The following is a 261,031-nucleotide window of genomic DNA, read 5'->3' on the forward strand; positions in this document are numbered from 1 at the left end:
TCAATCCAGTTGAGAAATCAAAAAGAACGGAAGATTTTTCCATGCTGATGTAATCTATTTGTCTCCTTTTTTGGATAAATTGCTGATGCTAAATGTTTGTAGAAAAATCATTTAGAATCCCAAGGTACTTTATAAATGAAGCAGTGAGAGTGCTGGGTTAATCCCACGCGACGGAGCGGCTAGCCAGCCCTCCTTCAGGTGGAGGTCGTTGTAATAGAGTAAAGGCTCTTTAGGTTTCAGCCTGGGCCTTTTTTTTTTTCTTCCAATTTTGTGAACTGAACTTTTGGATAATCCATCGAATGGATCCTAATATTGGTCGTATTTTATTTTTCAGTAAGACTGGTTGGGGTTACAAAAATGGAGCTTAAGTTCTTGTATAGAAAGTAAGTCTGGGGCGCCTGGGTGGCGCAGTCGTTAGCGTCTGCCTTCGGCTCAGGGCGTGATACCAGCGATCTGGGATCGAGCCCCGCATCGGGCTTCTCCGCTGGGAGCCTGCTTCTTCCTCTCCCACTCCCCCTGCTTGTGTTCCCTCTCTCGCTGGCTGTCTCTCTCCGTCAAATAAATAAATAAAATCTTTAAAAAAATAAAAGAAAGAAAGAAAGTCAGTAGGTGAGAAATTTTCCCATTCTTTAAAAAGACTCATTTGAAAGTTTCAGTGTCTCTGCCTGGGTCCCACCAATCAGTAGGAAAACACGACTTACACACAAAATGTTAGCAACACGATGCCCCACTCCCTGGGCATATTTATACTCTTCTAGCATCAGCAATCCTTAACTCAGAGGAATGACTTCTGACGATGAACCATTCAGAAGTTTCTGCTTCCTCTTAAAGATTATCTCGCTCTCTGAGGTCTTCCTCCTCTTAACTTTCTTGCTACAATTGCAAATTATGAGCAAAATTCTATATTTAAGTTTAGAAATGTTCAGAAGAGAACATTTTATTTTATTCAAATTTGCTTTCGAACTTTTTGCAAAAGAGAGTCAGGGAATAGCAGCCATCACTTCAAAAGTCAAATGCTATTCTGATTTTTTTTTATTGTTTTGGAGAATAAAAGATGGTTTTTTTGTTGGAAATTTTGGAGTTGATTTCACATTCAGATACTTTGGGGAGATAAGGACAGGCTCCTTGCATAAAGCACCACTACTTCCAACACCTGCCTTCGTTCGGATGTTCCGTAATGTTCCAGCCACCGTTCAGAGTTATTGACAAACACAAAGTTCTGCCGTTTAGACGGATATCAAAACGATTTGGCAGTAAGGGGTCCTCACAACTAAAACTGAGTATCATAAAAACACAGCTGAGGGAATCTGCTCCTTATGATGGAGCAAAATCTCTACCTGAGAGCTCGTCTCAACCAGGTTACTTAAGCACGTCACTGGTGTAGCAGCCTGTGTCATCAATACTCATCGTTTGGTTCTATCCACATAGAAAGCCAACGAAAAGGTCATTTGACAGTAATTTGCTTTATCGACTCTTTTTAACTAGAGGCGATTCCCTTCTAGAAGGAAGTTAGACTTTCGCAACTTCAGGTTTGCCCTTCCTAGAAAGAAAGCAGACAGGCCCTCCTTCCGTATCTGTGAAGCCAGGCTGCATGCCTCCTCTCCTGAGCATTGACCCCACCAGGCCTGCTTGCCAGGTTGCTGGACGGCGAAAGAGCTTGGCGGGGTGCCAGGACGCTGGAGGCATCTCTGCCGTGCTCATGGCCGAGTGCTTGGCAGGAAACAGGGCTGAGCTCTCCAGGCCGCAGTGCTGGAGGCCAGCAGCCTGGTCCCTTCTAGGATTCCTGGCTCCTCAGCAGGCAAAGGCAGAGCCGTGCCAAAGGTAGAGGAGACTCTTCCCCCTCCCACGCCCCTGCTGGGTTGGCTAGGAGAGCTATGTCTAGTGACCTCCTAGGTGACTATCATTTTTAAAACATTGTTTATTTCAGCTTTTTCTTATCATCCAGATTTCTATTTGGAGGTGTTTTGTTATATATATAATATATTAAATCCTAGGATACGTGTATAATTTATAAATAAGCATATAGAGGGGATTCATGCTTGAAAATATTTTCTAATGGGAGTTCACAATCAAAAAAGTTTGCACGTCACTGATCTAGGAGTGAAAATTCTGATATGGGTCTCTATACCCTTTTCCCAAAAGCAGTTAAAAAGCTTACGTCCAAGACTCAAGAACCAATTTGAAACAGCTCCACATAGCCAATGATGGGACAATTTGAGTACTAATGCCAACAATGGATTAAAACATATTAAATAAATTAAAAAGTCATGAGTTCATAAAGAAATTTTTATTTTTTTAATTATTTTTTAAAGATTTTATTTGTCAGAGAGAGAGAGAGACCACGTGCACAAGCAGGGGGAGCAGCAGGCAGAGGGAGAAGGCTCCCTGCTGAGCAGGGAGCCTGACCGGGAACTTGATCCCAGGGCCCTGGGATCACGACCTGAGCCGAAGGCAGACTCTTCACCGACTGAGCCACCCAGGTGCCCCCAGTAATGAAATTTTTAAAGTAAACTCACTGGTCACCTTCGAAGGATACTTGTAAACCAATTATTCTAAAATGAATCAAGCATTTAACCTGTCTGTCCTGTATGAGCTGTACCCTCACACTCAAGGAATAATAGAATATACCGTCATCTGGCAAATCTCAAATGAAATAAGATCTAGGTTTTGGCTGTCAGTAGCCACTAACATCCCAGGGGAGAACTGAGCAGGGCGTGCCTCCTGATGGAAGATTCAACACCATCTTTGTATAAAGTGACCTTGCCAAAATACCAAACCTGAATCAGATCAAGCATCTAAATCTAATATTTAAGAAATAGGAAGGCCTGGGGCAGCTGGATGGCTCAGTTGTTAAGCGTCTGCCTTTGGCTCAGGTCATAATCCCAGGGTCCTAGAATCGAGCCCCGCATTGGGCTCCCTGCTCAGCAGGAAGCCTGCTTCTCCCTCTCCCTCTGCCCCTGCTTGTGTTCCCTCTCTCGCTATGTCTCTCTTTGTCAAATAAATAAAATCTTAAGAAAGAAAGAAAGAAAGAAAGAAAGAAAGAAAGAAAGAAAGAGAAAGAAAGAAAGAAAAAGAAAGAAAGAAAGAAAGAAAGAAAGAAAGAAAGAAAGAAAGAAAGCCAGCCTGGGAAACATGGTCACAACACCAGGGGAATGCAATAAGCAAAACCAGACACTCGACAGAAAAGATAAACTGTTTTCTTAAATCCATTGCAAGGAAAAAGAAGAGAGAGGATGAACCTATGGCTTCAAAGAAACTCAGTGCACATCAACCAGTGCACGTAAACCACATGGACATTCTTTGGATTCTCAAACAAACCAACTTTTTAAAGAACTATGAGACAATCAAGGACATCTGAACCTTAACTATAAAATAAATGGTGTTTAGAATTGTGGATGTTCTAGGTGTGGTCATGGGTTCATGGTAATTGTCTTAAGGGTCTTCCTCTCTTAGAGATATATACTGAAATATCTGTGGATGAAATGATATCATAGCTGGCATTTGTTCGACATAATCCAGTGAGGGGAAGGAGAAGCAGAAGGCATGAAACAAGAGTAGGCAAGAGTTTGTCATTGTTGCAACTACATTATTGGTACATTCAGGTTTATTGTTCTAGTCTATCTCCTGTAGAGTGTGTGTGAAATTATTCAGAATAAGAAGTTGGGTTTTTTTTTTTTTTAAGGCTATGTCCAACCATCATCCTCCTCCGTATTCCTAGACCACACACCAGAGAAGAGAAAATGTTCCTCAGAAACAAAAATTTCAAATGCTCTAGTGGAGTCCAACAAAACTAGATTAAATGGACCAATGAATCTCTGCTCCAATCTCCCCTCTAAGGAAAAGCCAAGCAAAGGGGCCATGATTATTCTGATGATTGTTCCATGCAGGGTTTCCACTCTAGAAAGGGAAATCCTGCAGCATTTAGTGCCTTCCAGAAAACATTCCATACAGAAACCATAAAGTGTCATTGAAACAAAGGACCTGTTGCGTGCCCTGATTGCTGTCAGTTCTCCTCTCCTGCCCCCTTCCCTCTGGAGAGCTGGCCAGGGCAGCAATGTTGGAGATGGATTTCAATAAGTCTGTTTGTTAAAATATTTTTAAAAGGAGATGACTGAGTATTTAACCTCATTTCATTTGTCATGTTTGAAAATCTACAAGGTCGTTGGGTATATAGTGGTTGCCTGTAGGTGGTCTTTGAATGAATATTTGTGCGTAGAGCGTTTCATAGGATTTACACTTATGCCACAGGAGAGAGGTCATTCTAGTGATTCATCAGGACATGGCCTGGATGGAGAACACAATTTAAGGGGCATAACTTTCTTGTGATAGTGAGATCTGCCATCCTTTTGGTTCCCTGATACTAGAACTAGAATGTTCCGATACTGGTGCTCTGAGGGCTTTCCTGGGTATGTGGGTTGCCTGGGGCCGCTCTAACAAAGCCTCACAACTGGTGGCTTAAACAACACAAATTTTTAGTCTCACAGTTTGGAGGCTAGAAGTCCAAGATTGAGGTGGTAGCAGGCCTGGTGCCTTCTGAGGACCGTAAGAAAAATTTCCATCCCTTCTACCTAGCTTGAGATGATTTGTTCAAACTCTTTATAATACCTTGGCTTGTAGAAGCATCATTCTGGTTTCTGTCTTCATGTTCACATGTCATTCTCCCTGCATGTCTGTGTCCAAAGTTCCCCTCTTATAAGGACACCGGTCATTAGAATAGAGCCCATTCAAATGACCTCACTTTAACTCAGGTGATGACTTCTGTAAAACCCTATCTCCATATCAGGTCACATTCTGAGGTACTGGGGGTGGGGGGGGGGGTCAGAACTTCAACACATAAATTTTGGAGGGCCACAATTTAACCCGTAATACTGGATAACCCCTATCTTCCCAGGCCTCCCTGCCCTTGGGGACAACTGCACTACCTTACACTGAGTTTTCCAAGGAAGTCACTGGGTGACAAGGCCTTGAGCTCCCTTCCTTTCCCTATTGGCTCCACAGTAGTCTTCCTGGTCTTGCTTCTGAAGCTTTCTCAACATGGCTGTGCTTAACATTGCCTGTTCTGTCTCTTGATGGCCTGGGTTTGTGGCTGTTACTTACCTATCACAATATGCTTCTCTGTTGCCTCTTCTTTCACTGCAGTGATCCTTAATGCTGAAGAAGAGTTTCTTCCCTAGTAGCAAACTGTTTTTTTGGCCTAACTTCCTGTGGCCTGGCCTCATACTGGCTATTTTATTCTTTGAGCTTTCTTTGAAATGTAGCCTGCTCCTTTTGGAGGAACTTGGGAAAGATTTCCCAGATCTAGACAAACGTGTGCAGGTAACAGAGTATTTCTCCCCTATTGATCCTGCGCTCTTCTTTAGGGACTAATTTTCCTTCCCTCATTCAAGACATGGTACATGCTCTGCTTTTCAGGGTACCCATGTCCCCCTAAATTGAAGGAAGCCTTCATCACATCTTTGAGATTCCTCATCTTGGTGGTCTAGGAGTTTATAACTTCTCAAAATTCACTTTCCTATTTTTCCAAGACCCCCAAGGGGTTCTCATGCAACAGAAGTCCCAGTAACCTACTATGATATTCCAGATTTCTCATGGCCAGGGTGCAAACCAGTGGCCATGGAATTCTCACTATAGGATTACATCGTCATATAACTATCATTCCTGCTGTTTGTAGTCTTTGCCCAGAGCAAGCGAACTAAGGAAAGCCTTATCCTTTTGGATATATAGACTCCCAACCTGATAGGCTACATTCTTAATCTGAGTACTTCCAAAATTAGAGCTAGAAAGATGACAGCTGTGGACTCACGTCCCCTTAGCTAAAGAGTGTCAGGCGTCATTAGCATAGAACCATAAGAAACTTATACTCCCCTTGTGTTTTCTGACGGTGGACGATTATACTCCAGGTCACCAGACAATGATAATAATTGCATCCTGAGACCTCAACTGCAAGAAGAAAAAAGGAATAGCCTGAGGAGACAGGACTAGGAGCAGGAAAACCAAGAAAAGGCCCAGAGCCTCCAATGCCACAGACCTGGGGGGCAGGGTTGGGGGTGGGGAGTGGGAGGGAAGGTGTTCTGCTCCAATCCACTAAACTCCAACCCACTCAACTCCAACCTAAGGCAGTGGGTGAGGGTGAGAAGCCTGTGAAGCCAGATGAACATGGGTTCAAATCCCAGCTGTCTTTAACGAGCAATGCGAACCCACCTGTATCCTTGCCTCAGCATTCTCGTCTATAAAATGAAAGTCATGATAGTACCGCCTCACAGGTTTGTCGTGATGAACGCATGAGACGCTGTGTGAGAAGTACATGGCACAGGGCTTACTACAGAGTAAGGACTCAATAAAGGTTAGCTCTCAGCGTTATTGTATGAAGTCCCAGGCTCTGTTCTGCTAGTGGAACAGAGCTGACTCGTTCAGCCTGGGCCGCCCGCATTTATGCACAAAGAATTCCCTCTCTCTGAACTCAAATCAGCACCTTGAGGTCAGTGTTACCCTATGAACAACATGCTGGCACGTTTCCCCCAAAGGCCAGGCAGAACTGCCAAATTCCTTCGGCATTTTGTGAGGTGCAGGTGCACCTTCCAATGTCACACTGCAGAACCGCCCTGTCTACACCTTCGACAACTCAGTAGAATGTGGCTGGCTCATCAACCCCACCAAAGGAAGTGAAACGTCCGCAAAACTGGAACTGTGTCCCAACAGGCACGCCTGGAAGGACTTGAACGCAAAGGAGATCTCTCTAATGGAGGGCAGGGACACAGGCAGCCTTCTCTGCAAGAGGGAGAAGGGGGAAACTCCAGCTGCTGGCACCCAGGTGGAAAGGCTGTTGCTGTGGTTTCTGCCAGGGGTAGAGACACTATAATAGATGGAAAAGATAAGATCGCACCCTTGTTTCTCTCAGTGTGTCTTTAGAAGGGCAACAGTAGATGAGCAGAAGGTCGAAAACCTAGCGACATGAAAAAGTGATGCATTAACCTTATGGACAAAGGAGAAAAATTACTTATTTTTTTGTTGTACCTGAACAACTCATAATTCATCCAGGAAATTACTTGACATACCGGCAGTTGCTTTTATTTGCAGTTGACTTCTCTTCCTGACTGACCGGTTTGGGCTCCACGGCTGGTCCCGGATTGCCCCGGCGGCCCTTCTGGGCGCTTCCTGAGTGGGCGAACTGGGGGAAGCCACGTGCGTCGTCAGCACGGTGGCCAGCAGCAGCTTGTTTCCGCTCTGAAGCCTGTTTCTCCTTCAATCCAGAGAACCTGCGTTTGGGGCTCCGGGGGGGGGGGGGGCACGAAGCACAAACGTTTGGTCCGGGTTTGTCCCTGTTACGTCAGGGGTGACTTTGTAGAGTTAAAAGTTGGGGACGTTTGATTATCAATTTTGTGTGTGTGTGTGTGTGTGTGTGTGTGTGTGTCGGCGGGGGAGTGGGGGTGCAACGGAGGAGTCTGCGGCCGTGCCTTTGTTGGATAATAGGCACCACGGCCGGTTTTCCTTGACACTTCCCACAGTTTCAAGCGTTTCATCTTTCACTTGTTTTCTAAACCTTGACTCAAAACCACAAGGTCATTTAGAGCTTTCCTTTAGGTGATGGGTTTTAACACCTCCAGTCTGTTGTAGGAAACAGGACTGACCAGGCGGAAAGGACAGGGGGCATGAACTTTCAGCTTGATTCCCCTGGCGTCAGAACTGCAGTTTCTACAGCAGCACCCAACACCAGACGCGTTGTCTCCTTTTGTCGGGTTTAGCTTTTCCAGATACCATCCTTATGAGCATCTTTAAGATTACACTGTAAGTGACACGGGGCAAGCTCTCCCTTTAGTTGCCAAATATTTTGCATCATACTTGATGATGCCCCATCATTCCAGAAGACATATGAAAAATCATCTGCTTATATATGCTTACATTGAAAATGTTTATTTCATTTTTATGTGTTTACATTACTTTATTTAATATTTTAATTGATTACACATCAATATGTTTAAATTGTATTTAATATAGTAATATGTTTGGAATATTTTTGACTTTTAAAGGTATCTAACATTTTGAAACCAGGACTAAATTAATACACTGTCCATATTAAGATATGAGATTTTCTATAGATAGATGTATAATGACTAAGATTGCAACATGATAGGAAATGTTGATTTGGTGACTTGAATAGCATGAATGGCATTGCTGTACATGATGTGATTTTTATTTATTTATTTATTTTGTAATGATGATCAACTCTCAATAAAATTTGGAACAAAAGACAGCAATTTTCTTCAACTTATATCATAGCTGAATACCTGTAAAGTCAGTGTATTTCAAAAACCACACAAGAGAAAGCTTTGTGTTTCATGTAGAGTTCTAGTTCTGAGCTTTGCTAATTATAATTTATCTTCGTGAATTCCCAGTGAAACACTTAAAAATTAGGTGTGAGGTAATACGGTTCTTTGTTGAATGGGACTATCCACACATTTAAGGATGTCTCCTATCCCTGGAAATACCCATAAATCCCATAATGTTCTCTAAACAACTGAACAACCAAAAACCTTCGACAGGGCTCCAGAAAGTCCCTGGGGAAGCATCACTGTCCCCAGTGAGAATGCCTGGTCTAAGATCCCTGCTAGTTCTAAAATTTGGTGGTTCTGTTTATATACTTTACCCCCAAACTTAATTTAATTAGTTTTAATGCCTAGTGTGTACTTTTTCATTGAGGTTGGCAGAGACAAACTTATGCCTTGTTCCTTTACAAAGACTTTTACAAATGTATCCCTAATGTCTAGCACAGCCCCTGATACATAGTGGATGCTCAACAAATAGTTCTGAATGTGTGAAGACACACAGTGGGGTCCTCAAGCAGTATGAATCACCTGTCTTTCCTTGACCTTCTAATTGGAGATGTTGGCCATTTCTAATACATCATCATTGGAAAATGAGGAACAACATGCGACAACAAAATAACGTCAGTGCAAAATAATAGTTCATTCAGGGTGCATCTCCAGGTAGAAACCGTAAGGGCAATAAAGTGATAAGAGAGATTACTGATGCACCCAGGGAGGGTTTTGTACAGTCTATGGGATTGGAGCTGGACGCTGAAGGAAGGGTTGAACTTGGGTGAGAAAAGAGGAAGGCTTTCCAGAGAAATGGAGAGGCAGCAGAGCCCAGAGTCAAGAAGGGTGCAGGGGCTGGATTTAGAAGAACTTTGAATAGCAATTAGTGGAAACTTATTTAAAAGCTATCAAGGAGAGGTCAGAATTATATGCTATTTTAGGAACCCAAGCAGAATTTTGAGGGGTGGAAGGAGTTTGAGGGCAGAAGTGGTCTAAGCAGCTTTGTGCTGGGCCAGCTTGCAACAACTCACAAGAGCTGATTGTACAATTTTTAGGGATTTTGCATGTTGGTTGTTAAACATAGCCATTATTAAAAATTGAATTATACAGACTCACAATTGGATCTATTATCTTAAAAACAAACATAATACATACTCAAAACTTACCACTTCCTAATTATTTTACCACGTTTTACTGTTTTCTATGTTTTTGAGATGGTTTATGTTTACTTATCAGAATGACGGAAACAACATGTAACAAGGTGCTGCTGTGCCTCTCTTCAGGGACGGTGGTGGCTTGAGATCCACCATGCTGGGAGTATGGATGCCACAGGAATCAGAGAATGCTATGAATTAGAGCTGGATATATCGCTTTGTTGACCGTAGACTTAAGAGAGTGATGGGGCAAATGTTAACAATCCAGATGGAAATGTTAAGTGTCATGTCTCTGAGAAGCCATTACTTAGAGAATAGCACAAAAAATTGAGGAACTATACTTTCAATATTTATAACTTTTTTGGCTTTATTGAAGTATAATTGACAAAATTACAAGATATTTAAATGTACAATGTGATGATTTGGTATACATACATGTTGTGCAAGTATTCTCCCTATCAAGTTAATTAACCTACCCACCATCTCGCATATTTACCTTTTTTGGGGGTGGTGGTGAGAACATTTAAGTTCTATGCTCTTACCGAATCCAGACTACACATTACATTGTTATTAATTATAGTTTCCATGTTTTACTTTAGATACTCAGATCTTATTCATCCTAGCTGAGAGCTTGTACCCTTTTACCAAACTTTCCCTATTTCTTTCACCTCCCAGACCTTGGCAATCACTTTTCTACTTTCTGTTTCTATGAGTTTGGTCTTTTTTTCTTTTTCAATTCTACATCTAAGTGATACCATGCGGTAATGGGATAAAGTCATATATCTGGTATGGGGCTAAGACCCAGAATATATAAAGAACGCCAACACCTAGACAACAACAACAAACACACACAAGCGACGTGATTAAAAAATGGGCAGGGGACTTTAACAGACATTTCTCCAAAGAAGACAAACAAATGGCCAACAAGCAACAATACTAATCACAAGGGAAATGCAAATCAAAACTACAATCAGATACCACTTCACACCCAGTAAGGATCACTATCGTAACACACACACACCTCTCCACACGCAAGACAGAAATAGCAAGTGTTGGCAAAGACGTGGAGAAACTGGAATCCTTGTGCCTTGCTGGCAGGAACCTAAAATAGTGTAGCTCCTGTGGAAAACTACAGAGTAGTTCCTCAAAAAGTTAAAAATAGAATTACCATATGATCCAGAAATTTCACTTCTGGGTATATACTCAAAAGAATTGGAAACAGGGTCTTACAGAGATATTTGCACACCCATTTTCATAGTAGCATTGTTCGTAGTAGCCAAGGGGTAGAAGCAATCCAAAAGTCCATCAGTGGATGAATGAGTTTTTAAAAGGTGGTGTACGAATACAATGGAATTTTATTCAGCCTTAAAAAGGGAGGAAATTAAACTTGAGGACATTACGCTAAGTGACAGAAGCCAGTCACAAAAGAACAAATACTGTATTGATTCCACTTACATGTGGTACCCAGAATAGTCAAAATCCTAGGAACAGAAAGGAGAACAGAAAGGTGGTTGTCAAGAGTGGAGGGGGAGGAGGAGGGGAGGGGAAGGGGAGTTTGTTAATAGGCACAGTTTCAGTTTTGCAAGATGAAAAGAGTTCGGGGGATTGGACGTAAGGCAATGTGAATGAACTTGCTCCCAAACAGTATGCTTAAAAATGGCTAAGATGATAAACTTGATGTTAAGTTGTATTTTACCACAATTAAAAAAAAAAGATATTTCATGCCATGTGGCACTCAGAAGAGTGATTCATTATTTCGGTATAAAATACAGACATCCAAGATTGCTTTGCAACAGGACGTTGTTCATTCCAGGAGTCCGAGCACTACCCCGGAGGAGTGCAGGGACCTGAGCCGCTCCTGGTGTCCTCACTGCTGCGCTGCCTGTGAAATGCGGTTATTGCATTATCGTATGTTTTGAGGATTTGATCAAATGCTCTTACTGCTTTCAAAAAAATCCTAAGTGTTTTAGGTACGAATGCGGTAATATTTATAAAAACGACGGTGGTGCCTTACCAAAAAGAAGACTGTAAGTGAAGAAAAAAATAGGGGTGCCTGGGGGGCTCAGTCGGTTCAGCATTCGATTCTTGACTCCGAGGGAGCTCGAGTCAGGCTCCTGTGCTCAGCTTCAGTCTGTCTGCGAGTCTCTCTCTCCCTTTGCCCCTCCTCCCACTTGCGGGGCGAGCTCTTCCTCTCTCTAAAATAAATAAATAAAATCTTTAAAAAAGAAAAAATATATCATTGGTATTATTATGCTACTTCTGTAAACATTTTTACATTGTTAAAAAGAAATCTGTCCGTTTAACTAGTCAGGGCTAAATATCTGTTAATGATAAGCCGTTTGTCACAGCAAGTAATATTTAGTTTCCAGAAACCAATCTTTAAAAGCCTGCTTTGTACAACTGTTGAAGTCTATCATTACAGGGATTTATTCTTGGCACTGAATCCTGGAGCTTTGGCTAATAGCAGTCAACTGAGGTAATTCTAGCTTAATTTTGCAAGTGTTCTAACGGCAGTAAAAAGATGTTACTCATGAATCATAATGACACGCAGCAGAAGAGCTCAATATTTTTAGAGCAATAAAAGCGTGGCAACCGTAGTTCCCATTTTCCACGATCATCCTTTGTGGGGAATGTTTTTATTATTTAGAGAAATGCAAATAATTTTTTGGAATCAAATTCCGTTATAACTAATACCCACATAACAAAAATGTGCTCAATTCCCGAGGTTTTGCAACATGGCCAAGTAGTCAGGATCCAAATTTCCTGGAAGGCTTGTTAATCCTGTAATCCTGGTACCAAAGAAAAAATCACCACCAGAAACCAGTTTACAAGTGCAATTGTTTTAATGATCCTTTCAAATTAATTTTATTTGAAGATAAAATGCCATTTCTTTCTGTTTGCTAGTCTGCTCTCTTTTCTACACCTTGCCGATTATTTTTTGTACTTAGTTCTTATGTTATATCTGTAGCGAAGAGGGAGGGGCAGAGGAATCATGTAGCAGAAACAAGGGTCCTTTGTAAACATGAGGGGAAGGGCATATATAACCTAGAAGCAAGAACCATGTCTTTGGCAAAGTTCTCATGGTGCTTGGCATTTTATGACCATTAAAAAGCATTATTTAAGGGGTGCCTGGGTGGCTCAGTCCGTTAAGCGTTGGACTCTTGATTTTGGCCGAGGTCATGATCTCAGGGTTGTGAGACGGAGCCTCTCATCCTCTCTACTCTGGGTGTAGAGCCTACTTAAGATCCTCTCTCTCCTTTTCCCTCTGTCCCCCCTTAAAAAAAAAAAATTATTCAAGATCAAATGATGTCTTAAAAGCACACTGCCATGCAGAAAATAATTTTTAATTATTATTTTTATTTTCAGGGTTCATGGCTTTCTAATTTTAGTAATTATCTTTGAATGGGGTTATTAAAGAAAGTGAGGCTTTTAAAAATTGATTAAATGAAGGAAAATGGCAAGTAAAACTAGCATCTAGCAAAATGAAAACCTCTGTTGATTATCTTTCTTGTCTTAACATTTCCAAATTGTCCACTTATAAAATATACATCAGCAAGAAATAAACCAGAGTTCACTGATTCTCTGGAATTACCATTATAACAGTAATTTATTTTTCATAGTCTTGAATATATGCAAATTGATGTAAAGTATGTTTGCTATTTCCAGCTCAGTTATTTACATAAGCAAATATTTTCATCCATACAAGGCTTATACCAAACACAGTCTTCTGTTAATTGTTAAGCAATTAAATTGTGAAGCATTAAAATTTAGCATATAACAATTTCAGAAGAAATTATTTAATGCTACCATATTTTTAATAAATGAATCACAATCTCATTAAGCTAGAGATCTCAATTTTTCACAATTTCCTTAGATCATGAAATAATCACAATCTCTGTTCCGGGCAAGGAAAGGGAAATACCGATGAGAGTTTGTAGAGAGAAGACTGATAGCCTCACTCCAGATCATCCCCTTTGGTGAGCATATCAAGAGTGAGGACTGGGGTCCCTGCTCACGGATGTACGTCAGGGAAGTCCCAGGAAGTGAGGAAGAAGGTGGCCTCTGCTTTGATACCAGGGGCCTCAGTTAGCTTTCCTGAGTGACCTGAGTGGTGTGGGAGGAGGGACCTAGACGTGCCTGCATCCCCTCGGATGATACGAAAGTAGCAGAGACTCTGTCTGGGAAGCCTGCTGGCGTGGGTCACCAGTCCCAGGGCAAAGATGACTCTGTGGTCACGGGCTACAGGGAGGATCACCTCAGCCAGAGGACGAACAGCCAAACCTCGGAGGCTCTGTTGTGTCCGACGCTGAGTCAGCGGGTAGGGCCTCCTGGTGAGCAGACCAGGCCATGGTGTCCCCATGGGAAGCCAGCAGAGCCTCCAGCCTGAAGCAGCACCAGGAGAGCCAGAGGCAGGATAAGGTCCTTCAAGTGTCCCCTTCCCCGACTAGAACACTGTATGCGGCCCATGCCCAACTCACGCATCATCCTAAGGAAGAGAGGAAGATGGAGAAAAGATCGAAGGCAGACAATTTACTCTCAGAAGAGACTAAATTCCCCGAGAAACATGGTCTCTTTTTCATTGTTGGGTAGGTTTGAATTTACCAGATTGAACTACACGTAGTTTCTCACCTCTTATTGAGAGCGTAGGACTTTTGAAGGATACTAGACCAACTGCAAGAAACGAAAGAGGCTTTTCTTCCTACTGAGTGTGGGGTGCCAGTTTCCAACACTGCCGAACGGTTCACGAGTAACCCGCACGCGCATGGCTGGTCCCAGCCTCACCCGTTCCTTCTTCTACCTACTCCCCAGATAGCCGGGGCCCCTCCAGCCCTCCCTTCCCCTCTCTTTGGCAGCCGTGGCTCTCCTTCTCCTACTCCTACTCCTTCTCGGCGCTGTGACCTTTCTCTCTCGTTCAGAGGCAGTCACCTCCAGTGCGGACTGTCGGACTGGCTTTTGGCGGGGGTGCTGGAGCAGGGACCTGCAGCCCTCTGCCTTTACGAGCCCTCTCTTTAGATGCTGTATGGTGGGGTGGGGGTGTCTCGGGGGAAATCCTGGAGCAACGGGGTGGAGGAATACTTGGGGGCTCAGCGCACTCACTGTTTTCTAACCAGAGCAGGAGATTTCAGTCTTTTAATAATAGGCACAATCAGACCCGTGTGTGCTGACTGGATACCAGAAGCTTCTACCTCTTCTCTCCCACTTCCAATCAGAGCCCCCAGGCTCTCCGGAAGCCACTGTTTCTCCTCGCCCCCCCATTCCACCCGTCAGAGCTCCTCACCTTCCCTGCTTCCAGCACATGGCAGGAGCTGGTGTGGAAGAGTAAAAGGAGTAACAGCTGCTGGGGGTGGCAGGCACACACCCAGGGCCAGGCCAGGACAAACTGTGTCATTCAGGAACCGACCAGAACTCTGATCACATTTCCAGAGAACGGGACTATAAATGGTAGCTCTATCTTGGAATGAGGACTGCTGTTACACTGTTGGGTGGGTGATTATGGGCTGGCCAGGAACCGAATTCCCCTTTAGGATATTGCTTATAGAAAGCAGTGCATTTGTAAGTTCTTGTTTAGCAATGTATAGACAAGCCTTTCAGATGCAGGCTCTTCTAATTTGAGGCCTATCAGGGTGATGAAAATCCAAATGCATTTATTATTTATTAGCAGAGACTTTAATATACACATACAATACAAAGAGAGAGACAGTTGAGTAAAGAAATCAGGGCAAAAGAAAAATCACATCTGGAAAAATAAGATGAAGCCATGGGCAATCTCTGGTTTTAAAATGCATGCCTAAAGGCAGGCCACAGATTTGGCCCTGAGCTTCCTGGTAGCCAATGCAAAGAAAGACATTCACAAGATACATGATTCTTGAGATTCTGCTTTGGCTGGATTTCTCAGGGAAAAGCCCAATTATTCTTAGCACTGCAGGCCTAGAAAAATTTCTCCCAGGGCTCAACAGAGGACTCCGTATAATGTCGTTATCTAACATAATAATTAGCACCTCGTGGGAACTATCCAAATACTTGGTCTACATTGTTGCCTTCATGTCTCAGAGAAACTCTACAAGACTCTGCTAAGATGAGGAAACTGAGGTTCAGAGAAGTTCGATGACTTGGGCAGGTCATCAAGCTCACAAATGGAGGGCCTGAGAGGCGACGGAATCTGTTAGTCATGTAAATCCCCGCTATTGACTGCCGCTTTAGGAGAAAGAACCCCAGAGTGAAATCAGTACCTCCCATATGGTATTTCTTTTAGTGACCTCAATAGCCAATGATAAAAATGTGTGTCAACAGGGGCTCCTGAGGGGTTCAATCGGTTAAGCATCTGACTTTGGCTTAGGTCATGATCTCAGGATCCTGGGATCGAGCCCTGAGTCTGGCTCCCGGCTCGGTGGGGAGTCTGTCCTTCTCCCTCTGTTCCTCCCCCCACTTGTGTGTGCTCACTCTCTCTCTCTCTCAAATAAATAAGTAAAATCTTAAAGAAAAAAATGTGTGTCAACAAAGAAGCAAGTTATCTTCGAACGGGAAGCCTAAAGCACTACTTAAAACATAATTCTAATTTTTGTCTTGGATTCTTATTTTTTACTTTCCACTGGCAAATTATTAGGAATAAAAATTATTGATGTTCTTTTTCAAAGCTACAAATGTTTCACTGGTAAATAAAACGGATCACATTTTCAAAATCCCATATTTCCTCATTTATACGGATCGCAGCTGTCATGCAGACTGTGAAGGGCTTTCTCCCTATCAGAAAGTACAGTTGTACTTTCTAGATGCTTCTTCCTTAAATAGACTGACTGCCTTTTTTGTTTAATTTTGCAGCTCTGTGAAAAAATAACTTACTTTTTTCCCTACTTGCGAAGGAATTTTCCCACTCAAAACCTGTTGGAAATATGAAATAGGTCATATTTCCAACAAAGAAAATGTATTACTTATTCTCCTAGTGTTTTCCTTTTGTGTCAAACTGAAGAGCAGCATTAAGTGAATGCCCACAAAGCATCTTAGGGGCTAAGGAAGGATTAAACTAAAGGCTAAACTCTGAGACAGGTTTATGTTCACTGCAGTGCACTTTCCTGGGGCTTAGGGTCTTTTCCGCTATCTGTAGAGTATTTCGGAGGGCAACGTTTCTGTCACAAAATAGGACTAATCAACTTAGTTGAGTTCATATTTAAGGCAAGGTGAATTAATTAAGACAGTTTCTGAAACAGTTGTCAGACGTGCTTTTAAATCTGCAGCCAGAGTAGCCTCTGCAATTGAAAGAGTCTGGATGGTTCTTCCACAAGTAATGTCAAAGCCAGGAAGACGTCACAGAGAATGTAAGTATACACAGCTACGCTTTAATTAGTCCAAACTCAGGCTAGTTGCTTTTAGTAAAATGTTGGCACATATAAACTAAAAGGAATGCACATATATGGACCCAATGCTTAATGGAGAAGTAAGGAAATAATCTTGTGTGAATACCATCCACAGCGTTCCTGTCAAAATCGCTGGGTACGTTACAATAACAAAACACATTAGACTTCAGAAAAATAAATTTTTATAAAGAAATGCTTGGGTTTATCTATAAATTTTGTTGGCTCCATTATTGCTAACAACATGTTAGCTAATAAATTCTTATTTGGCTGAAGTTACTAAAGACTTACTAATGATACACTGCTCATGCCAAATAAATAAATACTGTCATGCCTTAGTTTTTTTTTAAGTAAAAGTAAAAGGAAGTTTATTTAAAATAAAGTCAGCACAAAGTGCTATATAGATTTATGAAGTGTGTTCTCATCTTCAAATAGATTAAGGACCTGCCTCTGTGTGTTGCTGTCATACATTTACTATGCGTTATTATTTTAATGGCCTTTCATTACTGCAGAAAACTATATTCCAAAAATTGTCATGATGTATGGACTATGAAATGTCAGAGTAGAAAATTGTAGAAAAAAAAAACACTGAGGAACAATCAATGATAATCATGAAAAATACTATGTTAATATTTCTTCATTCATTTTTTATAACAATCTACCTAAAATATCTAAAGTTGAGTTCGGTTACATGGGTACTGCTAGATTTCACTTTGGTTCTCATACAAATTTATGTATAATGGGTTTTGCCTCACAATCTCTTGGAGAAAGTGAACATGATCTATTCAAACTATAGTGGCCAGTCAGCTATATCGAAGTAGTGAAGTTATTACATCATTTCTACTTGTTTAACGATGACAAAGCTTTAGTCTTTTTCATCACAACACTTGCAAATGTGCCTAACCCTGTACATTTCAAGGAGGCATGGAGGGCTGTAAGGACAACGAGCTTCCAGGGTGAAAAGAAAGGAGAGGTGAGGGAAGGACACACATCATCAGCCTTCACGGGACACTTTCCAGGGTGTGCTTGTGATGCGGTGCATTTAGCCAAGTGCTAAAGCTATGCCTTTCGTAAAAATGAAGTATATTTTAGGGCTGCTGCCAAGTGCCTGGGTATTAACTGCTTTTGTTGGCAGCACCACTCACCGCTACAGTGATAACTCATTTCATTTGTACTGTGCTGGTATAACAGAGCAAGGCTTGTTATTTAAAACAAAATTACATCTAGCTACCTTATAAAGTGAGATGTTCTTGGCATAAATCAAACCAGTAGAAAAGAAGTCTCTAAGTTTCTTCCTTACCCTTGGCAAGGATGGGGAGGGGTGGGAATATGCAGAGACCCAGAGTCAAAAGCCCATTGAGGACACACTCAGAACGGAGTCAGGAAGAAGGTCCAGAGGTCCCCTGCAAAATGAAATGGGACGAATTTTGGCTTTGTTGGGGAACCAGCTGAGAGAAGGCCAAGAAAAAGAACGAGGAGCCTGAGCCTGAAATGTCAAAATCCCTCAAAGGAAGGTTTCATAATGGAGAAATTTAATGTTTAATTTTAAATTGTTTTCGACAACACTCTCTGCTCCCCCCCGCCCCAACCTCTAATTGGCAAACATCTTGGTAAAGTTGGCTATACACACATTGCCTTGTGTGGGTGATTTTATGTGGATACTGAGGGAAAATGGTGGCATTAGGAGTCAGTGTGGAGCAGTGAGGACGCAACAGCTATAGGAGGTGGGCTGTGGGGTAGACTGGGAACCCCTCAAGAGCATAGACTCAGAGCCAGAATGCCCATGAGGATGAAATCCTCAGGAATGGGCTGAGACCTTGCAGAAGAGGTGGGATGGGGCCAAAGGTGACATCAGCCACTCAGATTCTACGGAGCAATGTCATTTGTGCTGTTTTAAATGGCCATGATGCACATTTGAGGTAAAGATACTTTAAATATAAGTATCTCTTCCACTTGAAATAAGAGCTTGGATAATTTTCGATTTCCCTTGTAATCTCAGGAAATTATGTGTATCTACAATTAGAATATTTTATGCCAATTTATCCATCTAGTCTTAGATTAAGCTTTATTTCAATTAGCAAATGTATTTTGAATATTGGTACAATTATTTACATTTTACACAATATTTTATGTAATTATTTTTTAAAACTTTTTCCTTGTTGGATATAAAAATAGACTGTTCACACTTCTAACTGTAACTGTGAGAAATTAGCATGATTGCTCTTTTCACAGTGAATTTTTCTGCTATGAGTACTGATAATGAAATTCTTTTGGGTAGCCCTTTGGCTTTCCTATTTTTTAAACAAACATTTCCCATTTATTATTTTTAAAAACTGAAAATATATGTAAAGAAGTGTGAATTATGCTATAGCATTAAAATGCTTTTCAGAGCCCACATTAATACAGGACAGCTAGAATAGTGAATGTGTGCAGCTACTAAGGATTGTTTAATACCTTAAACAAAAGAACTCTGCAAATATCTCCTGCTAGTTTTCAGAATTTATATTTATTTTTTTCAGAATTGTAGAAACATTTAATTCTACTAATCTACCCTTTGAATGTAAAAGCTTACCAGGCACAGAAGTTATTTTAAAATTGTTTTATTTCAATAAATAAAATCCCAGAATTTATGCATCCTACATGCAAAAAATATTCTATATGTAATTGCTCAAATTCGGGCTTGGCCAAGCTCAAACTGCACCGACTTTAATAAATGGTCATAGTGCAGCCAACGAGAGACGGAAATAGAATCCACTTGACACCTGGCTACTGTGCACAGGGCAAGCATTCAGTAGGTATCTGCTGATTTGGCAAGAGCTTTAGTTCATGAAGTTCATGTCTTACTACTACTGCCCTAATCAGTTGAGACAGAATTAGCACTAGCTAAATCGTCTGCGTGCTGCCTGGAGGGGTTTGTTGAGGGTAAGAGTCTGAAGACAGAGATTAAGGAGTCCTCATCCTCCTAAAGTGCTGGGCATCCAGGATTAGAGCTCTGGGTCAGAAAAATCCTTCCTGAATGCAGACCTAAGCATGCCCGCCCGCACTTGGGATCAGCGGGCACGCCGCATTGACGGTGCATCTCCTCGGCTGCAGGGCGTGCAGAGCAGTTTATCTGTCCTGCCGAAGTGACCTTGGTTCACAAGTTGTCTGCATGTTTCTAAAATAGAAGAGGATACCCTGAAAATGGGAAAGGTGACACCTAAAGACTTATGGGTTCTTAAAATGTCATCTTGGGGAAAAAAAGACTTATGGGTTGATCCCATGAGTCCCCAAATGGTAAGTTGATAGAAACCTAGATTTGGAGCGCAAGCATCTACCTTGCTGATGAAGGGAAAGATCTGGTCAACCCCAGAATATTTCCTTGGAAGTGTCCTGACAGTATTTGCTTTGAAATGTAATTTGATTTAGGGCAGCGAAACTGCTCTGTATGACACTATAGTGGCAGGTGTATGTCACTTTACATTTGTCAAAACCCATCGAATGTACAACACTAAGAGGGAGCACTAAGGTCCACTGTGCGCTTTGGGGAATAAAGATGTGTCAGTGTGGGTTCACTGATTATACCCCATTCCCAAATGTACCGCTCTGGATCAGGCTGTGGCTAGTGAGAAAGGCTATGCATGTGGGGCGGGGAGAGGTGTATGGGAACTCCCTGTACTGTCCACTCAATTTTGCTGTGAACCTAAAACTGCTCGAAAAAAAAGTCTATTAAAAATATCCTCTCTCTCTCTCTCTCTACACACACACACACACACACACACACACACACACACATTTACACACATATATGTATATATATAAAATTTGGGGCATTCAAAATACAACAACATAACCTAAAAAAGATACCTTGGTCCACTCAGGTTGCTATAACAGAAGACCAATACCATAGTCTGGGTGGCTTCTAAATGCAGAAATTTATTTCTTACAGTTCTGGAGGCAGGGGAATCCAAGGCGAGGCACCAGCAGCTTCAGTGTCCAGGGAGGACCCGCTTCTTGATTCACAAATGCCCACTTTCTTGCTGTAACCTCACATGGCAAAAGGGGCTAGGGAGCTCTCTGGTGTCTCTTTTCTGAGGGCACTAATCCTATTCATGAGGGTTCTACCCTCAAGATCTAATCACCTTCCATAGAGCCACCTCCTAATACCATCACATTGGAGATTAGGTTTCAATATAGGAATGGGGGGGCATATAAATTCAGTCTATAGCACCAGGCAATGATACTTTTAAAAGAAAATTTGGGCTCCAATAAATATGACGGTAACAAGTTAAAAAGCACTTGCTCACAAGTGTGAGGATGAAAAGAAACTAGGGAAGCCAAGTGGAGCTGAGAACATTCAGGTGTGGTAGATGTCAGGGACTTGTCCTTCCCGGGGACTTTCATGGCATAGGGATACCTCTCTAGACCTTGGAAATAGCTTACATTTTAGGCAAAAACTTGGAGGATTGATTTAAAAATAGTAAACCACTCTATCAGATGTGTAACAAAATTTTATTTATTTGTTTATTTATTTTTAAAGATTTTATCTATTTATTCGACAGAGATAGAGACAGCCAGCGAGAGAGGGAACACAAGCAGGGGGAGTGGGAGAGGAAGCAGCAGTCTCCCAGTGGAGGAGCCTGACGTGGGGCTCGATCCCACAACGCCGGGATCACGCGCTGAGCCGAAGGCAGACGCCTAACCGCTGTGCCACCCAGGCGCCCCAGATGTGTAATGACATTTTATGGATCACATTCAATCTCCTTGGTTGGCATTGCAGAAAGAAAGCAAGCCAGACCCCAGAACCAGAGGATCCAGAACAGTTATGCTACCAAGGAGGGCTTTAAATTAGATTTAAATTAGATGAGGCTTGTCTCTGATGCCTCATTTCTTCATCTCCGATAACCTGATAGCCTTGAGTTCCCTGCTTACTTCACTAAATGTGTGCCTAACAGTGAAAAAAATCCTGCTGTGTTGTTGCAGAGAATGGACCCTACAGAACCTCGTAGAAATATGCCTATGCCTGGTGAGCCTGGTACTCCGGAAGAAAGGCATCTGTGCCAGTTCTCTAATGGAATGACATTAGAAGGTAACCACATCACCTCGACAGCACTAGACACTGTTGCGGCCCTATTCCATATCTCCTCGGCCCCCTTCCGAGTTCTCCTACAACCATGGGGGTCCTTTCCCATCTCAAGCACCCGCACCTCTCAGCTTGTCAGTCTGAAGGCTTCCCTCCGCACTGCAGGAGTCCACTGCATCTAGCTCAGGCATAGCCCAGATAGCTGTTTACCCAACTCTTAGTGTTTCATCGGGACAATTCTGAGGTGTGTTCCACAAGGTTTCTTAGAGGGACCCCAGCAGGGCTGAGCCCCAGTTGCCCACAGTAGTAACCCACACATTAACTCACCCTTTATTGGCTTTCCCCCTCCTGATTTCACTTCCCCACCCCCTCATGTGGGCTTCTTGGGATCACTACCTCTGCTCAAGCCCTTGTCTGGAGGCCTGCTCAGGGGGGGGCAAAATAAGACAGTCTCTTCCGCTTTTGGTAACTCATCTCCATGGCATTTCCCTCAGGTGACATGTGTGAGGAAGAGGGGTGGTCAGCATCTACGCAGTTCTTGCTCTGGAGGAATTCTGTACCTCTCCCTTTCTTTCTCTCCTTCCTCCTAATTTGTAATCAGCATCACATAAAATGATAAGCACTATATTTTATAATCTTAAAAATTCTCAAAAATTCATTCAAGAGTAAATTCAAACTTCTGCCAGGGACAATTTATGACACCAATCAAAGTTCAGGAGCACCAAGTTGTGTCCCACATTGTTCTGTTGTGTAATGAACTAGGGGGAAGAAGGTGGCTGTGCACCTGACCTCACATGGGGGACCTGAGATTTCAAGGCACGAACAGAATTGCAAGCCTGTGCCCGACATGCAGCCAGCCTGGATTCTTGGCTGGCATTCTCACCATGGCTGGCAGGCACCTGGTGACTATCTTTATTCTAATCCTGACTGGTCACTAGACTCTCTGAAGCCACTATCAGAGAGGAAACTATACTGATCTCATAGAAATACAGTGAAAATAAGTCAACATAAAGAAGTTTTTCAAATATATGAATGGCGAACGCCAATGTTAGGTAAACTGTGGACTTGATCAGTAGGTTTCAGTCTGGAAAAGAAGCTAAAGAAGTGATTACTCATTTAAGTACCATTGTAGTTTGGTTTTTGAACCACATGAATGTATTAACTGCTTAACAATCACATCAAATATGCATACGAGAAAGGAAAAAAGAAAGATCACTATTTTGAAAAGCAGAACATATTCTTCCTAATTTCCTTTTTTAAAAACATAGTTGGGGGGGCGGTTGCCTGGGTGGCTCAGTCAGTTGAGCGCCTGACTCTTGGTTTCTGCTCAAATTATGATCTCAGAGTCATGAGATCGAGCCCAGCACATGGAGTCCCAGGTGGGACTCCGAGCTCAGTGTAGACTCTGCTTGAGATGATCTCCCTCTGCCCCTCCCCCCAGCTCTCTCTCTCTCTCTCTCTCTCTCTCTGAAATAAATAAGAAAAACCTTAAAAAATAAAAAATAAGGAGCGCCTGGGTGGCTCAGTTGGTTAAGCATCTGACTTCAGTTCAGGTTGTGATCTTAGGGTTCTGGGATTGAGCCCCCTGTCAGGCTCCAGGCTCAGTGGGGAGTCTGCTTCTCCCTCTCCCTCTCCCTCTATTCCTCCCTCTGCTCATGCTCTCTCTCTCTCAAATAAATACAATCTTTAAAAAAATTAAAATTAAAAAAATTTAAAAAAACATAATTGTAGATATCTTGAATTTTTTTAAGTGACAGTTGAGGATGAAGGAGAAGCTAAAATGACTTGCTTGACTAGTACTTTTTTAGAATTTAAAATTATTCAAAGGACATCAATAATTAACAGGAAGAAGTAAAACGAAACGTTATCCTTTTAACAATGGTCCCTTTTCCTGATCACTAGGTTCTGTGTTTATGTACACTTGGATATAACTTGCTCGCTTGCTCTAATTAAATACAGTCTTATCCTGTATCCACTCTAACTAGATATATTTTTAACCATTAAGAAGATTTTCCCCCTCTTTTCTGTTTTAATCTTACCAATTTAATAGGAATATTTTTCTGAAGATTGCACATATGGAAGAATATATGCATTTGCACCTCTGGAAATGTAAAAACCAAAATAAGGGGTGTGCCTGGGTGGCACAGTTGGTTAAGCAGCCAACTCTTGGTTTCCACTCAGGTCTGATCTCAGGGTCATGAGACGGAGCCCTGCATCAGGCTCCGTGCTCGGCACAGAGTCTGCTTGAGTTCTTCTCTCTCTCCCTCTGCCCTCCACCTCTAAAATAAATAAATACATCTTTTAAAAAATCAAAATAAGTTGTAAGAAATGAGGTTGGTATTTCTGGAATCTTGCAAGGCTAGTTTAGTTTTATTATTGCTTGTAGTGTGATATGGTATTTCCTGAGGGCTCATCAACAAATTCCAAGGACCAATTGATAAATCACTAAGTTCTACGGTTGTATCTGGGTGCTTAAAATGGAGGGGTTTTTGTGTAACTGAAAGCTTATTATAGCAGTCTCCCCAAATGTTGGGAAAATACAAACAGTGTTTAAGAAAAATTCAAATAGTTCCCAAAACATAGAGTTACTTGTTAACACATCTAGCTGATTCCTTCTAGAGCTCCATCAGTGGCGAGAGATATTGATGATCAATCCCATGATGGCCATGAACCCTTTATTGACAGCATCAGCGCAGCAGAGAATGCCACTGGTTCCTTCACCATTTGAACCTCCAACGGTGGATAGGTATTTCTTTCCAATATACTAATCTGGTCCAAGGAGAACATGGATGTTCATTAACTTTTCAAATGATAGTAACTCCAGTGTTGTTTTCTCGTCTAACGTTACTTCCATGAACGGTGGTGCACTAATTCATGTCAAGATGCTCGGGGGGCCACACCTTCAACACACTTCCTGTCACTTCCCATTTGAGGTCTGCTTGATATATTCACTCAACACACAGCTAACAAGCACTTGCCCTGTGACAGGCATCCCGTGGGTACAAATATTGCCCTAACAGAATACCACAGAGTGCATGGCTCCAACAACAAAAGTTGACTTCTCATACTTCTGGTGCCTGAAAAGCCCTAGATCATGGTGTTGGCAGGGTTGATTGGGGGTGAGGCCTCTTTCCTTGACTTGCAGATAGCTGCCTTCTTGCTGTGCCTTCCCTTGGCCTTTTCCTCTGTGTATGCGCTCCTGCTACCTCTTCCTCGTATAGGGACACCACTACTGGATCAGGATTCCACTGTTATGGCCACATTTAACCTTAAGGCTCCCCTAAAAGGTCCTATCTCCATATGTGATCACATTGGGGGTTCAGAACACATGCATTTAGGGGAAACGCAACTCACTCCATAACAATTGAGTACCCGGGATTTCCTGTGATAGAACAATTCTCTCTTTTCAACAAAAGTGACATTATCAATGCTTAGGATGTACACTCTGGCAGTGTCTTATTTTCCCTTCTTTCGAGTATTTTGACATTCTGGGGAAAAAGTCATATCCATTATTCATTGTTGTTCGTGGAGCCTGAGCAATAAATTTGGACTCTTGAGATCCCTGAAGTTTGGCTAAATAAATAAACTGTCACCTGGATAGTCAAACACTAATCCCAGATGGCAAAACCCAAGCCAAGTACGTCCATTGCATGAGAAAATGATGTTGTGGTCAGAACGGTATGTTGGTCATGGGAAATCGGAGAACAGTATTGATTTGATTAGATCTCTTTCCCAGACATTCCTAGAACTTTCTTTTCCTGCTTTATCTGTTGTGTTGTCATCTGAGTCAATCCTTCCTTAGTAGATCTTTCTTAGCACATTTCTGCTTAAACCAATAGAGGCTGCAGGATTTTTGCACTTCATTTTGGGAAGATATGATAGAATCCTATCTGGCAATTAAAAAATCTCGCTGCCTGTGTGATGGGAAATTTGTACTAGTCCATCCTCATTTTGTGTACTTTATATCTTTTTTCCTCTAGAGACTTATTTCCTTCCACTGTAGCTCCTACTGACCCAAGACGGTTTTGTGTTCCTTCCCAATTTGGATCTTCTGTTCTACCAAATGCAAATACGACAAACACGCTGTCCAATCGTGTCTACTCAGGTATGAGCAATAGACGGCTTTGGTCTGGGGAGCGCTGTGACCTGGATGGCTGCTTGAAGCTTGCCATCACGCTATCAAATCTACTGCTGAGTTTGGGCAGCAGAACCGTGTGGCGGTTATGCCTGTAGGTTCTGTACTTGCTGCCTAGATTTAAGTCATGGTTCCACCACTGTGTAACTGAGTGTAAGTTGCCTAACTCCTCCAACCACCAATTTACTGGTGAATGACATGAAAAGTTGCAATATTATTATCTGTCTTATCTCACATGTGAGGAACTGATGAGGTCATGAGCAGATGAGATCTGAAATTGAAAGGGGCTTGGGGCTATTCGTCTATGGCCTGATAGGTCATAGTGGGAGTTCGCCTTTTATTCTGAGTAAGAGGTGAAGCTTTTGAGGAGTTTAAGCAAAGGAGCCACGTGGTCTGACTTACATTTTATCAGGATCACTCTGGCTGCTGTATCTGGGACAAACTTGATAGGATCAGAGTTCTGAGGATAAACTGATGGGAGTTCATGGGCTATTAGAATAGCCGAAAGATTATGATGGGTTGGCCCTGAGTGGCGACAGTTCCATAGTAACACATGGTTGGATTCTGTAATTATTTTGAAGGTAGAAATAACAGGCTTTCTCACAGTTTAGTTATAAGGTGTGTGAGAGAGAGGTGTTAAGGAGGACAGCAAAAATTTTGGTGTGAGCAATAGGAAAGGTAAAGTTCACTATTGAGGAAGAGCATGAGAGGAACAGAGTTCTTGGGGTGGAGAGATGTTGTAGGCACAATTTTGCTCCTATTACGTTTGAGATGCCCAACAGACCCTCAGTGGGAGATGTCAGGAAGGCAGCTAAATCCCAGAGAGGACTTCTGGAGACAACCTGGAGAAATAATTTTAGAATTCATCAGCATAGATGAGACTAGATGAGATTGCCCCTAGAATGTGTATAGATAGAGTTTAAAAGGATGATGCTTAGGGCACGCCAACAAGATCCAAAAGATGAGAAGGAACAAGCAAGGGAGAAATAGGAGGAGAAACCAGTGAGGTGAGAGGAAACCCAGGAGAGCCTGGTGACCTCAAAGGCAAGGGAAGAAGTTGTAAGGACAGAGAGAGAGCCTCTGTGTCAAGTGTGCCAAGTAGATGAAAACTAGAATATATGATTAGATTTAGCTAAGTGGAGCTCATTGGTGATCTTGATAAAAGCAGTCAGTAGAGCGGTATCAGTGAAGACACGACAAGATGGAGGCCAAGAGAGATTAGGAAGTGAGAATTTCCTCACGATATTGAAGATCAAACTGACGTATCTTATCTCCCTGAAACTATATTCGTGAGTTTCTGTTTGTCCCTGCTCTCCAATCCCAACAACTCTCAATAGATAAGAATGATGGGAGTGAAGAGTTTGACACAAGAAGAAATATGATTGGTGCCAGGGCCAGTGAAGACACCAGCCTGGCTGGATTTGAGCATGCTGTGTATGGATCCACCGCAGTGGGATTGGGCGCACAAGCCAGGGCCAGATATGAAACTAGACACACCTACTGCAGTGATCCAAGGCCCAAAAAGACTGTCCCAAAGCTGATCCCAGATAAAAGCCCCATCTGGCAGCAAGAACCCAGTAAATCTATAGCCCACGGTTACAGGCAAAACATAAGTAGACCAGGGAAATCATTTCATTGCTGACTCAGAGAGCCTGGCTTAGTGATAAAAAAAAAAAAAAAAACCAGAAGCTGCCAATATTTGGATATAAGCCAGCAAGTTGGCCACCATCTCAGGGACATAGGTCAGGTCTCCTGTCTCAAGTCTGATGTGTAGGAGAATAAGCAAGGGAAAAGTAGGGCCTCGGTCCTACAGAAACTGAGCTGCTAAGTAAGTTAGCAAAATAGAAACTAAAACAGAAATCTATTTCAAAAATTGGATGTTAGTTAGAGAGTGGATTTTTACAGCTGGACCAGCACTAAAGCTGATGTCATCTATTTGGGAAAGAGAAAGAAACTTGGAATAGGTTTGATGATTCCAGATTTCAGAGGGTCCTAAAGCCCAGGTAGTTAGACCTGTGCCCTCTATACCGGACTTCTCATGAGAACTTTCTCTGCATGCTTTGGCAGGACCTCCTGGGTTCAAAGTTTCATGCATACCAGCTCTCTAAAGAAGAATATTTTGAAGCCACTGAATTATAAAAATATAGAGCTTTAGAGTTAGGAGAATTTTAGAGGTCACCTCATCTAATCTCCGAATTTTACAAATGACAAATAATCTTTAAAAAGATATAGTATGATTATTTCGAGATAGGTTATTCGTATGAGTTAAATGAGCTATTCTAGCTTAGTACATGTACAAGAAACAGTTCTAGCTCGCATGGTACTGACCCCTTTGTTAGGAGAACAGATTTTCACATGTAAAACTACCAGTGAACAAAACTACATGTACGAAGTACAGTTTGTGTGTCTGTTATGTTAAAGTGTGTTCCGTAGACCTGTGCTGGTCTGTGAAGAGGTTGTGCAAATGAGTGCATAAATAGAGAAAGTTTTGCAGCCATTTGACAGGGTAATTCTCTGCCTGTTGATCTAATAATTTTTTTCACCTGATACTTGTATTTGTCCTTGTTTTCATTTCAATTTTATAAAAGTTCACTTTATTGTATTTTTTAAAAGTATTGGTCCATGATGGGTGGAAATTTTAAAAGAAAAAAAATGCTCCTTTACCATAGATGGTTTGAAAAGCATCAGTATAGACTCTACATGCATTGGGAGTACAGAGAAAGAAAAAAGTCAATAGAGCATAAAGTTACCAGGCAAGAATAGAGCCTTGAAATCGTGATGCTACTGTTATTTCAAGATCTTTTAAAGACTATACAAAGAATATAATTTCTAACCAACTTCATTGAAAGCATTTTGGAAAAAGTATCTTCCTCAGATACACCAAAAAGTCCACATAGAGAGCTTTATATTTGACCCATCAAATCATTTCATTTATTTCCAGGGATTTTGGTGCATAAGAAGCACTTAGTTCCTTTTTTTTTTAAAGGTCAACTAATTTCTCTTATAGCAAAAAAAAAAAAGTTATCCATTTTTTTACTGCAAAAGCTAGAAATGAAGAGATCCACAGCTCATTTCATCTTTTTTCTTTTTGAAGTGTGGTAGGAAAATGTCACCAAGCACAAGACCGATACTTAAAGAAAGATAAAATTATCTAGTATTTATCATTCCATCACCAACGTGACTCTAAGATGCTGACCAGCAATTATCTGACACTGTTTCCAACTTTGTGCTCTACTGGTGGGTTTTTGTAGATGCTGTTTTAAATCGTTATATTTCATTGTGTAATGTTTAAATGGACACTGTTAATTTGTTTGTGGGATGAGATGATGGTTTTCTTTTTTTAAGGTTGGGGTATTTTACCCCCCGAATCCGTAAAGGCAATGGCCAGAAGGAATGAAATGATTCAAAGGCAGCAGACTGCCAGGTAACATAACAGTGTTGTTTTATTTGTTTTCTATTCAGTCACTTGTTCGTTTATTCATTTGCTTTAGGCAGATAGATAGATAAATAGGTAGATAGAAAGATAAATAGAAAGATAGATGATATAGATACTTTTTATGTACACACATTTCATTCATTTGTTCTATTTGTATATATGTACACACTTTATATACATATTTTATTATATATATTTGATAGATATCTGATTACATACAAAAAGTATTTCAGGAATATTACAAAAAGAAATATACACAAACATATATTCAGGTTGGTTAAAGATAAAAGCAAGATTAGAAATTACGTAGCGGGGGCGCCTGGGTGGCACAGCGGTTAAGCGTCTGCCTTCGGCTCAGGGCGTGATCCCGGCGTTATGGGATCGAGCCCCACATCAGGCTCCTCCGCTAGGAGCCTGCTTCTTCCTCTCCCACTCCCCCTGCTTGTGTTCCCTCTCTCGCTGGCTGTCTCTATCTCTGTCAAATAAATAAATAAAATCTTTAAAAAAAAAAAAAGAAAAGAAAAAAAAGAAGTTACGTAGCGAAGCTAAGGCCGTAGACCATAATAGTTGAACAATGTCTCACAGTTAAAATGCCTAGTTGTGATGGCTCCGAAATTCATATTGACACTTCTGTTTTAAATGACTTCGATTCTGCCCAAATATAGGAGCCACGCTTGCCATCCCCACTTGAGATTCTGCGAGCAGAGCCCAGACAGCCCCATGTCAGTGGCCCCAAAAGTAGCCTTCAGCTGTAGCAACTGGAAAGGAAAGACAGCAATAATGGTAGCGCATGGCCCTGGGGAGCAAGAAGGCATTATCCTCAGTGTTCTCACCACTGAACACTAATGGGTCCAGGTGATAACCCATAAACAAAGTAAAGGAAGCAAAACCCCCACCACGTCCTCCCGCAGAACCGCTGCCAGTTCTTGGATCTGTAACAGTTGAGACTTGCATTGGCTCGCTGTCTTCCTTAAGTCCCACTATGGTTATACCACAGGGTTCAAAAACCTCTTCCCAGAACTTTAGTTTCTTTGAGGATTAATCTCTGGCAAGAAACTATCCTCTGCCATGTTACCCCCATTCCTGCTAAAGTCGCCAGACCTATTAGAGGTAATGCTTTAAAAACTGGCCTTGCACTTCCATTGGGCGATTCAGCCAAAACTTTCACCATCAGACCTTTATTCCAAACTGTCCTTCCCAGTGAATTTGGGGGGGAATTCATGTTTCCACCCAACACACTTCAGATAAGTAGTGTGAAGACTCAGGAAAAGCAGACGTTCCATCTCAGGGAAGGCAGAGGTCCATTAAGGTTATATTTCTAATGGCTTTCTTGGGGTGTATAAAATATATTGTTCCGTTTTTAGGATGGAGATGGAAATGCATGCCATTTACCAACAAAGGAGAATAGAAAAAGTGAATCCCAAGGGACTAGCAGGCCTAGGGATACCGTTCCTCTATGGCTCCAGTATGGCACCTGGCCCAGCCACCTACCACGGCAGGGGCATGCTCCCTGCCGGGCACCTGCCTTTTCACAGAAGTACCCTGAGAAATCTTCAGGGAAACCCCACGCTAGTGGCAACTGGTCCACATTTTCTAGAGAGCTGGGGTCAGAAATGTCACCGTCTCAAGAGAAGTACAGGGAATCAGAAAGTTTTAGATAACGATATTGAGAGCTCCAAACGTCAGGTAGAAGAAAAACTCTTAGGCCAGACTCATGTGATTCCCTATGAAGAGGATGAATATGCAAAGGAACCAGAGACTGAGGCTCTCAACAATCAGAAGTCAAGTGAAACCAATGAAAAGCCAGCTACAGCTCTTGCCAACACCTGTGGGGAGCTCGAGCCCACCCACAGACGACCGTGGGGAGCTCATGGTCCTCCTCTAGAAGCAAAGGCCTCCTGGGATGGTGCTAAAGAGAAGCCTTCAGAGCAGGGCTTTGCAACCTGTGGGGAAAAGAACGATGTTGGCCCTCCAAATCCTCGACCGGCTCTGCCAGGTGGGTGCCAGGGGCCAATGGCCCAACCTGATGAGCCACAGGTCACCAAGTCCTCAGTTTATTCCATAATGCATTATACCCATCATTTTTCCTTTTATTCTTCTTTTTCTGAGTCTTATTTAGAACTACGTCTTTTTGAAGTCACTTTATTATGTTAGTTCCAATAAAGCCATGCTAGTGACACTCCTCTCCGTTCGTATGTTGCTATATAAAGAATTTTCAGCAAAAGCTAGGAAGACAAGAATGAGGAAGAATGGGGGAAACCTACCAGAATTTTAACTTAAAATTTTAATTTAATTAGCTGTTAATTTCTTCAACACAAAATAGAGTGGTTTCTTGCTTAAAAGGATAAATTCTATCTCCCCTGTATTTAAGTGTAGAAAGCTATAGACAATTAAACAGAAGCGTTGACTTGCAATGCCCTTTATTATGGCGATACCTTCTTACCTAAAAGCATTAGCACACCAGCCACCCAACCCAAACACACACTGAAGAGTCTTCTAGACCTTCTTTAGATAAAAATATTTTAAAACACGGGATTTGGGGGGAGGGGGGTGTTACCAAACCAACTGCTTCCCTTACAAAGTGTTAATTTGCCCTTTTTGATGAATATGTAGCTAAATTCTTGCATCACCTAGAGAGCATGATAAATCATATAACATCGTGGAACACGATAGTGCTCATCTGGAGAATAAAATCCGCAGGGCATTTCTCTTGGACTCGCAGAGAAACAGAGCAGTCGGGAACTTCTTTGTTTATTTACGATAAGGCTGTCGTTAAAGATCTTTAGAGGAAGAAAAGAAAGGAGATTGCTCAACTCTTAAGAAAATGTCTCTCAGTATCTTTTAAGGAGTTTACACATAGATCTATAGGGATCTAAAGGGACCCTCAGTGGTAATAGAATATGAGGACATTAATATAACTATACATCAAACTGTGTTCTTAGCTTCCCCCCTTTCCCTGGAAATTTTATATAACCAAGTAATTTCCTTTCCATTTTTAAAGGAGCACACCCACTGGCTACAATTGGGGAAAATCTGTCCTTAGATGAAGATATTCAGAAATGGACTGTGGACGACGTGCACAACTTCATCAGTGGCCTTCCAGGTTGCTCTGACTATGCCCAGGTGAGTTAACATTGAAGTATTTTCATGAAAATAAAACACTTCGAAATATATTTCCTTCCGAAAGAGTTCTGTCCAACTTGCATTTTTCTCTCAGAGAGGATTCCTAATAATTTACCCCTCCATATGTCATGGGCTGACCTGGGACAGGAGCCTGGGATCGGTGGAGCTTGGGTCATGTCCCCACACCCCATCTGCAGGGAAGGCTGGGAGAGCCATGTCTGTCTGGCTTTTGTTTCTATTTTATCAAGACTCCCAGGAGGTAGGAATTCACCCAAAATTAGGAGATTTGGTGGCCAAAGATCCAAAAACAGTGGAAATGTTTACTACATTTCCTACTCTTCCATATAACATTGTGGGGGTACGTACTTTTGTACCAGAAGTCTTAGGCTACTCGTAATAGGTAATAGAAATATATTCTTCATTCTAAAAGGATAACAAGGCAATAGATCTGAAAAATAAGAAATGAACTATTTTAAAATTCTATATTTATGCTGGGGCAATAATACAAAAGTACATATACACAGATAATTCAATCTGGTAGATAAAATACTACTTTTTGAGTTATAATGAACTGTCAGGACAGTTGGAAAGAAGACTGGTTTCGCTCATATGGGAAAATGGGTTGGCCAGTTTTTAAAGTTTATGTCAGTGCTATATTTTCATACACAAAGTTTATTTTTTCAAGTGATTTAGTTTTTTAAAGATTTTATTTATTTATTTGAGAAAGAGAGAGGGAGAGAGCATGAGCCAGGGTGAGCAGCAGAGGGAGAAGGAGAAACAAGACTCCCAGCTGAGCAGCTGGGTCCCGGGACCCTGAGATCATGACCTGAGCCAAAGGCGGCCACTTAACCGACTGAGCCACTCAGGCGCCCCGCAAGTGATTTAATAACACAATTTTAAGTAACAATTTGCCTAGTAAATCTGATGTCATTACCTTTGCCATATATACTAAAGGAAAAGAAAATAAGGAAAGGACATTATAATTTAACATAATTAACCGATGTTAGAAATAACTTTTTTCAGATCTTAGTTTTGTGATCACTTTTTACTTCAGTGTAAAGCTGTTAGTTCTTCTACATTTTCTTTCTTTTTTTTCCCTGTTTATTGGACTTACGGAAACATTAGATAGAGTAGTCGTTAACAGTATGGCTTATGAAACCAGAAAGCGCAAGTTCAAATCCTGGCTTTTGTGTTTTCTGGACATGTGACCTGGGACAGTTGCCTGTCTTCCTGGTGCACAGTTTTTCATCCATAAAATGGGGATAATTGTATAATATATTCCCAAAGGATTGTTGTAAGCCTTGAAGAGGGCCTGGCACTTGTAAGTACTTGATAAACATTAATTTCATCATTGTATCAGAGGCTCCTCAAGGGAACGAAACCTCAGGTTACTTATGAGACAAGTTGCATTCTTCAAGTCACCCCCTTTGTCTTTTTTGCATACTTGATAAAAATTCTGCCCTGTTCTCTCCTATTCAGCAAGTATAACATTATAGTTTTCTTATTAGTCATTCACCATGGGGCAATCACTTTTTAAATTTATCTATTCCACTTATCAAGTGCCACATCAACCACCAGAACAGTGAAGTTACCAAATTTTGATAACAGCCAGAAATAAGCAACCCTGTGTGTAATGAGCATGTGATTACTGGCTTCTAGCAGACTGAATCTCTTTGAACCCTCATCATTCTTAATCAGCCAGTGATCCACAGGCATAGAAGTGCTCTTTATAATAACCACTCTTGTAATAAATGACGCCATGTGTACATTTCACACTTTATCATCCTCAACATACTCTTGCGGGTTCATAGAAGTCACATGAACATGAATACCCCAAACTTGGCTGACTCATTATCTCACACCAACAGGATGTCAGTGCTCCTTTCCCCACCCCAAGAAGTGGTACCAGTGTTTCTAGGTGTTTCTCAAATGTGGTTAGGATCAAGTTCTGCTCTTGCTTCCTCATTAGTTGATTCCCTACCTGGGACTGCTGGCAAAAACAGCCGCAAGCAGGCCACGGCCCTATTGGGCACGACCCTGCCGTGCTCAGTGACAGTACGGTGTGTATAAACGGAGAGAATCTCTCTGGACACAACAGAGTGTAACAAGCTTCGAAGCAGTACAGCTCAGGCACAGCTGTCACTAAAACCCTTGTCTAGTATGGTATAGCCTGGGACTACACCGGGTCACACCCCCTCTCCTCCTCCCACTCCCACCACCCTGTCCCCTTCTTTCTCATCTCTGCCTTGGGTGGCTACTCAGCAACGTCCCCTCACCTGCCTCCATAGGTATAAAAAGAAATCCAGAAAAAAAGAACCACAACTAAACCTCGGAGCTCCTAAGCAAATGAAATTCTTTTAAACAGATGTAGAGAGGGGGTTGATAGCCCAATTGTTCAGGGACATCCAGGAGACCCTGCAACACATCTTGTTTGTTCTAAGTGACTCAACAGAATAACTGAAATATAACTGAAATAACTGAAATCACTAAAATTATACATATGTTTATATGGTCTTGGCCTCAAGTATTGTCTTGAGAATGAAGTGGGAGGGACATCTGAGTGACGCTGGATTGTTCTGCAACTTTGCCTTGGGGCCAGTTTCCTCCACCACGGCTGAGGGTCAGACCCTGGCTGCCAACCTGCCTTTGTTTGAAAATATGTCCCTCCCCTGAAGGGAGAGGCGTCTGACAGTGAGTTTACCGGCTGAGGGGACGGTGAGATGGAAGAGAGGCAAAGGAGGAACTCCCAGGAGAAGACCAGGAACCAGAAAGAATTTAGCACAACTGGGATTTCAGGAGTAGCTCCTGGTGGCACAGAGAGGGCCAGAACCAAGGTGGGAGAGGTGAGAATGGCAAGACAGGAGGCTGGAATAGGGGAAGAGGCCAGGTCACAAAGATCCAGGGAGACACCGTGAGGGATTGTGACTTTATCCCGAAGGCAGTTGAGGTTTTAAGCATGAATGACATGCTTAGCTTTATATTTCAGAAAGGTCACTTAGGTTGCTCTTATGAAAATAAGTTGAAGGTGGGAAGACTAGTGGGGAAGCCCTAGATGGCCCCAGGGGGACGGGGAGATAAGAACACTATCTAGGGTGCCTGGCTGGCTCAGCTGGCGAAGCATCTGCCTTCAGCTCAGTCATGATCGCAGGGTCCAGGGATCGGCTGCGGGGAGTCAGCTGGTCACTCCCATCTACCCCCACCCCACCCTGCTGGTGTGCTCACACTCTCTCTAATAAATAAATAAAATATTTTTTTTTTAAAAGACGACTATCTAAAAGACAGAATTAGCATGACTCAGTTTCTAAGTTTAAGATATACGTTAGGGAGCCTTCAGCATAGACATTCCCTGAAGCCAAAAGACTGGGATGAATCAGGAAAACCAAAGAAGACCTGAGGTAGAAGCCTCAGGAACTCAAGCACGTAAGGACGGATAAAGAAGTGGTAGCCGCAGAAATGACCGGGAAGGAAAGGCACAGGGTCCCCAGGAGGGAGCTGCCTCGCAAAGCAAGGGAAGAGCGTTTTTCATGAAAAAGTGGTCAACAGTGTCAAAGGCAGGCAGGAGCACAAGGAATATCCGTACGTTTGGTGACAGCAGAGTCACCAGGGACCCAGACGCAAGCAGGTTTAACCGACTAGTGAGGGCTGGAGTCAGACTCCTCGGGACTGAGGAACGACTGCGAGGGAAGAACATGGAGGCAGGGAGGAGCCAAACTCTGGAGAAATTGGGCTGCGAAGGGGCTGAGAGATGTGGTGCGGGATCTAGAGTCAGAGCGAGGGAGCTGTAATATCGTTTGCTCAGTGATGCAGACTTGCCTAAATGTCCATGGGAAGGAGCCGGCCAGAGAGTGGAGACGACTCTGAGAGAGGGGGTCGCCACTGAGGGACGCCTGAGGTGGGGGACGCGCAGCGTCCGTGAGGAGACTGTCTCCACACACGGAGAGACCGTCTTCCGCCACATCAGCATAGAGGAGAAAATGGCCGTCGTTAGGTTGCTGGGGAGAATTAGAGGAAGTTATTTTTGTTTGTTTGTTTGTTTAAAGATTTTATTTATTTGAGAGAGAGAGAGAGATAGTAAGAGAGAGCAGAGCAGGAGGGAAGGGCAGAGAGAGAAGCAGGCTCCCCACTGAGCAAGGAGTCCCAGGACCCTGGGACCATGACCAGAGCCAAAGGCAGACGCTTCACCCACTGAGCCACCCAGGCGCCCCAAGGAAGTTCTTATCTACTGGTCTCTTCTCTTCTCTTCTCTTCTCTTCTCTTCTCTTCTCTTCTCTTCTCTTCTCTTTCTCTCTTTCTTTCTTTTTCAAATAGGAAGTTATATGGTCTGCTGAAAATGAGGGAGGATTCTGCAAGGTCGTAAGTGTGAAGAGTGTGAAGAAAGCTTGAAAATAGAAAAAAGACAGAGATCATCAGTAAATAAAGGATTGCCAGGCAGTGTGAAGCTGGAAGTCATGAAATTACAGTACTACCAGTCTGCCCAGATTTTTGATTCATCTCTTTATCTGCCTGGAATCTTTGTCCACCCGCAACCTTCCTAGTTTCTAGAAGAGAGGAAGGCTTGGTGGCATCCACTCCACAGTCAGAACAGAGGGGTGCCTGGGTGGCTCAGCCGTTAAGCGTCTGCCTTCAGCTCAGGTCATGATCCCAGGGTCCTGGGATCGAGCCCCACTTTGGGCCCCCTGCTTGGTGGGAAGCCTGCTTCTCACTCTCACACTCCCCTTGCTTGTGTTCCCTCTCTCGCTGTCTCTCTCTGTCAAATAAATAAGTAAAATAATAATAATAATAAAAAAAAGAACAGAGAGGGCCCCTGGAAAGGCTCTGAATGCTGGTCCTCACCTGCATTGCCATTCGTCCAAGGCAGTGGGCAGAGGCTGCACCTGTTCATGCGAGAGGAGAAATTTGTCTGCCATGGTTTTTACCCACAACCCTTTACTCAGTCTGTTTGTGCATTTGTTGATTTGTCCAGCAACATTTATTGCATATCTACTCTGCAATAGTGGTACCAGCCACGGCATTACAGGGCCACTGGTAAATAAGACGTGGGCCTGCCCTCAAGCAATAACTACTCCAGGTTGTGGTTGAGTCCCATAAACAGAATTACACTGTACTCTAAGAGTAATTAAAGAACACAGACAACTTGCTGCTGGAGCACAGAAGAGACAATAACTGAAAATGAGAAATTGATAACGATTTGTGTCGGCCTCTTGCAGTCTTAATGTTTCCTCCAAAACTAAAATACCTATATATAAAACAGGAATTTTTTAAAAAGTCATATAGGCAAAGTTAACAGCTTTTGTGTTTAATAAGGTATTTAAAGATCATGCAATTGATGGAGAAACCTTGCCGTTACTCACAGAGGAGCATCTTCGAAGCACTCTGGGATTAAAGCTAGGGCCGGCACTAAAGATTCAATCGCAGGTATGGTGAGTTCTTGTAACTAAATATGCATTAGTGGTATGAGACTTAAGAGAAATATGTTATTTTTTCTCCTGCGGTACACAATACCTGTTATGCACAATACCTGTTTAATCTCTTTATGAAGCATTGCCCCTCTTTGGTTGGGGACATGATAGGAGGGAGGGAACCTGAAAGCTTTGGATGGGGTAGTGGTTCACGTTCCTAGCTATAGTTGGGAAGGCACAAAGCAGTGGTGTGCTGGGAAATGCTTAACAACTAGTTCTCTGTAAAAACAAAATGAACCCTGATCTGTAGCATTTAATTTCTGCAGTGTAAATACCCCCAGTATGTCTGACAAACTCCTAATGTAATGTCACTAAATACAGAATTGGGAAGAGATGCACAGCGGTATCCCCTTTGAGAGTATTTTTGCTATATGGATGGGCATAAATATCCTCAGGAGCAAAGATAATAACAAATAACAGTATGGGACCCCTGTGTGGCTCAGTCGGTTAAGGATCTGACTCTTGATTTCGGCTCAGGTCATGATCTCAGAGTCATGAGATCGAACCTCACGTTGGGCTCCGCACTAGGCATGGAATGTGCTTAAGATTCTTTCTCCCTCTCTGCCCCTCCCCCTGCCATGTGCACAGGCACTCTCTGTCTCTCTCTAAATAATAATAATAATAATAAATAATAAGTAATAGTAAAATAATTAGATAAAACAATTCAGTAGTGATGAATTTTTGAGTATTTATTTTTTGAGTTTTCAATATAATGTATTTAATTGTAAGCTTCTATAATTTAATTTTTAATACTGCCATGCTCAACAACTGGCTTGCAAACTTCCAGAAAGTTTCTCAACTGGCTCTTGAGACTGAAACAAGCCAACTCTAGTTCATTGCTTCTTGCCATCTCCACTGCTTCATTTGGGACTAAAGCACTGCTTTAGCCTTCTAACTGTTCCCTCAGCTCTGCCCTTGCCCTCCCAGCACCTATTCACAAAACAGTTAAGGATGATCCTCTAATACGTAAGACAGATCATGTCTGTCACCCTTCTCCTCAAAAGTCTGCCGTAGCTCCCCATTTCCTCAGAGGAAAAGCCACAGGTCTATGTTATTTGTGCTCCTCTCTGCCTACCACTGTCCTTAACTTCCTGACCTCATCTTCTACTTATCTACCTTCCCTTCCCCCCAGTTACTGCTTTTGACCATTGCCTCTGGACGCTGCTTGAACATGGAGGCATGCTCCACCTTAGGACTGTCCCCTCTGCCTGGGATGCTCTTCCCCTGATATCTCCATGCTTTGCTCCCTAATTTCTTTCATCTTTGCTCCACTATACCTGCTTAATGAACTTGCTCTGATCAGCCTGTTTAAAAGTGTACACAGCCCAGCCCCCATGCATACTACTGCATCCCTTTTCTGCTCTTCTTTTTTCCCCCAGAGCACCTATCAATCATACAATATAACCCATTTATTATATTCATATTTATCGTTGATTTCCCCCATCCCACCAGAACGTAAGCTCCATGAGAGCATAGATCTTTATCTGTTTTGTTGACTGATGTACCCTTAGAATATACAAGACCCACAATAGGTCAAAAATTATTTATTGAAAGAGCGAGTTTCCTAAAAGTGAAATCAAGAAGCATCAACTAATTCTTCCCAGAATTGATACAGGACTGCACCTTCCTACCATGCATGTTTATGCAAAGAACAATGAGATTTCAAAATATCCTTCAATTCAGAATTGATGGAGAAATAAAGACATTTCAGAATCGACAGTCACTAGCCAATTTCGTAACCACGAAACCAGCCCTACAGGAGGTATTACGGGGGGTTCTATAAAAGTAAAAAGGCCCCAAGAGTGATACAAAACAGAAAGTCACAGCCAATACAAACAAAGACTTTACTGACAACATGGCAGAATTAAAAGCATATCTCTCAGTACTCAGCCTGAACATTAATGGTTTAAATTCTGGTTTCAAACGCCACAGGGTTGCAGATTGGATAAAAAGAAATGACCCATCCATTTGCTGTCTACAAGAGACTCATTTCGAACCCAAAGATGCATTCAGACTGAGAGTAAGGGGATGGAGTACCATCTTTCACGCAAATGGACCTCAAAAGAAAGCTGGGGTAGCAATTCTCATATCAGATAAATTGGATTTTAAACTACAGACTATAGTTAGAGATGCAGAAGGGCACTATATTATTCTTAAAGGAAGTATTCAACAAGTGGATATGACAATTATAAATATATATGCCCCCAACAGGGGAGCAGCAAGATACACAAGGCAACTCTTAACCAGAATAAAGAGACATATAGATAAAAATACATTAATAGTAGGGGACCTCAACACTCCACTCTCAGAAATAGACAGAACACCCTGGCAAAAACTAAGCAAAGAATCAAAGGCTTTGAATGCCATACTCGACGAGTTGGACCTCTTAGATATATATAGAACACTACACCCCAGAACCAAAGAATACTCATTCTATTCTAATGCCCATGGAACATTTTCAAGAATAGACCATGTTCTGGGACACAAAACAGGTCTCAGCCGATACCAAAAGATTGAAATTATCCCCTGCATATTCTCAGACCACAACGCTCTGAAATTGGAACTCAACCACAAGGAAAAATTTGGAAGAAACTCAAACACTTGGAGACTAAGAACCATCCTGCTCAGGAATGACTCGATAAACCAGGAAATCAAAAATCAAATTAAACAATTTATGGAGACCAATGAGAATGAAAATACAACAGTCCAAAACCTATGGGATACTGCAAAGGCAGTCCTAAGGGGGAAATACATAGCCATCCAAGCCTCACTCAAAAGAATAGAAAAATCTAAAATGCAGTTTTTATATTCTCACCTCAAGAAGCTGGAACAGCAACAGAGGGACAGGCCTAATCCACGCACAAGGAAGCAGTTGACCAAAATTAAAGCTGAAATCAATCAAGCAGAAACCAGAAGTACAGTAGAGCAGATCAACAGGACTAGAAGCTGGTTCTTGGAGAGAATCAATAAAATTGACAGACCACTGGCAAGACTTATCCAAAAGAAAAGAGAAAGGACCCAGATTATTAAAATTATGAATGAAAAAGGAGAGGTCACGACGAACACCATTGAAATTGGAAGGATTATTAGAAATTTTTATCAACAGCTATATGCCAATAAACTAAGCAATCTGGAAGAGATGGAATCCTTCCTGGAAACCTATAAACTACCAAGATTGAAACCGGAAGAAATTGATTTCTTAATCAAAATATCCTTCAAAAACCATTTTTATCTGCCTAAAAATTTTAGGGTAAAGAAGTTCTTTATTTCATGTAAATACTTTCAAGTTTCCATTGGCATTCTTTTTTTCAACTTCTTATTTTGGAATAATTTTAGATACAGAAAAGTTGCAAAGATAGTACAGAGAGTTCACCCAGCTTTTCTTAATGTTAACATCTTACCTAATGTGCTACATTTGTCAAAACTAAGAAAATGACATTGGTACGATATGGTATTCACTATTTTTTTAAAGATGTTATTTATTTATTTAAGAGAGAGCCAGAGAGTACAGGAGCAGGGGTAGAGGCAGAGGGAGAGGGAGAGGGACAAGCGGACTCCCCACTGAGTAGAGAGTCTAACACGGGTTGATCCCAGGACCTTCGGATCATGACCTAAGCCAAAGTCTCATGCTTAATGGACAGAGCCACCCAGGTATCCCGGTATTCACTTTTAAATAATTTATTTTTCCTTAATGAGGATACTGTATCTCTTGGCATACTCTGTAATGACACTGCATGGTTTTTTGTCAAATCCGATTTTCTTTGGCTTTAATTTATCACTTTGTCTTTTTTTTTTTTTGTCCTTACAATGCTGCCAACTCCAAGTCATTCCTTTTTTTTTCCCTGTGAGTATAGTTGGAATACAATGGTACATTTTCCAAGTCCTTCTTAATCTTCTTCTCACTTGCTGTTAGTATGAACCCCCAAATCATTTTCACTAGGCTGTAGTTATTTCTTGGGCTCCCATCTGACGTGTCTAAGTACCTCCCTGGAGCCCAGCTGAGTTCTACTGTCCAGGCTCCGTCTGCCTGCCCAACATGACAGGGCTCCCACAGAAGCTGTGGGGGAAAGTCTGACTGATGCCAGACATTCCATCAAACGGGACAGTTGTAGAGTCCTTGGGATTGAGAACTTCCACAGGTCCAATTGAGGCAGCAGAATTGGGAGGTTCTGGGTGACATCTGGGAGACCCAGGAGGTGAGCAGGCATGAGTTCACACTGGATAAGAGAACAAAGTCTCTCCGAATGGGAAGCAGGGGCAAAATTCCATTATAGTGAGCCCTGCCAACAGGAAGGAAATCCACCCAGAAGACCAGAGACTTAGAAGGTGGACCTGGACAGCGAGCGATACAAGGAAAGGGATAAGAGAGGAAAAAGTTACTGGAATTTGAGAACCCAGATATTATTGGAATGGTTGAAGCTGGGTTTGAGCTATGACAACATGAACAACATAGAAATCTCCTGGGTCCCCTTGAGGGTCAAGTTTGTGTAGGAGCCCAATGGCTAATACTGGGGCACTGAGGTTCAAAGTGACAGGGTTTATGTCTCAACACTAAGCCAACTTAAAGCCAGCTGCATGCTGAAGTTGCCTAAAGATTTACAGCCTGGGCTTGGAGAAGTTGCCAGTTGGCCATTGGTAAAGATGGAGTGGTGTGTCTATTGGCTCTCTTGTGGGACCGTTAGAAAAGGGTGATATGGACTGAACTCAGAGTGAAATAATGGTACACAGATGACCCACAGCAGACCCAGGAATGGGAATTTGGAAGTTACTACCATGGTGATATCCAGTATTATAGTAATAAACACTGTATGCTTCTGAGAGAAAGAAAAAGCCCACCACGCCCTAGAACTGTGTCCCTCACAACTATGTAGATGGCCCATGCCTGAAGTTACCTCAACCTCCCTGCCCTCTGGCTAAGCAGAGTATGCTGGGTTGTTGAAAGAATCTCTAGCCTTAACTACTCTCACCATTTTGTCTTCAAAGGTGTCTCAGCATGTGGAAAGTGTGTTGTACAAGAAAAGTCTTTCACTTCCTATGCATACAAAACAAGCATTTGATCAACCAGCAGACACATCCCCTCTTTTGGATTTTAATTCCTGGGGTGATAATACATTGGACATTCCTTGTTCCCAGGATATAACAATTCCTAAAGGAATCGAATGAGATAGTGTGAGAAATTAAAACCCTCAAGGAGCAAGAAGGGTCTTAATCAGTTTTCCAAAGAGTCTAGGACACATTCTGAACGGTGTGTAAGTGTTTTCTGGGATGAGATGGAGGCTGGGAGGGAGAGAAGCCAGCCCTCCTGGAGCCCTTGGAGGCCTTGCCTCTAAGCAAATGCTAAATGAAGGAGAGAATTTGCAAACACCAAAAAAGCTACAGTTGGATATTTCCCTGTGGAAATCTCGGAAGAAGCCGGAAGAACCCATATTGAAAAAAGAGCTCCTTATCTCTCTTCACTCATTTCCCATCCCCCAACCCAGAAAGAGAAAAAGGCAGCCCCGAGGAGTTGAAAGGAGGTAGAAGAAAAAGCGGTGAAGTACAAAAAAGAGAAAGAGAAGCTGACCGCAAGGCCTCCACTTTTTCTCATTTCAGGCTTCCAGGCTGAAGGAGGACCAGGCTAGGGAAGAACAGAAGCTTGGACATTTAAGTTCAGAGTGACTGTTCTTCAGCATTTTCTTTCTGACATGGAACTATGTTATGACTAAAAATAACTCCCGATTATCTGAGGGGGAGATGAAAAGTCATAGTGCCCACCTCAGATTTCACCAGAAGGGTGGGGTAGAGTTATCTCTGCAAGGCAGGTTTGAGTTGGCAGGAGGGAGGGAAGAAGATGAAAGGGGCTTTCTGCTTGTCCCTGTGGAGTGCCTTTCAACTTCACATTTGACAGAAAGCTTCTGAAAAGATACACAAGAAACTGCTAGGAGTTTGCTCAAGGCAGGGGCGGTAACAGGAATGCGAGGGAAACTGACTGCATACCCTCTTGTACATTTTAAATGTCCAATGATGAGAATGCATTTTCTATTTTTACAATTTACATTCCAAATAAAGAAACTGTAGCAGGCAGTCTCTAAGATAGCCCCCAGCGATCCTGCTTGCCGGCACTCGTGCCCTTGTGTAATGCCTCCCCTCTGACGTGGGCTGGGCTTACTGACTCTTCTAACGAACACAGTGTGAAAAACACGATGTCGCTCTGTCTGGGGTGCCCTTTCGCTCTCTTTGGAATCCCGGCTCTTGAAGAAGCCAGCTTCTGTCTCCACGCAGCCCTGCAGAGAGGCCTGAGCGATTGAACATGGAAATGAATCTTCTGAGTCCTGTCAACAGCCACACGAGGGAACCGGAAGGCGGCTCCTCCCCAGCCAGATCTTGAAATGGCGCCGCGTACGGCTCCTGGCCACCGCTGAAGGAGGCCCCGAACCAGGGCCCCAGCTAAGCCGCTCCTGGATTCCTGACCCACAGAAACGGCAAAATAATAAATGTGTTGTTTTCAGCCACTACGTTTTGGAGTAATTTATTTCACAGCAACAGATAACTGAAACAAACAAAGAAATTACATTGATAAACATGTATAGCATGGTATCCGCATTCACTTTTTTATTTGGAAAGTGGGCTTTTGACGTTATTTCCCTTCAAGCCATGCTAACATAACTCAGCTTGGCTTTGTTTCACTTTTAATCTGAACACAGCAGTGTTTTTTGCCAACATAAAATTGTATTATACTCTGAAATATGCTTGTGACTTCCTAGTTTACCCTCTATGGAGAGAGAGAGAGAGAGAGAGAGAGAGACTGAGGAGAGAGAGAGAGAGAAAGAGAGAAATAATCCCTCCAAATTTCAAAGTTTTAAGAACGTTTGTCATATGACCTTCCAACTGTTACGATTCTCAGTGTACAGAAGTTTCACAGGATGCCAAATGTGAGTTGACAGATGTTATGGCGGGGGATAAGAAGGAAAGCTTAATTAATATTTTTAGTGGCAAAGGGATCACGTGGTTCAATCCATATGATGGTTTTGAATTTCTTATCCCTGCTTATTGAGTCCGTTGAGTTGGTAACTGATTCACTTGAACAGATGTGTCTCAATGTTGCTCCAAGGAAAGTGTTCTGATACGCCTTCCTGGCATGTACTATCACCAAAAAAAGCACTGTGCTTAATCTTACATCCCTACATAAAAAAAGAAGCAGAGGACACAGGTGAAGGAGGTGGTCCCCAGCTCCCCGCACTCTTCTGTGGAAGAAAAGAGGCTGGAGTTACTTGTCCGTACTCAGGTTACTTGCTTTCCAGATGAATGACTCCAGGGTGTGTTTTAACAACAGATCCATTTTAGAGACAGAAATAATATCGGGGGATGACGATTTCACTCAGGTTTTCATATAGAAATAGTGTTTAACTTTTCTGCAAATACTACTTTAGTCTTGAGCATACTCTGTACCCTTTGTGGGAATATAACAAAGGACAGCAACCTATGTGTGAAAACCAATCACAATGAAACTGTGTTTGCTAAACAAGATCTTTGACTTCTGAAATATTCTATTGAGACAGATTGAATAAACACCCACACAATGGAGTACTACACAGCTATTTCCCCTACAGAAGTATTACAGCTATTAAAAAGCAAAACTAGAATTTGAATATCACCGTTTTGCATCCCTGAAAAATAAAGGATCTAGGTGATGATCATGAATGGCTGCTAACATCACAAATAAGAACCAACCAGGCATTACACGCCTCCTTACGGAAGTCCCATGAGACAGTTATGAAAATAGCAAAACCCAAGCTATGGGAAACTGCACAGTAGAAACTGCTTAGTAACTGTGCAGTAGAAATGACCTGATTTTCTTCAACAGACAAATTGTGAAGAAAAACAGAGAGAGGAAAAGTGAAAATCAATAGATTAAAAGATGCTAAAGATTCAAATCTCCCAGATGTAAACATTTTGGGAACAGGTAGTGATGATGGTTGCACAACATTGTGGATATAATTAATGTCACATAACGGTACACTTAAAAATGGTTTAAATTGCGAATTTTGTTATATATAGCCACAAAAATAATTGTTTTAAGATTCAAATCACCCATTACAATTATTTGGGTACCTATCGAATGCACTGTAAAAAAAAAAAATTTAAACAATTGGGAAAATGTGAATACAATCGGAGATACCCAGTACTATTAAAGAATAATTACCTTTTTTAGATGTAATAATACTATGAAGGTTTTTTTAATTGTAGTAGGAACATTGAAAGTGAAATCTTTCCTCTTAACAAAATTTTCAGTGCACAATATAATATTGTTAACAATGGGCATAATGTTATAGTAGATCTCTAGAACTTATCTCTTTTTAAAGAGTTCTCATCTTTTAGAAATGTATACTGGAATACATACAGATAAAATGATATATGTTGGATCTGGGGTTTGATTTTACCTTAGCTACAACCTAATAAATTACCCACTTAGCATTTTATGGAGGCTGGCAGAATACTCAAGACTCTTGAGTCAGAGACAAGGGACTTTATTACTCATGACACAACAAGCAGCCCAAACATTAACATATTTGTGTTGGTTTCCCTTGCTCTCAAGTGCCACAGGGGTAACAAAGATGGGTCTAGAGGAGGTCTGCACATGCAGTGTCTTGCTTCACAGTTGAGGAGCACTGAATTTGGGAAACCCACTAATTTGGATTCACTCTTTCTAGTCACACCAACAAGGAAGATGAATGCCACTGGGACAGCACCTGGTCGATGGTCATCCATCTTTGGCTCATGGCCTCTCCCCTTTTCCCACAGCTTCCTCCTACTGAAATCATTCCGAGGTCTCCTGAATTAGCGCTCTGAGTTTTGGCTGTGCCTTTCCCAGATAAGCAAACTCACCCCAAAGAGTTTTGCCCACCGTGAGAATCTCAATTCTCAGAAGTCTCACTGGTCCCACTCTGTGGAGGGATATCCCTCCCTGTCAGACAGCATCCTTTGTTCTGCCTCTTGACTCTAAATTCCTTAGGCCACCAGCCCACCCATTCTAAATTCAGCCTGCCTCACTCCTGAGCATTTCCTGTTAACAGTAGGATATCCATTCTTGCTTCTAAATTGTTCCATCTTCCTATAGTGGTCACCTCAAGCAATCTCCCACTCACTGTCCGGTTGTCCTGAGGAAATAACTCCAGGGAGACAGGATCAGAATCTCCTCTTTCCTGTAGGAAACAGGCCTCTTCACACACACACACACACACACACACACACACACACACACACGGATGCAGAATGTATGAGCTATATTTATCATGTGGCACTGAAACAGCCTTCCTTCTGTGTCTGCAATCCATTCTGCTTCTTCTCTCTACTTATCTGGGTCCTCCAATTCTGTTTTAGGCATTTCTAAGTCTTTATTCCATACTGTTGTAGAGCTAGTTGATAAATTTAACAGGACACATTGTGCAGAATCTATAAGGCAAAGTTTCTGTGTATGGTACATCAGAAGGCTGTTTCTTTCCTACGGTAGGCTATGCCACCAGCTGCCTTGAATCAAACTAGCAATGCCACTCAACTGTTCTCTGAACACTGCAAAGTGTTCTGTAGAAACTTGGCATTTCAGTGCAGGCAGATAATATGCTTAACTGTCAACCTGTTTTTTGACGTTGTATGACTAATCCAACCAGTTCTATGAAGAAAGCGCAATGTTTGCTGGAGTTCTGTCAAATACAATGCTGTACTTTGCCTTGATAACAGAACCCTGCTGCAGTGTTTTTTCACCTACACGACAGAAATTACAAGTGTTTACAAAAAGCATTGGTACATTTGATAAATAATAGTTGAAAACAGTTCCGCCGATATTTTTAAAACTCCAATTGCAGATTTCTTTTGAAAAAAAGCCACATTTTCTTTTCAGATACACATTTAGGTCCCTGGACATTGAATAAATAGAAATAACTTCATTCAAACGTCAGAAAGCAATTTGGTCCCTGTTAGTTTTGTTTTGTTTTTATAAATTAGATGATGATCAGGTGGTTGGTTGGTTCTTGGTCTTATGAGACTGAAATTACTATGGTAGTCTAACAGGTGTAGAACCTTCTAACATTCGGCTTTTCCTAAGTCTGTTGGTTCTTAGTACTTTATATTAACAGCAATGGTTTGCCACTAAAACCACTCATTTAAGTGAGTAAGCAAATAAAGATTCACAGCACAAGAATCAGAATGAATCAGCCAGCATCTGATTGTATGGGTTGTACCTAAGAGAGACGTCAGCCACTCCAAAGGACAGATCCATAAAAGGCTATTGCCTTTTTAGTCCTGGGAGCATATTTAAAAAGTCCTTATTTTTGGCCTGATGACGATTCCCATGCCAGAGGCATAAAAAAATCATTATTCACCAACCTTTGTCTACGCCGACCTGGACTTTAGGCAAATGGCATCCGCAGAATAGATTCTAAGCAGTGTTTCCCTTGTGGAGAATTTTCCAAAGCGAATGGTTTGATTGGGTTGCTTCTTATGATTATTATCTCTGATTCAAAATCAAGGCTTTGTTTTAAAATTTAGGATAAAGAGGAGTGCCTAGGTGGCTCAGTCGGTTAAGGGTCCAACTCTTGATTTTTGACTCAGGTCATGATCTCAGGGTTGTGAGATAGAGACCCGCACTGGGATCTGTGCTGGGTGTGGAGACTGCTTGAAATTCTCCCTCTCCCTCTACCCCTGCCGCCTGCTTGTGTGTTCTCTCTCTCTCTCTCTCTCTCAAATAAATAAATAAATATTTAAGATAAAGAATAACAACAAAGTGCAAAAATTCTTGTGAAGATTCACTTTTCATGAACATGAAAATCTTTTATTTAAAAATAGTAGTTTGTTTCAATTATCTTGTTTGGGGATGGTATGTCGTTAGGATGCTTTATGATGCAAATGCTGTACCTCTCTGTTCCCAAATGCTTCCCAAATGCTGACTCCTCTTGCTGAATTCGGATAACAGAGAGACTGAGGAAGGCCAGGAGCACTACCAGTAAATGATTTTAACCAAGGACGGCAAAACATACCCCAGGTTTCATTTTTTGAAATTAAAAGACTTTCACTATACACACAATGTTTCTAATAATACTGTAATGTCAAAGTTCAAAAACAAGATAACATAAAGTATGCTTAAACGCTTCCCGTTGTTTCAAGAACTTTGTTTTTCCCTGTGTACAATGGTTGGAGTTGCCCTCATTAAACTGAAATGCCTCTATGAGATTTAACACAGCTGACCTCTCAAAAAAAAAAAAAAAAAAAAAAAAGAGAAGAAAAATCATCGTTTGAGTGTGTCCTGTTGTTCCAAGCTGTTCCAATGACAGCAGTTTGGCCCTTATTTAGCATGGACAGGTATAACAAGTAATGTCACCGTGAGACTTAGTGCAAAGCGCTTGATGTCCAAGAGGTGGCCGATGGGGCAAGATAGGGCCACGTGAATACAGGAACAATGCCCTGCCTGTTCCTGCTCTCATCCAGCCAGGGCTTCCCAGAAGACACAGCTTCAGGGGAGACTCGAGACCGCTAAGGACACTTCAGCCTGGGGCTCCAGAACACCTGTGCACAGCCCACCTCGCTCTCTGAAGAACTCACACAGCATATCTTAGTCAATTGTTAAAACTGAAAATAACTTTCTTTCCTTATTCCTAAAGCAATGCATGTTAGTTATGCAGAATGCAGACATTTAAAATTAAGCCCCTCCTCCAAACAGGAGGTGGGAGGGAGTAGCCCTTAATTCCCCCCACTCCCCAGAACCCAACCCCCCTTCTTGGTTAACATTTTGGTGTATAGTCAAAGTTTGCTCACTCCTCTCCCAATCTCTCTAGGATCTTATTGTAAATATTCTTTTGAGTTTCTTTTCACGTTATTAATTTTATTCATCTTTCATTTCTCACAGAACGTAATACAATCCTGCCTGAGTAAGTATTCAGTAAAAGGATAAATAAGTGAATGTCCGAACCAGCTGCTTTTTTTCCCCATTCCCCATTCCCTACTGGCAATGATATAGGAACCGCAGTAGCACATCTGTTCCCATGCACCTGCCAAGGGCACACCAGGTATTGGCATTTATTTGAAACCATCGAGAAACCACAGTATTTACTAACTCCCCCAGAAGATCCCTCCTTAAAAAGAGTACTTCACGCGTGGAAAAGCCCGTAATTTGGAGGTAGAAGGTCTAAGTTTGAATTTCAACTGGGTCATTGTATTTCTCGTTTTACTTCTTTTAAACCTCCACCTTCCAGTCTGTGAAATGAAGGCATTGACCTATACGAACCTTAGCAGGTAATATCCTACGATCTATCTATCACCTATTTGTGTTTCTTTTTTTTAAAGATTTTATTTTTATTTATTTGACAGAGATAGAAACAGCCAGCGAGAGAGGGAACAGAAGCAGGGGGAGTGGGAGAGGAAGAAGCAGGCTCCTAGCGGAGGAGCCCGATGTGGGGCTCGATCCCATAACGCCGGGATCACGCCCTGAGCCGAAGGCAGACGCTTAACCGCTGTGCCACCCAGGCGCCCCTATTTGTGTTTCTATGCAAGTATACACACACACACCACACACACACACACACACACACACACACATACATATATATATATATATAATTTTTTAGTGAAGAAAGGGGCCAGAAACTAGTCTTTGAGGTACTAGTACGACAGATTCTGGTTTTGTTTGCATATTTTCTAAAAACTGAAAATCTTTTTTTTTTATATTTTATTTATTTATTTGAGAAAGAAAGAGTGAGTGAGAGAGAAGGAACGGGGGTGGGGGGGCAGAGGGGTAGAGGGAGAGGCAGACTCCCTGCTGAGCAGGGAGCCCAACCCCGGAGTTCTGGGATCATGACCTGAGCCCAGGGCAGACACTTAACTGACTGAGCCACCCAGGCACCCCTAAAACCTGAAAATCTTATAGGAAATCGGCCTATAAACACTTTCCATGGCTGGGGTGCCTGGCTGGCTCAGTTGGTAGAGCATGCAACTCTTGATCTTGGGGGTCGTAAGTTCAAGTCCCACGTTGGGGGTAGAGTTTACTTAAAACAAAATAACAACAACAACAAAAACCCAAAAAACCCACTTTCCATGGCTAAGTTGGGAAAACTGAAAGCGTGAAAACCAACAAAGAAAAACAGAACAGCAAAAACAACTATGTGTGCGGCTTTCATTAATTTTTAGTCAGATTCTCAGATGAACGTTGTAGTTTTGTCTGAGGCTCCCTCTCTTGTTTCATGGCCTTACATTTTGTTGTGTCATTTTCGAAACACCTGCCTCCCTCCACCCCACTCCCAAGGTTACAAGCAGAGAACAGCTCTTCACCGATCTGTGAGTGATGAGCTCTGTTTAGTAAAGGAACTTTAACAACTGAAGCAAAGAAATCCTAATATCAAAAGACGTTGAGACAGGAAAATGATTAGTAACTCAAGTGTCTGGGTGAAGAGAGTAGGAACTATCACTGTTTACTCTTTCTGGCCCATCAAGCTTGGAGTCATTTTTAAACCCACACTCATTCCTGGAGAGCATTTAAAAAATGAGATGTTTCCAACATGATCTGGGCTATTCTGGGGTCTCCTGCATGGCCATGCCTCTTCCCCTGCCTAAATGGAGGGTAGGTGAAGCATGGTGGGGAGCACTGGGGAGAACCATGCTGGGAAAACCCTGCTCTTTGAAAGTTTGTCCACTCAAATGCACTAAGGCTTTGAAACTCACCACCTCCAGTGTCTGCTTTTTCCAAATGACCAATCAGAGCAGATTTGCCCATTCCCAATCTGACTGAAATACACCCAATTCTCACTCATTTCCTCTAGCTTGGGACATTTTGACCCTCTGCTTGTAGCACTGCGTGCCAGGCCTGGTCCGAAGTGTTGTCTTTGATTCCTGGGGTCTAGGCCAGGTCTTGCTGATCCAGTTATCACTAATGTGGCCACCAAACGGGATGTGGGCTTAACACCTGGGCCCTTCTGTTCCTGTGGTGGTGGGGAGCCAGTGCTGCTTCCAACAGGGCGAGGAAAGCAGTCCTTTGTCTTCAGCTACGGTTGCTGCTGCTGCTGCTGTTCCTCCTACTTCTTTTGTTTTTTAAATTTGAAATTTTAAAAAATACTGTATTTATTTATTTATTTAGAGAGAGAGGGCGTGCATGCAGGGGAAGAGGGGACAGAGGGAGAAGGCGAGAGAGAATCTCAAGCAGACTCCCTATTGAGCACAGAGCCCAATGCAGTGCTCGATCTCATGACCCTGAGATCATGACCAGAGCCAAAATGAAGAGTTGGACACTCAACTGACAGAGCCACCCAGGTGCCCTGAAGTTTGACTTTTATGATTAAAAAAAATCAGTGCATACGGTCACATGGCTCAAGAAGGTATACAGTGAAAAACCTCTGCTCCAGTCCTGCCTTCCGGCTACTAATCACCCTCCCATAACAAGCAAAAATGTTACATATATTTTTATCCCCTTTTTATGAAAGCATTAAAATGCTGCACTTGACTTTTTTTTTTTTTTTTAATGGAACAGAATATAACACTGTTGCCAGCAATGGGTGAATGCCTATTGCCCCGCACTCTTGCCAACAGTTTTATCAAAACTTTGGATCTTTGTTAGTGTGATAGGTGAAAAATATCAATATAGTTTTCTTTGTAATACCCTATAGGAAGTAGCAAAAATGTCTGCTGGAGGAACCTGTTCATTCTCTACCTCCTGAAAAGGAGGACAGACGGACCCCAGTGTTCCTTCATCAAGCCAGCCCACCCACCAGCATCCAGCATTATCCCACCCTTGATACTCTTCTTCCTAGAGAGCTCTTTGCCTCTGTCCTCAGTCTAGTAGCAGCTGGAGCCTACCTTATGCCTAAGCCTGAAGGGCCAAGGGGAGAGAACTGTTTCCAGAACCCCAACTGAGAGGTTTGAATGGAGAGGGCCACCTAACAAGACCTGTGATCTTCAGCCAAGGACACAACCAGACCACTGCCTCCCAGCAGGGAAGAGAACTGGCAGACTAAGCAACCTGACCCTCTCTCCCCTCCCTCCGATCTCCTGCCGGCACTCTCCATTGGCTGAATGTGCCCAGAAGCCAGAGTGGGAAGAAGACCCTGATTAGCCCCCTGATCACAAAGTAATGGAGAAGGGTGGGAACGGGGTCTAGAAAAGTGAAAGACACCGAGCATGCTCCCAAAATGGCAAACCTCATGTTCCTTTGGAACTTGTTTCTCAGATTCTTTAGTTTGTCTCCTGAATTTTCCAAGCTACTGAAAGATAAAGGTTTTCAGTCATGACTGTCCATGCCTTACCCCATGTTAGATTTTTCTGGTAGGTGGGCATCATAATCGTAATTGCCTCTGGGTTACTTATGCATTTTATAAAGTTCAACAACCAGATCATGGATTAGCACAATTAAAGTCATATAGAAGAAAAAGTTCTGAATAAGGACGATACAATTATTATTATTCATTTGCAACAAGAAGATCATGTTTCATGAAAGTCTGCTTGTTTCTCCATGGGTTGGAAATAGCTAATACGTGTGCTCTGAAGACCAAGCAGACTAGGGTAAATCATTGTTTTAACCCTAGATCCTGGTACCTCGTTATCTTAAGACAACAGGTACAAATGAAGCCCTATAGATATTAATATCGAAATCTCAATTATACCTCATTCCTACTTGCTCAACTCTCTGTAAGACGTCCCATTTTTAATAGTGTCCTTCTTTCTAGAAATTTGCTAGAATCCTCGGGGATCTTCCATGTGTCCATGAGTCGGTAATGTCCACGTATTGCCATTCCTCTGATTTCGGCTAGTATTTCAACCTCAGGGGCGGGCGATTCTGTAGAAGTGACACCCAGAACTGACACTGCTCCTGCACCCCTGGCTGTCCCCTGGCTACCGGTGGAGCAGAACCTCAACGATGCCTTGCGCTGCCTCTAGGGCCCCTGAGCTAGAGCGTGTCGCTGGTCTGGTGGAGCTGGAACTGAAATGCTGTGCTTGAGCTTAGAGGTCCAAATGCCAATCTTACAAAGTGAGAAGGAGAATATTCCCTCTGGGTGATACTCAGGAGCAGCGATGTAGGAACCCACAGTTAGGGTGTGTGGATCCATAGTGCATTTAGTTCCACAGTTATTTTAATGAATATGCTAAACAACTTTTGCCAAGGGTCACGCCTACTGCCAGAGGTCTACGTTGAGGTAAGTTCTACCACAATGATGTAAAATCTCCACCCTCTCTGAAGCTCTGTTACTGGGTCTGACTTCCCTAACCAGAGTTCTTCTTCTCTTATAAGGTGCTCCTATTGCTCTCATGCTCCACACTATTCCTTCTAAAATTCTGGCTCCTGGGAGGACCCTGCCAGTCTATCACACATATTGTATATGCTTTCACAGAGTTCAAAGCCTTCTTCTTGCGAAGATGTTCAGCTTTAATGTAGATGAGTGGATGCAAACAGATTCATAATGAGAGATGTTCTCTAGGTCCTCCCCACAAAAACACAGGAGCTCTTTTCCAGACCCTCCCCCCACAATACAACTGCACAAATAGCACGAAGGGAGTAGTTCTTATGGGGTGGACTAGAGAGCATAGTACCCAAAGGTCACTGTGTTGTCTCTCCTTCACAAACCATTCCTAAGTGATGGTCTCCAGAGAGTCAAGCCAAATCGATAACTAACTAACTAACTAAACTATTCCCTATAGCAGTATCCCAATTAACAAATATGGAGGGAATGATGGAAATAGAAAATCACTGTTGGCAAACATAATAGTAATAATTACTTCAGGCAGAGAAAATTAATGGACCCTAAGATAAGTTGGCCAAAAGTATGATGAAAAGCAAAATATTCACATAGTTTCAAAGTATCACCTCGTTTGGTCCACCTGGGTGGCTCAGTGGGTTAAGTGTCTGCCCTCAGCTCAGGTCACGATCCCAGGGTCCTTTGATGGAGTCCCACATCGGGCTCCTTGCTCAATGGGGAGCCTGCTTCTCCCTCTGCCTGCCGTTCTCCCTGCTTGTCCTTGCACCCGCGCTCTCTCTCTGGCAAATAGATAAATAAAATCTTTACAAAAAAAGGTATCACCTCATTAGGTGCTTATTAATTTAAAAGGGAAGACAGTAACTTTCCAGTGGTGAAATGGCAGCTGGCAGATGCCACCTTAACTAAGTGATCAAAATTAGCATCGCCAGTGATAGGACACATCAACTATGTTCCTCCTGATAGGATGAATTGAGAGGCACGATGTCACTTCTATGACGTTCTTGCTTAAAATGTGTAACCTGAATGTAATCATGAGGAAATATCAGACAAACCCAAATTGAGCAACACTCTAACTGGCCAGTCCTCTTCAAAGAGTCAAAGTCATGAAAGACAAAGAAAAACAGTATTTTTTTTTTTAAGATTAAAGACTAATGAACCATGAAAGCTAAATGCAGTGCAAGATCTTGGATTGGATCCTGAGCAGAAAAAAAGATGCATTAGTAGGACATGAGAAAATTGGAATAAGTAAATTTGAATCTGCAGATTACTAGGTAGTATTCTGTCAAATTAATTTCCTGAATTGAAAATAGTACTGTGTTGACATTTGTAAGCTGGATGAAGAGTATATGGTAATTCTTCATATTATTTTTTTGCAACTTTTTCATAAGTCTGATAGTATTTCAAAATGGGGAGTTGAAAAAAATTAAAATAAACTTTAAAAGCCATGGCTGAGCAAAATAGACTCATTACAATATCGGTTTTTGAACAAAATAAAAATGTACATGTTAATTAAAAGAAATAACTTCAGGGGCGCCTGGGTGGCACAGCGGTTAAGCCTCTGCCTTCGGCTCAGGGCGTGATCCCGGCGTTATGGGATCGAGCCCCACATCAGGCTCCTCCGCTATGAGCCTGCTTCTTCCTCTCCCACTCCCCCTGCTTGTGTTCCCTCTCTCGCTGGCTGTCTCTATCTCTGTCGAATAAATAAACAAAATCTTTAAAAAAAAAAAAAAAAGAAAGAACTTCACTCTTGAATTTAAGACTAGACAAGCAAACTTCCCTTCTGATTAGTCATGTGTAGAGTTATTCAGGCATTTCTTAAAAGCACGCTTTAAGCTTTAGCACTTATTTTATTATCAAAACTTGAATATCAGAATAGCAATCGTATGTGAAAGTTCTTAGGTAATTCAGGTCTGTCCTTCTAACAATATGAATAGACATCAGCTGGTAATTGTTTTATTATGACAGTAGAATTCGAAATACACTGACCTTCAGATCAGCAATTCCTGGGTGGAAGGGGGATGGAAGAGGAAAGTTTTCCAGTTGGCAGATTAAAAAATGAAGCCCCCCCGCCCAATCCCTTTTCTTACAAAGTATAGCTTAGGAAAGGAACCTCGTACTTTTTTTGCTGTCTTCCTTGAAATATACCACTTCAAATGCAGTGAGTTCTTTTGAGGGGCAGGGGAGAGGCTGCATAACTTAGAAACAACCTGTAGGAAAAAAGATAACAATAATTGGAGCCATGGGAAGCAAAATATCTTATATGTCACACAGGAATAGAAAATGTTATATCTTAATCGTTGCCTACATAGATATACAAGGAAAAACAATTGAACAGCTGTAGCTTTAATTTGGGGGTAGACCCCATAATTACCACAGCCTCCACCAAGTTATTTAGATAACTACCTAAAAGCTAAAATATCCAATCTATAAGATTTACTGGCCTATTGTTCTTTTTATTTCAGAGAAATCAGCATTATTGAACTAGTTCTCAAGCACAAGAGCTGTCAGAGGCCAACGTAAGGAAGGAAAAGGTTAGGATTTTTCTCCCAATGTCCAGGCTCTCCGGGTCTAGAAGCTCTGGTTTTCTTGGCCCTCCTCACTTCTATTCCATGAAGTCTGTGCCAGTTGGACCTCTGTTCTTTATTGCCAATCCTCTCCTCTCTTCCCATCTTCATAGATGTTGGGTTTGCACAAAAAACAAGTTCTAGGTATACTAATAACCTCTGAGGTTTAGCTGCCTTTCAGTGTCCAAAAGGCTGTAATCTGAGGCATTTAGCTTTGCCAAACCCTGTATTTCCTCTCAGATTGCTGGGCTGGAGGTAGGTTGAGAGGGTAGATCTTCACATGTCTCTCTTCTCAGCTAAGACTACACTTAAGAAACCGGGCAAAATGACTGATAGATTGATTCTCTCTTCCATTATGGGACAGTGCCTCCTCAACCTAGTCTAGGGGAGCTTCTTATTAAGTCGATTTCCTTTTACATTTCAAGAGGACTATCGAGATAACAGAAGCCTTGGGATATAATGAAGACTTCCCAACATAATTTTGTCTGCCTTATAAGAATATTTCTCTCATTTACTAAACCTCCAGGGGATAAGGACCTGTCATTCTCATCATTTATCATCTACTCCATCGACATCTATTCACTCTGAACCAGGCACTGGACTAGACATTGACAACAGTCTGAGTGTTTCACAATCTGGTAGAAAGAAAAACAACAAATTACAATGTAAATTTATATACTATAGCTGTGAGTGCACAAAATGTTATGAGAGCCGTAGAAAGACACAATGAGTCAGCTGAAGAAAGAATTCAGGGAAGGTTTCACCATGGAGGTGATATGTTGACCGATCCTTGAAGGATATGGTAAGTGGGAAGGGGAAAAAAATGGGAAACATGTGAGTGTGAATGTGCACATGGCAGGATGGGGGAGTGGGAGGAGAAATGTAGTCTTGATGAGGGATAGAAGCGGGAAAATGTTTACCTTTCACCCAGAAGGCTGACCTATAGCCTGCATAGTTTTGATAAGGATCAAATACACAGTGGTTGCTCCATTGTTAAAGGGTCTCATGATTGCCTGTATATCTCACTGATAGTCAAAATCAAACCCAATGATAAGCAGCAGAGAAATGTAACCATCAGCTTCATACAGCAAAAGTGCAGCCCTTTCCGCCCATGGATCCTGTCTTCATGCTGCTTAAATAAATATTACTAAGTTGCACCCTGAAATGTCTCAAGACTTCTTTCCTGGCCCTTGCACTCCACGACCCCGTGGCAGTCTCACAGCATCAAAGACAAGGAGGAAAGGTAGACACGAACCAGGTGATTCTAAGGAAGAAGAAAATGGTTGGATGTGGTCAACTAGCAGAAGATGGAAAGCTAAAGTGTTCATTTCCCGACTCCCTGACAATTAGAGTTCTGGTTCTAATTCGATGCACTGGCAGGATATCAGGACAAAAGTAGTGGGGAGGGGGCGCCTGGGTGGCACAGCGGTTAGGCATCTGCCTTTGGCTCGGGGCATGGTCCCGGAGTTATGGTATTGAGCCCCACATCAGGCTCTTCCGCTATGAGCCTGCTTCTTCTCCCACTCCCCCTGCTTGTGTTCCCTCTCTCGCTGGCTGTCTCTATCTCTGTCGAATAAATAAATAAAATCTTAAAAAAAAAAAAAAAGTAGTGGGGAGGCTATGGCCTTTACTCTGCTGGCAAGCAAGGCCATGGAGACACAGGGCTTTTCTACAGCTTTGCTCCAGTGTCCAGTCTTGAGTGTGGGAGTTAAGAGGCAGTCGTAGCAGTGCTGGCAACAGTTTCTGATTCTGGCTTCTTAACAGCTGGGTCACAGTTATCCTAGTAGTTTCTTGAATTCAGTGTGGCTAATTCTGGATTCCTGTCTCCCCAAATATAGAGCTGCAGGGTTCTGGCAGTCACTCAGGCAGCCCCAGACTTGAATCTGCTCCTCCAATCTTTCAAGGATTTTGGAAACATCTAATTCCCCTAATTAAGCTCCTTTCTTATTAAAATATCTAGATTAGTTTCTCTTTTACGCACTGAACCCTGACTAATAGGGTAAAGGAAATTGTAAGTATCCGGTATCTGAATGAGATTGGTGCTGCCAGCATTTGTTTTTGAAATGACAAAATCATTACCATTTCAGTTAAAAAGACAAAGTGATTTTTATTTTTTATATTTTTTAATATATATTTTTAAGATTTTTATTCATTTATTTGAAAGAGAGACCATGGGTGTTGGGAGGAGCAGAGGGGGAGGGAAAGGGACAAGCTGACTCTGTTGAGGGTGGAGCCCAATGCAGGGCTCAAAGTTTGGGCTCCCTGCTCAGTGGGGAGCCTGCTTTTCCCTCGGCCTCTGCCACTCCCCCTGCTTGTGTTCTCTCTCTTGTTCACTCTGTCTCAAATAAATAAATACAATCTTTTAAAAAAATTAAATCAATTTTCAAATAAAATAGGGCTTACTGTATTTTATTTAGTATTAAATATATTTATGTTAAATTTATTTTTCTTTGTAATAACAGCTTTAAGTCCTTGACATTATTAAGTACACATTTTTAAATGCTCTTATAAAAACCATGCCCCCAAAAGGCCTGGCCATTTATTTGCTATACTTCCCTACAATTTCTTTCTTTTTTATTTAGTCACACATATATAACATATAAAAAGGACCCAGAGAAAGTGTTATTAAAACAAAAATCTGAATGTACCAGTTTCCCGTTTACTTAAGTCTGACCAATGGGAATACTTCTATGTACTATTCCCTTCCAATTACTGGGATGGTAGAACCCAAGAAACTGAATTTTTCAAACCCCCACCTGTTCATCAGTCCTCCAGAGATGAGATCCAAAGTGGAGAACCCTTTGTTTAGTAGAGCATGGTAATGAGTCTTTTAATCTATATGCCCAAAGGAATCCAGTAGAGAGTGAAGACCTCAATTTCTCTATTCTGTGAAGCAAGAGAAATCTAACTTTCAGAGGGAGCCCTAGGGAGAAGAAGTGACAGAGCCCACAGGCAAAGAAAAGTTTTGCTTTGGCGGAAGACAGGAAAAGAGGCAATGCTTCTCCTTTGGGAAAGAAAGAACAGTCAAATGCCAAGAGCGAGACTGTAAATTCAAAGGGAAATCAGAGCAAGAAGTGGCTAGGAGAAACTCCCTGCTACCGCCATCAAATATATAAATGGAGTGCTGGGAAGAGTCTTTGAGCTGTTTTTATATAAATACTAAAGAGAAGAAATGTGAAATTTGGCTTATACATATGAACATTAGCTATCCTGAATGCTGTACACAATTAGGGAGCCATGGGGTGGGAGAGTGGAAGACCCTCGGAGTGTAGTGGAGAGGGTAGATGGGGCAAATGATCAGGAGTCTTTTGCAACAATAGTCCAGGTAAGTAATGCTAAAGACCTGACAAAGAAATGGCAGTAGGAATGATGAAGAAGGAAAGAATTCCGAACATCTCAGTTGTAGACTCAGTTGGATCGGTGACTGATTAGCAAAGCATGGTTGGGATACCTCCAAGGTTTCTAATAGGAGTAAATGAGTGAACAATGATAAAGTTATCACAGATTCAAAATACAGCCCAAGGGGCAGGTTTTGTTGGGGAAATGGTAACTTTTAATTGAACGTTCAGTGGAAATATCCAGAAGACAGCTAGAAATAAACCATGCAGTATATTTTGAAATTAAGCTGTAAGCATGATTGAGAATCTCCAAATTAACAATAGTAGTAAGAGTAATTCACCAGACTTTAAGTAGCCTGCAGTCTTCTTCACTCCCAACTTCTTAAGACTCTTTCTCTCACCTATCTTACTAGTTGCTTGTACTTCCCTAAGTTCTGACTCGGATTCTAAAGGTGAGTTTTGAGAAAAAAGGTAGAAAATGGAATGGAGAATCCAAACTTTAAGATGAGCTGCACTACCCCGTACTTCGCATGGAAAAAGAAAATTGGTTTAGGTCTCAGCTTCGAAGGTCTACCAACTGTGGAGACTTCGATTTATAGTCCATATCTCTGCCCCTCGGTTGTTTCCCCATCTCTTAAATGGGTTTAAAAGAATTTACGCTTCGGTCAAGTCTTGTTGGTGGGTCAGAACTCATTGAAAAGATAGGAATTGCCACAGAGAGGTCCGGAATTCCGTAGATCTTAGTAAATCTCTCTGTGAAAGGCCCCACCCCAAACGTACTGACCCTGAGCGGGGTGGGGCCCGGGAATCTGTATTTTAGTAACTTCCCAGGTGATTCAGATGCTCAGTGGGGTTGGAGAACCAAGAACTCTTTGCAGCCCTCCTGTTCTCTGAACCACTTCTCAATTTCCCTCTGGTCCCACAGATTTCCAGTTCCCGCAACAAAAGGAGACGCGTGAAGATAACGAAGGCGCCAACAAAACAAGCCCGGCCGCCAGGGTCCCAGCCTCCCGCCGGCCTTTCCCGTCCCCAGGCGCCCGGAGCCAGCCGCCAGATTACATAACGGGCCCACGCGCACTCTCGCGAGGTTTCCACCGCCCCCCTCCTCGCTCCACGTCAGAGGGAACCGGGCGGAGCGGCCAACATGGCGGAACGCAGGCGACACAAGAAGCGGATCCAGGTAGTAGAGGCGAGCCCTGGGATAGGGGGCTTCAGGGCGCTCGGCAGTAGAAAAAGCGAGGGAAGCCCCCGGAAGGGCGAGCGAAACCGAGGGCGAGACGAGCTGGGGTTCCGCTGCGAGGTCTACGGGTGTGGGCTGCGTCGTTGTGAGGGGCCTGGTGGGGGGGGGGCGGTGTTGGCGACGGTGGAGAGCGAGGAGGACGTGGTGGGGCAGCGGCGGAAGGCGAGAGGCGCCGCGCTCCGAATCGGCCGTGGAGGCGCGGCTGCCAGCGTAGGGTTCCTGTGACTGCTCCGGCCCAGGCCTGCGCTGGGAGGTCAGCCTCCTCCCGAGCTCAGACACCGACCTCCCCGAGCTCCTCCCCTCCTTTTTCTGCCTCATCCTGTCGCCTTAGTTATCCCGAAATTAAGGCCATGGTAATTAGAGTAGAAGGAGGTGGGGGACCTACTGACCTAAAGCAGCCGGTTCTTTGTGCGTAAATAGGCAGAATGTAGGAGACGGAGTAATCTGGGTTTGGTCAGCTGCCTCGGGGTCCCAGGCGACGGTCCGCCTATCCAGATGTTCAGTTGCGTATACCCTCCTTTCTCCTCAACGTTACTAACTTAATAGTCCAATTGAAGCTTTCCGGCTCGCTTTCAGGCGACACAGTGTTAATAAACACAGCCTCGTTGGTACTGCAGCGACCTGGTCGCGCCCAGAAACCTTTCACATGCCAGTGTGTTAGCCTCATAACCTACATAACATCCCTCCCTCTTTCCACATGCATGTCATCTGTGCATTTCTTCCCTGCAGTTTTCCCCCTGTTGTTCTAGCTTTTTGCCAAGAGGATTAAATACGTGGAACATCTTAGACTCAGGATGTTTTTTATTAGTCAGTTATCTTATCAGCTTATCTGCCTAGAAACCTTCATATGTCATCATATTGATAAAATGTAATTTGTTAATATACTAATCACAAATTGTTACACTTCCTGTCTTTCTGTTTCTTTGTATTTCATTGCTTAAAATGACTTTCGATTTAATGTTTTATTCCTGCATTTAAAAAAAAAACTTTGCCACTTAATTGGCCTACACCACAGGTGATTTGAGCCATGCAAGTTAAAATTCTCTGGAAAACTGAAGTACTAGGAAAAAAAGATGCCAGTGATCAGTAAATTTGGAATTTTGGAGTTGGGCAGAAGTAAGAAAGTAGTTCCAAACAGAGTACAGAAGAGAATCAAGAAGAGACAAATTCTCCCAAGTTCTAACAGGTCATCAAACCAGAGTTTAAGGTTATTATGGAAGAAGTTTCTAATTATGCTATTCCTAGTTTCAGAATTTAAGGTTATTCGTTGGGTATGGATATATAATACTTTCATTATAATTTGTATTGAAGTTGGTCAGAATTGCAGTTACTTAAATTTATACATATAGTACATGTTATGCCCTTTAATACACATTATTTGTACATTTCAGCTTCTCTTTAACATTGTTGTAAAGGTGATCCTTACTCACTTTTGAATAGCTGCTCTTTTTTTCAGTTTTGATCTTATATTAAACAGTAAGGTAGATTAAGAAGCTGCGTAGTAGTGGCAGTGAGCTAAAACTTGAGCCAGACTGTGCCTGTTTGTACCCTCGTTTCACTAATTGTTAGTTGTGTAACTTTGGGCAAGTTACTTAACTTTTTACCTCAATTTACAAATTGTAAGAAAGGATATGTACCTCAAAAAGGGTTGTAGAGTTGTGAAAAATAGATGAGTCAGTGATTTGTTATTAAAGGTTGTAGAAGTTAGTAAGGGTGTTTGGCATATAACTCCTTCCCTTTCCTTTCTCCAAAAGGAGGAAGGATTTAGGCTAGTTTGTTTTGGTTTTTGTTAACCACTCTGATATGCTGAAGAAAGATTAATAGCTATCTAGTCAGTAAATAAGCCATTAGGTTGCGAGTTATTGTTTATTTGAGGATCAGATAAATATGTGAGGATCTAATTGCTAAAAATCAGCTGGACATATTGCTAAATGAAAATATATAACAGTGATTTTTCCCATCCTGGAAGTTTATACATAGCTGCGCTAGAAGGCTGTGGAGATCTTGGGAGTGCTACTTGGAGTACTACTATGCAGTGTTAACAAATTAATAAAAATGTAAAATATCTTATAACATCCTTGGGTTTCTCTCCACCCACCCCGCCCCAAATCAGAAACTATAATTTTGGCATCACTTTAGACAAAAAGATCAAATGGAATGACAAAGTTCAGAGCTTAAGTTACAGAAAAGATTCTATTGTAAGACTTTAGGGCAAAAAGGTCTGTAAGATCAACTGAATTTCCTGTTGTTTGTTACTTGATGTTTCATGTTTAGAAAAGATTTTTATGTTTAATAGATTCAAGTAACCTTGAATTGTAATTTGTACATTTGGGGAAATGATTGATACAGTTTCAGGGTTTGGAAAAGTAGCTAATTCATTTACTTTTTCTAGTGTTGCATAATTTCAGATTCTGATATCCCATCAAATTTGGAAGGAAGGGGACTATTTTGTCACATTTTCTTCTTGGATTCACTTTACTGATCACTGAAAACTGGAAGTGAGCCTATATGTTTATTAATGTTATAATAGGAAATTTTAATGATTGAGATTCTCAAATGAGAATGATATCAATCCAAAGTAATGGACCATTTGAAAGTAAATAATTTTAAGATTTAAGTAATGAATTATGTAAGTTTTTAAGAATATACAGTATGTGCTTGTTGGTTAACAAAGTGCTTACTGGTTTGGAATCCTGGTGTCATGAAATTTTAGAGTTAAGAAGGATTTTCAGATAATAGAATTTGTTTGGAATCCTTTTGCACAAATGCAGTTTTTATGTAAAAGCAGGATGATGGGCCCAAAGCCCTATCACCTCAGTACCCTACTACCATCATCCCATACCTCATGGTCCTTTAAGCTATTTTTAGGACTGACATCTACAAGTTTATTAGGTATAAAACTTACTGATCTAATATATCACCATCATTTTATAAGATAAACTAAGGTTCAGTGAGGTTATGTGATTTGACCCAGGGTCACTCATCAAGGTAGTAAAACCAGATTTAGACCAAGTCTTCTAATTCCCAGTTGAGTGTTCTTTCCACCTCCCCAGTGATCAAATAAAAATAAATTGTTCAAAATACTTTAATCCGGAAATGCTTATATTAAATTGTATAACACAAAGATTTAACATAATTTGTCCCTGCTAAAGAGAGAAACATCCCATTTAGTATTCTGCTTATCTGTATTCAGTTGAGTTTTGGGACATTTAAATGGGTTACTAATTCTTAGAACTTTTATAATCTTCATCTCAGTTGATTTTATTGCACCCACCTGTCTCCCTGATAATAAAACCCTGGCATATCATGGGCCTATATGCTTAATTTCAGAAAAGGGAAGGAAAGAGAAAGTTTGTGACTCTACAGTCTGACTCTCTGAGACCTTCTGAAGAAAATAGAAGGATCCAAGGAAGCCAGTCCTAAATCTGAAAACTCCCCCAGAGGCTTATTGGAGGACTTGCAATAGGAGTGAAACAGTGGGGTATTTACAGAAGGGCACTGTCGTAGTCAAGATGCAGAGACTCCTGAAAAGCTTTATTAGTAATGTGCTGTGTGACTTTTAAGCAAATGATTTATCTAAGGTCCGCTCCAACTTTCAGATTTTACTCTGTTAATCTATTTGCATTTCACAAGTGTTTTATACTGCTTGTATGAAGATACAAATTTATGATTTGTGAACTAATCTTTTTCTGTTTTGCTTATTTCACTTAACAAATCAGCCGAGCTTATTTCTACTGAATATAGCAATTTAGAAAATTCTGTAAGATTGAAGACTGGCTTATTGACTCTTGATCTAATATTTTTTCCTAAAAAGGTTATCGTAGGTACTGGCTAAAATAATATATCGTTAAAAATGGTAACTCCTATTTCATTATAGTATTTGCATCTTGATCTATATTCTAAAGTAAAAATAGTATTTGTTAACTAATTTAAAAAGAATGTTCTAACCAGACTTTCAACTTACATAATTTTGGACTGTGAGTTGAGACAGCCAGCATTTTGGTATTTGGGTGCAAAGATGGCAGGCCAGTCTCAAAACCTGTTGGCTCTTTGCTTTCTCTTTCTAAGACATTTGCGCTCACTCATTGAGCTATGAAGCTCTTGTCATTTGAGGGTTGATGAGCTGGCTTCTCTTTATTAGTGGTTGATGCTATTCCCAAAAGGCCTTCACTTTTTGTTAGAAGGTTTCTAGAAAAGTTATGAAAATATTCTGAAGATTTGTTCGCATCAAAAGGGAACAAAGAAGGGAAGCACTATATTCTAATGTATAAACAGGAAGAGGATAAGACTGTTTTATACTCTTCAGGCTGCAGCAGGGGAGCAGTGAGAGTGAAGACAACATGAAAGATCTTCTAACCAGCTTCCCATGGTCATGTTCTCTTGGTAGTCTTTTATAGCGAACTTTCTTTCAGTCTTCAAAGCCCCAGCAGATGGCACAAATTCTATCCTTTTTGCCTACAGGCATTCTACAATATGTATAAGTTATATGTGGTATAATGAACATTTCATAATTCACAAAAGAAAATAGAAACTTATTAAGGATTTGAACTTGAAGAAGGAGCAAGGAAGGTTATCAGTTCTGTTATACCAATATTTTGATAGACTTCACTACTTTTCTGGTCATTTTCAAAGGAAGTTAGTGATACTTTTAAAAAGTTATCAGTGGATAAAGTAACTGTGTCTACTTGGGAAAGATTATCCAAGTCCATGTTTTCTGGGTCTCCTCTGTTTATTGTTACTTGGTAGTACCTTTACCAAGGAGGGGAAAGGAATAAAAATAGATTACTTGAGTGTATCTTGAGGTTGTTCGAAGAGTTTGGTGAACTTCAAGTTAATTGTTAAAATGAGGTTTAAGTGTTGTGGATTCGTGTGGTATCAGATTCCCTAGTATATAATAGTAGAATGGACTTTTGCATTTCTTGTGTATCCTTATATCAGATTTTACATGTGATGCCTCTGTCAGAAATCATTAGACTAGTACACTTGTACCTCTGTTTAGTAAATAGTCTAATTGAGCGGTAGTATGAGTATAAACTTGTCACATCTAAAGTTGATGTGCTTGGAAAATATGTATGATATGTTTCTGGAAAATAACAAATGCTATTTTGGATAGTTGTAACAGAGTATAGGTATCATGCCTTACAAATTTTGGTATTAACTGAAACACCCAAAGGTATTTTAAGGTATACACTCAGTAAGTATGTATTTGAACAATTTATGTTTATTTAGACTTATCTCCCACGGTCATTTTCAATCAAGCATATACCAGTAACAACTTATCAGTTAATTACATAAAACTTTAAATTGACAACAGATGTATCAAATGAGAAAAAAATTGAGCCTATGTGGTGTGATTATAAAATAGAATTGGTTTCCATAAACCAATTAATAGTATCGCATTATTTTCAACTATTTATAGTATCACTTTTTTGGCTGTACCATGAATATATAGTTTATTATTTACTAGTAGATGAGCCTCCTAGAACTGCATTGTATTATACAAACATAATAAAATACTATCATTTAACATATGATACTGACATATATTAATATATTTTACTGTGATTTCAAAAATTGAAATATAGACTTTTCACTTTTTACTTTGTTAAAAAGTATATTTTGTGGCTAAGCCCCAAATCATTATGAACCTTGTAGCTGTTAGTGAACTTGGAGTGTTAAATTCTGTTAATTAATTTTGTGAATAGTGTTAATTTTGAATTTGCAGTTTTTTAAGATTTTATTTTTCTAGGATACATATTTTTTATATAAAATTAAAGCCTTTTTATTCACACAAATATTTGTTTTTTACTGTAGTTTTCATTTGGATTGAATGGTTTGAGCTTTTAATTTTTATTGCCACATATAACCCACAGGTGGGAGTACTAGCAGAGTGTAAGAATCATGCACTGTTAATTGGGCAATTGGAAGTAGAGGGGTTGGAAAACACAGAGGAAGAAATAGGAGAAGTAGCTGCCAGGTGATTTAACAGTCAAAGCACAGGTTTTCACTTCATCCAACAAATTACTCCCTTTCAGGATAAAATTAAAGCTGGAAGCTTGGTTTGTTAATTGTTTCCTCATTTTCATCAAACATAGCTGAATTCAGACTTATCTAAAATTAGCAGGAAAACTGACATAAAGGCAGGTGATTTGGGTAGATTATTTTTTCCATTTTGTGTTATTAGGAGGTCTTGTCTAAAACATAACTGTCTTTAGTAGCATTAATTGTTTTCAGCATCCTAGATTCTCGGCAGATAATTCTTTACTAATATTTGGCATTTCATTTAGTTAAGAAATAGACCTTCCTGAAATCATTCACATTTAGGTTATACATTGCTGGAAATATTGCTGGAGTGCTCTGTGTATCATGCTTAAACATGAAATTAAAGACAGTACTTTTGTTCCAGTAACTTATAACAATAAGACAACTTATAAAAGTTTATATATAAGATCTGTAAAATGTAGACTGCCTTCATTCTCTTCAGTATATGAGTTGTGAGAATAAGTACACAGGAGGAATTGTCAAATTAAAGGAGTAGTTCAGAATGTAAGGAAATAAAAAGAAGATAGGGAATGACAAACAATGAAGAAAGTAATAGAAACTTTGGAGAAAGGAGTGGAAGAAAGAGAATAGGGAAGGATTAAAGCAGGCTTTCCAAACTCCTTTGTGTACTTCCATTAATGAGTTAAATTAGATTATAATTTATCTCTTTATCGCATTTTTATTTTTGCTTCACCCCTACTAGGGAAGAAAAGAAAGACAAGGTGAGAAAAAGAGTCTCAAATAGTTGTATGGCTCCCACACTGAGACAGCTCTCTTTGTTTAATCTAAGAAGTCCTCCTATGGTCCTTTGTCCATTGTTCAAGGTTCATAGCTTTGACTATTATTTAACATTTATTTATGGCACCTGTTTCTACTTACTTTAACATTTGGGCACTAACTATTGGCAACCTCTTAATCTTTTAAATTATTGCTTTGTGGCTTATAAAAAGAGATCAGGCAAGAGTGAAGGTGAGCTAGTACAAAGTAGTTACCATACTGGAAAAACAACTCGAAATAAATAAATGCCTTGTAGCTGAGACAAAAGAGGCAGGTTTTGGCCCTATCAACAAGTATTTGAAAAACATGTAATTTAAAAAAATCTCTAGTCTGTCTTTTGTATACATTACCAGGTCTGCTCCATAGAAAGCTTGAAAGAAAGGCTTATACTTCACTTTAAAATATTTGCAGAAAACATCTGTAAATTCAGTGCATGAATTTGTGAAGTAAAATGATTATATAAAATTAATATTCTTATTTTGCAGGAAGTTGGTGAACCATCTAAAGAAGAGAAGGCTGTAGCCAAGTATCTTCGATTTAACTGTCCAACAAAGTCCACCAATATGATGGGGCACCGAGTTGATTATTTTATTGGTAGGATTATATCAGTAAAATTATAGTAGTGTACATATTTTATGACGATAACTAAATTTCAGTTTTGTAGATGTTTTAAAAGTGCTTTCCAAGTATGCTTGATGATGCTGGGCATATGGCAATTGATAATTCTGTTCTTTCCTTTTATGATTGGAAATGTCAATAGCAAAAGATAAAAGGGGCACCACCTGGGTAGCTCAGTCCACTAGCCGTCCAACTCTTGATTGGGCTCAGGTCATGATCTCAAGATTGTGAGATTGAGCCCTGCATAGGCTCCTCACTGGGCATGGAGCCTGCTTAAGATTCTCTCCCTCTCCCTCTGCCCCTCCCCTGCTCTTTCCCTCTTTAAAAAAAAAAAAAAAGACAAAAGATTAAAGAAAGTGCTTTATAATAACATTTGTTGCAGCTTTTAAAAAAAAGATTTCAGTATAATTACTACCTTTTGTTTAGGTAGTGTATGTACTTGGACAATAATCTTTTTTAAAAACTCTGGAGTAGAATTCAGTGTGAAATAAGTCTGTTAGAACTAATGTAGGAGCTTTGGTTCTTCACATAATCCAGAGAACCTCATTATAAGCTAATGTCATCTATAATATAGCCCTATAATTCAACCACTGACCACTAAGTGGTTGAGTTTGCCTGTCTCATTGATTAAGATTGAATTGCCATTATAAAGAAGAAATGTCTTTATCTTCCGTTTCCTTGGTGTTATGATTAATGATTTAATGTTCATTAAAAATAAAAATAAATGCTATTCTCTTCAGATCTAACATATTTAGCTTCTAGTGGTAGCAGTAGATTGTTCACAGAGCTTATTTCTCAATGGGTAACAGTAAAGCTTGATAACAATTTCTATTACCGTGGGAGAGGAAGATTTTTGGTTTGTTTAGCCTACATTTAATTGTGATTATTTGATTAAGAGTGATACTTAACATTTAAAATGTTTTTGTTTAGAACATTTTCCCATAATATATCTTGTTTTACTTAATATTTTTGAATGTCAGTTATTTCCCACCATTACTTTAAAAAGACCCTTATTGCTATGTTTCATAAATTGAGGTTTTGAGAAGAGCTGCTTATTTATCATGATCATGTCCAACTCTGGATTTGTTTTTATTTTCTGATACCAGAATGTTGATATTTGTCTTATAAATTATTATTTAGATAGACATAAATTCCCATGTACACTAAATTTAAAATGACAAATTTCTTCTTTAGCTTCAAAAGCAGTGGATTGCCTTTTGGATTCAAAGTGGGCAAAGGCCAAGAAAGGAGAGGAAGCTTTATTTACAACAAGGGAGTCTGTGGTTGACTACTGCAACAGGTAGTGTTTATTTCTTAGTGACGGATAACATAAGTAGTAATTTCAAAATACTCGCCATAGTCCAGAAGCTCCTTACCCATTTTTATTATTAAATATAGTGATATTATGACATAGCTCAAACAGAGCTTTTACATGCAACCTGGATTTTTTCATTACCTCTAAAATGGCATTTATTTGGTGTTAGATATGATATTTTCATTTTAATTTGTGTTCTGTTATATTTGTACATTTGCCAGGCTGACTGAATTGAAGAATCGGCAATAAAAATCATATACCAGCGCCAAAAGTAACTAGAAAATGCTTTCTTTTCTAGGGCAAATGGCTAGGGAGTCTTTTCCAGAACTTTGGCAGGGATTCCTAATAGACCTGTTATCACTCGGTTGGTTGGTTGGTTATTTTTGTGCCTACACGGGGTTATTAGTCAGGTACCCTTCCTTATTTTGTTAGGTGATTGCTCATGTATTCCTGGTAAAATCAAGGCAACTATAACATCTGCCTTTTCTTGATTCCATGGTGAAGTATAGATAGTTCAGTAACATATCCATGTTTTTCATAGTAGGTGCTTTGGGAAACATCAAAACTGAAGTTTATAATCAGTAGGAATTTAACATTTCAGATTATTTTATATCCTTGGTAGGGAGATACAGTATTTACTGATGTATTGTTTAATGGCATTTAAAGTATCAGCCAGATGAGACCCATCTAAGAACCACTGTTTGAAACCACTTTTTAAAACTGTGAAGTTAAAGAAGTATCAAATATTTCTTAAAATTTTTAGTTGCCAAAAACTGGAGTCACTATTGGACCTTTCAAAAACAGTGAAAGTTTCACTGTAGGGGCAGGAATGAGCTAGCAGTGATGTAGCTGGCATTTTTCTTTCCAGCCATTTATGTAGAACTCCAAAGTGCAAATTTCCCTGCCTGCCTCAAAGTAGATTTATTTTGTACATATGGTGTGAAAATTAAGAGATGCTACACATGCAAAAACAGAATTGACCCAAGGTCACACAGCTAGTAAGTGGTAGAGCCAGAATTCTAAATCCAGCACTTAAATTCCATAGTCATGCTCTTAACCACTGTGGTATATTACCTCCTCCAACAAAAACAGGATGCGTTTAATGAAGCAAAAATTAAAATGAAGGTTTCGTCTCTCACTACTATTTGAATATTAAATCTGTGAACCCAGACAGAGCAGCTAGTATTAATCCACCTCTGTTGTCCTTTTAGGAGCCTTCATACTGTGTTCTATGAAAAGCCCTAAAGACATAGAAATACACTCACTTTTCATTGTATATGTTATTCCCATTCATACCAGGTTGTGTGTGTCCTTTCTACACTAAAATAGAGAAGCATAACTACCTAAATTCTTCAGAGCCACTTCTGATAACAACCATAGCCAGCCCTCACGGGTTCCAGCCTGACTACAAACAAAACCAGGAAGGGACATTTGTCTAGTCTCATTTTATGAAGCTGATAAGTGGACTTAAGGGAATCTGAAAAAAAACAAAAAACAAAAAAAACAAGAAAACAGGAAAGTGTAGGATGATACACAAAGCAACATTTTCTAATATGCTGTGTGCCTGTTACTGGCCTGATTTGAGTATGAACCTTTGATTTAGCACCATTCTAACTCCATGTGACTTTGCATCTCCAACCCACTAGTCCAGTAATGTCCTTCTCACTCTCATTCATATACCACTTAATAAAACTTCACCATTGCCACATAGGCGAAAGTCTTGAACACATGTCTGGCTTTACTAAGTGTTTGTAAAACCTGGGGGAAAAAAAAGAGGTGAGGAAAAATATAAGCAATTTATTAACTTTGTACAAAATGCTTTTAACAATCCGTTTGTGTATTTAACAAACATTACCAAATATCTATTGTATTCCAGGCCCCAAGAATACAAAGATGACTGCGACTTGGAGCCCATCTCCAAAATACATATTCTAGCCTATTAGAGAAGATTCATGACTAATTACAGTGCATTGCATTCTGTAAGGAGGGCAGGGATGAGAAAACTTTAAGAATGGCTTCACAGGGAAAATGTTTCATCAAAATTTGAAACATAAATAGAGGTGATTACCCAGGAAACAATGGGAGAAAGGACAGTCAGTCTTGGCAAAGGGGACAGAACATCCTGGGAGAAGGAAGTAGTTCTGTGAAAATCTAAGGGAGCTTTGTGTGAGTGATTTGTATTATATGATGTGTTAAATAAATGGAGACACTGATTTTATAACAATAGTAAATGTCATCTCACTTTTCCAGCCATAGAGTGAGTTGAAGTAGGCATTCTCTAAAGACCTATTAAGGAATAAGTCAATAATTTTACTTATTACTGATTAGATTGATGCTGTAATTTAATAATATGAAACCAAAGTGTGTGTGTGTGTGTGTATTCCATAACTGTTAAACAAAACTCAAGATTTGCTATAGCAATAATAATGCCTGACTTTGAGTACATATATTCCAGGCACCATGCTGTAAGCAATGTATGTGCTTCTCATTTAGTCCTAGAAGCCCCTGTGAGGTAGTTACCCCATTTTAGAAATTTTACTAAAATTAACTAATTTACCAAAACCCACACAGTTAAATGGTAGACATGGTATTTGAACTCATGTACTTGAATGTGAACTTTTCAAAACCAGTTTGATTGGTAATAGTCTGCAGTTGACCCTTGAACAACATGAGGTCTAAGGGGTGTCAACCCCCACACAGACAAAAATCCGTATTTTCAACTCCTCCAAAACTTAACTACTAATAGCCTACCGTTGACCAGAAGCCTTACTGATAACACAAACAGTTGATGAACACATATTTTGTATGTTATATGTGTTATATGCTATATTCTTCCAATAAAGTAAGCTAGAGAAAAGAAAATGTTATTAAGGAAGTCATGGGGGGCACCTCATGTCAACACTCAGTCAGTTAAGCATCTGCCTTCGGCTCAGGTCATGATCTCAGGGTCCTGGGACTGAGTCCTGGATCGGGCTTCCTCCTCAGCAGGGAGCCTGCTTCTGCCTCTCCCCCTGCTTGTTTGTTCTCTCTGTCAAAGAAATAAATAAAAATCTAAAAAAAAAAAAAAAAAGGAAATCATGGGAAAGAGAAATGCATTTACTGTGCATACCGTATCTATCAAAAAACAAATGTGTAAATGGATATTTGTAGTTCAAACCTGTTTTGTTCAAGCGTCAATTGCACCTGGGTAGTAGATATTGGCGGTAGGCTCTTTGGGGCATTTCAGACAGTTGCACAATTATACGCTATATAGATCTTCTGAACAAGTGGAAGGCCAAATGAGAAAACCTAAAAGTTAGTTTTGTGGAGATGTTCATGGGGCAGACCTAATTGGGCTGCAGAATGAAGCCCAGCCAGGCAGCTGAAAACATAGATGCTTCAGAGGGCACAGCATAATGACCAGAAATAAGTGGTCGTTGGGCAGGAGGGAAGCATCTGGTTAACAAGTGGTATGATGTGCTGGAGGTAGAAAGGTGGGTAGTCAGCAGGCACAGATAGTGGCAATAAGATCTAGCTTGTAGGTTGTGTTTTGGTAGTTGTACATTATCAAGGAAAGAATGAGGGAACAAATCAAGAAGTCTGAAATTGAAACATAGGATTTGAAAGGATGGCTTTTAGGTAACAAAGGTAAAGGCAGCCCAGTTTCTCGAGTAGGATTGTGAGGTTAGAAAGGAACTACCACCTACATTGACTTAATTTTGGGTCTTCTAAGCTCATCAGATAAAGAAATGAATAAAGACAGCAAATATCCCTTAAGTAGTTTATAGTCTAGTGAAGGGGGCAGACAGACATAAATTGCATATTAAGATATTAAGCATATCTATAAATGCTATAGATACGATAAGATAACAGGAGGGAGGGTAGCAGTGGGCTTATAATTTTAAACAGGGTAGGGCTTGTTGTGAAGGTCTTCCATTTGAGGGAAGACTTGCAGGAAGTGAGGGAACATCAAGAAAGACAGCGGAAGACATGGTTTAGATCAGTCAAATCATGGGTACATTTTTAATCTATTTTCTTATCTCCTGTTTTATGTCTGCTCTTGAATTTGACAATTAACATTAAATAAAACAATTTTGATTTATGAATTCAGAGGAAAATTTCATAAGGCCTGTAATCTGTTATATAATTTATGTAGTTGAAAAATGAAAATTAGGTTGACAAACTATTATATAATCAAATTGGAAATACAGTTGTTTTTTTATTAGAGGTGGGGTTGACTATTTTTCTGTCCATTTACTAGTTGTAATTTTTTTTGCGAGTTGCCGATGTAGTCTTGCTCATTTTATTTGGGTTTAGTGTTTTTCCTTTTCAGTTGGTATCTGTGTAGTTGATAAGGGGTATAATGTCATACATGTTTTCCATAGGCTTTTAAAGAAGCAGTTTTTTCACCGGGCACTGAAAGTAATGAAAATGAAGTACGATAAAGACATAAAAAAAGAAAAAGAGAAAGGAAAGGCCGAAAGCGGAAAAGAAGAAGATAAAAAGAGCAGGAAAGAAAATCTAAAGGATGAAAAGACGAAAAAGGAAAAAGAAAAAAAAAAAGATGGTGAAAAGGAAGAATCCAAAAAGGTGATTTCAGCTACATTTAAGTAGAAATAAATTATGTGCCCATGATCACTGGCATATGAGCACTTTTGAAATGCTGTGCAACAAGCACTTAAGATAACTATATTATTAGGGTTCTTATAAATACCATGGTTGAGAATTTTTATTTGTCTCTCAAATAGTGAAACTTTTTTTGACTATGTGAATGTCTTACCGTTTTTTGCTTTTTGTCAGTGTTTTTTTCTTCTGTTTGGCTTGTATTTTAATAGGAGGAAACTCCAGGAACTCCCAAAAAGAAGGAAACTAAGAAAAAATTCAAACTTGAGCCACATGATGATCAAGTTTTTCTGGATGGAAATGAGGTGAGAGTATCAAGCTTATAAATAGAAATTCAGTTTTCCTTAGGAGTTTTTAGAATATTCTTTGATAACTTTACTAAGAAAAGAAGTACTTTTGGTAACTCTAACCATGTAGATACTACTGTTTTTAAAAAAATCAGTAATTTCTCTGAATTTAGAGTTACAAAAAATATGTAAGAAAGTTAGTCAGAATTAACTTTAGCTGTCTGTGAGTGATAGGAAACCTGAAATAACCATGACTTAAAATAGGTGCTTGTTTCTCCCTCATCAAAGAAATCTGCAGGTAGGTAGTTACAGATCTGGTAGCTCTACGGTGGAGCTGTTTGAGGCAATTAGTAAAGGTTACCTTATGGTCCAAATGACTGCCAGCATTATATCCGCAGCCAGAGGAGCAAAGGAGAATGAGGAACATGCCTCCTCCTTAAGGACACCTTCCAGGAAGCTAGCAGTTGCATTTCTGTATGGATTCCAGTGGCCAAAACCTAGTCACATGGTCATGGCCTATGTGCAGTCAGATCTTAGAAATGTGCTTTTTATACTGGTGGTCATTTGCCCAGCTAAAGTGCAGTATTTCCTTTACTCTCAAAGAAAAAAGAGTAAATGGTTAATGGAGGATACCTACAGTTTTGTGCCTCTTATAGTCAGACACACTACTTTAGGGGCCTAAAATTTTCAGTGTTACTTGATGCTTTACTCAAGGAAGTTGTTTTTATTTCTTTTGTGATGGGAGATTTATGTGATGGTAACCTTCCATGAAGATTGCGTAGTCATTTAACAAAAACATTATAAATGTTTTTAATGTTTTTTAGTCAAAAACATTAGTTACATACTGGCCATTGAATTCTTGTGAATTTCAAGACATATTTCTTCTGCTATACCTAATACAAAAGTAGTGTATATAAAGTAGTGGTTCCTAGAGCTATGAGTTTGAAATTCTGTGAAGGCTTTTCAGGAAATATGTGCTCTTGGCTCATTCCAGACATACTTGCATGAGAATCTGTAGTATGGAATCTAAGGGTGTGTGTGTGTGTGTGTGTGTTTTGTATGACGTGTCCCAGGGTGATTCTGATGTGAACCACTGGTTAAGAACCACCATAATAGAAGATAACAGGTCTTCCCTAATGTGAAAGCTCAAATACCTTCAGTTAAACATCAAGCATTAGCTATATGCAAAGACATTTTTATAGGTGCTGGGAATAGCATGATAAATAAGATAAATTCTTTTCTTGGAAGTGTTTTATACTCTAGCAAAGATACAAGCTTTTAAACATTACTGTATCACAGTGTGGTGAGTGTTATGATATGAGAACATCAATTAAGAATAGTAAATTTAATCAAAACAGGATAAGGAGGGTCTGGAGACCTTGAACACTTGAGCTGAGCTTTGAAGGACGACTGGCAGATTACCAGGTGCACTGGGCAGGAGTTACAGATCTGTTAGGTGAAGGAAACAGCCTGAACGAAAGCAGGGCTGCTTGCATTCTTAAAAAGACTGTATTTTATTCTATGGAAAGCAACATGCTTTCAAACTTTTAAAGTTGGGAAGTGTCTTTAAAAACGTTGTTTTTAGAATGCTAACTGGCAGAAGTGAGGTCTGTGGATCTGATTTCCAGGGGAAATATGCAGTTAAAAAAGAGGAATGTAACCCTCTGTGTTAGAAATAGAACCACATCAAAAAGACAGTAACAACTCTGGTCAAAATAAAATCAGGAAAAGGAAGAGTACTGATATTTACAGAAACTAAGATAAAACTAGGTTTAGATGGTGATTGAGCAGAGTTCTGATTGTTCTGAATGAAGTAAACTTCTCTTGTGCAAAAGTAAATTAAGCTTTAAAGCAGTGGTTCCCAACTTATAGGCTACAGACCCTCCACAAGGGAGTAGGCAGTGTAATTATTGCAGATAGTTGTAGAATCTTTATATTCGCTAAGCATGATCTTCATTAATGATTCTTTGCATTTCATTGATGGAAGGGAACAAGGTAGAGTTGATTGCTGCTGGATCTCTAATAGGGCCTGGCTGGATCTATCTTAACTGTGCTCTTAGCCCAGACTGCTTCTGCTTATACCAGTGTGCACCATTACATTAGGGACAAAAAGTGTATAATTGCTAGTCTTTGGGTTGAAAATAGGTAATGGTTTGCACACATGAACAAATTGTTAAATTCATGTAAGTATGTGGAAATTTACTTAAGTGTATTACAGAATTTATAGTTTTGAAAGTAATTTTCTAACTAAATGGATACCCAAAGAAACCCTACTTACTGAAGGAAGGGTCTTTGGAATTTGTTTACCTTAGGAAATAGTTCTTATATGTTAAGAAGTTGAAAGCGACTGTTGTAGAGGATATAGAATTAAGCTTAACTTACTAATGTAACCTTAAGCACTGAGGTTTCTTGATTTTTCTAGGTATTTGTGTGGATCTATGACCCAGTTCACTTTAAAACATTTGTCATGGGATTAATTCTTGGTAAGTACAGTCTCTAAAATTTAGAAAGGAAAATAAAAATACAAAAGCCATAAAGAAAAATATTCAACATAAAATAGTTATTTTAAAAGAGGTAGGCTTTAAATATATTCAGAAGATAAATGATAAACAAGGAAAATATTTACAAGACATGAAAGCAAAAATTAAGAGATTAACAGCCTGGTAGAAAAATGGTAAAGGTAGCCCACAGATAAAGAAATACAGCGATAAATAATCATGAACAAAACTTAATCACACGTAATAAATGTACATTAAAGCAACCATGATGTAAAGGATTATAAAGTTTGATAGTACCGAGTTTTGGTGAAGGTCCAACACTTAGGAAAAACCAACACTCTCCAACAACTGATGATATGTCCATTGCTTTAGTTTTTGTGGAGAACAGTTTGGTGATGTCTTTCAAATTTTAAATGCATACACACTAATGCAGCTGTTCTACTTCTAGGAATTTATCCCATGACCTTTCTTAATACAGTTACACAAAGTATCTATTCAAAAATGTTCATTAACACATTATTCTTTTTTTTTTTTTTTTAACATTTTATTAGAGAGCTTGTGCACATGACTGGGGCGGGGAGAGGGGGAGGGGGAGGGAGAGCAGATTCCGCAGGTCCCCAGGGAGCAGGGAGCCTCTGTGCAGGGCTCCATGCAGCTCCCAGGACCCTGGGATGGTGACCCAAGCTGAAGGCAGCCACCTAACTGACTGAGCCACCCAGGCGCCCCCCATTGACACATTATTCTAATCCAAGTCCCTCAGACTATATTTAGGGTAATTAGCAAGTATCTTTTAAATTTTAAATGTCTATACTTTTTAACCTAACAATTACACGTCAAGGAATTTATCCTATGAACTTATCCTGCCTATACTACCCTAATCACAGTTGCACAAATATACCATACTTTGGTATTTCTTGCACTCTTGTCTATAATAGAATAAAACTGGAAACAATCCAAGTTCCTGCATAGGAGAATGGTGGAATAAATTATAGCACAACTGCACACTAGAATATCATGCAGCTTTTAAGAATTAGGTAGGATATACTGATGGAAAAATATCTAAATAGGTTAAATGAAAAAAACTACAAACGTAAGAAGAATCCAAGCTAATTTTTGCAGAAAAATATTCCATGTAACTAGTTTTAATTATGCATAGGCAGTCTCTGGCAGTATAAATTAGAAACATAATAGTAGCAACCTGAGGGGGGTGGGTAGACCAATAATTGAATGAAAATCTCACTTTATACCTTTTGGGTGGTTTTTCTTACCATGGGTATGTGTTATTCTTGTAAGTTCAGGGAGCTTGGGGAGGAGGGTATTTAACAAGTAGAAAAAATAGATAGCGGTCAAATAAGTAAGTGTGATCAATGTGATAGCATAGGATCCCATTCAAAATAACTCAGTTAAACCCTACCCCAAATTGCTAATAACTTTTGATCACTTACTATGTATTAGTCACTTCACTAAATATTTTACATGCATTATTTCATTTCATCCTCATGACAACCTTTAAAAAAGAGGAAGAGGCACATATTAAATATAAGGTTCTTAGCCTTGAAGGGGTTAAATAACTTCCCGGAGTTACTTAGCTTAAAAATGATAGAGCTAGAATTTGAATTCTGGTCTCTCTCACTCTAAAGACCTAAAACCAGACTTCTGATTTCTGCTGATTATTCCATGTGATACCATGGTACTTTAGAAAAACACTGGAGATGTTTGTATCCAGTTTCCCTAACTACCAAAAAACCATCAGAATCACCTGCTGAGCTTTTCAGTCTATAGATGCCAACACTGCACCCCAGACTCACCCCTCCCCTGAGGGAGGGATCTTTGGAATCATTTTTTGGTTGGTGGTGTTATTCAGTGATTGTTCTTTAAGCTTCCCTATTTATTAGGCACATATATTCAAAAATAAGATTGACATTGCTCGAAAACAGTAGCAGTTGATCATTTAAGGAGCTAACAATTACACATTTTTAGACACTTTTTTCTAATCATATGTACTTTGTACTAGAAAAATCCTAACCTAAAAGCAATAGTTAAAATGTTAGGCTGAACTATGTGAAATGGCTGATAATTTACCATTTTTACCTATAAAAATGGCAATTTTATATGTTTCAGTGTGTTTATATTTCGGTTTTGCCCCCTAGGAAAATATTCACTGTTATTACAACCAAGCCATTTAGAATTTTAGTCTCAAGTGATCTATGTAACTTTGTCATTTCTTGTTGCAGTGATTGCAGTGATAGCAGCCACCCTCTTCCCTCTCTGGCCAGCAGAAATGAGAGTAGGAGTTTACTACCTCAGTGTGGGCGCAGGCTGTTTCGTAGCCAGCATTCTTCTTCTTGCTGTTGGTAAGTATTGTTATTAGTAAATTTGACCTTAGTAAGGTAGATACCAAGCGGTTTGGACTGTAATCTGGTGCTTTAAGTAAAGCTTAACAGCAAAACTAATGTTGGCAAATCAAGAAGTACATGGACCTACTTTTTGGGTCATAGAAAACTGACTCGGGCTTGAAGTAGAGTATGTACCTGGTTCAGTGTGGTCTGTTGTGAAGAAAAAGTAGTGTCTCTTAATCTGCATCTAGATATGTTTTAAAGTCTAGCTACCACAAAGACTTTAATATTTTACAGTGGTTGGTCATTTATGAGATGTAATACTTTTAGTAAAGCATTTTTATATATTGACTTAAGGCAAATGAAACTTATATTAAATATGTAAGTTCTATGTGTTTATTCAATAAATGATTCTAAACAATTGATTTGCCATTTTGGGGAAAATTTTGCGCCCATGTACTGAAAGAAATTCTAGATGCATTAAGGAGTTTTAAAATGGTTTTTAAAAATCAAACAAAACATAAGTAATGTTTTTTTACACTTCTGAATGAATAGGGTCTTTATAGCCAAAAACAAACCAATATAAAAATAACTCACTTCAAATGAGGAAATTAAAAACAAATTATTAATAAATACATGAAAAATTCTCATCACCAGTAATCAATAAAATTAAGATAATGAAGTATTTTTTTGTTTGTTTAATTAGGAAGATTTTTTTTTTTTAATGGAAATACTCAATGCCAGGGAGGGTTTGGCTGGAAGGAGATACACCTAAATATAAATAGTGGTGACAGTTGTGAATAATTTTAATGTTGTTCTTTATACTTCTCTGTATTTTTTACAATGAGTATGTTACTTACCGTGAAAAAACTAACAAATATTATTTTACTTAAAATCCTGATCTTTGAAGATTTTCCCATATAGGGTGGACAGGTCTAATTTAATTTTTACTTTGAGAAAGAAATGGAAATTTTTCTCAGATTATCTAAAGCCGTGTATTGATTTTTAAACTTCTATATATAATTCTTTGGTCCATGTAGAGTTTATTTTGGCATATGATACTAAGTTGTGATTATTTTCCCCAAATGACAAATCCACCTTCCACCAAGACGTAAGAGAGTATTTCCTGTACAAAAAGAAAACACATTATTGACCTAACATCTGTTGTTAGAGGACGTAGTTTGACTAAGATTATCCGAGCCAAGTACACGTTATTCTGAGGTTCTGTGATATATAATAGACTCCTTTATTATAAAGCATTACTCATCTATCCCTAGGCAGTTTTCCTATGCATGTCCATTCACCCTGGATATCAGGGTGTCCTGAATTAGTGCCACCATCCCTGGACCCAGTGGCTCATGTAGGATTTTCATTCAGTTAGCATGTTTATGGGCTTCCCTTTTTTCTCTGTGATCTCTGACTGTGTGAAGCTTTCTTCACCCACCTTTCATATTTTCCGTCCTCTAGCTTAGTCACCTTGACAAAATCCCCTGATGCTTCTGCACCGTAACACAGCACATTTGTAGACCAAGAAATTAGATCTAAGATTGTGAAGCAGCTAACTAATAGTAGTATACTACCTGCATCAAGAATGAGAAGCCAGGGACGCCTGGCTGGCGCAGTCGTTAAGCGTCTGCCCTCGGCTCAGGGCGTGATCCCAGCATTCTGGGATCGAGCCCCACATCAGGCTCCTCTGCTAGGAGCCTGCTTCTTCCTCTCCCACTCCCCCTGCTTGTGTTCCCTCTCTCACTGGCTGTCTCTCTCTCTCTCGGTCAAATAAATAAATAAAATCTTTAAAAAAAAAAAAAAAAGAATGAGAAGCTATAAACTTTGATCTGACATTAGATAGAATCAAATTGGTATCTCCAGGCTCTCAAATCCTTGAAAATTTAGAAGCTCTTTGAAAAATTTTAGTGAAGATTTAACTCTACTGAATAGAATTAACCCACTTACTTATCTTTTATTTAAACTAGTATTCACAATAATTTATGGTTATTATATCATTTTGCTCTTTAAAATACCATTTTTTTCAGTAGTGTTTTCTATCATTTTTCACTTTAAATATGCTGTGAATTTAAGTATGCATTGTGGATTAATAATCTTGTGAATTAAACCAGAAAACAAACCCAACATTTTGTTTCTGTTAGAAAATGCAATTCCAAATATACTTTCAAATAGTTTTCATCTGTAGCCCACTTATAAACTGGATATTTATTTTATATTATCCTGTGAAGTATTACATATTGGTCAAAATTTATTTGGTGACCTTTGGCAGTTTCTAAATGTGTCCTTTTTAGTTGAAGAGCAGTATGACAGTAAATACACAGTGGTTTTCCCTGATTCTTCCATGTTTGCCCCGGTAATTTAATGCCACATAAAACCGGTTAGAATTCTGCTGTGCCCAGTTTATATATGTGGAAAATTTAAGTTTATTTGTGCCGTTTCTGTATTGTTTTTTTGTTGGATTTGAATCAAGATTTCCAATATGGACAATCTGTCTTACAACCCTACAATGTCTATCATAGTATCATCATTTTATTTGGAGAAAAAAATATGCAGCCTCCTTAAAAGACATTCATTATTTATTTTTATCAGTGGAATTTATTCTTAAATCATAATTTCAAACATATTTGCCTTTTCTGTTTGTACCTCAAAAGATACTAATGTGTACAGACTTTCAGAATACTTATCTTCTTTGTGAAAATAGCAGTTACTACTTCATAAAAGTCAAGGCAGTTATAACCATTTCCTTTTATTTATCCAGAGCAGACTAATGGAGGAGGCACAGATAGCTGAGCTTTTTTCAGACTTAATATGAAAATGCTGATATAATTGTAAAGAAAATGGAAAGCAAAACAAACCAAAATCTGTCATCATTGTTTGTCCATAATATTCACATAATCATTATGACCTTCAGAAAAAAAAAATACAAAAGCGGGAAAATCACACAGCTCTGTATAACTGGTAAATTAAGAGAAAACTATATGAAATACTGGGGTTTGTGTTTTGAAAACTCATTACTATAACATTCTCAAATTCTTCCATTATCTTTTTTTTTTTTTTTTTTAAGATTTTATTTATTTATTTGACAAAGAGAGAGACAGCCAGCGAGAGAGGGAGCACAAGCAGGGGGAGTGGGAGAGGAAGAAGCAGGCTCCCAGTGGAGGAACCTGATGCGGGGCTCGATCCCAGAACGCCGGGATCACGCCCTGAGCCGAAGGCAGACGCTTAACGACTGAGCGACCCAGGCGCCCCAAATTCTTCCATTATCTAAGCACAGTTTTGAGTTTGAGTTTTGAGAGTAACCTTGGGCCCTATCCGTTTAAGCAATCTGGCTTAGCCAGATTAGCATAGTATTATTTCCTAATATTAGGAGAGGAATGGTCCCTAAATAAGCAGAAATTATTTAACTAATAAGCAAAATTGTAGTTAGGAAAATGTTCTCTTACTGTTGAGAAGTATGTAATTTTATTTAGAGGACTTACCTTTCAGGAAGAGTAGGCACATGCCTCGGATCCATGACATATTTAGGGCCCTGTAGAAATGTATTTCCATTTCTTTTAAAATCAGAAGTAGTAATATATACATGTGTATAATAATGAACCTATGCATATTTGCGTTTATACCATATTTGTATTTGTATCATAAAGAGTATAATTTTTAATATTTCTTTACGGAGGGATTGCTTCACAAAGGCAAAAGTGCCTAGAGTCCAGGAAAGTCATGATGCAGCCTTGTTTTTTCCCTTTTAAGGGCTTCGTAAGATATCCTTCATCCCTGACGACATTTATTTCCTTTTTCTCACACCATGGTCTCATGCGTCCTTAACGTCCGACCCAGGCTGTGCTTATTGAGCCACAGCACAGCACAGTGTGCCGCAGGGTCAGAGCAGAATGCTCTGCCCCGGGAATACTGTGGTTGCTGCTGTAAACTAGCCAGGATGTAATTGTTTATATTCAAGGTACATGTAATGTGCAAATAATAAACTGTATTTTCAGTTTTTTATTAAAATATTCCCCTCTATCCGAGTCAATGCTTGAATTATTCAATTAGAGACTTTTTTCCTACAGCTCGTTGCATTCTGTTTCTCATCATTTGGCTCATAACTGGAGGAAGGCACCACTTTTGGTTCTTGCCAAACCTGACTGCTGACGTGGGCTTCATCGACTCCTTCAGGCCGCTGTACACACATGAATATAAAGGACCAAAAGCAGACTTCAAGAAGGATGAGAAATCTGAAACCAAAAAGCAACAGAAGTCCGACAGTGAGGAAAAGTCAGACAGTGAGAAAAAGGAAGATGAGGAGGGCAAAGTAGGACCAGGGAATCATGGAACAGAAGGCTCAGGTGGAGAACGGCATTCAGACACAGACAGTGACAGGAGGGAAGATGACCGATCCCAACACAGTAGTGGAAATGGGAATGATTTTGAAATGATCACAAAAGAGGAACTGGAACAGCAAACAGATGGGGATTGTGAAGAGGAGGAGGAAGAAGACAATGATGGAGAAACAACTAAATCTTCACATGAAAAATCATAATCTGACTACTTTGGGACTAAAGTGCAAGAGGTTGGATTTTCTGTGTTGGCTGATCACCCTAATGCGCAAATGACGTTGTAGCATTCTTTAAATCCGTTCGCTGAAATGTATTTGACATCCAAGCAATTATATTCAGTCCTTCATTTCATAGAATACTATTACTGGTACAGTCTAAAGCCATTTATAAGTTGTATCTATTTAATAATTTTACAATAAATAGGTCTTATTCATTTTGATAGTTATCAAAGATGCATTTTCCACAATGATATTTAGATTAATGGCATTTTTGATAGTTGTACGGCTTTTTACTATTAGATTAATCAAAATAACTAAAAGGGATAAAAGAGAAACATCAGCATTTCAGATTATGCATAGTTATGTAGCCATTTCACAGTTTCTTTAAAAATGAAATGCTTAAAGTCCTTGTTCTTGATAGTTCAGCTTTGGTTGATTATAGAAGTATACCAGGAAATTTCTAAGATTCTGAGTTAGCAGGGTTCAAAAGCATTTTGTGGAAACAAGCCAACTAGTAATACAACAACACTTTTAGTTTAGCTACAAATTCTCCTTTTCCAACTTAGGAAATCCAAACTGATTTGTACATCTGACTCAGAGAAAGACAGTCATCTCCAACAGAGAAAGCAAAACAGCATTGGTTGGAAGGCGATGGCTCTTCTTCCCATTTCCTTGTCGTAAAGTGAAATGTATTCTGTACATAATTTACAAATAAACATTTTATTTTAATTGTTACTTATTATTTAGACATTTTCTCAACACTTAAATTTGTAAAATTAAGACCATGTAAGGGTATGTTTTTAGAGAATTGGAAGTTTCAATAACCCACAGAACATCTGTGATCTTTCTACAGCAGCTTCAGTTTTGTGCCAACATTCCATGTATTTGAATATGAGTTAAAAAGATCCTTATTAAATAAGAGCAGACTTAAAGTAGCTGTTTGTATGCCTTAATGTTCATTTTGATTTATCTTAAATCTCTACATTTAGAAAGGAGGTACTATATTATCAGACCAGGAGGCACTGCTATGAAAGATAATTTACTGTTCTAAAATATCAATTTAAAATAAAGAACATAAAAGAAAACATAAGAGAACCATTGGGCTCTAATTGCTTTGAACTAGTTTTGCAGTTTGCTTTTATGTTTTGCATACCTTAATTACAAGTCTTTCGGAAAAATCTTGTGTTTACCTATGAGCATAATATCATTCCTTGGACTTCTACTCTTATGATAATGAATATTAAATTATTTTCCTTCAGTCACAGAGCATTTTGCTTTGTAGTTGAAATAGGTGTTGTGGATAGGTCTTTTTTTTCTTTAGGCTGTTTCCCATCTAGTGTTTGACTAAAGATGTTAAATTTTTCTAATTGTGAAAAAAGACATTTTCTGTATAATGACACCTTTTATTAAATATGGCTTGACTGCTTCTTTATAGTACTCCTTGTAAGTGGACAGAAATATGGCTATTTGGTGTTAATGCAACTCTGTCAAGGCTGCAAACAGTCATTTAAAAAGTTTCCTCCTAGCAAATGTTCATTGATTTAAGTGCCTGGGTGTTTTCCCCTCACATTTTCAGAGCTCTACTGCTTATTTCCATAGTAAGAGTATGCATAATTATAGCTTCTGAGCTTCTTAATCACCAGTAGCACTAATACCTATTTTGGGGTATGGTAATGGTACCAAAAGTGTTTTTTCAAAAATAAAAAATGACTTAACTTTTACTACTATGATAATACCCAGGCACTCAATATTTATCCTAAAGCTCTTTATAATATATGTAGTATGTCTAGTCTTAAAGACATTTGGAGCATGGCAAGAAAGTCAGCTTCTCATTGATGTTTGTGGATTCTTACAGAATGTTAATACAAAGTTTTATAAATATTTGGTGGTCCCTGGGGGAAAATATCATTCTTACTATGGTTAGAAAGTGAGTTAGAAATTTCAGCTCAGTGTCTTCTACTATTCAAGGTTGTATACTTTAAACAACTATAAAAATCAAAAGGTTGCCACTATTAAATGCCTCAGAAGAATAGCTGGCTGTCTTTGTTGACTAACATTAAATATTCTTAGGCCAGAGCATGGAGGAACTGTTTACATTAGTCAAGGAAATGGTGATTTTTTTTTTTAAAAGGAACTTCAGGTTTGCTATGCTACTGTAAGTAGAAGCATGAAACTTTTGGATGATGTAGGATTTATTGTGGAGTAGATATAAATTGGCCTAAGGATTGACTTAACCAGCTGAGTCCAGATAATAAGAATAAAGCATATGTAATTGTTCTTAAAGTCAATGTCAATTAAATAGATTGTTTTCACTTTTCCCTCCCACTAATATCTTTAATTTTCCAATTATATGGCCTTCTAGACAACTTTAATTGAAATAATTTGGGTTTAGTCAAATACTATTCAGAAACTAATAAATTTTAATGTAACACATTAAAATTATGCAGTGGTGATGGGTTTTAATGTTTCTCCCCTTTTTAGTTTTATAAGTACCAATTAGCTGCTGACATAGAAAAATCATGTCTTTTGTAAATTGAATTTTCTTTTTTGACTCTTTAGTGGGAACTGGAAAACAGCAAGTACGGTTGATTTGTTGTTCTTTGTGGCAGTTAGATTCTATAGTCACCACAAACACGGAATTAATACTGAACCATTGCTCCAAGGGGAAAAACAGGGCTATTGTTCTGTAAGCCTCTGGTCACATTTTTATCAACTAATCAATACATAAGCTTATTTCAGGCGTCTTTGTGTTTTGTTGATTTACTAACGTTGAACTATGGTCAATAGCCCTGTAACTTCGTGCTTGACTAAAGCTCACCTAACACATGTTATTTTCTCCACGAGGCATGTCACAGTCTTTTGTACCTGTTAGGAACATTAGACAGCCCTTCAGCACTACATCTGAGGGCCATTTTAACCAGGGAAATCACCAAAGAAAGGACAAAAATGCAAAAAACACGGCACTAACTAGAGCAAAGGATGCTCATTTACAATATGAGAGCTGAAGCACCTTGTGCAACCTCAGGTGGGAACATACGCATTGAGCAAGTCAAAATTCTTACTCCACGGTGACCATGAAAGCACCAGGAAAGTTTTAAAGAATAGGTGAACATCCAAATACAGAATCCATGAATAATGGGCTCAATTGTACTTAACTAGATTACAAAGCTATGATATCTATCTGCCTGATCTACGGAATATATTGCTAAATCATGTTCCTGTGTTTCCAGAGTATTTTTAAATTTTTTTTTAAGATTTTATTTAAGTAATCTCTCCACCCAACACGGGGTTCAAACCCACAACTGCAAGATCAAGAGTCACACACTCCACTGACTGAGCCAGCCAGGTGCCCCTCCATGACTTTTTTAATTATTACTATTAAAGGTTTTATTGGTTAGGGGCGCCTGGGTGGCTCAGTCGTTAAGCATCTGCCTTCGGCTCAGGTTGTGATCCCAGCGTCCTGGGATCAAGCCCTGCATCGGGCTCCCTGCTCAGCAGAAAGCCTGCTTCTCCCTCTCCCACTCCCCCTGCTTGTGTTCCCTCTCTCTGCCTCATTCTCTGTCAAATAAATAAAAATCTTTTTTTTTAAAAGGTTTTTTTGGTTAGGAATTATTTATTTTAAAGAGAGCGTGTGAAAGGGTTCCGGGGTGGGTGGTGGCAGAGGAACAGAGAGAATCTCAAGCAGACTCCCACTGAGCATGGAGCCCAATGTGGGGCTTGATCTCACGACCCTGAGATCATGAACTGTGCCAATATCAAGAGTTGGAAGCCTAACCAAGTGAGCCACCCGGGTGCCTTCCCCTCCATAACATTTTAAATTGTCCACTGTCTAAATACTTAGTTCCTAATTGTAGTAGATAGTTTGCTTTTACTCTTTGTTTCAGCAACATTTCAGTTCTCGGCTTAATCATTCAGTAATACTGAGCACTTACTGTGTGCCAGATTTTTATTAGGCACAGCCATGAATTTAAAAATTACAGTTCTGCCCCCTCAGGCCATCAAACGGTGTGATACGTGTTCTGGTAGGGACTAGTCAAATGTGCTGGATATCTGTCCCCCTCCATCTTTTCTCTGCCCTCTTTCCCATGAAGCTGACGAATGGACGGCAGCAGTGAGCTCCTTTGCTTCCTGGCTTCCAAGGGGGCTTAGCCAAGGCGTGTCCCGGTCAGAGAGAGAGAGATGGTCAGCGTGTCTATTTTGGCTCTGTCATCACTTCTTCCTAACTCGCCTTCGCTAATTTCGTTTGATTTGCCACTCCCTATGCTTTTTCCTTCTGGCCAAGGGGTAATGTCATCTCTGCCGCCACTAACCTGGGGCTGCTAATGCTAGTGTGTTCCTGTTGTAGCTCCCCGCACCCATGCCTTTGTACAGTCTCCTCGGAGTATCTTAATTTAAGGACCATCTGCTTCCTGTTGGAACCAAGACCAAGAAACCAAAGAGGAATTCCTAGAGAACAAATACTCCAATGACTTTACCTCCGACAGGTCCTTGTCACCAATTAATTACCAGGACCTCATAAATGACAGAGTATGTCCTAACAGTTTTGAGAACCCAAATCCTAGTCTAGTAGATATCTATGCAGATACAGCATAAAGAAATGAATTTGTTTTCTTGGACATCTCTTAAGCCAATGTCTGCAGCACTGAGTTGTGAGTTTATGAGTAGGTCTAAATGCCTTTACTCCACTCTTCCAGCCTACCCTGGGGACCCTTAGAAACTTAAATAAGTCACACAGCTTTTCTATCCAAATAGATTTTCCATCTGAGAAAGGACATCTTTTCTTAGATCTATAGTTTTAGAATTGTCCAAAAGGCCTGTGATCTCTATTCTTAGCCTGGCAGTAGAGAGGGCAGGAGGGTTAAGTTTCTCTAGAGTCAGATCACCACACTTTGGTCTCATTTCATTTTAAGTGAATGCCAAGGTCCATTCAATTTTCTGTACCATGGATCCTTTTTCAGAATAATGTTTTCAAGTGCAGAAAATGAAATGCAGGGGATTACAATGAAAACCAATTATATTGACGCATAAGTTATCAAAATATGCAAATGTGTGACACAGTAATAAATGTGTTCATTTAATACCCCCATCTAGCAGGTGGTTTAATAACTGCTCTGACATCGAAGTAGCATAAACACTGTATTGAGATCTCTGCAACAACTAGTGAGATGTGAAAATACCTGCTTTCTGTGATTGACAAAGTCACAGTAACTGTCTGATAGGGCTCTGCATTGTTGCATTTGTAACCAAAAGAAATGCTTACACTTACAGTTTAGAGAAAATGATTTTTGTTCCCATCCAATTTTACATATCCTCTGAATTCTACCCTTAAATCTGTTAGAGGTCTGTGGACTCCAGGGTAAGAATCCCCGACCTAGGGTGCATGGGTGGCTCAGGCGGTTAAGTGGCTGCCTTCTGCTCAGGTCATGATCCCAGGGTCCTGGGATCGAGTCCCACATTAGGCTCCCTGCTCAGCAGGGAGTTTGCTTCTCCCTCTGCCTGCTGCGACCCCTGTTTGTTCTCTCTCTGTGTGTCAAAGAAATAAATAAAATCTTAAAAAAAAAAAAAAGAAACCCTGACCTAGCTAACCAGATATTGGTGGGCAATATTTCAAGTGGGACTATAACATCATATTCAAAGGCCAAAGATACTTAATTCAGCATAATTTGGTATTATTCACATCTCATGTCTACTTGATTAACATGTATGTAGCAAATTACATGTGTGAGGTTTTGCTTAAAATAGGTTATACCTTGGGGTGCTTGGCTGGCTCAGTCGGTAGAGTATACAACTCTTGATCTAGGACCTGTGGGTTTGACCCCCACATTGGGTGTAGAGATTAATTTTTAAAAAAATAAGGGGCGCCTGGGTGGCTCAGTCGTTAAGCGTCTGCCTTTGGCTCAGGGTGTGATCCCGGAGTCCTGGGATCGAGCCCCACATCAGGCTCCTCCACTGGGAGACTGCTGCTTCCTCTCCCACTCCCCCTGCTTGTGTTCCCTCTCTCACTGGCTGTCCCTGTCTCTGTCGAATAAATAAATAAAATCTTTAAAAAATAAATAAAATAAAAAAATAAAATAAAAACTTCAACAAAAAGTAAAATATTCAAGAAATTCAAGATTATTTGTAGGAACCTTATAAATGGGGAAAGCAGGGTATGATCTTATCCATACTGACGTTATCTTCCAATCACTCAGTAAACATTTGTGGACCATTCATTATGCAATCACTGAACTCGAGCTAGTTCAGTGAGGGAGAGACAAGTACTTAACGTAAACAAGTCCTTGCAACAGAATGTAGTGTGATGTCGAGAGTATCAATGACGTGCTTGTGGGAGCACATAAATGTACACCCAGCCCCGAGAGGATCAGGAAGAGCTTGCAGGATGAGTCGGCAGTAGGTAAAGAATAGAGGAAGGCCATTTGTGGCCAAGCAGAATAAAAGACAATGAAGTGAGTCTGCCACGTTCCTGGAACTGAAAACAGTTCAGGCGCAGCTAGGAAAGAGATGAGTCTGGAGAAGGCAGAGTGTGGCTGATGGTCGGACAGCCCAGGGAACCAGCGGGCTGCCATGCAGCCGCCATGACCATCCCTACATGCTGTTTCACCTGTGGCAAGATCGCCGGCAACAAGCGGGAGGCCTACCCGGGGTGCTGCAGGCCCTACACCGAGGGGGCTGCCCTGGATGCACTGGGCCGGAAGTACTACTGCAGGGGTGGCATGCTGCTGGCCCACGCTGACCTGATCGAGTGTGCGTGCCTGGAGAGTGACGGTGCTGGAGCCTCCCACTGCCCTGCTGACCACAGGCAGGTCGGGTCAGGCCCAGAGTGCGTTCCACTGAGGCAGAAGAACTGCAAGCAATGCCTGACCACAGCCACGTGGGCCTGTGGACTCCCACTCTGGAAGGAACCATCCAATAAAGGTCCTTGCAGAGAGAGAGAGAGAGAGAGAGAGAGAGAGAGAGATGAGCCTGGAGAGGGAAGAGATACAGGCCACAGGTCATGGTTTGCCTAGAATCCTTTCCTTTCAGACATACCCATTCTCCTCTGCTGTTCTCATCGTTTCATTCTAGAGTGACTGGCCAAGGAAGAGCACATGACCCAACCCAGGCCATCCCCGGGCCTCTCCCTTCCTCAGGATCTGAGTTTGAAGGACGATGGGTTGCCAATGGCTATGTTGCCTCCACATGGACAGAGCCTGTCTAGAAACAAAACTAACATGAGAAAAAGCAGGACCAGAAAAGATAGGCATTAATGCCATCTTTGAACTCCTTGATCTAGCCCTCCCTGAAGCCAACCCCGGACTCTTCAGTTACATGAATAAACAAGTTCCTCATTTTTGCTTAAGCTACTTTGAGTGGGGTTTCTGTCACTTGGAACTGAAAGATGACCGACTTTCATAGGACAGTAATTATGAATAGTGACACTGACATCCTTTTGGAAGGGATTGACTCAAAGCAAGGAAGTGACACCATCAAATTTGCATCATGGGCGACACTGACCATCGGAAATGGGCTGACGAGGGGCACGTCCAGGGGGAAGAAGAATGATGTGGCTATTGGAGGGACCGTCACCTTCTCTGAATATTTCTAAGACTCCTTAGATTTGCATGTTCTAACCACAACTCCCCTCTTGTTTCAAAATAACTTGAGATTTTTTCTTATTATAGAAAACTCAGAAAATACTCAAGAGCAAAAATAAGGGAACAGAAAACTCCCAAAGCTACCCTCCAGGGACAATCACTGTTAAAACTCACATACATCTTTCTAAACCCTTATGTGTGTGACAGGAAAAGGTATAAGCGAATGAGATCATACCATATGTACCTTGCACTTCAAATATGCAAAAATCAACGATCTGTTAAAAGAACAGCTGCAAAACCACAGACGTAACATTTTTCCAGAAGAACAAATCACTAATCAGCTTATGATTTTGCATTGTGTTCCTGTTCATCAACTTCAAACTTCGAAATGCAAACTTATGTCAGCCTTAGACTAGGTGCCTGCCAAACGCAAGCCACAGATGAGGATTTCCACATTGCGGTGTGTCCGAGGATCAGTGGAAGAAGGGATCAGAAGATTTCATTATTAACTTTCCCATATCTTCAAATATACACCCTCACCTCTTACAGTTATGAGACTTAGCCCTGGAAAGAAAAAGTAAAATCACTAACGAGCAAATTAGTCTAAAACCGAGGGAAAGTGTGTAAAGTGGTCTGCATTTTTAGAGTCTATTCATTATCCGTCAGACTTCACAACTGTGAAGAGCTATTGGCGCTAACGAAGTAAGACAGGTGGCATCTCTGTCCCCGCTCTTCAGCTGCCTGTAGTCTGCAAGGGTTACAGAATTGAAACTCTCGTTCTTAATAACCTTTTCTCTCCCCGAACTTTAATATAAGAACACCCAGAGTTTTCCATTTCTCAAATTCCTATGCTCTTTTTTCTACCTCACCTTCCATCCTACCCACAACTTGGTCTCTTCTCAAAGGTCTGGTTGCAAATTTTACTTCTTTAAAACAGCATATGCAAGGACTCTGAAGATGTCTAGTACTTCCCTCAGCTTCCAGCCAAAGGGACTTGTTAAATAACACTATTAGAAGGGAGTATGGAATGTTTGTTTTAAAGGTTCCATCAATGCCAAGCCACAATTATAAATAGATGAGTTCTCTATAGCAGGGGAACTAACCCCTGGGAAATAAGCTCCAATTTTCAGACCCATTGCCACCTCACTTTCTTTCTTCTGCCCTACCCAGATTGAGAGGAGTGTAGCGATCAGTAGGGACAGGAGGAATGCCCCGTAGACTCTTTTTTCAGGAGGCCATTGCAGTTTCCTGCGGCACTCGGGAGGCAGGTCATCTGAAGGATCTTGAAACTGGAAGACCTGATCCACTATCCCTCTTGTCTTCATTCAGCCAGCCAGCACTTCCCGAAGCCCTGCTAGGTACCAGACAATGGAAATACAACATAAGGAACCTGCAGCCTCTGCCCCCAGGCAGCTCAGAGTCCAGGGAAGGCGCCAGCAACCAGCCTCCGGCAGGCAAGAACAGATAAGGTGCAGGAGCCCCATTTCTACTCAAAGCCCTACAGTCTCTGCCACTGGAAAGCTTCCAGCCTGGAGGGGCATAGGGCAACTACAAAGCCAAACCCTATGTGCCACAGTGACAAAACACCGATGCTGTGCGACTTTGAGAGAATTGGAAGGCGAGATTGGGGAGGCAAAAAGAGGAGACCAATGAGATCGTGTTCATCCAGTGAGGATTTTATAGCTGCCATCACTCATTCCCTGTTTCTTTTTACCACCATCAGATGCTTTCCAAAACTGAGACTGTTGCCCACCACGAGTTTACAAATCCAAGTGGAAAATAACCACTACCTGTTGGAGTAGAAAGGAAGGGGAGAAAAGGATAACTCTTTGGGCCTCTGCGATAGAGGCTTCCAGCACCAAGCCGTAACATCAGGCACAATATCAACTAAGCATTCCTTTTCCCTCTGAAGTATTTTGCACTTATTACAGCTAAAGTTAAACCTGCCTAAAATAAAATCCACCAGGATGCTCATTTTGTTTACCCTACCCCCACCCACCACATTACAAAGAGGAAGCAACCCAAGACATTGTTCTAGGCTGCTGAGAACAATTCCATTTCCTTCCTATTGGGTGTTAGTTGTGTTTTTTTTTTTTTTTTTTCTTAATATGACGTGCAATTACGGGGATTTTTTTCCAAATACATTTGTGCTCTAAAACTTAATCCCTCCTGGAGCAACATAAGACCCCCTGCAGATGAAGGCAACCAAGAACAGTGCCTTCAGAGAAGGTGGTTTGCTTTCCTGCTGTGTGTGACCAACTTCCTGTTGCTTTTTAATGTTCTGCTGCTAGAACAGTTTAAGTGGATAATTAATTTAGAAATGTATACATGCACAGCAAATATTTTAAAACACACTTTTAACATACCTAGAGAAAAATGTTCAAATCATTAATGCATGGCTCGGTGAATCATCACAAAGAGAACCTACCCACGTGACCTGGGTCAGACCAAGGAGTAGAACACCAGCACCTAGAAGCCCCCCCTGCACGTCCCAAGCACCTGGCTCCTCCTCTCCCTGCTGTGCTCACTTTGACACCGCGCTTTAGTGCTGCCTCTCTTTAGCTTCATGTAAACAGAACCATTGCACGTAGTCTTCTGTGTTGGACTCTTCGGCATCGGAGATCTATATTGTATGTAGCAGCAAAACCTTCATTTGCTCCACACCGGCCAGTAACCACAGTCTGGGCGGGAGAGAGAATGACCCAGATGAGTGCGAGGTCTGCCTCAGACCAGGACTCCAAGTGCAACTTCATTTCCTCATCTCCCAGTCTAACCTTGGATAAGCGTAGCGGCCCTTATCCATTGAGGGTGGACTCCTGGCTAGAATAATAATTTCCTGAGAACTTGCTAACCATTGTAGCTCAACCCCTATTAAGAATTTTTCTGGAGGCGCCTGGGTGGCTCAGTCGGTTAAGCATCCGACTCTTTTTTTCAGCTCAGGTCATGATCTCAGGGTTGTGAGATGGAGCCTGCTCAGGGCTCCGAGCTCAGCAGGGAGTCTGCCTCTTTCCCTCTCTCTTCCCCTCCGCCTGAGAGAGCACGCTCTCTCTCTCAGAATAAATACATAAGTATTTTTTTTAAAGTCCTAAATATGTATGCACCTAAGAACAAAGCTTCAAAATACATGAAGCAAAAACTGTTAGACTTGCTAGGAGAAATAAACTGTCCTACAGATTATAAAGACTTCAGCACTATTGTCTCAGGACAAGTAGAAAAATCTGAAAAGATGTAGAAGAGAATTACACTATCAGCCTATGTGATCTAATTTCCATCTATCAGCAGAGTACTATTCAAGTGCACACGGAACATTTGCCAGGATAAACCATATTCTAAGCCATAAACATTTTAAATGGATTAAAATCATACTAAAATTTCTGTCTATGACAGAATTGAAATGGAAATCTAAAATGGAAGGTAGCTGGTAAATCCCCAAATGTTTGGAAATTAAACAACATGCTTCTAAATAACCCATGGGTCTAAAAGGAGTTCAAATGAATGATCAGAAAATATTTGGGGGGGTACCTGGGTGGCTCAGTTGGTTAAGCAACCAACTCTTAATCTTGACTCAGGTCTTGATCTCAAGGTCATGAGTTCTAGCCCTGCTTTCATCTCCATGCAGGGCATGGAACCTATTTAAGATTATATATATAACCAAATGAAAATAAAGATAAAACATATCAGAATTTGGGCATATAGCTAAAACAATGCTTAGAGAGAAATGTATAGCACTAGGTGTTTATGTTAGAAAAAGAGTTAAGTTTCGCTCTTTCCCGTTTTGCAAGACGGTGAGTGAAAAAGCTGAGAAGTGGATACTAAGGAGAAGAAATCTGAAGCCGAGACGGCTGATGCTAGTGGCAAGGTTAAGGACTATAACCTCAAGGATAAAACGCCAAGGAAGGGGAAGCCTCACTGCAGCTGAAACCCTGTCCTAGTCAGAGGAATTGACAGTGGTTCCCAATCAGCTGTGTATTCTGGAAGGGCCATACACAAGAGGGAGTGTTGAACAGCTAAATCCAGGGTCGAAAAGAAAAAGAAGGAGAAGGTTCTTCCTACTGTTACAAAACCAGGTGGTGGTAATGAGAATGGTGGTACCCGAGTGGTTAAACTTTGCGAAATGCCTGGATATTATCTTTCGGAAGATGTGCCTGGAAAGCTGCTGAGCCGCGGCAGAAAACCCTTTCAGTCAGCACGTGAGAGATCTGTGAACTGGCGTCACTCCTGGCACCATTTTGATCATCTTCACTGGGTACCACAGTGGTAAGAGGGTGGTTTTCCTAAAGCAACCGAGCAGTGGCTTGCTACCTGTGCCCAGACTTCTGGCCCTCAATCAAGTTCCTCTGCATAGAACACACCAGAAATTTATCATTGCCACCTCCACTAAAAGTGATATCAGCAGTGTGAAAATTCCAAAACATCTCACTGATGCTTGCTTCAAGAAGAAGCCACATAACCTCTGATACCAGGAGGGTGAGATCGTCCACACAGAGAAAGAGGAATACTAGTGCAGGGTTGGTCAGAAAGCTGTGGACTTGCAAATTCTGCCAAAAATCAAAGCTGTTCCTCAGCTTCAGGGTTATACCTCCACTCTGTGTTTTCTCTCACAAACAGAGTATATTCTCCCAAATTGATGTTCTAAATTCCTTACAAAGAACCTAATTAAATAAATGATCCACAAAAAAAAAAGAAGGAAAAAGAAAAAGGTTTCGCATCAAGGATTGAAGCTTCTACCTTAAAAAACCAGAAAAAAAAATTAAGCCCAAAGCAAGTAGAAGGAAACCATAAAACCAAAAAGGGATATCAATGAAAACAGTATAGTAAAATCAATGAAACCAAACTAGTTATTTAAAAGTATTTAAAATGGATACAATTCTAGTAAAACTCAAGAAAAAAAGAGAGAAGGCACAAATGACAAATACGAGACACCTATGAACATTAAAGAGATAGGAAAGGAATATTTTATGACAATAAATTTGATAAATTGGGTGAAATAAAATTCCTTGAAAAATACAAATGATCAAACCCACTCAAAAGGAAATAACCTGAATATTCTTATACCCTTTTTTAAAAACTAAATTTGTATTTAAGAAACTTCCCATAAAGAAAATTCCAGGTTCAGAGAGTTTCACTCATAAATTTAAAAATGTTATATACTTTATGATTCCCTTTATATAATGTTCTCACAATGCAAAACTGTAGAAATGGAGACCGGACTAATGGTTACCAGGAGACAGGGATACTGGTTGAATAAAAACGGGTAGCACGGGGGAGTTTTTTTGTGGTGATAAAACGGTCTTATATCTTAATTGTGGTGGTAGTTACATGAATCTACGTGTAAAATAAAATTGCACAGAACTATACACACAGGGGCGCCTGGGTGGCTCAGTGGTTAGGCGTCTGTCTTCAGCTCAGGTCCTGATCTCAGGGTCCTCGGACTGAGCCCCACATCGGGCTCCCTGCCTGCTTCTCCCTCTCCAGCTGCCTGCCACTCAGCCTGCTTGTGCACTCTCTCTCTGTTGGTCAAATAAATAAATAAAATCTTTTTAAAAAAAAGAACAATACACACAAACACAAATGTATGTTAAAAATGATGAAAACCAAATAAGATCTGCAGCCTAGTTAACAGACTTGTACCAATGTTATCTTCCTTGATTTGATGTACCTTTGGGAGAAACTGGGAGAAGAGTACAAGGGACTCTACGTATGCTTTTGCAACTTCCTGCAAGACTATAATTATAAACTTATTTTAAAATAAGTTATACAAGATGAACTGCATCTTAGTGAGCTGTGGAACAACTTTAAGTAGTCGAATATGTGTGTAATTCGAATCTGTGAACTATGAGAGAGGGCAACGGAAAGAACATAGGAAGAAATAATGACCAAAGTTTTCCAAATTTGATGAAAACTTTAAATCTACAGATCACAAAGTCCCAACACCACCCAAGCACAAGAAACATGAGAAAAAAAAGAAAAAATAACTATGCCAAGGTACAGCATAACCAAAGTGCTCAAAACCAGGGATAATCTTAAATGCAGAAATAGGAAAAAACATGTTACCTACAGAGAAACAAAAATAAAGGTGACAGTGAATTTCTCATCAGAAGCAATGCAAGTGAGAGCAACAAAAGCAAAACAACGAAGTGGGACTACGGCAGGGGAAGAAGCCTCTGCACCGCAAAGGAAATCATCGATGAGATGAAGAGGCAACTTCCTGGGTGGGAGAAAATATTTGCAAATTATTTATCTGATAAAGGGTTAATATCTAAAATATGTAAAAAGCTCATACAACTCCATAACAAAAATCAATCTGATTAAAAGAAAGGGCAGAGGATCTGAATAGGTGTTTTTCCAAAGAGGACAAATAGGTGGCCAAAAGGTATATGGAGGTATGTTAACTAAGTCTAGAATTTAAATTAAAATTTGAAAAAACAAAAAACAAAAGCAAAACAAAACAAACAAAACGTCCATGAAAAGGTGCTCCGCATCCCCTATCATCAGGGAAATGCAAAGCAAAGCTGCAAGAAGACATCACCTCACACCTGTCAGAAAGTCAAAAAGACGAAAAATAGCAAGTGCTGGTGAGGACGTGGAGAAAAGGGAACCCTGGTGCACTGTTGGTGGGAATATAAATTGGTACTACCACTGTGGAAAACAGTGTGAAAGTTACTCAAAAAATTAAAAATACAACTACCGGATGATCCAGCAATTCCATTTCTGGGTATTTTCCCAAAGGAAGTGAACATACTCACTTGAAAAGATATCTGTGCCCCGACTTCCCTTGAAGCACTATTTACAATAGACAAGGAAGCCACCTAGGTGCCCATCGATGGACGAATGGATAAAGAAGATGTGGTGTATATAAATACAATAGAATCTTATTCAGCCATAAAAAAAATAAGGAAAACCTGCCATTTGCAACAACATGGATGAACTTTGAGAGCGTTATGCTAAATGACGTTATGCTTTCTCTGTGAAATACTGTATGATCTCACATGTGGAATCTAAAAAAAATAAAATCAAAACCTGAACTCAGACACAGAGAATAGATGTGGTCATTGCCAGAGGCAGATGGTGGAGTGTGGTTGAAATGGATGAACGTGGTCAAAAGGCACAAATTTCCAGCTGTCAAACAAATTAGTCCTAGGAATGTAATGTATGATAACTGTAGTAAATAATACTATATTGTACATTTGCAAGTTTCTAAGCGAGTAGATCTTAAAAGTTATCACAAGGAAAAAGAGTGTTACTACGTGTGGTGATGGATGTTAACGAGACTTATTGCGGAGATTCTTTCGCAATCCCATACAAATATGGAATCATTACGCTATACACCTCAAACTGTTTTCACGTGATAGGTTAATTGTAATCGTATCCCAATAACAGAAAAGAAATAGTTTAAGTGAAAAGACAGTGGGGCAACACCATTAATATACTGAAGTAAAACACGGTCACCTGAGAATTCTACCACCCCAGTGATAATATCTTTCAAGGGCCAAACCAAATACTTTTTTCAAACATAAACGAGCTGAAAGAATTCATTACCAACAGACCCACATTGCAAGAAATGTAAAAGGAAGTTATTCACACTGGAGGAAGATGGCGCCAGATGGAAGCAGAGATCCGCACAAAGAATGAAGAGCACCAAAAATGGCAGCAGTTCTCAACAGCCGGTCTGGGGACTGCTGGTGGTCCCCTTCCAGAAGCTCTGCAGGTTCTAGTTATTTTCATAATAACGCTAATATGTTCCTGCCTCTTCATGCCCATTTTCTCGAAGTGTACAGTGGAGTTTTCCAGTGCGATACCACAGAGCATAGATGCACAGGCAGATGTGAGAATCTAACCTTCTATTAAGCCAGACATTCAAGAGATTTGTTAAGAAATAGTACCAGTTTTTCTTTGAAAACATATTTATGTGACTCAGGTTAACCTGTAATCTCTTCCACTGTTGTTTTAAAATTAATAAATTTTTTTAAATTTCTACTTTTCAATTTTCAATGCAGTGAATGATCCACAGAAACAGAAGATTTTCTAGCATCTTCAGTCACTTTTAAGATTATTTAAGGAATCCTGAGACCAAAAAAATGTGAGGGCTGCTGTTCCAGAGCAGTCTAGCATTTAAAGGCCCTTGACAAAGATGATGAAAATGAGCGTTTGGTGACACATCGAGCCATGTGGTGAGAAAAGGGATGAAGGAAAGGCTTTAGAAACGAGGCAGACAGCAGAAGACCAGAAAACCCAAGCTGGATGTTTGCACAGAATAAAGGAAGGACAAAAGCTTTGGGGAGATTGTCTCTGGGGTGTAAATCATTTACCCGCTCGCTGTGGACCGGCTGTGCCTGCAAACAGAACTGCCCGGCCACTTCGGTCACGGTTGTTAGAGACATAGATATGACTGCGGATTGTGGCTGCATTTAATAATACTACCATTTAAATTGCATCGAGGGCTCCAGGCTGGCTCAGTCGGTAGAGCACGTGACTCTTGATCTCAGGGTTCTGAGTTCAAGCCCCATGCTGGGCATGGAGCCTACTTAAAAAAAAAAAAAAAAACTTAAAAAAAAAAAGTAAGTAAATAAATAAACTGCATCCGGCACATCAGGACGCTGTCCACGTGCCTGGCGGCATCGGCATTCCCAGTTACCTCTCCACCCCCCGGCAGCCGCTTTACTTTAAAGAAACTGCGCACTTGCAGGAGGCAGAGTATGGCGCTTCGGACTCAGGCAGCCCCCGCCTCAAAATCCCGCCGCATCCCGCCTTCCCCTAGACCTCCCGAGGAGAGATCTGAAGCGGTTCAGCTCGCGCTGCCGGCGGTGCTGGCCTGGGAAGCCAGGCTGCGCGGGCTGCGGGCTCCGCCCCGCCGGGGGGCCTTCTGCTCCGGCCGGCTGCGCGAGCTCCGGCGTCTCCGAGGGGTCTGAGCCCCACGGCCGCTGCCGCTCAGCTCATTCTCTTCTCAGCCGTAATGCGGGCTCCCCTCGCCCCTCCTCCCTCACACTCGTCACGGGCCGTCTGTTCTATTACAGCCATCCCCGCCGGGCTCGATTTCCATTGTCGGCGGCTAAAATGACCGTGGCTGATCTCAAAACAAACCAAGTCCTAAGCACTTCGTGGAGAACCCTCCCTCGGTGATGCTTCGTCTTCCAAGTGGAGGGACTGCTCTGACTGGTATGAGCCCAGAGCAGTGAGAAGGCAATGCCGCATAACCCCAGAAGGCAAGTGGCATTTCCCCGTGGGGCCGTGGGGAATTTTCCACTCTTCTGAAATGGAGAGTTCCTGAAAATATCGATCCCTAACTTCCAAGTCCCAACATTTGCAAAGTCTTTCTGTGAATCCTGGACTCCACCTACAAATCTGATCACAAGTTCCAGAGAATTAATACATCTCAGGAGCAGCTTTCAACCAATGACTGTTGGGGTTCCCTCATCCTGCAGCCAGGATAGTTTTGTTAAAGATCCCCTCTCTCTCTAATCGAGCAAAAATTCACATGCCATAAAATTCACACTTTATAAAGATTTATTTATTGATTGATTGATTGATTGATTGATTTGAAAGAGAGAGAGACAGGGCAGGAGCTGAGGGAAGGAGATGGAGAAGCAGACTCCCCACTGAGCAGGAAGGGACCTCCCCCACAAGGGGCTCATTGTCAGGACCCTGGGATCATGACCTGAGCTGAAGGCAGCAACTTAACCTACTGAGTCACCCAGGCGTTGCTAAAACTCACACTTTGTGCAATTTAGTGGTTTTTATATATTCACGCAGCTGTGCAACCATCACTACCGTCTAATCCCAGAACATTCTCATCACACGGAAAAGAAACCCTATACCCATTAGTAGCCACTCCCCATTCCACCCTTCCTGCAGCCCCTAACAATCACTAATCCACTTTCTGTCTCTATGGATTTGTCTTTCTAGAAATTTCAAATAAATGGAATCATGTAATAGGTGGCCTTTTATGACTGGCTTCTTTCACTTAACATGTGTTCGAGATCCATTCATGTTATAGCATGTATCAGTACTTCATTCTTCTTTAATGCTGAATAATATTCCATTTTATGGATAGACCACATTTTGTTTATGCATTCATCAACTGATGGACATTTGTGTTGTTTCTGTTTCATTTGGCTGCTATGACAATTCATGTACAAGTTCTTGGATGGGCATGTGTGTTCCATTCTCTCGGGTATATACCTCGGAGTGGAATTGCTAGGTTATATGATAACTCTATGTTTAAGTATTTGAGGAACCGGAAAACCATTTTCCAAAGTGGCTGCATGACTATCTCACCAGCAATGAATGAAGGTTCCTATTTCTCTATGTCCTCATTAACCCTTCTTACTGTCCATCTTTTTTATTATTACCCATTATTCCCTAATTATTTATGATGTTGTTATAGACTGAATGTTTGTGTTCCCCAAAATTCATATGTCAAAGCCCTAACATGATGGTGTTGGAAGGAAGGGATGTTGGGAAGTAATTAGGTCATTAGCTCATGATGGAATTATTGTCCTCACTAGAAGAAGAAGAGAGCTAGTCTTCTCTCTCTCCTCCACATGAGGATACAATGAGAAGACAGATAACTACAAGCCAGGAAGAGGGCCTTCTCCAAAATCCTGACCATGCTGGCACCCTGATCTTGGACTTCCAGCCTCCAGAACTGTGAAAAATAAATGTTTGTTGCTTAAGCTGCCCGGGCTATGGTATTCTGTTTTAGCAGCTCAAACAAACTACGACGGATGTTAAACATCTTTTCTTGTACTTATTGGCCATTTACATATATTCTTTGGATAAATATCTATCCTTGCCCATTTTTAAATTGAATTTCCTTTTCATTGCTGAGTCTGGCAGGAGAGTTCTGAGATGCACATTGTCTATTGTCTGCAGAGCTGTCCATTTGAGATTAAGACCCCGGTAGGGCACATTGGTAACTTGCTTGATAGCCCATCCTTTATCGACACCTTGTCTTCTGTATTAGTTTGCTGGGACTTCCAGAACAAAGTTGTACAGACTCAGGAGCTTTGACAACAGAAATGTATTGTCTCACAGTTCTGGAGGCTGGAAGCCCAGATCGAGGTGCTGGCCATCTTGATTTCATCCAAACAGAGAAAAACTCTGTACCATTCCTTTAAGCTAGCTTCTGATGGTTTGCTTACGATCTTTGATGTTCCTTGGCTTACAGAGGTACCAGTCTGATTTCTACCTTCATGTTCCTGTGGTTTTCTACTTCTGTGTGCGTTTGTGTTCAAATTTCCCCTTTTAATGAAAACACCAATCATGTTGGATTAAGGCCCATCCCACTTCAGATGACCTCGTTCTAACGTAATCAATCATATGTGTAATATCCTATTCCCAAATAAGGTCACATTTTGAGGTACTGGGAGTTAGGAATTCAACATAAGTTTTTGGGGGAAACCATTCAACCCCTAACACCTTCTTTGTTTTACTTTCCTACTCCTCAGTTGATGTGTGCTATCACTGCCCAATAAACTATATGCTCTCAAATCCTTGTCTCAGGGACTGCTTCCAGGAGAGCCAAAGTCAAGACAAACAATCAGGCCCTTGCCGGGTTTAAAGGCAAACATTACTCTCAGGTCCTATGATCACCTTCTTCCAACAGGATCAAAACTTCCAGTGACACTCATACTTTCTGAAAGAACTAAGGGTTTGGTCTGGAAAATATGAACTCATTGGCTACTTTTCTTAAGAACTTAATATAACTTGGTAACTCTGGGAAGTGAGAGTCTTTGTCAATCAAGCTTTTGTGGTTTATTTGGTGACATTTTCAACCTATAAAAAGAATTCCAATGAGGTAGGTAGATTAGAAGGAAAGATTTTTGTCAAAACTATGAAGATCAAGTAAAGCGGCTATCTAAAACTCTAGATAAAAAATTGGGCACACCACTATTCACTTCCTGCAGTGACCACCACACATGCTTCTGATGAACTGGAGTGTCAGATTTCCCTAACACACCAGGCTCTCATAGATCTTTCTGCCTTTTCCTGGGCTATTTTCTCCATCCCACCAACAATTCACAAGTTCTGACACTTTAAGTTCCAGCTCAAATGTCACTCCTTATTTTAAGTCATTCCCAACTTAGGCTAATCAGAGTGAGTTCCAGGACCTGTGTGGCAGCTATCAGTCCAGATAGGCAGGTGGCCTAGAGCTCCTGGCATTCGTCTTGCCACCATATGGAGTTGAGAATGAAGCCAACACGAAGACAGCAGACAAGAGAAATGGAGAGAAGCCAAGCACCAGGACATCATTGAATTCCTGGATCAGACTATGCCAAACCCTGCCAATCCCTTGACATTTCCATGTCATATGCCAAAGTATTTCACCTTCTTGCTTAACTCAATTTAAGTTGGTTATTGCCTTTTAAAACTGAATCACAGATCCAAGACTGACTCATCCATGAGATACAACTTCCAAGACATGGGCAGGATGGCTGTGGAGACCTGCAGGCCTAGCCTTCACCATAGCAGTGCCTAGCTCCTGTGTCAAGTCTCTTCTGGGTAGAGCATTTTGTTAATGAAGTCACGTAATTTGGAAGTTCCTTTTATGTTATAACCTCAAAAACAATATTCTCTAATGTTTTAATGAAAGAATTGAAGCAATCTTAATATTTTCACTGTATCTTCACTTAGTAGATATCCAATTAAAATATCTAGTTATGATTTTTCTATTCCTTAGAATCTAGATTTTAGAACGAGAGGAGATTTTAAGGTATGAAGTCTGCCCCCTCTCATTTTACAGATGAGGAAACAAGTGCACAGACATTTAGCATTTGGTTAAATAGCTGTGCAAACGTCCTGCGGCTAGCTAATGGGGGGGGTTGGGGGAGCCAGAGGGAAAGAACCCGGGTCTCCCAACTCCTTTGCCAATACTTTTGCATTATACGTCTACCGCAAAGCATCTAGCACAGTACTGAGCACATAGCAAGTGCCCGATTAGTGAAGAACTGAGTGATGATCCGCAGGGCATGCTGCTCAACTCAGGTGGAGGCCGGAGAGCTTCAGCTCTGAGACTTCTCCAAAAGGACGGGACAAATGCTCGAAGAGCCGCCTAGCTGCAGGGTTCCTAGCTTAGTTGGCCTGCATTAGCCCCCTTAGTGCTGTTTTGGAGAGCAGCTCAGATCTCAAGTAAGCCGGTTTCTTGCAAGCCAGAGATGAGTCCTCCAGGGCTGCTGCCTGCAAATGCAGACATCCGAGAGGCGGCTGGGACTGGAATCATGCTGCCTAAAGCCACACTCGTTACTGCTGCTTTGCAGAGCCCGGTGATTCAAAGAGCCCGTCTCTTGCTCTTAAAGAGTCACTTTCCCATCTTTTAGGGAAAACACACATCATCACCTCAAAGGTGATTTTCAGGGGGAAAAGAAGCTGACCTATGACGTGCCCCATGGTGGAGGATTTAGTGTTTTGAAGTCACCTTCTCCCCCAAGTGATGGGAGATCACAGGCCTCTGATACAAAAAACCCTAGCTCTCAAAACTACACCGGCCAGCTCAGTAACCAAAAGCTCAGAGCCACGCTAGACTTCTGACGTGACAGGTTAGCCCCACTACCAAAGGCTTCATGCCTGGCTTTTGAAACCCCCACACCCTCTTCCTCGTTCTGGGGCTAAAATCCTAACAACAGCGCAGATAGGAACAAAATGGTCTGTGGCAGACCCAGTCACCAAAATCACCTGGAGCCCAACCCCCAAATCCCTCCTTCTTGTTCAAGTGTCCCTAGGTAGCTCACGAAGGCTCCCCATTGGTCACAACGGTCCTTTTGTGACCCTGGCGTGCTCCCTGCCCCAAGCTCAGGGACCGCTTGTGCTCTATGTCCATTCCTTCCTTCCCGTTCTGTCAAAACCCTTCTGTCACAGCGGCTGCCCCTGTCAGCACCCTCCCGACGTGCTGTTGCCTCGTCCTAGCCACCCTTCGGCTGGGCTCCAGCAGGCATGGCTCTGGCCCTGGAGCCTCCCGCTCTCTGGTTCTATCAACTGTCACTGACAGACTCTGTGTCATGAGACATTTCCCTCTCTTTCCAGGAATGTGATGCCAGGCACCTGGTTGGCTGGACCGGAAGGTGAGGTGAGCACACTGCCAGGGCCTGCTTTCTGGGAAGCATGCGAGCCCTTGGCAAATGTCCACACAAAGCAGTTTCAGGAAATGCTTGACAAAATATTCAGCTCCCAAAGCGTCCTCAGCTCTTCGAAATACATACTGAAATATTTACGGATGAAACGATACAAAGTCTGGGATTCGCTTCTGAACAAAACGTGGGCAGAAGTGGGTAGGTAGAGATGAAACAAGCCTGAGCTAAGAATTGCTGAAGTCGGGTGGTGGGAACATGGGGGTTCGTTATACTATCCTATTTTTTGCATGTTTAAAAGAGTCCAAAAAAAGAAAAGTAACAGGGAAAAAAGGCCTCACACTTCACTTTATATCACTGAAAGGAACTTAACATTTGGGTATATTTTACTGTCTAAATAATTGCCTAGGGGCGCCTGGGTGGCTCATTCGGTTAAGGGTCTGTCTTCGGTTCAGGTCATGGTCCCAGGATCGAGCGCAGCATCGGGCTCCCTCTTCAGCAGGAGTCTGCTTCTCCCTCTGACCTTCCCCACTCTTGTGTTCTCTCTCTCTCACACTCTCTCTCTCTCAAATAAATAAAATCTTTTTTAAAAACATAATTGCCTAGATTTAAAAGCTAAAAAAATGCAAGCATACAGATATTTGATAAAATAGTCATTTTCTATGGCTGCTGGAGTCACAGCAGAGAAGAGAAAGTGCCAGATATTTTGACTGATGCTCATCTTGGAACAATAATTGTCCTGTCCTCCAGAGAAGAAACAATAAAACTCTAGAACATTATTCCAATAATTTGATTCAAAGAGCTAAAGATATCATTTGGGAAAAGGCAGTTTAACTTGGTTAAGGGGTGATTGTGGTTCTTTATGATGAAAGTGACGCACTGGCTTGACCGGTCTCAGAATTTTCATGCATTAATTTCCAGGCAGCATCTTAGTATTAGAATCCCTTCGGAACATGAAACTGTGGTTTTTAGCCTCAGTACAAAGCTGAGAAAAACAACTTGAGAAATGGATAGAATTTTCTTTGGAACATCTTCACCTATTTTTTCAGCACTCCTGTGAGGCAGTGTTATGTAGTGAAAAGACCAGACTTGGGAGCCAAAAAAGTTGACTTGACTTCCATTTCAGCACCTGCTGTGTGACTTTGGGCAAGTTACATAACCTCTCTGAACCTCAATTTCCTCATCTCTGAAATGGGCTTAATAGTAGACACTCTACAGGGAAGCTATGAGAATTTTGGGTAAATACATGTAAAATCCCTCTCCCTCACAGACAATTACTGGCATCCTACTGCATTTATAACTGTATCTTTCTCTTTAGCCCACTCCATATCTCCCAGTCTAGTACCTAGCACAAGGTAAGAATGCAACAAACGTTTGCCGAATTACATTAAACCTGGAGGTGGTAGACAGAGTTAGTGGGAGGAAGTAGTAGGACTATCCCCAAATCCCCCCTTTGCAGGTCCTTCATCTTCATGAGAGTTTCTCCACCTAACTGTTCAAGCCAGACAGCAAGAACACTGGTGATGTCTCCCTCTCCCTCTTCCTCTTCCTCAGATATAATCAATCACCAAATTCTATTTATGCAAGTTCTCAATTACCCCTAGAACCTCAAATCCTACCACTGTCACCTCAGTTCAAGATCTTATCTTCTCTTTCACCTGGTCTGTAGCAAAGTCAGTTTTCCTCACATCTGTTCTGACCCCACTATAATCCTTCCTGTTCATTGTAGCTGGAGGGATTTTTTCTTCTTCTTCTTTTTTTTAATTGTGGAAAAATTTAAATATTCACAAAAATAGAGCGTATCATGTACCCGGCATGCAGCTTCAACAATGATCAATGAATGGCCAAGTTTGTTTCATATATCCTCCACCCACTTTGTTCAATGTCCTCGGATGTCTAGTACCTAGCACAAGGTAAGAATGCAACAAACGTTTAAGAACGTTAAGAAGCACTTAATATGTATTTGTTGAATGAGGTGCCCCAGAACGGTAAACACAAAACCCAATGCATTTCGTGTTATAAATTGCTTAGAGATCAAGGTCCTAAACCTTTTATAACCACAAGAGCAATGAGTAGACTTTTAGTTTTCAGTGTTTTTTATTCCGTTCAGCGTGTTACATGCTATATTCAATATGACTTTAAAAAAAGATGATGAGCTGTATTATGCTAAACACTAAGGCTTCAAAGATGAATAATACATGGACCCTACCCTCAAAGAGCTGAGTCTAGTAGAAAAGACAGTCATTTAATTATTTGAAAATTTAAACATTAAAACATGTTTTATGTATATGAATCAGAATATTTAATTAGCCAGAGAATCTGTAAAGTGTCAAACAACTAAGAATAAACATAAATTGCTATAAAAATAATAGGTGACATTTACTGGGTCCTTCATTTGGTCCAGGTAGGATCAAAAGCATAGTTCACACATGATGTCATTGAATCCTTACAACACCCTTTGAGATACACTTTATTCCCATTTTGCTGATTTTTTTAAACTACAAAGACATTAAAAGCTTAGATAACTCTAAGTCACCCAGGATTTGAAACTGGGGAGTCCAACTCCAGAGGGTGGCCCCTGACACTCTTTGCTGGGGCTGACAAGTAATCTTTGAGTACTGCTACAAGAAAAAATAAAATAAAGGACACTTTCCAATTCATCAGGGCTTTCTACTTGGTGTCCTGGTTTCTGAGCTATGTGTACACATTTTCATAGGAAAACAGCAGCTGTCGAAAAACCTGTTACTGATAAGGTCAGGTTCCTGTGGGCCCAAGGCTCTAACCATTGAATTTGGACTTTGTACCAAATCTTTACCATACGGATTGTTCTTCTCCTCTGGCATGTTCACCATCAATGTAATTAAGTTATTTGTTTGTGGATCCATATCACCTCCCCATCTTGCCTAAACCATTGCCTCATGAAAGGGACCCCTAGAGCAGCACTATCCAATCAAATATAATGTGAGCCACAGGCATAATTTTACATATTCTAATAGCCACATTGTAAAGAGTAAGGAGAAGAAACATGTGAAATTAATTTTACTTCTCTATTTCATTTAGCCCAAGATATATAAAGTATTATCATTCCAATATGGTATCAATATACAAAATTATTATGAAAATATTTTGCATTCTTTCCTTCATGCAGTGTGTGTTTTGAAGTTACAGCATATCTCAGTTTGAACCACTGATGTTTTAAGGGCGTGACAGCCATATGTACTAGTGGCTTCCGTATTGGACGGAGTAACCCTAGAGATCTCAGGGCAGCGGAGGCAACAGCTACTTTGTGATTTACTTGAAAATAATGCCACTAAAGATTTCTGGTAAAAGTTGAAGTATATTATGTATGTGCTGGGCTTCTCCAGGAAATCTACTGAGATGAACAAGAGAAAATACAACAATAAAAACTTGGGGGCACCTGGGTGGCTCAGCCTGTTAAGCATTTGTCTCCAGCTCAGGTCATGATCCCAGGGTCCTGGGATCGAGTCCCACATTGGGCTCCTTGCTCAGTGAGGAAACTGCTTCCCCGTCTCCCTCTGCCTGCCGCTCCCCCTGCTTGTGTGCTCTCTCTGTCAAATAAATAAATAAAATCTAAAAAAAAAAAAAAAACAAAACTTAGACAAGTCCATCTAAAACCAAGGAAATAACTATAACCTCCAAAACCCAGGTGATGAAGAAATGAGGCTCTTCGGATCTTGAGCAAGGTTATAGCAAGTGTAGAAACAGCTTCGTGGTTCCCAAGTTCTTCATTTACAAGGATGGCGAAGTGCAGCAGCCCTGGCTACTCAAACCCTATTCTGTTCTGTACATCATGTGGCTTAAGCAAGTTCTTTCATCTCTCTGTGGCGCTGGTTCCTCATTCATAACATGGGGATCATAAAATCGAGGGTGGCTGGAAGGATTCAGTCACGGAATATCTGTAAAACACTTAGAACCGTTCCTGGTCCATGTTTACTTTGCCGTGAAAGTTAACCATTAAAAGTAAAAACAAACCCAACAACAACGGAATTGTAGACAGACCAAGAGGAAAGTGGAGCTGATGATAAAACTGAAATCCCCAGTCATTTTTATTTTCTCCGAAATCTGGGTTCTAACCTAATGAAGTTGCTTGGAGGTCAGAAGATGGAAGAGGAAACCAAAGCTGGCTTGGCAGGTGCTGACTGGAGCCCGTGAAGCACCATTAAACCCCAATTCACCAGCTACTGTCCAGGAATCATTACAACTACCGCCCACTGCTCCCACCCAGAACAAGGGCAACACAGATAACTTGGCACAAGCATTCTGAGGCAGCATTTTCCCTTCGAAGCTGCCCACTATGCCGGCTACTGCACTGACCCTCTCCAAATAGTTTTTGAACAACAGGCAGACCCAGACATAACTGTTCACATCTGGAGGTGAGTCGAACACAGAAAGTGCCACTTAAGTCATATCAGTGCAACTAAAAGAAAGAGACACGTATGGAAGGATATTGAAGAAATATACTTCTCTCAAAGAATTTAAAAAGAACCTATGATTCATTGAGCCTATGATTCAAGAGCTTCAGGAAGAAATATGAGAAACCAGAGAGGAAGATGAAGTAAAATGGCATCAACCAGGAAAGAACTGAAATGAAACACTGAAAGCATTTTGGAAATGAAAACCACAACAGAAGTGCTAAGAAGTACAGATACGTCTGAAAAAAAGAATGACCTGGAAGATGGACTTGGGAGATAGAGAAGGCTGGGGTAAAGGAAAGACAATAAGTTGAGATGACAGATATAAGGAGGGGTGATTCAAAATACAGCACCCATCAACCCTTCTCGGAAAAGTTACTTGCAAAATGGTGACAATCAAAAGACAGTCTAAGATAAGAATTTAAGAATGGGAAAGACACTGCCTTAATGGGTTGTTGGTGAGCAATGAATCCTTTAAATACCAAACTAAGGTAATCACTAGCAAGAATTACAATGAATTGCAGGGTTGACATCGTCAATGTAAACGACAATCTGGTGGTCTAGGAGGGCAAGCTGGGCATCTGGACCCAGAGGCACCAGCAGTGGGGCGTTCATGGGTGCAGTCATCAAGGTATTGTTCCTGTCTGCAGAGCTGCATTTGGCTCTCTGGTCTACCCTGAGATTCTGTGAGCTTCCCTTTAAAAAATTTACTTTTCTGCTTAAATTAGCTAGAGTGGATTCTGTTGTTTGTCATTGAGACTCTGTCCGATAAGCCCTTCAAATAACGCTTAAGAAAGACAGGTATGTGATCAAAGTGGCGAGTGTGTGGGGAAACCAGTGCTCCGTTGGTACGAACGTTGTTCCAACTTCCATTTGAAAGGGTAATTTGGAAGTGTTGATGAATTTTTTTTTTTAATTTAATTGACAGAGGAAGACAGCCAGCGAGAGAGCGAACACAAGCAGGGGGAGTTGGAGAGGGAGAAGCAGGCTTCCCAGCGGAGCAGGGGGCCCAATGCGGGGCTCGATCCCTGGACCCTGGGATCACGCCCTGGGCTGAAGACAGACACTTAACGACTGAGCCACCCAGGCACCCCGTTGATGAAAATTTTAAGCATAAATCTCTATGACCCAGAAATTGTACTTCTATTCTAGGAACTTTTCTTACACATCTAAACACAATTTCATTCACTCAACAGGTCTATACTGAAAACGGCTAGGTGCTGGAGATACTGCAGTAAATGAAACAAATCCCTATTCTCAAAAAAAAAAAAAAATCCTTACTCTCTTGGAGCTCACATCCTGAGGCGGGAGGATGGAGGGAAAACAGTAAAGAAGGTAAACACTTCAAAGATACAGCATGTTAGAAGGTGAAAAGCGCTAAGGGAAAAGAAGAATGCAAGAAAGGAACCAGGATGTATCGGGCACTTAGTAATTCGTGGCCAGGGAAGACGTTCATATGAGTAAAGACTTGAAGGAGGTAAAAGATGAATTCTTACGGTATTTGGAGGAAGAGAGTTATGAAAAGAGGAGATGGCAAGTGCAATGGCCCTGAGGCAGAAGCATACCTGGCACATAAAAAACCAGACAAACCACAAGGAAGCTAGTGTGGCTGGAACAGAGTGGGATACGGTTCAGAGAGGTAATGGCATTGGGGGTAAACAGTACAGCTTTATAGGCCATTGCAGAGACTGGTTTTCTCTCTGAAGTTGAGAAGGAAGCCACTGGGCAGTTTTGAGCAGAGAGGGATAATATCCGACCTGACATTTTAACATGACTATTCTAGCTGCTGGATTGAAAGAAGGCAAGGGAGCCATTCAGGAGGCTATTCAAATAGTCCAATCAACAGATGGGTGGTGGCTTGGAGTTGGCGGAATGGGGAGGTCGCAGTGGAGTGGGGAGATGTCAGCTTACAGGAAGGGGCCAAAGTGTAGGGACAAAGATGTTCAAGGCAATGTCGTTTGTAGTTAAGAGAAACTAAAAATAACCTAAATGTCCAGTAATAGAAGCAGGTTAAATAATGAAGCAGGTTAAATTATGGCAATTTTTTAACTTAAAAACTGCAAGGCACCTGGGTGGCTCGGTCAGTTAAACATCTGATTTCGGCTCAGGTCACGATCTCAGGGTTGTGAGATGGAGCCCTGCATTGGGTTCCATGCTGGGTGTGGAGCCTGCTTAAGATTCTCTGTCTCCCTCTCCCTTTGCCCCTCCCCTCCAAATAAAAATAAAAGTAAAAACTGAAAAATAATTAAGGAGGGCAGTTGTCATGAGGAGCACTGGGTATGTAAGTGATGAATCACTGAATTCTACTCCAGAAACCAATATTGCTCTGCATGTTAACTGCCTAGAATTTAAATTTAAAAAACCTTCAGTAGTTGAAAGCATGTATATTTTTTTAATTAAAAATCTAAGCGAATAGTTTTTAATGCTATTCAATTTCAGCAAAGAGGGATACAATGCAGTTTCAACAAAAGCATGTTTTTGGACCATTTAAACGTTTTGTTTGGTAATTAAAAATGCAAACCTAGAAGCATTGAAATGAGAGTTTCTTATTTTAAAAAGAGTCAAACAAATATGCACCTGTATTTGTCAAACTAGGGTACCAGTAATTCATGACTAGTCTCTACAAAGCACATGCTTCTATTCTTTTATTTATTTTTTAAAGTAAACTGTTGGCCCAAGGTGAGGCTCGAACTCATGATCAGGAGATCAAAAGTGGCAGGCTCCACGGACTGAGTCAGCCATGTGCCTCTCCATTCTTTTTTTAAAAACAATTTTGGTACAGCAGATCGTCTAGAAATTGAGGAAATAAGATACTAGACAAGTGATGGCTTTTACTTAAAGACTGGCTTTGCTGTTACAAAGCATCTAAGATCTGAATAGACAAAAAGTTTTGTCTAAGAGATGAAACTGGAAAGTAGATATGTGATTCTGAATCTACCAAGGCCAGGTATCCATCTAGTGGAGGCTAAAAACCGCTAGATAAGAATTATCTCAATATCTCAATGATCATTTATTAATCACTCACTGTATGCCAGGCACTGTGCCTTGCGTTAAGACAACTTCTGGTTTTACAATATATAATCTAATTTCACAAATTTGCCCAAAGTAGCTAAAAAAAAACAAAAAAAAGGAAGAGCTGAAACTCGTACTTGGATTATCTCATGCCAAAACCCATCCTCCTTCTGCTATTACTACTCTGTATCAGGTAGCGTATTAATCAGGATTGCTTTTTGAGGCATATTCTTGGGAAAAAATAGCGTATCCATTAGGCTTGTACCAATTGCTTGTGACAAACCCCCTGGTGGGTTGCCATATGGTCATAATGCTCCTCCTCCAACTTTTCAAGCACCTCACAGCAGGAAGGAAACAGGAGAAACGGGTGGCAACTGCATTAGGAAAGTAAAATCTCAGGATGTTTTAGGCAACTTCCTCCTACATCTCAGTGGCCAGAACCAAGTCATGTGACTTCCCCCAAAGACCTCTGGGAAGATGAGCATTCTCCCCCCCACCCCCAACACCTATTGCCTTCCTGAGCAACCTCTGCGTTCTCTTGGAAAGGTAGGGCAAGTGGATATCAGCAAGGCAGTGAGCAATGTCTGCCCCATGAAGAATATCCCACAGATCAAAGATGTTGGGGGAGGAATAGTCACCTCAGAAGTGCTACTGGATCAAACAGATTCTAGGGGCTCTGGGCACCACTGTGGATGAATTTTGTTGCAAGAGAGGCAAGGAAATGTAGTCTTTGTTCTAAGCGGCCCTAGGCTCAGCTTCAGTTCTGTTATTATGGAAGGAGAGGCTAGATGTTGGGGAACAACCAAGGGCTCTGCCTCAGTCCCTCCACAGGCCCCTGAGACTGGGTTCCCCTTGGGAAAGAGTCTGATGTGCACAGCCAGGAGCTCCGGAATCTTTCCTAGACAGGAAGGGTCTGAGGGCCGTTGTTGATACAGGCTTTGGAGATGGAGGGAAAGCAGTAGGCACTCCGGGGACATCTGGGGATGCTGGGAGCCTCTGAAGACAAATCCAGCCTGCTGGTCCGGCCTGGAAAATGTAAGGGTGAGGCCAGCCCCCCCGAGTCACCTCTTCCCAACTCTGTCCCTAGCGAGCCTTCATTTCGTTCTTGGAGGAGTAACAACCCTACCTTGTAGGGCTGGTGTGAGCTTAGTTTCAAGTGATGCATGTCCAGCTCCTGCTTTATATACGCTCCAGAGATGGCAGGAGCACCATCTGGCCCCCACGGCCCTGGCTCTAACTCAGCTCACATGCTCTCCTTCGCAGCTACACTGACTCACGTGCCACTCCTCTATCAGAACACGCACACCCGCCGAGCTCCCTGCTTCTGGCGTTGCTCACGGTGGACTCCCGGCTGGAACACGTCACAGCCCGGTGAGTCCTGTAGCCCTTCCGGACAGCTCACCTCTCCCCTTCTTCAGGGAGCTCCCGGGTTCCCGTGCCAGCGTACCCTTACTCCTACCACGGCTCGGTGCTTATTGCGCCCTCTGGCGGGCGTTTACTAGATTCCTAACGCCAGGCCAGGCTAAGAACGGCTCCGCCACTCCCCTCGTTCAAGGCACTGCCTGAAAAGGAGGAGGAAATTGTGCCACATTTTGAATGTTTAAACGACGGGCAAGTTGTAAGTGTTCAACAAATACTTACTGAATAAAAGCAACACTTTAACACCGTTGTTGACAAAAAAAAAGATAATGCAATATAATTGTGCTATTTGCAAATGTGCTATTTGCAGATTTTTATATAAAAAGGTGAATTCATAGCGCGCTACAGGCGTTTGCTTACTGGCACGCATGTTTCAAGCTCTGTCACCCTGTGTGTGCCTTCATCTGGAGACAACTGCCAATGGCCCCTGCCCATCCTGCAGATATAGGAGCTCCTTGGGGTTGGGGCTGGGGCCTCAAGGCCTGGTACGCGGAAGGGGGTCTCACCGAGCGGCGGGCGGCTCCAGCTCTCCCCGTCCTCCAGCGCCTTTCGCCCCCCCGCCGGCAGGCGGCGCCCCTCCGGCCAGCCTCCCGCCGGGGTCGCGACGGGACGTGCGCGCTCAAAGGCTGCCCGGCTCGGACGCCCGCACTTCCTGGTGGGAGCGGGCTTAACGGCGGCGGCGGCGGCGGGGTCCCACTCGGGTCCCAGGGGCCGCGCTCGCTGCCCCCGCCCCTCCTCCTGGGAGCGCTCGGGGCGGAGCCGGCCGGGCGCGCTGGGCTCCCGCCCCTCTCCCGGCGGTCACCTGGGGCCGGGCGCAGCAGGTGTCTGGTCTGGCGCCCCGAGCCGGCGACGCAGAGCGCGAGCCCGGAGCCTCGACGCGTCGGGTGAGTGCGAGGGCCGGCGGTTCGCCGCTGCTTGCCTGGCCCGGGCTTCGGGAGGTCTGCGGCACCCGCGCCGCTCGCGGCTTCTCCGGCGGGCGCTTTGCGCGTCGAGGAGGGAGACGAATTTCTCTTGCAGGGATTCAGAGGCTGGGGTTTCTCTACCACTTACGAGATCGTGGAGTAGGGCGCGGGGGCCCTTGGCGGAAAGCTGCAGACGCCCGAGCCTGGCCGCTCGGGCTTATCGTGTAGCCTCCGCGGTCTGTCGTGGGTTTGGGGTCCAGGGATGGAATCAGCTGGCCTGGGTTGGCCGGACACTCGTACCCTGTCTTCGCAGTGGAGATAGCTTTTAAACATTATAAAATAGGTGATGTTTTAGAAATGGTGTATGTAATTTTCATTCTTCTGGCACCCCGAGGTGGGTGTAAGCAGTCACGTACACAGACGCACGTGTGTTCGTTGGGTCGGACTCGGCGTCCCCTCTCCTCGCCCCTGCGCGCCGGGCACTGGCATTAAGCCTCAAGGTTTTTGCGGGGCTGTTTGTTCGCGGAGACTGTGGCGTCCTGGCTGGCTCCAAATTCTCCCTCGGTAACTTAGGACTGCCCTCCGGAACTCGGCTGAAGCTCCCTTTTCTCACCTGAGCAGGTGGCCCCGGGAGGTGTCGGCAGGGCCCAACCGCGGAATTCCAGAGGCGACCGCTAGGACCCAGCCGGCGGAGGAACGTCCAGCTGGGAGGAAAAGTGCTTGCTTCGCCCCACCTTGTGCAAATGACTCGGGTAAGGCGGGGGTATGCTCAAACCCCAGAAATAAACCCACACGGATCAGAATTGCAATGGACACGTGATTGAGTGTTTGGCTCTGAGAATTGCTAATTGCTCAGGTCAAATCGTTTCGCTTGTGCTTTTCAGATTATTTTTAAAAACTTGTTTAATTATAAAAACCACTGCTTAATATACGTATCTGATTTTTTTGACAAGACTCTAAGACTGGAATCTTTCTGTGGTATCCGCGGTATCGAATTATTGGGAATTGCCAGTAGAGATCAGCCTGGCCGCTCTGAGAATCACGGGGAAGGGGAGCCTACGGTTTAAACACTGTTGAAGAGACATGACACAGCATCGTAGTGGGCGAACATTGGTTGGATCCTGATTTGAAGGAAAAAAGTTCATGAAAAATTGAGCTGATAAAGGAATTTTTACTGGTTAGTTGGTAGGATTAAGATTGGTTTTGCTATTTTTAGTAATGGTGTTATGATTATGTTGTTTTTTTTTTTAAACTGATCTTTAGAACTACATACCGAAGTTGAAATACAGGTTGAAATTTAGTTTAGGGGAGCGCTGCTGGTGGAAAAGTGAGGGGGGGAGCTCCAAAGGAGATTGGCTGTGAGTTGTCACTAGCTGGGATGAAGGATGAGGTATGGAATTCCTTACACTATTGTCTCTACTGTGGTATGTTTGGCATTTTCCTTTAAAACTAACACCACCACCATCATCACCAGTGGACGTTTTTTTGCAGTGTTTCTAGATTCCAGGCCTTTCGCAGACCCTCAGTCTTTGTGTAAATCAGGTGTAAAGCTTGCTTCTCCAGACTCATTAAAAAGTCTTTTTCTCCCTCCTGTGTGCTTTATTATTATTATTTTTTTTTTTTTGTGGCTCCGAAGGCATCAGGTGTTGCTGAGCGTGACAGAGCTGAGGAGATCAAGTGGATGCAGGTGGATGCTGGGTCAGCTGTTTTGATACAAAGGGCATTAGCAAGCTGGGGATTGAGTTGTGTGCCAACAGACAGGTTGTGTAAAATGTGTTAGCAATTTTTCTGAACTGCCGAAATCCTTTCCAAGTTATGCTCATCAAAAAAACAGAGCTCAGAGTAGTAAACACATCACTTACCCACTTAAGACTGGTATATACTGGGCGCCTAGGTGGCTCAGTCAGTTAAGCATCTGCCTTCGGCTCAGGTCATGATCCCAGGCCCAGCTGGGTTTGCTCAGCGGGGAGTCTGCTTCTCCCTCTACCTCTCCCCCCTGCTTGTGCTCTCTCTCAAACTCGCTCGCTCTCGCTCGCTAATAAATAAATAAAATCTTAAAAAAATATATCTGTATAATTCTGGAAGCATGGTATACATCGATAAAAAGTGTATGTTATAAAAACAAATCACAGGGTGAGTGGAGATGTGCTTATTGCCTGAAAGACATTCGTACCTGTTTGTATTGCCCTTTTCACCTTGTTTGCCTCAGGCTTCATAATGTGTAAATATTTAGCAAAGAATTGACTCCTAAAACATTCTGCACTGTTCTTTTTGCTTTCCAAGAACCTGTTTTGAAGGGGAGGGACATGGGCAGTAATATCTGTATATTCATCCAATTTGCTCACTTTTTTTCCTCTAGATTTATCATACAATTGCTACTCATTCTGTCATGCTTGATTAGTAATTCGGAAATGTGGCGATTGCATGAGGGGGGCTGTTAAAATTTGGGGTGGGGGAGGCATACTCCTGAAAGATAAACCTACATCTCTTAGTACCGTCAGTGGAGCTGACTTTAATGCCTCTTTGCTTTTAAGAGAAAAACGACGTTATACTGTGACCGTTGAAAGTTGGCATGCTAGATCACCCCGGCCCTTGCTGGTGTGGCTCCACTAGTGGAGAGAAGTTGTAAAGATGCTGTAAGTCGGTCTGTGGAGGAAATGCCAAGCATGTCCCAGTTTTGTCACAGGGTGTGGGAAAATGAGAACTGACAAAAATCCCCTTACAGTTGGAAAATGTCATAGTGAATTCTTGAGGATACTTGAGTGTAGTCATTTGGCCTGTGGCTCATTTTTTTCTGTGTGGGTAAAAGAAAGATGCAGCTGGTCAGTGACTCTCTTTTCTACCTCAGTTCTCTAAAACAAGAGCGTGGAGGGAGAAAACAAACTCGCTGGGCCCTTAAGTGACCAGGCAGTGACCTAATGTTTCCTGGCCTCTGTGTGAGGGTGGGGGGATTTGGCGCAGAGGAGTTGATTGCTAATAGCTGTTTTAAGGAATGACCACAACTGTGATTCCATCTTCTCCCCGCCTTGCGTTATGGAAGGGTAGAAACGCATTAGGGAAGCAAATTAGTGCGTTGTTGGCCTTGAAATGAGAGGGAAAGGTGTTGGCAATTATACTTCTCTAATTTGTAAGCACCCTGCTTTCATCTGCGCCACTTCATGCCATCCTGTGGGGTTAGAATAGCAGTGCTGGGGAATGATTTTACTTTCTAACGGATGAGGACAGTGAAATCTAAGGACGTTAAGACTTGGCCGGGTCATTTGTTTAGAGATATGGGGGAAGAAAATTTGGTATTTATGAAGAGTTCATGGTAGTCTTCCCACACACACGCACACATTTTTAAATCTCACAAATCTCTCAAAGTTGAGTATTAGCCCATTTTGCAAATGGAATTGTAGCCAAGAGAGGTTGGTTAATAGGTCACTTGAGGCCTTGCAACTAGGAAGAGTAGAGGCAGGATTCAAACTCCGATCTCTTGGGTCGTAGCGTTTCCATGATTCTCCAGCCTCTGTGCTGTCCACACTGCCTGTTGCAGACAGCTGAGCTCCACCCCGGAGTTGGTTAGTCAGTCTAGGCAAGCCGTCTTTTGACCGCCCTCAACTGCCTTGGTTACAAACTGGGGGTGTGGGCCATATTCAACAACAGGTGTTTTATCAGGCCGGCAGAGAGTTGAAACGGAACCAGTGTTGAAAATTGGGAGATTCAAGTATTCTGTGCCCAGGGATTCCCAAAGGTAGTATTGCAGCGGCCTCCTCCCTGCAGCTGAGTAGTGCGTGCGGGTTCCCCTGGTCACTGCTGCTCCCTGAAGTGTCCGCCATCTTGAGGCGGGGGGCCCCAGCACCACCCACGCTCTTGTTTTCTCCTACAGTGAGCAGTCTTTCTGTGGGTACGTCTGCCCAAAAGGAGATAACAAACATAGGTCGAGAGGCTCTTGTCCCAAGAAAAATGGGGAAGCGCATATTCACTTGAGGGAATGAAGAGTCTTGTTTTGTCTGCAGTGTTTGCATTTCAGAGGAATACAAGGTATGTCATTTCCCCGCACCCTGCCTGCTGGGCTTATCCCATAGAACTTTAGTTTCCCACCCCTGCTCTACAACACGGATGGAGGGCTGCCTGTGTGGGCAAGCCACAGTGGAGAAAAGGAATGCCCCCAATACCCAAACCACTAACTCTTTGTGACTGGGAATATGGGTCTTGTGCACCTTGGGGGTCCCCAGGGTGTCCCGTGGGGATGGGACACCAAGAAGTCCTCCCTCTTTAAGCAGCCTGACACTGGGATCCCCATGGATCCTCGAGCTTGTGTGTTGGCTCTCTGGAGCTGCTCTGAGGGTTCCGGGGACTTGCCAGGGTACTCCGCACCCTCCGTTCGGAGCGCGCCCATCTGCAGCTCGGGACAGGTCTGCTTCCACACACTGCTTAGGCACAGCCCCTTCCGAGTGGCCTGCAGGAATGAGGAACCGAGATGCCCGCAGCCCAGGCTTTGAGAGAGTTCTGTGATACAAGTTGAAGGATGGCCTAATTTCCTCGTCTTGAAACTTCCAGTTAAGGGTCATGGAACAGATGTTCTCACCTCTCTCCATATCTGGAGTTTTCGTATAGTTGACGCTTCTGTTTTGATCTGTTTCCTTCCTCCTGAAGTCTGAGTGTTCATAGATCTCCGGGGGGGAGAGGGGCCGAAAAGGAAGAGAAAGTACCACAAATGGAACCTCATGGAGTGGTTTTGAGGACATGTCAGGTGATGTTTTGCGCTCTTTGTCACTAGAACTGTCAGTGCATATACATACCTTAGGGGATAGAAAAGAACACATGAGGAACAAAAAGAAGAAATGGTAGAGAAGAACACCACCAAAAAAGTAGCATGCCTTGTTTGCTTGAAAGACAAGCTTAGAGACTGGGTGTTTGGGATATGCTGGACGAGCGCCTTGACTGGACCCTTTGAGAGCTCGGATTCAGGCTCGTGGGTGCGCGCCCCCTCAGCTAGGAGTTAGAAGTGCTGGCCGAGCGACAGCCGGCCAGGGAAGGCGGCTGCGGGTTATTGGCCAGACCTGAGGCGCTGAGGCGGGGCGGTCCTGCGTGCGGACTGTCGCCAGATCGCTGGGATTCTTTCTGGCTCTTCGGCTACCTCGCTGTGTGTCCTTGACCGATTTTTTAGGTCATTCTGAGCCTCGGTTTTCCCCGGTGTGGAAGGGAGGTAGTAACACTGCGGATCTGGTAGGGCCGTGTGGGTTCCATGGCACGTCACGCGTCGCGGAATGAGGGTCACCGGGGTTTAGCGCTTACTGTGGTTGAAGAGCCCCGCCCCCCTCACTTTTGCCTTTGTTTGCAGGACACCCCCCCCATGGCTTTAGAAGGCAGGCTGCAGGGAAGAGAGGGGTCCCAGCCCTGGCCCCTCTGTTTTCAGAGTGAGCCGAGGGCTGCCCATCGGAGCTGCCTCGTGGCCTTAGAGAAATGTTCTCCACGACAAATGCTAACAGGGTGTTTGGTGCAGCGGCAGCTTTGGACCTGATGAAGAGAGCGAAGCCCGAGCCCATGCCGGTGAACCCTGAGCTTCGGCTCTGTTGTCGGGGGATTAAATCTGCCCTGACTCTGGAAAAGAGATGGACTCTCCTGGGTTCCATGTGCGTGCGGACTCCGTCCTGTGGTGGAAGGACAGGCTGATGTCAGCGTGGAATAGGGGGATGCAGGAGCCCTCGTCCCATCTCTGCCACCTTCTTTGGTGGCTTGTGGCAGATGGAGGACGCTGTGTGACCAGTGCCCCTCCGTCAGCTGGGGATAAGTGTGTCTCATAAGGGTGTTAAGAGAGCCTTACAAAAAATTTGTGAAATCCTGGCACAGGTACAGTGAAGTCCAACTTTTTTTTTTTTTTTAAGATTTTATTTACTTATTTGACAGGCAGCGAGAGAGGGAGCACAAGCAGGGGGAGTGGGAGAGGAAGAAGCAGGCTCCCAGCGGAGGAGCCCTATGTGGGGCTCGATCCCAGGACTCCGGGATCACGCCCTGAACCGAAGGCAGACGCTTAACGGCTAAGCCACCCAGGCGCCCCGGTGAAGTCCAGCTTGCCCCTTGTTAGAAGTGAAATCATAGGGCTGGTACACTGGCGGGATAACCCTTTAACTTGGAGACATAACGGAGATGCCATTAACTAATACTTACATAGCGTTTTGCAGTTTTAAAAGGAGTGATCTAATTCGATCATCAACCAGTGGTGCAGATTTATTTGTATTTGTTTCTGTTGCCTTTCATTTCCTATCAGGAGAGGTATAAAAGGGAGGTGAAGATCAGGCCAGAAATGAGCCCAGAAATGGGAACACAGCACTGGGCTTCATTAGAGGAGGTCAAGGTCAGTGTGTATTCCTTATGCCCTTAAGGAATTCTAAGGAGCCATGACATCCTGGGGAGGGAAAGGGGGAGATCGATAGTTGGGTGTTCCTAGGAAGCAGAAATCATCCATTGTGTCCAGGGAGGCTGAGTGGAGGCGCAGCTAGCCCCCTTCCCTGTTGATAGCTTCTGCCCAGCCCCATTCGTGGACGTGCCAGCTGGGGGTCAGGGAGAAAGGGAGTGGGCTGTTGGACAACTTCGTCCTCCCGGCCCGTCTCCAGACTTAGAGCTTCAGCAGTCCAGCCTGCCTGCATTAAACCCATTGTCCTCCTCCTTCTCTGATTTCTCTCCCTCCGCTCCCAGCAAGGTGTTCCACTGAGCTCTCTTGCAGCCTCACGCTCGCACCCCACCCCCCAGCTAATAAGCCCCCAGGCCTGCTCTCTGTCGCCGGCTCTTGGATGGACTTCTCTCCACTGCCTCCTCCACTTTCCATGGGTACCCTTCCAGCCAGTTATCCTAATCTCGCTCAGCCTCCTTCCTTTCCATTTTATTTTATTCTGGAAAGGTGAAAGGAAAAAAATCGTCTATTACCCCAACTATTCAAGGACCCAAAGACATGAACATTTTGGCATATTTCTTGCCAGTTTTGTTGTGTTTTGCTTTAAAAAAAAAATGGTTTTAACATCTTACAAACATTTACTTCATTTTATGTTAGCATTTAGCAAAGTTCTCATACTGTGATTAAAATTTACCATTGCGTTTTTTCATGTCATTATAAATGCAATATGTAATAATTACATGCTATTTCAACCTTTCTTAAGCCATTCTCTTAATATTAGAGAACTAGGTGGTTGCTTATTTTTTGATATTATAGATCATGCTAAGTTGCATGTACAGAAACTTGATTCTGTGATATAATAAATACACTTGGTCTTGGTCCCCGGTTCTGGCACAGAGCTCCTGGTGAGAGGAGTGTCTTTTGTTATTCAGAATAAGCCCCTCTCCATTACGAGGGCGTTTATGCTGCTGAGGTGATTCTGACCTTACGGGGGCTGGGTGCCAGAGGAGCCAGCCCTGTGGTTAGAGGGGTGGAGCTTGCGACCCCTTCTCCCCCGCAAGGGGCTGGAGATTGGCTTGATCACTAATGGCCAATTACTCCATCATGCCTGTGTCACGGGGTTTGGAGAGCTTCAGGTTGGTGAGCACATCGGGGTGCAGGGAGGGTGACGTGCCCAGAGCAGCTGTGGAAGCTCTGCACCCTCCCCTCGTACTTTGCCCTGTGCGGCTCTTCCGTCTGGCTGTTCCTGAATTGTAGCCGTTATAATAAACCAGTAACAGCAAAGTGTCACCCTGAGTGCGGTGAGCTGTTCAGTTGTTAAACCTGAGCAGGGTGTTGTGGGAACCCCCAGTTTTTACCTTGGTAGAAGTGTGACAGCCTGGACTCGTGGCTGGCGTCTGGAGTGGGAAGCAGCCTTCTTGGGGGCGGGGGCTGAACCCCCACCCTGCGGGGTCTGTGCGAACTCTAGGCAGTGTCAGAACTGAGTGGTGTGGAAAACCTCACGTTTGGTGTTAGAAATGTTGTGAGTAGAGATGGTGTTTTTAGCCTTTTGATTCTATTTCACATTATTTGGGGATGGACTTAATTACCGAATAATTACCGAGCGCCAGGTTTTGAATAGTAAAAAGTTTTCTTTCTGATTACAAAAGCAACGTATTTTCATTGCAGAGGATCCGTTAAGCGTGGTGGGGGGTGTAAAAAGTAAACGCGCCCATCCCGTGAGCAATCAGAAAGTCACTGTCAGTGTAGCTTGGCTGCCCTTCGGGATGTGTGCACCCGCAGCCATGCTCTCCAGCCACGTGTGGCCGGTGGACCAGAGTCTGGGCGTCACCTGGGAGCTCGTTAGAAATGCAGAATCTCAGGCTCATGCCAGACCCTGAATCAAATCTGTTTTTTAAAAGATTTTTTTTATCTGAGAGAGAGAGTGAGAGAGAACGGGTGGGGGAGTTGGGAAGGGCAGAGGGAGAGGGAGAAGCAGACTCCCCGCTGAGCAGGGAGCCAGCTGGACTCGGGGTTCCATCCCAGGACCCCAAGATCGCAACCCAAGCCAAAGGCAGACTGTCAGCCAACTGAGCCACCCAGGCACCCCCAGCATCCATTTTTTAACAAGTCCCACACAGCTTGGCGAAGTGTTGGTTTACAGAGCCATAATCTTACTAATCACAGGGGCCTGGCGCTGATTGCCCCTGATCTGTATATATACATACATTTTTCCTAGTCAGCCGGTATTGGGATAGCGCTCTCCGTACCACTGTGTTTCAGTCTCCCATCTGCCCTACCGTAAGACTGTCTGAGGGCGAGCTCACTCCCCTCGGGAACACCGATTCCGGGATCAGCGGAATCTCTGGGAAGCAGGGGAATTCCACTCTGCCCCTCTGTGAGAAGCCCTGACAGATACAGCTTTTAGCTTGCTTCTGTCATTGAACATTTGTCAGCATCTTCCGATACTCTTTCCCGCCAAGCCTGCCTTTCATGGCTGTAGGTAGTGTGACTATCATGATTCATGTGACTACGTCCCTGTTGTCAGGCACCTAAGTTGTTTTGATTCTTTGGGGGCGCGAGAGTGTTCTGTAGGCAGTTATAAATATGCCAAAATGAGCTGCTCATGGGGTACTTCCTTCCTTCAACTTTGATTATTTCCTTATGATAAATTCCTGAAGTGGAGATACTGGACCAGAAAGCATCAACATTGTAAACGCTCTTGAGGACGTACCAGGAGTGTAGGAAGTACCCTGACACCGTACCCTCCCGGGCACTGGCCGCTGTGGTCTGTAGACAGCCTCCCTGCGGAGCAGAGCTCATGCCTCCTTCGTCATCACATCTCCAGGCCTGGCTCAGAGCAGACTCTAAGTTGTGCCTCTAAGGGGGGTTGGGGGAGTGGAAGGGAAGTTACTGGAAGGGTGGTGGCTTCCTGTGGTGGCAGCGTTCCCTTCCTCCTAGCCTGAGTCCTGAGCTGTAAAAGATGCCACTGTGCAGACAGCCGCTTCAGGGCAGCTTACAGCGGTGGAGGGGCGCAGCCGTGTGTGTTGTGTGGGTGGACCCGTAGTTGGCGGGAGCCCCAAGTGCCACCTCATTTACTAGTCCTGAGTCTGCTGGCCGTGACTGGCGCCAAGCGTGGTTTTGCCTCAGAAGTCTGAGACGGTTAGGTGGTCTGACACTTTTTCTTCCCATGACCAGACCAGGAACTCATGTGAAGCAAACATCGTTCTGAAAGGTACACTCTGATTCTGACATAAAGAAAAAGCGAACGATCCATATTGCATTTGTGATTGAGTTGCAGTTTGAACCTGGATGCCTGGAAAATATTTTTAGCCCTCCATAAATGTTTTCGGAGTAAATGAGTGAATGAATATACAAAGGATAAATGGGTTTGATTCTGTTCCATAACACACATAAGTTAAATATATGTGTGTGTATCATATGATACAATTAAAACATTTAAAAATGAGTATTAAATCACTAGCCAGTCATTTTTATTAACTATTTGACATGATACGGTTTCCAAATAGACACATACCATACTTCCAGGAAATAAATGTGATAGGTTTGTCCAGTAGTAAGGTTTTTGTGCAGTTTGGAGGGCATTTTTAATCACTTAAAAATTCGTCGAGGTGCGTACAATAAAATGCACAGCTCTTAAGTGTTGTGTTTTGATCAGTATATGCACCCAGATAAACAACATCCCTGTCAAGGTACAGAACATTTTCGGCGCCTAGGTGGCTCATTCTGTTAAATGTCCAACTCTTGACTTCAGCTCAGGTCATGATCTCGGGGTCCTGGGATCCAGGCCCTCGTTGGGGCTCTGCACTCAGAGGGGAGTCTGCTTGAGGATTCTCTCTTTCTCTTCCTCTACTCCTCCCCCCACTCACTCTCACTCTCTCCCTCTCTCAAATAAATAAATAAATCTTTAAAAAAAAAAAAAAAAGTACAGGACATTTTCATGCTCCAGAAAGTTCTCTCATGCCCCTTTGCAGTCAGTCTCCCTACCCTAGAGGCAATTGCTGTCCTGATTTCTAGCACCGTAAGTGAGCTTTGCCTGTTCTCAAAGTTCATATAAATGAAATGTAATATACATTTTATAAATGGAATACAGTATATAATAGAACAAAACTGGCTTCTTTTTGTCAACAAGTTTTGGAGATTCATGCATGTTGTATGTTTCAGTAATTTGGTTTTTATTAATAACTACTCTTTTTTTTAATATACCACAATTTATTTATCTGTTCTCCTTGGAGGATCATTTGGGTTGTTTCCAGTTTGGGGCTATTATGATGAATAAAGCTGTTATAAACGTTCTTGTACAAGTTTAAAAAACGTTTTATTGAGGTGTAATTTACATGCTCTAAAATCCACCCATCATAAGGTTACAGTTCTTTATTTTTATAGACGTTTACACCCATCACCACATTCTAATTTCAGAACATTTCTATCACCCCAAAGTTTGCACATGCCAGCTTACAGCCAAGATGGCCATTAATCTACTTTCTGTCTTTTGCCTTTTCTGGATATTTCCTATCAATGGAATCCTAGAGTACGCAGTTTTTTGTGTCTGGTTTCTTTCACTTAGTATAATAGTTCTGAGGTTCATCCGCGTTGCCACATTTGTCAGTAGCTTGTCCCTTTGTATTGTTGAATACTATGTAATTTTACGGGTGTGTACCGGAGTTTGTTTATCCGTTTACCAGTTGATGGATATTGTAATTGTTTCCAGTTTGGGACCCTTGTAAATCATGCACGCGTGTTCATGTGGACCTATGTTTTTGTTTTTCTTGGGTGGATTCTTAGGAGTGTGATTACTGCATCATATAGTAAGTTTATGTCTAACCTTTTAAGAAACTGCCACACTTTTCCCAGAAGTGGCTGTACAGTGTTCGTCTCACCAACAGTATAGGAGGGTCTTGATTTCCCCACATTCTTGCCAACACTCAGTGTTGTTAGTGGTTTTGATTCTAGCCGTTCAGGTGGATGCGTAACGCTCTCTCATTGCAGTTTTAATATACATTCCCCAGTGACTAATGATGCTGAGCACCCTCCGTGTGCTCCGTAGTCATTCATATATCTTTGGCGAGATCTTCTGCTCATTTTTAAAATTGGGTTGTCACTGTTATCTTAGTTTCAAAATTTTAACAATATTCTTCAAAGTGTTTAATAAAAATATTCATATTTTTAAAAATTCTCTTAAAAAGTCTTATCAGATATATGTTTTGCAGATATTTTCTCTGAGTCTATGACTTAGCTTTTTAATTTCTTGATGGTGCCTTTTATAGAAAAAGTTTTAAATTTTGATGAAGTCTAGTTACCCATTTTTTCCTTTAATGGTTTGTGTTTTTAAGTACACATCTAAGAGATAGTTCCTAACCTACAGGCCTTTTTTTTTTTTTTTTGGTGAACTTTTTCTTTTAGAGCAATTTTAGATTCACAGCAAACTTGGGCAGAAGGTACGATTTCCCGAAGAGATTCCCCGTTTACACCCCCCCCTCCACACGCGCGCAGCTCCCCTGCTGTATCAGAGTGGTGTGTTCGCTGCAGTTGTTGAACCTACATTGACACATTCATAATTACCCAAAATCCAGTTTACACTGCAGTTCACTCTTGGTGGTATGTATTCTACGGGTTTGGACAAATCCGTAAAGACATGTATTCACAATTATAGTATCCTACAGAGTGATACTAAAAATCCTCTGTGCTCTGCCTGTTCTTTCCTCTCTCCCCTCTATCTCCTGGCAACCACTGATCTTTTTACTGTCTCCCTAGTTTTGCCTTTTCCGGAAAGTCATACACTTGGAATCATATAGTGTGTAGCCTTTTTAAATTGGCTTCTTTCACTTAGTAATATGCATTTAAGTTTCCTCTGTGTCTTTTCGTGGCTTGATAGTATTTTTCTTTTTAAAGCACTGAATAATGACCGTTTATCCAAGGACATCTTGGTTTCTTGCAAATTTGGGCCATTGTATGTAAAGCTGTTTAAACACTGGTGAGTAGTCTTTTGTGTGGACATAAGTTTCCAACCCCTATGGGTAAATACCAAGGAGGACGATTGTATGATAAGACATTTAGGGGCGCCTGGCTGGCTCCGTTGGTGGAGCATGTGACTCTTGCTTTCCAGGCTGAGTTTGAGCCCCATAGTGGGTGTAAAGATTGCTTAAAAACAGTCTTTTTAAAAAAAATATGTTTAGTTTTGTAAAAAACAAAACAAAACAAAAAGAACTGCCAGCCTGGCTTCCGAAGTAGCTGTACCATTCTGCACCCCCACCAGCAAGGAGAGCTCCTGCTGCCCCAGTCCTTGCCAGCACGTGGTGATGTCACACAGGTTTTTGGTGAACGTGTATTTTGGTCTCTCCTGAATACATACCTGAGAGTGGAAGTACTGAATCGTAGGATGGGTATGTGTTTAAGTGCCAGACTTTTTCCAAGGGGTTATACCATTTGACACTCACTCGTCTTTTCCAGTATGCGGTGTTGGCCATTTTAATTTTAGCCGTTCTGATGGACGTGAAATTGTATGTCACTGTGGTTCTGATTAGCTTTCTCCTGGTGACTGAGGATGTTGAGCACCTTTTCAGTTGCTGTTGATCATTTGTATATTTTCCTTTTGAGGTGTCTTTGCAGGTACTTTGTCCATGTTTGTTTTGAGTGTTTGTCTTTCTATTCTTGGTTTGTAGGCTGTATACGTGTGTGTGTGTGTGTGTGTATGATCTGACCCTGGGCACAAATCCTTTGTCAGATGTGCATATTGTGAATATTTTCTCCAGCGTGTTTCTTGCCTTTTCATTTTCTTATGAGTAGAAGATCTTAATTTTATTAAGTCCTCTTTATCAATTTTTTTTCTTTTATGGTTGGTCCTTTTGTGTTTTGCTTAAGAACTTTTTCCTACCCCAAGATTGCAAGGATATTCTCCTTTGTTTTCCTTCTACAGGGTTTAGCCTTAGCGTTTATGTTTAAACTTTTGATCCATCCTGAATTAATACTTGTGTGTATGGTATGAGGTGGGATTGAGGTCCTTCCCCCCCCACACACATATATTGAGTTGGTCCAGCACCATCTGTTGAAAAGACTTTCCTTTTCTCCATTGAATTGCATTGATATTTTCTTGTAAATCAAATGGGCCTTTGGAGCCTTCTCATCTGTTCTCTTTGTTCTTAAGTCAGTACCTTTGGTTCTGCGACTAATAGGTCTGGAAATCAGGTAATGTAAATCTTCCAACTTTGTTCTTTTTCAAAATTTTTGGCTATTCCAGTTCTTTGTATTTCCTTATACATTTTAGAATCAGCTTGGTTGGTTTTCTATAAAAAAAAAGCATCGTTGACCAGGACTATATTAAAATCTGTCAGTCTGGGGAGCATTGCCATCTTAATAGTAATCTTCTCATCCACGGACACGGCATATTTGTCACTTATTTAGGTCTCCTTCAGTTTCTCTCAGCAGTATTTATAGTTTCTGGCCTTGATGTTTTGTACATATTTTAAAAGTTTTGTTTCTATGTATTTGATGTTTTTGAGTCTATTGTAAATGGTATTTTTTGCATTTTAAAATTTTATTTGTATATATATAATTTTTTAAAATTGGTCTGCAACCTTAATAAAATTAATTTATTAATCCCAGTAAGTTTTTGGTTGTTGCCTTAGCATTTTCTCTATACAGTCGACCCTTGAACAGTGCAGGGATTAGAAGTGCTGACCTCCCCCCACAATCGAAAATCCACATACAACTTTTGAATCCCGAAAACTTAACTACTAGTAGCCTACTGTTGACCAGAAGCCTTACCAATAATATAAACAGTTGATTAACACATATATTGTGTGTGTATTATATACTGTATTCTTACAATAGAGTAAGCTACAGAGAAGAAAATGTTAAAACCATGAGAGAAAATACATTTACGGTACTGTACTGTATTTATTGATACCACAAGTTGATGTTGTTTGCTTACAAGATGAATCATTGTCTCAGTATTATTTATATGGCAAAAACACTGTAGCTGTTGCATATATTGCTAACACTAGGCGTCAGAAATGACAGACAGTGTGAAAAAGAAATTCATGGTTATTTACAGGTATAATGATTCATGCATTGATAACAAAGAAGCAACAATATGATTGCTTTTGGTAGCTTAGCCTATATGCTAATGAACGAATCATAATGTTTTTATGGCAGGGAGCTTAGGTAGCTCAATCAGTTAAGTGTCCAGCTCTTGGTTTTGGCTCAGGTCATGATCTCAGGGTCATGAGGTCAAGCCTTGTGTCCAGCTCTGTGCTGAGCATGCAGTCTGCCTGAGATCCTTTCCGCCTCTCACCCCCCCACCTCATACTCTCTCTCTCAAATATATACATCTTTAAAATTTTTATGGCATACGGTATTACAGTCATGTTTGTAATGCAATATTGGAAATACTACATTTTTTTAAAACTGCTTGCCTGTGGTGGTAGGCTGATACGGTTTCTCCAATTGGAGAGAGGGGCATACACTATGGTGGTGTTATTCTTTGAAAACAAAGTTATAGAACAATATGAAAAATAACACCTTAATTTTACATTAACTATCACTCAGCTTATGCCCGTGTAGGAGAGGCTGTCCACGTACATACAAGCTTGTGCACGATGTTTTCTACGATGAATACTTAGGTGATGATGATGAGCTAAAAGTGTGTCCTACGGTTCTTGCCGTACAGTTATCAGATTTCACACGAGATGCTCACCCCCCCACACACACCAGACAGGCTTGTTAACCGTACAGCATGATGATTATTTACTGCTCAGTAAGTGAAAGGGGGCCGTTGTAGGTCTTCGTCCTCGGCCTCGTCACACTGGGCGAGCTGAGGAGCCTGGCGGAGGGAGCGGGGGTGGACGGGCAGGCAGGCGAGGTGGGCACGCTTGTGTGACTTTATGGAAATCCGTCGTCATTTCTATCTGAAATGTTTGCTTTTTCACTTCTCTAAAAGGTTTCTGTATGGTGCCAGCCCTCCTTCCACCGCTTGCTTTAGCTTCATGCCCGTGTTGAAGAAGAGTCCATGCGGCGAGAGCAAAGAGCAGTCGTGACTAAGCGGAGCCTTACTGTCGGCCCGACTGTCCGGTCTGTTTTCTGGAACGGCTTGGGGCTCTGCGTCTTCTTCCTCATCATCTTGGTGCAGGTTCGGAAGCTCTCAAGGCATTTTCTGTTCATTCCCCTGGTGTGGTGTGGTGTGGTGTCTATTAGCTCTTGAATTTCTTCAAAATCCATATCCTGTAACCCTTTCCCCCACCTTTCCCCCCCCATATCCACAGTTTCTGTCATGACCTCTTGGATCGGCTCGGTTGTAAACCCTGTGAAGTCATGCACAACATCTGGACAGTTTTCCCCAGCAGGAATTTGTTTCAGGTTTGATGGCGTTTTCAATGGTGTAATCCTTCCAGACTTTCATGATGTTCTGCCCATCACAGTTCTCTACCGTAGCACTGACATTCCTTTCCCTCGAGTACCGTGCGTGATGAGCCCTAAACGGTCTCTGTGACCCCCTGATCTAGAGGCCGGGCTGGAGACACTGTGTTCGGAGGCAAGTGGGCCACTTCAGTGCCTTGGTGCTCACTCAGTGGGGTTCTGGGGTTCATATGGGTTCTGTCATGTTATTCAGGGTTGGTGGTATTGAGCTAAACATGATAAAAAATACTCAAGAACTGTGAGAATTCACTTTTTACTCCGAAAAGCCTTTTACTGGAGAGGCAAGCTGCTCATGAGGAGATGAGTAGGTTGGCATCATAGGGCATCTTACGTGGATGCTCACTGCACCTGAGCCCACCGCAGATGCGCGGTGGCTGGGAGACTCTTACAGTAGCGCTGTGCATACCACAGTTAATTTTATGGCGTCGTGATTCCACACTGCGTCTTCACGCCTGTTCACATTCTCTTGACTGCAGATGGTGCCATGTATGACCTGTGTGTGTGTGTGTGTGTGTAAGTTGTGAGTTTAACTTTTTATAATAAATTTGTGTATATTTTACATTAGTAAATGATAAAACAGACTAGTATATTATATCTGTATATATTTTCTGCTTTCATGGCATACCTTTTACTTAATTTTTTCAATATTTCTAGGATACACAGTGTGTGTCTGAGTTTTTTCAAATTGTCACAGATCTCCAAAGAATTTCCCCATATGTTTATCGAAAAAAATCCACACGTAAATGGGCCTCCACAGCTTAAACCTTATCGTTCAAGGGTCAACTGTCAACTGTACGCATCACTTACAAGTAGTTTTACTTTCCCTTTCTAATCTCTGTGCTCTACTCCCCCGCCCCCCACCTAACTGAACTGGCCAGGACATCCTAAAATGTTGGATAGAAATGATCAGAGCAGGTATCCTTGCCTTGTTCCTAGTTTTAAGGGGAAGTGGTCAGTCTTTCACAACTAAGTGTGATGGATGATAGATGTCTTTGCTCAAGCTGAGGAAATTTCTCACAATTCTTACTTTGCCAAGAGGATTTTTTTTTTATCATGAATGAGTGTTGAATTTTGTCAAAAGCTTTTTCTGCATGTCTCAAGATTATCATATGATTTATTTTCCTTTATTCTGTTAATATGAATATCTCTTTTTTTCATAGGGCAGTTTCTCCTCAAATTAAGGAAAAATTATTAGGGGGAAAAAAACTATTACTCAATTTTAACGCTTGAACATCTTGGTATCATTCATGGAATGTAGGTTCAGAAGCATGATTTAGACACTTTGAATCACGCAATCTCTGTGAAGTATAAACTAAAAAGCACGATATATATTTGGGTAGAATTATTTGACTTGAGGGATCTGCCTGCCCCAAAAAACTTGTCTCGGTCTCTGAAACTTCCACCGTTAGTGTTATGCTTTTAAAGAAAAAAAAATCAGTCCGAGGAGATGTGTACGTTATCTTTTCTGAACGCTGAGGGAATGGAAACGGACCAGGCAGGTGCTCGTGGTAGTAGAGGAAGCTGGTGCAGGACTTCAGTGCCGTTGTGGCCGATTGACTAGGCTATCCCAGATTGTGTGAGGCTGAGAAAGGCTCTCCCTCAGGTGACTGGCTTGGTTCACTTTCTCAGCAATGACACACAGAGCCATTTAGAAGCCATAAATAACTGAACTGGCGCAGTGTCGTCATCTCTCTGGCTATTGAGTTATCCCAGGAGCTGTGTTCAGTAGCTTGGGACTTCTGAGTAAGGTCTCAGGACTACTGAGCATATGTTCCTGACTGATACTTCCTAGGTCACTGTACGGTCACTCTTCCTTTGCTTAAGAGCGAGACTAAAGTTGATGATAATCACCGAGGACTAAGAAACAGTCTCTAGTTCAAATGCGCTCTGATGACAGAGCGGCTTTTATGAGCGTGTTTGCTAAGCAGTCATCCCATCTGTATTTGGACATTTCTGGTGGTGGCGCAAACCTAGCTCCCAAACAGATATATCCTTTCAATAACTCCCGTTCTTATGATCCTTTAACTGTTGCTGTTATGAATAGCTTTGTTAATTTCTTCAGGTATATTCCTATTTATTGATATCTCAAAATGTGATATCTTCAAATTTGGTAGCAAAAAGTGAACAACCAATACAACTTATAAAACTCCTTTTTCCCTAATTCTGAGCATTGTACTTATATTAATTATCTGTCCCCACCAAAATGATGAAGAGATGAATATATGTGTGGAATTCTCAGTAAATAAGAAGTCACAGTCACATTGTGAGGGGAGGGATATGTTAAAATATACATCACCAGAATATTAATTTACTCTATTTAATCAAACATAGAGCATTGGGTAAAAATTAATGGTAGCTGTATGGAAAACTGAATCATATCAGTATAACCTGATTTTTTCAAGAACCATTGGAAGGATTTGGAGGAAGCAGGGCACATATATCTTGACTTTCTCATACTGCTTATTTAATTATGAGAAATGTAAACATCAACAAGCCAGGGAAACATAGTTTAGCTCAGATGATACCACAATTAGATGGTGGGAAGATCATACAGAGACATTATAAAGGATATGGTGCTGTATGGATAGCTTTTATCAGTTAACCTTTCAGAGGTCAGGCTGGGACCCAGTTTTATTTAATCAGTTTTAGTCCATGACTAGTGATATACTGTGTATATGTTATTCATATGCCAGAAATACTGGAAACAAGTCAAAATAACCTAGATAAATTGGGTACTTACAAATTGGACAAAGTCAAATGAAGACTAATTAATTTTATAAGTAAGTTCAAATTGCTAAATGATTGGCTTTGTGCCTGTTCCTGGTGGGAAAAGCCCCTGGGCCATGGTGAGTCACAAGGTAGTTGAGCCATCAGTAACCGTAATCAAGTACTTGCAGAACACCACATTCCATAAATGTCAGCTCTGGTTCAGCTGACAGCAGGCCAAGGATAGAGTGAAGGCTTACAGTGAATAAAGATTTTTGATGGAAGTAGGGACATAGGCAGCAAGAGGGGAAAGATATGAAAAGAACCGATTAGAAGTATATTGTATTAAGTAGAATGGGCTAAAATGCTGTACAAATAGACCAGAAATGGCTCAAATTTAGTACAAGTTTATTTCTTTCATGTCACAGTCCTGGGTGGGTATTTCAGGTCGTTGGGTGGCTCTCCGTACTCAGGGACCCAGCTGATGGTAGGTCTGCTGCCTTCATCGTGTGTTCTTTAGAGTAGTTCTGGTTGCCCACAGGAAGGGGGATGAGCTCAGCCCAGAAGTGGGCAAAGTCACATCTGCTTACATCCCTTTGGCTAGAAATCAGTTATGTGTCCATACATAACTGCAAAGGAGTTTTCCTAGCTGGGAAATACAGGTCAGCTCTGGATGTCAGAAAAAGAAGGGGACCTAAATTTTGAGAGCTGCTGACGGTTTCTGCCATACCTCTAAGAAACAACAGTTAAACTGACAGCAGGTTTCTCATCAACAATAGAATTTAGAACACAGGAGACTAATATTTCATCTTGGAATTCAGTATTAAACCATCATTTAAGAATGAAGGTCAGCGAGGGGAAGGATGGCAAAGTAGGAGGATCCTGAGCTCACCTTGTCCCACAGACTCCGTGAGGCAACAGTTACATCTGTGCAGCTAACTCTGAAAGCCTGAAGACTGGCAGAACAGATCTGCTGGTTGCAGAGAGAAGGCCACACCGAAAAGGGTTGGACGGGGGGAAGTGCAGTCTGGGACCAAACTCCCTGCTGTGACTCACTCCGGACAGGAGGGCATCACAAGCATAGAAGAGCGAGGGGTCACATGACCCCCACTAGGCACCCTGGGCCTGGGGACCCGCCCTGGGGAAACAAGACCCTTTAACATCTGGCTTTGAAAATTAGCCCAGGCTTAACTCTGGATGACAGGAAACCAAGTCCTTGCCCTTATAGAGCCAGCACACTAAGCCAGGAGGGATGGCTGGGTGGGTCAGTTGGTTCAGCGTCTGCCTTTGGCTCAGGTCACAATCCCAGGGTTCGGGGATCAAGTCCCACATCGGGTTCCTTGCTCAGCAGGGAGTGTGCTTCTCCCTCTGCCTGCTGCTCCCCCTGCTTGTGCTCGCACGCTCTCTCTCTCTCTGACAAATAAATAAATAAAATCTTTAAAAATAAATAATTAAATAACTTGCCCAGAGACAGCACAGACGCTGCAATTTGAAAAGCACCTGGGGTATACATGAAGGAGATTTATTGACTAATCTTGTAACATGTACTGCAGGGACAGGAATCTGCAGGAGATTTCTCCTGGAACAACAGTACTGGTGGGTGCCATTTTTCTTGCCCTCCCTTAGCCTAGATTGCCAGACACTTGCAGGAGCCAATTCTAACATTCTCCATCTACCTTGCTAGCACTGTGTGCTCTGGTCCAGAGTTCCCCTGCAGACCCAGCCCACCTGCCTCTGCAGGCACTACTCCAAAGTGATTAGTGTCCTAGGGAGGCAGAGAAAATAACCCCACCCACTTGCATACCCTTAGTTCCTGCAGCCAAACCTCTTAGGTAGCTGCTTGGGGAGCAAGCTCTGCCCTTCGGTGTGCCTGTAGCTATGGCAGAGGTTAATTGCGGATACTTAGGCTGAGTGCTAGCCCCACCCACCAGTGAGTCCACCACAGCTGCAGCTGGACCTCTCAACAGCATGGGCAGTAAACTCTTAGTGCACCCACATTAGATGAAGCAGGTCACTGCATCCAGCTGGGCTAAAGGCCAGCCCCATCCACCAGCATACCCACAGCAATTGTGGCTAAGCCAGTAGGGGAGGTTTGATGCAACCCGCACAGGGGATACCCCTGGAGAACTGGTATGGTTGACCAGTGGGGACTGTGCTGTAGGGAACCATAGGACCTTTTCTACGCAAGACCACTACTTTCAAGATTAGGAGACAGCTGACCTACCTAATACATAGAAGCAAATAGAGTTAGACAAAATGAAGAAACAGAGGAATGCATCCCAAATGAAAGAACAAATCAAAAATCACAGAAAAAGCTAAATGAAATGGAGATAAGCAATATACCTGATACAGAGTTCAAAGTCATGGTCTAAAGATACTCACTGGACTTGGGAAACAAATGGATGAATGAACTCGTGAGAACTTCAACAAAGAGATAGAAAACATAAAAACCAGTCAGAGCTGAAGAATACAATAACTGAAATGAAGAATACTCTAGAAGGAATCAGCAGCAGATTAGAGGGTATAGAAGAATAGACCAGCAATCTGGAAGAAGGGTAATGGAAAACAACCAAGCTGAACAGCCAAAAGAAGAGAGGAAAATAAAATACGAGAATAGGTTAAGGGAACTCCGTGACATCATCATGAATGATAACATTCACATTATAGGGATCCCAGAAAGAGAAGAGAGAGAAGGGACCAAAAAACATACTTGAAGAAATATTAGCTGAAAATCTCTCTAATCTGGGGAAGAAAAAAGACATCCAGGTTCAGAAAGCACAGAAATCCGCTAATAAGATGAATCCAAGAAGGGCCACACTGAAACACATAATAATAAAAATGACAAAAATTAATGATAAAGATCATCTTCAAAACAGAAGAGAATATAGGTATACATCGGGAAACCCCATAAGACTGTCAGCTCAGTTTTCAGCAGAAACTATGTGGGCTGGGAGAGAGTGGCATGATATACTCAGAGTGCCGAAAGGACAAAACTACAACCAAGAATACTCTCCACCAAGATTGTCATTCAGAATTGAAGGAAAGAGAGAGTTTCCCAAACAAAAGTGAAAGGAGTTCATCACCAGTAAACCAGACTTACAAGAAATGTTAAACCGAGTTCTTTTAAGTAGGAAGAAAGGGCCATATGTAAAAGAAAATTATGAAAGGAAAAAATTTCACAGGTAAAAACCATATAGTAATGGTAGTAGATTGACCACTAATAAAGCCAGGGGAGGTTAAAACACAGCAGTAGTAAAATCAATTGTATCTAAAAAAAATTAGTCAAGGGATACACAAAATAAAAAGATGTAAAATATGACATACGTAAAATGGAGGAGGGAGGAGAAGTTTAGGGCTTTTAGAATGTGTTTGAATTTAAGTGACCATTAATTTAATATAGACTGCCGTACACATAGAACGTTGTATATGAGCCCAATGGGAACCACAGATCAAAAACCTGTAATAGATACACAAAAAATAAAGAGACAGGATCCACACACACCACTGAAGAAAGCCGTCAAACCACAAGAGAGGAGAGCAAGAGAAGGGAGCAGAGAACAAAACTACAAAAACAACCAGAAAACAGCAAATAAGATGGCAGTAAGCACATACCTATCAACAATTACTTTAAATGTAAATACACTAATGCTCCCATCAAAAGACATAAGGTAACTGAATGGATAAAACGACAACATCCATCTATATGCTGCCTATAAGAGACTCACTTCAGACCTAAATACACATTCAGACTGAAAATGAAGAGGTGGAAAAAGATATTTTCCGTGGAAGCAAAACAAAAGAACAAACTGAGGCAGCAACTTAGAGAATATAGACTTTAAAACCAAGATTGTAGCAAGAGACGAGGGCATTAAATGATAAAGGTATCAATCCAAGAGGAGGATATAATGATTGTAAATATCTATGCACCAACATAGGAACACCTAAATACATAAAGCAAGTATTAGCAGATATGAAGGGAGAAATTGAGAGTAATTAAATAATAGGAGGGGACTTTAACACCCCACTTACATCAGTGAATAGATCATCCAGACAGAAAATCAACAAGGAAACAATGGCTTTGAGTGCCATATACAGACCAATTGGACTTAACAGATTTATAAAGAACATTCTGTCAAAAAAACAGAAACACATTCTTTTCAAGTGCGCATGGAACATTCTGCAACATAGGTTACATGTTAGGTCACAAAACAAGTCTCTGTAAATTTAAGAAGATCAAAATCACTTTAAGCATCTTTTCTGACCACAACGGTATGAAACTAGAAATCACAAGAAAAATCTAGAAAACACACACACACATAAAGGCTAAAACATGATACTAAACAACCAACGGATCAATGAAGAAATCAAAGGAGAAATAAAAAATACATGAAGACTAAAATGAAAACAGTGATCTAAAATCTTTTTTTTTAAAGGATTTTATTTATTTATCTGAGAGACAGAGCGCAAGGAGGCAGAGGCAGGGGGAGGAGAAGCAGACTCCCTGCTGAGCTGGGAGCCCGATGTGGGGCTTGATGTGGGGCTTGATCCCACAACCCTGAGATCATGACCTGAGCCAAAGGCAGATGCTTAACCAACTGAGCCATCCAGGCGCCCTGGATCTAAAATCTTTAGGATACAATGAAAGCAGTTCTACGAGGGAAGTTTATAGCAATACAGGCCTGTCTTAAGAAACAAGAAAAATCTCAAATAAATAATCTAACTTTATACCTAAAGGAACTAGAAGAAGAACAAACAACACCCAAAGTTAGGAGAAGGAAGGAAATAATAAAGATTAGAGTGGAAAACAATGAAGTAGAGACTCAAAAATAACAGAAAAGATCAATGAAACCAAGGGGTGGTTCTTCAGAAGGATAAACAAAATTGATAAACCTTTAACCAGACTCGCAAAGAAAAAAAGGGAGGACTCTAAAATGAGAAATGAAGAAGGAGAAATAAAACCAACACCACAGAAATGCAAAGGGTTATAAGAGAATACTATACAAAATTATATGCCAACAATTGGACAACCTAGAAGAAATGGATAAATTCCTGGAAACATACACTTTCCCAAAACTGAATCAGGAAGAATAGAAAATTTGAACAGACTGATTACTAGTAACGAATTAAATCAGTTATCAAAAAACGAAAGTCTAGAATTAGGTGGTTTCACAGGGGGATTCCACCAAAGAAAGAAGAGTTAATACCTATTCTTCTCAAACTATTCGAAAAAGTAAAAGAGGAAGGAAAACGTCCAAATTCACTTTACAAGTCCAACATTAGCCTGATACCAAAACTAGACAAAGACACTACAAACGAAACAGAAGTATAAGCCAATATTCCTGATAAATACAGATGTAAAAATTCTCAATGAAATATTAACAAAACTAATTATAATACATTAAAAAAGATCATTGACCACAATCAAGTGGGATTTATTCCAGGGATGTGAGGGGTTGTTCAATATTTGCAACTCGATCAGTGTAATACATCATATTAACAAGAGGAAGGATAAAGACCATATGATCATTTCAACAGGTGCAGAAAAAAGCATTTGACAAAGTACTACATCCATTGATGATAAAAAAAAAAACTTCAACAAAGTAGGTTTAGAGGGAACATACCTCAACATAATAAAGGCCATCTATGAAAAACCTACAGCCGTCACATTATATTCAATGGTGAAAGACTGAGAGCTTTTCCTTATAAGATCAGGAACAAGACAAGGATGTCTGCTCTTACCACTTTTATTTAACATAGTACTGGAAGTCCTAGCTACAGCAGTCAGACAAGAAAAAGAAATAAAAAGGCATCCAAATCGGTAAGGAAGAAGTAAAACTCACTGTTTGCCGACGACATGGTACTATATATAGAAAACCCTATTAGAATAAATGAATTCAGTAAGGTTGGAGGATACAAAATTAATATACAGAAATCTTCTGTATTTCTATACACTAAAAATGAAACAGCAGAAAGAAATTAAGAAAACAATCCCATTTGCAATTGCACCAAAAATAATAAAATACCTAGGAGTAAATTTAACCAAGAAGGTGAAAGACTTGTACTCTGAAAATGATAAAACACTGACGAAAGAAATTGAACACCACACAAATGGAAAGATATTCCATGCTCATGGAATGGAAGAATTATACTACCCAAAGCAAGCTACAGATTCAGTGCATTCAATTTCTATCGAAATACGAGTAGCATTTTTCACAGAACTAGAACAAACCATCCTGAAATTTGTATGGAACCACAAAAGACCCCTAATAGCCAGAGCAGTCTTGAGAAAGAACAAAGATGGAGGTATCACAATCCCAGATTCCAAGATACACTACAAACCTATAGTAATCAAAACGGTGTAGTACTGACACAGAAATAAACACATAGATCAATGGAGCAGGATTAAAGCCAAGAAATAAACCCATGCTTCTATAGTCAATTAATCTGTGACAAAGGGGGCAAGACATGGGAAGACATTCTTCAGTAAGTGGTGTTCGGAAGACTGGACAGCTACATGCAAAAGAATGAATCTAGACCGCTTTCTAACACCATACACAAAAATAAATTCAAAATGGATTAGAGACCTAAATGTGAGGTCTGAAACCACTAAACTCCTAAAAGAAAAATAGACAGTCATCTCTTGGTCATCGCCCTTAGCACCATTTTCCTAGATATGTCTCTTCAGGCAAGGGAAACAAAACAATAAGCTGTTGAGACTACATCAAAATAAAAGGCTTTTACACAGCAAAACAAAACAAAAGGGCAAGCTACTGAATGGGAAAAATATTTGCAAATGATATATTTGATAAGGGGTTTATATCTAAAGTATATAAAGAACTTTAACAACTCAACACAAAAAACAAAACCCCAAAACAAACAAACCGATTAAAACACGGTCAGAGGACCTGAACAGACATCTTTCAAAGGAGATACATGGATGGCCAACAGACACATGAAGATGCTCAACATCACTCATCATCAGGGAAATGCAAAATCCAAACCAAATGAGATCTCACCTCACATCAGTGAGGATAGCTTAAATCAAAACCACAGGAAACAACTATTGGCGAGGATACGGAGGAAAGGGAACCCTCGTGCACTGTTGGTAGAAATGCACACTGGTGCGGCCAGTGGAAGATAGTATGGAGGTTTCTCAAAAGACTAAAAATGGAAATACCCTATGATGCAGTACTTCTACTGGGTATGTGCTCAAAGAAAATGAAAACACTAAAAACTAATGATGTACTGTATGGTGACTAACATAACACAATTAAAAAAAAAAAAAACACTAACTCAAAAAGATACATGCACCCCTATGTTTATTGTAGTGTTATTTACAATAACCAGGATATGGAAGCAGCCCACGTGTCCACAGATGGATGGATGGATAAGGACGCTGCATGTACACACACACATACACAATGGAACATAACTCAGCCGTAAGAGAGAAGGAAATCTTGTCGTTTGGGACAACATGGATGGCGCTAGAGGGTATAATGCTAAGTGAAATTAGACAAGAAAAATACCACATGATTTCACTTACATGAGGGATCTAAAAAACACAACTATCAAACCAAAAAACAGACTTAAATACAGAGAACAAACTGGCCATTGCCAGATGGGAGATGGTGCGACGGGCAAAATTGGTAAAGCAAATTCAGAGGACAAACTTCTAGTTACGAAGTCAGTCGTCATGGAAATGAAAAGGTCAGCATAGGGAATGTATTTAATAATATTGTAACAACGTGGTACGGTAACAAGTGATGACCACTTACCGGGGTAAGAAACATGAAGTCAGCAGTCACCACGGAGGAGAATTTGGTGAGACCTAACAAAGCTTGTAAGCATCGACCCTTTGACCTAGCAGTTTCACTTCTAGTAATTTTTCCAGAGGAAACCCCCCCACAAATCATTTTTGCAGAAGATGCTTAGGAACTGTAAACCAGGAACAAATGGTAAGTGGGTGGTGGGTGTGGTTGGAGGGGCGTAAGGATGGAAATGGGGCTTTCCTGAGTATTCTTTTACATATAGCCTTGACTTTCAACCATGTAAATATTTTACATATTCAATTACATAAAATGAAATAAAATGAAAACAAAGCAAATCCTATAACTGAATATATAAAGAGCAACTAATATAAACAAATTGATTACATAAACACAAAGTAAAAAAAAAAAAGTTCGGTGACTTTTAACGCAGTGCTCTGACTGTACACCATAGTGGAATATGTTCTGGGGACAAAAAGAGTGGGAAAGAAATGTTGCCCTTTATTTCATTGTTAGTTATTGGCAATAGTGTCAGTGTAGTAAGTCAGGAACTATTAAGTATGTGTTATAATCAGAACAAATCCACATACTAATGTAATTGGGAACCAGGCTCTCATTATGGGAGAAGGGAGATAAAAATAGGGAATGAGGTAAGGTGAAAGGAAGAATCTTGTGATGTTGGCTTTGAATCGGAGCTTATCATTATGAACTCTTGATTTAAAAAAATTAATTTCTAGCCCCACCTACTGAAAGGGCCTAGACGCAGTGACACCCCAGTGTAATGTGCATACCTGGAGCTCAGATGTTGCTTTCTAAATACCATTTTTTTCAATTAAAGGAACTAGGGTTCCTTGAAAACCATGCCTGGGTCGGCAGAAGTTCAAGATGCCAGAAAGCAACCAAGCGCTTAGAGACTGAGACCCATCAGGAGGACACAGGAGCTGGCTTGAAGGGACTCTGACAGGAGGAATTTGGGGAAACTCAGGCATTCAGAAGAATAATGATGGTGCTGGATTATAACACATTGAATAAAAACAAACCCAAAATATGTTTCCAGGGGGAAAACTTGCCAGTTAATGAAAGCAGAATGACTCCTAGAATTAGAAAATCAGTTTTCCCAATCTGGTAATTGATTCAGGCAAGGATGATAAATGGATGATAAGCTCTGAGGTGAAACTTTGTTGCAGAACAGTGTAGCTGTCTGGAGGTCTTAGCCTGGAGATTCCTTAGCGATTACAAAAGGAGGACGGTACCCCTAAGGTGGAGAAGTATGGCACACACCTCCCTCAAATGACCCAGCTCCACGGGAGCGGTAACAAGACGAACGGACATAAGGGGACGCGTAAGCTAGGTAGTGTTTTTGTGAAAAATGTTTAATGCTGAAGACTGACTGTAAGAGGCCATCAGCATCCTGACTCAAGAGATAAAAAATGTTGGGGAGCAGTGTGCCCTAAAAAAATCGGTGAAATACAGAATTTTGTTGTAAAGTAAAATTTCCTTATTGTCATTTTCAAATATAACTTTAATTTTCACCCAAGTAACAAAGGTACATTGTTCAAAGGACTACCTCATTGGGGGTCACAGGCTTATTCCAGGACTTAAAAAAAAAAAAAAAAGGAGTCCCCTCTCTGCCTGCTCCTCACAGGCAACTTCGGTCCTTTCGCTGACGGTATTCACCCTCATACCTGGTACCACGCTGGTTACACCTTCTGCTCTTCTCACTCGGAGCATTAGCTGTTCACTTCCTGAAGGGAAGGTGCTTATCCAGGCCTCTTGTGTCTTGCTGGGAAGCCCCACTACCGCCATTCTGTACCCGTGCACCCTTCCCAGGCCCCGTGCTACCACCGTCACTCTGGTCTAATCACGTTTGGAGCGCTGTCCAGTGTTACCATCAGTAGGACTCTGCAAAAACCATCCACAGCCAGCCAGTGTTGTGTGTCTATTACACTTGCATTTCCTTTCCCCAACGACATGTTTGTTTCCCTTTTGTCTTTTTTCTTCTTTCTTTCTTTACATTTATCACTAATTCAACTGTAAGCTCTTCCTTATTCTGTCCGTCTCATCAAGTACACTCAAAGGTGTTTGGAATGTCCATCTTCTCCTAGAAATTTCTCCCCTAGCTATATGCCCTGCTCTAATTTACATGGGGTGCTGTGCACAAAGATGTTTAGCTTAATGGATTATAAGGTGGACACCCTTGTAACTGCCGCTCAGATAAAGAGCTAGGCCTCTGCCCATACAGCCCTTCCGCGTGGCCTCTCCCATTCCCAGCCCCTTCCCCCCAAAGTAACACAGCTCTTAGAGCAGTCATGCTCTTGTATTTCTGAAAGATCGTTTTATCACCCGAATGTGTATCCCTGGAGACTTTAGTCTTACTCTTTAAAAAAAAATATTTGAGATGTCTTTTTTTTTTTTTTTTTAATAGGCTCCACACCCAGTGTGGAGCCCAGTATGGGGTGAACTCACAGTCCTGAGATCAAGACCTGAAATGAGATCAAGATTCAGACACTCAACCGACTGAGCCACCCGAGGTGCCCCTGAGATGTCTGTGTCTCTTTTTTGCCCTGTAGATTACTTGTCCATTCCCCTTTCCCCTATTCTATTGAAGAACTGAACCATTTGACCTTCAGAATTTTCCACAGTGTGACTTTTGCTGATTACACGCTCATGGTAGCACCAGCTTTACTGAAGTATAGCTAACATACAATAAATGGCACATACTTACTCTGCACAGCATGATATCTTCTGCCATATATCTGCACCCCTGAAAAGATCACCAGCATCAGGATATTAAATACAACTGTCAGCCCCCAAAAGTTCCTTGTGCCCTTTTGTAATTTCTCCCTGTTGCCTCGCCCTATCTCCTTTGCAACTGAGGGTCTGCTTTCCTTATGAGAGGCAAGTTTGTATTTTCTAAGATTTTATATAAATGGAATCATAAATGGAATCGTGCATTCTTTTTTTTTCTTTTGTCCTGGCCTCTTTCATTCAGCATAATTATTTTGAGATTCATCCCCGTTGTTGCAAGTTTTGATATTTTCTTCCTTTTTTATTGCTGGGTAATATTCCATCGTGTGGCTACACCACTGTTCGTCCAGTCAGTTGTGGAGAGACATTTGGGTTGCTTCCAGTCTGTGTCCTCTGTATTTCTTTCCGGAGATTTTTATCAGACTCAGGGTCAGTCTGTAGGAGACACAGAATGTCTGGTTTCTCTCCCGTTGTGATGATGGTGGTAATAGTTGCTTCAGGCGTACACCGTTAATTCATGGGTGGGAGGTTGGGGAAGAAGAGCTGGTTGCAAAATGATGGAATTCTAAGTCTACAGCTTATTTTTTATTTTGCAAGTCAGAACACTCTTTAAAGAGCTACTCCCCGCCATCTGCTGCTTGGTTGTCCAGTGGTACATCTCATATGGAGTGGGGTAAATGCTTTATTCTTTCCCTTAATTTACCTGTTTTCAAGACATCCACCCCAGCTCTCATTTCTTCGAATGAAACCTGTTGTTTTTGGTTTTGTTTTTCTGTTGGAAAAACTGGTAATCTCTTTGTTACCACTGTTTTGAAATTTCCAGTGATGTATCTCTGTTTTCTTCCATCAAGGTGGGCACTGATGGACTCTTTTACTTTTGAAAAACCAGTTCTAGAAAATGTTAGAGCCTTTTCTTTGATTTCTTCTCCTCTAGTTCATTCTCTTTCTGTGACACCCATTATTGAAATTTTGCACCTGTGGGTTTGGTTCTCTAATTCTGTCCTTTATTTTTTTCTGTTTTGCCGGGGGGGGGGGGAGGGGGAATTTCCTGAATTCTCTAACTCTTATGTTCAGCTTATCATTTCTGCCATGATCATACTTTTATTTTCCAAGAGTGCTTTCTTGTTTTCTGTTGTTGTCATTGTAAATAGCCTCTCTCCTTGTTTCATGGAGGTAGTATTTTCCTCCTTGAAAACAACGTTTCTGAATACAGTTTTCTTCTAACATTGATTGCATCTCTTTCCTCCAAGTTGTCTTTTTCTCCTTGTGGTTTTGACTTTTCATAGTAGAGATTTTACTTGAATGTCTGATGATCTTTGGATGTGTGGTCACATTGACCAACAGGGCATTATCTAGGTTGTTTCCTTAGGGAAGACTCAAGGTCAGTATCATTAGGTATTTTTGTGATGATGGAATCTCTAAAATCCAAGTGAGGAAAAGAAGGCTGGAGAGGTCTCCGCTTTTACCATGTGTATTTTGCCTTGGTCTCCCTCTTTTTCGGCATGGTATCCCTGCATTCTCGACTCTTTCTAGAGTCCAGAGACCATCCGTTTTACTCTTGCCAGAGGAGAAAACCTCCCTTCTTATTCCATGGAGAGGCAGTCATCTGTTGCACCAAGTCAGGGGATCAGGGATCGAATTGTTTTTCATTTGCCACAGTCCTGGTTTTAGCCCCACCTTTGCATCCCTTTCCAGAGTTACCTGAGCCAGCAATTCCTGAGCCTTTTGGGGGCCCGGAGGTAGAAATTAGGCTGCGACTGTGCCTGCTTGCCTGCTAGCTTTCTTCAGGCTATTATCAGTGTCTGTGGTTCATTGGAGCATTTTATTAAAAATTTGCACATTGAGAAGCACCCGGGTGGCTCAGATGGCAAAGCGTCTGCCTTCGGCTTAGGTCATGATCCCAGGGTCCTGGGATCGAGCCCCACATCAGGCTCCCCGCTCACCAGGGAGTGTGCTTCTCCCTCTGCCTCCACCTCTCCCCCTGCTTGTGCTCTCTCTCTCAAATGAATATATAAAATCTTTTTAAAAATAAATAAATAAAATGCAGAGTGATTCAGTAGGTCCAAGTCGGAGCCTGAGATTTTGGATTTATGAGCAGCTCCTAGGTGATGCTTATGTCTCCGCTCCTCAGACCGCACTTTACGTAGCAAGATGCTAAGTCACTGGCCATTCATCCATTCGTTCTCCAGCCTCTGGACTTTTTTTTTTTTTTTTTCCTGGTGTCTGCTCTAAATTCTTTTGTCATTGGAAGTTCTTCCCTTTAAAAATTTTATTAAAAATTTTAGACATGCATGCAAATAAATAGAATAACCATTAACCTGTGGTCGATCCTGCCCCATCCATACTCCCATCAACACCCACCCCAGCCAGACACATACACTGTGTTATTTTGAAGCAAATTCCAGAGCATGTATCTCATCTGTAAATATCTCAGTACGTATTTTTACATTTTTTGAATTACCGAAGAAGTTGTTTAGGGCTGCACGCCTTGGCTTGCAGTAGCCGCCTGCTTGGCATGTCCTTGCGTGGCCTTTCCTCTGTGTGCACCCAGCCCAGGGGTCTCTTGTGTGTGTCCAAATCTCTCCTTCCTAGAAGGATACCAGTCAGATTGGATTAGGTCCCAGGTGGCCTCATTTCAATTGTCTCTTTACAGGCCTCATATTCGAATACAGTCACATTCTGAGGTACTGGAGATTAGGGCTTCAACATATGAATTTTGGGGACCGCAGTTCAGCCATCACAAAATACCATTATAATGCCAAAAATTAATAACTCATTAATATCATCAAATTTCTAGGCAGTGTTCCAATTTCCAGTTGTCTTATAAGTGTAATTCTCTTTAAAGATTTTATTTATTTATTAGCACACAAGCAGGGGCAGCGGCAGGCAGAGGGAGACGGAGCAGCAGACTCCCCACTGAGCAGAGAGCTGGATGTGGGGCTCAATCCCCCAACCCTGGGATCATGACTTGAGCTGAAGGCAGACGCTCAACCAAGCCCCCCAGGCGCCCCGTAAGTGGAATTGTTTCGCTGAATTCAGATGAGTTCTACACAGTGCACTTAGCTGATGTATCTGAAGTCTTGCTTGGTTTTTTGTTATCGATGCAGTTTATTGAACATACGAGCTGTTTGTCCTGGAGAGGTGGCCTCCACCTGGATTTTGCTTACTGCGTCTCCGGGGGCAGTGCGACGTGTTCTTTTGTAAGTAAGTAGGTGAGTCTCCAGGCTTGGTCAGGCTCTGTTTTGGGCAAGTCGGCTTCACAGATGGTGGTGCAGCCTTCCTTCTGTCCCTTCGGATGTTTGTAGCTACGGATCATCACTGGCTGCTTCCCTTAACACGTCAGGAGTTACCGGATGGTGGTTTTCAGATTTTATTATTCCTTATTCACTTATCAGAGTGCTTCTCTAAAAGTAAACATCCCCTCACTTACTATTCTGTCACCTAGTGGCACAGTTAAAAGGAAAAAAAAAAAAAAAGGAAAAAAAAGAAAAGGCAGAAAAAAATGCTTGTTTCCTATTTTTACCGGTTTAAAAACATAGTGCCTTGGTTCCCTAGTGTCCTCACATGGGACAAATTAGGTTTGCTTGTTCATTTTCGGATCAGGTACAAATTCAATTTACTAGTAGTTTCGTGGCATTATGAGAGCGAGTAGAGGTAATTGCATTTATTCAAAATGCCATCTTTCACTGGAAGCTGTATCATAATTTACACAGCCAATTTCTTATTGTTGGATATCTAAATTAATTCTGGGCTGTCACTTGTATGTCCACTACTGTGAGATGAACGTCCTTAAAAATAAATACCCTCACTTGCAGGGCACAGCTTGAGTTGTGAGAGCTACTCCCTCGTTGAACCACCACCTCACTCCAAATACAGAGCATCTGCCTCTCTCCCGGAAGTTCCCTGGTGTGCCTTTGCCCCAACCTGGCCCCAGATGTCCACTGACAGTCCGCCTGGCTTGTGGGTTTGTTTTGCTGTTCTGGAATTCCGTGGAATCTTGCCGTCTGTACTCTTTTGTGTCCGGTTCTTTTCATTCAGCACATTTCGGAGGTTTACCCCAGTGTAGCACATATCCTTTTTATTCATTCCTTTGTATTGCTGGGAAGTACATTCTGCGGGTGCAACACAATGTGGCTATTCCTCGTCCTGTTGGTGGACCTGTGAGACATTTCCAGTGTGGACCCGTGGTGAATAAAGCTGCTACACAGTTGTGTACCAGTTCGGGGACATCTGTTTTCACCTCTCTTGGGTAAATGGTAGGAGTGGGGTTACTGGATGGAATGGTAATTGGACGTTGGGCACGGTCAGAAAGCTCCGACGTGCCCGCGCGCGCGGTGCCGAGAGCTCTCGCCCTACTCCCTGCCAGCACGTGCGCGCTCAGTCTTCCGAACTTTACTGTTCGCGCGCGCACAGCAGCGTCTCCTTGTGGTTTTCATTTGCATTTGTGTCTGTTCAGTGTGTCTGTTCAAATCTCGTGCCCATTTTTCTAACAGGCTAATTGCCTCACTGAGTTGTAAGAGTCCTTTTACATTCTGGATTCAAGTCATTGGTCACACAGTTATCATATTTTCTCCCAATCTGTAACTTTCCCTTTCTTTTTCTTAACTATGCTTTTAAAGAGAAGTATTTCTTTTTTAACAAGCCCAATTTTTCAATTTGTGTATATGTACCTGGATGGCCTAAGAAAAGCTGTGCTTACTCTAGTGGATTGACTAGGATCCCCCCAAAATTCCTGTCCACCTGGAATGCAGCCTTATTTGGAAATGGGTTTTTGCAGATGTAATTAAGGTGAGGTCATATAGGATTGAGGGGGACCCTAAATCCAATAGTGCTCTTACAAAAGAGGAGAAGGCCACATAAAGACAGAGGCAGAGATCGGTGGTGTGCTGCCACAAGCCACAGACTGCCAGCGGCCATCAGAAGCTGGGAGAAATGAGGAAGGGTTCTCCTCCAGGGCCTTCGGTGGAGTGTGTCTTGGCTGACACTTTGGTCTTCTGGGTTCTAGAACCGTGAGAATAAACTGTTGTTTTGAGCCCCCCGGTGGTTAGTTTGTTACGGCAGGCCGAGGAATCAAATACACCTGCCTCGGATCACAAAAATTTTCTTCTTTCTTCCAGAAATTTCAGTTTCATGTCTACATTTTTAAGTTTTTTAAATGTTTAAGTCTTAAGTTTTTATTTAAATTCCAGCTAGTTAACATACGGTATAGTAATAGTTTCGGGTATATAATATAGTGATTTCAGCACTTCCATACAACAGCCACTGCTCATCGCAAGTGCACTCCTTAATCCCCACCACATATTTCACCCATTTCCACATACACACACATACACACAAACATTTAATCTTACACATTTTGAGTTTATTTTTGTGTATGATGTGCTGTAATTTTTCCCAGATGGATATCCACTTTCCAGCATCATTTTTAGAAGAGACTGTCCTTTTCCCCCATTGACTTACCTTGCTTTTGAAAATCAAGTGACCATAAATATATGGGTCTATTTCTGGATCCTCGTCTGTTTCACTGATTTATAGACTATGCTTATGCTGATACCACCCCTCTTCCCTCTTTCTGTACCTTTATAACAAGTCTTAAAATCAGGTAGTATAAGTCCTCCAACTTTGTTGTTCTTTTTTTTTTTTTTTTTTAAAGATTTTATTTATTTATTTGACAGAGAGAGACAGCCAGCGAGAGAGGGAACACAGCAGGGGGAGTGGGAGAGGAAGAAGCAGGCTCCCAGCAGAGGAGCCTGATGCGGGACTCGATCCCGGATCGCCAGGATCACGCCCTGAGCCGAAGGCAGACGCCTTAACGACTGCGCTACCCAGGCGCCCCAAGTTCTTAAAAGTTATTTTGGGGGCGCCTGGGTAGCGCAGTCGTTAAGCGTCTGCCTTCGGCTCAGGGCGTGATCCCGGCGTTCCGGGATCGAGCCCCACATCAGGCTCCTCCGCTAGGAGCCTGCTGCTTCCTCTCCCACTCCCCCTGCTTGTGTTCCCTCTCTCGCTGGCTGTCTCTCTGTCACATAAATAAATGAAATCTTTAAAAAAAAAAAATTATTTTGGCTCTGCTCAGTCCTTTACATTTCCATAAAAATTGTAGAATCAGCTTGCCAGTTTCAACAACAAAAAAATATACTGAGTCTTCCAACCCATGATATATATCTTCATTGATTTAGATCTTTAATTTTTTCCCATATTGTTTAAAATTTTCAGAACACTGTGCTTGCCTGTGCTTTTGTCAAATTTATCCCTAAATGTTTCATATTTTTAATGCTAATAAAATGTTATTTCATTTTTCAATTGTTTATCACTACTGTCTAGAAATATGATTTTTTAAAAACCTGCAATCTTGCTAAATTGTTACTTTTAGATTTATTATAGATTCTTTAGATTTTCTAAGTACATGACCCATGACTACGGTTTTACTTCTTTCTTTCTAGTCTTCATGCCTTTTATTTCCCCTTAAGGCCTGTTGCACTGGATAGGGTGTCCAAACTATGTTGAGGAGTGAAGGTGGATCTTAGGGGGGAATGGCCACTCTTTCACCACTAAGCATGAGGTTAGATGTAGGTTTTAGGTTTTTCATAGCCGCTTTTTATCTGGTTGGCAAGTTCCCTCTCGTTGTTTGTGGAAGCTTTAATCATGTTGGATTTTGTTAAATGCTTTCAGATGATCATACGGTTTTTCTCCTTTAGTTTCCTGGAAATGCTTTTGCTTTTGGTATCAGGGTGATTCTGGTCTTGTAAAAGAAGTTAGGAGGTGTTTCTGTCTTCTGTTTTCTTTCAGGGTTGGTGTTTCCTCCTTAAATGTTTAGTGGAATTCATCTACATTGAGCCGAGGTTTTCTTTGTGGGAAGGTGTTTAAGTGCAAAAGGAGTTTCACAGACATTGTTCGGGATCTTTTTGACTGAGATTTGGTGGTGTCCCTCCAGAAATTTATGTTCCGTGACAGTTGTCTCATTTATTAAAATTATTCATAACTGTCCCTTATCATCCTTTTAATGTTTGTAGGATCTGTAGTGAGGTCCTCTCTTTCCTAATTTTGGTAGGTTCTTGCTTAGTTTGGCTGAAGTTCTATCAATTCGTTGTTGTTGTTGTTGTTGTTGTTGTTGTTTTTCCAAAGAACCAGCTTTTGGTTCACTGGCTGTTCTGTTTCTTTTATAAACTTCATTGTTTTCTGCTCTTAGAGCCTTCCTTTAGCTTACTTTGGGTTTAATTCGCCCTTTTTTAAGGTGGAAACTTAGGTCATTGAATTGAGACCTTCTTTTCCAAAACAGACAAATGTAAAGAAAACCAGAACAAAACAATGCAAAAGCAGTTAATGTATTGGGAATTAAAAGTGGGCTTTTATTTTACCCATTTTCTGACATTTGCACTGTTGCTTTTCAAAGTTGTTTTCTACTATAGCTTTTTAAAATTCTGATAATATAAATAATACATGCTGTTGAAAATTTTCAAATTCTATGGAAATGTGTTAGTTAGGATAGGCCATAAGAAATAATCACAAATCCTTACAGCGTAATACGACAGACTTTTATTTCTTGCTTACACCATACATCCACTGTGAGTCATCAGGGGCCTTGTCCTACAGTCACTCAAGGACCCAGGCTGACAGAGGCTCCACCATCTTGAGCTGTACCATCGGGAACACATGGCCTCTTTATTTCCTGTGGCAGGAGAAGAGAACACTGAAGGGGCTCTCCTCTGCAATTAAATGCTTTGGCCTCATAACCTTTTGGCTAGAAATAGCCACATCATGGGCCCACCTAATTTTAAGGGTCAAGGAACTGAAATGTCCACGTGGGCATAGAAGCAGCGAAGTAGGTAGGAGTGAGCACTGTAATTCTACACTCCAGGAAAAAGAGCTCACCTCTCCCCCTACTCCAGGATCATCCTTACTTCCTGTCTTCCTGCCTGGCCTCGCTGACCTTCCTCATGGCCAGCCTCATGTTTGGGGTTGGTGGGAATTACTCCTGATCTGACTGATCATTGACTCCTATTTTGGGGTGCTCTACTTTTGCAGCTCTTATGTGATTTTATCAGTACACGAATGAGACTTGGGAAAGGGCAGATCAAGAATCCTTTGCTAACTGCCTTAACAACATGGAAATTTCAAGTTTGTTTGTTTTTTAAACCTTGCTTTAGAGTATCTCTGAAAGATAGACAAGTAACTGGTAATCATGGTTTTATCTAGGGAGGGAACTGGACTGGATAGCGAGTAGTTGGGGGTAAGGAGTGTTGAGAGAGTGGGCAGGATGAATACTTTTCACAGCATACACTTCTATAACTTGACTTTTATACCATGTAAATTATGTTACCTATTTTTAAAAACAAGTTAAATAAAAACCTGTTTCCTATATTTTAACTTTCTATATTGGATTTAATTATACTATGTAAATGAATGAAAACATGTTTCTTTAAAAGTTGTCAGTTGAATGACTTTTTGCTTTTTTTAACTGAACTTTGACATATCATCAAGCAAGGACCATATTTTGAAAAGTTTATTTACAGTTACCTTTTAAAGGAATAAAATTACATTATCCACGTAGATTAGTTCCAGTCCTTTGGGTATCAGTAATCAACATAGTCACTTTTATTGGATGTTACCTTTTCAGAACTTTTTCACGTACATAATTTGGGTCCCTTTCTACATCTCCAGTTGTGAGTTGAGCCATAATGTAACTTAGTGAAGAATATGGGCTTTGAACTCAGACCTGAGCTTGAACTTCGGCTCCAGCGTTATCAGTCATCTACCCTTGGGAGATGCGCTTCTTTACCCCGCTCCTGTTTCCGCGTGGGGAGAAATCGCTACCTTTTGGGATTGGTGTAAGGGTTACTAGGTAAAAGGTATGCAAACCCCTGACGAACAAGGCTCAGTCCGTTATTTCTACGATAGGTTTTCTCCATTCACTGGGATCAGCGAGTCTAGCTACAGTGCTCGTTCCGTTTTCCATACGAGAGGAGACCGGGATGTTACCCCGCTCCTGACATACTGCTGCTGAATGCACTTGGTTCTGGAAAACCTGAGATGGCATAACACAGCTCCGAGTACAATATTATGTATTTGAATTCTCGAACTCTCATCATGGAACACAGGACTTTGCAAAAGCTACCTTGTGGACGATGGCACAACTGACCGCAGAGGAGAAGCTCACTGCCTGCCGTCAAGCTGAGCACCAGAGCGGTTCGTGAGATGTGAAAAAATGCCACTCTGCTCGCTAAATGTTTCTTTTTGGGAAAATACAGTAATTTTCCATTAAAAAAAATGTTACTTATGTTACATGCAGCACGTGTCAAAAGGTCCTGAAACCAAATAGTTTGGGAACTACTGGTTTAGACTCTGAAGCCCCAGGGCAAAAACTGCAATGCAAGCAGGACTTCTTTAAATAGATGCCGTGTGATATGTACACGTATCTTAGGGTCTTCGGGGGCTTCAACCTAAATGTATCCTCTGTCTTCCCTTCCCTGGAAGAAAAGAACATAGGCAGTTAATTAGTGGCTCTAATCCCCCAGAAAGTTACAGTTTTTCTAAGCAGAGTTGGAGCCAGTTAGTTACGGTGAACTCCCACTATGACTGCTGTTAATGGTGGTTATTTATGTTTTCTGTCTCCCACAGAGCTTAGTCACATGGCATTCTGGAATGCCGGGTACCAAAAGTAAGATCACTGAAGGCAGTACGACTGAGATGATCAGTCAAGACAGACCTGCAGAAAGCCGAGTAAGTATGTTAAGTGTCATGTGTTGCTAAGAATTAATTGGGTTTGTTGTTGTTTATTTGAGAGAGAACTCGAGGCAGGGGGAGGGCAGAGGGAGAGGGACAAGCAGAGTCCCTGCTGAGCTCAGAGCCTGACACAGGGCCACAGGGCTCTCACTCAATCCAGGAACCTGAGATCATGACCTGAGCTGAAATCAAGAGTCAGATGCTTAACCAGCTTAGCCACCCAGGTGCCCCTGATTTAAACAGGAACCCAGAGACTGGATCAGTGAAAAGAAATCATGGTTTGTTTCCTGCTAATTCTTCTAAACTGGCCAGATCAAAAAGCCCAAATATGCCTTAAAAGGACTTCCACATTAACTACTCACTTTGTATATGAAACATATGAGTCGATTCATACATAGTTTTAAAAAATCATTCAGGGAAAGAGCCATTATCTTATAAATCTCTGGACCCCTGCAGTTATTGTGAACGTTTTTCAAAGGAAAATTCAGGACAGGTAGCCTGTCAACGGATTTCTTGTCTTGGGAGGTTGTTTAAAGAACAAAATACTGGAATTTTGAGTACTTTCAGTGGTTTATGGGGGAAGCGTGGTGTAAAATTGGTATCACGAGAAAGTTCTGAATGGTTTCCAGGATCACGATATTCAGGAACTGGTGTAAAACGACTAGAACCTCTTGTTCCAATATACTTCGTTTTGGTTGCTTAAATTGCCTCGAGTTGCATATCTTCCCAGGGCCTTTTCCCCCTCATCTCTAGTTTCTTACAGCTTTCTGATTCTCTTACGTGTTCCATTTCAAACTTGTCTTCATTCTTCTACTCCTCTCCTAAAGAGGTTCCTGGCTGGTGCCTTGGTGGCCATGGCAGATCGTCCTTCTCGCGACTTTCTTCTTCCAGGGACTAGCGTGCTTTTCTGTCCTTCCAGTCGGCCCCTCTCTGAGAGCCAGTGAGGTAGTGGGAACTCGGGAAAGATCCCTTGGATGCTTACCACTTAAAATGGGTTCCTTAGCTTTATTTAGTTTCGGATGAGTTATAAAGGATGCAGATAATTCTGTTTCTTGTATCCTAAAGATACATTTCTTAGAATGGGGGTCTTTATAAATATGAACCTACTCTATTTACCCTCTTCACAGCCCTTCCAAACCAACATCGGCTATTTAAAACAGCCTGGGTTTTTTTTTGGCACAAGGAAGACTTCATATATTATCATTCTATCTGGGCTTCCTTATCCAAACACCGCCACTTATAAAGCCAGTGGCATTTGTCGAGGTGGTAGCCATGAGTCAATCCTTTGTACATCAAATCTGAATGGAACTTTTTGGGAAAGGGTCAAGTTAAACTATGTAATTTAAACTATATATAATTTGGGGGGAAAATTGAGCATACAAAAGAACTTGTTTCATTGGTTCTTTTATAGTTATGAAAGTAGGTATTAACTGATTTTTTGGTAACTGTCTTTACATATATACACGTCTGTCTGTGTGTGTGTGTGTAAATACATAATTTGTGTACCTTAGTAAGTCAGCTTATGACATGGTAGATTTATAGCCACGACAGTATGTTAAAGAAAAAATTATTCATGCCCCTTGCTCAAGAACAGTAAGGCAGACTTACCCAGGCCCCTTGCACCAGCTGTAGGGACCACCACAGTGGGATTCTGCAGTTGGGTAGAAAGATTGGGCTCAACTCTGAATACAACAAAGAATAGTGGGAATTTATAGCCAAGGAGCAAGGTGGAGGTTAGCGGGTAGAATATTATTGAGGAAACATCAGGGATAATAAGGGATTCTTGCTAAAGGCAGGAGAGGGTGATAGGTCATCAGTGGAAGATGGTGTGGTTAGATAAGGAACCCAATCCGATATTGAAGGAGGTCAGATTCCGAGGATGACAGAGTCTGGCTAACCTCACTTAGCAGGAGTCTTGCTAAAGTTGGACAATGGAAAGATGAACAAGGAAGCTCAACTTTCTTCTCAACATGGAAAGACTCAAGTTAGGTTCAGTCTGTCGAGAGAACGGATAGCCTTCCCTCACCCTGATCTTTTTTCTTTACCGTCAGACAATGTCGTCAATGACCCCCTTGAAATTATTTAATCCTCATTTATCTGGTTTCAGGCAAATTCAGTTTTTTTACTTTTCAGACTTGATATTCCCTTACTTTTTTCCTTGAAGTTTGAGAAATTCAGAGAACGCTGTAACACTATATTCATAACTCGATGTGTACCCTTTTAGTCTTTTTCTGTATGTGTATAATGTCTTAATAATTAGATGTTGCGGCAGAATTCTGTAACCTGCAATTCACTTAACATACTGTAGAAATTTGTATTTTTTAACATGTAACAAATTCATTAGGCTTAACATTTAATGAGTACAGAAGAGAAAGAGTGAAAACAGTCTTCCTCCTATCTGGAGAAGCATTTTTAGTAGTTGCCTTAACAGTGTATCATAAGGATATACCCTGTATTATTTTTAACCCATCTCCCAGTTGTTGACATTTGTGTATTTCATTATTTATAAACACTGTGGTGGAACAGTCCTACAGAAACAACTTTTGGTCAACCGTGTGTTTTTTTTAATGATAAATTTCTTGAACTTCCTTCCATCCTTTTTTTTTTTTTAAAGTAATTTCTACCTCCAGTGTGGGGCCCAAACTCACTACCCTGAAATCAAGAGTCGCAAGCTCTACCAACTGAGCTAGCCAGGTGCCTCTCCTTCCATCGTCCTTTTTCTCATTTCTTCCCCTTTGACCTTTTTCATCATCATCTACTACTCCCTCCAAATGCCTTAGTCCCTCAAGCCTTAACTCTTATTCCTTTGCCTTTACCTAGCAGTTCTTAATGTTCTCTGATATCCATACTCAACCACTGTTCCTTCCCTGGACTCCCTCATCTGTCCGGGTGCCATATCTGAAAGATCAGGTCCCAAAGCGAAATCTTGTTCTTTCCTTTGGCTATGTCCCCGGTATTTTCAGCTTTACCGTCTGCTTTATATCTTCAAGTTTCAGAATGATGATCCTGCAGCAAAATGCTATCATAAACTTCACTGACAAAAAGAAAGCTGGTCGGTAATAATGCTCATTGTCTGGAGTCAGGGTGAAACTGGGTTAACAGCCATCAGTGATCGTTAAGGAGTATTTGTCAGGCTGCTATTTTTGTGTTTTGGTTCTGGTAGCTGAAAGTACTTTTCTATCTCTACAAGTTATTAAAACCTGTACTTTGACAGAAGTTGTAGTAATATATGTAACATTTTGCTTATAGATCTGAGAGTTCTGGACCATCTGGGTCTCAGAAAATGACCAAAGTGTACACATTAATTCTTTCTGATCATATTCTGTATTATGAGAAATATAAATTCCTATTTATATATAGTGGGCCCCTGAACAACACAGGTTTGAAGTGCAAAGGTCCACTTATATGCAGATTTGTCCAATAAATATGGTACAGTGCTATATACGTATTTGCCTTATGGTTTCCTAATATTTTCTTTTCTCTAGCTTACTTTACTGTAAGAATACAATATGTAACACATATACAAAATACGTGTTAACTGACTTACCAGTAGGGCTTCCGGTCAACAGTAGGCTATATTAGCAGTGAAGTTCTGGGGGAGTCAAAGTTATATAACAGATTTTTGACTGTACAGGGGTCAGCACCCCTGACTCCTTCCTTGTTCAAGGATCAACTGTAATTATCTGGGAAGTGACTGAATTAAATTAGTTCTTTGAAAATAAAGTTTGTTTGTTTTAAAGATTTTTATTTATTTGACATGCGGGGTGGGCACAAGCAAGGGGAGTGGCAGAGGGAGAAGCAGGCTTCCCACTGAGCAGGGAGCCCGATGCGGGACTCGATCCCAGGACCCTGGGACCATGACCTGAGCCGAAGGCAGACACTTAACTGACTAAACCACCCAGATGCCCCGAGAATAAAGCTTTAAAACATACATAGCATCAGGTTTTCTTTTCATCTTTCCTTACAGGGATGGAAGCTACAGTAAAGCAGTGTTTTATCCTATGTACTTCAGCAGACCTTCTGCAATTCAGCTAAAACCATGACTGCTCTTTCTTCAGAGAACTGCTCTTTTCAGTACCAGTTACATCAAGCAAATCAGCCTCTAGATGGTAACTGTCTGCTATTCTTGATTATACTTGGGAAAATATTATTGAATATCCTCACACTAGGAATGAGAAGAAAAATCATCTACCAGAATTTTATGGAATATTTTTGCATTTCACTAGCATTCATTGATCTTTTACTTTTAGTAAACATTTCCATTATATTCTATTTCAGGGATTTTGTGCTTTTAGGCATTAGGTTTACTAAATACCACATCTGCCTATTTACTCAAATTATTTCTTTCACTTACGGCTTTCTGCATTATCCAGTTTTCCTGACAGCTTGTATAGATTATTACCTGAATTTCTCTAAAACCACAAAGCTTGCATTTAAGTGTCAAAAATTATTTTATTTCTTTATAGTAATTTTAATTTGGATTTCAGTCCTTGCTTACGTTTTGGGAGATCCAGCTGTCTACCACAGCCTGAAGGCACAGAGTATTTATTCTTACCAGTGTCCTTTCTACAGTAGCACTCAGAGTTACTGGCTGTCATTTGCCATGGTGGGGATTTTATTTATGGCTTTTCTAACCTCTTGGTCAGAAGTTACTGCTTTGGTACAGGCTGTTAGGATGACTTCCTATATGAATGAGACTATCCTATATTTTCCCTTTTCATCCCACTGTAGTTACACTTTGAGCTCTAAAAAAACGCTCTTGCCCAAGTTCATTATCTGTTTTCTCGGTACCTGGTTACCATTTGTACTACTTCAAGTAATTATCCTTTTACTTAAAGTACAGATTCCAGCATATATTGAGATGAACATTCCGTGGTTGTACTTCGTCAATAGCTTTCTCATTGCTACAGTTTATTGGTTTAATTGTCACAAGCTTAATTCAAGAGACATTGCATTACCTGTGGATCCATTCGTCAGCTGGAAATGCTGCTTCATTCCACTTACAATTCATAATCTTGAGCAAAGTGAAAAGCCTATATCAATAATAATTTGTTAATGTTGCCATGTTAAAACTCATTAAAACTGACAACTACAGTAAGAATCATAATTTTACAAATGGGAGAGGAATTACAAAGATTGAACTGAACTGAAGCTCCCTTCCCCGGCCCCAACTTACATACCTTTGCAGAATGTGTCTTTTGGGGCTATGGTATTAAAAACAAAATAAAATAATTCCAAGACAATTTTTTACACCTGTTCAGAGCACTGCGTGTTACCAATATTAACACAAAGTGAAACCAGTTAATATTTGGCCATACTGATTTCATGTTACCCAAAAAACTAATGGATGCAAGCTGTTATGTAAATGTGAGATTCTCCTGCCAATAATATACAAATGTAAATAAACATTTTTATTAAATTCAGAGCAAGAAAATCAAGAATCATTTTCTTAAAATTATTTGGTGTAAATATTCTTTTAACATAAAGGGAAGATTAGCTCAATTTAAATGTCGGTAATTTTCAAAAATATATCTCTCTTTTTAATACAGATATTCCTGGAAAAAAAGTTTTAGTTGCTCACCTTACAGAACTGGGAGTAGTGACTAGGTCTCTTTCCATGACATACCAGGTTCATTTTCATTTATAACTTATAGGTCACATACTTGCATGTCAAATCATAATCACATGGGCAGTGTATCACACTGTAAAAGTAACTGTTCACAGTCTGGGGAGGGTAATTCTTGGTTGTGGGAGACTGCCCTGTGCACTGCAGGGTCTTCAGCAGCGTGCCTTCCCTCTGCCCGAGACATGCCAACCAGAATGTCTCCAGACATGGCCAGACCTCCGCTGATGGGCAGAACTGCCAGAGTAAAGCAGTCTAAGTGGCAGAGTCACCGGAAGTCACTTTGTTGAACTACACGGTCTATAACCTGTCACCATTTCCAAACTTGGCCCCCTCCTTCTCGGTGTTACCCCCCCCTGACTGTACCACTTTCTAACTGGCCGTTACCTAGGACTGAGATGCTTTAAAATATATTGTACTTAATTAGTAAAGATATTTACACTCTGCAGATTTTTGTAACTATTTCAAAGCCCTCATAAGCTTAAAGAAAAAAATTATTCAATAGACCAGCCAAATGGAAGAGGCTTTTATTTGTAAAGAAATGAAGTTACAACTGGTCTACAATATATTATTGTAATATAAACAATATAAATAAATGATCCTGTAGGCCCACTAACCTTCCATCCAGACCCACACGAGGCAATGTCAACAATATTCTACGTGAAAATGTGCAGATAACAAAAGGTGCAAATTACAAGCAAGTTTAAGCAGCAGAGTATAAGGTGCTTTAGTTGAACAGTTAATGTTGCATCAACAAACATCTGAATGCTCAATTCTACTTCACTGAATACAGACACAGCAAATATGAACATCTAAAATTCATACACATGCTACTTGTTAATATGAAAGTGCTTTCTTTTTTAAAAAAATACACCAAATGGACAGTCTTTTTACATAGATCATGGTGTGCTCTCATAATGCAAAATTAACTTCATTTTCAGGTTATACATTTTAAAACTGTAGCTATAGACACCAGCCTAGGAACGCGAAGAGTGCTAAAACTATTTCATCTCTTGTAAGGAGACTCTAATACAATATCCAATGGAAAGAATACATCTATACATAATCTTAACACATCTGTTTTCTGTAAAAGTAAAAAAGGTTTCCTTTCCCCTTGGTGATGCTTTGTTCAACCTGGGTAGATGAGCTTTTGAGGTTTTAGTAATATGAAAGTCCTCTTTTAGAACAGTGGGGGGAACCAAAAGGAATTTAAAAATCAGTTAACATGTGCTTGAAACATCAAAAAAAAATACAATTTGCCTTTGTTAAATCAACAAAGTAACTTTTTTTTAAAGAAGAAGACAAAAGCAGTAATTTAACAGAGGCTTGAAGTGCCCACCCTTGCCTCTCCTGTCAGTACCCCTCTGCACACTGTGTCTACAACTCCAGCCTTCACCACAGCTCACGCCTCACTCTGAAGATAGTTTTTAGAACTCATTTTTTTTTTTTTCCAATGGAAAAAACAAGACCAGACTTCTGAATGAGTTGACTGGGAATCTAATTAAGTGTACTGGCAATCAGACATCTAAAATTATACCATCTTTGCACACTCCGTTAGCTTTTTAAAATTTAAAAATACATATACAAAAAGTATGCAATAGATATAACATATTTGAAAAGTTAGGTAAATTAAAACATTTTAAAAGTAAATTTTAACTAAGACCATGGCAAATTTTTTTTAAGCCGAGACTATCTGGTTACTCAGATGTCAGTGTTCTACTTTCAATCCGTTGTAGATTCTAATCTAACATGTATTGGGACATCTTGCTTTAAAAGCTGCGACTATGATGCATAAAAGGTCTTTTTTAATATTAGATATTTTTATATTGAGGGGGTGAGGAAAAAAGATATTTTCACTTTGCATCTTCACGGGGAGCGCTGGCATCAGGTGATGTTAATGTGTACTGCTGCTCAACGGGAGTGAGAACGTGATTTCACAGAACCCCAAGTGGTAAGGAAACTTCACCCGATTAACCAGTGCCATTCGATATTTATTCCCCAAGTAGCTGTCAGTTCAAGCATGGAATGCTTTTACGTTGACCAGTTCTGCATTTTAAAGGAAACCCTTTTACTATGTAATACATGTGTGCTTTCTAAAAAGTAGATTTTGTAGTAACAAATTTTGTGTAATTTCTTGCTTTATAAACAAAAGACAATAAAAAAACCTGTTTAGCGATCTCCTTTGAGACTTTTCAGTTTTAGAAAGTTACTCCACTGTCAATACTGGGTGTAAAGCTTTTGTAGTTAAAAAAGCAGAGTAAATCAGCACCAGCTTCTTTCTGTATTGTTCTGCCACACACCCTGTATAGCAACACCTCTGGAATAGTCAAGTGTCAATAATTCTGAGAAACATGGGCTGTCACAACAGTCTCAACATGTAAATCCTTATCAGGGACCCTTGATTTTGTATCCTAATCAGGTATATGACTGACTATGGTTAGTACGTGAAATGTGTTTGAGGAATATTGTGCTGTGATTCACTCAGACCCCTTAGATGTCATCTAATGTAATAATACTTTATTTGCCCAGTGCATAAAAATTTCCCTCTCAGTTCCAACTTCACATTCAGTACAGTAAGGAAAAATAACAATGTCCATGTTCGTTTAAAGCCACAATTAGAATTTTGTTTGTACTTATTACCAGATCCTTAAGTCATGTCTACCACACATTGCACATAGTAAGTGTTCAAATGGTTTGCTAAATGAATGGATCGATGCACGAATGACAGTGTTCATATGTGTTCATATGTTCAGTGGTTAACTAGTAGGAAGCATTTAGAAAAATGCCCTCATTTGCTCATCTGTACAATTTTCCTTCTCTACTTTAATCCGTAAGAGAACAAAGACTGCAGGCGACCCAGGAAATGGACGCTTAACAATTACCTTTCAGCAAAAACTCTTAGTATGAAATGAACCATCAAAAAGTGAAAGAGAATTAAGTAGAAGCAACTTTAAAAATACGCCATTATGTGGCCTAGAATCACAGATTTCGAGCTGGGAGGTGCTTTAAAGATGATTTAAACCAAAATCAGCCTTTTGAGTAGTAGAGGCTCCATACTGTGTATTCAGAAGACGGAACACATTAAAGGCTAAGGAGGGGCTGAAGGTGTCACTCGCCCCTAAGTCCACAACTGCAAGTAAAACTCCCAGCCCCCCAACCAGCGTTTTATCTTCATTCATCATGTTAACTCAATGATTATGTTCATCTATTATTTACTACTGAAGTAGACTATTTAGTACTACCTAAAACAAAAGACGACTTTAACAACACAGTCTAAACAAAGATTTTAAGCAATGGACCCTTCTGGTTTGCTTGAGGCAAGACTAAAAAAAAGTTCCTCCTTTCTAAAACAGATTGATGTTTATTTCACTACCAGCCCCACCACTATCATAAACACCAACTTCTTCACCTCCATTAATTAAAGCTCCACAAAACATGGATTTAACACTGATAATATTCCCTAAAGCATAACTTTTAAGCCAATAAATGATGGCTACTATCAATCCTTAAGAAGATTACTGGAGTCAGTTTAAATAGGTGGTCTAAAAGGACTTACTAAATTACTCTTATATTTAAAACTATGCATGTTAGCATAACAGTATTTTAAATTTATATTAAGTTCTTTTTTCTGAATTAAAATTCATCATTAGATTTCTCTTCAACAATACATTTTAAAACCTTTGTACAGGTTTTCTTTCTGTGGATTCATACTGACGCCATCAATATCACTGAGAGCAATTATACTTTTCAAAAGTAGTGGGAACAAATACTTCTCTAATGTACCCTCTTCTCCAACATCTGAGATTAAAATTGTCATCTTTAAATAAAATTAAATGTTCACAAGCTATAAAAAAAGAAAAAAATGAAACATTCATGGAAAACCTTTCCTAAAGGGTCCCATGAACATGGCACTTAAGAGGTGTGTGTTCATGGGTTTGAGTAGAACGGGTTTTCATTAGAGAAGCTGGGCCTCAGAACTGAGGAGGAGGGAGACCACTCCCTTTCAATGTCTGTGAGCTCAAGTGAAAGTTCAGAAAAAGCCAAACACTGTGCTTTGGAGAATGATGCTGTTTGTATTAGTGCTTTACAACTTTCAAAAAAAGCTTTCTCATAGTATTATTTTAGAATAGATTAAATAAGCTCTAAAAAATATGTAAAACTTTAAATTCTTAAAAATTTAGGAAACTTTTTCCAAAGAAGGTAATATAATTTTCAACATTTTTTATTATTGAAGAAATGGCTTGTATTGCTGCTATGAAGGAAACTATATAGTGGTACATATTATGAACTAACAAAAAAGGAATGTCTTCCCAAAGAATTTTTTTTAAGATGTACAGCTTATAATAGGTTGAAATTAAACTTTAGCAAGATTGCATATTTATTTTTCTAATACTGTATTTGTGCTTATCTAAATTGAATCACAATCTTCAAGATGAAATCAAATGCTCTAAATAGACTGATAAAATACCAATATTGATGAATGTGAATTAAACCATTCATTTCATGATCCACACTACTGTGCATCAAAGAAATAAGAGGTAGGCTTCTGTTGAAATCCATAGAGAGAAAGCTATAGCTCTAGTCATCCAATTCTTAGATACAACCTAACAAAATACTATCTTAAAATGCCTTTATAACAATCTACAAGGTTGATTCAACTGTGGTATCTGAAAATGGATACTGTCCTCTATAATTCCAATAACTCAATTGTAACAATTAACCTTTGAGTTTTTGACAGATATTCTCCAAATACAAGTTGTCACCTTTTTCTGAAGTCAAAAATCACTAACTTATGTATCATTGGAACTATTTATTAATAGTCCTGTTAGGGGCAGGAAGTCCTCCTAAGGGCAGAATCACTTGACAGACTGAAAGAACCAGTATGATTACAGGTGAATCTTATTGCTGTAACTGGGATCCAGCCATTACACTGTATTATTTTGAACTGAAGGTCATATCTATACTATACAACCTCACTCCTTTAACTGTACTATCCCCTGGTCTGGAATGCTTTTCCTCCTGTTTGTCTCTTCCTCCACTTCCCTATCCTTCTCCCTGGAAAGCCTTCCTCAAGGCCCAGCTACATATATGGTATACAGGAAACAGACTAAACATTGTGCATAGATGGGCCAGTTTCCACTGCCCAGAGGTTTCACTGAAACATGACCGTTAGGTATTAGAAAGTCTTGCCCCAATTGCCTTCCTAAAATTAACCTTACTACAAAATCTAAGGATTTTCAGACAAAGGTGTCTAAGAAGTTTTCCCACAGTTCTCTTCCGGCTAGAACAGGCTTTAGGGGAGGAAAGCAGTAAGCAAGGCCCTCTGAGGCTGTCGGGTCAGGCTCAGTGCCGGTTGCACACAGGCAGCCTGTGTTCCTGCCAGTCATTAAGGGTGAGGATCTTCAAACCACAAACTATAATCACATGGTTCTAGTTTAAAATGTCTTTAAAACTTTTTAACAGTGTGTCCAATCAGGATTTCAGCTACTCAATATGGCTGTGAGGATAGCATCATTCCCATCCATCTATAATAGTTTATTCTTTCCGAAACAGTTTACACACGTGTAAACACAACCTAAGAGTATACAATCTATATATTGCCTTCCTACCATACTTATGCTGTGATGGTACCAGAAGCTTGCAAATGCAAATAACAGGACTTTATAACATTTAACTGAACAAGTCTGTGATACAGAACACTGTAACAGATTTCAGTCTCACACTGGTATTTGAATAAATGTCTGACCATAATTTCACACTAGATATATGAAGATTATTAGCTAAGTCAAAAATTATTCAAAGGCATGGGCACAACAATACTTACTTCATACAGTTCTAAGTGTTTAAACACACTAGGAAACAAAAACAAACAATGGGCTACCTAAAAAAATCATTTCTATTTAAAACTAGGTAAATCATGAATATTAACTTTAAAAGTGCAGAAATTTGTTCAGTGTTGAAGTGGGATAAGCAAAGTGGCAGGTCTCTTGTCTGCCCCTCTCCCATTCTCAAGCTTCTTCACTACCATGTCTTTCCCCCCCATTCCACCTTCTCTATTCCTATGTGACAGCCCTTAAGCTGAGACTAAGAAAAACATCTGTTTAGCGATGCCACAGCAAATTGAAAGTATCATCCTGGAAATAATTATATGCCACGTAAAAAGTGACAGGTTTGGGGATAGCACTCTGCCTTATACGGTAGTGATTATATGAAAGCTGCATAGCTTGTCAGACACGTGCCTACACAAGGCTTGATGAAAATCCAGGTCATGTAAAAACGTTTACAAACCAGCTCTCTCAGTGTTATTTTCTTAGGAACACATGGCTTAAAGCAAATAAAATTTGAAACGTGTAGGTTTTATTTCCCACAATGGGAAAAGAGTGCATCAGTTTAAAGAAGTCAAAAAATGCAAACTTAGGTAGCAAAAGTAGGAGGAACTTCCCATGTCCCCTTTTTGTCATTCCTTCTCAGTGAAAATCCTAGAACAATTAGTAGCATGAAGGAAAAAGAAAATAACACTGTCCCCACCTACATCATACTAGAACTGTGCTTAGAACTTAGGAGAGAGGTGGACACCCAGTGTTATCGTCCATATCCATCATACATAACTGAAGCTGACTTTAAGATGGTTAAATCCTCTAGAAAGAAACAGAGGCATCAACAGGGAAAACTACCAATTGAGCAGATAAGCCATTTCTAAATAAAATAGCTCATTTGAAAAACCAAGTATATTTTCTAGGTATGTTTTAAGTGAGAACAAGAGAAGATGTGGACTACTTTCGAGAGTATTACAAGATTTAAGATTATAAGGTGCTCTCATCAAATGGAAAACCCCCCTTCTTATAAGAGCTTTCTTGGATATTTAACACAGTGCTAGGCACCGGGGCTTTCCGTTAGTATATAATGACTGATATTAGGAAAAGGGAGTAAAATAAAAGGAGAACCTATACATAGTTCAAAGTTAATACCTTAAAGGCTATAGATGACGTAGTTATGGGAAGTAATCATTATTGCTAGGGGATTCTATCCCCAAATAATCAATTGCTTGTGGATTACCTATGAAAAAGTTTTAATTCCAGGGGAGATTTTCCTCTGTGCCCTCCACACCCGCCCCCCTACAGCAGACCATCTGCTACTAATGCTTAGCCTATACTTGAGTTCTGAAACTGCAAGATGAGGGGGGAAGTCAAGCATATGACAACTCTGTCATAACGAATAACTGCTAACAAATGAAAACCGACTGTAGAGTACCTACCTGTCCTTGAAACTTTAATCTAATAATTAAAAACGTGATATAAAGAAATATGTAACGTAGACTACAAGCTATTGTAGGTCTGGAACATGAGCCTTACACTATATTACACATTCTAATCCTACACGTAACTATCAGTAAACAGCTTTTCTCAAAGATTACTACACAACAGAATCCCACAAAGCATACATTCAAACAAGAGGCATCTAAAGATTAAAAAAATTACCCGCTGTATTTTTGTATAAAAATAATCAACATTCTCTAATGTACACAAAGCCAAAAGATAAATATCTGTGATGTCTTTCATGACATCTTTAGTCCTCTACTAGCTCAACACAGTCTTTTGAAAAGAGCAGTGACAACGACTGAAACCCATGGACTCTTCCCCACTTACTGAACTTCTGCCAAGTATCTGTGTATATTCCTTCAATTTTAAAACATTTCCATCCTGTGGCAAAGATTAAAAAAAAAAAAAGATTAAAACAAATTTTTTTATGTCCAGGACTATAAGGCTCTCATGGCTCCCACAACGAATCTGTTTTAATGTCGTAATTCTGATAGGACACTATTCAGTGAAAATTTTTGCTTTAAAATTTTTTTCCCTAAAACATGTACATACAAAATTAGGTCTGATGATCCAAGAGATATTACTTGGTGGGTACTTTGTAGGAAGCATGCAAGGGTTTAATCAAGGAAAAAGGAATGTGCATTCTAGCTAGACCCAGCATGTTCAAGGTTAGAGAAAAATCCAAAGACCAACCACATATCCACTACAAACTTCTGTCGTGCCAAGTAAGCCTGGACTACTTGCAAAGGTTATGCACTGGTTCATAAGGTATAATCACATTATGCCTTCATCAGTGCAGAGAGCAGACACTGAAGATAATTAATATGAATCTGTACTTTCTGAGAGATTATTTGTACGCTAGTCCTTATTTTACAAGTCAATGTAGTGGACTGTTCCCCTTTTTTCTAGTATGCATAAAACTGGGGAGCATACTTCAGCAGGACATTAATGCTATCCGAAATACTTCACGTATCATGTATTCCTTATTGTGCCTGATCTTTTCAAAATATCCCTCTGGGGAAAAAAGAGCAACATTTATCACTCCTACAGGAGGTTTTCCGAACTTTGACACTACTTGACATTTTGGACCAGATAAATCTTCGTTTTGGAGGACTGTCCCACGCATGGGGGGATATTTAGCAACACCCCTGTCCTCCATGGTCTAGATGCCAATAACAACCCTACCCAGCCCCTCTAAGCTGTGACAACCAAAATGTCCCTAGACATTGTCAGATGTCCCCTGGGAAGCAAAACAGACCTCTGTTGAGAACCACTGTTCTAAATATACAAAAACAAAGAGCAAAACTAACTTTCTTAGCCGCACCAAATTCTTAGCCAAGTTTGGAATAGAAACCAACTCTTCTGGCTTCCAGATGAGTATTATTCATGCTAGAATGCAATCCTTTTTTATAGACAAAGCAATTGTCTGATAGACATATTTTTTAAAATGCACACTGATATCTCATTGCATACAATTTCAGTCACTGGACTCCGAAACTATTCCTAAATTACTCCTAAATTATATCCCTCATGACAACCTATAGAAAACTTACAGGGTAGAAAAATGTATAAGAAAACCGAATCAAAAGAGGAGAAATGTAAATCATTAAATTACTTTTAAAAGGTTTCTTTATATTAACGATAAACATCACCTTTAAAAAATTATCTAGTATAACACGTTTCTTTGAAAAATATCATGGCCCTCTATATCAGTCTTTCGTTGTTGCATGTAACCTGTAAAATTAATTTTACCAATGTTGGCTAATTATGAAAATGTATGATGAATTATATCTGTAGAAGAAATGCCAGCTGCTGATGCGGAGACCCCACCGTGCTTGGCCATCCAGCACAATATATGATAACATTCTCGGTCACCTGGAGCCTTTACCTCACAGGTCTGTTTAAGAAGAGTAAAAAGTGCTGTTTTCTCACAGCCTCATGATCCTGTTACGATTCCTTCAGAGAGTTGATGCGTGCACAGATCTTTAGGGCTGGGCCTAGTTTGATATTCATTGCACTCATAAGATGGTCTTCTTTTAGCAAAAGAAGGGCCTGTCCATCGATCTCCTGTGCTCTGAACTCATCCGCAATATCTTGGCAGCCTAGAATTTGATCAGAGGAAGGAAGTTAGCATTAATACATAAAATCAGATGTTACTTCTAATAGTCACAGTTATGTTCTCAGTGGGTCTGAGTATCTGAAATCCAGGCTGAGAAACAAATGAAATTTATTTATGGTAGTCTTGGGTTCACTCCTGAAGAAGAGAGTATTTCTTGGCATTCTGAAAATAAGAATTCAAAATCCAGGTAAAGCACTTTACTTGGAATTCTTGTTCTAAAAATATTATTATAGAAATAATTAGTAAGAGTCAGGAAAAATGTAGATTCATCAGTTCAGATATAACATACCTTGACAAAAAAGACAATGTTACCTCAAAGCATGCCACACATATCACAAGTTTGCATTAACTAGTTAATACACCTCATGAACTTGTCTTTGTATAATACACCCTTCTCGTACAGGTACAGAGAAATAAAATACAATGTTCTGTCATTTGAGTAACAATTTAGAAATATTTTCTCAAGTACCAGAGTACCACTTTCATTATCATCTGTACCTTATTCTAATTTACAATCTTCAATTGCCAAGCACATGCAAAACACTTTTATTTTTCACTCAGGAAAGAACTGAAACAAGATTGTAGTGTCAATCTACTGCAGTGCTGCTGAAATGTATTACACTGCTTGACTTGTAATTTCAACTTCAAATCTTGGTATCACTGGATTTGTCTCCACTTTTAATAAGAAAACATAAATTCCCATTGAAATGATGAGCTTGCTCTCTAATCTCTTGACAAATAATAGTTTATCTCTCAGTATAAACCAGGTGCTTTAGCAGGTACCAACGCTAACACCTACTTGAGCCTCAAACGTTCTTACTATCTACCAAATTCTGCACAGCAGGCTACTCAGTAAACTCTCCCACTGAGGGTAAAGAACCAACCAGGGACCAGGGAAGGGAATGAGTTAAGGAACCAAGAAAGGAGAGAATGCAATAATGTGGAAACTTCCTTAGAAGAGACAGTGAAATTATACAAATGAATTTAAGAGTAAAAACTAATAGTTTCAAGTCTATTTTATGCAAATCAGCATTCTAAGAGAAAACACAAAGATAACAAATAATGGAAATGGTTACATTACACTGCTTAAGAGCACAACTTTGCTGGAATGATTATCCTTTTTACTGCAAATGTGTCATCCACTTGTTTACATAAAATGGTGTCACCCCTATAACCCCGGTACCAAGCACAAAGCATTGTTAGGTGCTAAATACATACATTTCTGTATAAGTGAAGGACTGGATGAGTGAATAAACAAACAATAAACAAAATAGAATCTGCTAGGGAGGAACTATTTATAAGAAAGAGTAATACACTTTCTTCGGTATTCAGCTGTATGGCCATCTTTTCTCTTGGTTATTTCTTTTCCCATCTTCTCTGTTAGTTGTTTCTTTCCTGTTTCACATATAGCAGCCAGCTTTTCAATTTCTCTCTTTTAATTTCTCAGACTTAAAAACTGACATTTCAAAAGTACCCTAAGCAGAATGTTATGGTTTTGCCCATTTACCATATAAAAGAAATTATACAGTTAAAATGGGATTACTCACCATAGAAAAGCTCCCTTTCTTTTCCCAGAGGTAGCTCTCAAAACTGGGCAGACAAAACTGACTAATCTTGCATCTAGTTGTGACTTCATCCTTCTTTTTATGAAAGAACTAATGTTCTTCTCTCTTCAGTCTTACTTACAAGAACACAGGAAAGAAAAGAAGAGAGAGAAAGACAGGGCGGGACTTACTTAGATTCAGAAAACAGGAGCAATGAGAAGTAATGAGGACTGTAAGAGCTACATTTGGGAATAGAAACAAGGAGTTCTCCATGAGGAAATATACAGCATGTGTTGTTCCTCTGTCCTGGGAGATCCCTCTTCAAATGTCTTCTTGTAGTAGGTAAATGTATTAGCAAAATAATAAAGTACAAAAAAATGTTTTGGGAAACGCATGATTGTGTAGGAATGCATTATCTTCAGAATTTTAGATCACAACTTCATAAGCCAACCACAACAAAGAGCAGTTATGCTATACATTAGTATAGAAATGAAAAAATAAAATTACTTAAAAAAGAAAAAGGGGGGGAAGGCAGAAGCAAATATTTTTCCAGAAACTCATTTAAGAAAAATGAATTTTCAAAAACTGTTTAGATGCTCAAGGTATTCTGAGCTCTAAAGTTCGATGAGTTTCTGACATTAGAATCTACTTCTCTAAAAGGACTTATTGCCCCCAGGGACTCGTGTAAAACATACCCCAATTGCAGCAACCAGTCAGCATTGCTGGCTTTGTGTCACCAGAAGCAGCTATCAGGATGGGCACGGACCTCTGCAACTGGACAAGTCCCAACCAAGGTCTGCAATGTCCAGCCACTTTTCCAGCTAAACCCAAAACAAAACACTCTGCACAAAAATGATCTCAGTAAGGCTGGTGAAAATATATCACCTGCCACTTAATATTACATAAACAAGTCCTAATATTAGTATTATGAAAACCAATAGTCATATGTTTTTAGGTTAATTCCTACTTTATCATATGCCTACAGAGAAACCAAATCTGCAGATTCACAAATCAATAAATACAGAATAAATTGACCTCTGCACTGTATCAAGAGTTAAGAAGATAACTACAGTTAATTGAAAATAAGAATCATTCCCGTAGAGACCTTTTTAATGCACAAAAATTAGAAGAAAATATATATTTTTTAATTTAGAGAGCACGCACACGAGTGTGTATGGGAGGGGGGCAGAGACGGGGAGAGAATCTTAAGCAGGTTCCAATCTCAAGGCCCTGAGATCGTGACCTGAGCCAAAACCAAGAGTCAGACACTCAACTGACTGAGCCACCCAGGCAGCCCAGAAGAAAATAATTTTCCAGTTTGGTAGCAGCTCTGAGATTGGATATACAGCATACAGCTCTAATGTGGTCCCACCAGGATGGTTCACAAGATGACATTACACACAAAAAAGAGAAAACTCCAGGAGTAAATATAGGTGCCCTGATGAGAGAGGGAAGCCTATCTCAACTGGAAAGAAAGAAAATACAAGAGATTACAAAATGTGTAAGTTTGTACATTCTATGAGGAAAGGTTGGAGGTAGACCACTTGGGGGAAGAAAAACAATGCAGCCCTGAATGAGCTTGAAAGAGGCTCAAAAGATGATTACAAGGGCCAGAGGAACATAGAGAAATGAAGACAAAAGCGTTTTCTGATATGAGATTTACTTTAGGCCACAGGGATTATTCAGAAAGAAACACTGAGAAAGAAGATATAACTGATCACATAAATAAGCCTAGCCCGTCAAAGCAGTTTGGAAGTACTCCCATTTAATCACTAAAAGCAAAGCAGACTCTTCAACAGTACCAAGCAATTCTAAATTATAAAGCAGTTTCCCTTTAATGATAAGTAATGTTCTCTAAACAACTGGCAACAAAATTAGGTCTTGATGAACTAAGGTAAGCATCTCAAACATAAGCAATCATGTTTTTTTTTTTAAGTGAAATGAAGCAAGAATGAGACAAAGGAGTTTAGCCCTTGTTCTAATACAGCAGCCAAAGTAACCTCATAGCAAATGGATATTGGGGAAAGTTAGAAAATTAGCCCTAAAAAAAAAGCATATGAGATGCTGGAAGAATCAGAGACCTATTATTTGTTAATTATTTGACCAATTACTTTCCTCAGGATATGAACCAACGCTCCTCCCCAAAGAAAAGGAAATAGTTTCCCCAAATGAGAAATCAGGCTAACAGTTCCAACGCCCCACGTGGAAGACTGAGACCACTGAAGATGACAGAATCAAAGTCCAACCCCAGGGGATCAGCAGAGATTCTGGTGTTAATTCAAGATATCTAGACTGGTCTAAAAACTAAAATTTATGTCATTAAATATTAAAACCACAACCAGTGAAGACTCACCATCTTCTAACATGTCAGTTTTAAAGCGGATTCAAAACCTATATGGTTAGCACTTAACTCACACCTACGTTTCCTTAGGTACGTGTTTAAAAATCTTCCATGAAAAATGTATCTTCTCTTTAAACAACTGCAATCTTTCTTTAAAAGTGACCATATCTTGTTTAAAAAAATAATAAAAAACTTATTTAGCATTTCTGAAACAAGCTACTGAAAAAATAATAAAACATCATAGAATTCTGTTGATATAAGGTAAAATGGCAGGCAGTTGTTTTTTTAAAGCAGTTAACAGTTCTGAATATACTTTCTTCACTCAGCACATTAACTCTAGTTTGCTTCTGAGATAGTGGTTACCTTCACAGAAAGACTAATCAGCAAAAACAGCCGGATTAATTTTATTAAGTCTGTAGGGGTCAAAGGGGATATATTTTTCTGGAAAGCTTGTATCAAGAGAAATAGTGTGACTCACAATAAAATCAAAATGGAGCAAACATTTAAAAAATCTCCTTGTTTTCTACATTCATAAGGTCAAAATGAGTAAGATTTGCTGATTTTAAAAAAATAGTCTTTACATATATAATCAGTGTGGCTCTGATCATGAGCAATGGTGCAGTTATCTTTAGTAACCAGCCCCTTGAAGAAAGTAGATATAAAAGACTGCTGCATTAAAGAAAAAAAAGATAAAGAACACAAAGAATTAAGCTGATGGAAAGAGTACCAAAATGAGAGAGCAGAAAAACATAAATAAGAAAGTTACCCTCAATATTGGAATGGAATATCATAACTGAATTTTAGTTGTCTACTTAAAAAATCAAATTTTAGAAGTGTTCTTGATGTCTACTTATTGAGAAGAATCAAGGAATGCAGCTTCCTTTAAGAGAACCAGCTTGATTTTTTAAAAAGAAACCAAAATGTTATCATATTCTAAAAGGTCTTGTTTAGCTTTCTAAAATGCAAAAAAATAATAATAATAATAAATATATATATATATAGTCTCTCTTATTTTATTTAAAAAAGGTTAAATAAGGAAATAAAGAGGAAATAGAATAGAAAAATAGAAGAGCAGAAGGGAAGAAGTGTCTGACTCAATCTCTCTACTGACCTCTCGAGAGAAATCAGACTGAAGAGAAGAGAGCACCTTTAATATCTTCACCGGCTGAGGTGTCACAGCAGAAGCAGGACTAGTCAGTTTTTATCGACTTGGGGGGTATGAGAAAATACCCAGTTGTGCTGAGGGAATAAGCAAGAGGAAACAGATCACATTTCAATAGCAAATGCCATTTAATTAATACATATACACAGTACTTCTCTAGCCCTTTCGTGCAATAGGTGTGGATGGATCTAATACTCCTGTGGTGAACGCACGAGGAAAATGTAAGGCCTAAGTGGTGCATTACATACCAGGCAAAGAATGGATGAAGGCCCAGACATCATCAACTGTCCAGATAGATGGCTCTGTTTGTGCAACTGGTAGTAAGTCACTGTTCTCGGGCATTTTCCTAATTCTCACATCCCGAAGCTCACGCTCTCTTTCCCGCTCACTCTGCCTGCGCAGGCGCGTTGTCATAGCAGATGGAACAGAATCTTCATGAGAAGCCAAGTCTTCTTCTGCAGATGGATAAGTAATTGGAAGCTGGAAAATGTAGTACAAGTAAAATACAGCATTGCACTTTCCTTGCGTTTCGGAAAAGGGTATAGTACATTGAAGCAAGGTTTCTACAGACCTGCCTAAGGATATGTTCTCTTGCTGCCCCATCAGGGCCACTTGGACGACGGCCACGATGCCCAAGACTTTGATTATCAGGCTTACGATTCCAACGACTAAGTGCAAATTTTTTAGAACAGCTAACATTGTACCTAAGAAATTCAAGTAAGAAAAAATATTAAACGATATATGGAACACTCCATTTGTATTTAATTATGACTTTAAAGTGCACTTGTGAATCAGTAAGTGCCAGATACTTCATTAAGGCCTGCAATACCTCAGAAAGTAAACCACAGTGTTCAATGGATTTACTTATGCTGACAGTCAAAAATGGCCTCTGTATATTTCATAATATAGCTCTCAATACATTACTGGACACCTACAACAAGGTACTGATATTTTCTCCTAATAACAGCATGATAGTGGGAAACTTCATGCAAAATACAGATGATAACCGATTTTTTGCAAAATAATTCAAGGGTCAGGAGAAAACAACGTTATGAATGAATTGTGTAGATGTTCAAACTGGTGTTTTCCCAAGTAATCATTTCTGAAGAGAGATTAATATAAAGAAGTTAAGGGAGAAGAGAGGGGGAAATCTCAAATGGCTAGTGAAAAGTTTTTCAAATATTACTGAAATCAAAAAGTGAAAATGTAAAGTTGAGATTTCAGAGTTACACAAGGAATTCATAGTTCTCACTATTCAGGAAATTCAAATACACATAATTCTTTAAAGTTAGCTGAAAGATTATTTTCATTTTATCAAAATAGACTAGTATTTTTTAATATAGACCTTTATAAGGCATGGTGACAGTTTAAAAGAGTCCTATGCTATTTACTGGGTTTCAAGGCCTAGAACAGGACCGGCAGACTTTTTCTACAAAGGGCCAGACAGTAAATATTTTAAGCTTTGTGGGCAATACAAGTCTCTGTCACAACTATTCACCTCTGGAACTGTAACATGAAAGCGACCATAGACAATAACAATGAGCACGGCCATGTTCCAATAAAATTTTACTTAGACCAAAATTTGAATTTCACATAATTTTCATATGTCATGAAATATTATTCTTCTTTTCATGTTTTTCTCAACCATCTAAAAATTTAAGAACCATCCTTAGCTCAGGCACCATCCAAAAACAGGCTACACGAAGGACTTGGCCTGGGTAGTTTGCCAACCCCTTCTCTAGAAAGAAGAGTGAAAAATAATCTAAGAAACAAATTTCTGAGAAGCTAAAGAAAGGCAAAGAAAAATATGTAGTTCCTTTTTAACACATATAAAACTGTCACTGTGATTTCTTATTTTCAAAACTCCTTTGCTCTAGAATATTTCTCAGAAAAAGGACAAGAATAAATCCCAATGAACTTTGCTATTGATAACTATTCTAGGACCAATATAGAAATAACAAAATAAATTTTCCTCATCTACGTTTTATGAAAATATCGGGAGGTGGAAGTAAAGAATGCTATGAAAATAAATAGGCTATTTTTTCCCCAAAAAAATAGATTTTTAAAAAAGTGCCCTGATGGCCACTTCCTTTTACCCTAAAACGATTCAACAAGCCCCCGCTGTGTTCAATATGCTGACCTGTGCGCTCAGCTCTACAGGTTTCTGATTTCCACTCACAGTAATCTACAAAATTTCCTTCCCCACTGACTAGAGAACAGACAGACTAACCTTGCACTTGCTATTTAGTCCCTCAATATTTAGGTCCCCAAGGCAGACATGTAGATAGCAGTCCTTCCCTGACCTAATTTATCCTGTCCTCCTTGCTCTCTCTTCTGCATTCCCCTTATATTAGGATCCCTTACCCCCTAAAGAGGTTCACCTAAAGGTATAACAACTTTGAACTCAGCAATCATCTCTGGGAGGAGTGATGATAGTGTTAAATGTTCTGAAATATTTAATAGTCAAGACATTTAAAATAGTCTGAAAAGCCATCCTTTTCCCTCACAGTTGTTAATGACTTAGAGAGCCACCCATCTTTCTTGTGATGTATGCAAACTGGAAAACTCCCGAGTTAAAACAGGAGTTACATAACTTGGTTAAGGCTATCAGTAACACGAGATAACATGTGAATAAAAGACTGACAACTTGAGAAACCAAATGAAGCCATTTTTGGAGGAAAATACTCCCATTATTTATTTATCTTAAGTTTTACTAAATATATTGTAGTGGCATCATACAAAATAATATGTTCATGCAAGAAAATCCCTAGATAAAAACAATTAAGATCTTATATTCTTGGGGCGCCTGGGTGGCTCAGTCGTTAAGCGTCTGCCTTCGGCTCAGGTCATGATCCCAGAGTCCTGGGATCGAGCCCCGCATCGGGCTCCCTGCTCGGCAGGAAGCCTGCTTCTCCCACTCCCACTCCCCCTGCTTGTGTTCCCTCTCTCGCTGTGTCTGTGAAATAAATAAATAAAACTCTTTTAAAAAATAAATTAAAAAAAAAAATCTTATATTCTTTGAGAGAATAATCACTTCTTGGAACAGAGAACAAACTTCAAAATAACCTGTGCATACACTTTACCTCTAGTGGTAAATACCTATATTAGGATTTATCATCAGTATCAGAGGGTTTTTTTTTTTTAATGGAAACTAAACCTGTGATGAAAACAATGAAGATACTGAACATTTCTTTAGTTATGAATACAGTTTACCTATCATATTACTATTGAAAACAGATTTAGAAAAGACCTATTTGCTCTCTGATGATTTAATAATGCAGGGAACTAGTGCTGCAGCTATCCCACTTAAAAACCCAGGATAAACAGGGTATAAATAAAAACAGTTTAAAACAAAACAAAGTAAATCCTGGTATTTTCATACTGATCAAACAATGAGGTGATAAAACAAATACTATTTTGATACCTTAAGGACTAGTAGGTCTGTTCACAAGAGACATTCTCCTAAGCGTATTCTTACCAAGAGATTGCTACTTCAATGTGAGAATATGCTGTAAAACTCACTGTAAATGTTATGACTATTGTAATTCACAGAGCAAAATTTAGTAACTAAATATCAAAGTAGCTCCAGATAATGCCTATTTGATATTCTTCCTTTTGGCAACGTAAATTCTACACGTTTTTTGGCTTTCTTACAATAGTTTTTGGTTTCCGCTTTAGGAAAGTCAAGGGAATAGGAATACCTTTTGGCACAGGACATAGTGCAGAATCGTTTTGACCGAAGAAACTCATTAGCATATCCCATCTTCCCACAGAATTCACACTTGAGCAACTCACTGTCCATTTCTTCTAATGTCTCTAAAAAAGAAAGAAACAAAGGGGAAAACTTCCAAAAATTTAATTGTGGCAGATTTTCTTATCGCATCTACTTTGGTTGGATACAGTTAGTTCAGTCTCTCCAGGAAACTAAAAGGAATGGTCTTTTAACTTTTCAATCCATAGCCACTGTGGCAGGAAAAATACTCCAAAAACAACTGCCTCCACCAACTCCCTCTTACTCCTCCATAAGCATTTTAATGGAGTTTTCTCTGTATAAATAAGCAATGCATTTTTAAAGGTTCATTTTGTTAAGAATCCAATACCTAAAATGGGCAAATAACTTTATTGAGCAGTGTAAAAGAAACGAAGATGAATAAGGCAAAGTAACAACCTTCACAACAAACACTCTCAAAAAGCACTGTGTAGAAAGTGAACTTCGGTGCATGGTGCTCTGAAGACACATAGCAGAGAACACTTATTTGTAACTGGAGAGAATGAGGGTGACTTCAAAAAGAAGCTAAACTTTTGATTAGCTTGATTTTAGAGGAGCATGTAAGATAACATTTTCAAAGGTACAACAGAAAATACAGAGACACATATCTAACTGTAAAACAGTCCCTTTGAGGTATATCATATTAAAACAAAAAAAATTTTAATCTTAAAAATCACAATTAACTTTATAATTTCGAACTTCTCCTTTTTGTCAGAGCGCTCTCTATTAAGTTAGAATGTCCTTCCCTCCACCTCTATATCCATAATTTTCTTCAAGCCATATTATTAGACCCAAGGAAACTTCCTACCTAAATCCTCAAGTATAAGCAGTGATCACCTATAAGCAATAAATTGTATTTTCATGACCCACAGTATCTTCATCTGTAAAATGAGGTTTATAATACCTTTCCCAAAGAACTGCAATGGAGACTACATGAGTACCCAGTAGATAGGAGACATAAAAAGTGACAGTTCCGTTTCCTATTTTCCACATAAGAATTAAGAGTACCAAGACCTGTAATAAGTATTTTACAAGTAAAAATGGTTACATTCTTTTTTGTAACTGTTACAATCTTAAATCCACCATATTCTGCCATGTTCTTGCATCACCATAATTCCTATGCCAAGTCACGTAGAACAAGTAAAAAAGCATACTTCACTAAATAAAGCCTTTAGCTCTGAGCCCCCTGTGTGCTTCTCTGTGTTACTCATTTAACCAAATAAGATGAAGAAAGGGACTCTGAAACGTAGACATGGATGACACGTACTCAGAAAATTTAAGCAGTCACATTATCTTAGTGTTACTGAAGCAGCAAACAGCAAAGTGCTAAATCAAGATAAGACTGCAAGAACTACTAAAAAACATACTGTGAAATATCTAAAGTTCCAAGGGACATCCAAATATATAAACATGACTGATCAAATCATGAACCAGCAAGAGTTCATTGTAAAAAAATTTTCAGGACGACCTTCATAAGCAAGTCATCCGGTGAGTAGCAATGAGAAAGAGTCTCAAAACAAGTAAAATTAAAATTGCTTCTTCCAATGACCTAGAAATGGCTTTTACACAACTGTGGCTCAACAACACATTCCTGGGAACTGATGTCATAACTTCCAGTATTGTTTTCACTTTGTCATGCTTGTAACCTGGTCTGACAGGAGACAGAACCTCTCATTCCACCACCACTGCCACCAATCTGGCCCCAAAGAATCTAGTCAAGTTGTTCCATTTCCAGACTACACTGAAAGCTTTAAAAAGCTTGTATTCATTAATGTAGCAATATATAACACCTGATAATGGGTTAGAATCCGTTATAAAGGAGAAGACATGTTTTTGCTGGTGAGAGAGGGGAGATCCAAACAGGTATGGTCTAAGGCAAGACAACCTAACAAAAAATGAACATCGGTTTTATTTCTCATAACGAAGAGAGGAACATTAACCTTCAAAAATCCCTGTTCTCATGTTTGTCAGAATTTTAACAGATTTGGTATTACCAAGGCTACTTTTTCACATTTGTGAATAAAAAATTACAGAGCCAAATGAGTTCAAAAATTGTTGCTTTAGTTAATAAAGATGGAAGTCTATGGCATAAACAGCTGGTAATTCTCCAACATCCATTCTTCACTTTTTTCCCACAGTAACAAAATCCTAATTTTCAGCAAGGTTATATGGGCTCTGAAAATAAACTACGGTTTCTGCCCTAGGTGTGGCCATCCATGACATGTGAATGGAAATGCTTGCAAATACCAGGTGGTGTCCTTTTCCCCCATCTCACTTCACTGATTAGAATGTGAAAATGAAAATTAGCCATCTTGGAAACGAAAGCAGCATTCTAGGGACGAGAGAGCCATAACACACTGGCAGCTGGCAGCTTGGGTGCCCAGCACCTGCTTGCATTGGGGCAAAAATTAAACTTCTACCTTATTTAATCAAAAATTATTCTGGGTTTCTAATGGAGTGGCCAAATATATATCCTAACTAAGAGATGTCCCCTTTTTTGTGAGGAGTACTTTTTCGTTTTCCAGAAAACTTGAGATCCCTTAACGATAAGAAGCGAAAGAGAGAGGCAGTGAGCCAGAAATCATGATATGATGATTTACCAGGGAAGCCACAAGATATTTTGGTAAATCACAGTCTACTGGTTGGAGATATTACAGAACCAGAAACAGAGTTTATCCTCTAAAAAGACAATAATCCTCACACTAAGTTTTTAAGTACTGAATTACACTGTATATAGTACTAAAGCCAGTAAATAAATGACTTCATTTCACTCTATAGTACTGAAGTACACAGTTATAGAAACACTTTATAAAATTACCTTGGGAAATTAAATTATGAAGTATTTAAAAATTTGGCATATTTTATGTAAATAAAGCTCCACTATGAAACAGATTAATCTTTTTTAACTATATTTACCTTATAACACTGTGCACATTTAAGTGTACAATGTGTTAATTTGATACATTTATATATTATGGTTGTTGTTGTAGCAATATTTAGCACCTCCATCACCCTCTATCACTTTACATAGTTATCCTTTTTAGTGACTGGAATACTTAAGTTTTAGTCTCTAAGGAATACTGTTGTCTATATTTGTTATACTATGCATTAGATCTCTATGGCTTATTTACTACTCAATGCATAGATCAATCATTTTTAAATCTTCCTTTTCTTTACTCTGGTAACTTCTCCTGTTAAACTACCCTTTGCCTTGTCTTCCATAAATCCTTTCCTTCCTCTTCCCACTATAACTACAAGTATCAATTACAGACCAAACCTACACTCATCCTACAGATGACCAGCAGCTCTAAAAACACCCCTTTCACATAACCTACCTAAAAATCTTCAGTAAGCATCCTCTTGACAAGAAGACAACTCCTAACGACTTGGTCAACTATCCAAAATACTCTAGAATCTGATTCTGCCAGTCTTCTCACTATTTCTTTTTTTTTTTTTTTTAAGATTTTATTTATTTGACAGAGACAGCCAGCGAGAGAGGGAACACAGGCAGGGGGAGTGTGAGAGAAAGAAGCAGGCTTCCCATTGAGCAAGGAGCACGATATGGGGCTCAATCCCAGGACCCTGGGATCACACCCCGGGCTGAAGGCAGACGCTTAACGACTGAGCCACCCAGGCGCCCCTTACTTCTCACTATTTCTCTAAGCCCACAGTCCACTCCTCACTGCCCCCTCCTGAAGTTATGTGAACATCCTTTGTACATTTATTCATGGTTCCAATCTGAAAGGCTCTTCCTGTTTGTTATCTATGTTTTATCGTCCAAGACCCAGGTCAAATCCCATCTCTACAGAAAACTTACCAAACTGGCAATAATCTCAGCCACGTTTGTTGTTGTTGTTTTCCATCATGATAAGCATATTCTTCAATCACCATCACCTACTTCACCTACCTCCCCTCTGGAAGCCAGTTTGTTCTCTACAGTTAAGAGTCTGTTCCTTGGTCTCTTTTTTTTCCTTTGATCATTTGTTTCTTAAATTCTACATGAGTGAGATCATATGGTTAGCTGTCTTTCTCTGACTTATTTTACTTAGCATTATATTCCCTAGCTCTATCCATGTTGTTGTAATGGCAAAATTTCATTCTTCTTTTTGGCTGAGTAATATTCCTTTGTATGTATATACCACATCTTCTTTATCCATTCATCCATCGATGGATACTTGGGCTGCTTTCATAGTTTGGCTGTTGTAAATAATGATGCAATAAACACAGGGGTGCATATATCCCTCTTAATTAGTGTTTTTGTTTTTGGGGGGTATATAGTGCTATCACTGGATTATAGAGTAGAGTAGAACTATAGAGTAGTTCTATTTTTAATATTTTGAGGAACCTCCATACAGTTTTCCATGGTGGCTGTACCAGTTTGCATTCTTTTCAAGTGTTGTACAGAAATAACCATAAAACAAGTAACAAAACGGCAATAAGTACATATCTAATAATTACTTTGAACATAACTGGACTAAACGCTCCAATCAAAAGATAGGGTGACAGCATGGATAAAAAAACAAGATCCATTTATATGCTGCCTACAACAGACTCATTTCTGACAGAAAGACACCTGTAGATTTAAAGCGAGGGGATGGAGAAACATTTATCATGCAAATGAATGGCGAAAGAAAACTGGGACAGCAATCAGACAAAACAGACTTCAAAACAAAGACTGTAAGAGGAGACAAAGGACACTAATAAAGGGGACAATTCAACAAGAAGACATAACAATTGTAATTATTTATGCACCCAACACAGGAGGACCCAAATACATAAAACAGTTACTAACAAACATAAAGGACATAATCGACAGTAATACAATAATAGTGGAGGACTTTAACACCCCATTTCCACTATGGACAGATCATTCAAACAGAAAATCAACAAGGAAACAGTGGTTTTGAATGAAACACTGGACCAGATGGATTTAATAGACATATTCAGAACATTCCATCACCCAGGTTTTTTTTAATTGCAAATATAATTTACATGTAATATTAAATTAGTTTCAGGTGCACAACAGTCATTCAGCAATTATACTCATGAAATACTTGCTACAAGTGTATTACAATATTAGTCACTATATTCCCTATTCTGTACACTTTTCAGCCCTGTGACTTATTTATTTTATAACTGGAAGTTTGTACCTTCTAATCGCCTTCATCAATTTCACCCATCCTCCCACCCTATCTCCTTTGGCAACCACCAGTTTGTTCTCCATATTTATGTCTGTTTCTTTCTATTGTTATTTGTTTGCTTGTTTTATTTTTTAGATTCCACATATGAGTGAAATCATAGGGTATTTGTCTTTCTCAATCTGGCTTATCTCATTTAGCATTAAACCCTATAGATTCATCCATGTTGTCACAGATGGCAAGATTTCATTCTTTTTTATGGCTGAGAAATACTCCATTGTGTATACATACCACATCTTCTTTATTCATTCATCTATTGATGATGGACACCTAGGCTGCTTCCTTATCTTGGCTATTGTAAATAATGCTGCAATAAACATAGGGGTGCATGTATCTTTTTAAATTAGTGTTTTCATTTCCTTTGGGTAAATACCCAGAAGTGGAATTACTGGATCATATGGTACATCTTTTTTTGTTTTCTGAGGCACCACCATACTATTCTCCAGAGTGGCTGCACCAATTTACATTCCCACCAACTGTGCATGAGGGTTCTCTTTCCTCCACATCCTCTCCAACACTTGCTATTTCTTGTCTCTTATCTTTTGGATACTAGCCATTCTGACCAGTGCGAGGTGATACCTCATTTCAGTTCCAAAACCACAGTGTGGTTTATCTCAACTGGTTTTAAAATCAGTTTTAAAGTCCCAAATTCTTACCATCTATACAATTCATTTAAAATTTACGTTACTCCTTAGTTATCTTAAATTCACTAGTTCCTACTAGATCAAAAGTTCCTCTCAGATTCTACCACAGTCTAACATATGCTGTATGTCTATTATAAACCACGAGTATCATGACATATGCTGTGAAGCTTCCTAAGCAGTTTTCCATTTTTCTCCAATGTGTACACACAACAGGGCACAATATATATTTTTTGTAGCCCAGAACTTTCATTTATACACTTCTTGTAGTTCAAGGCAAGAAAAAGAATCCCTGCAGGGTACCTGGGTGGCTCAGTCGGTTAAGTATCCGACTCCTGATTTTGGCTCAGGTCATGCTCCTGGGGCTGTGAGATCAAGCCTCACATAGCAGCCCTCCCCCACCCCGCGCTGGGCATGGAGCCTGCTTGAGATTCTCTCTCCCTTTGCCCCTCCCCCCTCAAAAAAAAGAAAAAAAGAAGAAAAAAAACCCTGTATATTCATCTTTACTACTCTTCATCTCAAATGAAACATTTTCTCAGATAAAAGTATTCAGGAATTAAATGAAATTAAGTTCATAACAAAAGGCAAAATGTAGACCTGTCTGGATTCTGATTTGAAAAATAACTATAAAAGGATATTTATAACAATTTATACAATTATACAATTGAGGAAATCTTAATATGAACTAGGTACTAGATGACCCCAAAGAATTACTATTAATATTGTTTTGTATGATATAGCACTATAGTTACATAAGAAAATGCATGTTTTTTAGAAATGCACAATGAGTTATATACCAGTGAAATGAAATGAGGACTATGATTTTTTTTTTTTAAACAGAAAGGAGGGAAGAAAAGAAGAGAAAGAGAAAGGCAACAGAGAAAGAGGGGGAATGGAGGGAGGAAAACAAAAGGGATAGATGAAGCTGGTGTGGCAAAAATAATGTTTGAAATTGGGTAACAATGCTGAGTCTGGGTGAGTGAGGATTCATTATACAATTCTAATCTATGTATGTTTGAAATTTTTCATTGTTAACATTCTTTTAAAGGGAAAAAAAAATCAAACCGATCTCAATATAAGTTAGCAGTAAAAACCAAATTTTATACCACTAGCATACTCTTTGCTGTTCAAATAATACATTTCAACAGTTTATAACCTACTAACAATGACACAGGTGCCTCCCTCCGAACAAACAGGAAAACCGTGGGCGAAGACTATTTTGTTTACCAGCATGCTATTTTGCTTAATTTACCAAAGTATAGGCACACATAATACGTGCTCAATAAACATGTGAATGTTAATTAATTTTAGATGAAATATACTAAGATATTAAGGACAATTACTTAGACACAGATGTTAATTAAATCACTACTGTAGAGCCCTGACTACACTAAATGCTATTTGATTAAACTGTATCACAATTACAGGGCCATGATCAGAATCAATAAAAAATAAAATATATAACTTCTGCATTTATTTGTGTTTGTTTTCCTATAGTAAATTTGTATATGACTGACTTTTCTGTAATATTTCACTATTAGACTAAAATCTATAAAGAAGGAATCTCTGACATTAAGAAGATTTAGTGATATTTTCTTCTTTGAACAAATTTAATCACCTCTTGATTGACAAGTACATCCTTACTACAATTGTTAACACCTACCCGACATCAAACATCAGGATATGGAAAGTCTAAAACCAAACAACCCAGGAGCTTTAAATTTTTAAGCAAACTCAGCAAAACAGTCACTTAGTTAAGTCTGCTTAGAAAAAAAAGACAGAGAACCGGTTGCTTTGATGCTAAAATTCTAAATTACTTTCATATACAATGGAACTTTCCCTCCCACACGCCTTCAAACATCAAATTGACATTATGCAAATTAAACATCAATCTTTTTATTTGAATTATTTATCCATTAAAGGTCTGATTAGCTTTCCATTTACCTCAGTTAAATAATGCATTATATAAGAATAAAACTGAATAGCTTCCTAGTGTGTGAAAATATGTGTAGAATAAAAATCCATATCCTGTTTCAAATGGTAAAGGTCAAAGTTAAACAGTATCTTAAGTAAAATCCACAAACCTTCAGCAATCATGTCTTCCATCTCTGTGTCAGATGAATTATCTGCATGCTTCGTATTATTCTGTAGCTCTGGCTGAACACATACAGAATTTATCACCTGATTATCCAAAAGAGGCCTTTTTTTCACAGGCTGTTCTATTAGCAAAGATGAACGACTCACCTTTAGAAGAGAGAATAAAATAATCTTTTAAAAGGCTTTTCAGAAATAACTTGGTTAAAAAACCTCTTGAAATGAACAGCATCTGTGCTAATTTACTTGTTCAACTGATCAGTTGAACTGATTCGCTAAGTGCTTTATTCCTTAAGAACATTTTAGGCAATCTGGACATCAACAGTTTGTATTTCAAATCATCAGCAGTATGGATGCTTCAAAGTCTCTGTCAAACAGAACCTAGTGTCCTGGTTTAGGCAAGTAGTTAAAAAATGTCCTTAAAAGGCAGTAATAGGGGCACCTGGGTGGTGCAGTCAGTTAGGCATGACTCTTAGTTTTGGCTCAGGTAGTGATGTCAGGGTCGTGAGATCAGATTAAACCCTGCACTGGGCTCCACACCCAGTACGGAGTCTGCCTATGACTCTCTCTCCCTCTCCCCTGACCCCTTCCTCCCATTCCCCATGCTTGCTCATGCTTTCTCTCTGAAATAAGTGAATAAATCTTTTTAAAAATAAATAAATAATAAAAATCGGTTATAAATTTTGATTAACCAGTATCCTTAATTTTGTTTCTGCAACAACTTTTAAGATTTATTTTTCATGTATAAGCCTTTTTACTCATAGGGTTGGTCTCCTCAGGATAGATCATTATTGTATGTATTTTAAAGATGAATGAACTAATGTTCTAAGTGTTTAGGTGATTTCTTTACAAAAGCAGAATCAGGACTAGAACTCAGTCTCCTGACTCCTACCTAGTTCAGCAACCTAATCCACTATGATCACAAAAAGAAATGGAAAAATCCTCAAACGTTAGCATGAAAATCAATAACAAAATATTCGCTTATGTTCAATATACTTGGTTAAGACATAAATACTACTTATTTTAGAAATGTTCTCAGCAAAAACAATCCAGACCAAAAATATTTACCGATTTACGAGTGAACCTTTAGCTAATCTGATATAGAACCTCCTTTAAGAATGCTGGTTAAGTCTCCAATATCTGCCAGATGGTGAATGATAGCTTATTGTAAATTTCTACATTTAACTTTAGAGAATAAAGCACCCATGAACTTTCAAATTTTGTTCATTTCAGTTAGTATATTTAATATACCTCAAGTAAAATTTACAAAGGATATTGCTGAAGAAACTAATACTCAGTGCTGCTAAGAGTTCACACTTCTAGTGTGTGAATATATTTAAATAATCTTTCCAGGAGCGCCTGGTTAACTCAGTCAGAAAAGCATGTGACTCTTGATCTTGGGGTTGTGAGTTTGAATCCCACACTGGGTGTAGAGATAACTTAAAAATAAAATCTTTAAAAATAAAACTAAAGCAAATAAATAATCAATCTTTCCAGAAAATAATTTGGCAATATATATCATGAGCCTTATGAATATATATGTGATTCAGTATCTGTACTTTTAGAAATTTGTGCTAAAGAAATTACTAAATATGGAAACCTAAAATGTCCAATAATAATGCAAGGATTACATAAATTATGGTTTTCCATAAAGTGGAGTATTATGTAACCTTTCAAAATGTTTCCAAAGTACTATTAAGCATATGAGAAAACAAAAACTAAATATACTGACAGAAGGACTACATATATATATTCTTGATCATATGAAATATATACCTAAAAAAATACACATTGTGGTATTGCTTGGGGATTATTTGCTCTGTACATTTCCCATATTTTCCATTTACGATAATACATTATTAATTTTGTAATCAGAAAAAAAAGTTGTCATTGTCACTAGTGATTATTAATAGCAGCAACTATGGGTACTAAGTGCCAGGAACTGCACAGAACAACATGTGCACATTTAATCCTCACAACAACCCTCAGAGCCAAGTATCATCTCCATTTGTCAGATGAGCAAAAATTAAAATCAAAAAGTTTGAGTGACTTTATGCAGCACTGAAAGATCCAAACCCTGAGGAGCAGGGAAAAAATACTGCTCCACTATCAGAATTCTTACAGGAGATCCAAATTTGAAACACACAGTTAACTGAAGCCAAGGCAAATGATGAGGCAACCCACTATCACAATGCAAGATCTTCACCACCATGAATCTAAAACACCGGGTATAATTCAAAGGCTTTTGAAATGAATGCTTTTGTTGTCTTAGATTTTGGCTTTGACTTTGGCCACTTGTCTTTATTTTCTAAGGAAAAATGGACGTTCATCTCTAGATATTAGCATATAAATTATGTATAGCTAGTCTCAACTTATAAGACTTTCAGTGACAGAAATAGCACCTCCAATGTGAATATTTTAAGGCATTTTTAAAATATGGCTAAAGGCTGAGATTTAAGAATGAGAAAATCTATTTGCTAATTATAAACCATCAACTGGGTAACTTCAGAAGTATCAGGTCATTGGGCAGTTATTATTTTATGCACTCAAGTTAAAGATCACAAAGTATCACATTATATAAGAAACACCATTTTAAAAAAATAATGCACTTTAGGTGTCATTTCACTCCCCTTAAACAGAAAAAAGAAAGATTTATTTCACTGGAGTAAACTTCCCATTATCTTTCTCTAAAAATTATAAAACTGGTATCCTTAATATCCTGAAATTTTTTCCCTTAGTTTATACAATAGCTAGCATAAAAATTCTAGAAATATATCTGGAAATAAATAAAGAATATATAGAGAAATTCTAGACAAGGGATCGACAACTTTTTGAAATAAAATTGTAAGTATTTTATTAAAGAACAACACACTACATTTAAAGATAATGCTACATGAATAATTAACAAAATACAAATTTGCTTACTACTTACAGGAAATGGCTCCAATCCCTCCTGAATTACAAAGCCTTCGATAACATGGGTTAAGATCTGTGGTTTAACAATAGCCTGTGGAGGTTTGTTTTCTATACTGGGAATGCTACTGGGCACGGATGTACTATTACTCCTCGTGGTAGCAGCTGGAAGTAAAAGTGGAGGTGGAGGAACAGAAATATGTGAAGGATCTGATGGAGATTTAATTACTGAAGCACTGACTGATGCCACAGCAGGTAATTCCACTTGCTCTGGAAAAAAAGTCATTTTTTTATCTTTAGCATTCTGTGCAGGCAAATAAGAAACAAAATTCAAGAATAAACATTTATTAACAGTCCACACCTGGTGCTTTAAAACACCATTCTAAGAACTTTATATTTAATCTCATTTAATCTTATGAGATAGAAGCTACTATTATCCCCACTTTACAGAAGGGGATAACTAGCTAAAAGTGATCATTCCAACCCTGGTTAAAAAGAACTGTCCCATAAGATATGAAAAGTGTTTTAGAGTGTCAATTTAAGAATAATTATGAATACTGTTGCTTTTTTAAAAAATTTCAAGCTACACAGATATTAAATTCCCTATGTTCCTATTTATGTACTCCAGATGGCATGGCGGAAAAAATACTTTGAAAGTACACTTAAATAGGGGCGCCTGGGTGGCTCAGTCGTTAAGTGTCTGCCTCCGGCTCAGGGCGTGATCCTGACGTTCTGGGATCGAGCCCCACATCAGGCTCCTCCGCTGGGAGCCTGCTTCTCCCTCTCCCACTCCCCCTGCTTGTGTTCCCTCTCTTGCTGGCTGTCTCTCTCTCTGTCAAATAAATAAATAAAATCTTAAAAAAAAAAAAAGAAAGAAAGAAAGTACACTTAAATAAAAAAGGATCATAAAATCCACAGAATAAGTAGAGATTTTTAAAGGATTACACAGCATCACCTTTATTTCAAGTAGTAAGGTTAATCCAAATCCATGCACAATTTTTTTTTTTAACAATTCTTCAGTGACACTGTGTATGTCAATTTGGGGGAACACTTTAGTGCCCGGCAATTGCAAAATATTGGGTTGGATCACTGTGATCCCTCCCCTTCGAACTCTGAAGACCACAATAAGATAGACCCCACAGCCTATGACAGACTTTACCTACCCATACGATAGCACCAAACCTTTACTCACTGTACTAAAGTGGGAAGATGGAACCAGCTGGCAGCTAAAAACATCAGTGAGTACAGATGTCTTAGAAAAATAGCAAAAAAAGAGCACAAGTGTAAAGATAATGCTACAACTTACCGAGTACTAACATGCCAGGTACTGTGCAAATGCCTCACATGCTGTAACCATTTAACCCTCAAAACTAGCCCAAGAGTAGGTACTGGTGTTATCTCCATCTCATAGTGCGGAAACAGAAAGATAAAGTAACTTGCCCGAGGGCACACAACTATTAAGTAATGGAGCTGGGATCAGTTCCTGAGACAATGTTCTTAACTGCTGTGGTTAACTCCTCTCCACTAGTATGAAAAGGGTTGACACCACTATCAAAGATGCTCGAAACAAAGCCCAGTTAGGTGAAAAAGAAAGAACAGGAATCCCTACAGAATAAAAATTTCAGCTAAGAAAATAGTGTAGTGATCATCTGTATAATCTCAGATATGGAAAAGCTCTAATAATTCACACTCAGAAATTGTGATTAATATAATATAGCTTATCACTGCGCTATGATAAGGCATCAAATAATCCACCAAGATAAACTGCACAGGAAAAACACCTTAAAATTACACAATCCCTTATTAAAAACTAAACAAGAAAGTCAACAGAAAATGCTAGTTTGCTGATTTCAGGAACACACACAGTATTGTACACATGCATTACCAAACTGAGAAACTCCAGGAAAATCCTATCCTACATACCAAATCTTCACATTTACTCCTAGAGGAAAAGGGATAAAAATTATAAAATTCTAAAGTGGGACTGAAAGGTATTTTTCCCTGTCTGAAGGAAAGTATAAATCTATGGGGTACTGAAAAATAAGATAAAATTTTAATGTCCCTTACAGATTTAAAGATACTTTGTTACTTTAGAAATATAAAGCTGCCTTGGGGCACCTGGGTGGCTCAATCGGTTAAGCATTTGACTCTTGGTTTTGGCTCAGATCATGATCTCAGGGTTATGAGATCGAGCCCCATGTCAGGCTCCCAGCTCATGCAGAGTCTGCTTGACATTCTCTCTCCCTCACCGCCGCCCCACCCCCCACTGCTACTGCTCTCCCTCCCTCTCTCTAAAACAAATAAATAAAAGCTTTAAAGCTTTAAAATATATATATATATATAAAGCTGCATTAAGTATAATATGGTTTGTTAAGAAAATATTGCTTGGTGTATGTTCTAATTAATTTTTAGATCATATGTACCCATCTTTTAACATCCTAAGTGTTGTTAAAACTAGAGCTGTTACTACTGACTTTTTGAAGAAGCTAATTGCTATTACTTGTCAGTGTACAATCAGCTGTTAAAATAAAACATATGAGAAACACTGATGTATTACAGTAGAACAAAACCACAATTATCACACTCTTTAGATTTAAGATAACTGTGAGAGAAAACACAACTGACAGAACTTTGCCACAGGGTACTCTCTGCCTATTCACAGTCTCATTTTCTGCGCAAGATCTATGAGCTTCTTCCACCCTTTTTTATGGATGTTTTTCACTTTTAAAGAATTTTTAGAGATTTATGAAAACTGAATATTGGATGGAAACAAATCCCTCTATTTCTGCAGGTCAGTTTATTTCATGATTTGATGAGAGTTATTCTAAAAATCAACTTGTGGGGCGCCTGGGTGGCACAGCGGTTAAGCGTCTGCCTTCGGCTCAGGGCGTGATCCCGGCGATCTGGGATCAAGCCCCACATCAGGCTCTTCTGCTATGAGCCTGCTTCTTCCTCTCCCACTCCCCCTGCTTGTGTTCCCTCTCTCGCTGGCTGTCTCTATCTCTGTCAAATAAATAAAATAAATCCTTAAAAAATAAAAAATAAAAAATAAATAAAAAAAATAAAAATCAACTTGTGCTTGCTTTTCCCCCTCACACGCAAAGTAGTAAGAATGAATTATAGGAAGATTCAGAAGTCTACATTGTACTCAGACAACTTAGCCAGAGGGATTTGCTTGACAGGATCTTGCCCTGCATTCTTGAGGGAAAAAATGTGAAGATGTTATTGTGTTCCAATATTTCAGAAGTGTTTAAATTTTCTTTGCGTTACCATTAGTAATGCTTTTTAGGTAATTAAATCACAGTCACAATGCAAGCTTAGTATCCAATTAAACTTTTATTTCTGCCTTTAAATCAAACTCCAGGAAATCTGCAGCAACGTTAAATCCATTTTCAGTTCAGAGAAACTACAAAGATTTAATACTATAGATTTTCCTGAATCTATCTTTTGAGGTATTATTATGAATAAACACAGGCAATACCATTAAACTTGTCTTAAATATTTTATATCATTTCATTGACTAAACATTTTCTATTTCTTGGGAGGGAGAAAATATTGAAGAACACTGATTTTCCCCCCTTCTGTGCTTTCCGAAGATTCACACTGATAGTATAGTAAGGGAGAATATCAGAGAGAAGGAAAGGGTTAGAGTGCTGGCACAGTTGAAAAAAAGAGAGGGAGGGCAAGGCTTTGGTAGCAGTTGAAAAAAAGAGAGGGAGGGCAAGGCTTTGGTAGCAGTTGAAAAAAAGAGAGGGAGGGCAAGGCTTTGGTAGCAGTTGAAAAAAAGAGAGGGAGGGCAAGCTTTGGTAGCAAAGTCAGTGTCCTGTTACAATTTGTTTGCCTGTAAGTGATCGTGGTTCTTGTTTACTGTAAATAATCACGAGGGCCAAGAGATGTTCAAGAGAACTGAATCCTTACAAGAAAGACTGACTCAAGATTAGCTGGGTCAAGGGTCAGCAAGCTTTCCATAAAGAGCCAGCCATATGGGCTCTGCAACTACTCTTCTTTGCCACAGTAATACAAAAGTAAACAAAGATAATATTTGAATAAGTGAAGGCAGCTGTGTTATACAGAATTTTATTTATGGACAATGAAATTTGAATTTGGCATAATTGTCACGTGGCATGAAATATTACTCTTTTATTTTTTTTTTCAACCATTTAAAATTTTTAAAACCATCCTCAGCTCATGGGTCATGCAAAAAAACAGGCAGCAAGAAAGATTTAAAGCATGAGCTATAGTCCGCCAACCCCAATCTAAATAAATTATTCATAAATTTTTAAAAAATCTAACAGTCAGTACAGCATGCAGCTCTTGATCTCAGGGTTATGAGTTCGAGCCCCACATTTAAAGGGGAAAAAAAGAAAAGCTTTTATTAAATAAATAAAAATAAAAATCTAACATGGACTATGTCTTTTTTAGTACTTAGACACTGGGCTCTAGGTCATACTAATGTTTTAGTAAAACACTCAGGATTCAGTCACTTTAATATTGTGAGGAGGAGAAGGAGCATACAAAAGATTTACTTGATCTCATGAGTAGCACTAAAGTAGTGAATAAAAATTTAAATGCTTAAGGCCAACGATTTTTTGATTTTTTAATCCATGTCGTTAGTAAGAATTAGTGAGGTTTAATTTAAGAACTGTCTGGGAAAGAACACTTTTAAAAACATACTCACAGCCTGGATCAAAAGCAATTATGAGGAATGTCAGATATGACTCAGAATGCTTTGTGATTTCTGGAAAGCATAACTGAAATCTTTTAATAGAACTCGATTTATTCTAATTTTTCAAGCTTAGAAATAGCTTGACACATGAATCTGAATGGGCATATAAAATATATCTGTGCAAACCACTGAAAATTTGAAAGCTAAAGAATGTTTTTTATTTGGGTGGTTCCTCATCAACTGTTTTAATTGTTCCCCATTTAAAAAAAATCTTGAATTCTATTTATATTTGGCTGCAATTATATAATAGCTTAATACCATCTCCAGTTATTAAACTTCACTAACTTTACTAAACTTTGTTGCTATCATTTACCTAATAGAAAATTCCCCAACATTTCAGTATTTCCTTACCTAACAAAGGATGTTCCGAAGTCAAATCTTCTCTCCCGACAGTTACAGCTGCTGGAGACAGTGTGGGTGGTGGTGGGGTTCTGTCCGTCCGGACACACTCATCGGACTCTTCTGGCATTTCTTCTTCACACACGTCTTCTACTTGATAAACCTGCAACGACAACCACACTGCCTTAAAATGTTTCTCAAAATACATTTACTAAGGTGTTCCTAACTTAACTGAAAAAAAATAAATTCTAAGTGTTTTAAATTTTTAAAAGGCAGAATAATTATTTGACAGGCTGAAAGGAACCTTTAAAACAGCTCAAATGAGGTTTTTCATAATGCTTGACAATATTTCACTAAAAGCAAGTTGTGCATCAATATCTAAGCTACAAATTACAAAAGTTTCAAAAAGGTGAAAGTCAAGTCAGAACATATTTTTAATTTTGAGAATAAAAAAAATTTTGATTTTATACACTCATATAACTACTTGGGGAATTCACTACCGTTTCTATTAACTTCAACTGTCATGAATTAAAATAAATACTAGTATTTTTCACAAGCACACTAAGTAATTCTCCAAAATGACATACATCAGGAACTGCTTAAAGGATGACACCCCAGGCTCTTCTTTTATTTATGTGAACTGAAGATTAAATCATAAAAAGTAATGCTTAAAAACATACAAAAAAGGTACGCAATTATATCTTTAATTCTTTAATCTTCTGATCTACGCAATCTAATGAATTTTTATAAGCTAGTACCAGGTAAACAGAAAATATATGTCCTTGAAATAATACACACACACATACCCCTCCTAAGCCATTTGACAAATTTTTAGTTCTTTAATATCGTTCCATACTTATAAAGTTTTTAAGTTTTTAACTTAACAACAACTTAACAACCTTGTTATCTAATGCTAAAGAGCATACTGTAAGAAGAAAACATGGACTCAATCTGAGAAGGTAATATGTAACTAAAAATAACTCATTAATTTTTTCATTAAACTTACGGCTGTTTTCAAAGGCCACTTTTAGACTATTTTGTCGTCATTATTTAAACATTATTTTTGAAAAATGATAGGTTACTAAAAACAAAGCCACAAAGCAGTTCCCTTCCTTCCTTTTATATACAAACTTCCTACTAAAATTTACAAAGGCCATGAGTTTCACCTAAACTGATTAATATTTCTAATAAACGTTAAAACAAAAATCTCTCAACAATATTCACAAAAAACTCTATGATATATAATATTGTATTTTTAATCAAATTATTAAAGTTTGATGATTTGAAGTATATAAAATTAAATATAAAAATGGTCAAGATTATTAAAACCAGCATAAACCATGTGTTATAAAAAGGATATCAAGTTTCACCTACAAAGACATAAATCTAGCAACAGTGATACAGTTTTTTAAAAACCAAACTTTCCAAGCCTCTATTAAAAATAAAATATCTTTAAAAAAAAAACAGTCTTTTCCTTTGTCTTTTTAAAAATTTAGAAATCCTAAAAAAAAAAAAAAAATTTTAAGAATCTTCCAGTTACTGATAATTTTATACCAAATATAATATCCAGAACTGTGATCTGATAACTGAGTAGACTACATTTTTAAAAGTTATTTGCTCCGAACCCTGCATCTGGAAATCTGTTTCACCAAGAGATTCCCTGCCTCATGTTTGGATCCCCTGAAGTAAAAACAGTTGCTTATTATTGTACATATCGTACAGCACAACCATGATAGCTGCTAGTATCTGTTCACATGATAACTTTTTTAAATGGCAATAATGTCCAATACAGGGAAAGTCATCCAAAAGAAATGTCCTGGGGGTTAAAGGAAAAAAAAAAATTTTTTTTCTAGTGAGGGACATCTGCTGTCGTGGTGATTACCTTAATTTGGCAGTGGTAGGGATGTTGATTCAGAGGTAATTAGACAAGTATGGTTTTATCAACCAGTTCAACTGTATCTGTGTAACATTCCCTTATTAGATATTATCTTTTCTCAAAATGTTGAAATTCTCTCTGTAACATTAATGCTGTTCACAAGTTTTTCAAGCACCTACTATAGTAGCTTTTAAGGAATCAAAGTTTGATCGTGCACAGAATTCTGGTTTTTAAAAAATAACGAAAGAGTTTTAAAGGATAAGAGTTATAATAACATTAGCAGCATATTCTGAAATAATCCATCAAAGAATATTATAAAATACTTGTCATTCTTTATAGGTAAGCCTAACTACACACACTTTCTTTCAAATCTGCTATGTAAAGGCAAAATAAGTTAATAAAAGAAGTAGGCAAAAACAGACCTGTCACAGACATCTGGCACCATCAGCATAAAAAAATCTAAGTGCAACAACTAAAATATTGAATAAAGCAAAGAAATGGAGGTTTTACTCACAAGATCATTAGGAGACTGTACAACACAATTTCTGTTTAGCTCATAACTACAACTATTCTAACACTGGCAATGACTGCCAAACTTACCTCAATAAAACACATTAGTCCCATCTGTCCCCCTTTCCTAAACAAACTGTAGAACATTTATTAGCTCTAAATTATCTACTCTCACGATTCTTATCATACCCAAATGTCAATGAAAAATTTTAGTTTTATAAATGTATCTTTTATAAATATATTTTTTTAAAAATACACTTTGATTATTCACAATCTTTTAAAATTTCACAATTCTTAAGAAGTTAAACAGATACTGCTATCTTTAAATATTTGAAACAAACAAGTAATTGTGAAGAAATGTGCAATTCATGAAGAAACATGATTTGATAAAAAAATAAGATGTGATCAAAGGTAATAAAAGAAAAACACAGTAACTTAATAAATAGGCTATGGTACTCAAAGAAAAAGGTAAGAAAGATAACACAGGAACATCTATAGCAAGTATGACCACACCTGTGACAACAGAAAAAGTTACTGTTTTCATGGGGGAAAACAAAAACTTCCAAGAATGAGATAATATAAATTTTTTTTAAATCTTTTTTTTTAAGAGAGGACAGCAAGAACAAACAAGACCTTAAATTTTTTAGCTTTTATGTTGATATTTCTATCCCAAATACGTTCCTCCAAAGTTTCCCCTGACAAAAACAATTAGAAAATTAGAAGACATATAAAGAAATTTTATTTTTTACTTATTAAAACCCAATTCACTGAACTAGAACGAATATAAATTTAAATTTGATTCTTTGAAATTACTGTACACTTTGAAGCCTGTGTTTTTATGTTACAATTTCCACTGTGAGTTCTTCAAAAATCTAAAAGAAGATATAGAGACATAAGAATTGAATGACAAACTTATTTCTAGAAGCCCATTGTTTTTTCTATCAGGCTGTTTTAATAAAAGTAAATTAGAAGTGGAACTCAATCTCTTTATGTCTATTAACATCAATGAGGACAAGAATAAAGAATCTACAAATTTGCATCCTAAAAACCAAAATGTTTCCCATTAAAGAACAGACTTTGAAACTCCTTTCCTTCCTGAGTTAATGGTTATTAATCTTTAAGTGATAAAATCCCTTCAGTGAAATCTGATATGAAACCTGCTTTGGGAAGACTGCTTTCCCCAGTTATAAATTAATTATTAACTTGATCATTCTGCCTAAACATTTAGAGACTTACTTCAATTTTTATTGTAAATTATTTTACAAATTTAAAAAGTCTTTTAGAGAACGTTTTAAAAAACATTCCTTAAGCTAATTTTCTTTTCTAGGCAACATGTACCATTGCTAGAGGTTTATTCTGATAAATTTCTCCATAATCTCAATTATTCAAAACTTTTATTCCTGCCAATGGATTTTTTCATCCTCAGTATTCAATTCATGCACTCAGTTTTTTTAGCTTTTTAAATGAGAAATATTTAAAGTATATATTTTCTCTTCAAAGAAATTTAAAAATCATAAGTTTTAATAATTCTAAAAGATGGGCTACAGTTAATGTTTTTTGCAAAGTTGGATTCTTTCCTAGAGTAAATGTCTTTTTTTATAAAATTTAATTACAAAATATAATCTTACCCCAAAATTACATCATACAAGCATACCTCCACCTTAAAACCAAAGCCCCTAAAGGCCCAGGACTTCAGAATGCACACAACCAAAAGGGTTAGGTAGATAAACCATACGTTTAAGAACATACAAGCCAACAGAAGGGATCTATGAAGGATAATCACCTTAAGAGAAAAAACTTTGTGCAGATGACACTGGTTCAAATGCATTCCCTTGGGGAAAAAAAATCAACTCTGTAAAGATAGCAGATGGATTTGTTTAAATAGTAATAAAATTAACGAGGGACTTTAATAACCATCACAAATTATCAAGCATGCAATCATACTACAACAAATGGCATTATTTTTTTTTGCCCATACAGCATGTTTGTCAGACACTGACAGATGGAAATTTCAAGCTTTTTAAATTCATAGGCATTTAGATCTAGCGATATAACATAATGTGGGAGAAAATCGTTTTTACTCTCAGTTCAGCAAGAAAGTCAAAGAGCTTCCAAGGGCTTACCACTGGTGGATCAACAGGTGCTGGTGGTTGTACTTGTAGGTTTACCGCAACAGTCTGTGGAGGAGGAAGAGTCTGAAATGGCAACTGGACCAAAGCTTCTGCAGCAGGAAGCTCCTCTTCTGACACCAAAGCATTCTGCACCAAAACCTGGCCCTGGGATAGAATTTCAGGCTGCACTTGTAAAGACTGCATAGACTGCAAGGGCAGTGGTGGAATCTGAGCTGGAGGAGATGCCGACATCTGCGGAGGGGTTGCAATTGGGATTGGAGAGGACTGCAGGGTTGAATATTGCTGGTGTGATGTTGGAGACACAATCTGCTGACCTGGGGACACCAAAGCGGACTGCTGAACTGGGCCAATGTGTACAACAGGGGAAGCTGGAAGTGGAAGATGGGATGGAAGATTCAGCTGTGCTGTAGGCTGCACCTGGTTAGCAGTGGATTGCTGCAGGTTTGGCCCTGGCTGGAGAGCAGATGACACAAGAGGGTGTGGCTGAATAAGTGCTTGTGGATGGATAATTATAGTAGGAGACTGACTTGGTGAATGAGGCGGTGGCGGAGACACCACTACAGACTGCTGTGCTGACTGTGACTGGCTAGGAGACATTGTTAAAGGAGGGGGATGGCTCTGAATTGGTGAACAATGCTGTGACTGGGCATTACTAGGAGCTGGAGGAAGGCCATGGTTTTGGAGTGGCATACAGTGCTGGGATGGGGGTGGGTCTTGAGTCGGATTTTGAAGTGTGATTGGCTGAATTTGCTGTTGCTGCTGCTGTAATATCAGCTGATGATGGGAAACCTTGGGAGGTGGTGAATGAAGAGGAATCTGCTGATGTTTTATTAGAGGATGAGGCTGAATTGGAGGATATGAAGCTGTGAGAGAAAAAAATGACAATTAGTATTTTTTCCAAAAATAGCATAGAAATTTATAAACAAATCTAAAAGAGGAAAGTCTTCACATCAGAAAGTTATAATCACCAGAAATCTTTTACAAGTCTTCCAGATAAGAGTGATCTGAAAATGTAATGACAAACGACTTTTCCTTGGAAAACTATAAAGACTTCCTGAAATAAACTGTACTATGATAAGCTCCAAAAGGAAAAACGGCCTAAAACGATTGATTCATAAACCTGAAATATACACGATTTATTCTTATTAAATTTTAGAGGTCACCAGAATATCTGCATTAACTTTTAACAAAGTATATCCATCTGAATTCCTCCTTTGGGGAGAAGAGGAGTATCCCTGAACAAATATAAGATCTATAAAAACAACTTCAAAATCATAAAAATGCAATATCAAAATTCATAAAATAAAGGTCTCATAACTTTCTAATCTATGTCTAAATAGTCTTCCAACTAACAGTCAATGTAATTATTTTCCCAAATTTGAGCCAAGATGAAAAGTTGGTATTATTTGACCCAGGAAGAGAAAATGTCTTATATAACAAGTTAATTCAGCTAAGCAAAACACATGTGTGAATTCTATAGCACTGTTTAATAATTATTGTAACTAAGAAATACAATTTCAGGGGCCATTCCAAATTCAGGAGAGCACTACACTAGTTTTGCTTGCAGAGAGAATGAGGCAATCGGATCTTGTTTTACTTTTCCCCCTGACCCACCCCCCCAAAAAAAAAACAACAACAAAAACAATAAAAAAACTCTACAGTAATCTACAAATGACAGTATCCGTTTTTTCCACAGAGGAGTCACTCACAACAGGGATAATATTTACAAGAATTAGCAAAATCAAGTAGTAAATAGTTGTCCCATTATTATGCCTCTTCTGCATACTAGTGCGTATGTTTACACAGAGGGAGATGCTGGTGAAATCCTCTCTAAATAAAAATGAAAATGGGGCTCACAAGAAGATAAAGTGAAAAGATTGCTTAATATCATACAAACGCTATATGCATTTAAAATAGGTCTAAAGAGAGGGCAAAATTTTTTTCTTAATCTCAGTATATTAAAATAAAAGCTATAACATCTTGCATCTATTTTTATAGTTAACCACATTTGTGACAAAGGCCTTATAAAAAACATAACTTTTTTTTTTTTAACATTCTTGCTTTTGGTTGGTTATCATTTAAAATTCTGGAGATCCTTTAAGGAAATTAACATCTGATTAACATCTCAAAAGAGAAGCATTTAGAAGGCTCAACAAATATCCACAAATTTTATTTAAAAAAAAAAAAGAGATTAGGTCTAAAATTTCACCTAACAAAGGAAGTTTCGCATAACTAAACTAGCACTTCAAACGAAGGCTGAAAATTTTATGTCAGCACTTTATAAATGTGTTGATAAAGACTCTATATTATAGAGCATTCAACAAAATCTTAGAATCCTAGAGTGTCTTTCCTCCAAAGGGCACAAGATGCTTTCACATTTCTCTCATTTTGTTCTCACAAAATGCCTGTGGAGTAGGTAGGTATTATTTTTCTTCTTTTACATATAGGGAAATAGAGGTTTTGCCAGCATAACAGCAAAAGCCCAATTTAATTCAATTTTTAAGTTATAATTAAAATACCATATTCTTGATGTACAATGGGTATATTTATGGGAATAAAATTTCTTTCTCAGCTCTAGTTAGTAAGCAATCTTTTTTTATATTCTAGAGCTGATAATTCAATAGTATTCAATTAATACTCTTTCACCTAAATTAAATTTTTCTTTGATGAGAAACCAAAGTGAATCTATATGTTTTGTATTAGTCCCTAAGCCCGACTGACAAGCATATATTAGAGAATAATTGTGAGGATATCTGAAACAATACTTCCTGTATAAGAAAAGTCCTAGTGCTCTGGAGAATGATACCATGTTTGTTAACTTCTCTGATTTTAATAAACCCTTTATTATTGTCAGGATGGCCTTTATTTGGAGAATTTATGATTGGCATCATCTCCGACATACATAGAACTCTTTATATAATTACTTACAATTAAATACATTATTAAATAATTATATATTATTGTAAATTATTAAACACATTATTTTACTAAGTAGTTACAACAACCCCATGAGGTAGACAGGGTGCTACATTAGTCCAATATATTACTGTAGAGGAAACTAGGCAGTTAAGTGCATTGCCTGAAATCACCTGGCTATTGAGGGGCAGCCCTGGGTGTAAAAGAACACATAGTCCCAGCTGAGTCTGGGTTCCTATTATAGACTGAATGTTTGAGTCCCCCAAAAAGCACATGTTGAAACCCTAAACCTAATGTGACTGTATTTGGTAATGGGGTCTCTATGGAAGTAATTAAGGTTAAATGAGGTCAGAAGGGTGGGGACCTTACAAGAAGATATATCAGAAAGCTCTCTCTGACACATAGATGAAAGGCCACCTGAGGACACAGAAAGAAGACAGCCATCTGCAAGCTTCGAAGAGAGCTCTCACCAAAAACCAAACACTGCCAGACCTTGATCTTGGGTTTTCAGCCTCCAGAACGGTGAAAAAATAATATTCTACTGTTTAAGCCACCTAGTCTATGATATCCCTTATGGCAGCCTGAGCAGACTAGCATAGGCTTTTCACTACATATTAAATTAATGTCTACAAAAAGTGGTATATTTTTTTTCCAACAAATTTCATAAAAGCCCTAAAAACTGCTATAAAAACCTGAACTCAAATACAGTTCATGATAATTTCCAGTCATATGGTTAAAATTCACCATTATTTTATATATTAAAAATAGATTAACTATAAAATGAGAGCTACACATTCAAGAAGAAATGAAGAAAACCAAATGATTTTAGCACCCTAGAAACAAATTTAAGGAAACAATAACCATACCCATTATCTATACTACAGAACACCAGTAGATTTTTTAATATTTGAGAGCGACCTATATAAATAGGCATTTTTCTAACTGAGGAATAGGATAAATTACCAATTCAAGAATCTCAAAAAAAAAAAAAAATCAAAAAATAAAACCAAAAAAAAAACTTTGCTTCAGACTAATTTCTCACCAACAAAAGCAGAAAAACTAAGAGTGGAAAAATCCAGCTATTGCCTAGCCAGAAGATACAAACTGCTTTGAATAACTGCAGTGTAAGGCTTGAGTGAATTTATAAGTTTGGTAACTGCAAAGGTTTTTGTGGCTTAGGGTATTTCATTTGGTTTTATTTCTAATCAACAACACCATGGGAAACTGGAGTTTGGTTAATACACTTAAGAGATCTAAATTTGGAATTCCAATTGTCCTGAGAGTCTGATGGTTTTAGCTTACTGGTCTCCTCCATACCTACCTAAAATATTGGCCATCAGATGAAGGCAGCTATAGGGATCCTATCACACTATCAGTGAAAGAAAAGGGAAAAAGTAATTGTCGACTTAGAACCAGGTACTGGGAGTGCAGGAGAACTGAAAATCTAAAAGTAGATCTTGTTTGAACTAACCCTGCAAGAGGTCCTAGCTTTATCTGAAGGTAGCATTCTCTTTGGAAAGAAATTAACCTACCCTCCATTATAATCTATCAAAACTATAAGAATCACTAAAAATTGTCCCGAGCAGTCGTATCAAGTGCAGTGGGTCACTACTGCTCCACAATGACTCCTATCAAAGCTGGCCAGAGGCTGGTTTGAGGCTGAAAATACTCTGGACAGTACAGTACAAAAATCCTGTTATCAAGCCATACAGAGAGCAGGACCTAGGCACACAGATGTTTAGCAAAAAGAATTCACATCACACTATACTATGAATGGATTTATTAATTTATATATTACAACAAAGACTGCACTTTTCTAAAGATTCAGATTTAAGAATTCCAAGCAGTGATACCCAATCGGTATGAATGAAAAAAATTGTACTGTAATTTCCAAAATTCTAATAGAAAAAAGATCAACTGTTAATCCAACAAATATTTACTATCCACCTATTGTAGGTAAGTACATATAAGGCACAACTTAGTGCTGTCAAAATAAAAGGATGAAAAGGTGAAACTGAAAAAGGATTAAAGAAGTTAATAATTGTAAGTACCTGACATGTAAGTGCTCATTATTATAATCCTACTCTCAAAGAGCTTACTATACAGTAGAAAAGCTAAGATCAGTAAGTATATAAATAACTATAAAAGAAAAATGACCACAAAGAAGCATAAAAACGCTATACAAGTTCAAAGTGATGAGATATTTCTAACTAGGGGAATCAAACAATTCCAAGACACTGAGATTGGGTACTACAGAGAATGCAAGCAATATTAGCACAGAGGAAACATGCAAGAGAAATAGGTTTAGGTAGAGAAAAAGCAGACTTCAGTAGTATAAAATGAATTTTTAAAAAGTAATATAGAGAGGCGCCCGGGTGGCGTAGTTGTTAAGCGTCTGCCTTCGGCTCAGGGCGTGATCCCAGCGTTCTGGGATCGAGCCCCACATCAGGCTCCTCCGCTAGGAGCCTGCTTCTTCCTCTCCCACTCCCCCTGCTGTGTTCCCTCTCTCACTGGCTGTCTCTCTCTGTCAAATAAATAAATAAAATCTTTAAAAAAAAAAAAAGTAATATAGAGTTATAAAAAGACAGAAGGAAGGTGCTTATTTGAGGAAGCTGAATCAAGGAAGGATTTTTTTTTTTTTAATTAAACATGTGGTGTCTAGCCCAGTGCATGACACACACACATACTTTCAATAAACAATAGTTGGACTAGAATAAAAACATATGCAGATATATTACAAATAGAAGAGATCCAAGTATGCTTGAGAAGCAAAGGAAAGGATCCAGCACAAGGGAGACAAAAGATCCTATAACAACTACAAGAGAAGGTTAGGAGCTGGTAAAAAAAGATGCAATCAATGACACAAACAGTATTAACGTTAAAGTAGAAAACGAATAACTCCTTATCTTATTAGAAGTGAAGAAAGCTCAACACTGAGTAATTGTGAGATGAACAGAAGAGGTGATAAGGAACTCACTCTGGATGGCCCCAACATTTGCAGCATGAGAACCATGAAGCAGAGGATCTTATCTTGTGGATAGCAGAGGGAACACATGTGGGATTCAAAGGTGGATGAGAATGGAAACGACTTATTAACTGCCTGACCTCTTCCTCTCAGAGATGAAATCAGAGATGGAAAAAAAGCAACATGGTAAAAAAAATAATTATACAAAATCATTATTTTTGGAAAGTGGTAAACTCCACTCACTAATGACAACTTTAAGCAAAAAATAAACGTGCTTTAAGAGCTTTTAGTTTTGTTCCACTAAAGCATACTAAATAAACTATAGGCAAATCTTATTATTATTATTTTTTTTTAACTAAAAGGTTTTATAAGAAACAAGTGTTGACGAGGATGTGGAGAAAAAGGAACCTTCTGGCACAGTTGGTGGGAACGCAAACTGGTGCAGCCACTGTGGAAGACAGTATAGAGGTTCCTCAAAAAATTAAAAACAGAGCTGCCCTACAATCCAGTAATCACACTACTGGGTATTTACCCAAAGAATATAAAAACACTAATTTGAAAGGATATATGCAACACTGTTTATTGCAGCATTATTTACAACAGCCAAACTATGGAAGCAGCCCAAGTGTCCATCAACAGCTGAATGGATAAAGATGTAATACACACACACACACACACAGACACACAGAAATATTATTCAGCCATACAAAAGAATGAAATCTTGTCATTTGCAACAACATAGAGCTAGAGAGTATAACACTAAGTGAAATAAGTCAGAGAAAGATAAATACCATATGACTTCACTCATGTATGGAATTTAACAAACAAATGAACAAAGGAAAAAAAGTAAGAGACAAACCAAAAAACAGACTCTTATCTATAGAGAACAAGCAGATGGTTACCAGAGGGGAGAGGATTGGTGAGGGAGAGGTGGGGGAGGAAGAAACAGGTGAAATGGGGGGGTGATGAGGATTAAGAGAACTCTTTTTTTTTTTTTTTAAAGATTTTATGTATTTATTTGATAGAGATAGAGACAGCCAGCGAGAGAGGGAACACAAGCAGGGGGAGTGGGAGAGGAAGAAGCAGGCTCATAGCGGAGGAGCCCGATGTGGGGCTCGATCCCATAACACCGGGATCACTCCCTGAGCTGAAGGCAGACGCGTAACAACTGCGCCACCCAGGCGCCCCTAAGAGCACCCTTTTTTTTGATAGGCACGGAGTGATATACAGAATTGCTGAATCACTATATTGTGCACCTGAAACTAATGTAACACCATACATTAACTACACGGGAGTTAAAATTTTTTTTAAGTAAATCATTAAAGTAAATCATTAAGTAAATCAATAAAAAATAAAAGCTATCGGTTTTACCAATACAATGAAAGACCAGCACATAATGAAGATGTTAATCAAATGTCAATTAACCAAAAAAATTTATTTTATTACTATTATTTATTTTAGCTGTTGGGCTCTTTGATTTCTCTTTTTTCAAGTTACAATACTGATTTTTTTTTAAACTCATGAAATTCACATTTTAAAATGTTTTAAAAGTATTGTTCTTGTTCAAGTAATAGACATCTTCTGTTTTGCTCTGCCTGCTAGTAAAGTGAATAATGCAACTATTTTCAACAAGTTTATCCCACCTGGTGCTATTAACTGGTGAATACTTGATGTCCGGGTGACAGCCGTGCTTCGTGATTCCAGACTTGGGCTTTCTCCCTTCTTATTACTTTCTGGAGAAGGATCTCGTTGGCTGATTTTAGAACTGGTCACTGTTGTTTTGTTATGACAAATGGTCAATGACTGAGTTTGACTAGTGCTTTTTGGCGGACCATTCTGTGAGCTAGATAATACACCCAACTTCTGGCTGCGTAATGTTAAATTCTGAACCTAAGAACCACACAACAAAAAATAAGGATGAAACAGATGGTATTAATTGAGATGTGATAATCATTACGATTATAACAACAATACATTTATATTGTTTTTTACATATCAAGTTTCAAGCATTTGAAACAACTGATTAATCCTAAAGGAAAGGGAACTTATTCTAAGCAATCATACCTTAAATATTAAATAAAAAATTTTTTAGAAAACATTAAGGGAATCATTAAGAACAAAATGAAAACAGTATATATATGTATCTCAAATCAACTATGAGTATGAGGAAATCACTCTGCAACATACGGCATTTTGAAGTTACCAGCTCAGAGACAGCCAAAGGGAAGGAGAGAGAAGGGTACTCCAGATAAAAAGGAAAACTTGAGCAAAGCTGCCGAGGCAGAAAAGCTCAAGGTGCATAAGGGAAGGAGCAATTCCTTCAACTTTGCTCTGACTTCTCCAGGCCAGGAGTGTGAAACATTAAGGTTACAAGTGCTTCATACCCTGTGGGATGTTACTACACACAGTTAGGAGTATGCATATACAATACTGTCATCCTCATAAAGATCAGAAAGAGAGAACTCCAAAAAAAAAAGCTACCCATTCTACAGAGATTATAAGGGAACACTCATCTTGTAAGTTAGAAAAGTCATTCATCAAATCACCTACCCATTGTGTTAATTATGAAAAGCATTTCCCATCAACTCCTCTTTAAAGTCCTGTTGTTGTTATGGAATGCTCACTTGGCTTTGAGAACTAGAGCACATACGCTGTGCATGGCCTCGAAATGGCTTCCATCATGGCTCCTGTCTACACTCGCGGCTATTCTGAACACACCACCAGTCCAGATGATGGCAGAATCATCCCAATGACTCTCACCTGAGGTTTATAACATTTCCAAATGATAAGGCAGAAAATGCCTTCTAATAGCTGCCTAACCTTTTACCTATATGGAATGAATGCATTAAATACATTTATGCTAACAATGACCCGAGAAGGAAACTGAAGCAAGATTCTAAATTAACAAAGCAAATGAGATACTGCTGCTTTATGAACTTTCTTCAGTTTCATGTGTCTTCTGTCTCTACAACTATATCATTAACTGATATTCACAGGCTAAACCTTCTCTTCCCAAGTGCCAAATGCAGCGGGCAGCCAACAGCAGGTGCTAAACAAATGTTCACTTCAGAGCAGGTGAGGCTTGAATCAGTCTATTCTAAGCTACTGAAAGAATTTTCTAAGACCATATGGAGCATGCTCTCAGATTTTTGTCAAACATTTCATAGCAATGTAAGGGGACTAATAATTGTTGTATTGCTGAAATTTAATACAAAAGAAAATGTGCTAAAATCCAGGTTTCTCAGCTTGCCACTCAAAGCCCTCCACAGTCTAGCCCCAAACCACTTCAAGCCCCACCTTCCACTACTTCAATCCACAATATTCACATTCTAGCCAAACTGTTCTGCTCACCCTTCTCCAAACACACCTTGTACTTCCTCCATTTAGAGGCCTTGCTCAAGTTTCTCTCGCCTAAAATGTCATTCTTCCTCATAGCTGTCTCCTAAAGCCCAATCCTTTCAAGGCCCAGTAAAAATCCCACTCTCCCCCAAAGAAACCTTTCCCCTGGTTAGAAATAATTTCTCCTCCCCTCTACAATGCCTTTCCCACAGAATTTCGATCATACTGGCCTACAGCACTGACAAATGTCTAGCTTATTTTAGAATTACTAATGTGTCTATGAAATGCTGAGACACTCACTGGCAGGCTCTCATCTCTGACATTCATTTTTGTACTTCCCACAGTTGAATGCTACAGACATAACATAAACTCCACTAGTCTGAGATATTCTCATATATCTGATTTTAGAATATATATTAACTGACTTTTTTTTTTTTTTTTTTTGCTAAGTGTTTAGTTCTACTTATGGTTTTTTTAGGCAAGCGGTAAAATCTGTTCATATTTAACCAAAAAAATCTCAACAAAAAAAATAATGTGGAGGCACATTAAAATCTTTCAGGAAGAAAGGGGAAAATAGCATAAAATTTAACATCTGCCATAAATGATCTACAAAGGGAACCAAATCATAATGATATCCAAAGGCTAAATTATAATCTGAAAATCTTGAAAACTTTCTTTCAAATAAAAAGCATATTCACAGTAAATGAGGATTTCACACAATGAACCTTAAACCTGCAGCAGTTCATTTCTATAGAATAATATACTTTTTCTTCTAATTTTGTTCTCTGAAATTCTGAAAGAAAATGTGTGTGTGCTTATTATATATTTTATATACATTACTTATATGAATAAATTTTGGAACATGGCTATAATAGCTATGGTCATCTTGGCTTACATATTCATAACAAATTTCAAACATGTCAACCATACTCCTAAAGTATGTTAGAGCTAATTTAGCTGTTAGTAGAGAGATCACATATTCAGATGTCCTTGACAGACCTTCCCTTTTCAGAAGAACCCACCCTTTCCAGATACAGAATAGTTCTCTCATGTCCAACTTTCATTTCATCTGAACTTTTCCTAAGATCAAATTATGGAAACATTCTAACTTTTGAAAAAGTCTAGGTTGCACATGACTTATTTCGGCTAATTTCACACATTACATTTTTATAATGGATTACTCAAATACTCTCACATCTATCATTTAATTTGGTTCTAACAAATACTGTGTGAATTACTGTGTAGCATCCCTTTTTTGCAGATCAGGAAACTAAGATTTAATGTCACACTGCCAGCTGTAGAGCTCAGTTTCTAGCTTTTAAATCCAAAGGGCTATTTTCTTCTCAATTCTAAATGCATTCCCCAGATAGCCTTTGTAAGTAAGATTTGTTACTTTTAGTCCTACGTCTTTCTGAAAGTCATATTTTTACTTATTTTTATTTTCTTAGTCATGGTGGGGAGAAGGTATAGAGCATTTAAAATAGTAAATAAGGGTAAGATGTTCCAAATTTCTTATTTTTGGACAGTATGCTACAAATGAATTTTAATACTAAGGAAAAATTAACTGTTATATGACTTCTGTAAAAGAGCATTAAAATAAAATGTCAACTTTGGCATCTCTCAATTACAAATTCATTGTTTTAAAATATTTCATGTAAGTTTAAAAGTTAACAAAGTGGAGCACAAATTTTTTCAAAACTAACAGCCCCGAATTTGAGGAAAGTTACCACTAGAATATGCAAGGTATTAGCATCCCCTACCACTGCCAGCTTCATTTACTGCCATTTCAAAAGCACAGAAAAGAAAAAACATTGGAAGATAAATTCCTAAAGGTCAATCCAACCCTTTAATTTCTCAAAGTCTATCCCTGAATTAAGCCAGATTATCACAGAGCTATATACCTACATCACATCAAACTGGACCCCAAAGAGCCACTTTTATAAATTACTTTGACTATGCTCACATTAAAGGTACTACTAAAGACACTCTAAGATGTTTTCTCCATGAGAACCCACAAGACAGACTCTAGAGCACTCTCTAGAGAGCATGTTGTTTTTCTAACAACTGGTTTATTTTATCTTGGAAACTGTGAATCATTTAAATGGCTGTCTTTCTCTCTTCACTATTAGCTACTTGAAAGCTAAGAACTAAATTCATGACTTATCTTTAGACAATATATAACAAAATGATCAGTGATTAGTGGCTTGTGATATGTGCCAGGTGCTATGCTAAATACTTTGAGTATTGTCTCATTTATTCCTTTTCACAACTCTGAGCTATTCTAGTTCACAGTGAAGAAACTGAGGCTCAAGAAATTATATCCAACATAATTTCATTTGAACACAGTTTAAAAAACAGGCAAAACTAACATAGGTCAGGATAGTGTGATCCTTGAGGGGCAGTAATGGCAGGACCAAAACAGGCCATCAGGGAGGCTTCTTTTGGTCCTAGTAAGGTTCTCCCTCTTGATCTGGGTGCTTGGGACATAAGTGTATTCTGGTAGGGATTGTTGAACATTTAAGATATGTTCTGGATGTATATTATACTTTAATAGAAGCTTTTAAATGTCCAAAAAAAAGAAAAAAGAAAAGAAAAAAGAAACTGAGGCTCAGGGCACCTGGCTGGCTCAGTTGCTAGAGCATGCGGACTCTTGATCTCAGGGTCATGCGTTCAAGCCCTACACTGGGTGTAGAGATTACTTTAAAAAAAGAAAAACATAGGTAATAAAAACAACTAACATCTAGTAAGTGCTAAGTATTAGATACTGTTCTATTTTTCAATTATTTTTTAAGGATGTATTCATTTATTTGAGAGAGAGAGAGAACGTGCATGAACGAGCGCGGTGGGAAGAGCAGAGGGAGAGAGAATCTCAAGCAGACTCCCCGCTGAGTGTGGAGCCCAACATAGGGCTCCATCTCAGGACCCCTGAGATCAATCACCACCTGAGTTGAAACCAACAATCGGACGCTTAACTGACTGTGCCACCCAAGCGCCCCTTATTTTTCAATTATTAATCTATTTAATCCTCACTCCAGCCAATGAAGTATTTTATAAATATCTATTTTATATTGTTGAAACTGAGGGGAGAGATCAATGATTACAATGAAAAAGTGGCAGAGCATGTACTTGAACCAGGAGAGTCTAGCTCTAGAGTTCAAATTTTAACAGTATGCTACACTATCACCTTGTCCAAAATCAATCAACTAGCAAGCGACATAGCTGGCAGTTGTTGCTGAAGTCAGAATTTCAACCCAAGTCTTTCAATTCCTCCCTTTGCAAAAAAAGTACTGAGTACCCGTAATGTTCTAGACACTAAACACATCTATTATTCATTCTTCAACTTACAAGTATGTATGACTATATACATATATATGATAAAAATGTTTGATAACTTGGCTAAAGTCATGCAACTAATAAATAATTGAAGTGGGAACTGAAATTAAATCCAAGGAGGACCTCATGAATGTAATTTGAAAAGGAACCTCACTCCTAACTCTATGCCACTTTTCTATTTTTATTTCTGCTTTTTTCATGCATGTTTTCAATTTATTTTATCTTGTTTTATTATATGCTTGTTATCAATTAAAATCTTAGTTGGAACAAAGTCAAGAATAAATAAAATAAAATTTAACATGTTTTGAAGGTTGATAATGGTCTATCTTTATTAGGTTTTATAAAACCAAAAGAAAACAGGAAGATCATTACTTCAACAAATCACTCCACAAAGAGATATCAAAAAGGTTTAGACCTCAAAGAACCTTAAAGGTAAAAAGGTCTCATTTTGTAAATATGGAAACTTCTGTAAATATGGAAACTAAAAAACAAAAAAGTTAAGGAATTGTGGATGGTCGCAGAGCACATTAGAAACCTCAGTTTAACTGATCACCATCTTTATATGCTGATATATGAAAACTGGCCTTTATTATTAAATAAAATAATAAAGAGGTTCTAGGAAAAGTACCAAAGAATATTACTACTCTCTCATTTTTACCTTATACCAAAAAATTGAGATTAAATTAAAAATAAAAGCCAAGGATGACTCTAAGTTATATCTATTTCTGCCATATGTAGTCTAAAACATTAGCTATGGAAAAAATACCAAAACAGTATCATACAAAGTAATATCCTACTCGATTGAGTTGTTTTTTTTTTAAAGGTATGTTTATTTGAGAGAGAGAGAGAGAGAGAGTGTGTGTGTGTGTGTGTGTGTGTGTAAGAGAGAGAGAGAATCTCAAGCAGACTCCGTGCTGAGCACAGATCCCCAAGCAGGGCTCAATCCCATGAGACCAAGATCACGATCTGAACCGAAACTAACAGTCAGATGCTCAACTGACTGCACCACCCAGGTGCCCCTTCTACTCAATTATTTAATTTAAAATTTATTCAGGGTGCCTGGCTGGCTCAGTCAGTAGAGCATGAAACTCTTCATCTCAGGGTTGTGAGTTGGAGCCCTGTGTGTAGAGATTACTTGAAAAAAAAGAAAATCTTAAAAAAAATAAAATTAATTAAAAAATTAGAATGTATTTAATTCACTTTAATCAACTTTACTGAGGTGTAACTTACATACAATAAGATGAATGAACCAGTTCAATGAGTTTTGATATATGTAAACACCATGTTACTACCACCTTATGAAAATATGGAACATTTCTATCACCCATGCCCGTCCCCAGTCAATCTCTCCCACCTTCTAATCCAGGTACCACCAATCCAATTTTTTTCACTATAAATTAGCTGTGCCTGTTCTGGAATTTCATATAAAAAGAATCACAGGAAGGGCTCATGGGTGGTGCAGTCAGTTGAGTGCCTGACTCTTGGTTACGGCTCAGGTTGTAATCTCAGCATTATGAGATCCAGCCCCACTTCAGGCTCCATGCTCAACCTGGAGACTGCTTGGGATTCTCTCTCCCCCTCCCCCTCCCACCTGTGCACTCTCTCGCTCTCTCTCTCTCTCAAGTAAATAAATAAATATTTTTTAAAAATCACAGGGTAGGTACTCTCTGGTATCTGCCTTCTTTTGCTATTACAATGTTTCTGAGATGCATCAGGGGAGTGTCCTTTTTTATTCCTGAGTAATATTCCACAATTTGTTTATCCATTCACCTGTTAAAAGACATTGGTTGTTTCCAGTCTGGGGCTATTCTGAATAGAGCTGCTACAAATATTCATTTACATGTCTTTATATGGATATACATTTCCAAACCTCTCAGAGTAAACAACTATAAGCAGATTTGCTAGGTCACATGTTAAGTGTATGTTTAACTTTATAAAGAACTGACAAACTGTTTTCCAAAGCTGTTGTACCATTTCACATTCTCAACCAGCAATATTATGAAATTATGGTTGCTCCAAGTTCTCACCAACATGTGGTTATTATGAGTCTCCTTCATTTCAACCACTTTAGTGAGTGTGCAGTGATACTCATTGTGGTTTTGATTTTAATTTCTGCAAGGATTAATGATGTTGAACATGTTTTCATGAGCTTATTGGCCTTTTGTGTATCTTCCTTTGTGAAATGTTAAATCTTTGGCCCATTTTTAAGTCAACTGCTCATGATCTTACTGAGTTGCATGCATTACTTTGTATATTCTGGATACAAGTCTTTTGTCAGATACATGTATTATGAATATTTTCCCCCTCAGTCTGTGGCTTGCCTCCTCACTTTTGTAACAATGTCTTTTGAAGATTTTAATTTTGATGAATTCTGATTTGTTATTATTTTCTTTTATGGTTAGTGCTTTTTGTGTCCTAAGAAAGCTTTGCCTAGTCTATGGCCATACCACCCTGAACGCACCCAATCTCATCAGAAAGCTTTGCCTACCCTAGAGTTCTAAAGATAATCCTTATGTTTTCTTCTAGAGGTTTTATAGTTTAGGCTTTTACCTTTAAATCTATATTCTACTTCTAGCTCATTTTTGTGAATGGTGTGAGGAGAAAATTAAGGTTTGTTTCTTTCATAGTACCAAACAAAATAATACTCTATTCCATTTTCAAAGTTAAAAATTTCCCCTATTCATTTTTAAATTTAAAATCTATCTTGACTTAGTTATTACACAACTGCTTGCAAAGGAATCTATACAAAAGAATACAACTCACAAAGTAAGAAAAATAAGCCTGCTTTATAAAAAAACTAAACAATGTTATAGCAAAAACTCATTAACTTTCACTAATGTCAAATAACCTAAATATCTGTGCTCAATGGAAATGTAATTTCTAGATAGCCAAAAAACTTTCCTGAAGTTCTCACAGAATTTCATTAAATTCCAATCCGAAATGTAGGACAAAGAGCACTGAAATTATCAGTAACTTAAACACAATGTATGTTTATCTTTAACCTGAAGATCCAGACCTCAAGTACCACATTATGAAGCAGACAAGCTCACCTGAGTAGCTGCAGACTGACAGGAAGATGACGATGACGACGAGACAACAGGAATGTCAGACTGTACAGCAGCCACAGTGGTAGCGGGTGTGAAAATCAGCTGTACAGACAGAAAAACCAAAAAAATACCCTAAGACAAAAGAACGTGTCCCACACACAATGTATAGCAGGCAAGAGAGACTGAAATTTGTGACAGAAAGACAATGCAGTTTAGGATTGTCTCCTAAGCAAAAGGTTTTACGTGACAAAGAGAAGTTTCTAATAGAGAACTCAAAAAAAAAAAAAAAAGCATAAACATTTTGAAACAGCTCATGATTCTGATGAGTAGAAAAATAAATCAGTGCTCAAAAAAGAAAATGTATTTTGGTAATGTGAAATCCTCATACCAAATTTTGCCCCAAATAAGCTATTATTACACTCAAACTTTTCCCAGCTCAAAACTACTATGGCAGGATTCCTAAAATGGAAGTTATTTTTAATAGACAACCATAGTCACTACTCTTGAATACAAATTTCAGTGAGAAATCTGAAAAGAAACACAAAAGTCTTTTCGGTCTTCTTTATCACAAAAGATAACTATACCCCATACTACACTATTTCACTCAGCTACATGGGATCCATAGTACAAACCTAGGTTGCTCTTGATTTTAAAACTATTCATAAAGAAATATTCATTCCAAATGTAAATGCCACAACATGTCAAAATGCAACAACAAAACTGCCTGCAAAAAAGCTTCACATCAAATAAAGAAGGAAGAAAAGACATACTCGATTTATTTACTTATCACCATCTCTTCAAATGTTATTTTTCAATACTGAAACAGAATGCCATTATTTTAAAAAGGCACTACAATCCACTCAGAGATTATCCAATCCAATTTAGTAAATTATGACAGTCATTTCCAACAATGTGTAAATACTCTTTCAAAATTGCATTAGGAGTTATTCAGTTCCTTGAACCGTTCCTGTTGAAATTAGAAGTACTGACTAAAAGATCTTTTAAATTTCAGTTCTTTATAATACTAAATTTAAGTGAATTAAAGAACAAAGTATAACTTTCACAAGAAGGTAACTGCCAGAACAAACAGTTGAAAGCACTCAAAATAAAGAGAAGATGTTTGTTCTACTTAGCTTGAACCAAACGAAACTGCAAGTTTTATAGAGGTCAAAAGTGGTCATTTCAAATGATTTAGCCCAATTTTAAAGCATATTATTAATTAAGATCTCCTGGAGAAAAAAATCCAGAAATATGGTAATGTCCACTGAATAATCTGTAAATAAAAGGTGGGTCATGTCACTGTTTCCTGTTAGAAATATGATGGAAAACTTTCTTTATAATTTTAGTAGAGAACTGGGGATCCAGATATATATTCTCAGTTCATTGGACAAAAAAGAATATACGTAAATATATACTAGACCAAAGCTCGTGTCTAGCTACCTGTAAAGACATCAAATAAAGTAAATGCCAACCAACTCCTTAAAGAAGCTCAACAGTTACATTAGGAAATCAGTAGGTACTCAAATATAGAACAGCCAAATTAACATTCCTGTATTAACAAAAGATCAAAGTGAAAATAAGAACACAAATACCTTGCTAATTTTGAGATGGGAATAACCAAAGCTAAAAATCATTTGGTAAATTACCAGGAACTCAAATCCAGATTTAAGAAGATCCCACGGTATAAATTCTAACTTATACTTAACCACCAACTTTTTAACACTGCTAACTATTTCATCAAATTTAAGATGTCAAAGATATACAATGACTTGATATATATATCTCACTGAAAATATTAATTATAACTGTAAGATATCATCAATTATAAATGCATCTCAACTTTCAGAGACGTTAAGATGTGAAAAAGGCCTGAAATCCATAAATTTTGTTATTAAAAAAATAGTCACTCCATGGTACAGAATCTGTTAGCTTCCCAATGTTGCTACTATTTGATACACCAAGAAGGCCTACCAATTAAAAGCAGAATTTTTCATGACATAAATGTATAAGAGCTAAGCACACATACATAAAAAATTTGTTAAACATTTCTTAAATATTAAAAATGCCTCTTATTGCATCAAATCAAGAAACATTTCGATCTCTCTCAAGTCCTTAAACACTGAAAAAATTTGGTAGCTCATATCTTACCATTTGAGCTCGGAGATACATTTGAGCTTGGCTTGCCGTTAGGGTAGGGGAGGTACTCCCTAGTAACATAGTCTGTTGGGTAATACTGCCGCTGGTAGAACTGGAAGCCTGGGAACGGCTTATTAACTGTGCAGGTGTAGGAGAAGTGGAGAGGTTGATCTAAGGAAGAAAACATATAGGTCATAGGCTTCCATTTCTTGCTTCCATGCCAGTGAATTTCACCACGCTGCAGTTAGGCAATCAATGGTATAAACTATGGCTAAGGAACCTAAAAGAGAGGGCTTCATCTTTGACAGAGCCTCCCTCACTTCTTTGGGCAATTATTTGCACATATGCAAATAAAAGTATGTACTGATTAATAATTAGGATAATTTTTAAGGATATCCTCAAGGTGCTTCACTCAGTAAGATTCCACTATCTTAAAATATCATTTCCACTACCTCCCAAAAATTAGGGTTAATGTTCCACTATTTTAATATTCCACATACTAACTTAAAAAGTCTGAATCAACAGTTTATACTATTTTGTCAGATTCTGTCACATTTTGAGGGGTTTCTCAAGTGAACAAAAATTAAAACACAGATAATCCATTCACATATATATAAACATACATGTAACATATAATTAGTATAACGTTCTCACTCAAAAGCTCTCAAAGAAGAAAATAGAATTGCTACTTGTCAAATAGATGGAAAAATCCTGAATTCTGGTTACAAAATTAAATTATAAGCACTACTTTAAAGTTAAAACTGCTGTCAGAAAAAAGAAAACCAGTTCAGAGACTATCTCTAGGCTACATGAGAACCTCATAAATGGTTCTTATCTATGAAGGCAAACTGGCTGAGGCAAATTTCACACCACACCACATGCATATATTATCCTTTTTTCCTTCTTTTTTTTGTGTGTGTGTTTCATTCTTCTATTTGGTTTTTTTCTTCATTTTTATGTGTTGTCCATTTTAAAAATAAATATATATATTTTTTTAAAGATTTTATTTATTTATGTGACAGAGAGACAGCCAGCGAGAGAGGGAACACAAGCAGGGGGAGTGGGAGAGGGAGAAGCAGGCTCATAGCGGAGGAGCCTGATGTGGGACTCGATCCCGGCACGCCGGGATCACGCCCTGAGCCGAAGACAGACGCTTTAACGACTGCGCTACCCAGGCGCCCCTAAAAATAAATATTTTAATGAGTAATGTAACCTGACCACAAGTACTTTTTGTGGACAAAGTATTCAGTAAGAAGTTATAAATAGTTTATTAGACTTTTGATTCAAGCAACAAGGTAGCCTGGACTAATACATCCATGTGCCCAAATATTCTCACTGAAATGACAAATCAACATGAATTACTAGAACACAACTGAACTCATAAAAGGGGAGGGGGGAGGGAAACTCCCAGGTTCCAGGAAGGAAGAAACTCTAGCTTGACACCAAGCACCAAGGCAGACTGAGGGGACACTGGTCTAGAGACAGAAGACCTGATTTTGAGCCTATTTCAGGCAAGAGCTGGAGGTAAAACCCCTATTTTGAACCAAGATCTTCAAAAGGGGTGCTCAGTATGTGAGAACGGAGCAGGAAAAGCTCCACTCATGCCCTAAGAACCAGCAAGGAAGCTTGCCATCTGCCTTGCCCCCAGTGGAAGGAGAAAGGCTCCTATGAGAATCAAAACGCCAGGCTTGCGCCATGTGGGGGGGTACAATATCCAAATTTACACTATCTGCAATTTCATAACCCATCCCAAAACATCAGCATTTAAACCAGTCCAGGACATTTGTTAAACTGTACAAGTGCCTGGAGGAAGGAAGTGAAGGCTATACTGGAGGACCTCTCTGTGCTGGTTTTGCATAACTTCCTGTAAGTCTATAATTATTTAAAAATTTAGTTTTTTAAAACTGAAAACAACTGTATAGGGAGTACACAAGAGTTGGTTAGCTAATTCTCTAAACTTATCTGTAGAAGTATTTTTAATTTTAATAAAATACATTGTACTTAATTCTATAATTCAGTGTATAAAGGCAATGAATACATATAATTATTCTGCAGTATGGTTTTTACTCCTAGCACACCACCACTAAAGTCACATTAGCAACAATCACCAACACCTTCCATCTGACAAATTCAATAGATCTTTTAAGACCATTCCCTCTCAACCTTCTTTACCAGCTCTTCTTTCAGGCCCACCTCCAAAATGTTCAACCCCACATTTTTCTTCTTGAACTCCCAGATTATCACATCCATACTCCCACAGTTTCAAAATACTCAAACCTGATGACTCTGAATCCTTAATTATAAACTCATTCTGAGCTCCAGATCCACATACCTACAGAACACATCTTCCTGGATATCTCTTATCAACTCATATTCAATATGTTCAAACACCAAACTCATTATTATTCCTTCTTAAACCAGCTTCTCCTCCAATAGTCACTGGCATCTCCTAAAATCCTACAAAACAGATTATCTGGAAGTCATCCTGATTCTTCCTTCTCCTTTACCACACATACAAAATCAGTCACATCGTACTGTTTATACACCTTGATTTTCTTCATTTTTGTTTTACTCACTTAGTTTGAGAGTCTGGGCCTATGGCACTTCCAGCTAGATTACTTTAACAGCTGTAAACTGACCTCCCTGCCTGAAATCTTGTTTCCTCCTACTTGCCAGATAATCTTTCCCTGATTTAATTAATTAACCATTTAAAAATCCGGATAACATTCGACCTCCCCTGACTAGCCCTCTAGCATCATCTCTTCCCACTCCTCCATATACACCCTCCACATTAGCTCTATGAAGCTATTTGCAATAGCATAACGTTCCAGGCCTCTGTGGTCCTAGTAACAATGCTCTGGATTGGTCTGGCATCCCCCTAGCCCCATGTCCCACCCCATCTGCACCTATGTAGTGAACAACCCTCTCCCAAAAATCATCTGCTCTAAAAAGCTTTTTCAGGCATCCCTACATCCCCCAAACGAAATATTTCCCTTCCTTTCTTCTTGTTATCATCCATATACTTCTACCTCACCCTTCTAAACAATAATTTCTGTTAAGGGTAGGGATCATGAACTATTCATCTTCATATACCCAATATCTACAAAAGTACTTTCATTCAATGTTTAAGTTAACGAATGCCATGTTATTTTAAGGCATACTTCATAGTTTTAATGTAATATATAAGCTCATCATACAGAGTGTGTCTATAAAAAAAAAACCATTTTGGTGTAGTCTCTAACAAAGCAGAGTAAAAATGAAGAGACAGTGTGGTGATATTAGTTCAACCCTATTTTTGATGTGCTACAATAATAAATTATCAGTAAGCCCCCCAAAAACTTTCTATTTTCCTACACCTCTACAAATGGACATTTTGTATAAAGCCTTGCTACAAAGATTAAATCACTTAGGAGGATAAAACTGGACCCAGGTTTTCTGACTCATGTATTTTGGCATTCAGAGTGGTTCCTACACCCTGATAGCTTGTGAATTTGGGTCACTGCAATAATAGTGCCATGGCACTTTTTTTCAGTCAGTGGAAGGAAGAGAAGAAGGGAGGGAAGGAGGGAAAGAAGGAAGGAACTCTAGTAAGGACAGATCACATAGTCTTTAAACAAACACGATAAAAGTCTTTTTAAAAAATGACTGGTTGGGGGGCGCCTGGGTGGCACAGCGGTTAAGCGCCTGCCTTCGGCTCAGGGCGTGATCCCAGCGTTATGGGATTGAGCCCCACATCAGGCTCCTCTGCTGGGAGCCTGCTCTTCCTCTCCCACTCCCCCTGCTTGTGTTCCCTCTCTCGCTGGCTGTCTCTATCTCTGTCAAATAAATAAATAAAATCTTTAAAAAAAAAAAGATGACTGGTTGGTAGCTAAAATGCCTGAGAGAGTGCTCTTTAAGGAAGCAGAACACAAAGTACAAACAGAATGCTTTTCTTTTTCTTAAAAAAGAAAAAAAGGAAGTAAGAAAACGAAATAGTAACTTCCTAACCACCTGCATTCCATTTTCTCTAAGTTATGAGATCAAAAAACCAATATCATGTTTATTTTTAAGTTCCATATAGCAAGTAACATTTCAGGTAGTGTCTACTAACAAACGCCCAACCTGTGAATAAGGGCAATTATATTTCTGCAAGAAGTCCATCTCCACAACTGGCCTAACTAAAAAAAAACTTCCCTTCTTTTCCACAACTGATAAGGCTCTCCTCTACTTTCTGCTGTGCTCTGCTGACCTGCATCCGAGGCCTTAACTGTTTGCGTTACATTCTCTGTCAATTCCATCCCACCATTCCTAGTTCCTTTTCACTTTAAAGCCTTGGTCAATCCTGTCACTTCATACCTCAAGCCCCAGACTCCATAAAGGAACGCACTCCTTGAGCCCTTACTACTGGAAGCTCTCTCCCCAGTTGGAAGTACTAATTCCAAGAGTCACCAGAGAAAACCTTGTCTACAAAGAAAAGCCATTTAACTCACAACCACATCTTGGTGTCCCTCCAAAACGAGGTTACATAGGATTTCTGGCCCAGAGTACTCCCTAGAACCAAAGCCCATTTGAGAACCACTGCTGCCATTTGATCAGAAGCAATCAGGTATATCTATAGAAACATAGTACACAGACATTAAAAGGATAATGTATACCTGTATTATTCAATGACATGAAAATATCTTTATAACCCACTGCTGAATGAAAAAAACTACAGAATAACATACACAGTAAAATCCCGTTTATATAATTACATAAAAATGTATTCATGTATACATACATACCACACGTGAAAAATACGTTGAGAGAAAAACAATAATGCACACTCATAAAGCTGTGTACGATTAAATTTGATATAGATATGTAGGCATACACACACCACTCTGGAAGAATAATCACCAAAATGTAAAGGTGAATAATGCCTACTAGGGGTAAAATTTGGGATGATGTGTGCTTTCTTTTACCTTTTATGTCTTTTCTGTGTCGGTATTAACTTTAGAATCAGACAGGAAATACTACCTTCCTTTTTTTTCCCTAATGTTTACTTTATTACACTGTTTGTTTTTACCACTTCAAAGCAGTGTATACATTTTCTTGCTTCATAATTCAGTGGGGATTTGTATATGAGTAATTCAAGTATCTAGAAGTGTAAAATGCTATATTAAAATTTCAAATAGTAATATCTACCCATGAAGGATTTCCTTTAAAGACTGTATTCTTTTAATAATAATATGAAACAAAATATGAATCCTATTTATTACAGAAAACCATTATTTCTACTATTTGCAATACAAGCTATAAACACAATAGCAGGGACGCCGGGGTGGCTCAGTCAGTTGAGGGTCTGCCTTCGGCTCAGGTCATGATCCCAGGATGGGATCAAGTCCCATACAGAGCTCCTTGCTCAGTGGGGAGCCTGCTTCTCCCTCTGCCAACTCCTCCCGCTGCTGTGCTCTCCCTCTCCCTCCCTCTCTCTGACAAATAAATAAAATCTTTAAACACACACACACACACACCAGCAAAACAAACAAGAAACCTCGTAATTTCCCATTTGCTTTCAGATTTAGACATCTTTAAAAAGTCGCAATGCTGAGACAATTAAAATGCTGGAAATAAAGTGTTCAGCAACAGAGATGGTCACATAAAATAAAGTGCATCCATACCGTGCAACACCATGCAACAGCTTGACTAAGTGAGACTGAGCTTTGTGTACTAATACATAAAGATCTCAACACTGCTGGGTGTAAAAAACGAAATGCAGAATACTGTGTTTCCAGTGTATAAAAAAAAAAGTGTGTTACATATACATACATTTCTTCATGCTATATATGTCCATAACACATGGGTAAAGATATGGAGGGATATCCAGCAAACTGAGGAGTCAGAAGGACTGAAGAGGACTGAAAGAAGGCTGAAGGGGACTTAACACTTTCTCACTTTTTCTGTACTATTGGAATATTTTACAAGAATGAACTAAAGCTGCTCATGACCATACAAACTTCAGGCTACAGTTTTACTTTAAGGTAGTATTAAGTTTTGGAATAGACTTCTAAACTCAATCACCTGAAATTATATTTTTAAAAATCCTTGATTAAAGTACCCCCTAAAATAGGTAAGAGGATGAGGACATTAGCAATAGACCACTGAGAATGACTGGTTATAAGCAAGTAATCTCTCAGAAGAAACTTAAATGGGTTCATTTGATATGTTATTGATCTGATTTAGACATTTTTAGAGAAAAGTAAACATTTTTAAGTTTCTTGACTTAAAAAAACAATCTCACTGACACAATAAGTGTACTCTTAAGAAATTTTTTAGGGGCGCCTGGGTGGCACAGCGGTTAGGCGTCTGCCTTCGGCTCAGGGCGTGATCCCGGCGTTATGGGATCGAGCCCCACATCAGGCTCTTCTGCTATGAGCCTGCTTCTTCCTCTCCCACTCCCCCTGCTTGTGTTCCCTCTCTCACTGGCTGTCTCTATCTCTGTCGAATAAATAAATAAAATCTTAAAAAAAAAAAAAAAAAGAAATTTTTTAAAAACAAATAACTAAATATGTATACAAAACAGAATATCCAATGCAGGTTTACTTGTAATAGCAAAATTTCTAACACAGTCACGTGGGGTTTAGGGGCTTCAACACATGAACTCTGGGGAGATGCAATTCAGTGTAAAACACCCTCCGCTGAACCTCCTCCTTGATCTAGACCCAGGGTTATCTGGATGAGAAGAGTAATAAAAACCATGTAATTAGACAACTGAATTGTACACAGAAGAAAACTGGGTATATATAAATGACTAAGGAGTCTAAATGACTGGCCCTAAGTCACACCACCAGTCAGTCACAGAATGAGGACTAGAACCGATGTCCCTCATCTCTTCTGTTCTACCAATGTTTCATGATAACCCAGAATTGGTAATAAAGTCATCATGTACTCTTTCTTGTGACTTCAATTTTCAATGAGATTCACAAGACATCACTGATCACCAGACCTCCACATGAACTCCAAACTCATATATCCAATGTTTATCCTACATCCACCACAAAGTCAGAAGGCCCAAAACTGAACTCCTGATTTTCTTCTCCAACATCTGCTTTGTCAGATCCTTCCAGATGTGCAAGCCAAAATACTACAGTTATCCTTGACTACTCACCTTTCCTCACACCTGTGATTCAATCCATCATTATACCCTATTAGCTCTGCTTTTAAAACATATACGAATTTCTGTAATAAAATATTGGTGAAAAAAAAAATATCTAGAATCTGGCCAACCGCTTTTCACCACATCTACTGTCACCATCACAGTGCAAGCCACCAAACTCTCTTAGATTACTACAAGAATCACTTACCTGCTCTCCCTGCTTCCATCTTTGCCCCTAGAGCCTAACAGTGTCACTAAGTTAAAACCTGAGATCACGTGGCTTCCCTACTGAAACAGCTTTCCAATAGCTTCCCAACTCGAGTAAATTTCATAATCTCCTCATGATTGGATTACAATTATCTCTCTAATGTCATCTCTATCCACACTCCCACTCTCTCATTCTACTCCAGTCACAATACCCTCCTTTCTGTTCCTTAAGCATTTTTGCCTCCTTCACTCTCTCCTTCAAATACCATCTTTATTAGCAATGCCTTCCCTGACCACCCTAGTTAAAGCAGCAAATTCCCTCATCCCATTCCCCTTTCTTGCTTTCTTTACAGCACTTACCATCTGACATATTATATACCAGTTTACCATCTGTCTATCCCTAGCACCATTAAGAGCTGAGAGTTTGTCTGTTGTGTTGCTGTGCTCCCAGTACCTAAAGGGTTTTGGCACATATTAAATGCTCAATAAATATTTGTTGTATGAACGAGTGAATGTATGAATGAAAAAAACCATAAAACTAACCCGGCTTCAAAAGCTCATCTTGCTAGCACCATAACTAGAAAGCTATCACAAACAACGTTTTTTTTCCCTTTCTGACTAAATAGTGCAGTGAATTAAAGTCAAAACACCTGGGATTAATGTAGATTCCGGGACCAAAAAACAACAAAGAAAGAGAAAGGGAATGGGATACAAACAGCCCTTGAGTCATTTAGAGACTTATGACTGCAATTTTCAGCTACATAATCCTTTCCAGCTGAAAATACTCAATGAAGCAAAAGTATAGAGAATGACAGAACTTATATTAAAACAAATAAAATTAACCACAGGCCTATCTATTTACATTTAGGTATAGAAACAGTAATAAAATAGAAAAGCTTCACACAAAACTTTTTCACGGCAAAAGGGACTACTGAAAAGGGATGTCCCTTTTACTCTACACATTTTTAGTGTCTGTCCCTTAGACAACAAGAGTATATTCATGTTTTATTTAGGCGATATAAAAATTAACAAAATAGGGGCGCCAGTCAGTTGAGCATCTGCTTTTGGCTCAGGTCATGATCCCTGCAACCTGGGAGGGCGCCTCACATTGGGCTCCCTGCTGAGCGGGGAGCCTGCGTTCCCCCTCCCCCCTCCCCCCTCCCATGCTCGCTCATGCTCTCTCACTCTCTCTCAGATAAATAAAATCTTTATAAAAATTTAACAAAATAAAGCTCTTCAACCTACTTCCTCAGAGATAACCACTGATTAACAATTTGTTGTGTATTACAGATTTTCTTCTTGAAAAATTAGATAATTTTTTAAAAAGTTAAATTTTAGGAATTCTGTTTCCAGAAACAGACATACTTTTCCCTACTCTTTCCCCTAAATACAACTAAAAACCCTGAATGTAACATATATAATAAGCATATGAAGATCCCGCAAGATGGAGAAAAGCAGACTGGCTAGGGACCTCAGAACATACAGAACCATGTGGTTGTGAGCTCCCTGGGTTTTCCTTTTGTCTTATCTAAGCCAAACTTAGAGCTGAAAAAGTCTGTAACCCAGAAATACAAATGGGTGCAAACGAACAAATAAAGACCCAAAAGAAGCCTGCTCTTTCTAGCCAAAGGAACAAGAAAGAGACTTCCTAGCAACATAGAAAACTTTTAGACAAGTGCTCTACTCCAGTCAAACACCACAGAAAACACTATGGCCCCACCCACACCAGTAAAGACTTCCACCTATACCAGGTTGTAACAAGGCACCCCAATTCCCCTAATCCCTCCAACGGATAAGCATCCAAGAAGGTGAGGTAGAGAGCCAGGACTTTCATCCCAGCCATGCAGGAATAGACTACCCCTACCAACCCACCCCATCCCTAAGGTATCAGTGGAGACCAAGTGGGGAGCCATAACATGGCATTCTTATTCCCTCCCCCCACCCCCTCCAGCCAGGGATGCATCCATGAAGGTCTAGTGAGGAGCCAGACCTCTCACCACTCCCCCCTCAGCACTTACGAGAAGCACCCTCTCAGGTGTCAATGGAGACCAAATGGTTAACCTGGACTTCTACCCTCAGAGAGTATTAAGGAGTTGGAACACATTCCCTTTCAGAAGCCAGCCAAAACACAAAGTTTAAATACGATCCATAGTCTCATAACACTCAAAATGTTGAGGTTTCAATCAAAAATCACTCATACCAAGAACCAGAAAGACCAACGCTGAATAAAAAAGACAATCAATAAGTAGATGCCAACACCAAGATGAAAGAGATACGATAATTCAAACAGATTTTAAAGCAGTCATCATAAAAATGCTTTGAACAAGCAACATGAGCCCACTTGAATGAAAAAGCAAAATCTCTCAGCAAATAGAAGATATAAATAAGAACCAAATGGAAATTTTAGAACTGAAAATAGAACCTAAATAACTTATGAGATCATATATTTTTGCTTTTTTTACTTAATACCTAATGAAAATCTAAGTCTCTCTGTATACACCCGTACAGCATTTTTTATTAGCTATAGTATTCCTCTGTATGAATTAACTACAATTTAATCTTCGATTAATGGGCACTTATTTATATTGTTTATGATTTTTCACTATTATAAACCATGCATATTTGCATAATTATGTCATTTTTACATGATTATCTGTCATAATTATCTACCATTTTTAGTAAATGACATCACTAAAAATAACAGTGATAAGTGAAAGGGAATGCACAGTTTAAATTTTTATACCCATTGTCAAATAATCCTCCAGAAAAGTTGTACCAAAATATATTCCCACTGGTTGTGCATGAGTGTATCTACTTTCTCATATCCTTGCCAAGAACAGGTACTGGCTCAGTGTTTTTCCCTGTTTTCTAATTTGAAAGATGTCATTGTTATTTCTACATACATTTCTTTATTACTAATATGGCAAATACATTTCCACATGTTTAAAAGCCAGAAATAGTCTTTCTTTTGAAAATTACCAGTGCAGGTCTTTTGTGAATCATTGTTTATCTCACCACTATAAAAGAGCCTTCGTTATTCCACAAATATAAGCTGGTTGACCTACAAGGTACAAATATCTTTTCTTTTCTTTTTTTTGCAATGGAACTTCTTTATTGAGCAATGAAACATTGAGAATCTACAATGAATTGGCTGCTAAAGACTCCCTGAAAATAATTTCAAGAGGGCATTTTAAACACAGTTTGAATACATTTCTGTAAAAAATAGGGGTATATACAAATGCACAGATTAATACAACACCAAGAGTGCACCCTAATGTAAAATATATTTTCAAATATGTTTTTTAACTTTATTGATGCTTTAAAATGGTTTAGATTTCATTTTGACAAATCAGATTTGACTAAATCTAAGTCCTGTTCAGTAAAAGTACAGAGACATCAACCTAAACACTCAGTCCCAACTAGTTTTAGAGCCAAACAATCATAAAACCACCACTCTCACTACTAATCAGTGTCTAGAATTAGTCTTTCTGTTTTGATGAGAGGAAAGAGGAGGATGCTGGCACTCACTATTTACCTATATATTCAATTAACAAAAGCCTTCTCCAGTTTCCCCAGGTCATAATGGTTGGACTTATGATTACACTGTTTAATCATACTCCATTTTCCCCACTGGGATCCCACTCCTACTCTAAACCCAAGTTTACCTGGCTGATGACTTGACCACCTACTTTCTAGTCCTTTTTTCTACTGGAGGCTGGACCCTTCCCCACGGGCTTTCACTGTTAATCTGGAACCCCACCTCGAAATAACCAAAATTCTGAAAATTTCTAGACTGCCACCTAACATGGGTCATTATTATTATTACCTAGAGATTTCTGCTACCACGTCCTGCCACTCTTTTGGAGACTGACCCATATTCACTAAGATACCTTGGTATCATAATTTGGACACCTAGTCAACTCACTTGAGCTATTATTATTCAGCTGGGATAGAAAATGAAGCAAATGCAATGCACTATTCCTTTTTTTTTTTCCTGGACATCTGTTCTCCTTCCCCCACCAACCACTCACAGGTTCTGGCATACTTTATCATACAAGGCTGCCTGGTTTATGACAAGCAGCACTAACATCATAAAAAATAAACACAATCACTGGAATTATAATTTCTGTGACAGTCACATACATAAAAATCATAATGAGAGAAAAATAGTTTAACGGATCTCTTTTAATAATTTGAAAAAATTCAAAAATACCTCTCTTTATACATATATACCCTAATGTTATTCCAGTATTTCATAGAATAAAACAATTGTCTATAATTTTTTTAACCAGACCACAAATGTTTATCAGTGCTTGCCTTAACTACCAACATATTAAAGACAGACATGACATCAATAACCATAATTGTAGTATTAATGCTTAGGGCTAGATTACACTACTTAAATTTTTCATTTTCTTCAGTCTAACATTTTCAAGTCATAAATAATTTCTTCACTAATTTTATTTATGTTCCAGGATATTTCCATGCTAAAAAAGAATAGAATTTTTTAATTAAAAACGTCATGGCTCTTACATCGGAAACCGGGGATGTACTGTATGGTGACTAACATAATATAATAAAAAAATCATTAAAAAAAAAAAAATGTCATGGCTCAGTCAGTTAAGCGTCCAACACCTGATTTTGGCTCAGATCATGATCTCAGGGTTGTGAGATCGAGCCCCACAACAGGCTCAGCACAGGGTGTAGAGCCACTCAAGAGTCTCTCTCTCTCCCCTGCCCCTCCCCTGCCTTTCTCTCACCCTCTCTTAAAAAAAAAAAAAAAAAAAAAAAAAGATCGACTTCCAGAAAAATAACCATAGGCATATATATATTCAGCAAAGACCAAACCCCTAGCTAAAGAAATACAACACAAGTTCATCTTCAATTTCTTGGCAATCTACAAACTAAATTCTACTGGAGTCAATTTTACAAAGTATCAAAGTATTATCCTCCTGGATCAGGAAAAAATAGCTAGTAAGGATATGATTAGGTTAACTTAATGGATCTCAACCAGAGGCAGGTGTGCCCTCCAGGGAACATCTGCCAGGGTCTAGAGACTTTTTTGGTTGTCACACTATGGCAAGCAGGAGAGCCACAGCCTACTAGTATCTAGGGGCAGAAGCTAGGAATGCTGCTAAGCATCCTATAATGCACAGTATAGTCCCCCCCACAACAAAGAATTATCTGGTCTATAACATCTACAGTGATGAGGGAGAGAAATCTGGAACAACTGATGAAATGTGAAAATGGACTACACTGCATCAATGTTAAATTTCCTGAATCTTATCGTTTTCATGTCGCTCTGTAAAAGAACAACTTTGTTCCTAGGAAATATATATCAAAGTATTTAGAAGTAAAGGAACATGTCACAACTTATCTGCAAATGGTTCAGGAAAAGATATATCTATGTGTATATATGTAGAGAGAAAGAATGAATGATAAAGCAATGAGCCAAATGCTAACAACTGGTGAATCTGAGTAAAGAATGTACAGAAATGTCTATTATTCTTCCAATTTGAAACTAAATCAAAATAAAAAGTTAAGCAAGTATTACCATGCCCATAAATTTCTTTTAACTGAGAAACTTTGCACAATTTCCCAGTATATATGTTTAATATAGCAAATCAGATTTACTCCTTTCTCAAAATAAATTACATTATCATGAATAGATACTTGTAAATTTGGTCGAGATAAGTAAGCATAACTGAAAAGTATTAATTTCTAAAATGGGAGGTGCCTAGAAAAAGCTAGAAACATTTAGATGTCTACCAAGAGTTAACATTCTTTAGTATATCATAGTATATCACAGTAAATGCACGGCCTAATATCCCTTGCACTGGATATTTCAGGCTTTCAATACACACTGAAAACTGCAATCATTTTGAATCACATAAGATCTGAACAAAATCAGTGGGAAAACATGTATAAGAAATAATAAAAAACACTTTTTTTAAGACTCGGATTTTCAGAAGCTTCACATTAGTTCTGAAATCTTGAAACTTAACATTTCTATTTCTAGGCACTTATTACTTAATTAGCAATCAACAAATCACAACAGCAACTTTGTAAATATTAACAGTTTACTTTTAGAAAACAGTAGTTAAAATTTTTAAATCCAGGAAAAAAACTAGGGCACTTACAGATGTCTGCGACATACTTGACTGTTGTGTGACACTTCCTGTGGGGGATGTAGATGGTCTTCCACTGGACAAACTTGCCTAAAATAATAAGACCTTTATAATAGATCTATAAGAATCTGAAGTTAAAAGCTTTTGGTACCAGGATACCACAAAACCACGATAAAAGTCAAAACATCTACATTATAAACCAATCCATTTCACAGTCAACATAGATTAAGCTTTGGCCAGAGTATGAAGAAAAGAAAAAGCTGAACGATGAAAACAGAGGATCCAAAGGCTAATCTTATTTCAATAGCTGCACTCATTGTCAGTTTTACTCATCAGCTCTCTGTCTTCTTTGAAGGGGAACCACCATTCCAACATTATGAAAAAGAAATTGGAGCTACATCAACTGCCAGTGGGTTTCAGTTTCCTAACTTGTATCATGAACATGAGCTTATTGAAAATTACACTATGAAGAAGCAACAGCTGGGGATGTGTTTCTAACAGAAGTAACTCTTTTTCAGGTTTAGTCAACTGAGATGATCCTCTAGTAAGAAGACTTAAATCTCACATATAGTTTTATTTAAACAAACAGAATAAAGAAAATCTTTTTAAAAAAGCATTTAATCATAAAATTATCCTGTTATCAGTAGGAAAAGTATGCAGATATTAGAAAGGTGCATGGATACATATATTAGATAGAAAATTTCTGGAATGATACGTATTAAGCAGCGGCCACCTCTGAAGAATGAAAAACAGCAGTGAGTCTGGAAAAGGAACACCCCCACTTTGCCTCTTACAAACAATTTTATACAGTTCCATTTTTTTAATGAATGTAAATTACTTACATTAAATAAAAACCTTTTTTCATTGAAATGAAAATACAATTCATGCAACCCAAAGGATTCACTGTTGTACACAATTTTATACACAAATTCATGACCCTAGCATAGTATTTCTGCAATGCAGATAAAAAGCAGTGGCTAGCGACGAAGTACCATATACAACAAATCCATATTTTTTTAATTAACTTGTATTTGGCCACCTATTAATTTCTTTAAGAAAAAATTATCACAGGACATTTGAGAATTCTGAAATAATACCCAATGCTTTTATTTTCAGTAATTATCTGCAAATAATGTCAACTTTATGTCAACTCGAGCCTCATGAAGTCTTCATTTACTGAAGTCTCACCTGAACAGCAGCAAGGCTCTGCAGCTGGGAGCTGCTCAGGTGCTGCTGCTGAAGAGCCGCGGTGTGCAGCATCAGGTGCTGCTGCTGAGCCGCGTACATCTGCTGAAGGTACTGAGCCGCGGAGCTGGGCGGGCGATGCAAGGCCTGCTGAATGACCTGTGATGAGTCAATTGAACTAAGGTCAAACCATGATCTTAACATTAATCTTAACTATAAAATAAAGTATAAAAACACTGGCAGTTTAAAATTTCACTACTTTAATATTCAATGTCAAGTTTATTAACATAGTTCTCTCCTAGTTACATATCACTGAGACTCACTTATTTATACAAATTAAACCACCCAGAAGAGGCAATTCACAAAAGAAAAAAAGAACCAAATAAGCACTTGAAAAGATCTTCAATCTCATTAGTAGACAAAATTTACAAATTAAAACAAGAGACTATTTTCCAACTTTCAGATGAGTAAAGATTTAAAAGAGTATTACCACTAAATGTCAAAACAGATATCCCCACATAGTGTTAGTAAAAATGTAAATTGATATAACTATTTTAGATAAAACTTAGTAGAATTCGGGGCTTGGGTGTAAAGAAGAATATGCATAACCCTGCAGTTGTTACAAATGGTAACACAGAGGTGCCTGGGTGGCTCAGTCAGTTGAAGGTCTGACTCTTGACTTCAGCTCAGGTCAGGTCTTGATTTCATGATCTCAGGGTCGTGAGATTGAGCCCTGTGTGGGGCTCCGCACTGGGCATTGAGCCTGCTTAAGATTCTTTCTCCCTCTCCCCCATCTCCTCCCCACAGCTCTCTTTCTCTCTCTCAAAAAAAAAAAAAAAAAAAAATTATTGTAGATCAATGCTGTCCAATATAACAGCCACTAGCCACACGCGTCTCCTGAATAGTTACAAATGTAGGTAATGCAACTAAGAAATCAGTTTTTAATTCTACTAAAATTTAATAGCCACATGTACCTAGGAGCTACTGTGTATTGAACACAGACATATCTACATTTATCAACAACAAAAATTCCCCAATATATCATTAGGTGAAAAAAGCAGATTACTAAATAGTGTATAGAGTAAGATACCATTTTTATATTAAAATATTTGAAGAATATTCAGAAAAACATTAAAAGACTACCAATAGATAACTAGATTTGAAGTGATTTTTACCTTCTCATTTGTACTTTTCTTTAAATGTCTGAAAAAAATCTGAGTAGTATTATATTAATAATCACATAAAATTATAAGGCTGTTTCATGTTTTAAATTATTAACTACTTTCTTGGGGCGCCTGGGTGGCACAGCGGTTAAGCGTCTGCCTTTGGCTCAGGGCGTGATCCCGGCGTTCTGGGATCGAGCCCCACATCAGGCTCCTCTGCTATGAGCCTGCTTCTTCCTCTCCCACTCCCCCTGCTTGTGTTCCCTCTCTCGCTGGCTGTCTCTATCTCTGTCAAATAAATAAATAAATAAAATCTTTTTTAAAAAAAATAAATAACTACTTTCTTAAATTTTTTTTAAATGTCAGATTCCTGGGGTGCCTGGGTGCCTCAGTCGTTAAGCGTCTGCCTTCGGCTCAGGGCATGATCCCAGTGTTCTGGGATCGAGCCCGGCATCAGGCTCCTCCGCTGCGAGCCTGCCTCTTCCTCTCCCACTCCCCCTGCTTGTGTTCCCTCTTTCACTGGCTCTCTCTCTCTCTCTCAAATAAATAAATAAAATTTTTAAAAAAATAAATAAATAAACGTCAGATTTCTTTCAACATGGAATAAAACTATTCTAACTAAAAAAAAAAAAATTCCTGAAAAAGTGTTACTGTGAATATTTGTTAATGAAATATAAAATCTGAGCCTGAAACTTCACAAAAAGATAAATGTAAAGTCAAGTATTCTAAAAACAGAGAAAAATCCTTTATCTGTCCAAACCCATAAGTCAGACTACGCCAGTCCTCTGCAACCATGTCCCAAAGTCACATCGAGCCCACAGTGACTCTGAAACAGCACAGAACCCTAATCTCAGCATCAAACCACAGAGTTTTCAGAGCTAAGGGAGTAATAGAGCCATAATCCTACAGCTTGAGGTCTGAGTCAGGACACCATGAACCACAAAGCAATGAATCTCTTTATCCAAATTCCAAGAAAATATATTTCCTTGTGTTTACTTTCATGTATTCTTATCTCGTCTCTCCAACTATAGATCGCTAAACCTGCTACAGACTCTTGTCACAAAATCAATGTAGGCTTCTGACCTCCAGTTGTAGAAGACTATAGACTAGCACTAAGTGATTTAAAATTACAACAGTGTGTCTTTTTGGTCAGGTAAATCTATATATGTTCTTTAAATTACATAACAAAACTAAAATCACACTGAAACAACAAATGAATAATCTATTTGACACATTTTTGCCAGAGTGTAGTCATTTCTTCTATTGTCAGCATAGTCTTTCATCCATTCAACCATACACTCATGGGAGAGAGACTCTTGTATAAATACGAGTTAAAATACAACACACTGTTCTTATATTATTCCTCTAAAGAAATGAAGAGGGCAAGGGGATTCATAGGACTGAAAAAGAATGCTGGAAGGTATTAAAGAACTCCTTAGGTAATTCAATAAATATTGATTTGGTTACATTTAAGGGGAAGCAATTATATGACTTCATGAGAACTAGCGTTAGTGCTATTTCTGAGATACATGTATATGTATACATATCCCGTAACACTTTATTTTTTATTAACACATCCAAGCTTAGGTAAAAACTAGAGATCAAAATGGCACATTAAAATACCACATCATCTGTGTGTTCAAAGATCTGGATACTCTCTCTTATATCCTTCGCCTCAAAGAAAGGTGAAGAAAATTAAAAACACTCCTCATTCCAGTTTGAACTTTTGCTGAACTGACTCAGTCTCCAACAATTCTGATTCCACCCCATGGTAACTTCAGAATCCTAAACAACAGAACAGTTAAATAGCAATGGAGTGGAGAGAGGAATATGTTGCAAACAAGTAAGTTATTTTCAGAGTAGAATGAAATTATGGAGATTATAGAGAGAATAAGCAGGTATAACGAAAAAAATAAAACTCAGAGTGGTTAAAGGCACAACTCTAAAACCAGACAACCTACTAGCTATGTGAATTTAGGAAAAGTTATTTAACCCACTTAAAACATCGGTTTTCCCACCTGTAAAATGGAGATAATAATAGTACCTATTTCATAGAGGTGTGGTGAGGATTAAAAGAGATAATCCATGTAAAGCATTCATCAAATGCTTGGCACACAGCAACTGTTCAATAAATATTAGCTATTATTATTGACTGGGCATATATATTGTGCCCCACACAGCTCTAATGCTTCCTTTAATCCTCATAACTGGGGCAAAGGGTGGCTCAGTCGATTAAGCCTCTGATTCTTGGTTTCAGCTCAGATCATGATCTGAGATTAAGCCCCCATGACCAGCTCTGCACAAAGCCGGGAGTCTGCTTGGGATTCTCTCTCTCTCTCTCTCACTCTCCCCTCCTCCCCCTCTGCCCCTCCCCTCACTTGAGCTCATGCACTCACGCTCTCTCTCCAAAATAAAGAGAATCTTTTTAAAAATTCCTCACAGTAACTAAGGAACTAGATAGTCTCATCCTCATTTTAGTTTCCTGATGCGCAGAGATCACGCCCCTCAGCCAACACTACATAGCTACTAACGGTTAAGAAAATGGAACTCAAACAAAGACCCTATCAGACTGCACAGCCCGTGCCCTCTTTATGCAATACCATACTGTCTCAACCTCCATTATTATAAAGATTAATTTTCTCAATCAAGCGAATACCTAAAACTTTTCCTAGTTAAACATTCCCTTCCCCCTCTGCCCCTAGGAGCTTTAAATGGATCCTCCTACTTAAGTTGTTAGGCCACTTGAGTTTAAAATGAACCTCTTAACACATCTACAGACCTGAATAGATCTTCCTAAGTGTATATTTTGGGTTCAAATACAAAAGAACCCAGAAAAACCGAGAGCCATTCTGCATATTAAGGCTGTAGGTTGAATGTCTCCACGTTGCAGCAGCACCTAGAGACCTTCTAATTATAATTTTCCTGACAGATGGTTTTATAAGCCACATGCTGACAAATATAAGCCCTCTCAAAAGAATGACTATTAAATAACTCTTTGATTGTTTCAAATGTTAACAATTCTAACTGTACTTATTTAGAGACTATCGAGTGACTCATTTGAGGATGTGAAACAATAGCTTCATCTAGCTTAAGAGGAAAGTAATGACATTCTAAGTCTCAGTCTCCCCCCTCATTCTAACTGAAATACCTGTACAGCATGTCGGTCTGAGCCACTGTAGACAGAGATCTGTGGCTGCTGCATTCGAGAGGAGGAAGTGGTGATGGTGGTGGTAGTGGTGCTGCTGGTTGTTGTCGACACAGAAGATGTGCCAGGGTTTGGTTCACTATCCATAGCTGTATTGTGGTCCTTGAATCTGTCAGATAACACAAAGGATTTGCATTGGCAAAAGCATTATTTCATGGGCTTTAAAGAATATTTAATTATTTCAAAGAAATAATCAACAACGATCTAAATTTTTAAGAAGACCCTCGCAAAATGGCATAGATCGCACACAGCCACCATAACCACTTAGAAAGGAAAAGTACTTCACAAATATGTAGCATATTTGATAGTTGATACCTACTAAATTTGTGTTCAAATGATTCAGGGTATGCAACGTAAATAAATCCTGGCCTAAACTTTATCTTTCTGTTATTGAAAGGTAAGTGAAACCAAAACAGGTTTATAAGAGAATACTAAACTACCTGAAAAATACTTAAGCAGCATCAGAGTACTTCAAAATATTTCTTTACATTCTTTTGCCCACACTAATTACAAATTAATTCTTATCTATACATTAAAATAACATGCCTAAGGACTTGTGTTGATTAGCTTACTTCTGGTTATCATATGCACTCTGCTTTAAAAACATATTCTCCTATTAAATAAGTTAATTTAAAAAATAATTTTTTAAAGATTTTATTTTTTAAGTAATCGCCACACCTAACATGGGGCTCTAAGGGGCGCCTGGCTGGCTCAGTGGGTAGGGCATGTGACTCTTGATCTCAGGGTCGTAAGTTTAAGCCCAATGTTGAGCACAGAACTGACATTAAAAAAAAAATAGTAATTTTTTTATTCACTCACACTGGCTTTTCCCTAATTAGTCTACAACACTGTCCTTACTACATCTAATAACTCTGGTTATGCTTATAAGCAGATCACTCTGGGAAATCAGAGAAGCAGCTGACAACAATTTTCCCACTTCCTTACCAAAACCTCTTTTCACAAAGAATTGCTCCAAATTCTGAAAACAGCACAATTATGTCACCTTCCTCAGGTATGAACAGTAAAGTTCATAAAGTACATTTTTGTACCAGACTTTCTGATTCCCTCCCCTCCAATATTGCAAATTCACTTCATTATTGTGATCTAAACTTCCACTTAACCCTGAATCTATACTTGAATACATTCAAACAACATTGTATTTTAAGTCAATTCTGAAGGCCTCAATATTGTTAGAACGTAAAACTACAAAAGTTTTTGTAGCGTTAGAAATGCACCAGAATGGTGAAAAAGCACACTTGAGAATACACTGGTCTTATCTGCCTTTCTTACCCCTCTTCTGAGAAACAAAATCTGACACACATCACATCAGCATCATTGACAAGAATGTTAACAAGAACACTTTCTACTTCATGAAAAGACAAAGGAATTTGGCACTAATTGTGCATGCATATGCTATTCCCATATGGTGTCCTTTTATGTACAAATATTCTTTGTTCTTTATATCATTTATGTAAATAGTATTTATATGCTCTTCAAGAAATTAAAAGTAAAAAAAAACCTCAATTTAATAAAAGGAAAAGTGAAAGCAATACAGTGGAGGAAAACAGCTGACTTCACTTTTCTGATTAGTAAATGACTCACACATCTTTATACTTCTCTGGTTTTTGGGGTTTTTTTTTTATAGTTTCTCAAACTGCCTTTCAATCATCAAATCACAGCATCATATGGTAACTATTCAACATCATTCAGATTTAGTAGTAGATAAGGTAAACTTTATACCAAATTACTGGTTGTCATAACACTTCTGAAACATGTAGCAGTGATATACAAAAAGCCAGTTTAAATTCCAGTCCTCTTAGAGTGCTCTTCTACGCAATCATGTCCTCAAACTCAAACCCCATGGTAGGTTTGTTCAGTAACAAACCAAAATGGTCACAGATAATCCAAATTCTAGGCACAAATCTAAACATCAGTGAGTAGAACTGGCCAAACCATTGTACTGCATTTGGAGACCTGGCACAAATGAGCAATTTTGCTAACTCCACCGTCTGTGCGTAGTACTGTCTGCAAAATACAGCTGGCAGTCCTGGTGCACAAGAGGCCTACCCAGGAAACACTAAGTTTGAGTAGCTAGCTAAGGATACCATCACACCACACCGCCACACAAGAATACGGCCCTCTAAGGAGGCATCAACACTGCAGCCAGAGATACAAGGGAAATAAGGTCCTTCTTTCTGGGGTGTTTCTGCCCGTCCAGACCCGCAGGAACAAACCCCCCCACACACACACACTCCACCCTCCGCTCTAAGGCCCGCGCTGGGACACCTTCTCCACGCCTCCCGGGGGAGGGCGGTGAGCAAACTCGTCTCGGGTTCTCCTACTAAGGAGGAGTGGGGTGACGCCGGCGCGGGAAGGAGAGGAGCGCGAAGGAGGCCTGGCAGTGCCCGCCCAACCCTCCCCAGCCTCCGCGGGCCCCTGGCGCGAGCATCCGTGACAAGGCTGCCCGCGGGGCCCACTTGCAGGGATGACAGCGCCTGAGGAGCCCACTCGGGCTCAGCTCCCGGAAGACCCCAGCGATCGGGGTCCCTGGGGTGACTCTGCGCGCAGGGCCCCGCCGATTTGGGATCAGACGGCGGAAGGGGCGCTCCCGCCTGGAGGTAACTAGACCCTTACAGTTGGCCTCCGCCCCCCGGTAGGGCCAAGCGGGATCTCAACGATAAGGAAGCTCTTGGGTCTCCCTTTCCCTGCACTGCCCGCCAAAGAGCCTTGAGCTTTCCCCTTAGGGGACATGTCGCTGTCCCACTCGCCCCCCGGTTACGACATCAGTCACCAGCAAGTCACTCACTCCGCTTCCGCCATCTTCTCTCCTCCATCACTAACACGGGCTGCGCATGCGCCCCCCGGCTGCAAGCGGAGGGGCGGGGTCGACTCAGCCCGGGGGCCCCCGAGGTCACGTGGCGTCCTCGGCTTCCAATCCCCCCTCCCACCTGGGGCCTTGCTCGCTCTGGGACGTGACTAGGTTTCCCCCCAATTTAGATACCGGTGTTTCCCCTCCAGCCCCTCCCTTTCTCTTGCCTAAGGTCTCACTTTTGAGAAGGGGTCTGTAACCAAGATATAAAAAGTTCTGTTTAGATTGTTAAATTAAAAATTTTTTAAACATCTCAAATACACGAAAGCCTGTGTAAATTGCAGAGTGAGATGAAAGAGAATAGGAAGAAGACTGGATGCTTAAAGTTTCAGTGGGAAAGAAAATGCTGTGGTGGCTGCAGGCCTTGTTACCTGGGGCTCAATAGAGTTGTGGGTCCAAACAGCAGTTCCTCTCTCAGGCTCAAAGATAGTGTTCCAGACGCTGGTGAGATTAAGGAATCACCCTGATTACCCTATGAATATCATTCATGACTACAACTTGAATTTACTGAGCACTTGGTAGGGATTGCAAACTTTTTTTTTTGTTCTATATATTTTATTTTTTATTTTTTTCTAATAATTTTTTATTATGTTAGTCACCATACAGTACATCCCTAGTTTTTGATGTAAAGTTCCATGATTCATTACTTGCGTATAACACCCAGTGCACCATGCAGTACCTGCCCTCCTTAATACCCATCACCGGACTATCCCAATCCCCCACCCCCCTAGGGATTGCAAACTTGAATACCAGAAAGAGTAAGCAGGAAAGGCCACCAGTTTTTGCTACAATGTTTTACTGTTAGAGTAAATATGGCAAGTACTCTGAGGCAGAATGAGACAAACAAAGATGAGTACAAAAAGTCCCTGTCTTCCAGGAAGTCTTAATCTGGAGAGTGGGGAGAGTTTTGTAGAAATATCTGTGCAATATAAGTGTTCTGAAACAGATCCATTAAGTGCTTTGGAAACCTTAAGTTCACGGAACAATCAATCTTTACTACCCTTAACAGGAGGAGGAAGAAGAAGAAGAAGAAGAAGGAGAAGGAGAAGTTGTTTACTGATCACAATGTCTTCTTTTGGTATTTCTTAAGATGTTGGAGCTGCACTAATTTCAAGACCTGAGAAATGAAGTATTGATATAAATCCATCATAAAGTGTAACGTGGTCTAATGAAAACTATACTTAATCTTAGAAATTTTGTGTTTCAGGCTCTCCCTAGGGTAAGGAATGTAAACTAAATTGTGTTTACCTCTTCCCCCACCCCAGAACATGGGTATTTTGTTTTTTTTTAAATACTTTATTTTTTTAAGTAATCTCCACACCTAACAGACTCAACTCACAACCCCTAGATCAGGAGTTGCACCCTATACTGACTAAACCAGCCAGGCACCTCTGAAAATGTGGTTTCTTTACCTTATTTTCCTCTCCGAGAGCAATGTCTTTCCTACTACTCCTAGGAGAACTCACTGAGAAAGTCCCCTTTGAAAAGTCCCTGTAGATACTTAAAAATAAGATATTACCACTTTTTCTTTCTTTTCTGACCTGCTTGTATGATGTCATTGTCATTTGACTCTCAAGAATCAACTGTCCATTGGTATTGCTGAAATTTGTGTTTAGAGAAACAAAAGTGAAGAAAGCCGTCTTAAACCTAAAGATGGAAAATGCAGAGTTCAAAGAAATAAAAAAGGGGCAAATTGTTCCTGTCATCCTTCTTTTCCTTGAACATCTAAGGCCGAGGTCTATATTGTCACGTGGTGAAGATCGGCTTTAAATCTCCAGATGTATGTTAGGTAAAGTCAGACCAGTATTGCTTTTTAGAAACATTTCCAAATTCAATAGTTATTTTAACAGCAGCCATTTCTACAGTCTTTTACTAAGTGCAGAGGATTTTCACAAACTCATTACCCTTCGCAACAACCCTGTGATATAATTATCATCATTCCCACTTAGCACAGAAGCATAGTGAGGTGATTAAGTACCCAGGGTGTCTCTGCTCAAATGTACCAGACGCAGGGTTCTAATTTAAGCTTTCCATCTCCAAAGCCAAGTTGGTTTTTTTCACAGCAGCATTCAACAAGCCACTGTGAGATATGTTAGAATAGAAAAAGTATGATAAGGGACTACTTTTAAGAAATTTATCATCACTTACCTGATGAGACGGAGGAAGGTGTTTCACTGCTTTGTGGTTTCCTCAGGAAAGGATGTATATATCATGCTAGCAGGTTGAACTTCTTTCTAAAGTTTCCAGGAACCGTTACCGTGGAGAAGTGCTAGGATCCTATTTGATTTTAGAAAAACCCCTCTAGCTTTGTGAAGAATGGATTGGAAGAAAATAGAAATGGACACAGGGCAACTAATTGAGAAACTGTATGAATCCTAAGAGAAATGGTAAGGGCTACGGGAGTGGAAGAAAGGGTTACATCAAAATTTTAGTTCCTTAGTTGCATGAGTCATACATCAAGGGCTCAATAGCCACATGTGACCAGTGGCAACTATATTGTGCCATGCAGATACAGAACATTTCCATCATCACAGCAAATTCTACTGGACAACGCCAGTTTGGACTCTAGATGAGGGGTTGGCAAACTACTATTTCTGCCTTAGTCAGTTGCGGCCACTTACAACAAATACCATCGACTGGGTGGCTTAAACTACTGTTATTTCTCACAGTTCTAGAGGCTGGGAAGTCCAAGATCAAGGTGCCAGCAGATTCAGTGTCTAGTGAGAACCTTTCTCCAATTTGCAGACAGCTGCCCCCTTGCTCACAGTGTCACAGACATGGGGACCATAGGCATTTGGGCCACTTCTTCATGAAACCCACTTGTGCTTTCACGGTCTGCTGGGCCCTTTCCATTTGATGAGGGAATGCTCATCCCCTAACTTTATGCCTTGGTAAGTCAGATAACACTCAGTTTATGATAGGTAGCTCAGGTCTCATGGTAACTGGGTGACCCATTCAGTCTCTACGGAGGCCCAATAGCAGGCCAAGAGCTGGTTCTCAAAAGAAAAGTAGTTATCTGCAGAGGATGGGGCTTTTTCCCCCAAAATTCTAAGGGCCTGCATGATGATTCACCTATAGGGTCCTATCGAAGGCTCCAAACAGCATCGCCAACTGCAACATACACTTCAAGCACCATTGGATCTGTTGGATCATATGGCCCAAGTGGCAACACAGCTTGCACAGCAGCCTGGACCTGTCACCGAGCCTTCTCTTGTTCGCCCCCTACAAAAGTAGCAGCTCTTTAGGTCACTCAGTAAATGGGATGGAGTAAAACACCCAAATGAGGCATATGTTGCCTCCAAAATCCAAGAGGCCCACTGGGCATTGTGCCTCATTTTTGTTTGTAGGAGGCCAGATGCAACAATTCATCCTTCACATTGGAAGGGATATCTTGATATGCCCCATACCACTTGACCCCTAGAAATGTCACTTAGGTAGAAGCCCAAAGGTCTTTTTGGATTTATTTCCCACCCTGTGACATGCAAATGCCTTCCTAACAAGTCTAGAGTAGTTGCTACTCCTTGGTTACTAAGCCCAGTCAGCATAAAGTCATCAATGTAATGACCCAGTGTGATACCTTGTGGAAGGGAAAAGTGATCAAGATCTCTGGGAGCTAAATTATGACATAGGGCTGGAGAACTGACGTACCCCCAAGGTAGGACAGTGTATTGATGGCTTTGCCAGCTGAAAGCAAGCTGATTCTGCTGGGCTTTACTAACAGGTATCAAGAAGAAAAAGCCTTTGCCAGATCAATAGCTATGCAGCAGGTACCAGGGTATGTGTTAATTGGCTTAAGCAAGGAAACCACATCTGGTACAACAGCTGCAACTGGAGTTACCACCTGGTTAAGCCCATGATAGTTCACTGTCATTTTCCAGGATCCTCCTGCCTTCTGCAGGCCAGCTAGGGGAGTCGGATGGGTATGTGGTAGCAGGTATCTGGGCAGTCCCTCCAGGAATGGGCTATTGATTTTTGGCTTACTGTTCTTCTAGGTAGAAGCAGCTCCAGGGCCTCCCACTTGCCCTTTTCCACCATAACAGCCCTCACTCCACAGGTCAGGGAATAATGTGGGGATTCTGCTGGCTGCCAAGTGTATCTATTCCAAGTATTCCAGAACTGAAGAAGAAACCGCGAGATGGAGTTGGAGACCAACTGGGCCCATGGTGAGACCGCCCTGAGATCAAACTCCACCAATCACCTGACCTCTGTAAGCCCCTCCTCTGACTAATGGGTCACAGTGACATTTGGGTCTTCTGGAATCACTGTTAGTTCAGAGCCATTGTCCAATAGTCCCCAAAGGGTCTGATTATTTCCTTTTCCCCAATGCAGTTACTCTAGTGGAAGGTTGTAGGTCCATTTGGTAAAGGCTAGAGAAAGATTAACTATAAATATTTGGTAGTGTCCAGCATCCTTCCTCCAGGGGATGTGGCCTCCCCTTCATTTAGGGGTTTCTGGAGTCTGTAAACTGGCTGGAGTCTGAGAATTGATTGAGGGGCTATGACTCTTTTTATGATACAGGTTAAAGTTTTGTTTACTTAACCAAGAACTTTTCTACTGATCCAGTTCAAGTAAGAATTTAGTAAGCTTCCTATTTCCCTTCTAGGAACACCATGATGGACTAGCTAATGACATAGGTCTGCACAAGTCAGACTCTTTTGATTGCTGCTTGGACTCTGCTGTCCATCATGGTAACCATGCCCACTTAGCCTTTGGCAGTTAAGTGCTGCCACTTGGCCCCTGCCTGCTTAGGATCCAATTACTCCTATTGCATTTACTTTCCCAAGTCAGTGACTGCAGTTCCCACTGTAAGGTCTGGCCTGCAGAGAAGAGTGAGCACAGAACTCTTCAAGATGCCAGGGCTCCCCTCATTCAATGCAGTGGAGTGAATGTGCCCCCCCCCCCCGCAAACTTCATATATTAAAGCCTTAATCCCCAATGTGATGTTATTTAGAGACTTCTCCAAATTAGGGAGGTAATTAGGTCATCAGGGTGGAGCCTTCATAAATGGAATTAGTGCCCCTATAAGAAGAGACAGGAGAGAGAGATGATTTCTCTCACTGTCCTGTGAGGATATAGCAGTGAGGTGGCCATTAGCAAACCAGGAATAAGGCTTTCAGCAGACACCACATCTGCCAGCATCTCGGTCTTTGACTTCACAGCCTCTAGAACTGTGAGAAAGGATTGTGTGTCGTTTGAGCCACCCAGGCTGTGATATCTGTTATAACAGCCCAAACTCACCAACTCAAGCCCATGGGCCAAATTCAGCCTGCCGCTTGTTTTTGTATGGCTCTCAAGCAGAGAATTGTTTTTCCATTTCTCATGATTGGGGGGATCAAAAGAAGAATGGCAGAGACAAGTGAAAATTACGGGACATTTAAATTTCATTTTCCATTAAGTAGAGTCTCGTTGGAACACAGCCATGCGCACTCATTTCTGTTTTGTCGTCTGCGGCTGCTTCTGTGCTACAAGGGCAGGACTGAGTGGCTGCAACAGACAATATAAGAATCTGCTCACTAGGGGCGCCTGGGTGGCACAGCGGTTAAGCGTCTGCCTTCGGCTCAGGGAGTGATCCCGGCGTTATGAAATCGAGCCCCACATCGGGCTCCTCCGCTATGAGCCTGCTTCTTCCTCTCCCACTCCCCCTGCTTGTGTTCCCTCTCTCGCTGGCTGTCTCTATCTCTGTCGAATGAATAAATAAAATCTTTAAAAAAAAAAAAAGAATCTGCTCACTATGTGGCCCTTGACAGAGAGAGTTTGCTGACCTCTATTGTAGATCACTGACACCCCCCCTTGCCGGACACTCTCCGGGTGGTTACTGCAGCTCACACACTGTCCCATATCCCAACTAGACCGTGGTCACTCTCATAGGATCCCGTGTGGGGAGACAAAAAAATCCAGCAGACCCAGATCTGAAGACTGGGTTCACTCCCTTACCACGTGAGCCCCCTTGGGCAAATGATTACACTCTTTCAGGTTTGAGTTTTATCAGACGGAAAAGAAAGGGGCAACAGCACCTTGTAAGATTGTTGTGAAGTCTTGGGGCGCCAGGATGGCTCAGTTAAGCGTCTGCCTTCAGCTCAGGTCATGATCCAGGAGTCCCACATTGGGCTTCCTGCTCAGTGGGGACTCTGCTTCTCCCTCTGCCCCTCACCCCACTCGTGCTCTCTCCCTCTCCCTCTCGCTCTCGCTCTCAAATAAATAAATAAAATCTTAAAAAAAAAAAAAAAAAGATTGTTGTGAAGCCTTAAAAGGCCAAGTGTAAAGTCTAAAAAAGTCCTCTTGTTTATTTTTTAACTTTTTCTCATGGTCCCCCTTCACCTAAATTTGCACAATAAATGTTATTGAGTATGCCTGACACTCAACAGGTTTTAAATGCTTGTTGAGGGAATAAATGCTTGAATATTTGGATGAATGAGGTGTAAAATTCTAGCATATCCTGAAAATTAGAATGACAGCAATATATAGACCTGCTTTCTCTTTTCTTTGAAAGTAATCTCCTAAAAGCAAATACTTTTCCTAAGCCAAATAGTGTTGAAACTGAAAAGACGGTCTCTAGTCCTGCAGCCTCTCATCTGCTCTAGCGGTAATCAGTATGCTAATCATATGCTAATCCATGTTATCTTCCCTTGTACACCTGTGGGCAGCACCATACCCAGTCAGCTGTGTCTCCCCAGGTGTTCAGTAGTGGAAACAGAGCAATAAAGCTAAAAGGGACATTAGACGTCATGTGACCCAAGCTGATGAAGAATCAAAGGCAAAGCAGAGTTTGAACCTCGAACTCCCATCAGCCCAGTCCAGAGTTTTCATGTGTTGTGCCATAAAGCCTTACTTCAAGTATAGAGGTGCTCAATAAACACTTAAAATACTATGTACTTTCCATTCTGCCTTTACACTTTAGTCATTTAGCACTGTAGTGCCTAGAATTGTCGTTAGAAGCATGGCTGTCAATCAGACAAACTTAGATTTGAAGAATGACTCCACCACTCACGAGCTGTGTGACCTCTTGTAATCCTGTGAGCTCCACCTTCAAAATATCACCTCATCCCTGGCCGCACCATCATGAACATGCATGAGATCATCAAGATACACACCGAATCTGACTCTTGTCACCGCCTCTGCTGTTACCTGCACAGGCCCCGCCACCGTCATCTCTTTCCTGGACGACTGCAATAGGGTTCCAGACAGGTCACCCAGCTTCCAGTCTTGTTCCTCTACAGCCTATTTTCCACACAGTAAGTAAGCTTTTAAAACTTTACATCAGATCACGTCACAGCCCTGCTCAATTCCTCCAATGGCTTCACATCACACTAAGAAGAGGGTCACCGGGGTGGCACAGTTGGTTAAGGGTCCAACTTCTGGTTTTGGCTCAGGGTCCTGATCTCAGGATGGTAAGTAAGCTCAAGCCCCATGTCAGTCTCCACACTCAGCATGAGTCTGCTTAAGACTGTCTCTCTCTCCCTTTGCACTCTCTCTCTCTCTCTAAAATAAATAAATACATCTTAGGAAGAGGGAAGGAAGGAAGGAAGGAAGGAAGGACGGAAGGAAGGAAGGAAGGAAGGAAGGAAGGAAGGAAGGAAGGAAGGAAGGAAGGAAGGAAGGAAGGCAAGCAAGCGAGCCCAGAGTTTTCTCTTGTTCTTCTGCTCCGGCTACACTGGACTCCTTGTTTTGCTTTTCCTCCTTTGCACTTCCTACTTCTGCGGCTGGGAATGTTTCCCATCACTTTCTTTCCTTTATCCTACTTTTCTCCATAACACTGGAATGCATCCGACATGATGTTGTGTACACATTTGTTTGTTTATGACACCCCTCAACTTGCAGGTGGTAAGCTCCATGTTTTATTGTTTTGTTCCCTGCTGTATTCCTAATTCTTTTTTTTTTTAAGATTATTTATTTATTTATTTGATAGAGATAGGCAGCCAGCAAGAAAGGGAACACAGCAGGGGAGTGGGAGAGGAAGAAGCAGGCTCCCGGCGGAGGAGCCCGATGTGGGACTCGATCCCGGAACACCGGGATCACGCCCTGAGCCGAAGGCAGACGCCTAACGACTGCGCTACCCAGGCGCCCCTGTATTCCTAATTCTTAAAACATTATGTGCTCAATAAATATTTATCAAATGAATGAAATTACTTACCCTCTCTAATTATGGGTTTCCTGATCTGAAAAATGGGGATATTAACCCCAAAGTTATTGCAGGAGGTAACTAAAAATGGGGACGGCATCTGGCTGGCTCAGTCAGTAGAGCATGTAACGCTTGATCTCAGGGTTGTGAGTTCAGCCCCACATTGGGTGTAGAGATTACTTGAAAATAAAATCTTTAAAAGAAGAAAAATTAAATAAAAATGAAATAATGTATATAAATGGTAGCACATAATAAATGCTCACTAAGCATAGCTGTTATGATTGCTCACTTTTTTATTTTGTCACACACTATTATTATTTTGAAAGTAAAGGAAAATAATCTTCCTATCCTACTTCCAAAGGTTATGCATTTTTAAAAATTATGAGGCAGTTCTTACTTTAGAAAGTTAGTTAGCATTATACATTTTTTAATTTGCATAAGCTGTATTTAAAATATTTAGTGTTCGTATCTGAGAATAGCTTTTGCCCATATGCTCCTAATGTATTAAACAGTGTCATATCGATTTCATCTTAAATCTCTTTTTAATTTTTTAATTTTTTTCAATATTTTATTTATTTATTTGTCAGAGAGAGAAAGAGCAAGCACAAGCATGGGGAGCAGCAGGCAAAGGGAGAAGCAGGTTACCTGCAAGCAAGGAGCCCCATGTGGGATTCTTATCCCAGGCCCCTGGAATTGTGACCCAAGCCGAAGGCAGACACTCAGGCGTCCATCATATTCAATCTTTTTTTTAAAAAGATTTTTATTTATTTGTTTGACAGAGAGAGGGAAAGAGAAAGAGAGAGAGAGAGCAAGCAGGGGGGTGGCAGGCAGAGGGAGAAGGGAGGGAGGGAGAAGCAGGGAGCCTGATGCAGAAATCAGACCAGGTCATGGTATCATGACCCGAGCCGAAGGCAGACGCTTAACTGACTGAGCCCCTTCACATTAAATCTTAACTGTAATGTCCTACTTATGAGAGATAAGGCTTTCATAATTATATAAAATACCCCCAGGAGGCAGAACAAAATACATAATAGAGAATAAGCAAAGCTTGTGAGCAGGGATGAAAAGTTGGGGAAAAGTTATGTGGCAGAAGCATCCAAAGACGCAAAATTTAATTTTAATATTTATCTTCAGTAAATCTGGACTACAAATTGGGTAAAAATTTAAATAATGCAGAAATATATATGAAGTAGAAAGTAAAAATCCACTGTAAATCCATGCTTTCTATGCCCCAAAATAATCATTATTAACAGCCTATGGTATAGTCTTACTGTGATTTTCTCTGCACTGACATACGTGTAAGTGTATATATCTCTTTTGTCAGAAATGGTATTGGACTATACGTACCTGGAAGCAACTTTTTTTGCATCACAATATATTTCCATGTCAGCATGCCTCATTTCCTCCCAGTTCCTCAAACATGCCAAACTAGGCTTACCTCGGGACCTTCCACACAACCCTAGAATATTTTTTCCCACACTTTTCAAATCTAGTCCCTTGTTTCCCTTTAATTCACTGCACAAGTGCTGTTTATTTGGATAAATTTTTCCTGAAGAATTTATAGAGTTCTCCCCACTGTTATTCTCTGTAACTACACAATATCTCTGTTGCTCGGAGCATGTCCCACAGTTTGTAATTATGCGTTTGTTCACTTGTTTTCTTGCCTATCTTTTCTCTCCAAACTGACTCTCACAAGGACAGGGACTAAACCTGTTTTATTCTTTACTGGACATTCGGTGCCTAACACGGTGCCAGGCACATACACAGTAAGCTCTTAATAAATAAATGTTGGAAGAATAAATAAACATATAAGTAATGCACCAAAAAAAAGTATATTTGATCTTTCATTTCCTATACATGATGGATGGAGCATTGCCTTCCTTTTTTTTTTTTTTCCCAGTCTTTATTTACTCTTAGTTAAGGAACAATACCGTAGTTGTCTTGATTTGTACCTGAGATTTGTTTTAATTAGGTATGGCAAGGTGACAGACCCAGAGACAACTCCTTTGAAAGAAGAGTTTATTTTTACAGTTTCCACGGGGAGGGGGCATGCCATACTGTGCACGGCCACGTGGGAAGCACCAGCCAGGTGGGACGCCGAAGGAGTGAAAGAGAAAGCAAGGCCCAGAGCATGTATTGTGGTTTCTGCAGGAAGGAATGGACAAGGCAGTACAAGAAAGTTTGAGCAAATTTGGGATTGGATAGTTGGAATCGTGTTGGCAGGCTCTTGTCTATAATGGTGGTCTCCACTTGTCCAATGTCTGGCCCTGGAGTAGTTTAGAGCAGGGGAAATAGTGGCTTGTATATGAGTGAGATAATGGAGGTGGTTGGGGATATAGACTTTGGGGGGGTTGGTTTGCATATGAAAGGCACAGTCGCAGGGGAGTCACCTGCTGTCTCTAGGAATTAGCCAGCCCTGGAAGGGCTCCTCTGTCACAAAGGCCACCAAAATGGCAAAATCTCACAAAATACACAAAATAAAAAGCATGATTAATACATTTCCAATTTATGTATTATGAAATTCATTCCCTGATCAAATTCTTCAGATTAACTACAAACCCTGATTACTATGTGGTATTTTAAGTACACTATATATTTATGCAAAGCATACTATGATATACATTGATTTCAGAATAATTTCTGCTATGATTATTTAATACATATAGTTTATTCAAATAATTTGTGTAATATTGACATATTCCTTTGAGTAATGCTTGGGTTATTTATTTGAAATAGTTTTATGGAAATAAATTAAAACATTTAAAAGCAGACAAATCTCTCTTAGCCAATACTACACTATTTAATCTACAAATAAATTACCTCTGTCTCAATATAGTATTTAAGAGCCCAGAAGCAGCCTATTCTTCATAAGAGGTATGGAACATTCTGTAGGAAATTAAATATTTGTGTGTCTATCTGTCCGTCTGTGAGAGTCTTTGTCTGTTCAATGCAGGAAGATAGGCAGAGCCTAGCTGGTTAAGTCTTAAGCGCTGGTCCTGCTCATGTCTAGCTGGGTGCTCCTAGGCAATTCATTTAACCTCTCCGCACACCAAGTTCATCAACAGTAAAGCACAGATAACAGTCATCTTTACCAGATGAGCTTGTTGCGAGAAATCAATTAATGTAAATGTGATTGTGTTTGTAAAAGTGTTTAGTAACTGCAGTGCGTTAAGCACATGTGTTTAGAATTTACTCTTACCGAAATGCACTGCAGGGACTTTTTCAGAAGGTTTTTTGTTGTTGTTGTAATTGTAGAAATGTTCAAGGGCAAGATCAGAGGAGGGAACACTAAAAATTGATTCAGGAAAAGAATAATAATTCACTGTCTATTTATATAGGGAAATTTCAGATTTGAAGGGTACTTTCCATCAATGAACTTCAAAGAGCTTTGAAATGTTTATTTATTTTCATAATATTTTGAAATCAGTCAGGCTAACGTTGTCATCATCTATTCTCTGAAAGGGAAATAAATTCACAGCAAGTTACATAACCTGCTTGAGTCAAAAATAGAGCCAAGTCTTTCAGTTTTGCCCTGTACTGCTCAGGAGATTGTAGCTTCCTACAATAGGCACGTTTTTTGCTGGAATCATCTAAGATTTGGTTTTATCACAATCCTTAACCAAAACAAGCAATTAAAATATAGAAAGTCTGTCATCAAGGGGCGCCTGGTGACTCAGTCGGTTAAGCCATTGGACTCTTGGTTTTCAGGTCAAGTCATAATCTCCCCGTCGGGGAAATTGAGCCCCCATCACCAGACCAGAGCTCAGTGGGGAGTCTGTTTCCCCTCTCCCTCTAACTCTGCCCCCTCCCCAACCCGGGCTTGCATTCTCTCTTTCTCTGAAATAAATCTTAAAAAAAAAAAAAAAGAAAGAAAATCTGACATCAAATCGTTATTAACAATTCATCAGTAAATAGGCCACATAAAGTGCTTCTAATATTCAGGCATTTGGTTTACACTTAATGAAGTTAAAAACCTACATCCTCTCCTAAGGTCCCAGAGTGACCATTCTTGTGTACTCTGGGCCACCCTTCCCTCTGATCTCATCTAAAGAACCAACATTTTCACATTCTTCTTCCCTAAAACTTCTGCAAGATGTAGAACTAAATCATAGGACCAAGTTCAAGGCGCCTTCTTTGGCTTACAGTCTCTATTTTCTGACTCAAAAATGCCTTCCTCTGCTTCCAACTCCCTTTATACTTAAGCCTCACTGAACTTCTTGCCATTCAGATACAAGGTAGGGCTTTCCCCTGCTCTGCCTTTACCCTCCACGTTAATTCCACCTAAAATAGCAATAAGAGGTTGAGGGGAGAAAGACAAGGCTATGCTGTTGAATACTTACTGAGTGCTCTGCATACAGTACCCTATCTAATTTGCACAACAAACCCTTGAAATAGGTTCCTCCATTTTGCTGATGAGAATATTCATTTTAGCGGGATTAAGTAACCTCGTCCAAGGTCACACAGCTAGTGTATGGCAGGACTAGCTTTGGAGCCAAAGTCCAACTCCAAGATCCATGTTCTGGCCTTTTCAGTATGGCTGACTCTCTCCATCCACTGTTGTCATCTGGCATTATCCCTCAGATTCCCCTCAACGTTTTCTTCCTTTGGCCTACACTGCCTCTCTCAGATGTAGTTAGCTGCGTAGTACTCTGTTTATACTCCTCTGTGAGTACTTACATTTTTAATTGAGCTACAATTCACATAATATAAAATCCATCTGCTTAAAGTTATAACTCATGGGGCCCCTGGCAGGCTCCAATGGTAGAGCATGGGACACCTGATCTTAGGGTCATGAGTTCCAGCCCCATGTTGGGGGTAGAGTTTACTTGAGAAAATAAAATAATTAAAATAAAGTGTACAACTCAGTGTATATTCAAAATGTTGTATAACTATCACCACTATCTAATTTCAGAATATTTTCATCACTCTAAAAGAAACTCCATGATCATTAAGCAATCTGAATACTAGCACCTTATCAGGTACATGATTGGCAAATATATTCTCACATTCTGTGGGACGATTTTTCACTTTCTTGATGGTATCCTTTGTTTTTTGTTTTTTTGTTTACGATTTTATTTATTTATTTGAGAGAGAGAGTGAGCGAGAGAGAGAAAGAACACAAGCCTTACAGGAGCTCAGAGGGAGCAGCAGCCCGAAGCCAGCTGCTTAACCGACTGTGCCACCTAGGCACCCATTGATGGTGTCCTTTGAAATACCAGTATTTTGGGGGGCACCGGCTCAGTTAAGCATCTGACTCATGATTTTAGGGTTGTGGGATCAAGCCCCCCATCAGGCTCTGTGCTGGGCATGGAGTCTGCTTAAGATTCTCTCTCTCTACCTCCGCCCCTCCCCTCCTCACCCCCAACCCTTGTGTGCCCTCTCTTTCTCTAGAAAGAAAGAAAGAAAGAAAGAAAGAAAGAAAGAAAGAAAGAAAGAAAGAAAGACCAGTGTTTTTAATTTTGATGAAGTTCAATTTATTTTTTTCTTTTGTTATTTGTGTTTCTGGTGTCAATCTAAGAAACCACTGCCTAATCTTAGGTCATAAAGATCTACTATGTTTTCTTCTAAGAGTTTAGCTCTTACATTTAGATCTTTAATCCGTTTTAAGTTAATTTTTGTAAATGGTTTGGGTAGGGGTCCAACTTCATTTTTTTGTACATGGATATCCAAAAACAAAAACAACAACAATTATTTCCCTGCATTTAAATGGCTTGGCTCTTACCACATTTTTTTTTAAAGATTTTATTTATTTGAGAGGCAGAGAGAGAGAGAACGGGTAGGAGGGGCAGGGCAGTGGGAGAGGGAGAAACAGACTCCCCGCTGAGCAGGGAGCCTGATATGGGGCTCAATCCCAGGACCCTGGGATCATGACCTGAGCGGAAGGCAGATGCTTAACCGACTGAGCCCCCCAGGAACTCCCCCTTGCCACATATTTTTAAATAAATGTTGACACATATCACATATCTGTACTGTGAACTTGGGAGCAAGTTTTTTTGTATTCCTACCTCCATGTCTGGCATGGGACTATGACATAGTAAACCCTCAGCAATGACTCAAAGAATGAAAAATTGGTTGAAGATTCCTAGTGTCAACCAACAAGTACCAAGTGCCAGAGACTTTGCTGGGTGCTGGGGAAATTTAATACATAAAGAAAGTTCACAGTCCAGTGAATTTTTCAAACCCAAAAGGGTCCAAGAGGTCCCAGAATCCTACAATTCTAGGCTGGAACTGGTCTTGGAGATCATGGACCTCATTTTCCAGTAAGAAAAAGCAGGCCTTGAAAGGCTGCATAGCAACTTGTGGCCTATCTTATGTAAATTTGCCAAGGGACTCGGGTCCCTTTGAAATTACATTCTATTACCAGTTAACAAAGGATTTTTTCAGTGAGTCCTTGATAAAGCATTTTTTCAGTTAGTCCTTGAGAAATTCCCTTCCAGATGAAAGACAACTGCTTCTGTTTTATACCACACTTATCTTCTGAGATAACTGCTATCAGAGATTGAAAACAAAATTCCTCCACCCTCGCTGTACATAATTACTCCTTTCTCTGGATTTCTATGGATCAGACTTGCTCTTCACAAGATTAGCAATTTCTTCTGTACTGCCCTATTGCGTTCGATTGTCACATAATCTTGAATTGTTACTTATCGCAGGTTTATGTGTGACCTTCCTAAGTAGTCTGCTCCAACTCGCCTTAGAGGCCAAAACTGGATTTTATGTTATTGTATGAAATCTAGAGCCTTGTGTCTAGGGAACATGCAGTACATGTTTCTTGATATTATTCGTCCATTTAAATAACTCATGTTTAAAATAAGAAGCTAGTTGGCCTAAGTGTCATTCTGTTTCCCCCCCTTCCACAGGTAATAAGGCAGCTTACTCAGATGCTCAGGGTAATAGGCTCTAAGGAAAAAGCACCTTCTCTTATTTGGAAATTTTCCAGTGCCTCTCTACTTGCTTTCTTGAAGGAATGGAGAGACTAGCAGCCCAATAATTGGTGTATAAATATATTTAAGTATTTCCTAATATTACTATTAAAGTTCTAAAATTCTATTCAAATGATAAAAAACAGAATTCCCCCAAGAACTGAGTAAATTAAACTAACTCTCAAGGGAACTCTGAGTGGTAGTTTCAAAGTACTGAGTCAGAAAGTAGAGAAAGACATCGTGTTTCTCTTCTTATCTCAAGCTTGCTTTCTAGTTATGAGATGGAGAAAGAAGATGGAATAATCTAGCCTCATATTGAATAGTGACTTGCAGGACATAACCAAAATCTTTCAACAGGGGCGCCTGGGTGGCACAGCGGTTAAGCGTCTGCCTTCGGCTCAGGGCGTGATCCCGGCGTTGTGGGATCGAGCCCCACATCAGGCTCCTCCGCTATGAGCCTGCTTCTTCCTCTCCCACTCCCCCTGCTTGTGTTCCCTCTCTCGCTGGCTGTGTCTATCTCTGTCGAATAAATAAATAAAATTTAAAAAAAAATCTTTCAACTGTTTGGGTTTATTTTATTTTATTTTATTAAGATTTTGTTTTTTTAAGTAACCTCTATGCCCAAATGGACCTCAAACTCACAACCCCAAGATCAAGGGTTGCATGCTCTACTGACTGAGCCAGCCAGGCATCCCAATTTAAAATTTTGTTTTATGGGGCGCCTGGGTGGCACAGCGGTTAAGCCTCTGCCTTCGGCTCAGGGCGTGATCCTGGCATTATGGGATCGAGCCCCACATCAGGCTCTTCCACTAATGAGCCTGCTTCTTCCTCTCCCACTCCCCCTGCTTGTGTTCCCTCTCTCGCTGGCTGTCTCTATCTCTGTCAAATAAATAAATAAAATCTTTAAAAAAATAAATAAATAAAATTTTGTTTTATTTTTAAAGATTTTATGGGTTTGTTAGAGAGAGAGGGAGAGCACAAGAAGGTGGAGGGGCAGAGCGAGAAGGAGAAGCAGATTCCCAACTGAGCAGTGGAGCCCCGATGCAGGTTCCATCTCAGGACTGGGAGATCTTGACCTGAGTCAAAGGCAAATGCTTAACCAACTGAGCCACCCAGGCGCCCACCTGATTTAAAATTTTAAATTAAGACTAAATAAAAGGTTGCTAAACGAGAAAGAATGAGTATGTCGGGAGATGATACTCAGTATAATGTCATGCATCTTTGGGAATACAGTGAGCCTATTAATTGATTGTGATGAAAAACAAATTATGTGTGGGTTAAAGTGTTTCTCTAATTACAACAAATCCCAACAGCATTTTCACATGTGGTTAGATCATGGAAAACAAACAAAGAAAAAAGAAAAAGAAAAAACAAAACTAAGAATTTGGGGAAGGTAATTTTTTTCTTCATCTGCCAGAAATCACTCATTCCCTGTTTCAAATTCACAGTATTTTAAAATTATGCTCATGAATGAAAAGCTCCGAAGCAATGATAAAAATCATTGTCATCTCACTTCTCTGGACTTCACTTGCAAAACAAGGCCCAGACCTTTAGCTCCTCAAACTCATCAGCGGATCAGCAGCATAAGCATCCCACGAAAGCTGGTTTGAAATGCAGAATCTGGGTCCCATTCTATACCTTTTTAAATCAGAATGTGCACTGTAATAAAAACTCCTTTTAATCTGTATGCCTGTTAAAGTTTCAGAAGACTGAATTAGGTGATACAAGTAAGTTCTAGCTAGTAAACTCTCCTAACCCACGACTCGAATTGAAAGGTTCCATGTTCCAATCAGAGTCACTTCCTTACAAGCTGTGTTTGACTTGAGTAAATAGATTGCTCAGCAAGCTGAACTAACTTCTTAGGCCACAGCTTTCACAGCTTTAAGGCAAACAGCAAATAGACTCGCTCTGCTGGTTTGGTGGTGCCAGCTTCCTTCCTCTTTCACTGAGATTAATGTTAGTATTTAAGTGGACATGAACCAATGTAAAATTTAAATATTAAATAATTTAATATATGTTGAATACCTAGAATTTTCTAAATGCCAAAAGAACTTACAAGGTAAGATTCCTGCTCTCAAGGCACCTAATGAAGATAGTAGCTTTGCTGTAAAAGTCTCTGTGTCCGGAGCGCTTTGCTGATTTAATTATGGACCGATGCGTAATTTGTTATTATCTGGAAGAAGAAGCCATAGCGATTCCGGGAAGTATCTCCTGCTCCAGTTGCAGGATGATAAGCCCAGTGTGCAGATGAACTGTCAGCTTTATCTCTGGAGTGCTGTTCCCATTGACATTGTATGTGTGATTAAGCAGCCAGAAATCATTATACATTGCGAGCCCTGCTTTTTCCTCTGATTTCTCTGTGGCCCAAAATAGACTATGGTTTAATTCAAGGTCAGCAGAAATTCAATATGAAAGTATTTGAGTCCAATAGGAAGTGGGTGGAGGCTGCAGAGAAAATGAGTGAGGCGTCTGTGGCAGGGGAGAGGGGTTGTCTGTGCTGGGGAGAGGGGTTGACTCTAGAGGATGTGAGAAAGAACTGGGTCATTGAAAAGGCCAGTGCTGGGGTGAGTGAGCGGCTGGAGCAGCGAGAGTTTATTAGATAAAGTTTACATTTTCAATTGAATGTGCCAGCCTCAAGAACAGGTTTGCTTTTTCAAATTGGAGGGGAATTTACATTTAATGGTTGATTGCCGTTAGTGACAGCATCCTGGGTATGCAAACATCATGAGACAATGACACTTCTAAACGAAGTTTCTATGTGTTGATGGAGGCTCTTTCAACATGTTGTTTTACTAGTCAACTTTGTGCCTTTCGATCTAGCCAGTCACCAGTGGGTTCTTCTGGCTCCCAAAGAAGACGAGGCAGGGTTCGTGAGCTGTTGCAATTATTCTTTATCACTTTTTGGCACACAGCTTGCTCTTTGGGTTTTTTCCCCCTCTTTATTGGTATATGTCCTGACATTCTACCTGGGTCATACCTTTCTTGAAAAGGAGACAACAGTGCCTGACACCAATTAACCTTATAGGAGTTAATTATGCTGAGATTCCTTAGACTTCTTGGAGTATGCAGCAACTTTCATTAAGTAAATGTTGTATAATTTTTTGCATTACTGACTCCTCCACTTAATGGAGCTCTCCACTGATGGCTCACTAAAACAAACCTCTTCTTTCATGTGTTGTTGTATTAACATCGTTCTGCTTTATATTTTAAGATTTAAATAATTAGTCCGGTCCATCCTTCTCAAAAAAAAAAAAAAAAGTCTTTCCCTATCTTACAGATAAGAAAAATGTAGCAGGGGCGCCTGGGTGGCACAGCGGTTAAGCATCTGCCTTCGGCTCAGGGCGTGATCCCGGCGTTATGGGATCAAGTCCCACATCAGGCTCCTCCGCTATGAGCCTGCTTCTTCCTCTCCCACTCCCCCTGCTGTGTTCCCTCTCTCACTGGCTGTCTCTCTCTCTCTGTCAAATAAATAAATAAAATCTTAAAAAAAAAAAAAAGAAAAATGAAGCAAAGGGGTATTGTTCAGTGTCAACAGACATTATTGAGAACCCGATATGGGCTAGGTACAGGGGACACAGTGATGAACCAATTACAGTTCCAGCCTTATAAACATGCAAGAACATAAACTATGATACTGTGCGAGATGTGCTCTGTTTGATATATAAACAGAATGCGGAACAAGAGTACAAACAGGAAAAATGAAGAGAATGCGTACCTAACGGCCTAGTGGAGCAGAGGCTGTAAACGGTTCTTAGAGAAAGAGTGGGAGTCGGCCACTGGTGGGGACTGAGTTTGGGACACCATGCAGACTAAGCAGAGGATACTACAGGTAAAGAGACAGGGCTATGTTGTCATTGGCATAAATAAATGAGCTTCCTTTTCTGTGATTGTCAGGGAATGTATGACATGAATCTTAAAATTATTTTAAGGTCAAAGTGAAGACATTTTATTTTTTTAAAGATTTTATTTTTAAGTAATCTCTACACCTAACGTGGGCCTTGAATTCACAACCCCAAGATCAAGTGTCGCATGTTCTACTGACTGAGCCAGCCAGGTGCCCCAAAGTGAGGACATTTAAATAAGTAAGGCTAAAACTGCTGTATGTCATTATCTGTAGTGCGGGAGTGAGATTGGGAAACATAATGGGAATAAGTGTGTGAGGCTGGAGTGAAGGGAGTCCCCAGATGACTTGGAGATGAAGTAGGCCATGTCAATGGGGCAGGGAGAGGGCATAGAAGAAGAGGGAAGAAGGACTCAAGGGGGTATTCTCCATTCTAAATCAGCAAGGTTAATCAACATAATAAAAACCAGACTCTCTCACTAACCTCAGCTGTCAGGATTCCAATCAGGAATTTTGGTCAAGGCTTCTGCTCTTGAAGCTTACGTAAAACAACGTGATATTAAGACATGATCTCACGAGGCCCATGTCTACTATTTATTATCTCATTTGCCATTTTCCAAACATGTTTTTTAATTTTAATTTTTTTAAAGATTTTATTTATTTATTCGGTCTACTATTTATTATCTCATTTGCCATTTTCCAAGCAGTTTTTTTTTATTTTAATTTTTTAAAAGATTTTATTTTATTTATTTGACAGAGAGAGAGAGAGCACAAGCGGGGGGCTGGAGAGGGAGAAGCAGGCTCCCCGCTGAGCAGGGAGCCCGATGTGGGGCTCGATTCCACGACCCTAGGATCCCGACCTGAGCCAAAGGCAGAGGCTTAACCAACTGAGCCACCCAGGTGCCCCAAGCAGGTTATTTTTGCTCCACATTGGGACAAGTTACTCTTGTGATCACGAAATGAGAAAATGTTGGCCAAAATATTTTAAATCTTTTAAGCCTGTGGATTTGCATGTTAATTAATTTTTCCTATTAAAGTTATTGCAGTGAGCCAAAGCAGGTTAATTGAGCCCAGTGCTCAACGTTTATCTCTGCAGGTCACAAAGTTCCCTCTCTCTCCCCGACAAATGATCAGGACTTGCAGTTTGAACGCTTTTTTTCTCCTTTTAATGACATTACCCCATGCTCAGTGTAACCACTGAAGGATGCTAGGTTAAGGGCAGCAGGCTTACCCAAAGCTGAGGGTGTTAGTAAGCACCAACAGAAAGAAAATGGGCTGTGGGAAACTTGGTCACAGTGTCTACCATTGACTTTCCATTGTGTACCATTTGATTCTCAATTGAGGAAGAGGCATCAGAAATACCGTAGCAGGATTTATTAGATGACATAAAGAACATGGCAAACAAGTTTTCATATTTGATCCTGACTGCAAGACAGGTGAGGCTCATTAAGACTGAAAATAAAGGTCAACCTCTTCTGATTATTCTTGTTGGAGCAGCTCAATCTATAGAAAGGAAGTAGAATTTTCCTAAAGATATGATTAATGTGATGCCAGGTTCCTTTTAAACCCTTTTACAGAATCGTCTTTTCTTTAAACTAAAGAGATGGCTCAATAGTTTTCAGGGTTTTTTCTGTTACTGAAAATAACATAATTTCTGTGACCCGATCATCCTATATGCATAACTCTTTGTACCTTACATCTGTTTTAATTGCATCACATTGACTTTAAAAACTAATGTCAGAGCACTTCCAGAATGGAAACACGAGGAGCTCCCTAGATATTCTCCCTAGTGAAACAACCATACCTGGTGAAAATTATAAATAAAAAATGACCATCGGATCAGACCATGGAGCCATTTATGGCCCGGGGCATTGTCAGAAGCACTGGGGCAATCATTTGCCAATTAGTGGAGGCTAACAGCTAGGAGTAATATCAATAAAGGCAAACCAACCAGAAGCTGGATAGGGAGAGAAGGAAAAGAGTCAGAGAACCTGACTAAAACCACTGTCATCCCCAGGGGCGGGAGAAGGAGTCAGGGTGTCAGCACGCATGCCAGAGCCCCGGGGAGACATCAGAGCTGCACACTGTGGGGGAAATGAACTCTACTGAACTCGTCTGGACAAGTCACGCAACAAATACAGACTTGAACGACAATGACCACAAATCCTGGAGCCAGTCTGGATCGGTCTCCAGAGTTGCTACAGTGGAAATGCACAGTTTGCAACAAAAAAATAGTGAGACATACAAACAGGCAGTGGAGACCCAGGCTCATAGAAACTGGCCTTGAGAGGATGCAGATGTTGGACTTAGTGGAAAAGACTTCAGAACGGCTATCATAATTGTGTCCAAAGAGCTAAAGGAAACAATGCTTATGAGTGCGGATTCGCGATTCCTCAGCAAAATACTAGCAAACCGAATGGAGCCGCATATAAAAAGGATGATGCGTCCTAACCAGTTGGGAATTGTCCTAGGAACGCAAGGTGGGCTGACATCCAAAAATCAATTAATGTGCCATACCATATCAATAGAATAAAGGACAAAACCACAGGATTATCTCAATAGATAGAGAAAAGGCGCTAAACAAATCCCAACACTCTTTCAAAATAAAAATAGTCTGGCGCCTGGCTGGCTCAGTCCGTAGAGCGTGTAACTCTTGATCTCCCTGTCTTGAGTTCAAACCCTATGTTGGGCGCAGAGTTTACTTTAAAAACAAAGAAAGAAATAAAGTCAACAAACTAGGAATAGAAGTTCCTCAATCTGAAAAAGGGCATCTGCAAAAAAAAAAAAAAAATCTAGAGTAATCACATCTGATGGTGTAAGACTGAAAACTAGCCACATAAGATTGACAATAAGACAAAAATGTTCACACTCTCCTCTTTATTCAACATAGTACTAGAAGTTCTAGCTAATGTATTCAGGCAAGAAAAAGAAATAGAAGGCATCCAAACTGGAAAGGGGTAAATCAATTTGTATTCTAAAATGGCATAATCTGGTGTATAGGAAATTCTAAGGGATCCACCAAAACACTATGAGAACTAATAAATGAGTTCAGCAAGTTGTAGGATACAAGATATATGAAAAATTAATTTTCTATACACTGGCAATGAATAATCAAAAAAATGAGATTAGGATGGTAATGTAAATTAACACAGCCACTATGGAAAACAGAATGGAGGTTCCTTAAAAAATTAAAAATAGATGACATGCAGCAATCTCAGTTCTGGTTACTTAGCCAAAGAAAACAGAAGCACTACCTTGAAAAGATATCTGCACCCCCATGAAGCATTATTTACAATAGCCAAGACATGGAAACACATATTTACAATTTACAGATTCTTATTGATGACAAAGTAAGCAATAAGCCTCCTCTGAAAATAGTAATTACCTTCAGAGCATTAGGCCAATGATGAAGGATTTTTCAAACTGATAAGAATCCAAAATAGAAAGCTTTTCATGTCATATGTTTCTAAATTCTCACTTCCCATATAACGTAAATTTCCTTTTCTAGAGCATTATATAATCTTTCAAATTTGTCATAAGCATCCTAAATTTTCTATTAAGCCAATTAAAATTTCACAATCTCACTTCAGAAATAGCTTATATTTCAAAATTAATTGATTCATATTTAACATGTTGATGCAGGTCCCCAATTCTCAATACTCTGATACCAAGTCTTTCCACAAGAATTT

General features: G+C 39.8%; 4 protein-coding genes, 1 long non-coding RNA gene and 1 pseudogene across 14 annotated transcripts; 4 read left to right on the forward strand and 2 right to left on the reverse strand.

Moving 5' to 3' along the window:
* Positions 1–21,780: 21,780 nt before the first annotated feature.
* SAMD7 (sterile alpha motif domain containing 7) lies at positions 21,781–43,993 on the forward strand. Its single transcript, XM_045788619.2, is given in 8 exon segments — positions 21,781–21,883; positions 24,497–24,623; positions 25,858–25,982; positions 29,358–29,436; positions 30,813–31,444; positions 32,450–32,571; positions 37,876–37,986; positions 43,014–43,993. Coding segments are annotated over 8 exon segments (1,497 nt in total). The 3' UTR covers positions 43,212–43,993.
* On the reverse strand, positions 31,604–61,899 carry LOC123786377 (uncharacterized). Its single transcript, XR_006777939.2, has 4 exons — positions 61,770–61,899; positions 56,356–56,445; positions 54,847–55,017; positions 31,604–36,949 (listed from the first exon to the last, which is right to left on the reverse strand). It is a non-coding gene; the product is annotated as an uncharacterized LOC123786377 (long non-coding RNA).
* SEC62 (SEC62 preprotein translocation factor) lies at positions 61,166–86,698 on the forward strand. The gene is made up of 8 exons (XM_045788620.2): positions 61,166–61,320; positions 68,685–68,793; positions 70,012–70,117; positions 74,497–74,701; positions 74,947–75,039; positions 77,444–77,504; positions 79,754–79,873; positions 83,926–86,698. Exons 1-8 carry the CDS (start codon positions 61,285–61,287, stop codon positions 84,393–84,395), a joined length of 1,200 nt encoding a protein of 399 aa, XP_045644576.2. The 5' UTR covers positions 61,166–61,284; the 3' UTR covers positions 84,396–86,698.
* An 8,912-nt stretch (positions 86,699–95,610) lies between these two features.
* On the forward strand, positions 95,611–99,909 carry LOC148110203 (large ribosomal subunit protein eL6 pseudogene; annotated as a pseudogene).
* A 15,395-nt stretch (positions 99,910–115,304) lies between these two features.
* On the forward strand, positions 115,305–174,606 carry GPR160 (G protein-coupled receptor 160). Of its 3 annotated transcripts, XM_045788627.2 has the most exons (6): positions 115,305–115,795; positions 116,435–116,565; positions 131,128–131,316; positions 154,439–154,540; positions 158,511–158,652; positions 173,269–174,606. In XM_045788627.2, the coding sequence occupies exons 1-3, from the start codon at positions 115,332–115,334 to the stop codon at positions 131,184–131,186; spliced, it is 654 nt and encodes a 217-aa protein (XP_045644583.2). In that variant the 5' UTR covers positions 115,305–115,331; the 3' UTR covers positions 131,187–131,316; positions 154,439–154,540; positions 158,511–158,652; positions 173,269–174,606. The 3 variants fall into 3 exon arrangements, with proteins under 3 accessions (XP_045644583.2, XP_045644582.2, XP_087717514.1); XM_045788626.2 differs by lacking the exon at positions 131,128–131,316; XM_087861388.1 differs by lacking the exons at positions 115,305–115,795; positions 173,269–174,606 and having other exon boundaries at positions 116,434–116,565; positions 158,511–159,966.
* On the reverse strand, positions 160,678–238,449 carry PHC3 (polyhomeotic homolog 3). 8 transcript variants are annotated; one of them, XM_045788621.2, is made up of 16 exons: positions 238,397–238,449; positions 235,534–235,699; positions 231,226–231,381; positions 230,050–230,127; positions 216,598–216,756; positions 214,453–214,551; positions 206,374–206,620; positions 198,841–199,712; positions 198,501–198,548; positions 194,344–194,494; positions 189,286–189,536; positions 186,344–186,503; positions 178,353–178,467; positions 175,223–175,355; positions 174,900–175,131; positions 160,678–169,587 (listed from the first exon to the last, which is right to left on the reverse strand). In XM_045788621.2, exons 1-16 carry the CDS (start codon positions 238,408–238,410, stop codon positions 169,433–169,435), a joined length of 3,036 nt encoding a protein of 1,011 aa, XP_045644577.1. In that variant the 5' UTR covers positions 238,411–238,449; the 3' UTR covers positions 160,678–169,432. The 8 variants fall into 8 exon arrangements, with proteins under 8 accessions (XP_045644577.1, XP_045644579.1, XP_045644578.1 ...); XM_087861384.1 differs by lacking the exon at positions 160,678–169,587 and adding an exon at positions 174,603–174,728; XM_045788623.2 differs by lacking the exon at positions 216,598–216,756.
* Positions 238,450–261,031: the final 22,582 nt, after the last annotated feature.

Source organism: Ursus americanus, chromosome 4 (assembly GCF_024610735.1).
Source record: "Ursus americanus isolate L20-20 chromosome 4, mUrsAme1.1.p, whole genome shotgun sequence".
NCBI lineage: Eukaryota > Metazoa > Chordata > Mammalia > Carnivora > Ursidae > Ursus > Ursus americanus.

Excerpts from the sequence above, each read along its gene's own strand:
- SEC62 (XM_045788620.2), top strand. The coding sequence starts at position 61,285 with ATGGCGGAACGCAGGCGACACAAGAAGCGGATCCAG. Across the intron at positions 61,321-68,684 it reads GACACAAGAAGCGGATCCAG|GAAGTTGGTGAACCATCTAA; the intron begins GTAGTAGAGGCG and ends CTTATTTTGCAG. Across the intron at positions 77,505-79,753 it reads TGTCATGGGATTAATTCTTG|TGATTGCAGTGATAGCAGCC; the intron begins GTAAGTACAGTC and ends TTCTTGTTGCAG.
- GPR160 (XM_087861388.1), top strand. The coding sequence starts at position 158,583 with ATGACTGCTCTTTCTTCAGAGAACTGCTCTTTTCAGTACCAGTTACAT.
- PHC3 (XM_045788621.2), bottom strand. Across the intron at positions 216,757-230,049 it reads CAAGTATGTCGCAGACATCT|ATCAACCTCTCCACTTCTCC; the intron begins GTAAGTGCCCTA and ends TTTCTTCCTTAG. Across the intron at positions 189,537-194,343 it reads TTCGGAACATCCTTTGTTAG|AGCAAGTGGAATTACCTGCT; the intron begins GTAAGGAAATAC and ends CTTTTTTTCCAG.